Source organism: Pelophylax lessonae, assembly GCF_965119305.1.
Source record: "Pelophylax lessonae genome assembly, chromosome: 4".
In the NCBI taxonomy this organism is placed as follows: Eukaryota; Metazoa; Chordata; class Amphibia; order Anura; family Ranidae; genus Pelophylax; species Pelophylax lessonae.
Genome location: NC_138771.1, coordinates 284,517,821 through 284,806,178, shown reverse-complemented (window position 1 = coordinate 284,806,178; position 288,358 = coordinate 284,517,821). Strand labels below are relative to the sequence as shown.

Sequence of the window (288,358 nt, the reverse complement as noted above, 5' to 3'; positions counted from 1 at the left end):
CTTTCAACAGCCAATCAACAATCGTTTAACTGGTGTGCCTTAAGCCATCCCAGCCATGCCTGCAAATGTCTCAGTAGCTGTGATTGGCCGTCTGAAGCATGTGACCAAGTCTTTATAAGTTCGAGGCAGCCGCAGCGGCGTCATTATGCTGCTTAGATTCAGGGACAGAGCACACATCAACGTGCTGGCTGCTGATTAGGGAAAGATAGGCAGGAAAAAACCATTTGTGTCCGGATAGAATTGAGGGACAGGTCGGAGTGTTTAGGCAGGGCGAGTTGTAGGCATTTTAGGGATAGAGTCTGCTGAATTATATAGGGTCAGTGTCTTCTACAAACTACAATCGATATTGCTGTGTGGGGGGTGGGGTGAATCTGCACTCAATCCTGATCTACGATCTCTTCTCAATCCTGTTAGGGACAGAGTCTGCTGAATTTTAGGGAAACTGTGTTCTACAAACTACAATCGATATTGCTGTGTGGGGGGTGGGGTGAATCTGCACTCAATCCTGATCTACGATCTCTTCTCAATCCTGTTAGGGACAGAGTCTGCTGAATTTTAGGGAAACTGTGTTCTACAAACTACAATCGATATTGCTGTGTGGGGGGTGGGGTGAATCTGCACTCAATCCTGATCTACGATCTCTTCTCAATCCTGTTAGGGACAGAGTCTGCTGAATTTTAGGGAAACTGTGTTCTACAAACTACAATCGATATTGCTGTGTGGTGTGGGATTGGAGATAGGCAGGTGTCAGTGATCCACATCCATTTTTCTGTGTGTGAGCTGCAGTGAACACAATCTTTTTGGGCTGCAGTGAACACAATCTTTTTGGGCTGCAGTGAACACAATCTTTTTGGGCTGCAGTGAACACAATCTTTTTGGGCTGCAGTGAACACAATCTTTTTGGGGTGCAGTGAACAAAATCTTTTTGGGGTGCAGTGAACACAATCCTTTTTGGTGTGCAGTGAACACAATCTTTGTGGGGTGCAGTGAACAAAATCCTTTGTGGGGTGCAGTGAACACAATCTTTTTGGGGTGCAGTGAACAAAATCCTTTTTGGGGTGCAGTGAACAACATCCTTTTTGGGGTGCAGTGAACACAATCTTTTTGGGGTGCAGTGAACAAAATCCTTTGTGGGGTGCAGTGAACACAATCTTTTTGGGGTGCAGTGAACACAATCTTTTTGGGGTGGAGTGAACAACATCCTTTTTGGGGTGCAGTGAACAAAATCCTTTTTGGGGTGCAGTGAACAAAATCATTTTTGGGGTGCAGTGAACACAATCTTTTTGGGGTGCAGTGAACACAATCTTTGTGGGGTGCAGTGAACACAATCTTTTTGGGGTGGAGTGAACAACATCCTTTTTGGGGTGCAGTGAACAACATCCTTTTTGGGGTGCAGTGAACACAATCTTTTTGGGGTGCAGTGAACACAATCTTTGTGGGGTACAGTGAACAGAATCTTTGTGGGGTGCAGTGAACACAATCTTTGGGGGGTACAGTGAACACAATCTTTGTGAGGTGCAGTGAACACAATCTTTGTGGGGTGCAGTGAACACAATCATTGTGGGGTGCAGTGAACTCAATCTTTGTGGGGTACAGTGAACACAATCTCATACTGAAGGTTTGAGGGTGCTGCCTGTTCCATACTCCCCCTACTCCTCATCTAGCCTTTTAGGGGTACAAACAATAGTAATTGGGGCCTAGTGTGGTTGTGTACGTGTGATATACATACACTTTTTTGGGATCATATTTTCTATTCCGCTATTTAATCAAAAACCTTTGGGGATCAGTTAAATTGGGGGATAGTCTGTGTTGGTACGTGTGAGAGAGATCCACCTTTCCAAGTTGTTGGGGTTCATCTCATACTTCTGAAGGTTTGAGGGTGCTGCCTGTTCCATACTCCCCCTACTCCTAGCCTTTTAGGGGTACAAACAATAGTAATTGGGGCCTAGTGTGGTTGTGTACGTGTGATATACATACACTTTTTTGGGATCATATTTTCTATTCCGCTATTTAATCAAAAACCTTTGGGGATCAGTTAAATTGGGGGATAGTCTGTGTTGGTACGTGTGAGAGAGATCCACCTTTCCAAGTTGTTGGGGTTCATCTCATACTTCTGAAGGTTTGAGGGTGCTGCCTGTTCCATACTCCCCCTACTCCTAGCCTTTTAGGGGTACAAACAATAGTAATTGGGGCCTAGTGTGGTTGTGTACGTGTGATATACATACACTTTTTTGGGATCATATTTTCTATTCCGCTATTTAATCAAAAACCTTTGGGGATCAGTTAAATTGGGGGATAGTCTGTGTTGGTACGTGTGAGAGAGATCCACCTTTCCAAGTTGTTGGGGTTCATCTCATACTTCTGAAGGTTTGAGGGTGCTGCCTGTTCCATACTCCCCCTACTCCTAGCCTTTTAGGGGTACAAACAATAGTAATTGGGGCCTAGTGTGGTTGTGTACGTGTGATATACATACACTTTTTTGGGATCATATTTTCTATTCCGCTATTTAATCAAAAACCTTTGGGGATCAGTTAAATTGGGGGATAGTCTGTGTTGGTACGTGTGAGAGAGATCCACCTTTCCAAGTTGTTGGGGTTCATCTCATACTTCTGAAGGTTTGAGGGTGCTGCCTGTTCCATACTCCCCCTACTCCTAGCCTTTTAGGGGTACAAACAATAGTAATTGGGGCCTAGTGTGGTTGTGTACGTGTGATATACATACACTTTTTTGGGATCATATTTTCTATTCCGCTATTTAATCAAAAACCTTTGGGGATCAGTTAAATTGGGGGATAGTCTGTGTTGGTACGTGTGAGAGAGATCCACCTTTCCAAGTTGTTGGGGTTCATCTCATACTTCTGAAGGTTTGAGGGTGCTGCCTGTTCCATACTCCCCCTACTCCTAGCCTTTTAGGGGTACAAACAATAGTAATTGGGGCCTAGTGTGGTTGTGTACGTGTGATATACATACACTTTTTTGGGATCATATTTTCTATTCCGCTATTTAATCAAAAACCTTTGGGGATCAGTTAAATTGGGGGATAGTCTGTGTTGGTACGTGTGAGAGAGATCCACCTTTCCAAGTTGTTGGGGTTCATCTCATACTTCTGAAGGTTTGAGGGTGCTGCCTGTTCCATACTCCCCCTACTCCTAGCCTTTTAGGGGTACAAACAATAGTAATTGGGGCCTAGTGTGGTTGTGTACGTGTGATATACATACACTTTTTTGGGATCATATTTTCTATTCCGCTATTTAATCAAAAACCTTTGGGGATCAGTTAAATTGGGGGATAGTCTGTGTTGGTACGTGTGAGAGAGATCCACCTTTCCAAGTTGTTGGGGTTCATCTCATACTTCTGAAGGTTTGAGGGTGCTGCCTGTTCCATACTCCCCCTACTCCTAGCCTTTTAGGGGTACAAACAATAGTAATTGGGGCCTAGTGTGGTTGTGTACGTGTGATATACATACACTTTTTTGGGATCATATTTTCTATTCCGCTATTTAATCAAAAACCTTTGGGGATCAGTTAAATTGGGGGATAGTCTGTGTTGGTACGTGTGAGAGAGATCCACCTTTCCAAGTTGTTGGGGTTCATCTCATACTTCTGAAGGTTTGAGGGTGCTGCCTGTTCCATACTCCCCCTACTCCTAGCCTTTTAGGGGTACAAACAATAGTAATTGGGGCCTAGTGTGGTTGTGTACGTGTGATATACATACACTTTTTTGGGATCATATTTTCTATTCCGCTATTTAATCAAAAACCTTTGGGGATCAGTTAAATTGGGGGATAGTCTGTGTTGGTACGTGTGAGAGAGATCCACCTTTCCAAGTTGTTGGGGTTCATCTCATACTTCTGAAGGTTTGAGGGTGCTGCCTGTTCCATACTCCCCCTACTCCTAGCCTTTTAGGGGTACAAACAATAGTAATTGGGGCCTAGTGTGGTTGTGTACGTGTGATATACATACACTTTTTTGGGATCATATTTTCTATTCCGCTATTTAATCAAAAACCTTTGGGGATCAGTTAAATTGGGGGATAGTCTGTGTTGGTACGTGTGAGAGAGATCCACCTTTCCAAGTTGTTGGGGTTCATCTCATACTTCTGAAGGTTTGAGGGTGCTGCCTGTTCCATACTCCCCCTACTCCTAGCCTTTTAGGGGTACAAACAATAGTAATTGGGGCCTAGTGTGGTTGTGTACGTGTGATATACATACACTTTTTTGGGATCATATTTTCTATTCCGCTATTTAATCAAAAACCTTTGGGGATCAGTTAAATTGGGGGATAGTCTGTGTTGGTACGTGTGAGAGAGATCCACCTTTCCAAGTTGTTGGGGTTCATCTCATACTTCTGAAGGTTTGAGGGTGCTGCCTGTTCCATACTCCCCCTACTCCTAGCCTTTTAGGGGTACAAACAATAGTAATTGGGGCCTAGTGTGGTTGTGTACGTGTGATATACATACACTTTTTTGGGATCATATTTTCTATTCCGCTATTTAATCAAAAACCTTTGGGGATCAGTTAAATTGGGGGATAGTCTGTGTTGGTACGTGTGAGAGAGATCCACCTTTCCAAGTTGTTGGGGTTCATCTCATACTTCTGAAGGTTTGAGGGTGCTGCCTGTTCCATACTCCCCCTACTCCTAGCCTTTTAGGGGTACAAACAATAGTAATTGGGGCCTAGTGTGGTTGTGTACGTGTGATATACATACACTTTTTTGGGATCATATTTTCTATTCCGCTATTTAATCAAAAACCTTTGGGGATCAGTTAAATTGGGGGATAGTCTGTGTTGGTACGTGTGAGAGAGATCCACCTTTCCAAGTTGTTGGGGTTCATCTCATACTTCTGAAGGTTTGAGGGTGCTGCCTGTTCCATACTCCCCCTACTCCTAGCCTTTTAGGGGTACAAACAATAGTAATTGGGGCCTAGTGTGGTTGTGTACGTGTGATATACATACACTTTTTTGGGATCATATTTTCTATTCCGCTATTTAATCAAAAACCTTTGGGGATCAGTTAAATTGGGGGATAGTCTGTGTTGGTACGTGTGAGAGAGATCCACCTTTCCAAGTTGTTGGGGTTCATCTCATACTTCTGAAGGTTTGAGGGTGCTGCCTGTTCCATACTCCCCCTACTCCTAGCCTTTTAGGGGTACAAACAATAGTAATTGGGGCCTAGTGTGGTTGTGTACGTGTGATATACATACACTTTTTTGGGATCATATTTTCTATTCCGCTATTTAATCAAAAACCTTTGGGGATCAGTTAAATTGGGGGATAGTCTGTGTTGGTACGTGTGAGAGAGATCCACCTTTCCAAGTTGTTGGGGTTCATCTCATACTTCTGAAGGTTTGAGGGTGCTGCCTGTTCCATACTCCCCCTACTCCTAGCCTTTTAGGGGTACAAACAATAGTAATTGGGGCCTAGTGTGGTTGTGTACGTGTGATATACATACACTTTTTTGGGATCATATTTTCTATTCCGCTATTTAATCAAAAACCTCTGGGGATCAGTTAAATTGGGGGATAGTCTGTGTTGGTACGTGTGAGAGAGATCCACCTTTCCAAGTTGTTGGGGTTCATCTCATACTTCTGAAGGTTTGAGGGTGCTGCCTGTTCCATACTCCCCCTACTCCTAGCCTTTTAGGGGTACAAACAATAGTAATTGGGGCCTAGTGTGGTTGTGTACGTGTGATATACATACACTTTTTTGGGATCATATTTTCTATTCCGCTATTTAATCAAAAACCTTTGGGGATCAGTTAAATTGGGGGATAGTCTGTGTTGGTACGTGTGAGAGAGATCCACCTTTCCAAGTTGTTGGGGTTCATCTCATACTTCTGAAGGTTTGAGGGTGCTGCCTGTTCCATACTCCCCCTACTCCTAGCCTTTTAGGGGTACAAACAATAGTAATTGGGGCCTAGTGTGGTTGTGTACGTGTGATATACATACACTTTTTTTGGATCATATTTTCTATTCCGCTATTCAATAAAAACCTTTCTAGGGCAAGATCTTAAATTACAGAAATATGAGGAGACCGTCAAATAAGGGCCGTGGCCTGGGTCGTGGTGCTGCTGGTAGAGCTCCTGTTGCAAGGAGAGGACATGGTCGATCTGTGCCAGCTACACGCACAAGTGAAACACCTTCCTCAAGTGTGAGTAGGCGACAGAACCTGCATCAGTATTTGGTAGGGCATCAAACGCCCCTAGAAGTGATGAGGCCAGAACAAGTTGAGGCGATAGTAGATTGGTTTGCTGCTGACAGTGCCTCCAGTTCCTTCACATTGTCTCCCACCCAGTCTACTGCAGAAAGGTCAGAGTTGGCACCTGCAGCCAATGTCCAACCGTCTTTCACCTCACCCCCTTGCAAATCAGGCCAGCAGTCTGAGCCCCAAGCCATACAGCAGTCTCTTATTCTTTTTGAGGACTCTGTCAGCAGGGTTTCCCAGGGCCATCCACCTAGCCCTGCCCCAGAAGTGGAAGAGATTGAGTGCAGCGATGCCCAACCACTTATTCCTCAAGATGAGTACATGCAAGGATCATCGCAGCACGTCTCCGATGATGACGAAACGCAGGTGCCAACTGCTGCGGCGTTCAGCATTGTGGAGACCGACAAGGAGGGCAGGGGTGAAGACTGGGTGGAAGATGATGTGGAGGACGATGAGGTCCTCGACCCCACATGGAATGAACGTCATGCAGGTGAACTGAGTAGTTTGGAGGAAGAGGCGGTGGTCGCACAGAGCCACCAGCACAGCAGAAGAGGGAGCAGGGTGCAGAAGCGGAGCGGCCGTGCCCTAGACACTACGCCCGCTACTGCCCAACGCAGCAAGGGAACGAGCGCACCAAAGTCAGCTCAAAGGAGTTCTCTAGCGTGGAAGTTCTTTAGAAAATGTGCTGATGACAGGACACGAGTGGTTTGCACCCTGTGCAATCAGAGCTTGAAGCGAGACATGAACCTTCTCAACCTGAGCACAACCTGCATGATCAGGCATCTAAGTGCAAAGCACGAGCTGCAGTGGAGTACACACCTTCAAAACCAAGAAACGTCTCTGGCTCATCCTGCTTCCTCTTCTGCTGCAGTCTCGGCCGCTCCAGCCACATCTGTAGTGATACCGGCACCTGCCACCCCGCAAACAGACGATCTGTCAGCAACACCACCACCTGGGTCACCAACAACCATCTCCACAATGTCCCGTGGAAGCGTTCAGCTTTCCATCTCCCAAACACTTGAGAGGAAGAGGAAGTACCCCCCTACCCACCCGCGATCCCTGGCCCTGAATGCCAGCATTTCAAAATTATTGGCCTTTGAAATGCTGTCATTCCGTCTGGTGGAGACGCACAGTTTTAAAAACCTTATGTCGGTGGCTGTCCCACAGTACGTCGTGCCCAGCCGCCACTACTTTTCCAGGCAAGCCATCCCTTCCCTGCACAACCAAGTGGGGGAAAAAATCAGGTGTGCACTGCGCAACGCCATCTGTGCCAAGGTCCACCTAACTACGGATACGTGGACCAGTAAGCACGGTCAGGGGCGTTATATCTCCCTAACGGCACACTGGGTAAATGCAGTGGCGGATGGGCCTGAGGCGGATAGCAATTTGGCGCATGTCCTTCCACCACCGAGGATTGCAGGGCGCTTCAGTTTGCCTCCTGTTCCTAACTCCTCCTACTCCGCTTCCTCATCCTCTACCGCCTCCTCATCCGGACAGCGTAACACCTTCACCACCAACTTCAGCACGGCCAGGGGTAAACGACAGCAGGCAGTTTTACAACTTGCCTGTTTGGGGGACAAACCACACACCGCGCAGGAGTTGTGGAGGAGCATGGAACAGCAGACAAATGAGTGGTTGCTGCCAGCGAGCCTCAAGCCCGGCCTGGTGGTGTGCGATAACGGGCGAAATCTCATAGCAGCTCTGGGCCTAGCCGGTTTGACGCACATCCCTTGCCTGGCGCATGTGCTGAATTTGGTGGTGCAGAGGTTCCTTAAAAACTACCCCGATATGTCAGAGCTGCTGCAGAAAGTGCGGGCCGTTTGTGCGCACTTTCGGCGTTCTCACCCTGCTGCTGCTCGCCTGGCAGCGCTGCAGCGTAACTTCGGCCTTCCCGCTCACCGCCTCATATGTGACGTGCCCACAAGGTGGAACTCCACCTTGCACATGCTGGAAAGACTGTGCGAGCAGCAGCAGGCCATAGTGGAGTTTCAGCTGCAGCACGCACGCGTGAGTCGCTCTGCGGAACAGCACCACTTCACCACCAATAACTGGGCCTCCATGCGAGACCTGTGTGCCTTGTTGCGCTGTTTTGAGTACTCCACCAACATGGCCAGTGGCAATGACGCCGTTCTCAGCTTAACTATCCCACTTCTATGCCTCCTTGAAAAAACAATTCGGGCGATGATGGAAGAGGATGTGGCACAGGATGAGGAGGAGGAGGAGGATGAAGAGGTAACATTTCCAAGGCTTTCAGGGCAGTCATTCGCAAGGGGCTCCGAGGGTGGGTTCCTGCACACGCAAACGCCAGGGACGCAATTGTCCAGCAGGGGCACAGTTCTGGAGGATGAGGAGGATGAGGAGGAGGAGGAGCTGGAGGAGGAGATGGAACCATGTTCACAGCAGGGTGGCACCCAGGCCAGCTCATGGCCATCACTGGTGCGTGGCTGGGGGGATACAGAGGACACGGACCATACACCTCCCACAGAGGACAGCCTTTCGTTGCCTCTGGGCAGCCTGGCACACATGAGCGATTACATGCTGCAGTGTCTCCACAACGACCGCCGAGTTGCCCACATTCTAACTTGTGCTGATTACTGGGTGGCCACGCTGCTGGATCCCCGTTACAAGGACAACGTACCGTCCTTAATTCACTCACTGGAGCGCGATCGCAAGATGCGCGAGTACAAGCGCACGCTGGTAGACGCCATGCTGCTGGCATTCCCATCTGACAGCGGGGCCACAGTGGAAGCACAAGGCAGAGGAGGAGGAGGAGGAGGTCGCCAACGCAACCAGGGCACCGCCAGCACCTCAGAAGGCAGGGTTAGCATGGCCGAAATGTGGAAAAGCTTTGTCAGCACGCCACAACAAACAGCAGCACCAGCAGCTCAGATGGAACGTCTTAGCAGGAGGCAGCATTTTACCAACATGGTGGAGCAGTATGTGTGCACACGCCTACATGTAGTGAATGACGGGTCTGCCCCCTTCAACTTCTGGGTCTCCAAATTGGGCACATGGCCTGAGCTTGCCCTTTACGCCTTGGAGGTGCTGGCGTGCCCTGCAGCCAGTGTATTATCTGAACGGGTATTTAGCACGGCTGGGGGCGTTATAACAGACAAGCGCAGCCGCCTGTCCAGAGACAATGTGGACAAGCTCACGTTCATTAAAATGAACCAGGCATGGATCCCACGGGACTTTTCCGTACCTTATGCAGAATAGCAATGGATACCGACCTTACCCACCCATTGTTCCATTTTTGCTCTTTCTCACTCTTTTGGGGTGTACCCTCATTTAAAATTTGTGAAAAGAAGCAGTGTTGGCTACCTCGTCCTCCTCCTCAGGGCCAGATTAATGTAGGGTCTATTGAAGCTGCAGCTCCAGGCCCCTACCTTTTATATAGGCCCCGGGTTGGCCATATTCACTGTTACCGCTCTTCTGTCACTTGTAAACACAGAAGTCTGGCTTCTATGCTCGCTTCCCCAGGCAGCACCCTCAGAACCTCCCCACACAGCGTGAAGGCCGGACAAGGAGGGACAGTTGGCGATGCATGGATGTGTTTATGGGCTTCAGAGACAGCATCCCATGTTGAATTAGGCATGCATGGCTGCACCCTTCCTCCTCTGGGTGCATGGCAAGGCACGGCCCTAAGGCCCTTCAAAATCCTCAGCACCAAGCCCATGATGCTGTTAATCCGGCCCTGGTCCTCCTCCACCGCCGCTTCCACCTACACCGCCCATAGGTGTGCGCAGCCTATTGCATTAAGGTGTGCACCCCAAAGTTGAAATACACATGCATGTGTTTGCCAGCAGGGAGAGTAATGTATCGGGGCCATGTACCTGTAGGCAAGGAGAAATAGAGCAGAGCAGGTCCCAGGGAGATCTTTCCCATCTCCTCACTGGCAATGCTATGTGCCCTAGGTGATTAGGGTGTGCCCAGGCACACCCAGCACACCCTGTGCGCACGCCTATGTCACCGCCACATCCACCACCACCTCAACCTCCCTCCTACTCCATATGGGCCTCGTCCTTCAGAGATGAAGAAGAACATTGTTTTATTTTTCTGTTTTTTTTTGTTGTTTTAAGTTATTTCCCTATCCACATTTGTTTGCAGAGCACTTGCCATGCTCTTAATTACGTTTTGCTGCCATTTGCAGCACTCTAGCCCTTTCCTTTGGTGTTTTAGAGCCATTTTAGTGCCTTAAAGTTCGGGTCCCCATTGACTTCAATGGGGTTCGGTGTCCGGGAAAAGTTCGGTAAAAGTCCGGGACACGGACCCGGACTTTTTTTTAAAGTTCGGCCGAACCCGTCGAACACGGACATCTAGGTGTCCGCTCAACCCTACTCATAAACCAATGGATAACCTAGGCTTTGAAACTGAAGTTTGAAGATAACTTCTTTACTAGAGCCATCAAAGCAAAGCAGAGATGATAATGCATGTATAGTAAGACAAGCAAGAGAGCAATTAACAGGCTATAGAAGGCCCACATATATAATGTAACATTGTAGATTGTGAAATAGGATTACCTGAATTTAAGCTCAACATGCACCTCCCCACTGTACAGGGTCTACTCCATGAAGCACCTTTGCATGATTTTCTTCTTTAAACAGTATGCTGCTGTTTACGTTCCAAATGAAAGATGTGAGTAAACACTAGTTTACAAAGTGTAAAGTAAGGTAAAGTGAAGTGAAGGTTGCATATGAGGCAGCATTTTAAAACAAAAGAAAATCACCTTCATGTCTGGATGCTTGAAGTGAACACAGGTTTAGTTCACTTCACATTTCAGTAAACTGGGCTTTTTTGATAAAAGGCAGTAACAACATGACTTAGCTACTAAGTTAAAGTGGTTGTAAATTTTAGACATAAAATTTGAAGACAGCATATCCCTGTATAGTGTGTACTTGCCTCAATTAGGAGCACTAAGTGTTATTTCTGTCTGCTGCTTTGTTCCTCTGTTATAAGCATGAATCACTTCTGACACGTTTTCCTGACACCAAGAGAAAAATGGTGAAAGGGGAGGGATCTTCAGCACATAGCCTATGATTGACAGCTTTAGAAATTCTGGGCTTTGAATGGATATAGAGAAAATATTATTGCCGATAAACAGGTACAATTTATGTAGGATAATTTGTTTAATCTCTGTATATCATCTGAGGCCAGTCACTTCATTGCGTATATGGAAGCGTTTACAACTGCTTTAAATAATTGTATTGTACACATAGCCTTCCCTGTGGCAACTGTTCATAATGAGCTTCATCCTTTTTGGACTTTTAAGTCCTAATTTTGGATAGAGCATTTTATTCTATATGCCCTGGTTGGAGAGATTTTCTCTTTGTTCCTGTCTATTTGAGAGGTTTTATACTGTATAAAACAGGAAGTGAGAAGAAATCTCACAAGAAGATAAACAGTGTGAGAAAAGATGTAAATAAGTAGAACCTCTTCATTGTTATCTATGTAAACACTGGGGACATCCCGACCTCTTCTTTCCAAGTGACTGATATCAGACTGAACCAAAAATAGAGGCACGATTCTGCAAAGTGGACAGAGTATTTAAACCATACCCAGGTACTTTCTACATTTAAATTGAAAATAAAAATTCTGGCTGAAACTAAGTTTCACTTCACCATAGATAATAAAGTGGTCTTAAACGCACACTGTTTAATTTACAATGTCTCTTCTATTTCTGTAAGTGGTTGATGGCACTGTAATTATTTTATTAAAAAAAAATCGAACTATCTTTTTCCTAATCGATATACAGCTGTCACATGACCCAAATCTTTCTCAGCCTGTCTGCAGGGAAACATAAGCAGGAGGAGCTTCTAGTCCTTTGCTGCTGGTCACATATTAAAAAAAAACAGCTTTTGGAATACAGAGTAAAAAAAAAAAAAATAGATATCAATAAACGGGCTTTAATTATCATACAAATATATATTTGAAATCAAATCTTTAATATTTTCTGGCAATAACATGGTGGGGACGTATTTCTGCCAGTCACAGGCTGTGTCACGCACCTCCAGCCTGTGTCTTAGAATAAGAGAGAGGTAAAGCCTCCATTAATCTACATGTAATATCCTGCCTCCATTGTGTTTAGCTGGTTAGTGGGCATTGAGGAGGGAGGGAGTGGGGTTTCATTTACCACTGTATATACGCCCACATGTGTGACTCTATAGTCACATGGGCTGCTCAGATGTGATACAGAGGAAATGCTCAGCATAGAAACTCACTGAAAACTGAGCATGTGCAGAGTTGCCACCACAGCTGCAAAATTCCTATCTGAATTAAGGACTTGGCCAGAAGGGATAGATAGAGAACAGCAGAAGCAACCAGGTTTTCTGCAGAAAACATAAAACAAATTTCATAGTGATTGTCAGTATGAACAGCATGCAATACAGCATTATTGATATGATAAGTAGTAAATCACTTGCACCAAGGGAAAGGTATGTGTATAGGTGTATACACCAAATGTTGGCAATGTATGGACTGCTGTTGCTACAACCCACAATGGTGAGAGATGAGAATAATGTAATAAGAAATATTACTAGCAGCGCAATGTATCAAGGGGTGTGATAGGGATGCTGCCCCTACAACCCATAATCAATGGTGAGGAGAATAAATATAAAAACCTAAAGTGCATAGTAATATGGTGTGTTGTGTATGTCAAGTGAATGGGATAATTGTCTAAGATGATACCAATCAATGACATGTGCAATTATTATTATTATGTGAATGTATTTTGCACGTCATTTAATGGTATCATCTTATACATATACGCCATTCACTTGACATACACAACACACTATATTACTATGCACTTTAGGTTTTTATATTTTATTCTCCTGACCATTGATTATGGGTTGTAGAGGCAGCATCCCTATCACACCCCTTGATACATTGCACTGCTAGTAATATTTCTTATTACATTATTCTCAGCATTATTTATAGTTTTTTTTATATTTAGTGACACTTTAATAGAAAATGTTAATTATTTTCCCCCACAGTTCTAAGATTAATTAAATATATATTTTTAAGGTAACACTGGGAAAAAGTATATCTCAAAGTACAGATGAATACCTTAAAAAAACACATTGTTCAGTTCTCATTAGTGTACATTGTTGTGGTGTTTGAATTGAAAGTTACATTTAGAAATCATAATTGTTTTGAAATGTCTGAATGATGTTATATTCAGAAGACATCAGTTTACCTTTAAATTTGATGTCTTCTTGGCAAGCATAATGATTTTATTATAATCCTATTGGTGACAGTAACTCCAGACACAGCATTTAATATGAATGTTATGTGATGCCTGTTTTCATTTTGATTTCCCATGAGTCATAGTTTATGAATAAAGGTTTTATCTTGTTCCACAACTGAGACTGTAAATGTTCTTAGGATTCAATTATGAGCCAGTATTTGCATGCATAATTGTGTAGATACCTTGTTCTTGTGACTGCTGTTGTAAAATATTAGAATGACTAAGGTGTGCCCACGAAAATCTACAATAATAAAGGGTAGGGTATTCAGTTCAGCATCCTCCAGCAACTTTATCCCAGCTCTTAATTTTAACTGGTAGCTGAAATATGTTGGCAGTCCGTTGAAGATAAGAAGATAATAGTCCACTGACAGGGCAAGTAGGGTTTCCTATTTGCATGCACTTACGCTTAACAGTTTATTGGTAGCAACTGGGTTACTGTCAAGGTCTTTCCTTGCCCTCCTGTTGGCAGCCATCTTGGACATGTTCAGACTGCTGCCTCTTATAAACTCTGATTGCATCATCACTTTCCTGCTGCCTGGGTGTTGCACAGTGATGAAGCTGCACACCTGACTATAGCTATCACCTGATGTGTGCAATCCTTGCCCTTGCATTTGTGCTTCAAGGTGCATCACTGATAGCAGTCTTCCGTTCTCTGTGTTCTTCCGTGTCTGACCAGGCTTGGCTGACAACTCTCCTGGCTCTCGCCCCCGCATCCGCAGATGACCCGGCATCGATAGACTACCTGCTTCTGGACTTGACCATGGCTTGGATAACTACCCGCTTCTGGAATCGACCCCAGCTTGGATGACCACCCGCTTCTGGACTTGACCCGGCTGTTCCTGATCTCACTCCTTTCTCTTGCTGTGCATTTATTGTTTGCTCCAATAACTGCCTTATTTTACCTGTATCTCCGTATGGTCTGGTTTCTTGGCACCCTGACAGTTACAATCCACTGACAGTGACTGTTGGAGGCCTTCATTTATGAGAGCAGAGTGTGTGGCCCATAGCTTGCCATTTAAAAATATCTTTCAGCAGAGTTATTGAACCACTCTTCCTCGCTCCTTTAATCAACTTTCAAGTTGACTTGTATCTAAGATGTGATAGCAAGTTCAAGATTGCCAACCTGCTTGCTAATGCAATCTGTCTGGGCCCTGGTGTAATGTGTTCAGTATCTCACAAAAGTGAGTACACCCCTCACATTTTTGTAAATATTTTATTATATCTTTTCATGTGACAACACTGAAGAAATGACACTTTACTACAATGTAAAGTAGTGAGTGTGCAGCTTGAATAACAGTGTAAATTTGCTGTCCCCTCAAAATTATTCAACACACAGCAATTAATGTCTAAACCACTGGCATCAAAAGTAAGTACACTTCTAAGTGAAAACATCCAAATTGGGCCCAATTTGCCATTTTCCCTTCCAAATGTCATGTGACTCGTTAGTGTTAAGAGGTCTCAGGTGTGAATGGGAAGCAGGTGTGTTAAATGATGTTACTGCTCTCACTCTCTCATACTGGTCACTGGAAGTTCAACAAGGCACCTCATGGCAAAGAACTCTCTCAGGATCTGAAAAAAAGAATTGTTGCTCTACATAAAGATGGCCTAGGCTATAAGAAGATTGCAAAGACCCTGAAACTAAGCTGTAGCATGGTGGCCAAGACCATACAGTGGTTTAACAGGACATGTTTTACAGGCCTCGCCGTGGTCGACCAAAGAGGTTGAGTGCACATGCTCAGCGTCGTATCCAGAGGTTGTCACAGTACATGTTGGCATTCATTGTTCCCTCAATGAACTGTAGCTCCCCAGTGCCGGCAGCACTCATGCAGCCCTAGACCATGACACTCCCACCACAATGCTTGACTGTAGGCAAGACTTGTCTTTCTACTCCTCACCTAGTTGCCACTACACACGCTTGACACCATCTAAACCAAATAAGTTTATCTTGGTCTTATCAGACCACAGGACATGGTTCCAGTAATCCATGTCCTTAGTTGCTTGTCTTCAGCAAACTGTTCACGGGCTTTCTTATGCATCACCCTTAAGAGGATTCCTTCTGGGATGACTGCCATGCAGACCAATTTGATGCAGTGTGCAGAGTTTGGTCTGGGCGCTGACAGGCTGACTCCCCACCCCTTCAACCTCTTTAGCAATGCTGGCAGCACTCATACATCTATTTCCTAAAGACAACCTCTGGATATGATGCTGAGCACATGCACTCAACTTCTTTGGTCAACCACGGCGAGGCCTGTTCTGAGTGTAACCTGTCCTGTTAAGCCACTATATGGTCTTGGCCACCATGCTGCAGCTCAGTTTGAGGGTCTTGGCAATCTTCTTACAGCCTAGGCCATCTTTATGTAGAGCAACAATTCTTTTTTTCAGATCCTCAGAGAGTTCTTTGAGGTGCCATGTTGAAATTCCAGTGACCAGTATGAGAAAGTGAGAGCCATAACACCAAATTTAACACACCTGCCCCCCATTCACACCTGAGATCTTGTAACACTAATGAATTACATGACATCGGAGAGGGAAAATGGCTAATTGGGCCCAATTTGGACCTTTTCACTTAGAGGTGTACTCACTTTTGTTGCCCGTGGTTTAGATATTAATGGCTGTGTGTTGAGTTACTTTGAGGGGACGGCAAATTTGCACTGTTATACAAGCTGTACACTTACTACTTTACTTTGTAGCAAAGTGTCATTTCTTCAGTGTTGTCACATAAAAAGGTATAATAAAATATTTACAAAAATGTGAGGGGTGTACTCATTTTTGTGAGATACTGTATGTACAGTTCCCCACTCTGGGTCTGTACACCTAGAAAAAAAATGCTATTAGGGAGGATTTGCAGTTTTTCATTAGTCTCTGGCTTTCAACACCTCTGCCCCCAACTTTGGAATTTGTGATTATGAAGTCTGAGCTTGGTAATGTGATAGTAGAGCTCACCAGTTGACTCAGGTAGGAAAGGAGGGCAGAAGGCACTGTTGGTTTAGGGATGCAGGAAGTATAAACCCTTGCTTATAATGTTTCTTGCTCCACTGATGATAACAGTGGATGTAGGAATCGGTTCAAGAAAAGAAAGATCAATGAAAGAAGCTTGTAAAAAAAAGAAGAGGGCTGTGTGGTGGGACAGAGCTGTTAATGTAAAACTCTAAAGTGGATTAATATAACACAAAAAAAATAAATAAAAATAGTTTTGCAGATAAAACAGCTCCCATTTATGTAGTTAATCTGTGTGTTTCAGCTGTAGTCCTGGAGTCCAGCTTTAACACCAAAGCAGATTATATTTTATTATATCAAGCGAAAAAGGCTCTGAAAACAATAAAATACTTTATACAGTATGTGGATGTACATTATGTTAGAATTGTTACATATTATTAGATCCTATAATAATATCTCAGAGCTCTTTAAGATATTATCTCATAATTACAAGCTAACATATCAGATTCCTCTTATAATATCTTAGGTTCCTGCTGACATGATAAGTCACAATCTTGAGATACTATCTCAGCAATACTAAAACATTATGTCATATGCCTGAGATAATATCACAGAGATGTATTTAACAGTCAATGTTGTTATAATATACATTTCCAAAGCACTTTAAACTGATATACAGTTAAAAAACAAACAAAAAACAAAAACAAAACAAAAGAAAACCAAATGTATGTACCTGTCAGATGTGATGAGGATGTATCAGTTATCAGTGATGACATGGCTTAAGAGCCGGTTCACACTAATCCGACTCAAAGTCGCCCGACTTAGGGCGACTTTGAAGTCACCCGTGCAGCGCGACTTCATCGCTCCGACTTCGCCAAAAAATAGTGCAGGAACCTTTTTCTAAGTCGGAGCGACTTGAGTCGCTCTGATTAGAACGGTTCCATTGCACAGCATAGTCAGAGTAGTGTGAACCGGCACTAAATGTCTTCAGAAATAAAATTTTTTATCATCAACATAACATTAAAAAACAGCAACAAATGAACATTTGTTACAAACCTCATATATCATAACAAGCAAGCCCTAGTAAACTTTCAATCAGTTTAAATTGGTGAATAATCACAACTCATAGGGGCATTTAGTTTGACTATTCTCACACAGTAAAGTATGATGCAGACACTTTTTTAAAACACCTACTGAGTTTAGAGTCCCCAAACAGTGGTGATGGCTTTATAATGCACTTATGTAAAGTGCCCAGTACTGCCAGCACAGTACTTTGAGAGAGTACTTTGTCAGACTCTTCTCAGCAGTGTCTCACTAGGCCATGGATGACTGGGGCCAAGCTCTCTGCATAGCATGGCTGCCTCAATTTCTTGGGAATCCCATGTCTATATAAAGCATGGGCTTCCCCAAGATGGTACTGGAGCTCATGGATGATGAAATAACAGCTGTCTCGAAGGCTCCCTCTAGTGGCAGCGTCTGCCATGAGCTGTGTCATTCTTGTTTATATTAGAGAAATATTAGAGAAAGCACTGATATTTATGCCGCAAAATAAAGAAGAAGACCACTTGCATCCAAAAGACCCATAGAGCCACATTTAGTTTCTGTCCCTGCTCATTGGCTCGCTGGCTGTGATTGATAGCAGTGGGAACCAATGGCTTCGCCTGTTGTTCCAGTCAATGAGGAGAGGTAGGCACTTATGCACATCGCTGGATAGGGAGGGGGCTCAAGTGAGTATTATGGGGGGGGGGCTGTAGGGAAAGCGCACATAATGTTTTTTGGGGGGGGGAGCTGTAGGGAAAGCACACAGAATGTTTTTTATTTTCATGCAAAAAATGCATGAAGATAAAAAACCTTCAGCCTTTACAACCACTTTAAATTACATACTTTCATGGAACCTTTAGATTTTTGAAAGTGTGTTAAAATTTGTAACTACAAAATACAACACATAATTACTAATAGTCTAATAACAATTCACTATTCTCTTCAGTTTTTTAAGTATTTCATTCCCAGATGGCCATTATAACAAAAACCACACTCTCTCCTCACAGTGAAAATGTATATTGATGCAACTAACTTATTTCATATTGCTTCACCCTAGTGGGGGTCAAATAAGCTTTTTACTTCCTTCTGTGCTGAAAAATTGTCAACATTTGCCAGAAAGAAGGGGTTGTTTTACTGTGTGAGTTTTCAACCTGCAGAATATACATCTTTTATCCTGAGTATTTGTGTCCCTGTTGTTTATGGACCATCTATTACATTTGTGGGAATGCAGGACACTCTGTGATTTACTTAGCCTTATAAATGAACTTATACTTTAACAAATTGTCTAACAAATTCATTAATAATTTTTTTCCCCATTGTATTTGCTACAGAACTTCACCACTTCTTTGGTGTTAGAATGTTGAATATGTCACTTACACATCATGCCACTAGATGGCAGTACAATTTATAAGAAACAGTTGTATTTCACAGCAGGCTCTATAACCTGTCTCTGCTTGTTTTCAGTAAAACCATTATTTTAACGTAATTAGGGTCTCCTGAACATTGTTAACAGTCTAATAGTTATACCATCTCTATCTTTTCAAATAAATCTTGTTCAATTAATGAATAGCAAAAAAACAATATGTTATGTTTCAACTGCATTCCCAGATTTTTTAAAATGATTTAGTAAATTTTTTAAAAGAATCACAAGGAATACACATTAGAAATATATTTGCTCAATGTCAGAATGACCAATGTTGATGCCATCAAATGTAGACATAGGTTATCCTTTATAACAGGGGTCTACAAACTACGAACCGTGGGCCAAATGCCAGATTTTATTCAGCCCTCTGATGTATATTATTGGAGTCTGATGGGGACCCTAATAAAAAGAGGGCCACTGACAGGGACTCCCATGTAAGGAGAGACTCTGGTGTAAGGGGGATCTTGAAATAAAGGTGGACACTGATGTGGACTGTCATATAAGGAGGCACTCTGATGTAAGGTGGTACTCTGAAGTAAAGGGGACTCAAATATAAGGGGGCTTTTATGGGGACTCTGATGTAAGGGGATTTCTGATGGGCTCAATTTATTTTTATAATGTCTTTGCTTTGTTTTGCTGAAACTTCTAAATCATATCATCCTAATCACAAAAAAAAATAAATACATAAAAAAATTAAAATCTCCAAGTAAAATGTATTCATTTATTTAGATGCGATTTGTTAACCTATAAAACAGATTTATTAACCTGTAAATATATATGAGCATTAAACTGAAAAGTTTGGTGACCCCCCTGCTTTATTATATACACCCTCTAATTATTAAACATGTAACTTCCTCAAAATAGTTGTACAGAACATTTGGTTCTGTCCTAATCCAGCCTGGCTCTTTCATGGGATTCATATTTAGGGAAATACACTCACCGGCCACTTTATTAGGTACACCTTGCTAGTACCAGGTTGGACCTCTTTTACCTTCAGAACTGCCTTAATTCTTCATGGCATAGATTCAACAAGGTGTTAGCATCACACAGTTGCTGCAGATTTGTCATCTGCACATCTATGATGTGAATCTCCAATTCCTCCATTTCCCAAAGGTACTCTATTGGATTGATATCTGGTGACTGTGGAGGTCATTGAAGTACAGTAGAAGAAACTAGTTTGAGATGATTTGAGCTTTGTGACATGGTGCATTATCCTGCTTGAAGTAGATCTCAGAAGATGGGTACACTGTAGTCATAAATAGATGGACATAGTCAGCAACAATACTCAGGTAGGCTGTGGCGCTTTGCAACTTCACCTCCGGAAGGTACTACCCCTTTCCTGACCAGAGCAATTTTTGCAATTTGGCACTGTGCTGCTTAACTGGTAATTGAGCAGTCATGCAAAACTGTACCCAAGCGAAATTTGCATCTTTTTTTCCCCACAAATAGAGCTTTCCTTTGGTGTTTTTTGATCACCACTGGGATTATTATGTTTTGCGATATACACGAAAAATGACCTTTTCTTTTTTTTTTAAATTATATTTTCTACTTTTTGTTATTAAAAAAATCCAATAAACTAAATTTTCATCATACATTTAGGCCAAAATGTATTCAGCCACATGTATTAGTTAGAAAAAAGAAAAAAGATTCAATAAGTGAATATTTATTGGTTTGCACAAAAGTTATAGTGTTTACAAACTATGGTACATTTACTTGAATTTACGCAGCTTTTAGTTTATGACTGCCCATCTCATTTCTTGAAGTGGTGAAATGTCAGGGGAGTACAAACCTCCCCCCCCCCCCAAATTACCCCTTTTTGAAAGTAGACACCCCTAGGAATTTGCTGAAAGGCATGTTGAACTCATTAAATATTTAATTTTTTTTGTCACAAGTGATTGAAAAATGACAAAAAAAAAATGTACACAAAGTTATCACTGAAATGATACATTGCTCACACATGCCATGGGCATACTGTATGTGGAATTACACCTCAAAATACATTCTGCTGCTTCTCCTGAGTACAGGGATACCACATGTGTGAGACTTTTTGGGAGCCTAGCCGTGGCGGCTGGTGCTCAAAATTTTTTTTGGGGGGGGGGGTGAAAACAGAAAAATGTAATAGGCATTGCTTTGCGGCAAGAAACGCTGTAAAAAATTGCGTGACTTTGAGGTCACAAAAGTGTAAAAGGGGCCTTCAGTAATTAAGGTATAGTGTGCTCCCTTTCAATGCAGAGTGACCAGCGTGTCCCCTTTCAATGCAGAGAGACCAGCGTGCCCCCTTTCAATGCAGAGAGACCAGCGTTCCCCCTTTAAATGCAGAGAGGCCAGCGTGCCCCCTTTCAATGCACAGTGACCAGCGTGCCCCCTTCAATGCAGAGACCATCGTTCGTGCCCCCTTTCAATGCAGAGACCATTGTGCGTGCCCCCTTTCAATGCAGAGACCAGCGTGCGTGCCCCCTTTCAATGCAGAGACCAGCGTGCATGCCCCTTCAATGCAGAGACCAGCGTTTGTGCCCCCTTCAATGCAGTGTGGCCCCCCCGAGACCAGTGCATTTACCTGCAGCAGCAGCGGCTTCTCCTCAGTCCCCCGGTGTCTCCTCGAGTCCTCCGCCTCCTCCTTGGCCAATGGCATGGGGTTTGCCTCGCGGTCAATCAGGAAGCAGGTATTAGACCCGCTTCCTGGTTGGCCAGGAGGAGGATCCGTGTGACAATAGCGAATTTTCATTCGCTATTGTCACACAATGGGTGGGCTCCCATTTGCTGAAGCCTATTAGAGCCTCTGGCTCTAATCAGGTGATTAAAAAAAAAAAACATTGAGCTCCATGCGTCCGGCGCCCTGCATGAAGATTAGGGGGCAAGACACATGGATGGGGGGGCGGCGCCCCTGCACCCCCAACGCACCGGCCGCATGCTCAATAAGGAGACCAGCATGCCCCCTTCCATGCAGAGACCAGCGTGCATGCCCCCTTCATTGCAGAGACCAGTGTGCGTGTCCCCTTCAATGCCCCTTCAATGCAGAGACCAGCATGCCCCCTTCAATGCAGAGACCAGTGTGCATGCCCCCTTCAATGCAGAGAGCAGCGTGTGTGCCCCTTCAATGCAGAGACCAGCGTGCTTGCCCCCTTCAATGCAGAGACCAGCATGCGTGCTCCCTTCAATGCAGAGACCAGAGTGCCTGCCCCACTCCAATGCAGAGACCAGCGTGCGTGCCCCCCTTCAATGCAGAGACCAGCGTGCGTGCCCCCTTCAATGCAGAGACCAACGTGCCTGCCCCCTTCAATGCAGAGACCAGCGTGCGTGCCCCCCTTCAATGCAGAGACCAGGGTGCGTGCCCCCTTCAATGCAGAGACCAGCGTGCGTGCCCCCTTCAATGCAGAAACCAGCGTGCGTGCCCCCTTCAATGCAGAGACCAGCGTGCGTGACCCTTCAATGCAGAGACCAGCGTGCATGCCCCCTTCAATACAGAGACCAGCGTGCATGCCCCCCTTCAATGCAGAGACCAGCGTGCGTGCCCCCTTCAATGCAGAAACCAGCGTGCGTGCCCCCTTCAATGCAGAGACCAGTGTGCGTGACCCTTCAATGCAGAGACCAGCGTGCGTGCCCCCTTCAATGCAGAGACCAGTGTGCGTGACCCTTCAATGCAGAGACCAGCGTGCGTGCCCCCTTCAATGCAGTGTGGCCCCCCCGAGACCAGTGCATTTACCTGCAGCAGCATCGGCAGCGGCTTCTTCTCAGTCCCCCAGTGTCTCCTCGAGTCCTCCTCCTTGGCCAGTGGCATGGGGTTTGCCTTGCGGTCAAGCAGGAAGCGGGTATTAGACCCGCTTCCTGGTTGGCCAGGAGGAGGATCCGTGTGAAAAACCCATTGAGCTCCATGCGTCCGGCATCCTGCATGCAGATTAGGGGGCCGGACGCATGGATGAGGGGGTGGCGCCCCTGTGCCCCCAACGCACCGTCCGCCACTGGAGCCTAGCCACGTACAGGACCCCGAAAACCAATCACCGTCTTCAGAATTTCAAAGGGTACAAGTTGCTAATTTCACTTCCTCACTACCTATCACAGTTTTGGAGGCCCTAAAATGTCAAGCTATCACAACCCCCCCCCCCCCATGACCCCATTTTGGAAAGTAATTTGCTGAGAGGCATGTTGAATCCATGGAATATTTAAAATTTTGCCACGTTTCAGGAAAATTACAAAAACATTTTTTTTACACTAAGCTGTCATTTAAAAGATATATTGCTTACACATGCCATGGCTATATGTGAAATGACACCCCAAAATACATTCTGCTTCTTCTCCTGATTACGTGAAATAACAGGATTGCAAGAAAAATATAATTTATTAACCTGACATGAAAGAATTAGCCTAGAGTAACGGTCTGCCTGAATTTCGCTGTTGTTAGCTAAAACAAGTCCACTTTATAGTGTGACATAAGGTGTTTTTGGACGACTAGGTGGCCGCTCTGCATATAGTTTCTGGAGACACCCTGCAATATGCTGCCCATGATGCTGCCACTGCTCTAGTAGAGTGAGCCTTCAGGGCCTCAGGAATCGGAAGTTGCTGAAGTGAATATTCTTTCTTGATGGTCTTTAGTAGCCAAGACGCTATAGTATGTGGTGAAGCCGCTTGACCTTTCCTAGGGCCATAAGGGATAACCAGTAGAATGTCCACTTTTCTGAAGGACCTTGTGAATGACAAATTTGTGCTAATAGCGCATTTTACTTCTAATGAATGAGGTTCACCTTGATTTTCCAGAAACACTGGCACACTTATGTCCTGATTAAAGTGAAAGGAAGGCGCTACCTTGGGTATAAAGCGATCTGAGAGTCTTAGAGTCACTCTGTCTGGATAAAAGATCAGATATGGTTCCTTGCTCATTAGCGCTTGCATTTCTGAAACTCTCTTTACTGAGGTGATGACGATCAGATGTTACCTTTAATGTTAAGTTCAATAAGAAAACTGAGTCAATCGGGTGGAAAGGGGAACCTCAAAGAGCCTCCAAAACTATTGACAGATCCCATGATGGGAATATTGATTTTCTCTGAGGTTCAATTTTTAGACATGCCCTCATGAACTGGATTACCAGACGGTACAGGGCCCACTTAATACCTGTTTTGGCAGATAAGGTCGAAATCTGTACTTTAAAGGTACTTGAGCTTAAGCCTTTCTCTAGACCAGTTTGGAGAAATTCGAGAATTTTCAGAATTTCTGGGAATCATGGATTCTACCCATTCAAACGGGCAAACAAATTAAACTTTTCTAATACTCTTCCAAAGGTGGTGTTGCTGGTGCTTTTCCTGTCTTGTAATAATGTGGACACTACTTCTTCTGAACATCCTTGATCTAGAAGTTTAATCCTCTCAACCTCCATGCCATTAGGTGCAATTTCTCTGGATGGAGGAACTGCCCATCAGGCTCAGTTGTAGCAGGGTCATGAACCCCGGCCTTCTTGGCCAGAAGGGGATTACCGCTATCACTGTCGATGCTGACCTCCTTAGTCTGGATAGAAACCTCCTGATCAGCGTTGTAGGCGAAAAGCTGAAACTCCCAAGGATGGTGAAGGCAATCCACTCCCTCGGCTGAGGGGTAAAGTGTTCTCGACAGATATCTCAGACATTTGGCATTCATGGGTGTTGCTGTCAGGTCAATGTCTGGAATTCCCCAAGTCTGGGTCAGAAGGTAAAAAACCTGATGATTGAGTTACCATTTGTTGTTCGATAAAAAGTCTCTGCTCAGGCTGTCCGCCAACACTTTTTATGTTGCTGAGACATATACGGCTTTCAAATCTGCTAGCGTTACCTTGTTGTCAATACGAAGCAGAATGCTTTCCCCTGTCAGGGAAGGCCCAAAAGCTAGCAGTTCTTGGAAAGCTACCAGGACGATCGAGATCATCCCTTGCGAATGGAATTGCCAATGTCCCTGAACCGCTTGATTCCAATAGTGGGCTCCCCATCTTTTTAAACTTGCGCCCAATGTAACTATCTCTGGTTTCAGAGGAACTATATGTCAATGTTTTTTGAGGTTGTGAACTTGTGTCCACCACCATACAGACTGTTTCATAACTCTGTGGATGAGGATCGGCTGAAGCATTAATGCTCCATCCCACTGCCTTAGGAATGAATTCTTGTATGCAACTGGGCCCACTGAACCATGGGAAAAGTAGCCTTCCTGGAATCCAGAATGCTCATACAGACTGTGGCTGGTAGGGAGGTTGCTGCCAAGATTCTTTTTACTTTTTGGATAAGATGGTCTAACCTCTCTTGGGGAAGTTCCACGATGTTCGACTTGGTGTTCAGTTCTGCCCCCAAAAAATCATCCTCTTAGTGAGTTGTAGGTTGCTCTTCTTCCAATTTATTACACAACCAAAACTTTGGAGTGTTGTAATTAGCACCGTTTGATGATGGACCAGTGCTTCCTGAATGTCGTCCAAGTAATAGTGTATTCTCAAACCCTTCATTCTCAGGAATGTAATTACCGGTGGTAGGACCTTCGTAAAGGTTCTTGGGGCCATAGATATCCGGAATGGCAAACTCCGAAACTGGAAGTGCTTGTGAGCTATTTTGAAATGGAGAAATTTTTGAAAGGCAGGGTGTATAGGAATGAGCAGATAAGTGTCCGATTAAATCTATGGATAGCATCCAATCTTGTAGGTTTATTGCTAGTAGAATGTATTGTAGGCTTTCCATTTTGAAGGATTCTTTTAAATCCACTGCCACCGACGTGGCAGAAACAATGCAATCGCGCACATGCAGAAGTGATACGGCGGCACTGGCCCCATCTTGGGAATACAGTGCCCTATGCCCACAGCAGGACAGTGACCCCTTACAGTGTAATGGCATGCTCTAATGGGGACACCTAACCATCATTTGGAAACTGTAAAGCAGCCACGTTTGATTTGGGGGGCAGTCTAATGATTGCAGTGCCAGTGCCCAAGGCAAATCAGAATACAAAGATCTCAGGGCTGGATTACTCTTAGGGCAGCCCATACTCCAGATCAAGCTGCCTGCTGCTGCCATATATCAGAGGAGAAAGAGGTTTGCACTGCAGAGTGGAGTCTCCCCCTTTCCAAGCTCAGCAGGGGCTACCTTTTGAAAAGAATAATGCCTGATGGCTGCAGCCAGCAGCCATTCTCCTAATCCTTCAACCTCCTCCTTGGACCATAGCCTGCCTGCCACAACAGGAAATCCCCCCTTCCTTCCCCCCGCTCTTGTCAGATAACTAGCACTGCAGACTCAGTCAGCTCTCTGCATTGCATAGCAGCTCTGCTCCCTCCCCAGCAGTCCACTAAAAGGAAACAGCCAGCAGCTCAGCTGTTAGCATACCTTTCATTCCTTCAGGTTCCTGAGCTGGGCTCTCTCTCTGCTCCACACTGCTTCCTCCACCCCCCTGTTTCTTCTTTTGTGAGTCAAATGCAGAGGCACCTAATGTCACAAGGGCTTTTATAAGGTAGCACCTCTGCACAGCACTCTGTATCAATGCCCCCCCCTCCCCCCGTCAGCTGGATCCAACTAAACGTCAGTGACTAATGTGGCTATATCCCACCTCTTCAAAAAAAAGTCCCACAGCTGAAAGCCGGGATATCGCACTTGTGGGTATCAGGGAGCCACAGCCCAAATGCGGGAGACTCCCGCACCTCGCGGGACACTTGGGATGCCTGTTTCACACCCATCTAAGAAATTCTGGTCTTTTGTTATAACACATTTATTATGCACTCAGTAATATTGTTCTAGCTGCACGGCATATGCTCAAGGCAATATAGTACTGACTTCTATACAGTATATTCAAAAGAATTCATAAGTCACTTAGGAGTCGTATAACTTTATAAAATAGGACACCAGGTTGAAGAACTCTATACAAGAAATCTAATGTGGCATAAAACATTTTACATCTTAAGAAACAGTCATTTTATTTCATATAATACTCTAAGCCCAAGAGAAAAACAAGGCACATCCTAAAGCTATTATCAAAGAGTTCATCTTTGGGGTTAGCTATTATTTCCCCAAAGAAATGAATTGTATTGAAGTTAGTAGGCTGTTAGTAGAATGTTAAACAATAAATATTCACACTTTCCTGCAGTGCTTATATCAAAAGTATAGAGAGACTTTCTGAATTCTATAAAGACACCACAGCCAAGATCTTGCAAAGTATGAACTTTGAAACGTAAAAGATTTTAAAAAAGATCCATATTCACATACTATAGTACTTGACTGGTGCATTTCAAGGCAGCTGCAAGACCTCTAGCGATGATATGTCAATAATAATTCTATCACCAGTTCTCATCAAACCTATGTATTCCAGCTTGTTTTTTCAAAGGCTCCTTCTCTAAGAAAAGTACCCACTGGTAGTGGTACTCGAGAAGTGGGACTAATATACTGCCATAAATGCTTGTACATAATGGCTTTTGATCTGTGTTTTTCCATCTAGCTGGGCAATAGTGGGGACAGCAAAATGCACTCATATTCCACTGTTCTTGAAACAAGAAATATTTGCACTCAGACTGATAACTGAATCTGGTTTTACAATTACTTTGTGTGTGAGGATCTTACAGGATAGGCCGTGCAAGTGCAATTTTTAGTAGTGCAGCTGATGATCAATTTTTAACAACTTGCCTACTGGGCGCTTTTACTCCCTTCCTGCCCAGGCCAATTTTCAGCTTTCAGCACTGTCACATTTTGAATGACAATTGCTTAGCCATTAAACACTATACCCATATCACATTTTTATCATTTTGTTTTCATACAAATAGAGCTTTCTTTTGGTGATACTTAATCACCACTTGTTTTTCTATTTTTTACTAAACAATTTAAAAAATACAGAATATTTAGAAAAAACAAAAACAAACATGTTTTCATAGTTTGTTATACAATTTTGCAAACAGGTAATTTTTCTCCAGCACTCATGTGCGCTGTTTAGACCGCACTAATGGGCACTTATAAGGTGGCACTGATGAGGTGGCACTGAATAGCGCTGATAGGTGGCATTGGTGGGCACTGATAGGTGGAACCAGTGGTGAGGAGGCACTGATGAGGCTGCACTGATAGGTGGCACTGATAGGCAGCAATGGTAGGCGGCACTGATGGGCACTGATAGGCAGCACTGATAGGTGACACTGATGAGGAGACACTGATGGGCACTGATTGACAACACTGATGGGCACTGATTGGCAGCACTGATGGGCACTGATAGGTGGAACTTGAGGACATTGATTGGCAGAATTGGTGGGCACTGATTGGCAGCACTGGTAGGCAGTAATTGGCAGCACTGGTGGGCACTGGTGGGACTGCACTGATAATCAAGACACTGATAATCAGTGCCCTGATTATCAGTGCCGATGTCTCTTGAACATAGGCTGGTTATCGGCTTTCTTCTCTCTTTACACTGTCAGCATGAGGAAAAAAAAGCTGACAACCGGCTTGTGTTTACATCCTGTAATCAGCTGTCATTGGCTCATGTGGTAAAGGGCCCCTGTGAATGGCCCTTCACCTCAATCTGTGATCAGCTAAATCCGAAGGACAGAGCGACCAAAGAGTGCATTGCCTATGTGTCGCAGGGGGCGCACGGGCAGTGCGTTTAGTGGAGAGAACATCCATGGACGACCCCCGGCAAACTAAGCACACACTGTAGCCGTCTCTCGGCTATAGCATGGGCAGAAAGTAGTTAAAAGGTTAACCTAGTTTCAAGGTAAACTGCAAGTATAGCATTGTTCAACATTACAGTATCTCACAAAAGTGAGTACACCCCTCACATTTTTGTAAATATTTTATTATATCTTTTCATGTGGCAACACTGAAGAAATGACACTTTGCTACAATGTAAAGTAGTGAGTGTACAGCTTGTATAACAGTGTCAATTTTCTGTCCCCTCAAAATAACTCAATACACAGCCAATAATGTCTAAATGGCTGGCAACAAAAGTGAGTACACCCCTAAGTAAAAATGTCATATTTGGGCCCAAAGTGTCAATATTTTGTGTGGGCACCATTATTTCCAGCACTGCCTTAACCCTCTTGGCCATGGAGTTCACCAGAGCTTCATAGTGGGGTCCTCTTCCACTCCTCCATGACAACATCACGTTGCTGGTGGATGTTAGAGACCCTGGGCTCCTCCACCTTCAGTTTGAGGATGTCCCACAGATGCTCAATAGGGTTTAGGTCTGGAGACATGCTTGGTTGGTCCATCACCTTTACCCTCAGCTTCTTTAGCAAGGCAGTGAGACATTTTCGGTCTACGACTAGCGATACGTCACTTCCGGTACGGTGGAACACACGCCGGGACCAAGGAGAGATCCCGAGCGCACACCGCGGCAAGGAAGGATTCCATACCTGCCTACATTCATTGTCTGCCTGAATTTATGCTACTAAATGTGAGCTTTACTCTTGCTTTTACACATTAAAAGTTTATGTCGGAGTTACACTATTGTGAGCTTCTTTTCTCCACTTATGTGCATCGGGTCATTGAGAGCCACTGAGCCCCGGTTCACACTTGTGCGTGTGCGGGGTTCGCATTTAATGTCGGAGCGCACTGCTCCGACATTACATGCGATCAGCTGTGCGGTGCGAGTTTAGCCATACAAACTGTATGGCTAAATTCGCATCGCTCCCGCAGCAAACACGCACAGGAGGCATTTTTGCAGCCGCATCAGGATCGGATCGCACAGCGGTTCACACTTGTGCGATCCGATCCTGTGCGAACTGCACGATCGCACTGCGATATGCGATCAAACTGGGGGTGTCGTTAAGATTACATTGACACCCCCAGCGTATCGCATATGGCAGTGTGAACTGCCGGGGGTGCGTGTGCGATGCGGGAACAGGCTGCGAATTCGCAGCCTTCCCGCATCGCATATATGTGAACCGAGCCTGAAGGTTACAGATACCTTGTCCTTAAGGATTGCTATACCAGGTTCCTTACTGGGACACAAGCTCTGCTGACCCTTTTAGCTATATAGCTCAGGGGTCATCTCTGTCCGGTAAGTGAACACCCAAAGGGGGAGGATCGGCACTATTCACTGCACTGGATTGATGGCATGATTTTGCGCTTTTCTCTTGGCACTCAAGCACTTTTTGGGACTTTTTTGGACTTTTGATGTTATTATTTATTTATTGGAATATTATTGCATATTTTGCATATACATTGGATTGGCACTATTTATATATTTATTGCAGTTTCACTCATTGCATTATTTAAGTAACCCCGAAGTGGGGGCACCATATGATTTTTTGCACATTTATTGCACGTTGCACTTTATTAGTTACTAATTTATGGTAATTTGATATATATATATATATATATATATATTTATTTATTCACTATTTAATACCTTGTTGCGCTGTAATTTGGCACTGCACTTTGAGAAAATTTGGTCACTACCATATTTTTTGAACAGCTGCATTTAGGTTTAGCATGTTGTTTAAATCCATAGCGCGGTACACTTTTATTTTCAGTGCTGGAAAATAATGGTGGCCACACAAAATATTGACACTTTGGGCTCAATTTGGACATTTCCACATAGGGGTGTACTCTCTTTTGTTGCCAGCAGTTTAGACATTAATAGATGTGTGTTGAGTTATTTTGAGATACAGCAAATTGATACTGTTATACAAGCTGTACACTCACTACTTTACATTGTAGCAAAGTGTAATTTCTTCAGTGTTGTCACATGAAAAGATATAATAAAATATTTACAAAAATATGGGGGGTGTACTCACTTTTGTGAGATACTGTATATGCCTTAACCACTTTACCGCTGCTCACTAGAGCTCTACTGCGGCAAAGTGGCTCGATAACGTCTGGCGACGTAGACGTACGTCGCCAGACATTCCCCTCTCTCGGCGGCGCGCGCGCGCCGCCGGAGGCTCGCTCCCGCTGTATTCAGTCACAGCGGGAGTCGGGCCAGGGGAGGAGCGGCAGTGATCACCGCCGCTCCTCCCCGATCGTTGGGGAATCGAGTGTGTTTACACAAACGGGCGGATCTCCTAAGTGACAGGCAGGGTCAGATTGCAGGGTTCAGCATAGCTGAACCTGCGATCTGTCCCTGTGTCACTCAGTCACCTCCCCCCACACATGTCAGTAAGCACCAGGCATACATTAACCCCTCCCTCTCCAATTAACCCCTTCCCTGCCAGTGTCATTTTTACAGTAACAGTGCATATTTATAGCACTGATTACTGTAGTAATGTCACTGGTACCCCCAAAAGTGTCAAAAATGTCAGTCAAGGGTCCGATCTGTCTGCCGCAATGTCGCAGTCCCGCAAAAAAAATCGCAGATCGCCGCCATTACTCATTAAAAAAAAAAAAAAAACACCAAAAACGACAGAAATCTTTCCCTTAGTTAGTAAACGCAATAACTTTTGCGCAAACCAATCAAAATACGCTTATTGTGATTTTTTACCAAAAATATGTAGCAGAAAACAAATTGGCCTAAAATGATAAAAAATTTTGATTTTTACATTTTTTTGGGGGGGGAATTTCATATAAAAAAAAATTGAAAAATATTGTTATTTTTTCAAAATTGTTGCTCTTTTTTTGTTTATAGCGCAAAAAGTAAAAATTGCACAGGTGATCAAATACCACCAACAGAAAGCTCTGTTTGTGGGAAAAAAAGGACGTACATTTTGTTTGGGTACGGCGTTGCATGACCGCGCAATTGTCAGTTAAAGTCGCACAGTGCCGAATCGCAAAAAGTGGCCCAACGTAAAACAGCAAAATCCTCCGGTGGTAAAGTGGTTATTAAAGGTGAATTCCAGAATAACCAAATATTGCCCAGATAGAAGTGTCATGTACATACTTACTTAAATCATGGTGTGTTTTGTGTATTTCTTTCCGATCTGTGCAGTAGTCCAGTGTGAAACGTTGCTTCTGGGTGGGAGCTTCCTGTAAGACCGATCTCTGCTGCTCCCTCTCCTTGAGTAGAGTGACTGGTCTTGTTTCCACCCCCCTTCTGAAGTTCTTTGCAGGCAGCCTTTAGTGGGTAGAGCTGCTGAGCCCCTCTCACAGCTCTGCTCTCTGCACAGGCTGTGTGCAACACAGTGATGATTTCACTGCTACTTTTACAAGGTAATATCTGGATTTGTAAAGGCATTTGGTGCACACATCATAGATTTGCATCCTTTGTGGCTACTGAGGAATAAACATTTTTGTGTCTGACATTAAGCTATAAAGGCTACAGCTAGAGAAAGTATTTTTTTAAACATTACAAATATTTTGTTTTGGCTAGAGCATGTACAATTTAGACCCTTACACATGCTTTTGAAAATTTGAGGACATTTTTATTTATTTTTTTGCTGTAGTAGAGCCTTAAACCATATCTTCCATACGCATTATTTCTACCACATTTGGTTGTAAACCTGAAATATGAACAAAGCACATCCTTCTATACTGTGTACTTGCCTCTATGCAAATCACTAAGTGTGGTTTATCTCTGCTGCTTCATTCCTCTACAACACCAAGAGATAAAAAGGTAAAAAGGTAACAGGGAGGAGAGCTCCAGCACACTGCTCTCCTGAGCGAGTTGGGGGTGGAGGAACTTGACTAGCCTGCACAGAATCATGACCTTAGCCCAAGAGAACACCTTTAAGATGAAGTAAAGTAGAGACTGCGAGCCAAACCTTCTTGCTCAACATCAGTGCCTGACCTTACAAATACGCTTCTGGAAGAATGGTTAAACATTCCCATAGACACACTCCTAAACCTTGTGGACAGCCTTCCCAGAAGAGTTGAAGCTGGTATAGCTGCAAAGGGTGGGCCAACTCAATATTGAGCCCTACGGATTAAGACTGGTATGCCATTAAAGTTCATGTGTATGTAAAAACAGGCATCCCAATACTTTTGACAACATAGTGTATATGCACTTTATAGGACACGAAAGACACTGGGGGATGTATTGGGAAGCACTTTATTGATGGTTTTGAGATCAATATTTTTCCATATGCACTGGTTGAATTTACTGTTAATCTTCTTCTGCTGGGGGTGGTGGAATATTTTCGGCTGCTGGGACTATCACAGAGAATCAGTCTCTAGTGCGCTGGTATTGAGTATTAATATTATCATTGCAGGATAGTCTTCACCTTTACCTTGTGACTTGTGTATCTGAAAAGCCTGCTTGATCATGTTACTGACTTGGCTTTGTCTGACTCTTCCACCTTGTGAACGGCCTTCCCAGAAAAATTGAAGCTGTTATAGCTGCAAAGGGTGGGCCAACTCAATATTGAACCCTATGGACAAAAACTGGGATGGCATTAAAGTTCATGTGTGCGTAAAGGCAGGCATACCAATACGTTTAACAATATAGTGCATCCAAACCCAAATGTCTCTGGTTTTCTTGATTCTTATTTCACTCTGCAGGTAATCCTTTCTTCTTCCAAATGATACTCTCCAAAAGACAAAAAAAGAAGCTATAGAGTGTAGAATGTTCTACTAAAGAATCACCCCTGCTGATAATATTATATGTGCTTACATTTAAACACTGCTGAATGTTCCTTCATTTTACAACTTCTCCATTCTGTGTTGAAGATATTTGTCCTCTCTGGCTCCAAAATGAATGTTGGAGATCCCAAAAACAAAATACTCATATCATGTAATATTGCCTCAAGTGATTCAAATTGAAAATACTTCACATTTTAAAAAAATATCTAGTGTAAGTCCCCGTTCACACTAAGGTCACAGGTCGCCGTAGGTCGCCTTCCATAGGGAAGCTGCGGACCCATTCTAATAGGAGCGACACAAGTCGCTCCGACTTAGAAAAAGGGTCCGGAGCTTCTTTGGGGCGACCCGGAGGCGACCGCCATAGACTTCAATGTTATGAAGTCCGTGGCGGCAGCTCCGAGGTCACGGCGCGCTGCTCGCACCGCGACCTCGGAGGTCGCCCCCCCAAGTCGGATCGCGGCAATGTGAACGGGGCCTAATACTGCTTTAAAACACACTTGTTTAGGAGAAAAGACACTTACATGTAAACACATTAAAACATGTGACAAGGTGCATATCCCTTAAGCACTGTGAAATGCATTCCAAACCTGGGTGTCCAGCAAGAATTCACTCCATTCACCTTATCAGACATACATGATATTACCAAAAGTATTGGGATGCCTGCCTTAACACGCACTTGAACTTTAACCACTTTAGGACTGCTCAATGTGCTGCTACTGCGGCCCTGTGTCCAGCGACGTAGACCTACATTGCTGGACACCTAGCTGTCTCGGTGGCGCGCGCGTGCCACCGGAGGCTCGCTCCCGCTGTGTTTAGACACAGCGGAAGTCGAGCCGGAGAAGGAGAGACGGTGATCACCGCCTCTCTTCCCCGATCATCGGGGAAGGAGTGAGAAAATCCACCCGCTTGTGTAAACAAAGCAGGCGGATCTTCTCTGTGAGAGACAGGAGGAGATCACAGGATTCAGCATAGCTGAACCTGCGATCCCTGTCTCTGTCACAGAAGCCCCTCCCCCCACACACGTCAGAAAGCATCAGGCATACATTTAACCCCTAATCACCAACAGTGTTAACCCCTTCCCTACCAGTGTCATTATTACAGTAACAGTGCATATTTTAAGCACTGATTACTGTAGTAATGTCCCCCCAAAAGTGTCAAAAATGTCAGTTAGGCGTCCGATCTGTCCACCGCAATGTCGCAGTCCCGCAAAAAAATCGCAGATCGCCGCCATTTCTAGTAAAAAAAAAAAACAATAAAAATGACAAATCTTTCCCTTTGTTAGTAAACGCGATAACTTTTGCGCAAACCAATCAAAATACGCTTATTGCTATTTTTTTACCAAAAATATGTAGCAGAAAACAAATTGGCCTAAGATGTTAAAAAATGTTGATTTATACATTTTTTTGGGGAATGTTACATATCAGAATGTGAAAAATATTGTTTTTTTTTTCAAAATTGTCGCTCTTTTTTTCAAAAATTTTAAATTGCACAGGTGATCAAATATCACCAAAACAAAGCTCTATTTGTGGGGAAAAAAGGACGTAAATTTAATTTGGGTATAGCGTCACACGCCCATGCAATTGTCCGTTAAAGTAACGCAGTGCCGAATCTAAACTATGGCCTGGTCAGGAAGGGGGTAAAATCTTTTCCGGTCTTAAAGTGCATAAAAATATGCTCATTGAGAATTTTTTTCTCAAAGACATGTAGATAAATAAATTTTGGCCTAAATATATGACAAAAATTTAAAATATTGAATATTTTTTAACAGTCAAAGTAGAAAATGTAAATTTTTCTCAAAATGTTTGCTCTTTTTTTGTAATATTGCAAAAATAAAAAGCTCAGAGGTGATCAAATACTACCAAAAGAAAGCTCTGTTTGTGGGGAAAAAAAGGACGTCAATTTCGTTTGGGTACAGCATTGCATGACCGCGCAATTGTCAGTTAAATTCGTGCAGTGCCAAGTTGAAAAAAGTGGCCTGGTCATTGAGTAGCCAAATCTTCCGGGGCTAAAGTGGTTAATGGCATCCAAGTTTAAGTCCGTAGGGTTTACTATTGAGTGGGCCCACCCTTTGTAGCTATAACAGCTTCAACTCTTCTGCTCCTAACTTTGTGGGATGGCTCCTTCCTGTTCTAACATGACTGCACACCAGTCCACAAAGCAAGGTCCATAAAGACATGGATAAGCGAGTTTGGAGTGGGTGAACTTGACTGACCTGCACAGAGTCCTGACCTAAACCTGATAGAACACCTTTGGGATGAATTTGAGCAGAGACTGCAAGCCAGGCCTTCTTATCTAACATCAGTGCCTGGCCTCACAAATGTGCCTCTGGAAGAGAAGAGTTGAAGCTGTTATGGCTTTATAGCTGCAAAGGGTGGACCAACCTAATATTGAACCCTATAGACTAAGGCTGAGTTGCCAATAAAGTTCATGTGCGTGTAAAGGCAGGTGTCCCAATACTTTTGGTAATATAGTGTATATGCTTGTAAACACTTCCCTTTCCACTTCCATCAAAAGAGTCTGAATCCTTCACTCCAGTATTGGTCCAGGTCCCCCATGTAACAATATTGTAAAGGCTCCATAGCATATAATAGGGGTAAATTACTACACTATGGAACCTTTATGGTATTGTTTTTGTTTTTGGGATCTCTAAAATTGATTTGGGAGTGAGAGAGGGCAAATATATGTTAAACAGATTGGAAGGAAGAAAGGAAGTATTCAGCAGTATTGTATAAAAAGCTTGCCTATAAAGTTGGAGGATAAGAGTATATAGAAAGGGATCATATGAGGAAGCAAATAAAAGGGTGTTTTTCAAACTTATTTAATTGTGAGCACATATAATATTATCAAGGGGGATGATTCTTTAGTAGAATACACTACACTATATAGTTGTTTTTGTTTGTTTTTTGGAGAGTATCACTTGGAAAAAGGAAGGATTACCTGCAGAGTGAAAGTTCACCTTGTGATAATGAATGTAAAAAAAAGAGATAAATTTGGGGCTCAGATACAGTATATGCACTTTATTGGACACAAACAACACTAGAGGGATGTATTGGGACGCAGTTCATTGATGATTTTGAGATTAATATTTTTCCATAGGCACTGGTTTGAATTTACTATCCAGCCATAATACTAGGCAGGCCTCTGGTTTAAAAAGGTTGCTAGCCACCAGAATCTGTGAGTGTATTCGAGCATGTAAGCGTGCGCTGTGGCACGTTCCTATGCATAAATATACGCATTCTCCTCCTTTCAAGTCCAGTTTTACCACTATGCTGTGCACAAAAATGAGCAAGAACAGCCTTAGGTTTCTGGCAATTAGGTTTTGGTTATTTGACAGCTTGAGTCCACTTTACAGTACTTGCAGATTAAACTCTTAGTAATGACATGGAAAAAAGCTAATCTCAGATGCCTAATTTGATTCAGATGCAGAAAGCGGCACTGACCCCTCAAGTGTGAGGCAAATGTGATGAGCACTACACTACAGAAAGCCACCACAGTGACATTGCTTTGGTCATAAGGTGGGAAGTACTGGTTAAAATAAATGGTAGGGTTTACCAATATGTTATTATTACAGTTGCCTTTAAATGCCATTATACAGATGCATATTGAAAATACTAAATAGTTCCTTAATCTGTAAATGTATTATAAACAGTAGAATCATGTGCTGGAATCCAAACACTTGTATTTTTTGGCATAAAAAGCTGGATCTGGAGTGGATGTGATGAGGGTGGCTTCCAAGCTGCCATCGAACAATTAGATGTTGTTGGCAGAAGATGCACCCACACCCGTACCCGCTCACAATGACTCTCTCTATCTCTCTGTAGCACAGGCCCCAACCAGGCTGCAGAACAATCTACAGTCTGAGTCACTGCTTGCAGATCTAGGTCATGGTCCTAAGAGAGCGACCCCGTCCCCTCACAAGCTTTATATTGCCAGTCCCAGCATTCTGTTTTCCTTCTCCAGCCGGCTGGTACTTGTAGTCCAATGCAGTTCGACCTCAGTGTAAACTTGGCTCTTCAGACTACACGTCCCAAGATCCTTTTCTCCACTCTGCCTTTAGGACATGACAACATAGGATCCAGGCTGAACACTAGAGTGAACAACTGCACTGTAGCAAGTGCTGCAGAGTGTCCTCTGATAGTGCAGTCAACATGAGCCAGCTCCTGGCTACACTGGTGTTAAGGACAGGTTGGAGAAGGAGGGAGAGAATGCTTTTAGGAATAGTTGAAGCTTTTCTTTACTACAATGTTAAGTATACTCTCTTGCTGACTACGAACTATTAAAACCCAATATCACATATATTTAAAATTTGATAAAGCTGAATGTGCCTAGTACTTTGGATAAATAGCCCCAGTCTAATCTGTTAAGCACATCTTCTGTGCTCAAGAATTATTTTCAAAGCATATGAATTAAGAGAACATGAGATGATCCTTTTCAGAGGGTGTGTAATATATCACTACAGTAAACAAATTATAGTTTTAATATAGAATAATATAAATGGTCATACATGCCTGTATTTCTATTAAACGTCATCAACAAGACAAACAGAAAAAAAAAACAGCTTCATACAGAACAACCATGCCTTGTTTGCAGATACAAAACTGATTATTGTCAGAATATGTGAATTATACATGTTTTCCATTACAGTGAGGTCTTCAGTAGAAGACCATAGAAAAAAACTACATTTTTGTTTAACTGTGTGATGACAGACAACACACACATGCATCTCATTGTGACAATGAGTGCCCACTTAAATTGGTTCCCTGCATTAAGGTAAAAAACATTTTATAGCTTTCTGTCCTCCCCCTTCCCTATGTGATGCAGAAGAGAGGGGAGAAGATATCCGGTGATGTGCACAGCTGCATCTCTCCACTGCTTTCCTCCCCTTCACAGAGGGAACTCGGACAGCAGCAGGAGCCATCAGCTCCTGCCAATCAAATTCAGTGGGGAGGATGCGGGATGTGGGGCCAAACCCACTGTCTGAATAGTACATGCTCCTGTTTCTAATACTACATCTCTCTCCATGCAGATGTAGGGGCTGTCCACAAAAAACGCTGGTCCTTTGACTCCCCTTTATCCTGCTATTTGCAAGACAGGCTGGTTAATACAATTGTTTTGTCTAGGGCAATCAAATGTACAAGGGAGAGGAATCATGGGGCCAGCAGTTTCTGTAGAAGGCCCCCCCCACTCCTGCGTGTGCAATGAGAGGAGGTGAAGAACTGGAAACAGGAGGTATGTACTATTGAGAAGATACAGACCCGCATAGGGGGATTTTTGCAAAATGAAGATGAAATAAGACTTTAAGTCAAAGACTTAAAAAGTATTAAAGCCCTGACCACCACCTCCTTCTACAAGCATTGGGCACCTTGGCTCTCTGATAATAGGAGTGCTAACCTATGAATCTCTAACGGACTCGATCTAACTGTTTCCTGAACTCCACCCCCAGATAACCTACATCACCTCCTCTCGTAGCCCCTCCACCGATTGGCCTACCACAAGTTAATCACTGATGATCCCAACCCATAATAATCCCCTTGTTGTACCCGGTCCTGACTACAGTTGGTTCCCATGTGGGATAGTCGGAGCCCGGTGTACCTTAACGTTTGGACCTCACATGGTGGAAGCTCAACACTCATGTGTTACCGGCAAGGTTCACTTGAATTGCCTTGACTCGACCTGTTATTATGTTCATGTTTCTTGTTTGAAATCTGTGACCAATGTGATAATTTTCTCTTCTACTACAATGTTTGTACCTAACCTTCTTGCAAAAAATTAATAAAAATTTGGTTATTAAAAAAAAAAAAGTATTAAAGCCATTTAATCAGAATTGTGGCATGACAACACATGTTTCTCATGACGTCAGCAGGTTTCTTTAAATCCAATAAAAGTCGTTTGTGAAAACATTTTATGAATTGTAGAAGTTATTCAAAGAGTTTCAGGGAAAAATCAGGTAGACAGACACCCAACATAACCTGCTGTCTCTACTTAAATGGATAAGTGGTAATTGATGAGAGATGTTCTGTGTTTCCCTTCCCCTCTATTGCCTTATCATGACCTAGTTTAGAATTAAAGGAATATAAACTGCTTTTGATACATGGAAGCAGGCCTATGTTTATGCTTTTGATTCAGACCTACTCAGTTATGCCATACTGAAAAGGAGGAGTGACCTCACACAGTTTCACACATTTCACATTTCTGAGATTAGAACCATGGGATCCCTATACACAGTAAATTAATTTTCACTGAAAGAGCTGCTGCTCTTCTGAATCTGAATTTTTGTTTACACAGTCAGTTTAAATGCAAATTCTTTAATGTGCCTTGGACTCATATAAAATCTAAAATGGACTCAAAATATTGAACAGTATTATGCATGCACAAAAACAGGTCAATATTATCAAACACTGGATGAACAGCTCAGAATTTTAATTGTGCATTGCTGCAAAGAAGTTCAACACAAAGGAGAACAGTGAAGTGTGGCCAAAAGGATTTAATCAGACACTCATTTATGTCTAATCAAAAGTCAACAGTTATTCTAATCATTTTTCTTGCTTGTAAACTATATTTATAATTAATAAAGTAGCAATGTGATGGAAAATCAAAAGACAAGAGCCTAGTTGGCTATTATTGACAAAGTGTAAACTAAAACTATGGCTTCACAAAAAAATAAATGTGCCGCAGGACTAAATTGTAAGTGCATCTGCACTTACAGCTTCCTAGTAAGCCATTGTTGGATTTAAATTCGGGTTCAACAGGGACCGGCTAAATTTCGATCCATCTATGGGTAGATCTACATACCGACTGTTCTCGAATGGGCTTATTGGAAAATTTTGCTTTGATCAGTGCTGGAGTGTAGCCAATCAGCTACAGCTCTGATCAGTGTATTATGATGTATTATGATGGTGAGGGAGTTCCCCTCTATCAGAATACAATAGTGCACTGAGGAGGATTCCCTCATCCACCTCAAATGTGTGGATAAAGGAAAAAGTTCAATATTTTTTGATCAGCCAGCTGGCTGATCAAAAAAAAAAAAAAGAAAATAAATTATTTATGGCCAGTGTTTGTCCCCCTAGAAAGCCTCCTCGAATATCCTTGATCCTGCCAGTGAAGTCCACCTAATTCAGCTTTCTGTGAAGGTGTAGCAACAATGCTGCACTGCTTTGAATTTAAAGCAGAGTTGCCACTCTCATGTAGGCTGTGCTTACTTGCACTACAGTGGGATGAAAAGATGCTGAGTGTTGTTATTAGCATCGCCACTGCTGATTCACAGGCCTTTGGAAACCACTCCTGTAAAATATCTACCATATACGGCCACCACAGAAGTTTTTTTTTATTTATTTCAGGTACTTATATAGCAGTGTCAATTTCTGCAGCACTTTGCATATACATTGTACATTCACAACAGTCCTTGCCCTTAAGGAGCTTACAATCTAAGGTCCCTAACTCACATTCATGCACATACTAGAGCCAATTTAGACAGGATCCAATTAATCTACCAGCATGTCTTCAGAGTGCTTAGTAAAATCTTAACTAAGTGAAAAACCAATAGCTGTATTAGGATTTCACTTAGTTAAGATTTTAATAAGATTAATCACTTTATTTTATCCGTCTCGTTATACTCATTTTAATTATTAGGCAGCGCCATATACCTCCCTTCTCTTCAAATCATCTATCTCTATCCCCTTGTGGGAATATATATGAGGTAGGCTGCAGCCAGATAGGTATATCCTAGGGCAGATTTTTTATTTATATTTTTTTATGTAAATAAATTAACTGATCCTGGAATGAATAAAAAAGCTGTAAAGTAAAAAAACATAAATATACTAGGTCATCCACTTCATCACAATAAAGACATTGTAAATCTAGATCCTCAAGAACACATAAAGGTTAGACTCGCCGATGATTTCATACATTTTTTAGGAAGATAGATGAATCCTCAGAAGTGAACATGTAGTTTGCAGAAAAGGCTCTCTTTTATCTTTCACAGGAAAAGAATCTCCCAAGCATAGTAGTTCTATCCATGAACTGGAGCTATCCCGTTGGGATGATAAAGCCAATCTGTAAACACTGTGTAGACATTAGCCAAGAACATTGAGCACTCCAAATGCAAAGAAAGATCAAGGTGAATTTACTCTGTAATTTACAATAGGTAGTAATATCCGCGCATGAACTTCTATGGGGACCACCGAAACCTAATATGTAACTTGTACAGGTCCTCAGGTCTACAGGTGGCTTTAACCAGTAATAATTGTACACGAATATCCACACATAGTGATGGACGAACATTGGCCGGGGTGGTTCGCGAACGTCAGCGGCAAATTTTCTCAAATGTCCGCGAACCGCAAAAGCCCCACTGACTTTAATGGGAGGCGAACTTTAAAAACCTTTAGGTCATATTTGCCGCCACAAAAGGCTTACTAGCTGTGCACAAATAGTCCCACCACATGGACAATGACATAACTGAAGAATTGCAATTGGAAAAGTTGCCCTAAAAATTATTATTTTTTTTTTTTTACAGCAAAAAAAATGTTTTTTTTTTTTTCATAAATCAGCCAGAACTGACAGCAGCCGGTAAATACATGTCAAATACATATAGGGTCCATTCACACATCTGTAAAATGGGTCTGCATCCATTCCACAATTTTGCGTAACCTTTACAGACCCATTGATTTCCAATTCCAGTCTGAAAAAATAGGCATTCACAGGATAAAGAAGTAAGTGTCGGCCAGTATAGGCCCCAAAAATTAGCCCACATGGGTTTACCTGACAGCTAAGAACGTAGTATTGTGTGGCTGAAGGTTCATTAGGCATTCACAGGATACAGAAGTAAGTGTCGGCCATAAAAGGCCCCAAAAATTAGCCCACATGGGTTTACCTGACAGCTAAGAACGTAGTATTTGGTGTCTGGAGGTACATTAGGCATTCACAGGATAAAGAAGTAAGTGTCGGCCTGTATAGGCCCCAAAAATAAGCCCACATGGGTTTATCTGTCAGCAAAGAACGTAGTATTCTTTGGCTGAAGGTACATTAGGCATTTACAGGATAAATAAGTAAGTGTCGGCCATAAAAGGCCCCAAAAATTAGCCCACATGGGTTTACCTGAAAGCTAAGAACGTAGTATTCTGTGACTGAAGGTTTACAAGGCATTGACAGAAAAAATAATTGTCGGCCATGAAAGGCCCCAAAAATTAGGCATTCGATGGGCATGAAATGCCTTTTATGCCACTGTATTTAGCGAAGACAAGGAACAGGAATTGTTGTGGGTGGATGGCGGTCTGGCGGATATTTGTGGCCTGTCATGGGGAATTTCAATGAAACATGGTCTACTGGTCACATGTGTTGAATTCCTCAGAGATCCATGCCTCATTCATTTTTATAAATGTGAGGTAGTCTACACTGTCATGAGCTAGGCAAGTGCGCTTCTTGGTCACGATCCCCCTGCTGCGCTGAACGTCCTTTCGGACAGGACACTGGATGGGGGGTAAGCCAACAGTTCCATTGCAAATTGTGCAAGCTCTGGCCAGCCTGCCCACCCAGTAGTCCACGGGTTTATCACTCCTCAGAGCGTCCACATCGGCCTTTAACCCGATGTAGTCGGACACCTGTCGGTCTAGGCATTCCCTGATGCTGGATCCAGAGCACAGCTGTCGATGGTTCGGCTGAAAGAAGGATCTCATATCTTAAGTGACCAAGACATCTTCAAACTGCCCTCTTCTTGCAGGCGCTGTTGGATTGCTACCTGCAACTGTCTCTCTGTGACTGGAAATTTCTCTGCCAGCGCACGCAAAAGCAGAATGCAGCATTTCTCGCAGCAAGGCCTGGAAGTGCTTCATTCTGACCGCCCTCTGTGATGCTGGTAAAATTTCTGCCATTTTTTGTTTGTACCGGGGGTCTAAGTACGTTGCCACCCAGTACTGGTTCTTGCCCTTTATGCTTTTTATACAGGGGTCCCCCTTAAAACACTGGAGCATGAAGGCCCTCATTCGCACTAAACTGGAAGCGGTGTAGTGGCCTGGCTCCAGCTCATCATCCTGGATAATGTCGTCCTCGTTCTCCTCCCCCCATCCACGGATAACACCAGGAATCCCAGAAAGGTTTAAAGCATGCTCTACTTGCTCCTCCTCATCGGCCCCGACACCATCCTCCTCTGACTCCTCTTCAGACTCCTGTTGTTGACTTGTCTCAGATGGAGTAGCACCCACTGGGAATTCATCCAACATTGCGACTTCCTCATCTTCCTGCTCCTGCTCCTCGACGGCTTGATCAATGACACGACGCAATGCACGCTCCAGAAAGAAGGCGTAAGGTACGATGTCACTGATGGCACTCTGGACTTGACTGACCAGCTTGGTGATCTCATCGAATGGCCGCAGAAGTCTGCATGCATCCCGCATGAGCAGCCACTGGCGAGGTGAAAAAAACCCGAGCTCCCCAGAACCTGTCCTGCTGCAGAGTTTGTACAGGTAGTCGTTAACTGCACATTTCTGCTGGAGCAGCCTATCAAGCATATGCAACATTGAGTTCCAAATAAGACGCCTGACGGGCAGGTTGTGTCGCCGCTGAATGTCAGCAAGGCGAGCCATGGCTGTGTAAGATCTTCTTTAATGGCCTGAGGTTTTCCTGACCTGCCGCAAGACGTCCTGGACCCCAGGGTATTTGGCAACGAATCGCTGCACCACCAAGTTCAGGATGTGTGCCATGCATGGCACGTGTGTTATTTTGCTCTGTTTCAGTGCTCTCAGCAGATTGGCACCGTTGTCGCACACCACTTTACCAACTGTCAAATTCAGCGGTGTCAGCCACTGATCTGCCTGTGAACGCAAAGCTGAAAGGAGTGCAGGACCAGTGTGGCTCTTGGCTTCCAAGCGCAACAGACGCAGCACAGCATGGCAACGTCTCACCTGGCATGTGGAATAGGTTCTGGGGATCTTGGGCGGCGCAGCGGAAGAGACGGTAGCAGCGGAAAAGGAGGAGTCAGCCGAGGAGGAGAGGGAGGATGGAGGAGGAGGTGAAGAAGAAGCAGGCCTGCATGCAATCCGTGGCGGCACAACCAAATCTACACGGGTGCCACGGGTTTCATGCTTGACAGCCGTCAGAAGGTTCACCCAGTGGGCAGTAAAAGTGATATACCTTCCCTGCCCATGTTTGCTAGACCATGTGTCTGTGGTCAGATGTATCTTGGCACCAACACTGTGTGCCCGAGATATATTCACTTGCCGCTTAACATGGCCATACAGCTCTGGAATGCCCTTCTGCGAGAAATATTTCCTGTCTGGGACCTTCTATTGTGGTATTCCAATGGCCACAAATTTATGAAAGGCCTCTGAGTCCACCAGTTGATATGGCAGTAGTTGGCAGGCTATCAGTTCTGACAAGCCAGCAGTCAAACGTTGGGCAAGAGGGTTATCCGACGTCTTTATTTTTTCCGCTCCAACATTTGGGCCACAGAAGCCTGCCTTTTTCCAGAACAACGTGACAACGGCATCATGGAAGGTGGAGTGGAGGACAATTGTTAGGAGAGAGGAGAAGAAGAAGAGGCTGGACGGTGAGAGCCTGGAGTGTGGCTTTGTGGGTTCTGACGGTGTTGCTCCCACTGGGCTCAGTGATGGGAGTTCAGGTGCCTTCTCAAGGCGGTCGTCCCTAGGTGAGTTTTGGGCTTACCGTGACTTATGCGCTGACTGCAAAGGCTGCAGATGCAAACACTGTTGTCAGCAATGGACAAATTTAAAAAAGCCCACACTGCGGAGCCATGTGCCAGCATTCTGGGAGCACCAGATGTGACTGTACATGGTTGATGGCTTGCTCCTGATACATTTGCGGTCTGCTTTGTACCTTTTGTGCAATGCAAGTTCCGCCTGCCTCTCCTCCCTATCTGCTGCTCTGTCTCTCCCTCTGAACTCCCCTCCTCTTCCTCTCTTGTGGCCACCCACATGATGTCCATAGACACGTCATCATCTACATCACCTTCCCCACCACTAACATTCGAGATCTCGGAGTAGGCAGCAACAGCGGGGACCAACCTCCTTGGGCTGATCTGGGTACTGTCGTCAGACTGCTGAGTGGCGGCTGTTGCTACCTCCTCTTCCTGATCCGATGCCAAGAATGGCTGCACATCGCAAATGTCTTGTGATGGATCGGAAAATAATTCCAGTGACTCAAGCGGAGGGTAGGTGGTGGTGGTGTTTGTGGTGGTGTCTTTGGGGGTGCACACAGCAGAGAATGAAGAGGGTGCAGATAGAGAGGATTAGGAGGGTGCAGAAGAGGAAGGCTGGGTGAGCCACTCAACCAAGTCTGGTGCGTCCTTTGACGTAATCGAACGCACCTTCTGAAACTTCACACTTTGGCTCCGGCCAACTGCTCCTGCCCTACCCCTACCACCCCTGCGGAAGGGCATGCCTCTTCCTCTGCCTGCCATTTTTTAAATTACCCTGTGACAAAAGTCTCTAGAGAATCGCAGTATATCTAGAAAAAGGTATATAACACCCCTCTTCAATCTGTGGTATTGGGGGGGCCACAGGTTTATCACACCAGTTATACAAATAATTGGCCAGTAACTGTTGTTAGTGTGTGTAGCACAGTTAACACAGCAAAAGAGGCCACATTTTTGCAGGAATAAAACACACTCTTAGAAAAGTATACTGTTAAATAACACCCCACTTCAATATGTGGTATTGTGGGGCCACTGGTTTATCACACCAGTTGTTCAAAAAATTGGCCAGTGAGTTTTGCACTGTGTGTATCAGAGTTAACACAGCAAAAGAGGCAATGTTGTTGCAGGACACAAATACACTTATGAAAGTATACTCAGATGACACCCCACTTCAATATGTGGTATTGGGGGGCCACTGATCTATCACACCAGTTGTACAAAAAATTGGCCAGTGAGGTTGGCACTGTGTGTATCAGAGTTAACACAGCAAAAGAGGCAATATTGTTGCAGGACAAAAATACACTTATGAAAGTATACTCAGATAACACCCCGCTTCAATCTGTGGTATTGGGGGGCCACAGTTTTATCACACCAGTTCTACAAATAATTGGCCAGTAACTGTTGTCACTGTGTGTAGCATGGTTAATAAAGCGAAAGAGGCAAAATTTTTGCAGGACTACAATACACTCTTAGAAAAGTGTACTGTTAAATAGTGTTGAGCGAACACGGACTGTATTATTCGTGTTCGTACCGAATAATTGGATTTTTTTTACCCGAACACGGACACGGACACTTTACTGTATGTTCGGGTAAAAATCCGTGTTCGGTCGTTTTATTTCCGGGTTTTGCATGCTTTGGCGCTCTTTTCATGGCGGGCTTTCAACAGCCAATCAACAATCGTTTAACTGGTGTGCCTTAAGCCATCCCAGCCATGCCTGCAAATGTCTTAGTAGCTGTGATTGGCCGTCTGAAGCATGTGACCAAGTCTTTATAAGTTCGAGGCAGCCGCCGCAGCAGCGTCATTCTGCTGCTTAGCTAAGGGACAGAGCACACATCAATGTGCTGGCTGCTGATTAGGGAAAGATAGGCAGGAAAAAACCATTTGTGTCCGGATAGAATTGAGGGACAGGTCGGAGTGTTTAGGCAGGGCGAGTTGTAGGCATTTTAGGGATAGAGTCTGCTGAATTATAGGGTCAGTGTCTTCTACAAACTACAATCGATATTGCTGTGTGGGGGGTGGGGTGAATCTGCACTCAATCCTGATCTACGATCTCTTCTCAATCCTGTTAGGGACAGAGTCTGCTGAATTTTAGGGAAACTGTGTTCTACAAACTACAATCGATATTGCTGTGTGGTGTGGGATTGGAGATAGGCAGGTGTCAGTGATCCACATCCATTTTTCTGTGTGTGAGCTGCAGTGAACACAATCTTTTTGGGCTGCAGTGAACACAATCTTTTTGGGCTGCAGTGAACACAATCTTTTTGGGCTGCAGTGAACACAATCTTTTTGGGCTGCAGTGAACACAATCTTTTTGGGGTGCAGTGAACAAAATCTTTTTGGGGTGCAGTGAACACAATCCTTTTTGGTGTGCAGTGAACACAATCTTTGTGGGGTGCAGTGAACAAAATCCTTTGTGGGGTGCAGTGAACACAATCTTTTTGGGGTGCAGTGAACAAAATCCTTTTTGGGGTGCAGTGAACAACATCCTTTTTGGGGTGCAGTGAACACAATCTTTTTGGGGTGCAGTGAACAAAATCCTTTGTGGGGTGCAGTGAACACAATCTTTTTGGGGTGCAGTGAACACAATCTTTTTGGGGTGGAGTGAACAACATCCTTTTTGGGGTGCAGTGAACAAAATCCTTTTTGGGGTGCAGTGAACAAAATCATTTTTGGGGTGCAGTGAACACAATCTTTTTGGGGTGCAGTGAACACAATCTTTGTGGGGTGCAGTGAACACAATCTTTTTGGGGTGGAGTGAACAACATCCTTTTTGGGGTGCAGTGAACAACATCCTTTTTGGGGTGCAGTGAACACAATCTTTTTGGGGTGCAGTGAACACAATCTTTGTGGGGTACAGTGAACAGAATCTTTGTGGGGTGCAGTGAACACAATCTTTGGGGGGTACAGTGAACACAATCTTTTTGGGGTGCAGTGAACACAATCTTTGTGGGGTGCAGTGAACACAATCTTTTTGGGGTGGAGTGAACAAAATCATTTTTGGGGTGCAGTGAACAACATCCTTTTTGGGGTGCAGTGATCAAAATCCTTTTTGGGGTGCAGTGAACACAATCTTTTTGGGGTGCAGTGAACAAAATCCTTTGTGGGGTGCAGTGAACAGAATCTTTGTGGGGTGCAGTGAACACAATCTTTGGGGGGGTACAGTGAACACAATCTTTTTGGGGTGCAGTGAACACAATCTTTGTGGGGTACAGTGAACAGAATCTTTGTGGGGTGCAGTGAACACAATCTTTGGGGGGTACAGTGAACACAATCTTTTTGGGGTGCAGTGAACACAATCTTTGGGGGGTACAGTGAACACAATCTTTTTGGGGTGCAGTGAACACAATCTTTGTGGGGTGCAGTGAACACAATCTTTGGGGGGGTACAGTGAACACAATCTTTTTGGGGTGCAGTGAACAACATCCTTTTAGGGTGCAGTGAACACAATCTTTGTGGGGTGCAGTGAACAACATCCTTTTAGGGTGCAGTGAACACAATCTTTGTGGGGTACAGTGAACAGAATCTTTGTGGGGTGCAGTGAACACAATCTTTGGGGGGTACAGTGAACACAATCTTTGTGAGGTGCAGTGAACACAATCTTTGTGGGGTGCAGTGAACACAATCATTGTGGGGTGCAGTGAACTCAATCTTTGTGGGGTACAGTGAACACAATCTCATACTTCTGAAGATTTGAGGGTGCTGCCTGTTCCATACTCCCCCTACTCCTCATCTAGCCTTTTAGGGGTACAAACAATAGTAATTGGGGCCTAGTGTGGTTGTGTACGTGTGATATACATACACTTTTTTTGGATCATATTTTCTATTCCGCTATTTAATCAAAAACCTTTGGGGATCAGTTAAATTGGGGGATAGTCTGTGTTGGTACGTGTGAGAGAGATCCACCTTTCCAAGTTGTTGGGGTTCATCTCATACTTCTGAAGGTTTGAGGGTGCTGCCTGTTCCATACTCCCCCTACTCCTAGCCTTTTAGGGGTACAAACAATAGTAATTGGGGCCTAGTGTGGTTGTGTACGTGTGATATACATACACTTTTTTTGGATCATATTTTCTATTCCGCTATTTAATCAAAAACCTTTGGGGATCAGTTAAATTGGGGGATAGTCTGTGTTGGTACGTGTGAGAGAGATCCACCTTTCCAAGTTGTTGGGGTTCATCTCATACTTCTGAAGGTTTGAGGGTGCTGCCTGTTCCATACCCCCCCTACTCCTCATCTAGCCTTTTAGGGGTACAAACAATAGTAATTGGGGCCTAGTGTGGTTGTGTACGTGTGATATAAATACACTTTTTTTGGATCATATTTTCTATTCCGCTATTTAATCAAAATCTTTGGGGATCAGTTAAATTGGGGGATAGTCTGTGTTGGTACGTGTGAGAGAGATCCACCTTTCCAAGTTGTTGGGGTTCATCTCATACTTCTGAAGGTTTGAGGGTGCTGCCTGTTCCATACTCCCCCTACTCCTAGCCTTTTAGGGGTACAAACAATAGTAATTGGGGCCTAGTGTGGTTGTGTACGTGTGATATACATACACTTTTTTTGGATCATATTTTCTATTCCGCTATTTAATCAAAAACCTTTGGGGATCAGTTAAATTGGGGGATAGTCTGTGTTGGTACGTGTGAGAGAGATCCACCTTTCCAAGTTGTTGGGGTTCATCTCATACTTCTGAAGGTTTGAGGGTGCTGCCTGTTCCATACTCCCCCTACTCCTAGCCTTTTAGGGGTACAAACAATAGTAATTGGGGCCTAGTGTGGTTGTGTACGTGTGATATACATACACTTTTTTTGGATCATATTTTCTATTCCGCTATTTAATCAAAAACCTTTGGGGATCAGTTAAATTGGGGGATAGTCTGTGTTGGTACGTGTGAGAGAGATCCACCTTTCCAAGTTGTTGGGGTTCATCTCATACTTCTGAAGGTTTGAGGGTGCTGCCTGTTCCATACCCCCCCTACTCCTCATCTAGCCTTTTAGGGGTACAAACAATAGTAATTGGGGCCTAGTGTGGTTGTGTACGTGTGATATACATACACTTTTTTTGGATCATATTTTCTATTCCGCTATTTAATCAAAAACCTTTGGGGATCAGTTAAATTGGGGGATAGTCTGTGTTGGTACGTGTGAGAGAGATCCACCTTTCCAAGTTGTTGGGGTTCATCTCATACTTCTGAAGGTTTGAGGGTGCTGCCTGTTCCATACTCCCCCTACTCCTCATCTAGCCTTTTAGGGGTACAAACAATAGTAATTGGGGCCCAGTGTGGTTGTGTACGTGTGATATACATACACTTTTTTTGGATCATATTTTCTATTCCGCTATTTAATCAAAAACCTTTGGGGATCAGTTAAATTGGGGGATAGTCTGTGTTGGTACGTGTGAGAGAGATCCACCTTTCCAAGTTGTTGGGGTTCATCTCATACTTCTGAAGGTTTGAGGGTGCTGCCTGTTCCATACCCCCCCTACTCCTCATCTAGCCTTTTAGGGGTACAAACAATAGTAATTGGGGCCTAGTGTGGTTGTGTACGTGTGATATACATACACTTTTTTTGGATCATATTTTCTATTCCGCTATTTAATCAAAAACCTTTGGGGATCAGTTAAATTGGGGGATAGTCTGTGTTGGTACGTGTGAGAGAGATCCACCTTTCCAAGTTGTTGGGGTTCATCTCATACTTCTGAAGGTTTGAGGGTGCTGCCTGTTCCATACTCCCCCTACTCCTAGCCTTTTAGGGGTACAAACAATAGTAATTGGGGCCTAGTGTGGTTGTGTACGTGTGATATACATACACTTTTTTTGGATCATATTTTCTATTCCGCTATTTAATCAAAAACCTTTGGGGATCAGTTAAATTGGGGGATAGTCTGTGTTGGTACGTGTGAGCGAGATCCACCTTTCCAAGTTGTTGGGGTTCATCTCATACTTCTGAAGGTTTGAGGGTGCTGCCTGTTCCATACCCCCCCTACTCCTCATCTAGCCTTTTAGGGGTACAAACAATAGTAATTGGGGCCTAGTGTGGTTGTGTACGTGTGATATACATACACTTTTTTTGGATCATATTTTCTATTCCGCTATTTAATCAAAAACCTTTGGGGATCAGTTAAATTGGGGGATAGTCTGTGTTGGTACGTGTGAGAGAGATCCACCTTTCCAAGTTGTTGGGGTTCATCTCATACTTCTGAAGGTTTGAGGGTGCTGCCTGTTCCATACTCCCCCTACTCCTCATCTAGCCTTTTAGGGGTACAAACAATAGTAATTGGGGCCCAGTGTGGTTGTGTACGTGTGATATACATACACTTTTTTTGGATCATATTTTCTATTCCGCTATTTAATTTAACTGGGCCTCCATGCGAGACCTGTGTGCCTTGTTGCGCTGTTTTGAGTACTCCACCAACATGGCCAGTGGCAATGACGCCGTTCTCAGCTTAACTATCCCACTTCTATGCCTCCTTGAAAAAACAATTCGGGCGATGATGGAAGAGGATGTGGCACAGGATGAGGAGGAGGAGGAGGATGAAGAGGTAACATTTCCAAGGCTTTCAGGGCAGTCATTCGCAAGGGGCTCCGAGGGTGGGTTCCTGCACACGCAAACGCCAGGGACGCAATTGTCCAGCAGGGGCACAGTTCTGGAGGATGAGGAGGATGAGGAGGAGGAGGAGCTGGAGGAGGAGATGGAACCATGTTCACAGCAGGGTGGCACCCAGGCCAGCTCATGGCCATCACTGGTGCGTGGCTGGGGGGATACAGAGGACACGGACGATACACCTCCCACAGAGGACAGCCTTTCGTTGCCTCTGGGCAGCCTGGCACACATGAGCGATTACATGCTGCAGTGTCTCCACAACGACCGCCGAGTTGCCCACATTCTAACTTGTGCTGATTACTGGGTGGCCACGCTGCTGGATCCCCGTTACAAGGACAACGTACCGTCCTTAATTCACTCACTGGAGCGCGATCGCAAGATGCGCGAGTACAAGCGCACGCTGGTAGACGCCATGCTGCTGGCATTCCCATCTGACAGCGGGGCCACAGTGGAAGCACAAGGCAGAGGAGGAGGAGGAGGAGGTCGCCAACGCAACCAGGGCACCGCCAGCACCTCAGAAGGCAGGGTTAGCATGGCCGAAATGTGGAAAAGCTTTGTCAGCACGCCACAACAAACAGCAGCACCAGCAGCTCAGATGGAACGTCTTAGCAGGAGGCAGCATTTTACCAACATGGTGGAGCAGTATGTGTGCACACGCCTACATGTAGTGAATGACGGGTCTGCCCCCTTCAACTTCTGGGTCTCCAAATTGGGCACATGGCCTGAGCTTGCCCTTTACGCCTTGGAGGTGCTGGCGTGCCCTGCAGCCAGTGTATTATCTGAACGGGTATTTAGCACGGCTGGGGGCGTTATAACAGACAAGCGCAGCCGCCTGTCCAGAGACAATGTGGACAAGCTCACGTTCATTAAAATGAACCAGGCATGGATCCCACGGGACTTTTCCGTACCTTATGCAGAATAGCAATGGATACCGACCTTACCCACCCATTGTTCCATTTTTGCTCTTTCTCACTCTTTTGGGGTGTACCCTCATTTAAAATTTTTGAAAAGAAGCAGTGTTGGCTACCTCGTCCTCCTCCTCAGGGCCAGATTAATGTAGGGGCTATTGGAGCTGCAGCTCCAGGCCCCTACCTTTTATATAGGCCCCGGGTTGGCCATATTCACTGTTACCGCTCTTCTGTCACTTGTAAACACAGAAGTCTGGCTTCTATGCTCGCTTCCCCAGGCAGCACCCTCAGAACCTCCCCACACAGCGTGAAGGCCGGACAAGGAGGGACAGTTGGCGATGCATGGATGTGTTTATGGGCTTCAGAGACAGCATCCCATGTTGAATTAGGCATGCATGGCTGCACCCTTCCTCCTCTGGGTGCATGGCAAGGCACGGCCCTTAAGGCCCTTCAAAATCCTCAGCACCAAGCCCATGATGCTGTTAATCCGGCCCTGGTCCTCCTCCACCGCCGCTTCCACCTACACCGCCCATAGGTGTGCGCAGCCTATTGCATTAAGGTGTGCACCCCAAAGTTGAAATACACATGCATGTGTTTGCCAGCAGGGAGAGTAATGTATCGGGGCCATGTACCTGTAGGCAAGGAGAAATAGAGCAGAGCAGGTCCCAGGGAGATCTTTCCCATCTCCTCACTGGCAATGCTATGTGCCCTAGGTGATTAGGGTGTGCCCAGGCACACCCAGCACACCCTGTGCGCACGCCTATGTCACCGCCACATCCACCACCACCTCAACCTCCCTCCTACTCCATATGGGCCTCGTCCTTCAGAGATGAAGAAGAACATTGTTTTATTTTTCTGTTTTTTTTTGTTGTTTTAAGTTATTTCCCTATCCACATTTGTTTGCAGAGCACTTGCCATGCTCTTAATTACGTTTTGCTGCCATTTGCAGCACTCTAGCCCTTTCCTTTGGTGTTTTAGAGCCATTTTAGTGCCTTAAAGTTCGGGTCCCCATTGACTTCAATGGGGTTCGGTGTCCGGGAAAAGTTCGGTAAAAGTCCGGGACACGGACCCGGACTTTTTTTTAAAGTTCGGCCGAACCCGTCGAACACGGACATCTAGGTGTCCGCTCAACCCTACTGTTAAATAACACCTCACTTCAATATGTGGTATTGAGGGACCACTGGTCTATCACACCAGTTATAATACATTAAAAGTGCATTTGTCACTGTTTGTAGTATTGCTGCAGCAAAGCTCAACACACCAGTCACAATGCTGCACAGTGCACAATACAAATCCACTATAATATGCTTTCTATATTACAAAATATATTATACGTGGATTACACCCCTATATAGTGCACTGCAGACCTATACCAAATAGCACCCCTTAAAATGACTTTTGTGTCACTGGCAATCTCTGTCCCTGATGAACACAGCATACCTGTCCCTAAACTGAAAAGAGACTGCAGACCTATACCAAAATACCAGCCCTTAAAATGACTTTTGGGGATCTTAACAGATCGATTTGTGTCACTGCTAGGGTTGAGCGAACACGGACTGTATTATTCGGGTCCGTACCGGATAATTGGATTTTTGTTACCCGGACATGGACCCGAAAACTGTACTGTATATTCGGGTTTAAAATCCGTGTTCGGTAATTTTATTTCCTGTTTTGTATTGTGAGGGATTAGCTCGGTGGTAGGCGTATGGGTGACCCCTTGGGGGGGTCGGCACACAGGGAGATAGCCGAGGAGTGGTTGAAAAACAATAGTTTGGTTTATTAGGTCAATTTTCTTCATACCAGTGCATGCAGCAAAAACATCAAAATAAAATAAAACAGAAAATAAATCCTTGCCTCTGTGGGCGGCTACCTTCTCACAACTGGAACCTGCCTAAGTGTCTGTCTCCAACCTACCGTCGGGCAGACTTCCTTGTCCTACAGCGGACACTCAATAGTCCTTTTATAATAGCTTCACAGGGCAACACAGTCCTTTGTTTCTTTCACATCAACAGTTCGTCTTCTCACCTTTGAGACGTATTCACCCTTGGTTACCGTCCCGGGCACACATCACTCCGGGGGGTCTTCTCCCAGGCCCACACATCCTGTCGGGAGGCACACGCTGACTGTCCTCCTGCTCCCAGCCCACATGGCTTCAGGACACAGCTTCTGGAGGCAGCAAACAATAGGAATTTCTCTGAACAAATTATAGAGCCTTAACTCCCTCATTCTGAACAGGTGAAGGCCTTTCAACTTCCTGCTGGCTAGCTCTGTAGCCAACACCCTAAATTAATTAATGGACTTTCTAAATCAGGTGGAAATGTATCTCCTTCCTGTGACTACATTCCCAGATTTAGCTGACTTCCTGTTACATACCCCCCCCTCTTGTTTCAACCCTAGGGTTGGGACACAGATTTCCAGGCACGCATGTGTCAAGCACTGCTGACTCACTGATAAGCCTCCTATTATCCTCAAGCTTCCGGATGAAACTGTTTTGTCATCTTCATTGACGGATTTCTCATAAATGCCACACAGTTTGTCTCTCATCTCATATACACATTCTTCAACTGCATTTTTGGCATCATTTCGCTCCTTCTCGTTTCTGTCATCTTCATTGACAGCTTTCTCATAAATGTCAGACAGCTTGTCCCTCATAACCGTCTGTCCAATCCACCACGGAGGACCGTGATCCATAGGCAACTCAATTGGGCTAGTCTTAATGTCTTCAACATTCTTAAGACGCCTCTCTCTGCAATCCATAAATGTTTTCCACAAAACTTTGAGAACCTTTGCTTCACTAAGCTTTGTTCCAAGTAGGGACTCTTGACATCCCTCTGTGACTTGAGTTGCCTCTCCATACAGCTGTACACAATCATTGACTTTTTGTTGTAAAAGGGAATGATCTTCCTTCTTGAGCTTTGCTTGCTCTAAGATGCTGTGCAGAGGATTTTCCAATTGAGACAACAGGCTGTCACACATTTCTTCAAAGTGACCCCTGTTCCTTTTCCCAGAGATATCAATATCATTCAAACATTTCATATTCATAGGCAGATCTGAAGCATTTTCACTCATCAACTTCTTAAACTTTTCGCCCTCCTGAGCGAGTCGCAGTAAAGGCCTACTATTTGATTTGATATTCAGTTTATATTTCTTGCCAAACTCTTCACAGAAGTAGCCAACCAGAACATCATCAACTTTCCTTCCACCAACATAGGGGTCAAAGGCAACAACACAGTTGAACCCAGCGATCTGGGTGGTATCCATTATAGACCTCCTCTCTGCATCAGTGAAGAAGCATGGAACTGCAACACATTCTTTTACAGGTTTCTTCAATGCACTTTCTGCTGAACTATTTGACCGCTCAAGGTCACCTAGTTCTTTTTCTCTATCTGAATTCCACATGGAATGCATCTCAAGATCACGATCAAACTTCTGCCACCCGTCTTTCACCAGTTCCATTTTGGAAACACTCCCTGAAAGGCACTTATTCATTTGCTTCACGTTTTCACCAACAGCCTTAGTTTTCTCCACTAGGTTTTCAGCCTGAACTGAGAAATCACCACATTTCTTACTCAGCTCCTTTGTTTGCTGAAGCTCTAATGATACATTTTCCAATGCTTGAAGTTTTTGAAGGAACGGTTTATTCCAAAGGGGTGATTCAAGCCACATGTCGTCACATTTCTGAGGCTCACTCAGGACAGACCCCAAAACACTGATCCTTTTAAAAACTGCATCAGGCACACTATCCCCTCTTTGGGACAGATCCTCTGTTGCCTGGAATTCCTCTTCCAGTTCCTGCAACGGAATCTTCATCTCTTCTAGTTGCTGTTCTAAGGCTCGCTTAGACTTTTCTAGCTCCTGAACGCTTTTCACAACATCATCCTTGGAGCTGACCAATTCTTCCATTTCTGTACGCAGCTGTTTAACACTTTCTAGTTCAGCCTTACACTCTAGAGCTTCCTCCAAAGAGCGAGCCAAGAACAGGGCTTTGCTCTCGTTATCACGCACCTCCGTTTCTGCACGTGCGCGTTCTTCTGCATATTTTGCAGACACATTCTTCTCTTCACCAAGCATCTGATCAAACTTCTTTTTCACATCTTCAACACACTGTAATGAACCAACGCTTTCTTCCATGCGTTTTTTCATAACCGCTATCTGAGCTTGCAATGTTGCGACTTGCTCTGATAGGTTTTTCTTTGCTTCCGCCTCCTCTTTTAATTGTTCCAGGAAGCCATTTTTCTCATCTTCCATTTGTTTGAGCTTTGTGCTAAAACTCAGCCTTTGACACCTCTCTTCCTGTAAGAGTTCCTGCGTGTCTTGCAGCTGCGATTCCAAGATAGAAAAATCTTCCGCAATTTCTCTAGATTTGCTGTCTGTTTGAGAAAGCTGATTTGTAACATTGTCCAACTCAACCTGCAGTCGGTTTGCCTTCTCTGACAGCTTAGCACACAATCGGTCACCTTCTGACACCTTGACTTGCGATTCCAGAAGCTGTGCCTCTACTTTTTCCCTCTTATGTTCACAATCTTCTTTTCCCTGCATAAGAGCCTTCACCTCATTGGCTAGCATCTGGGAATAAGAATGTAATTCTGCCACACAGGCTTCTTTCTCCTTTAACTGCTGCTGGACACGTTGGGCTTCCCCTTTCCAACTTTCACAGTCCGCACGCCATTCATCTACCACATTGCTTAAAGTAGTGAGCTCATACACAGTACTCAGTAATTTAGCCTCTCTTTCACTTTTCTCTTTGTCGCTGAGAGACAATGTCGCTTCCAGAGCAACATTCTGTTCCTGCGACTCCTGCAGGTCTATTTTTGTAGCTCCCAAAGACTGAAGACTTTTTTTCAGCTGATTACGCAACTCCAACATATCAGCCATACTTTGCTTCTGCAAAGTCTGAATTTCACTTTCCTTTTCCATGAGGATGGTATCTTTCTCCATTATAGTCTCTCTGCGTTTTTGCAACTCGACCAAAAGAAGAGCAGTGGATTCTTCCCACTGTGACACATGAGACTTGAGTAGTTCATTTGTTTCCTGCAAGTTTCTATGCTCCATTTTAAGCAATTCCAAGGCTTGTTCCTTTTCTTCCATTTTCCGTTGCAAGGCATCCAACTCAGCCCTGCACACATACTCGGTTTCCTCCAAACCGATGGCCTCCATTGGCTGCTGGCGTCTCTGTTTCCAGCCTGCCATGCTCTCTTGATGAGCCTTTTGTTGAGCTGCAAAGCTCTGCTGAAAATCCGCATTTGCCTGCTGTTGAGCTGCATTTGCTTGCTGTTGAGCTGCATTTGATATAATCAGATGTTTCAACATCTCCTCCATTTTGAGTTTACTTTTCATCTGAGCACACTGCGTCTCCATAGCAGTTTCATCAGTGTTGCTAGGGACAACAACCTTCCTCTTTAGTAGACTCTCTTTAGGCATGGATGGGGCTGGTTCAGACGGCAACATCCCCTCCATCCATAGAATCCGGTCTCTCATTTCATCTATCTTTGTATTTTTCAGGCGTTTGGACCGCCCCATCTTCAATAACTCCACAAACAAATTTTTCACAGTCCAGCAAACAATTTTCAGACCACTGTCTCTTCAACACATGTAGTTTTTCTCTCTCTTGCAGGATCTCTTTTCCTGCGCACACAGTTTGTGCAGTCACTTGCACCAGACACAACAAAGTTCATCAAATAATTTTGAGACCGCTGTCTCTTTAAAACACTTTTTTTTTTTCTGTCAGGATCTTCTCTCCTGCACACATAGATTGTGCAATCTCATGCACCAGATAAAGTTCATCAAACATTTGCACTTCCTTGCAGGGATCTCTGCTTATGCCCACTGCATACCTCCACCATATGTGAGGGATTAGCTCGGTGGTAGGCGTATGGGTGACCCCTTGGGGGGGTCGGCACACAGGGAGATAGCCGAGGAGTGGTTGAAAAACAATAGTTTGGTTTATTAGGTCAATTTTCTTCATACCAGTGCATGCAGCAAAAACATCAAAATAAAATAAAACAGAAAATAAATCCTTGCCTCTGTGGGCGGCTACCTTCTCACAACTGGAACCTGCCTAAGTGTCTGTCTCCAACCTACCGTCGGGCAGACTTCCTTGTCCTACAGCGGACACTCAATAGTCCTTTTATAATAGCTTCACAGGGCAACACAGTCCTTTGTTTCTTTCACATCAACAGTTCGTCTTCTCACCTTTGAGACGTATTCACCCTTGGTTACCGTCCCGGGCACACATCACTCCGGGGGGTCTTCTCCCAGGCCCACACATCCTGTCGGGAGGCACACGCTGACTGTCCTCCTGCTCCCAGCCCACATGGCTTCAGGACACAGCTTCTGGAGGCAGCAAACAATAGGAATTTCTCTGAACAAATTATAGAGCCTTAACTCCCTCATTCTGAACAGGTGAAGGCCTTTCAACTTCCTGCTGGCTAGCTCTGTAGCCAACACCCTAAATTAATTAATGGACTTTCTAAATCAGGTGGAAATGTATCTCCTTCCTGTGACTACATTCCCAGATTTAGCTGACTTCCTGTTACAGTATGTAATGGCGTGGTTTTAATGGCGCGGTTTCAACAGCCAATCAACAAGCGTTTAACTGGTGTGCCATAGAAGCCATCACAGCCATGCCTACTAATGGCATGGCTGTGATTGGCCAGCTGAAGCATGTGACCCAGGTCTTTATAAGCTAGAGACACAGCGCGGTGCGCGTCAGTCTGTTCTATTGTTGGGAGAGAGCACACACAACGGTGCTGGCTGCTGCTGATTAGGGACAGAGACAGGTAAAAAAACATTGTGGCTGTTAGAAAAGAATGTAGGGACAGGTCGGAGTGTAGGCAGGGAAAGATAGAAAAGCATTTTAGGGACAGGCTGGAGAGAGTAGGCAGGGAGAGATTAGGAGACACAGGACAGAACAATCGTCCGTTAGCGATCTACATCGATTTTGCTGTGTGGGGGGTGGTGCAGTGAACAATCTTTTTGCCCTCACTTGAGCCCACTGAGGAGGAGGAGGAGGGAGAAAAAAAAATATTTTTATCAGTCTGTTGTGTGCAGCGTTCAGCTATATTTTACTACACAGTGGTGTTCTAATCTGCTATTTAAAAATTCCAAATTTAAAGGGGAATTTATTTTTTTTTTCCTTCATAGCCTGCTGCTGACCATGAAATAAAACATATGACACTGCTGTGTTCACATCTGCTATTGAAAAATCACCAATTAAAGTGAGAAATAATTATTTATTTTTTCATTCATACGTTACTGTGACATACAGCCTTTACACACAGTGCTGTTCTAATCTGCTATTTAAAAATTACAAATTTAAAGTGGAGTTCCACCCTAAATTTATACTTACCTCCATCTTCTCGCTCCGGGTCACCTGAAAAACAAATGGAAAATCGCAATTTTTTTTTTTACTTACATTGTATAGAAGAAAATATACTTACCTTACTTCCTTCTTCCTCCCCTCGGTGGCCACGGCGATTCGTCACTTCCTGGCTTTGCAATGATTCCTGGGAGCTGAAGGTCATCGCTCCTAGGAATCAATGCGCCTGCACCGGCCCCAACGTCAGTTCCGGGGCGCGCGCATCATTACCCTTCTAAACAGCTTCTGGGCATGCCCAGAAGCTGTGGAGGGATGACGCGCGTGCACCGGAAGTGACGGCAGGGCCGGTGCAGTGCATCGTGGGACCGAAGAAGATGGAAGAGGACGCAGAAGAGGATTGCGCTGGCTACAAGCTGCCCACACCTGAGATGGCAGCGCTGGACAATACTTTTTCAAGGTAAGTATTTCCCCTAAAAGGTAAGTGCAACCCGGGACAGATCAGAGGCTAGCCATTGTGGAATGTACTAGACCTGACTGTCCCGGGGTATTTTTATTAAAAAAATTTATTCCCAGGGTAGAACTCCGCTTTAAAGGGGATTTTTTTTTTTTACGTTTTTTGCTTCACAGCCTGCTGACCGTGAGATAAAACATAAGACACTGCTGTGTTCACATCTGCTATTCAAAAATCAACAATTTAAGTGAAAAATAAAAAATATTTAATTCACACGTTCCTGTGAGATACACCCGTTGTATACTGTTGTTCTATTCCGCTATTTAATAAACACCCTTTTGGGGGTAAAAAAAATTAAATTGCGGCATAGTCTGTATTGGTACGTGTGAGATACACCTTTTAAATTTGTTTGGCGCATCTTCTTCCACCGCCGAGGATTGCAGGGCGCTTCAGTTTGCCTCCTGTTCCGAACTCCTCCTACTCCTCATCCTCATCCTCCCTTTAGGGTACAAAAAATTGTAATCGGAGCCTAGTCTGTGTTTGTACGTGTGAGATACACCGTTTTATATACTTTTTTCTATTCCGCTATTCAATATACACCCTTTTGGGGTGAAAAAAATTAAATTGCGGCATAGTCTGTAGCGGTACGTGTGAGATACACCTTTTAAATTTGTTTGGCGCATCTCCTTCCACCGCCGAGGATTGCAGGGCGCTTCAGTTTGCCTCCTGTTCTGAACTCCTCCTACTCCTCTTCCTCATCCTCCCTTTAGGGTACAAAAAATTGTAATCGGGGCCTAGTCTGTGTTTGTACGTGTGAAATACACCGTTTTATATACTTTTTTCTATTCCGCTATTCAATATACACCCTTTTGGGGTGAAAAAAATTAAATTGCGGCATAGTCTGTAGCGGTACGTGTGAGATACACCTTTTAAATTTGTTTGGCGCATCTCCTGCCACCGCCGAGGATTGCAGGGCGCTTCAGTTTGCCTCCTGTTCCGAACTCCTCCTACCCCTTTTCCTCATCCTCCCTTTAGGGTACAAAAAATTGTAATCGGGGCCTAGTCTGTGTTTGTACGTGTGAGATACACCGTTTTATATACTTTTTTCTATTCCGCTATTCAATATACACCCTTTTGGGGTGAAAAAAATTAAATTGCGGCATAGTTTGCACATTTGACTGTGAGATACACCCGTGGGATACTGTTGTTGTTTTGTTTCGCTATTCAATAAACACCTTTCTAGGGCAAGATCATAAATTACAGAAATATGAGGAGAACGTCAAATAGGGGCCGTGGCCTGGATCGTGGTGCTGCTGGTAGAGCTCCTTTTGCAAGGAGAGGACGTGGTCAATCTGTGCCAGCTACACGCACAAGTGAAACACCTTCCTCAAGTGTGAGTAGGCGACAGAACCTGCAGCAGTATTTGGTAGGGCATCATGCGCCTCTACAAGTGTTGAGCCAAGAACAAGTACAGGCGATAGTAGATTGGGTTGCTGACAGTGGCTCCAGTTCCTTCACATTGTCTCCCACCCAGTCTACTGAAGAAAGGTCAGAGTTGGCACCTGCAGCCGATGTCCAACCGTCTTTCACCTCACCCCCTTGCAAAGCAGTCTGAGCCCCAAGTCATGCAGCAGTCTCTTATTCTTTTTGATGACTCTGTCAGCAGGGTTTCCCAGGGCCATCCACCTAGCCCTGCCCCAGAAGTGGAAGAGATTGAGTGCAGCAATGCCCAACCACTTATTTCTCAAGATGAGTACATGGAAGGACCATCGCAGCACGTCTCCGTTGATGACGAAACGCAGGTGCCAACTGCTGCGGCACTCAGAATTGTGGAGACTGACAAGGAGGGCAGGGGTGAAGACTGGGTGGAAGATGATGTGGAGGACGATGAGGTCCTCGACCCCACATGGAATGAAGGTCATGCAGGTGACCTGAGTAGTTTGGAGGAAGAGGCGGTGGTCGCACAGAGCCACCAGCACAGCAGAAGAGGGAGCAGGGTGCAGAAGCGGAGCGGCCGTGCCCTAGACACTACGCCTGCTACTGCAAAAAGCAGCAAGGGACCGAGTGCACCAAAGCCAGGTCAAAGGAGTTCTCTAGCGTGGAAGTTCTTCAGACAAGGTGCTGATGACAGGACACGAGTGGTTTGCACGCTGTGCAATCAGAGCCTGAAGCGAGGCATAAACCTTCTCACACATGATCAGGCATCTAAGTGCAAAGCACGAGCTGCAGTGGAGTACACACCTTCAAAACCAAGAAAGGTATCTGGCTCCTCCTGCTTCCTCTTCTGCTGCAGTCTCGGCCTCTTCATCCACCTCTGTAGTGATACCGGCACCTGCCACCCTGCAAACAGAGGATCTGTCAGCAACACCACCACCTGGGTCACCAACCATCTCCACAATGTACCGTGGAAGCATTCAGGTTTCCATCTCCTAAACACTTCAGAGGAAGAGGAAGTACCCCCCTACCCACCCACGATCCCTGGCCCTGAATGCCAGCATTTCAAAATTCTTGGCATTTGAAATGCTGTCATTCCGTCTGGTGGAGACGCACAGTTTTAAAAGCCTTATGTCGGTGGCTGTCCCACAGTACGTCGTGCCCAGCTGCCACTACTTTTCCAGGTGAGCCATCCCTTCCCTGCACAACCAAGTGGGGGAAAAAATCAGGTGTGCACTGCGCAACGCCATCTGTGGCAAGGTCCACCTAACTACCGATACGTGGACCAGTAAGCATGGTTAGGGGCGTTATATCTCCCTAATGGCACACTGGGTAAATGCAGTGGCGGCTGGGCCTGAGGCGGATAGCAATTTGGTGCCTGTCCTTCCACCACCGAGGATTGCAGGGCGCTTCAGTTTGCCTCCTGTTCCTAACTCCTCCTACTCCGCTTCCTCATCCTCTACCGCCTCCTCATCCGGTCAGCGTAACACCTTCACCACCAACTTCAGCACAGCCAGGGGTAAACGACAGCAGGCAGTTTTAAAACTTGCCTGTTTGGGGGAAAAACCACACATCGCGCAGGAGTTGTGGAGGAGAATGAAACAGCAGACCGATAAGTGGTTGCTGCCAGCGAGCCTCAAGCCCGGCCTGGTGTTGTGCGATAATGGGCAAAATCTCATAGCTGCTCTGGGCCTAGCCAGTTTGACGCACATCCCTTGCCTGGCGCATGTGCTGAATTTGGTGGTGCAGAGGTTCCTTAAAAATTACCTCGATATGTCAGAGCTGCTGCAGAAAGTGTGGGCCGTCTGTGCACACTTTCGGCGTTCTCACCCTGCTGCTGCTCGCCTGTCAGGGCTGCAGCGTAACTTCGGCCTTCCCGCTCACCGCCTCATATGTGACGTGCCCACAAGGTGGAACTCCACCTTGCACATGCTGGAAAGACTGTGCGAGCAGCAGCAGGCCATAGTGGAGTTTCAGCTGCAGCACGCATGCGTGAGTCGCTCTGCAGAACAGCACCTGGGCCTCCATGCGAGACCTGTGTGCCTTGTTGCGCTGTTCTGAGTACTCCACCAACATGGCCAGTGCCGATGACGCCGTTGTCAGTTTAACTATCCCACTTCTATGCCTCCTTGAAAAAACGATTCGGGCGATGATGGAAGAGGATGTGGAACAGGAGGAGGAGGAAGAGGGATCATTTCCAAGGCTTTCAGGGTAGTCATTCACAAGTGGCTCCTAGGGTGGGTTCCTGCTACCACAAACGCCAGGTACACAATTGTCCAGCAGGGGCACAGTTCTTGAGGATGAGGAGGATGAGGAGGAGGAGATGGAGGAGGAGATGGAATAATGTTCACAGCAGGGTGGCACCCAGGCCAGCTCATGGCCATCACTGGTGCGTGGCTGGGGGGATACAGAGGACACAGACGATACACCTCCCACAGAGGACAGCCTTTCGTTGCCTCTGGGCAGCCTGGCACACATGAGTGATTACATGCTGCAGTGTCTCCACAACGACCGCAGAGTTGCCCACATTATAACTTGTGCTGACTACTGGGTGGCCACGCTGCTGGATCCCCATTACAAGGACAATGTACCGTCCTTAATTCACTCACTGGAGCGTGATCGCAAGATGCGCGAGTACAAGCGCGCGCTGGTAGACGCGATGCTGCTGGCATTCCCACCTGACAGCGGGGCAACAGTGGAAGCACAAGGCCAAGGCAGAGGAGGAGGAAGAGGTCGCCAACGCAACCAGGGCACCGCCAGCACCTCAGAAGGCAGGGTTAGCATGGCCGAAATGTGGAAAAGCTTTGTCAGCACGCCACAACAAACAGCAGCACCAGCAGCTCATATGGAACGTCTTAGCAGGCACCATTTCACCAACATGGTGGAGCAGTATGTGTGCACACGCCTACATGTAGTGAATGATGGGTGTGCCCCTTCAACTTCTGGGTCTCTTGGGCACATGGCCTGAGCTTGCCCTTTACGCCTTGGAGGTGCTGGCGTGCCCTGCAGCCAGTGTATTATCTGAATGTGTATTTAGCACGGCTGGGGACGTTATCACAGACAAGCGCAGCTGCCTGTCCAGAGCCAATGTGAACAAGCTCACATTCATTAAAATGAACCAGGCATGGATCCCACAGGACTTGTCCGTACCTTGTGCAGAATAGAGATGGATACCGGCCTTACCCAGCCATTGTTATATTTTTTATTTTTCTCACTCTTTTGGGGTGTACCCTAATTTAAAATGACTGAAAAAAGCAGTGTTGGCTACCTCGTCCTCCTCCACTGCCGCTTTCACCTACACCGCCACATCCACTGCCACCTCAACCTCCCTCCTACTCCATATGGGTCTCGTCCTTCACAGATGAAGAATATTTTTTTATTTTTCAGTTTTTTTTTTGTTGTTTTAAGTTATTTCCCTATCCACATTTTGCTGCCATTTGCAGCACTCTAGCCCTTTCCATTGTTTTTTTAGAGTCATTTTAGTGCATGAAAGTTCGGGTCCCCATTGACTTCAATGGGGTTCGGTGTCCGGGTCAAGTTCGGAAAAAGTCCGGGTCACGGACCCCGACTTTTTTTTCAATTTCGGCCGGACCCACCGGACACGGACATCCAGGTGTCCGCTCAACTCTAGTCACTGCCGATCTGTCCCTGATGAACACAGCATACCTGTCCCTAAACTGAAGAGAGACTGTAGTAGACCTATACCAAATACCAGCCCTGAAAAGGACCTTTGTAGATCTTAGCAAAGCTATTTGTGTCACTGGCAATCTCTCCCTAATGAACACAGCAGACCTCTCCCTATGCTGTCAAAAAGCAGAATGTGAAATGGCTGCCAGCTCTGGTCTATTTATAAGGTAGGGGGCACGTCCATGTGCTAAAATATGTTTCAATTGGCTGTCCTGTTCCACCTGACGGCTGTGTCATGGGTCAAAGTTCTCCCCAATGTAAACTAATATGGCCGCCACGAACAACGGCATGTGTTTTCAAAATTGGCGGGTAGCGAACAAGCAAAATTCGCTGCGAACCGACCGCCGGGCGAACCACAAGGCCATCTCTATACACACACAGATTTCTACGGAGACCATCTATGCATGGCTTGGATGTCATTCATATTGCTAGAAGCACATAAAGCAGATTGCTATAAAAAGATATAAAGCCCACTCACTCTCATGGAACTCAAGTTGAAGGAACTTCATTCCAAATGTAAAAGCAAAAGTGTATCAATAATGGAGCAATGTAGGGGGTACCACCACAGGATCAAATGGGCATGGCTCTAGACTTCAACTCTAGTAACGTTTCCCTTTACTTATAGTGCATGTTCCAACACTCTTCTTTTTTTGTACAAATCATTTTCTAAAACCTTTACAAACTTACTGTACTTTTACTTTTTTAATTGATGGGTTACATACCTGATACCAATTCAGTGCATCTGACTTTTAACAAACCGAACACATTAACAATGCTTCAGGCAATACCCTGCAGATGCTTTGTCAAATATTTATAAGGAGATGAGTCTTTAAGCCTTGTCTTGGGCTTTCATTACAGAATGAATGCAAATTGAGATCACATTTCACATTTGTCTCTGCTATAACAATCCATTTACCATTTGTGCCATGAATAGTGCATCTGTCATCCCTTATGGTGCAGATTCCTATTTTATTTGCCTACTGTATCCTTTTTAAATAAAAGGGGCGCTGATATTTATACAACAGACTTTACTATGAATATACTGTGGAATGGCTACAGCATTCTAACTATATAATACATGCAAAGTACATATGAAAACAACAGGATTGCAGATGAAAAAACTAATTTAGCCACAAAGATGAGAATGGGTTTAAGTATACTGACAAGTAGACATTATTGGGGCTCTATTCAGTAAAGATTTTGTATGTTAAGTGTTAATTCTTAAATGCAGCAATCATTCAGAAAGTCATACTAGTTTAAGTAGAGTTTTAATTGGAGGGTTTTCATGCTGAATAATAAACACCTAAGAATGCAATCTGGTGCAGCTCTGCAAAGAAACCAATCAGCTTCCAGGTTTTTTTTTTTGTCAAAGCTTAATTGAACAAGCTAAAGTTAGAAGCTGATTGGCTACCATGCAGAGCTGCATTCAATTTTGCACTCTCCAGTTTTAGTAAATCAATCACATTGGGTACATACTGTATCTCTCAAATGGATTTTACTCTATCTATTTGATTGAAACACAAATGTATTAAATTAGAATGCACAGGACCCTTTAGAAATTTAAGACTACATAAGCACATGAAGTGTGAGGTTATGGACCTCTCCTAAATGTTATTATCAAAAACCATTATTGTTCTTGCCTAGTTGGGGTATTGCCATTAATACTCTTTAAATATCAGTTCAATCATTTAATACAAGCCCACGGCCTAGCAGGGTGTGAATTAACTTTTCCACCCAGCACTCCAGGTGTGCTTAAAGACACCATGCCTAATTCATCTCACCGATTTTTTGCAAAATACTAGCCTTAGTCAAACGAGATAGGGGAGGGGTAGGCTTATAATAGTTGTTAGCTGGGCCTATTCATATTTATTTTTCATTGTGATGGCGCATAAGTGTGGCAGAGTGCCCATTTACTCACCGTGTAAAGGTGCAGCCTCAAGCCCTTTTAATTCCTCTTTTCACAACTCCCTGGATTCTCGGACAAACAGAGGTAAGATATATTTCTCTGCCTACCTCCCAAAGCAGCTCAGAAAGGCCACATCGAACAAGGCAGAAGTAGCTGGGCAAGTGATATGCAGCCAGGTGAATGGCCCTCCACTGTCAGAACCAGGGTGCGGGCAGCTGGGCCAGAGTCTAATAGCACACAAAGTAAGAATCAGCTACTGGTGAAAACCCCTCCCCAATTGCAACCAGAGCTCTCTAGTTTAAGGGGGGGTCAATCCTTTGTATCCTTGGTCTTTGGATCCCTCAAGCTGTTCATCTGTGTTAACAGATCTATCTTGGACATCACTGAGAGGGATGCGAATTATAAAAATATGTGCATGTAGCTTTTTTGCACACTGAACTGTTTTACTCAAGTAGTGATTGTAACCTAAAGAGACATGTCATTAAGATTGAGACACAGAGACATTGCTGTGAAGGGTTCATGTTCTTGTAGGTTTCATAATCTGCTCTGTGCCGTTAAAATTCTGCAATGTATGCATGTTCTTTGTTATTCTGACCCTGTTTTGGATTATTGATTTCTAACTTGGCAATTTACAGTTACTGTCTTTTTGATCACTTATCCAATTATCCATCCTGCTTTATAAGCCCTGTACACATGAGCCGAATGCCTGCCGCTATCAGCCGGTTCAATTAAAACGGTCTGACATTCAGCCCATGTATATGCCGGCTGGCTTCTGTCAGACGAGTATGCTAGAAAGCCAGCAGCTGACCAGCAGCTGAGTGTTTCCCCCCCTTACCCCTTGTGAGAACACAACAGCTTAGTGGGGGAGATCGCTGTAATAATGTTGGATCATTAGTACAGCTGACAGTTTTCTTTTTGTTCAACCCACTGGGTTAAACGCAAAAAAAAATGAATAGTGTGCACCAGGCTATAAGAATCTTAGGTCTGGCACAACAACTAAGGCAGCATGTAACACAATGGGCAAACCCAGGTTTTGAGGGTCTGTTCTTTTCAAATAGCAGAGTGAACAAGCGCAGGTTAGTTTTCCTATTATTAAAAAATATTAATGTACATGGAAAACAGCGTTTACTTAACATGCCTTTAAGAATGTTTCAAAAGAATCAATTCAAATTTCTATATGTGTGTGACAAAATGTGCCTGGCAATGTTATAAGATTATCAGTATAAGTACTTTAAAACATGCCAGCTTGAATAATTTGCAAATGGTGTCTGTTTAAGGTGAAGATCTGGCTGAGAGAAAATTGATGGTCGATATGAAGTTTCCATCAGCTGGTAATGTATTGAGATATCAGATTAGAGGATTTTAAAGCTCGCTGTGGCCTTACAATTAGGTGTGGGTCACATTCATCCACTGAGTATTGAAGCATAATCTTTACTTTCATAAAATTGCAGATAGTATAAAGTATAGCTAGGCAACTAGAAGTACCAACATATGCCTGCAACAGCAGCTTCAAGAAGCCAGATCATTTTGGCAGGCAGAATTCCAATACTTATGAGTAGAGTTGAGCGAACACCTGGATGTCCGGGTTCAGCCGAACTTGAAAAAAAAAAGTCTGGGTTCGTGACCCAAACTTTACCCGAACTTTACCCAGATCCTGAACATCATTGAAGTCAATGGTGACCCAAACTTTTGAGCACTAAAATGGATCTAAAAAAAAACATGGAAAGGACTAGAGGGCTGCAAATGGCAGAAGAATCTTCTTAAGAGCATGGCAAGTGCTCTGCAAACAAATGTGGATAGGGAAATAACTTAAAATAACATAAAAAACATTAAAAAAAAAATAATCATCTTGATCTAGGAGGACGAGGCACCTATTGGAGTAGGAGGTTGAGGTGGCGGTGGATGTGGCAGTGTAGGTGGAAGTGGCGGTGGAGGAGGACGAGGTAGCCAACACTGGTTTTTGTTTTTATTTATTTTTAAATTAGGGTACACCCCAAAAAAGTTAGAAAGATCAAAAATACAACAATGGCTGGGTAAGGCCGGTATACATGTTTATTCTGCACAAGGTACGGACAAGTCCTGTGGGACCCATGCCTGGTTCATTTTAATGAACGTGAGCTTGTTCACATTGGCTCTGGACAGGCGGCTGCGCTTGTCTGTGATAACGCCCCCAGCCATGCTAAATACATGTTCAGATAATACACTGGCTGCAGGGCAGGCCAGCACCTCCAAGGCGTAAAGGGCAAGCACAGGCCATGGGCCCAATTTGGAGACCCAGAAGTTGAAGGGGGCAGACCCATCATTCAGTACGTGTATAGTATGTAAGGAACGGTAAGAAACTGTATATGGTATATGGTATATAGTAAGGAACGGTGATGGTGGTGGGGGGGCTTTTTTCCCCCTTCTGGGTTGAGTCTGGCCTTGGAAAAGGTATGTGTCCCTGGTTGTGGACTGGGCTCTCCCAAAGCTGTCTAAGTTCTGAGGCCTTCTCATATGGACGGGGCTGCACTGGTCTTGCCAGGGACCGGGATTCTGAAAAGCCTGTGGTGTATGTGCCCCTGGAGTGGCAGTCCAGGGGTGCCATAATTCACGGTGGATGGCAACACTATGAGTATGGCACCAAGGACACTGCACTTCCTACACACGTTTTTCACACCTGCCTCTAGGGCCGGGCCTTTTGGTCAGGAGTCAGGACCAGAGGAATTTTTGTATTCCTGGCCGAAGGGCCTGCCATAGTATTGCAACGTGGCACTAACCTTGCACTTCTCCACTATCCCTTTCCCCACTCTTATGTGTTGTGTGTCTCAGGTTTTGTGTTTTTTATTGTGGCGGTACACTTTTGTGCACAGCGTGATTAGTAGGGTGTAGGTCCTTGGGCCTGTCCCTGAAAGTCTTGGGAGGGGATGGATATGGCCTTCTTGCTTGGTTCGCCCTCTCTCATGGGGTCTCTCTTTGGGAGAGCCCCACCTAGTACTTGGGGTGGTCTGTTTCAGCAGACCTCCTAAAGAACGGGGCTGCCTGGTTTCGGCCAGGTTATCCAGTGTAAGTACCCCAGTCCCTGTCAGGAGCCTTGCGCCCCGGAGGATCAGGGTCAAGGACCATGAGAACACCCTGTGCACTTTTTGTGTTTCACTTTTTTGGTGTGCACTTTTTTATGCACCCACTGGGTGATTGTCTGAGTGTGTTCACACACCACGGGCTTAAAAAAAAAAAAAGAAAAGCTGGTGGTCCTGGTTGTTGTGGCGTGCCAACAAAGCTTTTCCACATTTCATACATGCTAACCCTGCCTTATGAGGTGCTGGCTGTGCCCTGGCTGCGTTGGCGACCTCCTCTTCCTCTGCCTTTGCCTTGTGCTTCTACTGTGCCCAGCTGTCAGGTGGGAATGCCACCACCATCACTTCTCGACCTTTTGGCTAAGATCAAGTGTAGAATCTGTTGTTATCAGTTATCTTGGTGCCACCCTGCTGTGAACATGGTTCCTCCTCCTCCATCTCCTCCTCATCCTCCACCTCGTCATCTTCCAGAACTGTGCCCTTGCTGGACAATTGTGTACCTGGCGTTTGTGGGTGCAGGAACCCACCCTCTGAGCCACTTGTGAATGACTGCCCTGAAAGCCTTGGAAATGATCACTGCTCCGGATGCGGAGGCGGTAGAGGATGACGATGAGGAAGCGGAGTAGGAGGAGTTAGCAACAGGAGGCAAACTGAAGCGCCCTGCAATCCTTGGTGGTGGAAGGAGATTCGCCAAACAAATTTAAAGGGTGTATCTCACAGTAACATAATCAGCAAATGCTGCAAAATTATAAATTTTCCCCTAAATGGGTGTATAATGAATAGCAGAATAGAACAACAGTATCCAAAGGGTGTATCTCACACATACAGATACAGACTAAGCCACAATTTAATATATTTCTTTCCCCTATATGGGTGTTTATTGAATAGCAGAATAGAACAACAGTATCCAAAGGGTGCATCTCACACGTACAGATACAGACTAGGCCGCAATTTAATATTTTTTCCCTAAATGGGTGTTTATTGAATAGCCGAATAGAACAACAGTATACAACGGGTGTATCTCACACGTACAGATACAGACTAGGGCGCAATTTAATAATTTTTCCCTAAATGGGTGTTTATTGAATAGCGGAATAGAACAACAGTGTACAACGGGTGTATCTCACACGTACAGATACAGACTAGGCCGCAATTTAATATTTTATCCCTAAATGGGTGTTTATTGAATAGCGGAATAGAACAACAGTATACAACGGGTGTATCTCACAGTGAAATATGCAGACTAGGCCGCAATTTTCTTTTTCCCTAAATGAGTGTTTATTGAATAGCGGAATAGAACAACAGTATCCAAAGGCTGTATCTCACAGTAACGTATGAATGAAAAATTTTAAATTTTCCCTTTAATTGGTGATTTTGAATAGCAGATTAGAACAGCAGTGTATAAACACTGTATGTCACAGTAAAATATGAAGGAAAGAACTTTTTCTTTTTTTTTAAATCCAGATTAGGCAGACACATATGCAATGAGCTTGCATTACATGGCCGCTACACGCCGCACGCCACCCACCTAACAGGTTGGATAATGTTGTTGTTCTATTCCGCTATTGAATAAAAACACATTTGAATGAAAAACTGAAAAATAATGATTTTTCTCTAATAACTGAAAATTATTTTCCCTTAAATTGGTGATTTTTGAATAGCAGATTAGAACAGCAGTGTCTAAACACTGTATTTCACAGTAAAATATGAAGGAAAAAATGTTTTTTTTTTTTTAAATCCAGATTAGGCAGACACATATGCACTGAGCTTGCATTACTTGGCCGCTACACGCCACACACCGCCCACCTAACAGGTTGGATACTGTTGTTGTTCTATTCCGCTATTGAATAAAAACACATTTGAATGAAAAAACTGAAAAATAATGATTTTTCCCTAAAAACTGAAAATTAATTATTTTCCCCTTAAATTGGTGATTTTTGAATAGCAGATTAGAACATCAGTTTCTAAACACTGTATGTCACAGTAAAATATGAAGGAAAAACATTTTTTTTTTTTTTAATCCAGATTAGGCAGACACATATGCACTGAGCTTGCATTACATGGCTGCTACACACCGCACGCCGCCCACCTAACAGACTGATAAAATATTTTTTTTTCTCCCTCCTCCTCACTGGGCTCAGGTCAGGGCAAAAAGATTGTGCACTGCACCCCCACACAATAAAATCGATGTAGATCGCTGTCTGATTAAAGAAGATTCTCCTATTCTTTCCCTGAAAGCAATCTCCAGCCTGCCCCTACAATAATCTCCTATCTCTCCCTCATATCAGCAGCAGCAGCAGGAACCTGACCCTACAGTAGTTAGAGCAGAGTGACGTGTGGTGCTACGTGACTCCAGCTTATATAGAGGCTGGGTCACATGCTGCACTGGCCAATCACAGCCATGCCATTAGTAGGCATGGCTGTGATGGCTTCTAAGGGCACACTAGTTAAACGCTTGTTGATTGGCTGCCCTGCAGCTGTTGAAACCGCGCCATTAAAACCACGCCAAAACATTAAAACCGCGCCAAAACATGAAATAAAATTACCGAACAACGGACTGTATCCCGAATATACAGTAAAATGTTCGGGTCCGTGTCCTGGTTCCGAACACCCAAAAGTCCGGTACGATCCCGAACAATACAGTCCACGTTCGCTCAACCCTACTTATGAGTGATAAATGAATTTGCTGCTAAATCTCACCTCTTGCTATTCCTATTGGGAGATTACTAAAATGGGCTGCATTAATGACCAATAAAATTTGCAGGAAACACTAAGATGCAGGCAGGCTTCATCACTATGAGAAAGTACTAAAGTTATGTTTCCTCACAGCAGCCATTTCTGGAACTTACAAGCCTGTTAACATGTGGACAGTGCTGCATAGAACTAAGGTAGTGATCTTTTATGTTACAGATGGCGGCTGCAATATTTTAGGAAAAAAATGGGGCTATAGCAAATTGATTTTGGTCTTGGTCTGAAAAATATTTACGTTTTAACTAACATGCATCTGCTAAGCTAATGCAAGAACTAGATGTCTAAGTGCTGGATTATTTTGCTTTAAAATATTTATGGAAAAGCATCACAGTAAATAAATGTATATTGACGTTTCATAAATGTGTTAGTAATGGCTATGTGGTGATTTGCAGTGCTCCAAGACTATATTTTGCTTTAGCTTAGTAGTGAATTTAATAGGGATTTATTTTAATGTGTTGGCAATGAGGTGTGAGGAAGAAGGGCTTTATCAATGAAAGGGTCAGTGGAAGTTTAAAAGAAAAGTGGCCAGATCTGCCGGGGATTATGATGCCAGTGCTTTTTTTTTTTTTTGCACAGATTTCCCAGCTTAACACAGAGGCATCAGGCTTACAGTCAAGAGTTCCAAAACAAATCCTGCTTTTCGCCCGGATAACTAAACTATTAGTAAGTAATTTCAGCAAATTTGATCATCAATATTTGTACAGCAAAGCCCCATAAAAATCACAACCCTAGAAATCCTAAACCGGCATAAAGGCACCCACGGGTTTTGCAGTAGAGATACATCAATGCAACAGCATTTTATTGTCAATGTTTCAATGGAACACGGTCCATCTTTCTAAACACCTTATACTCATTACAGATACACATTTTCAGGCTTTAGTTCAATTGAGGGTTCCCATGTCTTATGGTACCCATAAGAATATTGGCTGCTCCATCAGTAAAGGCACAGTAGCCTATTGGCCAATATCTTGGTAAACAGATCACAGGTAAAAGGAGGTATCCGTGCTAAAAATAGAGCACAGTAAAAGGAAATAAATGGCAAATGTCCAAGGACCCTTTTACCAATTCACTTTATGTCACTAATATGCTACAGGAATGCACCTGAAGAAGTGTGCCTATTTTTTCGCCATGCTCAGATGTAGGACTCTTTAACACCAATTCCTACAACTCCTTGGGTTCCTAGACATGCCCAGGAAAAAAAATGTATCTGCGTTCCTCTCCCTGCAGCTCATAGAGGCCACACCTGATGAGGTAGAGACAGCTAGGTATGTCATCTGCATCCAGGTGAGTGGCCCTCCACTGTCAGAAATGGTGCATTCAAATCATTGCCTAATAGTACACTGCTTTTCTGGCAAGCTCAGATACTGTGAGGATTGCCTTCCAGATTGCTACCAGAGTACCAAAGGTCCAGTGGGGTAGCATTTCTTCCTTGGGCCTTGGATTCTTCCATTTGTTCACTGTTAGGAATGTTGTTTATGCGGAAAATGTATGTTTATGCTCTGAACTGTTTTACTGAGATGATATTTCTCAGCTACAATCTCTGTTGGTATAGCGTTTTATAGAAACAATGCTATGCAGCCACATGTTACCCTGATTAACCAACAAGGATATTGTTCTGAAGAGGCCATGTTTGTGCAGCTTTCATAATCTGTTATGTAATATTCTAGAGTGTTTGCATGCTCATTCTGACCCTGTTTTGCATCATTGCTTTAACATCGCACCTGTTTAGTAAATTGAAAGTTACAGTTACTGAATATGAAAGTATCCTGTCGTGTTCCACTTTCACATTTCAACGTTTTAAAGATAGATGGAAATTGTGGGAGGCCTATAGGGCTTCTTAAGAGGTCTACTTTATACTCTACTGCTTTATTTACCTTCACAGTATGTTCTTTTCTACCCTATTCTTTCCCCTTTCTGTGTTTATTACTTTTCTTTGCACAGGGCTTGGGCGTGGGCGACCCTGCGTGGCGAGTAATGTTCCCAATTGGGGGCCACGTGGGAGCCGAACATGCCGAAGAACTGGCGCCACTCAGCTTACGTGAGTGAGCTTTGAAGCGTTACTATTTGCCTAATAGAAATCTGATAAACTGTTGTGACTTGCTTTATTTTCACGTAGAAGTAAGTATATTTATGGGTGGTTGCTTTCCATCCAGAGTTACCTGCTGTTTTTGATCACATGTATATGGCATATCTTGATTGCAATTTGTTACAAGCCTTGTATTTTTAAAAATCCAATAGAAATTACTTAGAAAAAAAAAAAAAGTTACAGTTACTTGCTGTCTAATCATTCAGCCTTTTACCCATCATGTACATGCCCTACAAAGCAGTTTAGACTTACCACTTTCCAAAAAAGCTTTATTGAAAGGTGAACATGGGTATGATACAAATTATAACAGGAAAACCAGGCCGATCAACATTCTCGGTGGTTTTGAGATATTGTATACATACTGATAACAATATTATTCCATCAAAATAGGGTGAGAGCAAACATTGCTATACGTATCAATGAAAAGTAGAGCTTTACTGTAATGAGTATAAACTCAGAAAAAGCAGGGATTTACAATAAAGAATGTCAACTAATAGACGTGTCTAAGCTATTATCATGTTGGATGTTTGCCAAGTGTTGTGTGGGAGGTTTTACCTTGGTAGATATGATAACATATTTAATGTTTTAGAGGGTAGCATATGTCCAGCACATGCTCCCCTTTTGGGAATAAGGAGGTGGAGGGGAATAAGGTAGGGAGGAAAAGGGGGGTATTATTATTCAGTAGAATTATGTAATGGTTTGAATCCAAGTGAAGTATTAATAGGTTTTCAAGAATCGGTATGGTTGAGACTTATTGAGGATTTACTGGTTTCAGTAGGTCAGAATATGTGGCAGTAGTCTTAAAAGAGGTCCACGGGTTCCATGTTTGTGCATATTTGGTGGGTGTGTCATGTGATATTGCAATTAGTTCTTCCATTTCAGAAAGTTTTTCAATTTGTTTGAGCCATTCTCCAATGGTGGGGGAGGATGTAGATCCCCAGTGTCTGGGGATACAGAGTCTAGCTGCGTTGATCAAAAACATTGTCAACGATTTAAAGTGTGTACGTCCGGTGGTGAGATTTAAGTGCATTAGGAGAGTTGTGGGAGACAAGTCAAGAGTTTTTCCAGTGATAGTAATGGATCAAGGGGTGAATTTGTTTCCAAAAATTTTCGAACAGGGGAAAGAACCACCAAATATAATATAGGTCACCCTGTCCTGTGTGACTTCGCCAGCATTGATTGGTGGTTGAAAGCTTTGCTATGTTTAGCATGGATGGCGTGCGGTACCAGCGAGATAAAAGTTTGAAGTTGTTCTCCTGTGTGGGGACATTAAGGGAACCCCTTATGTGCCGAATAGAAAATAGATTGCCAGTGGTTTTCATTAAGAGAAACATGTAAATCTGATGACCATGCTTTACAAAAGAGATTATCGTCAGCCTTGCTATCCTCCCAAAGTATAGAGTATAGCTTTTATATCAAGTGTGTTAATAAGGGATGGAGTCAAGGCATAATTTATCAAAAGGTATTTGAGAACTTGGTTTGATAAAATCTCTGGAGGTGCGTGTGATAAAGTGTCGCGTTTGGACATACTCCCAGAAGGAGATGTTGGCTCTAGGGGGGAGTAATTTTACGTCTTAGTAACTGAGGATGTTACCTTGGTTTAAAAAAATGGGAGATTCTCAATGTTTTATTCGATATAGAGTGATAAAGGTGTTGATTACTTAGGCCGGGTGGGAAATCTGGGTTATTCAAAATTGGGGAAAGGGGTCCAGGAATAAAAGAGATATTGAGCTTAGAACAGGTATAACTAAAGCATTTAAGTGTGGAGCCAATCAGTAGATGATTTGTTAGTTCTTGGGGGATATCTTTAGCTTTAAGCCAGGGTGTGACTGCCAGGGGAATCTGAGAGAAGGAGTTTTCAAGCCGTATCCAATCTTTGGAATTAAGGTGTGTGCGCCATTCAACTACTCGTTGTAGGTGGCAGATAGTGATGGACGAACATCGGCCGGGGCGGTTCGCGAACGCCAGCCGCAAATTTTCTCAAAAGTCTGCGAACCGCGAGTTTGCTGCGGGCCCCATTGACTTTTTGGGAGGCAAACTTTAAAAACCTTTAGGTCATATTTGCAGCCACAAAATACGTACTAGCTGTGCACAAATAGTCCCAGCACATGGACAATGTCATAACAGAAGTATTGCAATTGAAAAAGTTGCCCTAAATTTTTTTATTTTTTTTTTTACAGCAAAAAAAATATATATATTTTTTCATAAATCAGCCAGAACTGACAGCAGCCGGTAAATACATTGTATAATACATATAGGATCCATTCACACATCTGTAAAATGGGTCCGCATCCATTCCACAATTTGACAGAACCTTTACAGACCCATTGTTTTTCATTTCCAGTCTGAAAAATTAGGCATTCACAGGATAAAGAAGTAAGTGTCGGCCATTCCAGGCCCCAAAAATTAACCCACATGCGTTTACCTGACAGCTAAGAATGTAGTATTCTGTGGCTGAAGGTACATTAGGCATTCACAGGTAACAGAAGTAAGTGTCGGTCATAAAAGGCACCAAAAAATAGCCCACATGGGGTTACCTGACAGCTAAGAATGTAGTATTCTGTGGCTGAAGGTACATTAGGCATTCACAGGATACAGAAGTAAGTGTCGCCCATTCCAGGCCCCAAACATTAGCCCACATGGGTTTACCTGACAGCTAAGTACGTAGTATTCTATGGCTGAAGGTACATTAGGCATTCACACAGTATACAGAAGCAAGTGTCGGCCTGTATAGGCTGCAAAAATTAGCTCACATGGTTTGAACTGACAGCAAAAAAACTATTTTTTGATAACTAGAGGTATGGTAGGTGTTCACAGTACACAGAACCGTAAGTGTTGGCCTGTATAGGCTCCAAAAATTAGCTCACATGGTTTGAACTGACAGCAAAAAACGTAGTTTTTGATGGCTAGAGGTATGGTAGGCGTTCACAGTACACAGAACCGTAAGTGTCGGCCTGTATAGGCTGCCAAAAATTAGCTCACATGGCTTGAACTGACAGCAAAGAACTTAGTATTTGGTGGCTGGAGGTACATTAGGCATTCACAGAAAAAATAATTTTCAGCCCTGAAAGGCCCCAAAAATTTGCCATTCAATGGACATGAAATGCCTTTTATGCCGCTGTTTGTAGCGAAGCCAAGGACCAGGAATTGTTGTGGGTGGAGGAATTTCGATGAAACCTGGTCTACTGGTCACATGTGTTGAATTCCTCAGAGATCCATGCCTCATTCATTTTTATAAATGTGAGGTAGTCTACACTGTTATGAGCTAGGCGAGTGCGCTTATCGGTCAAGATCCCCCCTGCTGCGCTGAAAGTCCTTTCGGACAGGACAGTGGATGGGGGGCAAGCCAACATTTCCATTGCAAATTGTGCAAGCTCTGGCCAGAGGTCAAGCCTGCCCACCCAGTAGTCCAGGGGTTCATCACTCCTCAGAGCGTCCACATCGGCCGTTAACCCGATGTAGTCGGACACCTGTCAGCCTAGGCGTTCCCTCGTGCTGGATCGGGAATACAGCTGTCGATGGTTCCGCTGAAAGAAGGATCTCATATCTGAACTGACCAAGACATCTTCCAACCACCCTCTTCTTGCAGGCGCTGTTGGATTGCTACCCGCAACTGTCTCTCTGTGACTGGAAATTCCTCTGCCAGCGCACGGAAAAGCAGAATGCAGCATTTCCCGCAGCAAGGCCTGGAAGTGCTGCATTCTGACCGCACTCTGTGATTGTGGTAACATTTCCCCCATTTTGTGTTTGTACCGGGGGTCTAAGTACATTGCCACCCAGTAGATGCTCCTTGGCCTCCTTGCATGAGCAGCCACTGGCGAGGTGAAAAAAACCCAAGCTCCCCAGAACCTGTCCTGCCGCCGAGTTCGAACAGGTAGTCATTAACTGCACGGAGCAGCTGGTGGAGCAGCCTATTGAGTATATGCAACGTTGAGTTCCATCGCGTCGGGCAGTCACAAATAAGACGCCTGAGGAGCAGGTTGTGTCGCCGCTGAATCTCAGCAAGGCGGGCAATGGCTGTGTAAGATCTTCGGAAATGGCCCGAGATTTTCCTGGCCGGCCGCAAGATGTCCTGGACCCCAGGGTATTTGGCAACGAATCGCTGCACCACCAAGATCAGGACGTGTGCCATGCATGGCACGTGTGTTATTTTGCCCTGTTTCAGCGCGCTCAGCAGATTGGCACCGTTTTCGCACACCACTTTACCAACTGCCAAATTGTTCGCTGTCAGCTACTGATCTACCTGTGAATGCAAAGTTGAAAGGAGTGCAGGACCAGTGTGGCTCTTGGCTTCCAGGCACAACAGACACAGCACAGCATGGCAACGTCTCACCTGGCATGTGGAATAGGTTCTGGGGATCTTGGGCAGCGCAGGAGAAGAGACGGTAGCAGCGGAAGAGGAGGAGTCAGCCGAGGAGGAGAGGGAGGATGGAGGAGGAGGAGAAGAAGAGGCAGGCCTGCTTGCAATCCGTGGCAGTACAACTAAATCTACACGGGTGCCACGGGTTGCATGCTTAACGGCCGTCAGAAGGTTCACCCAGTGGGCAGTAAAAGTGATATACCTTCCCTGCCCGTGTTTGCTAGACCATGTGTCTGTGTAGATAACCCAATTCAATCTGTGGTATTGGGGGGGCCACAGGTTTATCACACCAGTTCTACAAATAATTGGCCTGTATCTGTTGTCAATGTGTGTAGCACTGTTTACACAGCGAGAGGCCAAATTTTTGCAGGACTAAAATACACTCTTAGAAAATTTTACTGTTAAATAACACCCCACTTCAATATGTGGCTTTGGTGTAGCACACCAGTTCAAAAAATTGGCCAGTGAGTTTGGCGCTGTGTGTACCAGACTTCACTCAGCAAACTAGGCAATATTGTTGCATGACACAAATACACTTGAAAAAGCTTACTCAGAGAACACCCCACTTCAATATGTGGCATTGGGGGGGGAGCATTGGTGTAGCAATCCAGTTCAAAAAATTGGCCAGTGAGTTAGACGCTGTGTGTACCAGACTTCACTCAGCAAACTAGGCAATATTGTTGCATGACACAAATACACTTGAAAAAGCTTACTCAGAGAACACCCCACTTCAATATGTGGCATTGGGGGGGAGCATTGGTGTAGCACATCAGTTCAAAAAATTGGCCAGTGAGTTAGGCGCTGTGTGTACCAGACTTCACTCAGCAAACTAGGCAATATTGTTGCATGACACAAATACACTTGAAAAAGTTTACTCAGATAACACCCAACTTTAATATGTGGCATCAGAGGGGGGGGGGGGGGCATTGGTGTAGCACACCAGTTCAAAAAATTGGCCAGTGAGTTAGGCGCAGTGTGTACCAGACTTCACTCAGCAAACTAGGCAATATTGTTGCATGACACAAATACACTTGAAAAAGTTTACTCAGATAACACCCCACTTCAATATGTGGCATGGGGGGGGGGGGGGCAATTGGTCTATCACACCAGTTATAATACATTATATGTGCTTTTGTCACTGTGTGTAGTGTTGCTGCAGAAACGCTCAGTCTCACCACCACACCTGTCACAATGCTGCACAGTGCACAATACTAGTACTAATCCAATATAATATGCTTTCTACAAAGTATATTATACTGTGGATTACCCCCTCCCCCCCCCCCTTTTTTAGTGCACTGCACAGCAATACCAAAAAAATTGCAGCCCTTTACATGACTTTTGTGGACATTGACAAAGCGATTTCTGTGTGACTGCAGCCAATCTCTAACTGCCCCTAAAGCAACCACAGGATACCTGGCCCTATAGTAAAGAGACTGTAATAGACCCTATAAGAACATTGGAGCATTTTAAATGACTTTTGTGGACATTGACAAAGCGATTTCTGTGTGACTGCAGCCGATCTCTAACTGCCCCTAAAGCAACCACAGGATACCTGGCCCTATAGTAAAGAGACTGTAATAGACCCTAAAACGACATTGGAGCATTTTAAATGACTTTGGTGGACATTGACAGAGCGATTTGTGTGTGACTACAGCCGATCTCTAACTGCCCCTAAAGCAACCACAGGATACCTCTCCCTAAGCTCAAAAGATACTAGACCTATACCGAAATACCAGCCCTGAAAAGGACTTTTTTGGACATTGACAGAGCGATTTGTGACTGCAGCTGATCTCTAACTGCCCCTAAAGCAACCACTGGATACCTCTCCCTAAGCTCAAAAGATACTAGTAGACCTATACCGAAAAATACCAGCCCTGGAAAGGACTTTTGTGGATCTTCACAACGCTATATGTGTCTAGCAAACTCTCCCTGACGAGCACAGCAGACCTCTCCCTACACTGGCAGAAAGTGGAATGTGAAATGGCCGCCAGATCGGGTCTATTTATAGGGTAGGGGGACTGTCCATGTGCTGGAATGTTTCAATTGGCTGTCCCGTTCCACCTGATGGCTGTGTCACGGGTCAAAGTTCTCCCCAATGTAAACAAATATGGCCGCCGCGAACGACGCCATGTGTTCGCAAATTTGGCGGGTAGCGAACAAGCAAAATTTACCGCGAACCAACCGCCGGGCGAACTGCAAGGCCATCTCTAGTGGCAAGCTTGGTAGTACTTATATAGATCTGGGAGACCTATCCCACCTTTAATTTTCAGTTTCATAAGTTGATCTAATTTGATCCTGGGTGGTTTATGGACCCAGATGAAAATTCTACATAGTTTGCAAATTTTTTGGAATAGAGATAATGGAAGGTGGATGGGAAGGGTTTGTAAAAGGTAAAGCAATCTAGGTAGGACATTTATTTTGAAAATTGCCGCCCTTCCAAACCAGGAGAAATTTGCTTTATGCCAGGATGGAGATCTTTCTCAATTTGATGAAGGAGCGGAGTATAGTTCTTTTCTATGAGGGTATTTAGGTTGGATGGGAGTTGTATTCCTAAGAAGGTAATTGAATCTGAGGTCGATTTAAAGAGAATTTTTTTTTTTACAAAGGTCAATTTGCTCTTGGGGTAATGAAATGTTTAAAGCTTGGGATTTCGAGTAATTGATCTTAAGGTTAGATATAGATTTGTATAGGGAAAGTTCCTGTAGAAGATGGGGTAAGGAGATACGGGGATTGGTCAAAAAGAGTAGTACATCATCCGCAAAGGTTGCTATCTTGTACTGACGATGATCTATTGGGATTCCTTGGATGTTGGTATTAGCACGAATGGCGTGAAGGAGGGGTTCCAATGTAAGCATAAAGAGTATCGGTGAGAGGGGGCATCCCTGGCGAGTGCCATTAGTGATCCGGAAGGCGTTCGACAGGAGGCTGTTAACTTTTACCTTGGCTGAAGGGTTACTGTATAGAGCCATAACGAAGGTGAGTAGTCTATCGCCAAGGCCCAAAGACGTCAGCACTGCTCTGAGATAGTTCCAGGCCAGCCTGTCAAATGCCTTCTCAGCATCTAGTGATAGAAAGAATCCTGGCAATTTGTTTTTGGTTAGAAAATGGTGAACATGCTTTGATGGTGTTGTCTCTCTTCTCCCTGCCGGGGACAAAACCTACTTGATCTGGGGAAAGGATAGAGGGGATAAAGGGGAGTAGTCTGTTTTTGCATATATTTTTAAATCAACATTTAGGAGAGAGATCGGGCAATAATTGGGAGGAAAGGAAGGATCTTTACCTGGCTTGGGAATGACAGTGATATGGGCTTCAAGGAGGGATGAGTTGATGGTTTGAGAATCAGGTAAGGAATTAAAAGCTTTTAGAAAGGGTGATATTAGGGCGTGTGCGAACGTTTTATAGTAAACAAGGGCAAAACCATCTGGCCCTGGGCTCTTTCCCAATTTCATTTGCTTGATGGTTTTCATAAATTCCTCAGCGGTGAGGGGTCTGTCAATGTTTCTGGCTTGCCGGGGGGGTCAGTGGTGTGGGACTGTGTTTGTTCAGAAACTCTGTGAGTCTTTTAAGTCTAGCTTGATTGGGGTTGTGGTTATCAGAGTGTGATTTTAGATTGTATAGCTGGGAGTAGTAAGTAGCAAATTTGTTTGCCGTCAATTTGTTTCCGGATGATGATTGTAAGGAGTGTATGGTGGTATTGGCTTTTTTTGATGCTAAAGCTTGAGCTAGATATTTACTGCTTTTATTTCCAAACTCGTAAAATAATTTTTAGGAAAGTGTAAAGCGCTTTCTGAATTTTTTATTCATTGTTTCCCTCAATTTTTTTTGGGTTTCTTCTAGATCCTTGAGTGTATTTTGCGCTTTGGAAAGTTTATGGAGTGTCTCAAGGGATTTGATTTTGTCCAGAAGAAGTGAAGTATTTTTTTGCATACATTTTTTCCTGGATGAGGCCATTTTAAGTAGGATGCCTCTGACAGAACATTTATGGGCCTCCCATTGTGAGATATGTGAAGAGTCAGGGGTGTCATTCAGTTTGAAAAACTCCTCGATATTTGTGGACAATTTGTGCATATTGGACGAATCAGCTAAAAGTGTAGGATCTATACGCCATGTTTTAGTATTCTGAACATGGTTCTGCAGGGTCAGAGTAAGAGTGGTGATCCAAAAAGAACATGGGTTCTATAGAGGAGGCAGATATTAGCGATATGTCTTTTTGTGTAAGGAAAAAAAAATCGAGTCTGGAGTAGCGGTTGTGTGGGGTGGAGAAGAAGGTGTATTCTTTGGTGGTGGGGTGGGTGATACGCCAGGTGTCATGTAGTGTGAGGTCTTGTAAATGTATTTTTATCTGACGGAGTGCGTAATATTTCATGGAAGAGGTTCCAGTAGATGTGTCTTCTAATGGATTTAGAGCGACGTTGAAATCTCCACCTAGGATAGTTGTCCCCTCCTGAAAGGAAGCTAGAGTAGCAGATAGGTTCCTGAAGAAAGAAACTTTGCCCTTATTCGGGCAATATATCTTTGGATGGAAATTTAGGGATATTGTCCATACGGAAGTGCGTTTCCTGTAGGAATACAACATCTGATTTCACTTTTTTCAGATATTGTAATAATTGTGAACGCTTTTCTGGTAAGTTGAGTCCTTTTGTGTTTAGTGATAGTAGTTTTAGCGATGCCTTTTTAGTCGCATTTCCGCTCATGAGGGGGGGGGGGGTTAATGTTGGCAAAGGATGATTGTGTGGGAAAGGATTAAACGTGTGGGACTCAGCTCTAGTAAGATGGATAAAAGTATCAAGAAAAATTACCAACAGTATCATTAGTCCAGCTAGGTCACTTTTACTATGGTAAGTGTAGCCTCTCACGGGGGGGGGGGGGGGGGTGCGATTTGGAACAAAGTGGTATGTTGTTGAGGAGGTATAGTTTAGAGAGAAGCACCCATGTAGACGATAAATGAACAAGCATACTGTATTACAAAAATTAAATGAGTAAGACATTCAAGTTTATGAAAAAAGGTATCCCATCAATGTAAAAGTAATCTAATGAGGCACCATCAGTATGAAGCTCAATCAATCATAACGTAATCTTCTGTATGTATTTTGGCATGGTTACTTTACTGTGCCAAGTGTAAGGCGGTTTGTGTTAACTTAGAATTTACCATAGATATTCCTTAGTTTGTATTTAAGATGAATGTATGAGGAGAGTAATGCTCCCATCAGGAGTGTCTAACTTAATAAAAGTAAAAATAAAAACAGTACCTCTATGTGAAGAGATCAGGTATATTGAGCGGTAGATTTGTTGGAGAACAGTGCCAACTAGTGTTCCATCTGGGTATTTTTCTATATGGAAAAGGTTAAAGCAATTGAATTCAACAATCTGAATAGTAGAAAAGTAGTAATTTCGCAAATATGAACAAGTGAAAAAAACAAAACTGTACCATTTTCAGAAAATGAGAGGATACCCAGCGCAATAACAAAAAAGATATGCATTACTAATACGTCTTACAGTGTGTTTTGGGAAATAGTAAACATAACCGTTGGAGATAAAACAGGTCTGCAACTGGTATAATAGCGAGTCTATGGGTATGTTATTCCTCCAGCCTTTTGATAGTAAAGGTGGGAGGTATAAGGGATTTCATAACAACAGGTATGCACAGTGATTGTTAGTTATCTGAGCAATCTGAGAGAGGGTAGTACATGGTGACTTTTTGCCACAGGAAGTCAAATATACTCAGGTACTTAACAAATGGGTAGCTTGTATAACTCAGTTAGATGCGATCTGCTGGGGTAAACAAAATGTCAACTTGCTTCTGTGGAAGTACATCATATCAGCAACTTGGAATGTAATGTAAAGAGATCCAAAATGAGCATGGAAAGGGAACCTTTTTAAGTGTATGGGGATGGTCAGATTCAAGCAGTGGGGGTTGTCTCTAGTCCCTTCTGGCTTTCCTATGGGCAGTGGAAGGTGGGATACTGCTTTCTCCTGGTGAGCGATGATTGGCAGGTGGTGGTGAGGCATGGGTGAGGATCTCCTTCTCCTGGAAAAGCCTAGTGATCTGTCATCTGGGACTTCAATGTCTTCTTCACGATGTGGTCTTTGTTGCATGTGAAGTTGGTTCCAATCAGGAATTGGTATTTGAGGAATGCTTAAAGCAGGGGTCCTCAAGCTATGGCCCGCTCGCCGGCCGGGATTGGCATAGGGCTGACTGTCAGTCACTCACTGAAGCTGTAATATGCTTCAGAAAAGGGTGGACCCGGGGCGCAAAGCACTCCGCCCTAGCCCACCCATTTGTGTGACAATGGCGAATGAAAATTCGCTATTGTCACATGGATCCTCCTCCTGGCCAATCAGATTGGCCAAAAGGCGAACCCATGCCATTGGCCGAGGAGGAGGCGGGAGGACTCAAGGAGATGCGGGGGACTGAGGAGAAGCCACCCGCCACTGCAGGTAAGTGCACTGGTCTCTCTGGCAGTCTCTGCATGCTGGTCGCTTTGCATTGAAAGGGGACATGTTGTGGTCACTCTGGCATTGAAAGGGGAGCATGCTGTGGTCACTCTGGCATTGAAAGGGAGCATGCTGTGGTCACTCTGGCATTGAAAGGGGGCACACTGTGGTCACTCTGGCATTGAAAGGGGGCACACTGTGGTCACTCTGGCATTGAAAGGGGACACGCTGTGGTCACTCTGGCATTGAAAGGGGGCACGCTGTGGTAATATATATGTTGATAAAACAATAAATATTGTATTGTTTTTTTGTGCACTACAAATAAAATATGCACATTGGAATTTGTTCATATTTCTTTTCAAACTATAGTCCGGCCCCCAACAGTGTCTGAGGGACCGTGAACTGACCCCCTGTTTAAAAAGTTTGAGGACCCCTGGCCTAAAGTGTCACAAAAGGAGACAACATCTTCTGGATAGCGAAGTAGGGCAGTGCGTCCCCTGGTTCCTGTTGATAAACAAAAGGGAAATTTCCATTTATATGGAATCTCTCTTTCCCTGAGAGTGTCCAGCAGGGGGCGCAGTGACTTTCTTTTTTGCAATGTGATTTGGGACAAGTCTTGAAATAATTTGATTTCAGAGCCTCGAAACATAATTCTTCCCCTTAATCTAGCTTTATTCAGGATCTCCTCTTTCAGTTGAAAATTAACGATACAGTCAATGACATCCCTTGGGGGATCAGTGTCCCTGCGTTTTGGTCTTAGTGCACGGTGTAATCTTTCCATCTCAATAATGGTGTCTGGGGGTCTCTCAAGTAAATCATTGAAGATGTTTAAGACTGAATTGGTCAGAAGTGGGCTCTCAATAGATTCAGGGAGCCCCCTGATCCTGATAGTATGTCTCCTCCCTCTATTTTCCAGATCTTCAATGTGCCTTTGCATGTCTTTTATCTGGGAGGAGTGAGTGTTAAGTGCCCTCTGTGCTTCTGCAATGTCAAAATCATGCCTGTCTGTTAAATCCTCCACATCCTCCAGCCTGTTAGTGACATGCTGTAAGTCTCTGCACAGATCCATAATGGCAGCATTAAAATAGGCTTTGATGTCATCTGCTACTGCTTTTAAATCATCCAGGCTTAGAGGATGAGAGGGATGGATGGCAGGGGATTCAGATGAGGTGAGAGAAGATCTCCAGTGTGGGCTCTTGCTGGCAGCCCTTTGCATACCTGAGGCCTGTGGTGGGGAAGGTGCCTCTCTTGCATGCGGTCCAAACATCTCTGGAATGTGTCTCCCTGCCTCCTGATCCAGATGACAGGGTGAGCGGGACCTCGTTGCAGATGCGTTCCGATCTGTTTTGCCCATGCTGGGAGGTTGAAAGGGTGGCCGTGAGAGGGATGAAGGAGTGCTGTGTGGCAGAGCACAGGACTCAAGCAGCCATCTTCCACAGCGTTCAAGCCACGCCCCTTATGTTTTGAGTACATTGTAATATCATGTAGACCAGGGTTGTCAAACTCAATTTCATTACGGGCCATATCAGCATTATGGTTGCCTTCAAGGGGGCTGGTTGTATCTGTAGGACTGGATTTCCAGAGCAACCCCCCCCCCTTACATCAGATGTCAAGAGCCCCCCCCCCACTATCAGAAGTCAAGGGTCCCCCATTATCCCTTACATCACAGTGCACCTCACTTACCTTTGTGCTACTGCAAAGCTGCGAAGAAGAAAATGCAGGATCTGGAGGAGGACCACAGTAGGGCTGGAGTCCGCTGCCAGAGTCTGCTAAATGGGATGGTGGAGACAAGAGGGTGCTATGGCTGCACAGAGAGGCGCAGGCTCTGTAGAAGGAGTACTGTCCTCCTCTCTGCTGCTGACTGCTGAGAAGGGGAGGGGCCAAGACGATCCTCTCAGTGGCTGCAGGGAGAAGTGCAGGATCTGGCAGAGGAGTTCTGTCCTCCTCCCTGCTGCCGACTGCTGAGACAAGGTGGGGGTGGAGACGAGGGTGGTGCCGCAGCAGCAGGAGAGAAGCGAGGGCCACATGAAATGATCTGGAGGGCCGGATTCGGCCCCCGGTCATTGTGTTTGACACATGTGATATAGACTGTGACAGAACAGTTCCTGCAGAGCCAGTATAGTTCCTGCTGTGTTGTGGGGACTTACTTTTTTCTAGGTTTTCATTTGGTTGTTACATTAGGCTGAAGCATAGACACACACAGACAATAACATTCATATACTGTACATGCATGTATACCTGACAGTAATAAACATAGGCACCCTAGAAACCATAAGTACTGAGAAAAAAAAAAAAAGAATTATATTTCTCACAAATGTCTGTAGGTTTTCTATAGTTGGTTATTGTTGGTAATCTTTGCTATAATCTAAAGAAAATAAGTTAACTACCGGTATTTTAAAAGTTTTTTTTTTTTTAAGCAAATAAAATATTTATATTAAAGTTCCAGGCTTTTTCTAAGCCTTGTAAGTTTGTTCTACGCCTCATGGGCTTCTCAGAAGGATGTCATAAACACATTTTTTCTTGACACATGCAACTATAGGTGGCATGGCATTAGGTGTAATAAACAATAATACTTCGGCTTGAGAGGGCAAATCATGCTGTTGGAACTGCTGTTAACAAAACATAAAAAAATCTGGCTGTAGTTATGAATAATGCTTGAAGTTCACAGGAGGCATTTCACCATTAATGTTACAGAGGAAGAAAAAAGACATAAAATGCTCAAAAATGGCCTTTTATACCAACCAATAACTACCCAAACTACTGCACCATCAGCCTGAGATTGAAAGATTACTCTTGGCCTTTTGTACAGCTTTGCTGTCAAAGTTTGTTTTAGAAGAATAGACAGATCAAATTCATTAGAAAAAGAAGATATATAAAATGGATTTTCTTAAGACATAAGTCTGCATCAATAAAAACTAAAAAAATGTGCAGCACTCAAATACAATAATATGAGACAATATGACAAAATGCAATAATTATTGTTTTGTTCTGAACTATGCAAAATGAGATGTGAAATAAATCCCAAAATATTCCATCCAAAATTCTAATAACAAAGTGCCTCAATGTCCATATAGACACACAAAAAAGGAATCTTCATTAAACTCTCCACACTTCAATAGGTGTAAAAAGGGAAATCTCCACCTTTCACTTCCACACCTATGTGCAACAAATATGATCAGCAAATATGATCACCAAAGGATGGGATCTCTAAATATTAGGAGCTCATAAGCACTCAGGGTAAAGGGATATCATACATTGTCTGATTTGCCATATCTCTAATAAAGTCTAGCCCAGTGATGAAAGGTGTCACATGTTGGGGCCCTGCCCCTTGACTGACGTCATCATGCACAGTTGAATGAGTTTGGTCAGAGGTGTTTCCACATAGCGGTATTCTCTATTTTCCTACGCTTGTGAGTAGTTTTACTTGATCTCTTTGCAATAAATCTTTCAGTATACTACTTTTATTGGGTCTATTTTCTTTTCATGTTGCCTGAATTTGGGGGAAACTCTTAATTCCTTTCCACATCTATTGGTACATTCCAAAGATGGTTTAAGAAGAATCCTTGCAAATCGACAGATGTATGATGTCCCTTTACCCTGAGTGCTTATGAACTCCTATTATTTAAAGGTCCCATACTTTAGCGTGCATATTTGTTGCACATACAGTATCTCAGGAAGGTGAGTACACCCCTCACATTTTTGTAAATATTTTATTATATCTTTTCATGTGAAAACACTGAAAAAAATACACTTTGCTACAATGTAAAGTAGTAAGTGTACAGCTTGTATAACAGTGTATATTTGCTGTCCCCTCAAAATAACTCATCACACAGCCAATAATATCTAAACTGCTGACAACAAAAGTGAGTACATCCCTAAGTTAAAATGTCCAAATTGGGCCCAAAGTGTCAATATTTTGTGTGGCCACCATTATTTTCAGCACTGTCTTAACCCTCTTGGCCATGGAGTTCACCAGAGCTTCACAGGTTGCCACTGGGGTCCTCCTCCACTCCTCCATAATAACATCACCAAGCTGGTGGATGATAGAGACCTTGCGCTCCTCCACCTTCCATTTGAGGATGTCCCAAAGATGCTCAAAAGGGTTTAGGTCTGGAGACATGCTTAGCCAGTCCATCACCTTTACCCTCAGCTTCTTTAGCAAGGCAGTGGTTGTCTTGGAGGTGTATTTGGGGTCATTATCATGTTGGAATACTGCCCTGTGACCCGGAGGGGATCATGCTCTGCTTCAGTATGTCACAGTACATGTTGGCATTCATGGCTCCCTCAATGAACTGTAGCTCCCCAGTGCCAGCTGCACTCATGCAGCCCCAGACCATGCCATTCCCACCACCATGCTTGACTGTAGGCAAGACACACTTGTCTTTGTACTCCTCACCTGGTTGCCGCTTGACACCATCTCATCAGACCACAGGACATAGTTCCAGTAATCCATGTCCTTAGTCTGCTTGTCTTCAGCAAACTGTTTGCAGGCTTTCTTGTGCATCATCTTTAGAAGAGGCTTCCTTCTGGGATGACAGCCATGCAGACCAATTTGATGCAGTGTGCGGCATATGGTTTGAACACTGACAGGCTGACCTCCCATCCCTTCAACCTCTGCAGCAATGCTGGCAGCACTCATACGTCTCTTTCCCAAAGACAACCTCTGCATATGATGCTGAGCAGGTGCACTTACCTTCTTTGGTTGACCATGATGAGGCCTGTTCTGATGTGAATCTGTCCTGATTAACCGCTGTATGATCTTGGCCACCATGCTGCAGCACAGTTTCAGAGTCTTGGCAATCTTCTTATAGCCTAGGCCAGTGATGGCGAACCTTGGCACCCCAGATGTTTTGGAACTAAATTTCCCATGATGCTCAACTACACTGCAGAGTGCATGAGCATCATGGGAAATGGAGTTCCAAAACATCTGGGGTGCCAAGTTTCACCACCACTGGCCTAGGCCATCGTTATGTAGAGCAACAATTCTTTTTTTTCAGATCCTTTAGAGAGTTCTTTGCCATGAGGTGCCATGTTGAACTTCCAGCGACCAGTATGAGAGAGTGAGAGTGATAACACCAAATTTAACACACCTGCTCCCCATTCACACCTGAGACCTTGTAACACTAACGAGCAGTGTTGGTCATCTTACTTTAAAAAAGTAATTAGTTACAGTTACAAATTACTTCTCCCAAAAAGTAATTGAGTTAGTTCTATAAGATCTTTAATAGTGGTGGCGGTGTGGCACACTGTGGGAGTCTGAGTCCTCCTGACTGTGTGAGTAACTGTATTTTGTTTTGTTTTTTTGGTACCTGCTGCCTTGAGTGGCTGGCTGGTGGTGTGGCACACTGGTGGTGGTGGTGTGGCCCACTGGTGGTGGTGGTGGCGGTGTGGCACACTGGTGGTGTAGCACACTGGTGGTGGCGGTGTGGAACACTGGTGGTGGTGGTGGCAGTGTGGCACACTGGTGATGGTGGTGGAAGTGTGGCACACTGGTGCTGGCGGTGTGGCACACTGGTGGTGGTGGTGGTGGTGTGGCACACTGGTGGCGGCGGTGTGGCACACTGGTGGTGGTGGTGGCGGTGTGGCACACTGGTGGTGGTGGTGGCAGTGTGGCATACTGGTAGTGGGGGTCTGAGTCCTGACTGTGACTGAGTCTGTGAGTAACCGTATTTTGTTTTTTGGTACCTGCTGTGCTGCTGCTGCCTGGCTGCTGGTGGTGGTGTGGCCTGCCCAGGCAGGCACACTGGGGTCCATCTGGCTCCGTCCTCCTCCTCCAGGCCTGTCTGTCTGGCTGTGCTGTGTGCCCCTCTCTCTTCTGGGCTGGCTGTGTGCGGTTGTGGACTTCCTGCTGCCCTGGAGACTCCTGGACTATATTTTGGCTGGCCAGGCTGGCAAAGTGGAAATGGTGGTCGGCTGGTCGCATGCTGGTTGCCTCCTGGGCCTGGCACGCTGTGCTCTGCCGCTCGCCTCTCCTCACAGAGTCTCCTCCTCCTCTCTCTCTCCAGTACCGCGGACAGCGCCGGCCGCAGTCATAGAGGAGAGGGGGAATTACAATTATACTACTGCCATCTAGTGGCAGTAGATGTAATTGCGGTAACGCAGCCGAAGTAGCAGCAACGGCGTTACAGGGAGGGCACGAGTATTCAGTTAGATTACTCATTACCCTCTAAAGTAACTGCGTTAAGTAACGCTGTTTACTTAAACGCAGTTACTTCCATCACTGCTAACGAATCATATGACACTGGGGAGGGAAAATAGTTAATTGTGCCAAATGTGGACATTTTCACTTAGGGGTGTACTCACTTTTGTCGCCAGCGATTTAGACATCATTGGTTGTGTGTTGAGTTATTTTGAGGGGACAGCAAATTTACACTGTTATACAAGCTGTACACTCACTACTTTACATTGTAGCAATGTGTCATTTCTTCAGCTTTTTCACATAAAAAGATATAATAAAATATTTACAAAAATGTGAGGAGTGCACTCACCTTTGTGAAATACTGTAGGTATGGAGGTGAAAGTGGAGGTTTCCTTTGTTTTTACACCCTTTGGAGTGTGAAGGGTTTAATGATGATTACTTTTTTGTGTGTCACAGTTTCCAGAGGGCTGCATATGGACAATGATGCACTTTGTTGGGAAAGGTTTGTATGGACTATTTTGAATTTTTTTTTCACATCTCATTTCACGTGGTTTTGAAGAACACAATATTTATTTTATTTTGTCATATTGTATCAAATTATCTTATTTGAGCACCGCACATTTTTTCTAGTTTTTATTTTTACTATATGTGGGTGAAACACATTATTGTGCTAGCTGCATTAATTAGTTAGAAAGGAGGCCTTGCAGAGAAATGATTTATTATTACTCTGTATCTGATTACATTAGGCTATTATGTTTGTTTTTGTTTCAAATGTGATCAGAAAATCAAGATACGATATTGTGAAAAGTTACTTTCTGCATTCTTAAATGAAATGCCAGCACAAATAATCTGATTTACCCCAAGTAAAGGAAAATGTGGGGTTATCATCAGATCATTCCTTTTGGAAGACATTTTGAGGAAAGTGGAAAGAAAAATATGCCACGCAATGCATGCTGCCCACAATATGTACTGTATTTGGGCATCAAAATAGTGGGTGTAGCTGATAAAGTGGGTGACTTCACAATGTACAACTTGTAGTGTGGCACCATATGCCTTACTATGTTTAGGCTAATTTGGGCCTGTAAGTACACCATCAAAATATACTTGTATGAAGATGTCCTTGGGTTGTAATTGCTGTGTGAAATATCTTCAACCACAGACCAGACCCTCCGACTCTCCCTTTCCATAGAGACAACAGAGTGCTGCAGAGTCCTCTCCCTTCAGGGGCAGGTTTTTGGGGTGGAGGATAAGAGGTTGTGACACTATGTTGGCTGCATAAGGAGGGGTGCACTGTGGCACTTTGTACCAAAGAACCCCTCCCCTATGAAGCCAGCAAAACACTACAGATCTCCCCAAGCCTTTGTCATGAAGCCATCTGAGCCAAAGAACACCCTCATGAAGCCCTAGTAATATAACATTTTCTGGACGACTAGTGTAGCACATCCCCATAGGAACTGCTGGTGAATAGGGATCCCCCACACTGCACAGCCAGGTACACCACATTTCCACAGACACTCTTGAGTCAGGAAAACAGTCAGGCAACTTTGTTTTGTTTGTTTAATAGGGGTAGTGAACTTGGATGGGGAGGGAATTATTATGGGATGCCCACTTGACTCTTCAGGGACACACTATTTACACAGACTATATACACACTCCTCAGCTTCCCGGAGCACCTCACTTGCTTGCAGAACAATTTCACAGATCCAGCTGGCACACTATTAATTTATCTGACAAAAATCAGCAGTCAGATAAAGCAAAGGGACTGCGGGCCCCTTAGCTGTGTAGCAAAAGTCAGTGTTCAGTTTCCATCCCTGTGGCTACTGATCCCAGCACCACCTCTTCAGGCACTGCCAGCACGCTTGATGGCAGCTGCCCCTTTTACTAGCCCACCTGGCTACTTCCCACAGACTGCCCATTTACCAGCCCTCTTGGCTGACTTCTCCCTGGAGATCTCCCGGATGTGCTGACTCTCTCCCGCTCTCCTTACATCTGCTCCTCCGTGTGTTGTAGAGGATCCCTCCAGATACCGAGCCCCAGGCCTGAGGTCACCCCCCCAGACTAGGGGGTTACCCTTAAGGGCCACTGCCAGCCTCCTCACAGTGCCATCGTCAGCTTCCACCCGAACTCCACTGCCCCTACTGGGCTGACCCTGAGTATAAAAGAGGGGCCTACCCCCTGCCAACCAACTTGCAGGGGATTGGCTGGGCCCCTCCTCAATACTCTAGGCAGCTCTTCCTAAACTCCCTCCTATTCTTCTGGAAACTTCCTCAAGGTTTCAGCAAGAGGGTGAGGTACCTGATGTGTCATCCAGCCTCCCTGTGTCACTGACCCAGATTCAGCTCAGCTTGGCTCTCAGCCAGGCTAATTTATCTACACTAACAAAACTTCTAGCACACTAAACTAGAGGGTGCTACACTAGGTACCTAAGGATCCTTGATTTACACTCCATCAGAACAACATGTTTTTATTAAATTGGGATTGGGCATGGTGGGGTCTAGGGGCAGCCCAGGGAAATAGTGATGTCTGCTAAGTGCCATGGTGATCAGAAAGATTGCATTCAGCTTGCTGCAGAATGTCAGTATCCTGAACTTTGTGGAAAACCTACAGGAGTCAGGACATGAAAACTACAGAACAGTAAGCAAAATCCTGAGACTGTCCTGCTGGATCTAGGACATTTGGAAACTTTGCCCCAGGCTCTGTTGATTTGAACTACAAACATCCCCATTTCTCACAGAAGAGAACTTCACAGTAGAGAACTGAGAATAGGGGTAACATTGTTTGAGATTGGAGTTCGGTTTACCAGAAGTCACAAGGATTCTGGATTTCAGTGGGAATTTTTCTGTACTTGCAGTTGCACAAATACATCTTACATCTGAGGATTTGTAATCTGTAATATAGAACACTTGTGTTCCTTAAGTTTACTTTCTAGTGTAGCACCATCCTAGGCAGTTGCTAGAGAGTGAGTATAGTTTTTGGCTCTTTCTGTCTATCAGAGGAGCAGCAGGTAAATTCTATATTTCACTCTGCCTAAAGAGAGCAGGACCTGGGAGTTAGGTCTGCTCAATGTGCTCAGTGTGTGATTCATGTGGTCTGGGGGATTGTCCCCACTGGTCCAATGGGGAGGCATGTTGGACAGTGGAGGAAACCTGGCCAATGGGTACACAGGCTTTGATACAGCCCCAGGGATTGGCACAGGCTGCTGTATCGGTGCATTGTGGGGTGTAGTATAAAAGCCAGGAGCACATGTGCTCTGGGTCTTTGGCTGGTGAGCAGAGTCCCGAAAGGATGGTGGCGGCTGCCTCCTCTTCTGCAGTGGCTGTTGTATGGTCACAGGCAGTCTGCCTGGTGAGCCTGACGTGTGGAGCTGAAAACAGAGATCCTGGAGAGCTGACTAGGAGGAGGATTTGAGACACTGGAGAACCTGAAAATCAGTATCATGAGTACAGGGGATGGTGTCTAAGGGCCTGATCAGGAAGGGGGCCACTACGGAGTAGAGTAGTCAGAGGACGGGTGTCAGCTGGTGGATAGAAAGAGGGTACTAGGCAAGTGCCCTGAAGATAAGTGCTAAAGAACATTATTTCAGATTCATCTAGTGGCAGGATGAAGCTGCGGCTTTGCCGCATTCTCAGATAGAAGCCCTTAGCATTGTGAATAGTTCAAGTGTCGGAGTATCCCACTATTCCCTTCTCCCATCCCCATATACAATAAAACAACAAAACAACAATCCCTAGACTCTTTATTGACTGAGCCAGAAAGTAAAGTGTTAAGATTCTGCATGCAGTTGCTATCGGTAACCCAGGGGACCCGAAAAGGTGAGAAATCCAGTCACCCTCAAGGGGGCAGGGCTACACGAGTAAATCCAAGGGTTGTAATTTTACTTTAGCTGTCTACACTTCATGCACCCAGTTAAAGTCAAGAAAAAATGTAATTTGATTTTTATTGATCTTGACAGAGAATTAGCAGCAAGAACATTCAGGGAATTTAAAAGATATTCAAATCCAAAACTAAAAATGCGATTTTTGCAGGTTCCAAGCTATTAGATGCAGTGGCCACATTAATTTTCTTTTTCAGGCTAAATACATTTTTACAGTAAAAAGGGCTGTTGGTCTTGCTGGAAACCCAGTGTCCTTGTAACTTACTATGCACTTAAAATATTTGAAAAGGCAGAACATTTTTACCCTAATGCATTCACCTCATTAAGAAAAAAATGTTTCAGTATTTATATCTCCCCAAGGGAGGTGAAGGTGTATGTAATCCAAATCTATCTATACAGTATCTCACAAAAGTGAGTGCACCCCTCACAATTTTGTAAATATTTTATTATATCTTTTCATGTGACAACACTGAAGAGATTACACTTTGCTACAATGTAAAGTAGTGAGTGTACAGCTTGGATAACCCCTCAAAATAACTCAAAACGCAACCATTAATGTCTAAACCGCTGGCAACAAAAGTAAGTAGACCCCTAAGTCAAAATGTCCAAATTGGGCCAAATAAGCCATTTTCCCTCCCCGTTGTGACTCTCTAGTGTTACAAGGTCTCAGGTGTGAATGGGGAGCAGGTGTGTTAAATTTGTTGTTATCGCTCTCACTTTCTCATACTGGTCACTGGAAGTTCAACATGGCACCTCATGGCAAAGAACTTTCTGAGGATCTGAAAAAAAAGAATTGTTGCTCTACATAAAGATGGCCTAGGCTATAGGATGTTTTCCAAGACCCTGAAACTGTGCTGCAGCATGGTGGCCAAGACCATACAGTGATTTAACAGGACAGGTTCCACTCAGAACAGGCCTTGCCATGGTCGACCAAGTTGAATGCACGTGCTTAGCGTCATACCCAGAGGTTGTCTTTGGGAAATAGATGTGTGCTGCCAGCATTGCTGCAGAGGTTGAAGGGGTGGTGGGTCAGCCTGTCAGTGCTCAGACCATACGCCGCACACTGCATCAAATTGGTCTGCATGGCTGTCGTCCCAGAAGGAAGCCACTTCTAAAGCGGATGCACAAGAAAGCCCTCAAACAGGTTGCTGAAGACAAGCAGACTAAGGACATGGATTACAAGAACCACGTCCTGTGGTCTGATGAGACCAAGATAAACTTATTTGGTTAAGATGGAGTTAAGCATGTATGGTGGCAACCAGGTGAGGAGTACAAAGACAAGTGTGTCTTGCCTACGGTCAAGCATGGTGGTGGGAGTGTCATGGTCTGGGGCTGCATAAGTGCTGCCGGCACTGGGGAACTACAGTTCATTGAAGGAACCATGAATGCCAACATGTACTGTGACATACTGAAGCAGAGCATGATCCCCTCCCTTCTGAGACTGGGCTGCAGGGCAGTATTCCAACATGATAATGACCCCAAACACACCCCCAAGATGACCACTGCCTTGCTAAAGAAGCTGAGGGTAAGTGTGATGGACTGGCCAAGCATGTCCCCAGAACTAAACCCTATTGAGCATCTGTGGGGCATCCTCAAATGGAAGGTGGAGGAGCGCAAGGTCTCTGATGTCATCATGGAGGAGTGGAAGAGGACTCCAGAGGCAACCTGTGAAGCTCTGGTGAACTCCATGCCCAAGAGGGTTAAGGCAGTGCTGGAAAATAATGGTGGCCACACAAAATATTAACACTTTGGGTCCAATTTTGACATTTTCACTTAAGGTTATACTCACTTTTGTTGCCAGCGATTTAGACATTAATTGCTGTGTGTTGAGTTTTTTTGAGGGGACAGCAAAGTTACACTGTTATACAAGCTGTACACTCACTACTTTACATTGTAGCAAAGTATAATTTCTTCAGTGTTGTTACATGGTATAATAATTAAGTAGGATTGGTAGCGTAGGTGGTAGATTACCAGGCTTGCAATGAAAAGGTATAATAAAATATTTACAAAAATGTGAGGGGTGTACTTACTTTTGTGATAGAGTTTTTCTATTTCGCGGATTTTCACTTTTCGCGGCTGGGTCCGGAACGTAACCCCCGCAATGGAGGGGGGTTTACTGTATACAAAAATAATATTATTCTTATTTTAAACACCTGCACATGACAAAAGGATGTACAACTTTTCCCACTATAAGCAACATTTGATCTCTTAGACCACAACTTACACAAGACATCTTCTTGCCTTTCTTGTTCTAGTATTGAGTTTCTCATAATTCAGAATTTCTAATGCTAAACATTTTTCTATGGTAACCGTGCAGAAGAAAATGCCTCTGGGTCTGTGCTGTCTTTAGGTACGGGGCTACAGTACCTGAAAATGATCTCTCCCTGAGTATTATTAATAAAAAATGAAATCACTAAGCTATGTAAATATTCATGTCCTTGTGGTAGAGTTGGGGGTCATTCCTATATTTCAGTATAAGACTGGTTGTAGGTGGTCAAATACTTCACTGAAAAAAAAACAGTCTGCCTTTGAATGAGCCATCAAAGTGCTGGGAACCACCACCGATATTTTTGAATGGTGAGATGCTCAAAATCAGAAGCATCACTTTCTTTGATTGCCCCATAATAGAGATTCTACTTGTCAGTTTCTAAAATAAATGCCATAAATCTTTCATGTGATATTTCTTCAACTGGGATAGCCTTGGTGTCTTGGCAGCATGCTATGTTTATGTGTCATAGATAAGTGTGACTGAGTATAGAGTAAGAATATATTAAAAGTGCCTAATTTAAGCTCGATAACTGTGAAAGAATAAAAGATTAAAGGGAATAAATGACAAATGAAAATACTGAGATTAAAGAAAGACAGGTTTTGAAAGTTTTGAAAATTCTTGACTGCAAGACTTGATTTATAAAAAAATAAAGTGGTACATTTTGACACTGAATGAACAATTTAGGCATGAAAATGTATAAAGTTGAACTGCCTTTGCAAAAATAACAAAATTACAGATTGGAGTTCAATGAAAAGGAACAGTATATTATAACATGGGAATTGTTACTGCTGATATCTTAAAACTTGTCTCCAGGCAAATCCCCCAAAATTAACCCATGCTACCCCACTCTAGCAAATACTAAAATTAGATTTTTTATAAACTAAGCAAAAGTGCGCAAATGCCTACTTGAATCTGGGCTCATGTGAAAAAACCAGGTCGTGTGTCTGTAGGGGTCCCATTTTGGGTGGTGGTTCCTGTGAAGCTGGCTCTAGACCCACTCCACTTCTTCTTGGATGGAAAAGTCACCTACATGTCCTCTTGGAGTCACTCCTCCATCTTGTGTCACTTACTTCCTGATCTGATGCCTCTCTTCTCAGTGCAAAATCTTGCGCGGCTGTGCATGGTAGACAATCAGCTTTAAACTTCAGCTTCTTCAATTAAGCTTTGACAAAAAGCTGGAAGCTGATTGGTTTCTATGCAGAGCTGCACAAGATTTTGCACTCTCCAGTTTTAGTAAATCAACCTCTAAGTGTTCAAATTTGGGCTCTCTCTCTTGCCCCATACACAAACCTAAATGTTGTCATTTAGAGGTGTCCTGTTCCCATACTGAGCTCTTCCAGTGCCCCACCCGCAGCTAGTATAAAAAGGGCACTAACCCCAACCACTATAGTGCAATCCGGAAAGTATTCAAAGCGCTTCACTTTTTCCACATTTTGTTATTTTACAGCCTCATTCCAAAACCTTTGCCATGACACTCAAAATTGAGCGAATAGGCATCCTGTTTCCACTGATCATCCTTGAGATGTTTCTATGACATGATTGGAGTCCACATGTGGTAAATTCAGTTGATTGGACATGATTTGGAAAAGCACACAGCTGTCTATATAAGGCCCCACAGTTACCAGTGCATGTCAGAGCGCAAACCAAGCAATCAAGCTCAAGGAATTGCCTGTAGACCTCAGAGGATTGTATGGAGGCACAGATCTGGGGAAGGGTACAGAATAATTTCTGCAGCATTAAAGGTCCAAATGAGCACAGTGGGCTCCATCATCTGTAAATAGAAGAAGTTTGGAACTACCAGGACTCTACCTAGAGCAGGCTAAATGGCCAAACTGATAAATCGGGGAGAAGAGCCTTAGTCAAGGAGATGGCCAAGAAGCAAATGGTCACTCTGATAGAGCCCCAGTGTTTCTCCATGGAGAGAGGAGAATCTTCCAGATGAACAACCATCTCTGCAGCGCTCCACCAATCAGGCCTGTATGGTAAAGTGGCAAGACAGAGGCCACTCCTCAGCAAAAGGCACATGACAGCCCACCTGGAGTTTGCCGAAAGGCCCCTTAAGGACTCTCAGACCATGAGAAACAAAATTCTCTGGTCTGATGAAACAAAGATTGAACTCTTTGACCTAAATGGCAAGCGTCATGTCTGGAGGAAACCAGGCACCGCTCATCACCTGGCCAATACCATCCCTACAGTGAAGCATGGTGGTGGCAGCACCATGCTGTGGGGATGTTTTTCAGTGGCAGGAACTGGGAGACTATTCAGGATCAAGGGAATGATAAATGCAGCAATGTACAGCGACATCCTTAATACAAACCTGCTCCAGAGCACTCTGGACCTCAGACTGGGGCGAAGGTTCATCTCTCAACAGGACAATGACCCTAAGCACACAGCCAAGATAACAAAGGAGTGGCTATGGGACAACTCTGTGAATGTCCTTGAGTGGCCCAGCCAGAGCCCAGACTTGAACCCGATTGAACATCTCTGAAGAGATCTGAAAATGGCTGTGCACTGAGGCTCCCTGTCTAACCTGATGGAGCATAACAGGTCCTGCAAAGAAGAATGGGAGACACTGCCCAAAATTAGGTGTGCCAAGCTTATAGCATCATACTCATACCAAGCTTGTAGAATCATACTCAAAGAGACTTGAGGCTGTAATTGGTGCTAAAGGTGCTTTAACAAAGTATTGAGAAAAGGCTGTGAATACTTATGTACATGGGATTTTTTTTTTCCTTTTTTTATTTTTAATAAATATTTAAAGATTTCAAACAAACTTCTTTAACGTTGTCATTATGTGGTATTGTTTGTAGAATTTTGAGGAAAATAATGAATTTTATCCATTTAAGAATAAGGCTGTAACATAACAAAATGTGAAAAAAGTGAAACGCTGTGAATACTTTCTGGTTGCGCTGTACATCATTAAAGGAAGGGCAAAAAAGGACACTTACACTTGTCAAAATGTCTTCTTTCTTCTGCACTGCTAGAGTGGGGGAAGACCCTTCTATGAGAGGACACTTCAGTCTTTGGTGACGTGAAAGCTTATTACTAGTCTACTGATGGGATCCTTACAAGGTCTTGAAGACACTTCAGGGGGTGTGATGACGTTGCTTGAGGGGTGGTAACAAGACCAGTCAGTTGAACACTTGTCTCCACTTACCGAAGAGGTGCTCAAATAAGTAAAAATGGCTTTTAGTGGGGATTAAAAAAATTGTGAATGGGATCAGGATGTGTGGGAGGTTATTAAGAAAGGACTACATTTGCCTGGAGAAAAGTATTAGAGCTAACCTCCAGGCAAGCAGCGTGATGTTAAAATACATATATGTCTACTATTTTACCCACATGGATTGGCGATTTCATTCTACAAATTATGTGCGGTAATTCAGCTTTAGAGATTCAGATTCAAATTCAGCCAGGAGATGCTAAAACTATGCTAGTTAGCATCTGTTCAGCGTTTTATCGAAAATTAGTTATTTGAGGTTTAATAATGCACTTCAGAAAATTAGTTACAGTGGGAAGAGGATGTGAGGCGGCAGGAGTGTACACATGTATAGTATATATTGCTATAGGCATGCTGTTTACATAGCACTGCATGTAGAGTAACCCAGCACCATGGAGCAACCTTGTACTGAACCAGCAAAAGAAATCAAGCCAATAGACCGCAAGTCTGTCCATCAGATTTGTTCTGGTCAGGTAGTGCTGAGCCTTGCAACTGCTGTGAAAGAACTTTTCGAGAACAGTGTAGATGTTGGTGCTACCTGCATAGATATAAAACTGAAGGAGTATGGAGCAGAACTCATAGAAGTCTCGGATAATGGCTATGGAGTTGAAGAACATAATTTTGAAGGCCTGACTTTGAAACATCACACATCCAAGCTACAAGATTTCTCTGATTTGGTTAATGTGGAAACATTTGGCTTTTCGAGGAGAAGCTCTAAGCTCACTGTGTGCATTAAGTGATTTGTCAATTGTCACCTGCCATAAATCAGCAAAAGTTGGAACCTGTTTGGTTTTTGATCAGAATGGAAAAGTTGTCCAGAAATCTCCTCTTCCTCGACAGCAGGGAACTACTGTCACTGTACAACAACTTTTCTATACCCTGCCAGTGCGCCACAAAGAATTTCAGCGGAACATTAAAAAGGAGTATGCAAAAATGGTACAAGTTTTACAAGCATACTGTATTATTTCAACTGGTGTTCGTATAAACTGCACAAATCAGGTAGGCCAAGGGAAGAGAATGCCTGTGGTGTGTTCTAGTGGTACATCAAGCAGCATAAAAGAAAACATTGGAGCTGTGTTTGGACAGAAACAGTTGCAGAGTTTGATTCCTTTTATTCAGCTGCCGCTAAGTGAAAGTGTTTGTGAAGAGTATGGACTAAAACATACAGAGCTACCTGATGGTTTCTACAATATTACAGGATTTTTATCTCGTGATCACAGTGTGGGAAGGAGTGCAACAGACAGACAGTATTTCTTCATCAACCAGCGGCCATGTGATCCTGCTAAGGTTTCCAAGATAGTGAATGAGGTTTATATCATATGTTCAACAGACATCAGTATCCATTTGTTGTTCTAAACATAAACGTCAATTCCGAATGTGTTGATAACCCCAGATAAAAGGCAAATTCTCCTGCAGGAAGAAAAGCTTTTGCTGGCAATTAAAGACCTCTCTTCTGGCTATGTATAGTGGCAGTGTGAATAAACTAAATTTAAATAAAAAAAAAAAAAAAATTAGTTACAATAGGGTTGGGATGTGACATCAGAGTAGTGTGGTATTTTTGACATCACAAAAACATGACAGTATCATAAAAAAAAACAAGGCTACAACACTACTCACCAATTGTTAGAGGTATTTCTGAGTGCGAGGAAGGGTAAATATGCCAGAATATACACTGCTCAAAAAAATTAAAAGGAACACTTTAAAAACACATCAGATCTCAATGAGGAAAAATATCATGCTGGATATCTATACTGATATGGACTGGGTAATGTGTTAGGAAGGAAATGGGTGCCACATTGTTTGATGGAAATGAAAATTATCAACCTACAGAGGGCTGAATTCAAAGACACCCTAAAAATCAAAGTGAAAAAATGATGAAGCTGGCTAGTTCATTTTGCTGAAATTTCATTGCAGCAACTCAAAATAGTACTCAGTAGTTTGTATGGTCCCCACGTGCTTGTATGCATGCCTGACAACATCGGGCATGCTCCTAAAGAGATGACGGATGGCATCCTGGGGTATTTCCTCCCATATCTGGACCAGGGCAGGGCATCACTGAGCTCCTGAATGGACTAAGGTGCAATCTGGTGGTGTCGGATGGACTGAAACATAATGTCCCAGAGGTGTTCTATTGGATTTAGGTTAGGCGAGCGTGGGAGTTATTCACTGGTACCAATTCCTTCATCCTCTAGGAACTGGCTTCATACTCTATTGTCGTGCACCATCAGGAATCCAACACCCACTGCACCAGCATAGGGTCTGACAATGGGTCCAAGGATTTCATCCCGATACCTAATGGCAGTCAGGGTGCCATTGTCTAGGCTTTAGAGGTCTGTGCGTCCCTCCATGGATATACCTTCCCAGGCCATCACTGAACCACCACCAAACCAGTCATGCTGAACAATGTTACAGGCAGCATAACATTTTCCATGGCTTCTCCAGACCCTTTCACGTCTGTCACATGTGCTCAGGGTACACCTGCTCTTATCTGGGAAAAGCACAGGGTGCCAGTGGCGGACTTGCCAATTCTGGTGTTCAATGGAAAATGCCAATCAAACTCCACAGTGCTGGGCAGTGAGCACAGGGTCTCACTAGAGAACGTTGGGCCCTAAGGCCACCCCCCCATGAAGTCTGTTTCTGATTATTTAGTCAGAGACATTCACACAAGTGGCCTGCTGGAGGTCATTTTGTAGGGCTCTGGCAGTGCTCATCCTGTTCCTCCTTGCACAAAGGAGCAGATACCAGTCCTGCTGATGGGTTAAGGACCTTATACAGCCATGTTCATCTCTCCTAGAGTAACTGGCTGTCTCCTGGAATCTCCTCCATGCTCTTTAGACTGTGCTGGGAGACACAGCAAACCTTTTAGCAATGGCACGTATTGATGTGCCATCTTGGAGGAGTTGGACTGCCTTCGCAACCTCTATAGGGTCCAGGTATTGCCTCATGCTACCAGTAGTGACACTGACCCTAGCCAAATGCAAAACTAGTGAAAAACAGTAAGAAAAGATGGAGTAGGGAAAAAATGCCAGTAGCCTCCACCTTTAACCACTTTACCACGGGAGGATTTTGCTGTCTTACGTCCAGGCCACTTTTTGCGATTCGGCACTGTGCGACTTTAACCGACAATTGCGCGGTCATGCAACACCATACCCAATTGAAATTTACGTCCTTTTTTTTCCACAAACAGAGCTTTCTTTTGGTGGTATTTGATCACCTCTGCGCTTTTTATTTTTTGCGATATTAATAAAAATATGCGAAAATTTTGAAAAAATAACAATATTTTTCTACTTTGACAGTTAAAAAATATCCAATATATTACATTTTTGTCATATATTTAGGCCAAAATGTATTTAGCTACATGTCTTTGACAAAAAATTCTCAATGAGCGTATTTTTAACCGCTTTATGACCGGAAGGTTTTACCCCATTCCTGACCAGGCCATATTTTGCGATTCGGCACTGCGTTACTTTAACGGATGATTGCGCAGTCGTGCAACGATGTACTCAAATTAAATTTATGTCCTTTTTCCCCCCACAAACAGAGCTTTCTTTTGTTGGTATTTTATCACCTGTGCGATTTTTAATTTTTGCGCTATAAACAAAAAAAGAGCGTCAATTTTGAAAAAATAACAATATTTTTCACATTTTTTTATATGAAATTCCCCCCCAAAAAAATGTAAAAATCTAAATTTTTTATCATTTTAGGCCAATTTGTTTTCTGCTACATATTTTTGGTAAAAAAAATCACAATAAGCGTATTTTGATTGGTTTGCGCAAAAGTTATTGCGTTTACTAACTGAGGGAAAGATTTCTGCAATTTTTGGTGTTTTTTTTTTTTTTTACGAGTAATGGCGGCAATCTGCGATTTTTTTTTTGCAGGACTGCGACATTGCAGCGGACAGATCGGACCCTTGACTGACATTTTTGACACTTTTGGGGGTACCAGTGACATTACTACAGTAATCAGTGCTATAAATATGCACTGTTACTGTAAAAATGACACTGGCAGGGAAGGGGTTCATTTTTATTGGAGAGGGAGGGGTTAATGTATGCCTGGTGCTTACTAACGTGTGTGGGGGGAGGTGACTGAGTGACACAGGGACAGATCGCAGGTTCAGCTATGCTGAACCCTGCAATCTGACCCTGTCTGTCACTTAGGAGATCCGCCCGCTTTGTTTACACAAGCGGGTGGATTTCCACACTAGATCCCCGACGATCGGGGAAGAGCAGTGGTGATCACCGCCGCTCCTCCCCTGGCCCGACTCCCGCTGTGACTGAATACAGTGGGAGCGAGCCTCCAGCGGCGAGCGCGCGCCGAGAGAGAGGGTAATGTCTGGTGACGTAGGTCTACGTCGCCAGACGATAACGAGCCACTTTGCCGCAGTACAGTCAACGTGACTGGTCGGCAAGTGGTTAAAATATTTCTGTTTTGGAGGTTGTCTCATTGTTGCCCATCTAGTGCACCTGTTGTTAATTTTAATAACACTAAAGCATCTGAAACTGATTAAAAACCTCCTCTGCTACTTACCTTACCAGATCAATATCCCAGGAGTTTAATCGACTTGATGCTATACTCTGTTTAAAAAGTGTTCCTTTATATTTTTTTTTTGGGAAATGTATATTCTGCCCTTGAACCCTTGCAGCATGAAGTCTCAGTCTTGGTTATATAAAATAAGCTGCTGGTACAGACTTCTCCACTGAACTATTAAGGGTACTTGTGGATATCCTAACTAATTATATGCCAACATCTGCTATGAATATTTACCAGTAGAGTGGATTTTGTCCATTAAAATATTGGATCAATACACCCAGTAATTTAACAGTAAGAAAAATGTTTAGAAATGGGTCAATTTATGGGTCATTTAAAGTATAACTGTACGGATTCAGCCATCTGTGTTCTTTTCCCCATACCTGTATTGCTTTTGCAAGAAGAGTCATAGTCATACTCTAGTTAGTTTACCCAATTTTCCATGCCAAACACCCAAGAATCAGACATTTTGCCACGCTGCTCCAAATTACTTGTATCTTAGATGCAGCCACAGATTGGCTTTCATGTACAGAGTCTTTCACAAGCATTTTATTAGAGAAATGGCATAGAGTCATACTCTAGTCAGGGCACCCAATTTCACGTGCCAAACACCCAGGAATCAGATATTCTGATATGCTGCTCCAAATTACTTGTATCTTTGATGCAGCCACATCCATGATCCTTCATTCTCTCAGGGACATCAATTGCTCATTATCTTCTGTCTGTATGTCCGTATGCATCATGACTCCATTACAAAGCACTGCCATCACTATACTCTTAGCTTTTTATTCCTTTACTCTAAAAACAGATTTTCTTTATAGTGTAGTAGGAAGACCCTCTGGTGCTGTTGCTGTTACTATGGGTTGCTGGTTATCCTGGATAAGCAATATAATGACCAAAAATTTCTGTTTGTATTTATTTTTTGTGTATTCTTTACTAAATGTTCAATTCTACATACGATTGTTACCACGACTCATTGTTTTTTAGATTATAGTAATAATTTCCTCCTGAAGAAGCAGGCCTTACTGCGAAACATGTAGAGGACCATACATTAAGATTATTACATCCTTTGCCCTCAATACTCACTGGGGACACCATATCACAACAAGAACTAATCAGAAAAAATGCATTGCTGTAAATACTGTTTTATTCATATATATGAATATGCATCTTGCTTTTAAATTAATTTGTATAAATAAAATGTTATATATTTTATAAAAACAATTGTCATTTCCTGGATACCGAGATAGTCCATTTTCCTTTTTTGCCAGGGCATGATAGGGGCAGCCCCGGGCTCCTTTGAAACATATGTGGTAGGAAGACATTGAAACCACAATGTGTAGAAATTAATATTTTTTACTAAATAAGTACATCTTATTACAGCTTAGCTGTAAATTGAATCATTCATTACAAGATAGATGCATTGTAATTCTCTCTCTCTCTCCTATTATTTAGCTGACATTAACTCTCAGTTGATCACAGTTTTTCTGTGTAGGGGTGCATTCTCCTGTGATGAACTACAACTAGCCTTACTGTGTTTCCCGAGGTGGAGAAAGTAAGGACGGTGTTGAGGTAGGTGTCCTTTCTGTGTGAAACATGAAGAACCTTCTCTCTCTGAGCAGTTGAAACTCCCTCCCAAATATCAACCTAAGATTGCTGTGACCCCTGACCCCTCATTAATCCTTCACTTAACTGTAACATATTCTCCAATGTGGAAGGAATACATTTGCTTAGTCACACACAAGGCAAATGGCCTTTCAAGGAACCCTTGCACATAAACAAGGACTATTTTAAATGCTGACCAATTAATTTATTTTTACTAATGTGTTACTGTTCGAAGGTTTGAATGTCAGAATGCAAATGATATTATAATACAGGAGGTGTTCTGAGGATTTCATGCAATAAAAGGCCAAAGTATAGCACTTCTTGAGAATGATCTAATGAACTTTGAAAAAGCACATGTCATGGACAGGGTTACGATGGCATTGCTAAAATGAGCAGCAAGCAAAGTATATACATTTTTAATAATTTATTTCAAGAATAGAAAGTTATGTGTTATTCACGGTGTAGTTGGCATAACCTCAGCTTGCTGCTACAAGATGTTGCAGCTGATTTTCCTAACCTCAGAAAATATAGAAATCATTATGGGTATGCTAAACAAACTGTTATCTAAATGACAGGCAAAAGAGACCCTGTGTAAAGTTTGAGGATAAAGAAATACAAAATTCAAAATGTCACTCTGATAAGCTATATGAAGCTAAAAAACCGGAGCATCTAAAGAGTAAATTAAAAATGAAATTGGTAGCTGTCCTGTACTGTAGACATGAACCAGGTAACTGAGTGCTAAAATCCCTTGGGCTAGTGGTGCTGAGGTCTTGAGGTTTTATTTTGGTATGATGAAGTGTCAAGATTTGCACCATAACTGCAACCATATTACCATGAAAATGTGACTTCAGACTTTCCAAGACAGCTGCTGAGCATTTGAAACACACCTCCTGGTGACATCTATAATTTCTCCACTGCAAAGGATCTGGATAAATTACTAGTTGATGACAATGTTGCTTTATCTTATACAGACCCAGATCTGTGTTCAGAATTCTTACTCTTTCTTACATAACCAAGAATAGAAATATTAGCAGCATGATTTTTCTTGGAATTATCTCTAATAAACAAAACTAGCACCAAACAATAGTGCTTAAGAAATTCCCCAAACAAATATCAAAACTACTTACAGGGCTTCCGGTTCCGGCACTTCATGATGAAGGAGTGAGCGATCCGAGCTAGCGGTGAGTCAGCCGCCAAATCTTCATATAGAGCCGCCCCAGGGGCTCCTGCCACCGCTGCCCATCAGCTGCCATACATAGGAGCCTCTATGGATGGTTTTGTTGAGCGCTCCCACCCTCATCCACCTGCTATGCCCGAACAATCCGACACTTCGGATCAGCCAGTGGACATCGCAATGGCCGACACAGCTGCAGTTGACAGATAAGCTGAGGTGAGCTCCCCCCTCCCCTCTGGCTCAGGCACACAGTGCACAGCCTCAGCTCCAGCAGACTCTGCAGACCCAGCCTATGCCCGGATCACTGAAGCAGTGGTTGCAATCCTGTCTCCCACCATATCCTCTGTTGTAGAAGCTGCTGTTACACAAGGCATGGGTCAACTCCGCAGAGAGCTTTGAACACATGTACAACACATCCAAGAGACAGAACAGAGAGTGTCCTCTCTTGAGGATGAGGTTCTACAAAATGCCACCATTATTCATACTCAGGAGAAGGTTTTACAATTACTACAAGACAAAATTAAAGATCTGGAAAATAGATTCAGGAGGAACAAGCTCAGTATTATAGGAGTCCCAGAATCTCTCAAGACAGATTCCTTGTTATAACTAAGTTCCTCTGCCATTCCTAATGCTTTAGAGATAGGCACGCATTGCCCAGTGGAACGGGCACATAGAATAGGACCTACCTATGAAAACCCGAAATCTCCAAGGCCCGTCATAGTCTGCTATTTAAATTATGCTGACAAGTAGCAAATATTACAAAAGTTCAGCTGACAACACACCACGCAGATAGAGGGACACAATCTTTTATTATTTGCCGACTATTCAGCAAAAGTGTCCTGCAAATGCAAAGCTTTTTCCCAAGTATGCACCGCCCTATTTCAAAAACGTATTAAATTCATGTTTGCATACCCAGCGGTCCTTCATCTTACAACTCCAGAAGGTGAACGCTTAACATTTCATTCACCCTTGGAAGCAGAGCAAGTTCTATCTTCTGCCAGTTTAACCACTAGTGGTTAAGGCAGCCCTATCCCACGAAGCCCGGGTCAGCCCCAACAAGGAAATCCCGAAGAAGGTCAAGTATGACTCTACTTCCAATTGTCGGGACTTGTTCTCCTTTAAGGTTATCCACATCCCCTCTTAAATCAATTGAGGAGAGACTTCTGTATCCAGCAAATGTGTATGTACACAACTAAAGTTTGAGTTTATTTGTTCGCTGCAAATTTATGATTACACACCTTTGTTTATGTATTTGTGTATCTGTATTCCTGCGTGCCAATGCGTGAACTAGCCCTTAATTCCGACATAGGTAGGGTTGGTTAACCCAACACATTGGCCAGTTTAGGACCTCTATTTTAAATGTCCCCTGGTGCTTCCAACCAACAACCAAGTGGCTATTAAGGGCTTGAAGGAATCATTGCTTACGCACCTTCACATGTAGAAAAAAGTGAAGCCACAAATGTGCATTGCTCTCTGGGAAAGATGTTATCTTCCTTTCCATTGGCTCTATTTGGGCACCCTTTCTGGTTTGTGGGTTCTCCCATTTTTTGTGATGTCCCCCTCTCAAACACAGGTCATATCTTACCATCATACCGTCCACAGAGCTGGCAGTCTACTGGTAAAAAAGATGTCTTATCATGTCCCAGTCACCTTTCCTTAAGGCCACCATAAAAATAGTCTTGTGGAATGTCAAAGGCTTAAGATTCCCCCAACAAGCACATGAAGGTACTACCCCACCTCAAGCGGCTAAAGACTGTTGTTGCCCTATTACAGGAAACCCATTTGCCAGCTTCTGATTTCCATTGTCTGAAAAAACTCTGGGCAGGTGAAGTAGTGGGATCCCCAGCAGTAGCCCGTAGAGCAGGAACTATAATTTTGCTTCATAAAAATCTGCCTTGCACCATAAATTCGATTACACAAGATAATTTAGGGCCTAAAATCTCCATATGTCTCTGATTCCCCTTACAGGATGTATAGAAATTTCAAACCTATATGCACCCAACTCCCCTACTATGGGCTTTTTCTAGGACACAACCAAATGATCAAACGATTTCAATACAGTAATGTGCCAAGAGGAGGATGGTACATCCTGCAAGCGCAAATCACTTGCCATCTTCCCAAGAATCCCCACTATCATCCATGATGTCAGCGCTAAATATGACAGATGTCTGTCGCCTTAGCCACCCTACAGATAAGGAATTTTAATTTTGTATTCCCCTTCACATGACTCATTGGCCAGACTAGACTACTTTTTCTGTTCCCCCTCAACGATCACACCTAGAAGTGCAACTACATAGATTCGGGAACAAACCAGGCAAATTGCTATCTAGACTCGTTAAAGGCCCCCATACACTGCCTCACATCTTGACACTCAGAGATGGAGCTAGCCAACTTACTCAGTCACTGAGTGAAAATACCAGTATTCTGGAAGCTTACTATACTTACCTATATTCTGAAGATACCATCAATCAGGAAGCCGCCCTTTTCTTTCTGGAAGATTTGCCACTTCCCACTCTCTCGACTTCACAACTGGATACTTTGAATCGACCTCACCAGATGAAATACTTGCTACAATCAAATCTTTAGGTAATCATTAAGTCCTGGGCCCAGATCGCTATACGGCTGAGTTTTATAAAGCATCTATCAAAACACTTCTACCCAGTCTTACGTCGTTATGCAATGCAATCTGGGAGGGAAACAAATACATGCCCATGGGATCTCAGGCGCATATCAAATTGCTCGCTAAAAAGAGAAAGGACCCCACCATTCCAGGCTCCTATCGTCCGAATTCTTTGCTAAATATAGATGCCAAAATTCACTCTAAAATTATAGCATCAAGGCTGTCACCTATCCTCCTAACACTCATTCACCCCACACAGGCAGGCTTTGTCAAAGGCTGCTCAGCGACATCCAATATCCACAAACTTCTAAATGCACTTGAGTATGCCAAAACACATCCCTCAGATCAGCTGGTTATTGTGACTCTTGATGCAGAAAAAGTCTTTGACAATATCAACTTCCATTGGCTTTTCCTAGCCCTGAGGAAATTTGGCTTTTCTCGCCATATAGTGCAATTATTACGGCCATGTATACCAGCCCATCAGCGCGCATTATTACTTCAGCAGGCATGTCTGATTCCATACCCTTACATAAAGGCACCAGACAGGGCTGTCTGCTATCTCCTATTCTCAACCTTGCTCTGGAACCCCTTTCAAGGTACCTACTGAAGTCAGCCCCCTTACATGGTATCCCCATAGGCAGAGAGGAACTTTGGATGGCACTGTTTGCCATCAACATGCTCCTCTTTTCATCTAACCCTTCATCAGATTTAATCACCCTACGCTCCCTTCTGAACAAATTCCACACTTTTACAGGGTTCTGGGTTAACTATGATAAAAGCAAAGTATTACCTATTACAAAAGTTACCTTGTCACAGTTGGCCCCTCCTCTCCCTTCCCATTAGCAAAGCACCACCTGAAGATCTCTTTGAGAAATGGTTAATGGAATTTCCTGATGCTGACCTGGGCAATAAGAACTTAGAAGGCTACATAAAAATCATCAAATTTACCATCAATGAATCGTGGGGAGAATCACATTTTAAACTGGTCCATAAAGCATTTATTCCATTCCTTCCGACTAACTCAACAACTCACCCTCCATTGAGTCCACAATGCGGTCACTTCAAACCTTCATTATCCCATATATTCTGGGAATTTCCTCTGATTTCCACATTCTGGGATCAAATACCTAAATTCATACAGCGTTTAACAAGCCTAAGCATCCCAAAAATACCTCTCTTGGGGCTCTTTCACACGGGCGTTCCTTTTTTTTTGCCCGATCAGGTCCTTTTTTTTTTTTGTAACGGACACGGATGACACTTGTGTCATCCGGTCCGTATGTCCGTTTTTCATCCCATCCGTTTGCGGATGAAAAACTGACATAATGCATGTCTATGTAAATACGGATGTCTGCGGATGACACCACTGACATCCGTTTTTGCTTCAGTTCCGTTTTTTGAAAGGAAGAAAAAATAGGGTTCTCCTCCGTTCAAAAAAACTGAACTGAACTGAACTGACAAAAAACGGATGTCAGAGGATGATCATCCGATGACATCCGTATTTACATAGAGATACATTATGTCCGTTTTTCATCCGCAAACGGATGGGATGAAAAACGGACATACGGAACGCCCGTGTTAAAGAGCCCTTAATGTTATTCAATCATAGTCCAGCCAGACAAAGTTTCTCTGACCATCCAAGCAATGCCACCCCCAAATGGGTGCATCTGTGTCTCCTAGCTGCAAGGAAAATTATCCTAAAAACCTGGGCCATCTCATCCTCCCCTACAGTATGAGTGGTTAAAAAATAACTTGCAATCCTTCTTTACAGAGAAAAATTAGATACAGAGATTCTGAACTATGCTCCTACAAAAAAGTTCTTTATGAGGTGGCGCTCATACATTAAATTCACCTTCTCTCCATAGGAAACAATGGCATTAATGACATCCTTTCAATATATGGAATGATATCTTAAGGTATCTTTGACACATTCACTGGGCAAATTGAAGATCCCAGCCCCCTCATCTGCTAACTAGACCTACTTATCTATGTGACACGCACTTTTATACCATCTGTCAGACCTGTGTTCTCTTGGGGCGGACCATCCCCGCTATTCCTAGTTACTGTTTCTACTTAGAATTAGGACACTGGTGCAAGCTTACACTGGCTTACACTGGCCTGGTGACAAAACAATCAGGGTCACTGATTGGCTGTACTGGTCCAATGACAGTGTAACTCGTGTTACTATCAATCAGGTACACTGTTGCTGGCCTCACTGGAGACACTGGGACTGGTGTGGTTAGTGGTCAAGGATACTGTGGCTGGTTGGGCTTTAGTGACAATTCACATTGGTGTGGCTAGCAATCAGGGACACAGGGGATACTGTAGCTGGCTGCACTGGAGTTTTGGTGGGGAACACTTGAGTTTTGCTGAACACTGGTGTTTTGGTGGAGAACACTGGTAAAAACATAGTGTTACTGATGTAACATCTAGATTGCTGAAATGGCTCTGTTTCCTTTCACAGCAGATGCAGGAAGATATATAAATATATATATAAATGCCCTCCTGCATCCAGAATTCTTCAGTCCAGCTGTTTTTTGTACAATAGCCGGACAGGAAGCATTTAATAGGAAATCCTATACAAAACTGATATTCCAGACCGGTTAAATTACATGTTGGCGTCCTAATATCTGAGACCCCCAACAAGATTTCTCAGCATCAGTTAGTTTCTCCAAAAGGCCATCATAAAGGCTGTCATTTTCTAAAATAAATTACAGATCCTGATCAAGTTAAAATTTCTGTTACAAATGCATACCAGAAGCAAAATGCAAATTCTCCAGAACACTAACTTAAACACGTTAGAAGCAAAACAGTTATATATGCTCAGCATTTATTACTGTATATTTGTCAGGGAAATGGCCGTAGAAGACCTAGCAATATTGCAATATTGCCAATACTAGAGATAAGCGCATCCGGCGCACTCCTGTGCGCAATGGTACTCTCATAACAGATGTGGCCACTTGCTGTTGATTTCACCAAATTGCTGGATTGTCGTTAGCCTTCCTGTATTCCTGAGCCTCTGTGTGTATTCGTTGGATTTCCTGTTGTGACCCGGCTTGTTCCAGACCTGTCTGTTCTCTTCTCCTGGCGTTGACCCCTGGCTTACTCTTTCGACCTTGCACCTATTTGATCACTCATGTATGACTTTGGCTTGCATTATGGACTTTGCTACTTCTTACCTGCTTGCCTTCCCGTGTATGACCTCGGTCGAGTTCCTATTTCCGCTTCCTGCCTCTGCCTCCTGACTGATCATCTGTGTTTGACCCCTGGCCTGGCTTCTACTTCTGTTTCCTGTGTACACTGTTTGCCAAGTACATCTGGAGTTCCCCGAGAGACATCTGCCTTGCTGTGTATCCTGCAACCTCCAGCATTCACCAGGTGATCCCCGGCCCGTCTCTTCAGTACCCTTTTGGCAACCTGTGTTTCTTTGGGCATTACACCTCCTGTACCACCTTCAGGGGTGTACTGCACTTAGGTGCAAGGGAAGCCCTCTCAGCACCTTGGCCTTGGATCAGGTACTTGATAATACTCAAAGAACAGCATTTCAAATATGCAAACGCAAACATGGCCTAAAAAATTGTTAGCATATATTGAATCCCATTCACATCAGGAGCCCCCCTTACCAACTGAGTCTTTCTATACTTAAAAGTCCCCCTGTGCACCCTGTGCATTACAGTCTCCTGCACCCTCCTCAACACAACTCCTACATACAGTATACTGTAAGTCCCTGCTTCACATCAAAGTCCCCAGCCCACCCTTTACATCAGAGTCCTTAGTCCCCCTTTCATATCAGGAGCCTTCTGCCCCCTTTCAAATCATTTGTATGTGTGAAAGCACCTTCAAGGGGAGTAGCCACTGAAAAAAGTGTTTTGGATGTTTTGGATGTTTTTTTCATATTTTCCCAGGATATATACCAGACCAGTCCTATCTAGCAGCCTGTAATACTAGTAAAATTATATCCCCCCAACTTTCCTGGGATTCAACTTCTTCACTAGAGTGTGGCAGTATGGCAGATTGCAGAAGCCTAGGGGCACACTTAACCCCTGGATCTCTAATAAAGTTAACCCCTTCCCTGCCAGTGTCATTTTTACAGTAACAGTGCATTTGTATAGCACTGATTACTGTAGTAATGTCACTGGTACCCCCAAAAGTGTCAAAAATGTTAGTCAGGGGTCGGATCTGTCCGCCGCAATGTCGCAGTCCCGAAAAAAAAATCACAAATCGCCGCCATTACTAGTTAAAAAAAAAACAATAAAAATTATATAAATCTTTCCCTTAGTTAGTAAACGCAATAACTTTTGCGCAAACCAATCAAAATACGCTTATTGCAATTTTTTTTACCAAAAATATGTAGCAGAAAACAAATTGGCCTAAAATTTTAAAAAATTTAGATATTTAAATTTTTTGGGGGGGAATTTCATATAAAAAAAATTTGAAAAATATTGTTATTTTTTCAAAATTGACGCTCTTTTTTTGTTTATAGCGCAAAAAATAAAAATCACACAAGAGATCAAATACCACCAAAAGAAAGCCCTGTTTGTGGAAAAAAAAGGACGTCAATTTAATTTGGGTACAGCGTCGCAGGACCGCGCGATTGTCCGTTAAAGTGGCGCAGTGCCGAATCGCAAAATAGGTCCTGGTCTTTGAGCAGGAAAATCCTCCGGGGCTTATGTGGTTAGGATGCACCATATTACAGTAAATAATTTCACAAATCATGCAAAAACAATCAAGGAGCTCTATTGTAGGTAGTCCAAGGGCATGTACTATAAGCATTGGAAGCTGTTAAAAGGAGGGCCTATAGTGGAGTGCTCATTTAATTGCCTTGATTAGATTCAGGCGCAAGACCATTAAAACTCCTTTTACCACAACTACTTGGGTTTCTAGACATACCCAGGAAAGATAACCTCCACATTTGATGAGGCAGAGGTAGCTATGCATCTACAGCCAGGTGAGATGCCCTTCACTGACACGCCAGAGTCCAATAGCATTTAGGGAAGACCCAACTACTGTGGGGAGCACCTCAATGATTGCTACCAAAGTAAAGCAAATTCAGTAGTCCTTGGACCCCTTAACTAGTCTTTGGCTAATTTTGACATGGTATTTATCAACAAAATCAGTTTAGTTAAACAAGAACTTTAAGACCGCATTCACACTGAAGCGGCACGACTCTGTACTACTTCGGGGGCGACTTGTGAAGTCCCGTGCACCGCGACTTCGGCGCGACTTGCACGGACTTCATATAATGAATGTCTATGCAAGTCGCTCCGAGGTCGCCCCGAAGTAGTACAGGACCCTTTTTCTATGTCGGAGAGACTTGTGTTGCTCCTATTAGAACGGGTCCTGTAGCAGTCAATGGACCGCGATGGGCCGCGACTTTTCAGGCTGACAAGTTGCCTGACAAGTCGCGGCAGTGTGAATGGAGCCTAATTGTATGTACTTTAGCTTGATCAGTAATTTGTAAATATATATCTGTGTGGGTTTAAATGAGTTTATTACTTTATGGCATTTCATTTTTCAGATTTTATATCATTGACTTAAATAACGTAAAACTGATTACCATTATAATGGTGGGTAAGTGCTTTTTTGCCAGTTGTTATAGTGTGTATGCCCATTAAGGTGTGCTAGCTATGTATTCTTCTTATCTCTATGCCAAATGCTAGGAAATGGGTAATAACTATACCTGAAAGATATGTCAAAGTAATACTGATTGACTAAACTAGGAAATGAGAAAGCTTGATCTAGTGATTAATGGATAATTATATACCCTAATATGCCTGCATATACTGTATTTCAGCATGCTAAAGCCCAATTTAACTCTAAATAATCTGAATACATTAGATACATACAGGTACATCAAAGCAAAAAGGTGTAAAATGTCTTACAGTTTTCTTTCTTTCTAAGGACTCGTAAGGCGATTACATGCATACACTGGACTCCAGTGACAAGAATCAATGGTTTCTTGCTGCTGGGATGACAGGTGTTTGAAAACAGTGTTGGACACTGTACAGCTGAGAGGAGCTGTCGATGTTTACATAAATCCCTAGATGCAGACAGATGTGTCTAAGCTTGGACATCCATCTTTGAGCAAGGAAAAACGATGGATGTGCAGATACATGCAAACTGTGACAGCTCTTCTTAGCCTGTCATTAATTAGTACAAGCTTTCTTACAGGCTGAGTGGCCTCAGCAGTTTGCATATACCGGTCATCCCAGCTGCAAGAATCCACTAATAGAGGTAGGTAACCGAAATTTACTTTGACAGCAGGCAAACAAATATTTCTGGTTGTATCCAGAACAGGATGTATGTTAACTAATCAGCCATATGGCCTCTGACAGGTAATGTAAATAACATGGGTGGCCAAGGCTCATTGATACACATGGGGAGAAAAGGCTGGCCCGTATAGTCTGATGCAATAGAATAGTTACTGTATGTAAAACTTCTGAAAAAGTTAATGTTGATTTCATTAGAAAGGTGTCATAAAACACTGTGCATAGCAGTTTGTTGTGTATGGGGCTGCTTGGCGCAGACCTGTCAGGGTGCCAATGTTGACCAGTGTCCACAGTGCCTACAATGGACATGTGAGCATTAAGACTGGACCACGGAGAAATGGAAGAAAGTGTCTTGAAGCTGTTGACTTGGCTTCCAAAACCTCCAGATTTCAATTAATTTAAGTAGCTGTGGGATGTGCTGCAAAAACATGTCCGATCCATGGAATCCCTACCTCGTAACTAAGATGACTTAGAGGACCTAAAGGATGTGCTACTGATGGCTTGGTGCCAGATATAACAGCATACAATCAGAGGTCTAGTGAAGTCCATGTCTCGATGGGTCAGGGCTGTTTTGGTGGCAAAAGGAAGTCCTACTCAATATTTAGCAAGGGGACATGTTATTGTGGGTGGTCATAATATTACGGCTGATTGGTGTGTCCCAGATTCTGGCAGTTTGCTGGATATTTTTCTTTGTTCTGGATATGTGGGGGAGTGGGGGTTGTTGGAACGGCCGATTAGGTAATTATCTGAGCTGAAGCAGGTCTGGTAGTTTGGAGCTCTGTAGAAACTGTATGCAGTTTCCAGTATCCAGTAGAAATCTGTAGCCAGTTTCTGTGTATGTCAAACATAGGAGCTCTGGAGTACCTGTGTAGTAAAAGGCAGCTTTTGTTTGATGAGCAACCAAAACAACTCGGTCAGAATATAAAGACCCAGCCGGAGAGATCCCTGCACCAACATCGCTTGTGTTGATGCAGGGATCTGTGAGGTTTTTTTTTTTAATTAATTCAACCCACTGGTTGAACAAAAAAAAAAACTCAGCGTGTCTACACTGCATTTAGCTGCCCATCCCATAGATAAGTAAGTAGTCTTTATTCGTACAGGCAGTAGGTTGAACAAAAAAAAGAAAAGAAAACAAACAGACTCCATTCACATAAAATAGGTGGATGGATTAATCCTGCCCCACTCCCCCAGTGGAGACATGATTTTCTGACAGTGGGACCCAGCACTTTCAGAATACATTGATCAGCGGCTTGTCATCAATCAACTTCAACAATCAGCTTCTGTTAAACAGGAACAGCCACACACTGATCAAAATTCAGCTTGTCCTTGCTGAACTGACAACATTTTGATCTGTCTAGGGCCAGCTTTAGATGCCTGGGCAGCAGTTGATTGTTCCAGGTCTGTTAGCCAGGGACCTGTGTATTAGTCATTTGCTAAGGGAAAAGGTTTAGTTCTCTTGTTTTGTTTTTCTTTTTGCTCCAGTACATAGTGTATTTAGTTTTTGTAAATTAATTGCACTCGTTTCACCAAGATCTGTTGTTTGCTGTGCCTGTTTAAAGTCTTGTGAACTCATTCAGGGAGTCATACACAGCTAATCCTTTATAGCACCTGAACACAGGTAAATGAACAGTATGAATTATAAGATTTAAAAGTATTACATCCATTTAAAGTATATGTATTTAGATTTGTCCTGTACATGAAAGACTGTCACTGCCGGTGTGAATAAAGTCAAAACAGCCGCAGCCTGAAAAAGAAGCCTGTCCACTGTTAGCAGCTGTTGGTTAAGACCCTTGCATTCTGTGAGGAACCAGTGGTCTCATTGCAGAGACCCAACATGCTCCCTACTAAAAGATAATATTTGATCATGAAGGTGAAACCAACCATATACAAATAATAGTAGCGCAAAAATATCACAATATTAAATCATCACTAATACAGCATAAAAGATCATGCAGACCCAGGGAAAAAAAATTCTAAAATCCACTTAAAAGTCCAACAGTCCTTCAGCTGGAAGTATAGGTAAGATGATGTGTGTTCCAAATATAGAGTCCCGGTATACGTGAGATATATAAAGGGATCACCTCAATCTCCAACACCAAGTGCCAAGGATAATGCAAATATGGCAACTCACCAGAACACAATGCTTGCTCACTCTCTTGAACAGTTTTGCAGAAGTATGGACTTGTGAATTATGGGAGATGTAGTTCTGGGAGGAGAAAGGAGCATAGACTGCCTTGTAATAAGACTCTTCTCCCAGGGAGCAATGGGACTCGCAGAGCCTGCTGGGAGTGTCTTTATAAGGGGGGTGGGATCAACGCTCGCTCTCTTGCCTCAAGGACAGTGTGCTGTAAGGAAGGGGAAGAGCTGCTGTGGAGCGCAGACGAGTAGGCCGGAGGCCTGGCAGAGGACACCGGTGGCAGAGCGAGCGGTGTGTGGAAGGATCTCGGTAGTGTGACCGACCAAAAGGACGCCCGGAGAGGCCGTGAGAGTCGCCAAAGAGAGCGGGATCTTGCTGAAGGAGACCAGGGAACGGAGTTTGGGACCTTGGGTGAGAGAAATTCAGTCAAAGTTCTGACATTACGCCTAGACTGAGCCAGGGCAGGACTGCAGAGCTGTTTAGCAGAGGGCCCTATTAAACATAACGGTCGTCACAGGACACTGTAGTTCTGCATTATGCGTGGCAGGCAGAAAAGGCCCTAAGCCCTTCTCATAGTGTTAGGCTGACTGCCTATCGTAAAGTACCGGAATCTATTCATCTCTTTCATCTGTTTGGATTACAATTGCTGGTTATTGCCCTGGAATTACAGTTGATTAATCACCTTTACTGTGGATTACAAATACTTTATTTGGATTGGCTGAGGACCCCTTGCCGGTGAAGACTAGTGGGGCCTCACTTATCCAGGAGGCTCTTGCAATTCAGTGTAAAGGGAGCCCCCATTAGTATACAGAGTGCACTTAGTTATTTAGTGTAGATATAATATTCTTACTAAAGAGTTATTACGGTACAGCTATTCTTCAAGTACTATCAATCTTGAATTGTGGTCACTCTCTTTCTTACATTAAAGCACAGTGTATTTACAGCCTTAAAAGGTATTAATCCTCTAGCATATATATGTATCTATCTATATATATATATATATATATATATATATATATATATATACAGTGCCTTGCGAAAGTATTCGGCCGCCTTGAACTTTTCGACCTTTTGCCACATTTCAGGCTTCAAACATAAAGAAATAAAACTGTCATTTTTTGTGAAGAATCAACAACAGGTGGGACACAATCATGAAGTGGAACGAAATTTATTGGATATTTCAAACTTTTTTAACAAATAAAAAACTGAAAAATTGGGCGTGCAAAATTATTCAGCCCCCTTAAGTTAATACTTTGTAGCGCGACCTTTTGCTGCGATTACAGCTGTAAGTCGCTTGGGGTATGTCTCTATCAGTTTTGCACATCGAGAGACTGAAATTTTTGCCCATTCCTCCTTGAAAAACAGCTCAAGCTCAGTGAGGTTGGATGGAGAGCATTTGTGAACAGCAGTTTTCAGTTCTTTCCACAGATTCTCGATTGGATTCAGGTCTGGACTTTGACTTGGCCATTCTAACACCTGGATATGTTTATTTGTGAACCATTCCATTGTAGATTTTGCTTTATGTTTTGGATCATTGTCTTGTTGGAAGACAAATCTCCGTCCCAGTCTCAGGTCTTTTGCAGACTCCATCAGGTTTTCTTCCAGAATGGTCCTGTATTTGGCTCCATCCATCTTCCCATCAATTTTAACCATCTTCCCTGTCCCTGCTGTAGAAAAGCAGGCCCAAACCATGATGCTGCCACCACCATGTTTGACAGTGGGGATGGTGTGTTCAGGGTGATGAGCTGTGTTGCTTTTACGCCAAACATAACGTTTTGCATTGTTGCCAAAAAAGTTTGATTTTGGTTTCATCTGACCAGCGCACCTTCTTCCACATGTTTGGTGTGTCTCCCAGGTGGCTTGTGGCAAACTTTAAACGACACTTTTTATGGATATCTTTAAGAAATGGCTTTCTTCTTGCCACTCTTCCATAAAGGCAAGATTTGTGCAGTATACGACTGATTGTTGTCCTATGGACAGAGTCTCCCACCTCAGCTGTAGATCTCTGCAGTTCATCCAGAGTGATCATGGGCCTCTTGGCTGCATCTCTGATCAGTCTTCTCCTTGTATGAGCTGAAAGTTTAGAGGGACGGCCAGGTCTTCGTAGATTTGCAGTGGTCTGATACTCCTTCCATTTCAATATTATCACTTGCACAGTGCTCCTTGGGATGTTTAAAGCTTGGGAAATCGTTTTGTATCCCAATCCGGCTTTAAACTTTTCCACAACAGTATCTCGGACCTGCCTGGTGTGTTCCTTGTTCTTCATGATGCTCTCTGCGCTTTAAACTGACCTCTGAGACTATCACAGTGCAGGTGCATTTATACGGAGACTTGATTACACACAGGTGGATTCTATTTATCATCATTAGTCATTTAGGTCAACATTGGATCATTCAGAGATCCTCACTGAACTTCTGGAGAGAGTTTGCTGCACTGAAAGTAAAGAGGCTGAATAATTTTGCACGCCCAATTTTTCACTTTTTTATTTGTTAACAAAGTTTGAAATATCCAATAAATTTTGTTCCACTTCATGATTGTGTCCCACTTGTTGTTGATTTTTCACAAAAAATTACAGTTTTATATCTTTATGTTTAAAGCCTGAAATGTGGCAAAAAGTCGCAAAGTTCATGGGGGCCGAATACTTTCGCAAGGCACTGTATATGTGAGGATTGTATCTTTGATCCTGAGTGCCGAACCCTACTCAATTTATAAGTTGGGGATTCAGGATCTATACTGTTATTGATGTTCTTAATCTATTGGTCCATAGGCCTTGTTTGTGTATCCTACTAAACGCAAGTAAAAGATCAGTAAATTTGATTCTTTATTGCACCCTTTCTGTGGTCTTGATTATTTACAATGACAGAACCAATAGTGTCATGTGGGCTGGAGATCATTCAGGGCCACCAAAGTGAAGAGGATATGTCTACATTAAGCCACTCCCCCGGGAGCAGGGCTACAATATTATTTAACGCAGCACTAGGGTTTGTTTTAGTATGGCACTTCCCTAGTCACTGCTGCAGGTGGTTAGCTGTCCTGGGATCTTGTATCTGTATATATCTATGAGGGTCAGGTTGCAGTGAATACTGTAAAACCAAAGGGGAAAACCATACAGATCTGTGGCTTAACTGAGTTTATGGCATAATTGAATGTCATGGTCACAGCACTCCTGAAGGTGCTTCACCCTGACTACTCGAAAGAGAGACACCATGCCTTAGGCCCCAAGAGAGCAGATAGGCCACAAAGAGATTTGATAATAAAGCCAACCTACTAGTATAAAATTAAGGAATTCATTATGCAGGTGGCCTTTCGTCCTTTAGGAATCACAATAATATAATTCTATATATTAGGGCCTATCCCTAAAACCAATCTGGAAGCAAAGACTCCCCCAGCCCTATCTAAATATTCTCTTAAACCAATTACAATGGAACTGACAGCACAGCCAAACTTTGACTAACATCACAGAGACCTTTGCTTTTGACACCCTTGTCAGGCAATCAGAACCAGACTACAGCTCACTGGCAGAACTTTCTTTCCCCAGCCATCTATAACAGCCACTGGTGACTGACTTGACTGGCATCATCCTTTTAGAAAGACTTCCAAATGCATCCCTTGAACTACCATTTTTGGAGAAACATTGCCTTACTCTAACTGTTATGACACTTCAAAACTGCTAGCTATTTTTTGTTTCTTTTCTCCAAGCTTAATATTTGCCTTGCCACCAATTAGGTAAATCTAACCATGCATGTATTTAAATTCCCTGATGAACCGGCTGAGTTTTGATCAATGTAAGGACTAGCTGGTTGTACACAAGTCGACCTATCAAGTGACTGGTGTACAACCGGTCTGTCAGGTTTTTCCCAAGGATTAGTGCCCCCAGCTATAGCTGGCAATACTGATCATTGTATTCTGCCAGTAATGATGGCTCCCCACCAGCAGAATACAATTGCTCTGTGGGAGTGATTCCCCCATCCACATTGAATGTGTAGATGGGAGAATCAGTTTTTTTTTTTTTTTTTGTTCAACCAATGTTTGAACAAAAAAAAAAAAAAGGAAAAAAAAATCATATATGCCTTACTATACCTACTTATATATAACAAAAAGTGCAGCGCTATCAAATATGGTTTATGAAGATGATATCGAGGAGAGCAGTCCACTGGTGCAAATTATCGTGAAGCATGCACAAGATATAAACATTCAGTGCTCTTCAATGTGCTGGTAATCCTCCACCCAGTCTCATTAGCCTCTCACCTCACACTTAGCCCCTGTGTCACCAGACCGGCTAGTAAGGCATAAACTTTCTCCAAGGATATCACCAATATAGATCAGATCAGTATTCCGCTTCATCAGAAGATAAGGCTCACAGGTAACAGATCACAGGTCCATAAAGCGGGTCACAGGTCCATAGGAAAACAAAGGTCCGGACATAGTGCATTACTGCAATAAATTACTTTATTGAACATAGCATAAAATCATAAAAATTACCTTGTAAAGCACTATACAAGTGCATGTGATGAGCAGATTGTGTTACACACAGCGGTCTCGACCGCAATGGATGGCGGGTGACGTCACCGGCCCCTCCTCCTTCGCACGCATTACGTCCCATTGCGCGGAACTTCATCAGCTAATTCGTCAATTAGTTAGTAACCTAGGACTGCTCTCCTCGATATCATCTTCATAAACCATATTTGATAGCGCTGCACTTTTTGTTATATATTTGTTATTGGGACTTTTGGTTTATTGATCCTTTAGTGCATAGCAGCTTTCTATTATATTATTTTATACAGTTGCGCTGAATTTTTTATCCATTATTATTTGCTATACCTACTGACAGTGATTTGAACTAATTCACAGGCATTTCTTACAGCAACCATTACGTTACCTGACTCACTAATTGCCACAGAACTGTTCTGTAACTTTTCATATTTACCAGAGAACTTTTTATAACATACTAAGAAGATTATTGGGGTGCCATAGCATACCCAAAGGACAATATATTGAGACTCTATCAAAACAATATGTCAAGTGATTATTTATACACTGATTATTTTTAGACTGCGACCCGATTGGAGCAGGGATTAATCCCGTACAAAAGCCGTATTGCCTAAAGAAAATTCTTCAAGCTTTACATAAAATTTTATCTCAGTACCTAGATTGAGGATTCAATTTCGAAAAGACTTAAGCTAACATTGCTATCTCATTTGGAAATCCTTTAGGCAATTTATTGACAAAGGACACATACAAGCATTCAGCAAGTTACATACTAACTAGTGGATGATTCTTTCCATTCAATCCACCAACAGGACATGCCTCATGTCTAGCCCACATGTGGACATTCACTTTAATTGACCCTTAGTGACCCCAATCCATTAAGGGCTAAAATTCTTTCAACATTTTCCAGATGGCTCCTTCTTGGTGACCTCCCAAGCTCCTCATTTTACATTGATAATTTAACTTTTGAACCATGGCCCAACAAACAAGGAGGTGGACTAGACAAATCAGAGATCAGACAAGTGGAAGAAACATTAAGCCTTTTTTGTTGTATTGTCTTTGCTTTCTGACTGAAGGTTTTCCTCCCTTTTTGTAGTTTATATTATTACTGATGTTTTGACCTATTATATGTTTAGGTAAAAGAGGGCATACTATGGCCAGTTAACATAAGAATACCTTCCACACAAGACATGTTATGCCTTACCTGCCTACAGACGGCACCCATTTTAATGCAATAGGACTTCTTAGGCAATGTAGAATTTAAAAACTCTCATCATGCATTTTTTTTATATCAAAACAACTTTATTGTGTACCAAGAAAGCACAAATAATATACATCAAGAAAAAGCAGCATATAACAAGAGCCATAAACATGAACAATGATAACGTACAGATCAGAGTAAGCAATAATACAAAATAAATGAGATACAAACAAACAACTGCATCACAACCACATATAGAATGGCAAACATCCAAGAAAAGGCAGGGGAACTCTGATACAGCTGGAATCCTAGGCTACAGCACATGCTCCACTCTAAGGCTTTAAGATATACAGGTGGAAGAGGAGTTCAAACACCTATCTGTATTAACCTTATTGTATTTGCCAGCGCATCCCCTATTGACATATATAAATTTCTTATAGGGGAGAGTGTTATTAACTTCATTGATCCAGGCCGTCAGGGAAAGCATAGTCGATTGAATCCACCCTCTAGCCAGGAGTTTGCCGGCACTAAAAAGCGTTTCATGCAGGAACTTAACCGTATGCTTATCTAATTCAACATCCGAGAAGAGCCCCAGCAGGCACAGTTTGGGGTCGATTGACACAGGAGCACCCATCTGGTCATGCAGAAATTGGACAACTTGAGCCAAAAAACCTTGCACGCATGGACAGTGCCACAGTAGATGTTCAAATGTGCCGACCGACAACAAACATTTAGGGCAGTGGGGAGCACGGGTGGCATCATGCATATTTAAAACTGCTCTTAACTGGTCTTAAATGACCCCAGTACATTAAAGGTTCACATGCTCTTAATAATTTGTAGTTGCATGTGTTTTATATATACAATGTTTCTTAATCTGCACTGAGCCTTATCTTTTTTCCCATTCCTGTGGAGGAGCCTTATTCATTCCTGACAGAGGTAAGAATCACCTTCCTACACAGGCATTTTTATTCTCATTTACAGAGTCACTATTACGTATAGTACCTGCGAAATGTATCCTTGACTCCAGGAGTTTAAACTGATACATATTCTGCAAAATATTCCTTTTAATACCCATTCATGTAGCCCTTTGAAAAACCATGAACAAACGTGGCACACCATGTATCTGGCTCAATGATACCCACATGATGTACACAGCCTTAAATTTGGAACCCGAGGAACATAAACTTGGCCTATTCACTGATAATTATGATCTTAACTCTGACACAACTGTATATATCATTGTCACATTTGTTTGCTATAATGCATTCATCTGTACAAATTTCAAGTCTAGCTATAAACAATTTAAAATCATCCACACTTAATGTCTCATTCATGGCAGAAAGTTACTGCTTTACAATCAAACTTCTTGCATGACAACCAAACTACCTAGATTATCTTGGACTAAAATGAGCCCTTGGATACTCTACATTCCACCAATTATATTCTGACTTTTTGGAAGCTTAGAGGTTCAAAAAGCTCTTGGTCATGATACAATCTCTCCCAGACAGACAAAAATATATTGTATTAAAATGACAATTTTACACAAAAGTCTTTACCTTTTCTGTATCCTTCCCATTCCTATTCTCAGATAAGCCATTAATTAATTCCAAAAATCACTTAGCAGATTTTGTCTTGAATCACAAGCCACTCAGAATATTTAAATGTACTATTTACAGTCATAAACAACAAGGAGGCATCGGCCTTCCTAACCTCTACAAATATTTTCAAGCAGAGCAGATGGCCCCATTGGCAAGTCTCTTTTCACTTCACAAACCCATTATGGGTAGCATTGGAAACATTGCTCTCCAGTGAATATACTAGCAGTATCTTGATTATCCCCTGGCTCAAACTGGGATATCACTAAATATTTAAAAAAATTGAGGAATTTCTGCGCTAAGAATGTGAAAGTGATAAACCAGTGAGAAAAAAAGCTGCTGGCACTAGACCAACAGACAGTGATCCCAAGTGTATAAATAGAAAAATAGTGCAGCGCTAATATAAATGCAAAACAAATGAATAGTTGCCATACATAATGTAGAAAATAAATATAAAAAAATTAATGATAATACAAAGTGTTGTAAAGAAGTCCCATAAATAGTGAGGGTGAAAATCATGTCCAAAGAAATAACAAAGGCTTACCCAAAGTCTGTGAGGCCACTTCATTAATTTGATTGGCCGTGTTGCTCTGGTAAGCTGCCTCCCATTCTTACTGCACAGTGGTGTCCCTTGCCAGCACTTCCCTGTGGTGGTCACAAGAAGTATTTCACGGTTTTCTTGGAATTAAGCCTTTGTTTTTTCTTTGGACTTGATTTTCACCCTCACTACTTTACAACACTTTGTATTATCATTCAATTTTTTATATTTATTATCTACACTAAATATTTTAGCAAATATCCCCACACCATTTCCCCCAAGTATGGAGTCCCCAGCAGTCGTTGGATGGTGGACTTCCATTACTTTACCTTTTCCACTTAATCCTTAAGCATGGATACTGAGGGAGCTGGCCAGACATCAAAGACAAACTACAAGCACCTAATAGAGATTTTTTTTCAAATTTACACAGCTTAGACATTGAATCTCATCTTTATTATGCAACAAAACTGAGTTCACTCGGCTGACCACTTTTGAACAGCCATGTTCTCACACCCGTTTGACATCAAAACATACAGTATATTGATTCTATTTTCTATATTCAGTCCCTTGATTCATGCATACTGTAAGTTTCAAAGTGGGAAATAGACCTGAACACATCAAGGTCTAAGCAAAGGTTGCAGCAAGTTAGGCAGATTCTGGACCAAAGTGTTCAAACGCTTTCAAAGCTTGTTCACATTATAGATTTACTACTTATGTCTTTTTTGGCTGTGAAGCAAACCATAGTGCAATTTACCCCATTTTTTAGAGTTTTGAGGTAAAGTGAAGGATACGCTCCTTTTTTATTAATGAAAAGCTAACAAGTATACTAACTGACCCACATAAGCATTTCCTGAAGTAATGGAACCCCTGGATCCAATATGCTCATCCTTTACTCTCAATGAATAGTGTGACACTCCTATAAAACTGGCCTTGGTGAGATAGCATCTGGGGGGGCTCTTACACTATAACCCCTTCCCCCACCTCTCTACTCACGACAAATTCTACTAACTTGTTCTCTCTCTCCTTCCTCCTTCTTGTACCTATCATAGAACTGCTGTCACCCCCCCCCCCCCCAGGAGACTGGACAGAGTGGGTGATCAGTGGGGTGGGTGGGAGGAAATAACTAGAACCAATCTTTTGTGGCTCACCCTGAAGCAGCTGAAACGGGAAGGGGGCATTAAATGAATAAATAAATAAAGCAAAAAATAATAAATAAGCAGAAAAAAAAAAAATGTAAAAAATCAGACTAAAATTTCTAATCAGACTAAAAAAACAATATAACCAAATATGTAGCATAATTGAACCACACCCACTGTTTGCCACTGGGTAATATGTGTGCCACAGGTAGCCATTTCCCTTATAGGGACCCCAGTCCATTGCTTTGCTTAGGGGACCATAATAGTGTGAAGGTGGCATTGCTTCCCAGATCTAGGTCCAGCAAAAGTTCCAGTTCTAGTCAGTCCCAGAACCCCTCTGTGGATCTAAACTGGAGCCTAGGATTTCAGATTTCAATTTGCATTAAGGACATAACCTGCAAAAGAGCCTTTCACTGTTCTTAAATCAGGATTATAAAATCTTTGAGAAGTTTCTGAGCCCTCCAAAAGTGGTTGGTACACAACTGTTGCTTAACCACTTGCGGACCACCCACAGTACATTTACTGCGGCCGCTCTGCACCAGATTATGTACAGTACCTTCTGTAGTACATGATCTTACACTTCTGGGTCTGGGGTGCCGGTGACCCACTCCAGCCGTGATTATACATAGCAGGAGCCCAGCACTTGATGTCCACTGTCACCCACCAAGTACACAGGACACAGGCAGAATGACAATCTGCCTATGCAAACAAGTCAGATTGTAGTTTTGTCAGAGGGGAAGGTATTGATCCTGTGTTTCTGCCTTTTGCCTTTTCCTAGTCATAGCACCTCCCCCACAGTGGGTAAGCACAACCTAGGCACAAAGTTAAGCCTTTGATCACCCTTGATGTTAACCCCTACCCAGCCAGTGTCATTAGTACAGTGACAGTGCATATTTTTTTAAGCGTTGATCACTGTTTTAGTGTCACTGGTCCCCAAAAAATGTCAAAAGTATCAGTTAGGTGTCTGGTTTGTCTGCCACAATATCGCAATCCCTCAAAAAGTTGCTGATTGCCACCATTACTAGTAAAAAACACAAAGTATCCCATAGTTTGTAGACGCTATAACTTTTGTGAAAACCAATCAATATACACTTATTATTTTTTTTTTTTTTTTACTAAAAATATGTAGCAGAATACATATTGGCCTAAATTGATGAAGAAATTATAATTTTTGTATATTTTTTATTGGTTATGTTTCATAGCAGAAAGGAAAAAATATATATATATTTTTTTTTTTTAATTGTCAGCCTTTTTTGGTTTAAAGCACAAAAAATAAAAACAGCAGAGGTGATCAAATACCACCAAAAGAAAGCTCTATTTGTGGGAAAAAAGGACCACTTCTGGTCCACCCACCGCAGTTTTACGTCGGTACTTTGACATTAGGTACCGGTGTAATGGCCACAGATAGCTGCCATAACCCCTGTATTTTCTCACAGGGTGGGCTGTCCTCTTTCACATAAAAGTAGTCCCAGCGCCGGATTCGTTACGGGATCACTTTTATAGGTGGCGGGAGAGGTGCCCCTCCCCCCTCCCATTGCTTCCCAGGTCGTTTTCCCTGCTTACTGGAGCCGTCGGTAATGATCCGCTCTGTCCATGTCCCAGGCAGGAAATTGAGTGAGGGCAAGATGGCCCCCACTCGACTCTATGGCCTTCGAGTACCATAGGGACGTCATATGTCGCTTCCTCCCAACGGCCTTAAAGGGCCCATTTTATTTCTGGTGAAAAAAAATGACGTTTTTTTTTTGCTTTTAAGAGTAGATGTTAGATCTGAGGTCTTTTTGACCCCAGATCTCACATTAAAGAGGGCCTTTCCTGGTTATTTCTATTACAAGGGATGTTTACATTCCTTGTAATAGGAATAAAAGTGATCAAAAAAAAATGTTGAAGGGACATTGAAAAAAAATAAAAAATAAAAGGTAAAATAAATAAGAACATTTTTTTTTAAAGCGCCCTGTCCTACCGAGCTTGTGCGCAGAAGCAAACACATACGCAAGTCATGCTCACATATGTAACAGGTGTTCAAACCACACATGTAAGGTATCATCGCAATCGTTAGAGCAAGAGCAATAATTCTAGCCCCAGACCTCCTCTGTAACTCTAAACTGGTAACCTGTAATCTGTAGAAATTTTTAAAACGTTGCTTATGGAGATTTTTAAGTACCAATGTTTATCACCATTCCGCAGGCGTGCACAATTTTGAAGTGTGATATGTTGGGTATCTATTTACTCAGCGTAACATTATCTTTCACATTACAGAAGAAAATGGGCTAATTTACTGTTTCCTTATTGTTTAATTCCAAAAAGTGTATTTATTCCAAAAAAATTTTGTTTGTAAGACCGCTGTGCAAATACGATGTGACAGTATTGCAACAATCTCCATTTTATTCTCTAGGGTCTCTGCTGACAAAAAAATATATATAATGTTTGGGGGTTCTAAGTAATTTTCTAGCAAAAAATACTGATTTTTACCTTGTAAACAACTATTGTCCTTAAAGAGGATTTCAGCCTCCCATGAAAAAAATTAAAAGGCAACAGCTAAAAATACTGTAGCTGCTGACTTTTAAATATTAGAACTTACCTGTCCAGGATTTCTGCGATGTCGGCACCCAAAGCCAATTTTGGTATCGGCTCTCAAATGCTGCCGTCACCATTCACGGTAAGGGAACCCAGCAGAGGCCGCTGTGTCCTTAACAAAGGATGAGTATCAGCTGTCAGTGGGGTTCTCCGCTGACTGCTGAATGTAAACTAAACAATTGCCAACAATAGAAAATTAAGAAAAAAAAGTGGGGGGGGGGGTGCCCACAATCCATACCAGCCCCTTATCCGAGCAGGCAGCCCGGCAGGCAAGGAAAAGGGGGGGGGGGCAAGCGAGCCCCTCTCCTGAACCATGCCAGGCAACATGCCCTCAACATGGGGGGGGGGTGCTTTGGTTTAGGGGGGACCACCCCCAAAGCACCTTTGTCCCCATGTTGATGAGGACAAGATCCTCTTCCCCACAACCCTGGCCCGGTGGTTGTGGGGGTGCAAGTTGGGACTTATTGGAATTTGGAAGTCTACTTTAACAAGGTGGCCTCCAGATCCTTGCCCCACCATGTGAATGAGTATGGGGTACATTGTACCCCTACTCACTCACCAAAAAAGTAAATAAAAATGCAATCCTAATTAACGCTGGCCGGCATTCTTCATGATTGACGGTGGATCTACACAGGGTTTTTTTTATCCTATGTTTTTATGCACACTGTGTGGGCTGTGGTTTTCGCTCGTCGCCCCCTTTCCTGGCCTGCCTGGCTGCATGCCATTCTATTCAGCTATTAACTGGTTGTTAAGGATGTCAGCAGCCCTGCTCCTTAATGCTAAAACTACTAATCGTAGCTTACACACTGTGCAGGGCTAAATGAGCATTTTATTTTATTTTTTTACAATTTTTAGCTTCTAGTATGCATGAAGCTGTATAATTGACAAAGGGTGAAACAGCAGGAGAAAAAAGGCTGCTATCTAGGGCTTGCTTGAGAGATGTGACACGGGAGAGGGAGCGATTAGAACACTTACAACAGTCTCTATGCACAGGTACCACTAAGTAGTAGAGAAATGGGACAGGCAAAAATCACTTTAGGCTGAACTGTAGCCATTAGAAAATACTATATAATAAAAAATTAGAGTGTTGATAGATAATCATTGGATCCTCACAGGAACTGCTGCACACAGTGTCCACAAACATTGTACTGCTGCCCTGTGTGGGCTGTCAAAAGTGCAGTTGATATGATGGTGAATTCACAGGAAACAAATGCATATTTATAACATGACTGGGCAAATGTAATAAAATAAGCATGAATATAAATGAATTAGGCTAACTACAGATCAGCTAACAAAACTATCACACAACACTGCATATCACAATGGACTGCAGGTTAACTGTGTTCCTCTTTCTCACAAACATATTTTTCCAATGCAAATAAACTGCCTGGTAATTGGGCTGATGTGCAGAGATATTTTGTCAGATGCATGTGTTACAGTAACTCCAGTAACTCTAAGATACCACATACTTGTCCTCCTGGCCTAGAGGAAGAGGCAGCTGGAAATACATGAATGGTTACAATGCACTTGGCCTGTGTTTAAATGATGGCTAACATGGCTAGCTAATTACAGTAAAGGTGACAATGGTTAAAGGAGAAGCACAACCAAAAGTGTGCAGTTTGTTCTGCGCCACTGTGACATGTTTTAGCAGATAGCGGACTGAAGCCCACTGTTGACTGATGCCACAGAGCTGGAAAGAATCCCAATCATATGGTCGGAATCCACCCATATGCCTGGACCGGCAATCGACTCAGCTTCTCAGCGAGCCGCTGAGAGCCTGAGCTGGCCACTTCCACCCCCTCCACAGCCCAGCGTTCCATTGAGCGAGGGGGGACAGCGCAGAGTGCGGTGACTGACACTCATCAACTTTCTGCTGATCGGCTCCATAGCTGTGAGAACCAAGTGATCAGCGGTGTTTGATCGCTCAGCTCTCAGTGTTAGAGCCGGTGGGGGACAGATACTGCATCCACCTAGGTAAGTATGATTCAAGAAAAAACATAATTCCCATACATCTCTTTTAAGGCTTTGGGTTGGGGTTGAGATTGAGAACTCTAGCAGTACAGTAAACATTTTACCATGGTTACTGTTGAATGTAGGCTACTCAACAGAGTTGAAAATAAAGTTGGCTATGCACATGGTAATGTTTAGGCAATTTCAATGACTTGCTATTCATAGAAAATTGCAAGGAATTTCCAGAAACTAAGCAGTCTTTAACTCATGAGTTTGATCGACCACCAGATTTTGGTTGACTGTTAAGTCGAAACTAGTCAATAAATCAACAATTACAAAACAGTTTATTGAGAGATCCAATCAAAATAGGGAAAAATATCCCTCTATTTGTGGACAATTAAAAACCATCATTTGATATTTTTGAATACTTTATGATTTTGAAACAGTAAATAAACATTTGATCACTCTATGATATTGCCACCTGTTTGGTTCAAATCTGTAAAGAAAAGCGCACGCAACCTCGGGCAATAACGCTTTAATAAAGGACAATAAAACAGTACATTGGAATTGCACTCACACTTTTCCTTTAAGACAATCGCTTTACAGCATTCCAACAGGAGCTACTCGCTCCTCCCGTCCCTCCAGATGGTGACTCTGCGGTCTCCTCATCCGCGGCTGCCACCGCTGTATCCCCGCTCTCCTTCACTTCCTGTGTTGCCTGGTCACCGGATGCCGGTTCTAGTGCGCCTGCACACTATACCGATGTGATCTACGGCGCCTCAGGAGAGCCTCAGGAAAAAGCCGGAGCCACAAGTTGTACGGAGCTGCGAGGTGGGGGATTCAAGACACGGGTGCACTGCCTCTGCTGTTACTACGGACAACGCATTTTGGAGGCTGAGCCTCCTTCCTCAGGTCCCACCTTGCTTCCTGCTAACGCCCCTCCCTATATATACCCGGGATACCATCGGCCCTAATTATTTAGTTGTGTATTCTTAAAAGGGCCGGTAACCGATAATCCTTATCCACCTTGGCTGGGACGGGAGAAGCAAGGGGCTATCCACTTTTAAAAAACATATATTAAAAAACATTTATTAAAAATACAGTTTAAGATACAATTTAAAATACAATTTAAAACAATACAATACCAGCGCAGATATTAACCAGAGCTATTATAGATACATGTTTGGATATCACATTCCCTACATAGCAATGGTTGTCTCCTGCTAAAAATACATAAACGTATCCTAAAAGTATATATGTATATAAGACTCTAAGCTACATCAGCATTTCCTAATACCAATAGTCGACAGATCATACTAATTCCACATTATCTCTCATCCATCTACCAAAATAATTTCATAAGTCAGGATAATACACATAATAAATAAATAAATAATAAAAAAAAAAATTCTAGTCTCATTAAAATTCAATAAGATAAGATTCAATTCCATATGGCACATATGCAAATATCAATTAGTATATGAGAATACTACTCCATATAGGCCAACCAAATATACTACACGGCAGTTGTTTATATTTCTCATATATACATATACACACACATGAGAAATACATATACATATACCTACACATACCCATCGGTGGTGACACCCTGAGTATCCCCAAATATATATCTGTACATATACACCTACTCTCATACCCAGCTGCTCAGATATTGTTGTGTGGACACGAATGTGCGTATGCCTCCGTGCACACTTCACAGACACATGGCAGGGCAGGGACTATGTTCCCTACCCTTAGTAACCATGTGCATGTGCATGTGCTAGAACCCACTCTACCATGCCCACCTGTTTGGCCAGCTTAAGGCTTTGGAAGAGGGCAGGTAATGTGGTAGCAACTAGTGAGCAAAGGACAGGGGATGTAAGAGCTACGGCCGAGCAAAGGCAAGGAGGTGTGGCAGTTACTAGTGGGCAGAAGTTAGCACTTGGCATATGTGAAGACATGGAGCAAAAAGTGTGGTTTGATTAGCTAATACTTGGCAGACTGCAGGAGGTCGCAATATTGTGAGCAAAAAAAGACAAATGTAGCCCTCTTTTGGGGATTATCACAAATGGTCTTCCGAAAAAGAATATTGCACTAAACCTGTAAGGAAATAAAAGAAGTAGAATTTTCGAACAGTAGGTTTGATAATAAAGTCAGCAATGCCTCCACCCAGGACAGGACCCTTTCCCTTCGTGGGAAATTGACCAATTCTCTAATCAAAGTAATTTGGAGGAGAAGAACTACTGCAACCAGCATATACCATTAAGCATAAGTATATAGATGCCCACCAGTATGAAAATAATAAAAGTTTTTTTTGTAAGAAAAATGAATAAAAGTACATACTGTACATACATGTACCAATAGGTATTATCAGCAAAAGGCGCAATAAGAGTGCTTCCTAGAGTTGTGCACATATACTTGTGTTTACATACTGTAGGTATTGATAGAGATACCTACACATGAATGTTGCAGCAAAGTCTAGTTGCAGGGGCCCCTAAGGATGATTGCAATGTAGCATTTGTCTTTGTGTCAAAGACCTGAAGACAAGATAAGCAGTGATGGGAAAATACTCCAACAGTTGTCTAACCAGCCTTGAATGCAGCTTCACAACAGCAGAAACTGTGGTATGGCACTGGAACTTAGAGTCATCTGTCTACTCTGCTTCTTAGTCCCTAGTGGTTTCCCTTCCCTCATGCACCCGGACCTCTAACTACCAAAGTGACCATCAGATACCTAACCTGGCTCTAGCATATGCTGGTTTTTGAGCCCTAAGCTAAAGCTAGCTATAGAACCCCAGGCCAGAAGGGAAATGGCTAACTAAAATACAAGGAAGTGCCAATAAACTCTGTTGCAATCAACAGGTTCACCTACTAATATACTAGAAGGTGACCTGTTACAAGGATTTAGCTATATACAGTATACAGTATATACAGTATACATCCAGAAGCTATGGGCAGTAATAGTAAACTACAATGTGTTAACATAAGAGCACTTGCCCAGTAATGCCTGTCTTCTGATCTGGGTACAGCAACAGTAGCTCCTGTGGGTGTAAGCTCATGTGGCACAATTTTCTCTTTCTATTTTCTCCCTCCCCCCTCTGGGGTTTTCAACCCAGCCATCAGGTACAGGAAGTGATGCACCTAAATAATTCAGGGACAAAAAATATTACAGCCACTTAACTACAGACAGTAGAGGGTAGCAGATCCCTTTACAGAAAAACGCAAACAAAAGGTTATAGGGGCTGAAACACTGAGTCAAAGAATGTGAGAGAGATATCTTTACAGGAGATACAGATAGATATAAAGAGTCAGCAATTGGCACAGCTTTTCCACTAAACTAAAAATAGATTTCTGGACTAACTCTTGCAGTTCATCGCTCTTCAGTTAGTATCTTAGATAAAGATCTGGTGTAACAGAGTTCCTTTTTATCTCCTCACAATCATAGCATATACTGTATAGATCCGCTAATTTTGATTATTTTTAAAAAAGGCACAATAAGATCTTTTCATTTTTAGGTGCCTTACAGTTGTGTTTATTACATTGTTTAAGAATTTACGATACTACAAAGGTCAGCATTAACAAAATAAGCCAAAGTTTACAATGTGGTACACATTTTACGAAGTAACGTTTGCATCTTTTAACTGTTGTGATGAATAAAGCATAAACCTCCTCTTGGTTACATGCACCACTGGTTGAGTTATAGGTCTAATCAGCAAGCTGTTGAACTGTATACATAATTCTGCTGACACCATAAAAACATGTATGATGGCAAGAAGAGTACAAATAACTCTGCACTTAAGCTTTAAAGTGAAAGTAGAGAGGAAAGTATTATTTACCCAATGGATTTGGTCATTTTATAGGGTAGATACTTTCCCAGCACAGAGGTTGCACTAGTACTGCCATCTGTGTAGTACCAGTGCATTAATAAACAGCAAAAAGTAAAATATATGTGACAAAGAAAGGAAGTTAGTGGTATACACAAATACTCAACGGCAGTTTCATATTCACACACTGCCCTTGAAAGTCATGTGTTAAAAACACCTAAGAGTTTCAGCTGTTGTTTAGATGCAGTTAAAGACATGATTGTAGGAAAAAATTGCTTTCAGATCAATTGCTGATTTATTTGGCATATGAGGCACGGCAAAACACGGGAATCTGTTCTGTTGCTCCTCTCCAGTTGCTGCTACTTATCTCAGGTAAGTACTATTCTTTTAACACAAATGATGCATTGAATTCCAAATGCACTATCACCATCAATGCATTAGTCTCATGCACAGACGCCACAGATCATAATTTTCCACTGATACCAATGTATGTAAGGGGCATGAAATGTTCTACTTACACCAATGTAAGAAGCATAATGGCAAACCACGCCCCTGACGACGTCATTGTTGACGAAACGCTGCGTCGGGCAGGCTACGGAGCGTGTGACGTCATTGCGCCGGAGGACGCAGCGGCCATCTTCTTGGAAGGAAATAACCCACATTGTTTATACGCTGAAGCCATCCTGATAGAATGTGAGTGTATTTTATTATTTAATAAAGCACTACTTTAATTTAACTTACTGCACTATGAGCCTTTTCACTATTTTTGGGGCCATATGAGGATCTGTGACTCATCTGCCATTCATGTTCCTGAGAACTTATGGAGATCTGTGGTTAAGTTTGGATGAACCAGCGTGGAGATTATTTATCTGGTGCAGTCTTATCAGCCTGACGGTAAGGGTCAGTGTGTTTAGTGACATCTGGTGGCAGTGATATGTTTAACCCAGCAATACCATCTTGGAATCACAGACATTTGCTGATTTAAACCGAATAGGACTACACACAGATTTTTTGGAACTTTTATACGCTTGTTCTCTAGCACTGCACCTATTACTTTATATAATGATGTATAAATACCAGGGATTATTTTCACCTTGGCACTAATGTAAAGGACAATATTTTCACAGAGCAGTGGAGATCCCTCATTAAGCTTTCTTGTTCCAACCTCCAGCCTGCAGGAAGACCCCCCACAACTGCACAGAGCAGGTAAGTTTAACATTTTTGATATTTTGAGAAAAGAAAAAAAAAACACTAGACTTTACAATCACTTTAGGGTAGGATAAAGGTAAGGGAAAAATGTGCACTATTATTTCTTGGCCGTGCTATAGGTACAAACAACAAATAATATACACATACAGTATGTGGCTTCCCTGGAAATGTAAGGACTAGCAGGACTAGGAGCTTTTATTTTGTTCTTTTTTGGATTTTTTTTGGACAGGATTATTTTGGGTGGGAATATATTTGAGCATATTACACCTTTGTTGGTCTGTGTTCACAGGAACATGTGGACTTCCGTGTGAGAGAGACCCAGTCACAATAAAGTTTTATCCAGCTAAAAATAGCGGTTTATTTTGCCTGCTCTGTTACAAACAGTGGTTTACTTTGATTGTTATGATGAGCTGACATTTCCATTCTGGAAATGTCAGCTCATTCTAGGTATTAAAAGAGAAGTATGGGTTTCTTTTTTTTTTTAAATTTATACTTACCTAGGTGGACTCAGCATTGGTCCAATGCTGCATCTGTCCCCCATTGCCTCTACACTGAGAACCGAGCTATTGAACATCGCTGATCGCTCAGTTCTCACAGCCCCTGTTAGTCAGCAGCTCTCTGCTCTGCCCCCTCCTCGTTCACTGGAGCATTGGGCTGTGGAGGGGCCACTCCTTTGATCCAGAAGAGATGTACAGCCAAACAAACTTTGGCGGTACATCTCCTTTAATGAGTAGAGAAGAGCTTGGGCCTCCTCCCATTTTATCACTAGCCATACTTTGAAGCAGACTTTGCTCTTTTCCTACTCCAGTTAACTGCAGGTTAGGTAATTCCTGTCCCAGAGCCTGCCTCTTTGTTCAATTGAGATTAAAGGAATTGTAAAGTCAAAAGGTTTTTTTTATCCTAATGCATTCTAAGTTAGTAAAATAATCAGGAGTCCCCCATACAAGAACAGTCAAAATTCTTGTAGTGAAATATCTGTAAATATAAAGGCCCTACAAATTAAAGGAGTTGCAAAGTCAGATAGGTCTTTTATCTTAATGCATTCTATGCATTAGGATAAAAAGTCTTCCATGTGTAGCAGCCTCCCCAGCACCCCCTAATACTTAACTGAACCCAATTTCTGTCCAGCGATGTCCACGAGTCCCTCGGCCATGCAGGACTCTCCCTCCTGATTGGCTGAGATACAGCCATGGCGCCATTGAGTCCCGCAGCTGTCAATCAAAGTCAGTGAGCCAATCAGGAGAGGGAGGGGCGGGGCAGTACAGCAGCTCCGTGTCTGAATTGATTCTGAATTGATTCTCCAAGGTTTATTGGCATGGGCATGGGAACTGTTCCATTTCTACAAGGAAATTTTTATTTTTCCAACAATATTGTTCACAGTTTTGTAACTTTATTTTTGGCACTATGTTTCATATCCCCTCTAGTGAAGCCACTGCCATGTGACCACTAGAGGAATACAGTTCATATCTAGGATTAAGCAGGAGATACACTTTAACAAGGTTATTCAGGATATTCTGTTTATTATATATTTTGAGCAATAATTTGTGCCATTATAAAGTAATATGATGGGTGGAATATAGTGTTTGTATATATACAGTATATATATATATATATATATATATATATACTGTACATATGTAGAGGGTAAAATAAGTATTGCACAAGTCACCATTTTTCTAGTTAAATATAAGTCTAAAGGTGCTATTGACATAAAATTTTCACCACATGTCGGTAACAACCCATGCAATCCATACATACAAAGAAACAAAAACAAATACGGTCAGAAATTAAGTTACTGTATGTGTAATAAAATAGAATGACATAGGGAAAAAGTATTCAACACACTAACTAAAATTTGTTTAATACTTCGTACAAAATCCTTTGTTGGTAATGACAGCTTTGCTCAGGTGTGATTTTGGCCCATTCTTCCACACAAACAGTCTTCAAATCTTGAAGGTTTCGTGGGCCTCTTGTATGAACTCTTAACTGCAGTTCTTTCTGTAAATTTTTTATTGGATTCAAGTCAGGTGATCGGCTGGCCCATTCTAGCAGCTTTATATTCTTTCTTTGAAACCAATTAGGAGTTTCCTTGGCTTTGTGTTTGGGATCATTGTCTTGCTGAAATGTCCACCCTTGTTTCATCTTCATCATCCTTGTAGATGGCAGCAGAAGAATGTCTTGGTAAAAAAACACATTTACATCTTTGAAAGTTTTCAACTTAAAGCCGAGTTCCAGCCTATTTTACAACTTTAGTGATTCCTGGAGTGCTCGTTATGCCGATCAACAATTGGGCATTTTCAATTTTTTTCAGGGGTCCCTTATCTTATTTTCAGGGCATTTTTGATTGTACTTCCTCCTTCTCCCCCCTCTGTGGCCACAGCCGCCAACATCACTTCCGCCTTTGCATTGCATCCTGGGAACCCCCAGAACACTCCCTGGAATCAGGAAGAAGGACACAGCATATTACACTGCGGCTTCAGATGCCCACATCCAAGATGACCACACTCAGACAGCATTTTTAATGCTCCGCCAGAACCAAAAAAAAAAGCTTCGTCCATGATTACTGCCGACTGCCTGCACTGCTGTTTGACAGTTTTTAAATAGGTAAAGGGTGGGACATTAGCATGCACCGATTAGTGACGTCACATGTCTGCCCCTTACCTATTTAACCACTTAAGCCCCGGAAGATTTTACCCCCATTCCGACCAGGGGGTATTTTGCGATTCGGCACTGCGTGACTTTAACGGAGAATTGCGCGGTCGTGCGACGCTGTACCTAAACGAATTTGGCGTCCTTTTTTTCCCACAAACAGAGCTTTCTTTTGGCGGTATTTGATCACCTGTGCGATTTTTTGATCACGCGCTATAAACAAAAAAAGAGCGTCCATTTTGCAAAAATAGCAATATTTTTCCCTTTTTTTTATATGAAATTCTCCCCAAAAAAAATGTAAAAATCAAAATTTTTAAAAATTTTCGGCCAATTTGTTTTATGCTACCTATGTTTGGTAAAAAAAATTGCAAAAAGCGTATTTTGATTGGTTTGCGCAAAAGTTATTGCGTTTACTAACTAAGGGAAAGATTTTTGTCATTTTTGTTGTTTTTTTTTTAACGCGTAATGGCGGCGATCTGCGATTTTTTTTGCGGTACTGCGACATTGCGGCGGACAGATCGGACCCTTGACTGACATTTTTGACACTTTTGGAGTTACCAGTGACATTTCTACAGTAATCAGTGCTATACATATGCACTGTTACTGTAAAAATACACTGGTAGTGAAGGGGTTAACTTTATTTGAGAGGGAGGGGCTGTGTGTGTCCCTAGGGGCGTGATTCTAACTGTGATTGGCTGGGGCTTCAGCTGTATGCAGAGTGATCAACGGATCTACATAGTAGATCCAGATGATCAGCTCTCATACAGCGAGGAGAATGACAGGCAGCTTGTTTACACAAGCTGCCTGACTTTCTCCCTCTCCCCCGCCGATCGCAGAGTGGCCGGCGGACATCGGGTCCGCCGGTCACACGCGCGGGGGGGTCCGTGACCACTCGGGAGCGGGAGCGCGCCTCCGGGGGCGCGCGCTCGCTCCCTAGACCCTCACAAGCTAGTGACGTAGCCCTACGTCACTTTGCCTGTGAGGGGCTGACCGCCGACGTAGATAGTCGTGCGGCGGTCGGCAAGTGGTTAAGAACTGTCATATGACGAAACAGACAGACAACGTTTAGCCTTTGTCACGGGCAGAACTTTTTTTTGTACCCCATACTTATTCACAAGGGGGACTTGTTAAAGGGTGCTTCAAGATTCCAATAAGCCCCCTGCCTGCAAACCCGCACAACCACAGCCCAGGGTTGTGGGGAAGAAGCCTTTGTCCCTATCAACATTGGGACAAGGTGTTTTAGGTTGGGGGGCAGACCCCCTACTCCAAAACATCCCCTAATGTTGAGGGAATGTGGCCTGGTATGGTTCAAAAGGGGGGGGGGTGCTCGCTCATTCCCCCTTTCCTGGTCTGCCAGGCTGCATGCTCGAATAAGGGTCTGGTATGGATTTTGGGGGGACCCACTCCATTTTATTTTTCATTTTGGCATGGGGTTCCATCTAAAATCCTGGTATGGATTGGGCCAAAGTGACGTGCCACAGTGTACAGGTGATGGTATTTTACATGAACTTATATTCTTATTGCCAGTGTGGCCCCTTACCGCAAAAGACTTCTAGGTTAGCATTCAAGTGGTGGACGTGATGGGATAATAAAGTGATAACCCTCAATGGTAAAGGTGGATGCTTACCAGAAATTAGGGAGACATGAGCTTGGACTACTACAGAACAGGAAATCCAGCGAAGAATCCTGGAAGCTGGTCCGCTTTGCAGTGATGTGGTTCCAATTTTGCAAGGAGCAAATTCCATGAAGAAGGTACCCAATAAAAAAAGGGGACTGTCTGATAGTGCATTACCTTCAATACTTTTTAATAAAAAAATGGCAGCTACTTACATCAAATGAACCATACATGTGCAAAAAAGCTCAAAATAGAACATGCACGGCCGCCTGCAGAACGGTCCGTGACATATGATGACGCAACTAGCCCCCTCCGACGCATTTCCACTTAGGAGTCGTCAACTGGGAATGGAGCTGAAAAGAAGGAGATTTTCCTGCTTTACGTCCAGGCCACTTTTTGCAACTTGGCACTGTGCGACTTTAACTGACAATTGCGCGGTCATGCAATGCTGTACCCAAACAAAAAAAACTTTTTTTCCCCACAAACAGAGCTTTCTTTTGGTGGTATTTGATCACCTCTTCGCTTTTCATTTCACCTGTGTGAATTTTACTTTTTGCGCTATAAACAAAAAAAGAGTGACAATTTAAAAAAAAATAACAATATTTTTCTCATTTGTTTTTATATGAAATTCCCCCCAAAAAATGTAAAAATGTAAAAATCAAAAAGCAAATTTGTTTTCTGTTACATATGTTTGGTAAAAAAAATTGCAATAAGCGTATTTTGATTGGTTTGCGCAAAAGTTATCGCAGCTACTAACTACGGGAAAGATTTATGTCATTATTATTGTTTTTCTATTTAACTAGTAATGGCGGCGATCTGAGATTTTTTTTTTGTGGGACTGCGACATTGCGGCGGACAGATCGGACCCTTGACTGACATTTTTGACACTTTTGGGGGGACCAGTGACATTACTACAGTAATCAGTGCTATAAATATGCACTGTTACTGCAATAATGACACGGGCAGGGAAGGGGTTAACTTTATTGGTGATTAAGGGGTTAAATGTATGCCTGGTGCTTACTGACGTGTGTGGGGGGAGGGGATTGTGTGACACAGACACAGATCGCAGGTTCAGCTATTCTGAATCCTGTAATCTGTCCCTGCCAGTCACATAGGAGATCCGCCCGCTTTGTTTACACAAGCGGGAGGATTTCCTCACTCGATCCCAGACGATCGGGGAAGAGAGGTGGTGATCACCGCCTCTCCTCCCCTGGCCCGACTCCCGCTGTGTCTGAATACAGTGGGAGCGAGCCTCCGGGAGCGTGCGTGCGCCGCCCAGAAGGGGAGGAGTCCCGCGACGTAGGTCTACGCCGCTGGATGGAATCGAGCCACTTTGCCGCAGTACCCTCAATGTGAGCGGTCGGCAAGTAGTTAAAATAAGTTTTGATGTGTTGGATATTGTCCTCCTCCCTGACAGACATTATTATTCCTCTCCACCAACTGCTTGGAACCATTGTTCTCCTCCAATCCTTACTAGATACTGTTGTTTCTCCCCAGCCATACTGGGCAACAGTATTTCTCTCACCTCTCTGTGACAACTGTTGCTTCCCCTCTATTCTACACTCCATGAGAATCAATGTCCCTCCCTTACACCCACTGAGCATCAATGCCCAGTGTCAATACACTCTTTTTTAGTTGAAAAAATTAAAATGTTAGTGCTTTTTAGCTATGTGTTGGTATTCAGTATTTACAATCACAAATTTCCCTCTGCTTTTCTTTGGTTTAATCAATGTCCCCCTTGTGGGCAAATGCATCTTTAAATAGTACCAAGTAGGGGGTGAGGAGAAGAAATTGTGCCCAGAGGGGGGAGGTTCCAAATATGTTTTATTCCCTTTTGAGTCTAGAGGAATTCTCTCTCTCTCTCTTTTTATTATTATTGAGAAGTGACAGTTTATTTTTGCTGGGGGTTATTTGGAATATTAACATTCCTCCCCAAATCTATACCGAGGTGTAGCTTGAGCCTTTTATTTTTCTCCATTTTTTTATTTTTTTTATTTCCTTTTTGTATTTATGAATGAATTTGTGTTTGTTAGCAAATCCATTCATGGTTCTGATCTCTGATGTGAATACAGTGGTCAGTTACAATTGTACTCATTTCAGGAGAGAGAACTCCACTCTGCCTCCTCTGGTTCTCTTCTACCGGCCTCTAACATTTGGTTGTGTGGGCTATGTTCTCTTTCTTCCTACTCTTTCCTGGCAAACCAATAATACCTTTGATATTATTCATTTTCTGGCTAGCTGCTTGTGTAGCTTAGAAAGTCTTATCTAAGCTGGACAAACAGCTTCTTCCTGTTCTTCACCGACAACACTATTTCCCATTACCTGAATTTACTAAGCTATATTTCACTTCCTGAAAAGGTTGTCAGTCTTTCTTAGGACAAGCATGCCTAGACCTGCCCAGCCCCACCCTCATCCCTCCTATCCTTCACCATGATCTCCTCCTGTCTTCATTGCCTTGTTTAGACTAGCAGCTTCTCCTGAGAGAGAGTGAGAGAGAGAGAGAGAGAGAGAGAGAGAGAGGGAGAGAGGGGGGTCAAGTGAACGGCATAATATATTAAAGAAATAAGGTACAGAAGATTTATGAAAGTTTAAAAGTATACAAATAGATTTCTATTGCTCATTACATGTGAGTAATGAGTTTTAGGCTCTGTTTCCACTAATGCGACTTTGGACACAAAGGTGCATGACAAGTTACATCCCATTGATTTCAATGGCACCCGTTCCCATCTATGCGACTTTGAAAATCAGCAATATTGAAAAGGTGCCTGCAATACTTTGATGCGACTTTCATCCAGAGAGTGTAAATTTGTATCACAGCTACACTCAAAGTCGCAATCTAAATTGCACAACTTAGGAGTTGCACTAGTGGAAACATAGCCATTAACCTAGAGTGCGACCTTGATGCCACTTTAAGTGAAGCTTTGATCCAACTTTACACTCTCTGGATCAAAGTCACATCAAAAGTTGCAAAAAAGTAGTGCAGGTGCCTATTCAAGGTCGCTGATTTTCAAAGTTGTATAGATGGGAACGGGTGCCATTTAAATCAATGGGCTGTGACTTGTCACTGAAAACGGCAAAATAAAGACCTGAATCCAATCGAGAATCTGTGGAAAGAACTGAAAACTGCTGTTCACAAACACTCTCCATCCAACCTCACTGAGCTCGAGCTGTTTTGCAAGGAGTAGTGGACAAAAATTTCAGTCTCTCGATGTGCAAAACTGATAGAGACATACCCCAAGCGCCTTACAGCTATAATCGCAGCAAAAGGTGGCGCTACAAAGTATTAACTTAAGGGGGCTGAATAATTTTGCACGCCCAATTTTTCAGTTTTTTAATTGTTAACAAAGTTTGAAATATCCAATAAATTTCGTTCCACTTCATGATTGTGTCTCACTTGTTGTTGATTCTTCACAAAAAATTACAGTTTTATATCTTTATGTTTGAAGCCTGAAATGTGGCAAAAGGTCGAAAAGTTCAAGGGGGCCGAATACTTTCGCAAGGCACTATATATATATATATATATATATATATATATATATATATATATATACCCAAAAAAACACATATTTTTTTAATAAGTACAGCCTAATGCCATCAATTCTCTCCGTCAATCAATAATGTGAGCTAAGTTCAGCCTTGTGTGTCAAAATGAAAAAGTCCCAGTTTTTCTACCTTTATTTTGCAGTTTTCAGTGCTGTCACATGAATTCAATTCCTCATCCTCTTGAGTCCAAGAGCATTAAGTGGGTGTGGTTACTGAAAGCTAGTGACATCACTTTCAGAGATGGACACTGTTCCTGTGTAGCCAGTGAGGGTATACAGGATGGGAGGAGCTGATCATTGGTCCCCGCCCAGTGTTCTCTCATCAGTAAGGATGTACTGTACATCCTAATTCATGAGAAAATGAAGAAATTAAAAAAGAGCCATTCACACATGCACATGACACAGGAGGGCACATATATAGTATAGCTGTCCTGGGCTTTGAATGAAGACTACCATGGGAGAAGAGAGCTGGACACAGGGGAGGAGGAGGGGGGGCGACTGTCAGTGTAGCTTGAAGTGCTCTGGGTCCCCGCTCACAGTCTACAATGGACATAGTACAGGCAATAACACTAAGTCTATGTTTCCACTAGTGCAACTTGTCATGCGACTTTGGACACACAATTTTGCATGACAAGTCAAAATTACATTTTTATATCTTTATGTTTGAAGCCTGAAATGTGGCAAAAGTTCGAAAAGTTCAAGGGGGCCGAATACTTTCGCAAGGCACTGTATATATATATATATATATATATATATATATATATATATACACACAGTGCCTTGCGAAAGTATTCGGCCCCCTTGAACTTTGCAACCTTTTGCCACATTTCAGGCTTCAAAACTAAAGATATAAAACTGTAATTTTTTGTGAAGAATCAACAACAAGTGGGACACAATCATGAAGTGGAACGAAATTTATTGGATATTTCAAACCTTTTTAACAAATAAAAAACTACAAAATTGGGCGTGCAAAATTATTCATCCCCTTTACTTTCAGTGCAGCAAACTCTCTCCAGAAGTTCAGTGAGGATCTCTGAATGATCCAACGCTGACCTAAATGACTAATGATGATAAATAGAATCCACCTGTGTGTAATCAATTCTCCGTATAAATGGACCTGCACTGTGATAGTCTCAGAGGTCCTTTTAAAGCGCAGAGAGCATCATGAAGAACAAGGAACACACCAGGCAGGTCCGAGATACTGTTGTGGAGAAGTTTAAAGCCGGATTTGGATACAAAAAGATTTCCCAAGCTTTAAACATCCCAAGGAGCACTGTGCAAGCGATAATATTGAAATGGAAGGAGTATCAGACCACTGCAAATCTATGAAGACCTGGCCGTCCCTCTAAACTTTCAGCTCATACAAGGAGAAGACTGATCAGAGATGCAGCCAAGAGGCCCATGATCACCCTGGATGAACTGCAAAGATCTACAGCTGAGGTGAGAGACTCTGTCCATAGGACAACAATCAGTCGTATACTGCACAAATCTGGCCTTTATGGAAGAGTGGCAAGAAGAAAGCCATTTTTTAAAGATATCCATAAAAAGTGTAGTTTAAAGTTTGCCACAAGCCCCCTGGGAGACACACCAAACATGTGGAAGAAGGTGCTCTGGTCAGATGAAACCAAAATCAAACTTTTTGGCAACAATGCAAAACGTTATGTTTGGCGTAAAAGCAACACAGCTCATCACCCTGAACACACCATCCCCACTGTCAAACATGGTGGTGGCAGCATCATGGTTTGGGCCTGCTTTTCTTCAGCAGGGACAGGGAAGATGGTTAAAATTGATGGGAAGATGGATGGAGCCAAATACAGGACCATTCTGGAAGAAAACCTGATGGAGTCTGCAAAAGACCTGAGACTGGGACGGAGATTTGTCTTCTAACAAGACAATGATCCAAAACATAAAGCAAAATCTACAATGGAATGGTTCACAAATAAACATATTCAGGTTTTAGAATGGCCAAGTCAAAGTCCAGACCTGAATCCAATCGAGAATCTGTGGAAAGAACTGAAAACTCCATCCAACCTTACTGAGCTCGAGCTGTTTTGCAAGGAGGAATGGGCAAAAATTTCAGTCTCTCGATGTGCAAAACTGATAGAGACAAACCCCAAGTGACTTACAGCTATAATCGCAGCAAAAGGTGGCGCTACAAAGTATTAACTTAAGGGGGCTGAATAATTTTGCACGCCCAATTTTTCAGTTTTTTTATTTGTTAACAAAGTTTGAAATATCCAATAAATTTCGTTCCACTTCATGATTGTGTCTCACTTGTTGTTGATTCTTCACAAAAAATTACAGTTTTATATCTTTATATTTGAAGCCTGACATGTGGCAAAAGGTTGCAAAGTTCAAGGGGGCCGAATACTTTTGCAAGGCACTGTATATATATATATATATATATATACATAGTGCTTGCTATACTTTGTAGAAAAGCCTGCTATGTCAAGCGAAAAGGCTGATTTTAGGTGAAAATATCTGAAAGCGTTTACATTTATCACTTGCAGCATCCAAAGAGACTCAGATAGTGTCATACAATGTTAAATCCATTTAAGTCCATTAGCAATACCATGTTCATCTCTGTTAAACAAATACCCACAAGTATAAAAAGATTTCACAACCTTTTTTTTCACATTTCACAAAAAAATAGACTAAAAAATCCCTCAATGGAGCAATATGTGTAAACGTAATGTTATAAAAAGCTTTACAAAGTATACATCATTAAGTTTTTTTTTATGCAAACCCCTGTTTGTATTTGTGAATTTCACCTGGTATCAACCTCTGTACAGTACAGCTCAGACTGGGAGTGGGAGAAACAGCACAAGTAGTCAATCAGTTCATAAGTATACAAGGAGTAAGCTACACGACACAGTTGTGACAGCAGGGCTAATGGAAGGAAGCACAAAAATCTGTGGTGGATACAGGCATTCGACAAGCCTGGAAGTGTGTAAGATGTGTCAGTGTTGCCAGTTTTGCTGTGCAGCAGAGCAAAGATTTCTCAAGCAGATGCCCAAAAAGGTAAGTATGAAGTCTCTTCTTTCACTAGGGATTTTTGTTTACATGTGTACATCAGAAAAGGGGTCACTTTAAAGTGTATTTTCCAGTTTGCAGACAAATTGGGATATTACCTACTTTATATTTGTTGTGTGTTCCCATTCATATAAGATATGTTTGAAAAAATATTTCAAAATTGCATCTTAGATATTGTATTTTACAGAACCCATTGCAGTCCTCATAGGCAGTGCAGGGACAAGGTGATCCAGCGCCCAGGGCAAAGATGCCAAACTGCGCCTCCCCTTCCCTTGGGGTTAGGGTCAGGGCACCCCCATCCCTGCAAAAAACTTCTGTGCCCAGGGCAGCCGACCCTCCTGCCCACCCCTTGTTCCCGCCCTGCTCATAGGTACCTTTCCTGTGTCCCAGGCCAGAACTCCCTCTCTGTTCCAGACTTTCCTTTTCACCTTACCTGCAGCAGTAAATAGAGGTGAGTGGGAGTAAAACCTGGGCTGGATGAGCACAAACACCAGGTAGAACCCAAAGCCTTATTGGCTACAATAATAAAAAAAACTACAGTATAGTTCCTTCAAGGATCTGTCAGTTCCCAAAGTTAAAAACAGCTAAGGAGTTTAAAGAAAACTGAGTTATGTTTTGTTGTTTGTTGTGTGTGTATATCTATCTATCTATCTATCTATCTATCTATCTATCTATCTATCTATCTATCTATCTATCTATCTATCTATCTATCTATCTATCTATCTATCTATCTATCTATCTATCTATCTATCTATCTATCTATCTATCTATCTATCTATCTATCTATCTATCTATCTATCTATCTATCTATCTATCTATCTATCTATCTATCTATCTATCTATCTATCTATCTATCTATCTATCTATCTATCTATCTATCTATCTATCTATCTATCTATCTATCTATCTATCTATCTATCTATCTAGATATATATATATATATTCCTGTTATTCCTATATATCGTTCCTGTGCGAATTACATGCGGTGTCTCTGGGGGGTGCGATTTGAGTCATGGATTTGTATGGCTCAAATCGCACTGCATTCACACCAAGCTGGTGCAGGACCCTTTTTTGTCTGCACCAGAATCAGATCGCATGGGTGTTCAAACCCATACGATCCAATTCTGCAAATCGTGCTGCATTTTGCAAACCAACTGCGGGGTGTCGTTAACTTAACATACGCTCCGCAATCGGTTTGCATGGACAGGTTGTGATTTAGATGCAGTGCCTAATCTGCAGCAAATTTGCAGCGTTCAGCACTTACCATGGTGTATGGGATTCATGACAGAAAGAATTTAACCGAACACATCAACCAGATATAGGACAACAAGCATTAGAAGTATGCCATGTCATGTTTTTGACAAAGCACGCAAGTCATGTGAAACGCGTCACCTTTTGTCCTCTGCTGTAAGCCTTGTAGCATCTGTGCTTATTTTATTTTGTTTTCTCCTAAATAAACATTTTTGAAATTGCATCTTACGGGAGCGCAGCCAATTCCAAACCATTCATCCATGATTTTCTGCAGCAGTTGCAGGGCGTGCACCTCGGTTTGTATGTTTGTTCATTTTCAGCCCAGCAGACTCACTTGGAGCAGCGATACCTGTATTTGAAGCATTATAAGTACCGTATTTTATTTTTACAAAACAACTGTCAAAATTTTGTTTTTTCCCGAAAACATAGTTTTAAATAGAAATTAGACTGTATTATTTCAAAGACAATAGCCACAAATATTTCTAAGTGTAGGAGTACTGGAATGGGCCACATATTTGGAGACAAAAAGCAGGATTTAACCTGCAGCAAACATTTGAATTTTGTCAGCTAGGGTTAAACTGCAGAGACATTGTATGGCACCTTTACACTGTGGGAGCACCATGAAAAGCTGGATACACACTATACAACTTTTGTTGTTAGATTTCCTTTAAATTTACCTTCAACTATGTAGTGCAAGGGCCTGCCTGATTGCATACAAATTGAAAGTGTTTAGATTTGACCTCATATTATATGGTTTTGGTAAATCTAAAGGAAAAAATCTAAAGACAATTGTATAGTGTGTATGGCCCATTAGAGACACAGAGCATGATTCACCCCGCAGAAAGCATTCAAAATGTGTCATCTGACTCTGAGGTACATCTGTGGAAAAAAGGTGTGGCACCTCCACAATGCTACAGCACCAGACTAGGCCACAAACATGTAGACAGAAAACAGGCTTCCTCCTGCCGGAAACAATCAAAATGTGGCAGCTGATGTTCAGTTGCGGAAACATATTGTGGCACCCTTAGGCCCCTTTCACACAGGCGGACCGTTCAGATCCGCCTGTCAGTTTTTTTGGCGGATCTGAACGGAACACCCAATGTATCTCTATGGGGCATCGGATGTCAGTGAAGACATGTCCGCTGACATCTGATCCGGGCCGTCAAATCTGGATGGGTGGAAACCCTATTTTCCATGCATCTGGCGGATCGGATCGGATGGTCCATTCCCATCCGATTCCCCCATAGAGAACAGTGGGGATCTGACAGCTCTGTCACAGCACAGAGACACAGCTGCCATCTGCCTGCTCAGTGGGGGATCTGCGGATCGATCCCCCTCTGAGAAAAACCGAAGTCCGCCTGACGGACTCCCTGTGTGAAAGGGGCCTTACAGTCTTGGAGTACTGGAATAAGCAGCAAACTTTGAGACCCAGAACATGATTTAGCCTGAAGCACTTTAGAAATTTGACAGCTGAATTCCAGCTGCAAAAACAGTGTGGCACGTTTACAGTGTTAAAGCAGCATGTTAGGCTGTAACCTTGGAGGTGCAACAAAGGATAAACCTGCAGAAAACATTAAAAATGTTGCAGATGATATCCAGCTGTGGAAATATTAAGTGTGGCACCTTTACAGTTCCAGAGCACCAGAAAAAGCCAAAAATTCTGAGACAAAATGCAGATTTTACCCTGCAACAACCATTACAAACTTGCAGCTGAGGCTCAGCTTCAGAAACATTATGTGTGGCACCTTTACAGTGTTAAGGCCAGGAAAGGTGTCAGGAGCTGCTAATGGTGGCAGGGGCAGCTGATAGGGGGGGGCACCATTCCTCCTGTAGGGAGCTGGGCACACAGAGGGGCCCCAACAGCATGGGGAATCTGTGTGGTTGGGTGGAGACAGAAGGAAGCCCTTAAAGCCAGTTTCTTCCCCTCCTGCCAGCTTTCAGCTGCTGCAGGGAGAGACACAGACACAGGCATCATTCCTGTAATTGCTTCTCCAACACCACCAATCACCCTCCCTGTTCTGCCTGCTTCTGATCCCCCCTCCCGTGTGCCCCCTTTTCCCTGTGATGCCCCCCCCCCCCCCCCCGCAGCGCTGCAGGCTTCCCTGTCCTGTAAAAAAAAAATTTGTAAAAAAAATAATCATTAAACATTGCAATAAATCATTAAAAAAAATTGTAAAACAAAATAATTGTAAAAATTGTTAACATTCAAAAAATATATATACATTTTTTTCTTTAAATTCTCTTTTATGTTGTGTCCGCTAATAATCATTTTAGTGTATTTTATGTGAAAATATTGTCTTGATAAATTCGGAGGGGGGGGGGGGTGGGCTGCCTGGTAGGCTGTTTGGGGCCCTGTGATTTTTAACAGCAGCCCTGATGGTGGCAGGCCAGGAGAGGTGTCAGGACGGAGCTGGTATCGGTGGCGGGTCAGGAGAGGTGTTAGATGCTGGTAATAGTGGCAAGCCAGGAGAGATGTCAGGAGCCAATAATGGTGGCAGGCCAGGTGTGGTGGCGGAAGCAGGTAATGACAGCAGGCCAGGAGAGGTGTCAGGAGCCAATAATGGTGGCAGGCCAGGTGTGGTGGCGGAAGCAGGTAATGACAGCAGGCCAGGAGAGGTGTCAGGACGGAGCTGCTATCGGTGGCGGGTCAGGAGAGGTGTTAGATGCTGGTAATGGTGGCAGGCCAGGAGAGTTGTCAGGAGCCAATAATGGTGGCAGGCCAGGTTTAGTGGTGGAAGCAGGTAATGACAGCAGGCCAGGAGAGGTGTCAGGATGGAACTGCTATCGGTGGCGGGTCAGGAGAGGTGTTAGATGCTGGTAATGGTGGCAGGCCAGGAGAGGTGTCAGGAACCAATAATGGTGGCAGGCCAGGTTTAGTGGCGGAAGCAGGTAATGACAGCAGGCCAGGAGAGGTGTCAGGACGGAGCTGGTATCGGTGGCGGGTCAGGAGAGGTGTTAGATGCTGGTAATGGTGGCAGGCCAGGAGAGGTGTCAGGAGCCAATAATGGTGGCAGGCCAGGTTTAGTGGCGGAAGCAGGTAATGACAGCAGGCCAGGAGAGGTGTCAGGACGGAGCTGCTATCGGTGGCGGGTCAGGAGAGGTGTTAGATGCTGGTAATGGTGGCAGGCCAGGAGAGGTGTCAGGAGCCAATAATGCTGGCAGGCCAGGTGTGGTGGCGGAAGCAGGTAATGACAGCAGGCCAGGAGAGATGTCAGGACGGAGTTGGTATCGGTGGCGGGTCAGGAGAGGTGTTAGATGCTGGTAATGGTGGCAGGCCAGGAGAGGTGTCAGGAGCCAATAATGGTGGCAGGCCAGGTGTGGTGGCGGAAGCAGGTAATGACAGCAGGCCAGGAGAGGTGTCAGGAGCTGGAAATTATAGCAGGTCAGAAGAGATGGCAGGAGTTTGTAATGGCATCAGAGCAGGAGAGATCTCAGGAGCTGGTAATGGTGGCAGGCCAAGAAAGGTGTCAGGATCTGGCAATGGTAGCAGGACAAGAGATGTGACAGGATCTGGTAATGGATCTCCATTTGAATTGCACTGTCATTTATAAGACAAAAAAAAATATGCGTTAAACATTGGGAAAGAATGTCATATTTTCTTCTTTGTTATAATTCTCTCACTTATGTTTTACATTCAGTGTTCTGCTCTTGTAACATAGCTTGTATATAATAAATTACGATAGTGCTGTGTGAAAAGCTTTTCAATGACAGCTTCATCACAGTTCTCTCTGTTTATCAGTCTTTGAAATTCTTAGCCTCACGCGTGATTTAATATGACTATTTTGATGTTTCCAATTTTAAAGTCCATTTAAGATTTTTTTTTTTCGATTTCAGGATGTTGCTGGAGTAATTGTACCATGAATATTTTTCCTTTTGAACCATTTTATCAAAGCTCATGAGTGAATGTGAGTCAATATGTTGACTCAGATGCTATCTAGCCTAAAACCCTCAATCAAATATGTTTTTTTGTTGTTTCTTTAAAACAGTATGTTGGGGTAATTAAATGAATAATGGTGGGAGCCTTAAGGTTTGTCCAAACCCAAAAACAATAATGTAATATATTGCAACCTACTAGTTTTCAGATGTGGTGACTGCGTTAGCGTTTTTTTTTTTTTTTCTTTATTTTCACATGGTGGTCCTGTTGGTGACATTCTTACATTACTTAGGATACATTGCTTTCTCACCCTTTTGTATCTATAGAGGAATGGAATCGTCACCCTAGGCTGCTCCCCTGCTTCGGACTATGAAAAAACCTTCCCTTTTCTCCATAATATAGTAAGAGTTGTTCTGTAGTCAAAAGATGATTACAGGGAATGCAGATAACATTTTTTTTATTTTTGTTTTGGATTGCAAAAATAAAACATATTTAGCCTGAAAAAAGGAAAATATTGTATCCACAACATCTATAGACTAGTAAGCTGATATATATACTTAAAGTAGAAGTATGGCCAAAGACTCTTCGGCCTTATGTCTGAAGCTCTCAGGAGTGCACTATCACCCATAGTCAGCTGACAGTATGTTATCAGCTGACTTTACTCAGCCAGTCAAGGCACCAGCTCTCTGCTCACTGAAGACTGAGAACCGAGCGATCAGCAGGCATTCATCACTTAGTTCTTGGTGGACAAATGGATTGATGGTGGATTGGTGGATTGATGCTGCATCCACCTGGGTGAGTATGAATATTTGTTTTTTTTTTTTTCATATCCTGCACTTCCCTTTTAAGGGAGATCTATGGTCACAGCATACATTTTTTATGCAATTGTATAAAAGTATAACAATCAGTATTGTAATAACAATACAATTAATGCTTATTTTTGAAAATCTAATAAAAGCCTACTTGAGTTTTAAATGTATGTTGTTAGTGCTGTCTGTCTGCTGACTATCTCTTTCCACAACTTCCTGGATTCCCTGCATGCTTTGCAGCTTCTCCTCAGCTTTTCACTTTCAATTTCTAAGGACTACATATCCCATGGTACCTTGTTGCCTGCAAACAGGGATTCTAGTACTGACTCCACCTCCTAAAACTTCACCTCTGTAGTTCAGAAAGCAGGCTCTGTGATCTCTGTGACACAGCAATAACTGCAAGCCCATAGTATGTATGTATGTGAGCCACTCAGGCTGCTAGGAAGAGTAGTCCTGTGCCTGCTGCTGTGAAGGAGCCCACCCACGCTCCAGACAATGACAGATAAAATCAGAAGATCCAAGGGGCTGCACTTCAGGACAAGACCTGCTGTGTGTAGACAAGTGGTAATCTCAGCCTGGATCCCCACCACGCCCCCCTGCCGGCTGCGCGCGCTCGCCCCCTAGCTGCAGGCGCACGACTGACGTATACCTAGGAGGGGCTGCCTGCCGCAGTAATACTGCGGCGGGCGGTCCTTGACCAGTTAAAGGGCTCCATTACTTTCTCAAACACAAACCAGCAACACATATATTTCAAAAGTTCATTAGCTGCTACTTGTTCCAGGTTAGTGACTTAGAAACTCTAGAAATGGACAGATAACTAGATTTTTTTAGGACAAGGTCATCAATAACAGCCTCCTTATTTGTCTCAGTACAGATTTCTTTAACATTTTGCATGTGAAAGGGCACTTTGTTATAGTTCCTTTTAAACTGGCCATCAACATATCACTAATTTAACAGATATCCGTCTGGATGTCATACCACTTACACAAACTCAAGCTATCCAAATCCGAACATATAATTTTTCCTCCACCACGTGCCCCTTCCCCTGATCTCTCTGTCAAAATAAATGGCACAACTATGAGCCCAACACCGCATGCCAAGGTCCTAGGTGTTGTCCTGGACTCTGAACTCTCCTTTAAGCCCCACATCCAATCACTGTCCAAATTTTGCCGCCTCAACCTTCGCAACATATCCAAAATACTCTCGTTTCTAGCCAATGAAACAACAAAGCTCTTAATTCAATCCCTGGTCATCTCTTGCCTCGACTACGGCAACAACTCCCTTACCTCATTGGCTTATCTCTACATAGGCTATCCCCTCTTCAATCCATCATGAATGCTGCTGCCAGGCTCATCCACCTTACCAGTCGCTCTGTGTCTGCTACTCCTCTCTGTCAATCCCTCCACTGGCTTCCGCTCACCCAACAAATTAAATTCAAAATACTAACAACAACTTACAAAGCCATTCACACCTTAGCCCCCAGCTACATCACTAGCCTAGTCTCAAAATACCAACCTAATCGCTCTCTTCGTTCCTCTCAATACCTCCTGCTCTCTAGCTTCCTCGTCACCTTCTTCCATAATCGCCTCCAGGACTTTGCTAGAGCCTCTCCAATCCTATGGAACTCCTTACCCCAATCTGTCTGATTATCTCCCACTCTATTAGCTTTTAGATGATCCCTAAAAACCCTCCGCTTCAGAGAAGCCTATCCTGCCCACACCTAACAACTATACTTCCATTTTCTCCATCAGCCCATCCCCCACAGTTATAACCATTTGTATCACTTGACCCTTCTAGATTGTAAGCTCTAATGAGCAGGGCCTTCTGATTCCTCCTGTATTAAATTGTATTGTAACTGTACTGTCTGCCCTCATGTTGTAAAGCGCTGAGCAAACTGTTGGCGCTTTATATATCCTGTATAATTATAATAATAATAATAATAATAATTCACATGTCCTTAAAAATGCATTTACAAACATTGTTTATTTACTTATCTGAACACAGCTGCATTGTTTTCAGTGAAGACATTCACACAGGTGCGTAAATATGCATGTGTTCAGATTGGTAATGCAAAATCCAAAAATCTGCTTCGGAGGACATACATATACATGTATGCCAGATGTGAGTATTGGGAAAAAAAACAGGACAATTTTAACAAAAGTATTAACTGATCATTACACAGGAATTTTTGAGCTAGAAAAAACATGTAGTAAGATCAGTAACATTTTTGCACCTGTTTAGTTATAGCCTTGAAGCTTAGCTTTATTTTTATCAATAATGTCGTTTTTGTGTTTTACGCTTAAAGCCTTTCATAGTTCTGCTGTGTTCACCTAGTTGTGGTATTATACTTTATAAAGAACCCATACTGAAGGTCCATAAGACAGTTGCTGTTACTCTGTGTATGTTAAAGTTCTGATAGATGTGTCTGGAACATATTGTACTACTTATCTTTCTACATTGAACAGCTGAAAGGCACCCTATCTTTATGCTTCATGTATCTTTTCTGGTTGAATACATTTTGTGCGCTTTATAATGGCAATGCACCTCTCTGCTTTTTAATGTCTTTCCTATCAATTTACTGTACTTCTTTTATCTTGTTTCTAAGTATTAGCAACACGTATCTTTTGCAGAGACAGCTAAGAGCTATCTAGGTAGAGAAAATACAAAAGGAATAAAGGAAAAATACAAATACTTTAAGTCTATACTAGAATTTAAAAATGCGTTTTTATGTTTCACATTTAATTCAGCATAAAAGTAGTGAGGAGTGAACCAAACAAAGTTCAGGTCACTGGATATTACCCAAGCACATGAAAAAATCTGCAAACCCATACTTTGTGTCCGAACCCCATTGACGTCTATGAGAGATTAATCTTGTAATTGTTCTGCCTTTTAAAGTAATTGTAAAGTCTTGTTTTTTTTTTTCAATAAAAATAACAAACATGTTATACTTACCTGCTCTGTGCAGTTGGTTTTGCACAGAGCAGCCTAGATCCTCCTCTTCTTGAGTCTCTGATTGGCTCTCTTGGACCCCCCTCCCTTTGAGTGCCACCCCAGTAAGCAGCTTCCTATGGGGGCACCCGAGCCATGTTACAGCTCAACGTATCCATTCAGACACAGTGCTGCCATTCGGCCCTGCCCCCTCTCTCTTCATTGGCTAACTGACTTTAATTGATAGCAGCGGGAGCCAATTGCATTGCTGCTGTGTCTTAGCCAATGAGTAGGGGAGTCCCCGACAGCTGAGACAGTCGTGGACATCGAGAGGGCACAGGTAAGCATTAGAGGTGGCTGGGGGGGCTGCTGTACACAGAAGGTTTTTATCCTAATGTATAAAATGCATTAAGATAAAAAACCTTCTGACTTTACAACCCCTTTAAGGCCAATTTGCAAGCTTTTGTTAAAAAAAAGGGCATTAGTAGCTGGGCACTGCCATAAGAAATATTTACCAATGCAAACATTATTGTTTAACAATCAGCAGGAAATTAGTCTTTTAATGTTGTTTAAAGGGAAACAATAAATATACATAATCCCTTTAAATTGTAACCCCACTTTTGAAACATTCCCCTCTGGGTGATCTATGTACATTGCAAGGATTATAACAACCTTTGTTGAAGATTCTTACCTTTTGTTATTCTGAAGAAATCACTGTTTGTTCCTTTGTGCCTCTGTGCTAAGTGGTTCTAATGGGAGTGGTTTCATAATTATCAGTCAGCTGTGCAGCTGCAGAGCACTAATGAGAAAATCTGCTGGACCTGCATCCCTTTAGACATGTTCCTATTGGGAGTATCTCACCAAAAATGACATTTTTGTTCCAGGGGATGCCAGAAATCTGACTTGTATCTTAGGCAGACTTCTGGGAAAATCAGTGAGCCAATCACACAAACAATAAATTAAGTTTCTGGGGCGTGTTCAGTACACATTCTGTGTATAGAACAACTCCAGGTAGCCATATTGCATTTCATTTTCAGAAAATTACAGCAGCTGCAGATTGAAAAGGAAAGGTCATTTTTAATAACATTCAATTACAATATGACTTGTGTTGCAATTGTATACGCTATATTATTTTTTCTTTTTTTTTTTGCTATTTTTTCCCCCACAAAAGTGGGGTTACCCTTTAAATAACATGCTTGGGGGATGCCCTAAAGTGATTGTAAAGTCTTGGATTTTTTTTAGTTAAAAATAACAAACTTGTTATACTTTCCTGCTCTGTGCAGTGGTTTTGTACAGAGCAGCCCAGACCCTCCTCTTCTCGGGTCCCTCTTTGGTGCTCCTAGACCCTTCATCCTGTTGAGTGCCCCCACTGCAAGCAGCTTGTTATGGGGGCACCCGAGCCGAGTCACAGCTCTGTGTGTCCATTCAGACCCCTTTCTCTTCTCATTGGCTGACTTACATTTATTGAAAGCAGCAAGAGCCAATAGCTCCGTGCTGCTGTCTCAGCCAATGTGAAGGGGAGTCCCAGGCAGCTGAGACACTGCTGCAACATTGCTGGATCTAGATGGGGCTCAGGTAAGTATTAGGGGCTTCTACACACAGAAGGTTTTTTATTTTGAAAACCTTCTGCCTTTACAACCACTTTAAAACCTGAAGGTGAAGTGGTGCACTTGTATGATGTACTTAACCAAAAGTGAGGCAAAAAAAAACATTGCAGCTATAATGTAGTTCCTTCCTTGCCCACTTCTGTTTGTAAAAAAAAAAAAAAAAGGAACCAGGGGATCACATGTAACACCTTTAACCAAATATGGCCATGACCATTTGTGATCAATGATCGTGGTTAGGCGGTATATCATTTATCCTGATTGATGATGGATCTACATTGCTGGACAACATGATTGACATTGGATTTACATCAGAGGACAATGTCTATTTCTTTATTTTAATAAGGGACTTTTTCACAATGTCTTGTGTGTTTATTCACTTTTTTTTTATGAATGAAAAACAAGGGGTACTTTGCACCCCTCACTCTTATAAGGAGGGAACCAGAGACAATTGAGTACTGTCCGTGATACTTTTTTTATTTGCACTAACATACAATTTTTCAGGACAAGCTTTCGGGGTATGTCCCCTTCATCAAGATCCAAGCAGTACTGATCCACAAAATGTTAGCAGCATGGTAAAGAAACACAAAATCTCTGAGCCAAAGGAAAAAAAAAAAAAGGAAAAAACCAAACAAACATAAGTTTAACTGGCATGGTAATAAAACTAGCTTGATTAGTGAGATAAGATAGAGGGAGAGTTGAAGACAGGGGAAGGTGGGGGGGGGGGGGTATAGTCAAGGAGGGGGTCGTAAAACTGTAGGATAATGAGAAAGGAAACCCATATCTAAGTTTAAGCCGTTATTTTTTGTGTCAAAAAGAAGTATCATTCTTAGTTCAAAAGTTTTCCTTTCCTGCATGGTTCTGAAATTCCCTTTAAGAACTAAAACATTGAGGTCTTCTATAGTGTGGTCCGGTTGTGAAAAATGATGTCCCACAGGTGTACAGAAACTATCTTCTTTATGTTCCTTGATGGCATGTCTGTGCAAATTCATCCTCACTTGCAACTTCTGTCCTTTTTCGCCTACATAAGATCCTTTGCTACATCTTTTGCATTGGATGAGGTACACAACATTACTGGAGGTGCAGTTGTATGATCCCATAATATTAAAGGTCCCATGTGTGTGTGTGTGACACTTTTAGACAGATTGATCTGGTTGCACAGTTTGCAGCGTTTTTTATGGCAGGGTTTGCTCCCATTATTTGCGACTTCATAATCAGAATGAAGTTTTCTGCTGATTAGTTTATGTCTGAGGTTGGGTGGTTGTCTGAAAGCCAGTATTGGAGGTTGTTGGAATATTCCTTTCAGAGTTTCATCTTCTGCTATGATGGGTTGTAAATCTTTGATTATCTTTCTTATCCCTTCTAGTCCTGGATTGTATGTGGTGACTAGAGGCACACGGTTATTTGTTTTTTTCTCTTTGTATTGGAGAAGATTTTCCCTTTGGGTTTTCAAGGCTGTTTTTATGCCGGTGTTGATGGTTTTGTCTTTGTAACCTTTCTTACGGAAGGAGTTTGCTAGTGTTCTGAGATGTTTATCTCTGTCTTTTGGGTCTGAACATATTCGGTGGTATCTGATGGCCTGGCTGTGTATGATGGCCCGTTTAATGTGTTGTGGGGTGAAAACTGGAACTGTGGAGATAGCTGCATCGGTCAGTCGGTTTCCTGTATATCGAACTATGAAGCTTGTCATCTCTGATGTATACTGTGGTGTCTAGGAAGTTAGCATGCCTGCTAGAATAATCCATTTTAAGTTTGATAGATGGGTGAAAGGTGTTGATCAATGAAAAAAATTGTTTGAGATTTTCCTCACCTTCTGTCCATATGATGAAAATATCATCAATATAGCGATAATATCTGTATGGCTTATGTTGTATGCTGTTCAGGAATTTGTCCTCCAGATCAGCCATAAATAAGTTTGCATACTGGGGTGCCATTTTACTTCCCATAGCAGTACCCATACACTGGAGATAGATGTCGTTATTGAAAGTGAAGTAGTTGTGTGTAAGAATGAATTCGATGAGCTGTGTAACATCCTCAGCACTGTATTTGTGGTTTGGTGAGGATGATAAGAATCTGTGACATGCAGCCAATCCATCCTTGTGAGGGATGTTACTATACAGCGATTCTACATCCATAGTGACTAGAAGTGTATTTGGTGGTAATTGTTGTATATTGTTAAGCTTGTTAAGAAAGTCAGTAGTGTCTTGAAGGAAACTGACAGTATTCATGACTAATGGTTTTAAAATATTTTCTACAAGGCCTGAGATATGTTCAGTAAGTATATTCATACCTGTTATGATGGGTCTGCCTGGATTTCCTGGCTTGTGAATCTTGGGCAGCATGTAGAAGTCCCCAATTTCTGGATTATCCGGAATAGCATTGATAAATTCTGAATGAAGGTGGGTTGGTGTAGTTTTAATGAGACCTTTTAATTGCTTAGTAAAATCCTGGGTTGGATCATAATCCAGTTTTTTATAGTAAATACTATTTGCCAGCTGCATCTGGCCTTCTTGTATATATTTGTTTGTATCCATCACAACGACTGCTCCGCCTTTATCTGCTGGTTTGATGGTGATGGCCTGATTATTGCGCAAATCGTGTATAGCTCTTCGCTCCAGTGGTGAAAGGTTGTATAACGTTTTCTTTTGCTGGGTGGATATCAGGGATGTAACTCGCAGTCTGAAGCTGTCAATATAGGTGTCCAGTTTGGGGTTGCGTCCTTGTGGAGGTGTGAAGTTGCTGTTCTTTTTCTTTTTGTCACTTTCTGTTGTCCTAGGATAACTTTCATTTCTGTGACAACTTTCATTTCCTAGGACAACAGAAAGTGACAAAAAGAAAAAGAACAGCAACTTCACACCTCCACAAGGACGCAACCCCAAACTGGACACCTATATTGACAGCTTCAGACTGCGAGTTACATCCCTGATATCCACCCAGCAAAAGAAAACGTTATACAACCTTTCACCACTGGAGCGAAGAGCTATACATGATTTGCGCAATAATCAGGCCATCACCATCAAACCAGCAGATAAAGGCGGAGCAGTCGTTGTGATGGATACAAACAAATATATACAAGAAGGCCAGATGCAGCTGGCAAATAGTATTTACTATAAAAAACTGGATTATGATCCAACCCAGGATTTTACTAAGCAATTAAAAGGTCTCATTAAAACTACACCAACCCACCTTCATTCAGAACTTATCAATGCTATTCCGGATAATCCAGAAATTGGGGACTTCTACATGCTGCCCAAGATTCACAAGCCAGGAAATCCAGGCAGACCCATCATAACAGGTATGAATATACTTACTGAACATATCTCAGGCCTTGTAGAAAATATTTTAAAACCATTAGTCATGAATACTGTCAGTTTCCTTCAAGACACTACTGACTTTCTTAACAAGCTTAACAATATACAACAATTACCACCAAATACACTTCTAGTCACTATGGATGTAGAATCGCTGTATAGTAACATCCCTCACAAGGATGGATTGGCTGCATGTCACAGATTCTTATCATCCTCACCAAACCACAAATACAGTGCTGAGGATGTTAAACAGCTCATCAAATTAATTCTTACACACAACTACTTCACTTTCAATAACGACATCTATCTCCAGTGTATGGGTACTGCTATGGGAAGTAAAATGGCACCCCAGTATGCAAACTTATTTATGGCTGATCTGGAGGACAAATTCCTGAACAGCATACAACATAAGCCATACAGATATTATCGCTATATTGATGATATTTTCATCATATGGACAGAAGGTGAGGAAAATCTCAAACAATTTTTTTCATTGATCAACACCTTTCACCCATCTATCAAACTTAAAATGGATTATTCTAGCAGGCATGCTAACTTCCTAGACACCACAGTATACATCAGAGATGACAAGCTTCATACTTCGATATACAGGAAACCGACTGACCGATGCAGCTATCTCCACAGTTCCAGTTTTCACCCCCAACACACTAAACGGGCCATCATACACTGCCAGGCCATCAGATACCACCGAATATGTTCAGACCCAAAAGACAGAGATAAACATCTCAGAACACTAGCAAACTCCTTCCGTAAGAAAGGTTACAAAGACAAAACCATCAACACCGGCATAAACACAGCCTTGAAAACCCAAAGGGAAAATCTTCTCCAATACAAAGAGAAAAAAACAAATAACCGTGTGCCTCTAGCCACCACATACAATCCAGGACTAGAAGGGATAAGAAAGATAATCAAAGATTTACAACCCATCATAGCAGAAGACGAAACTCTGAAAGGAATATTCCAACAACCTCCAATACTGGCTTTCAGACAACCACCCAACCTCAGACATAAACTAATCAGCAGAAAACTTCATTCTGATTATGAAGTCGCAAATAATGGGAGCAAACCCTGCCATAAAAAACGCTGCAAACTGTGCAACCAGATCAATCTGTCTAAAAGTGTCACACACACACACATGGGACCTTTAATATTATGGGATCATACAACTGCACCTCCAGTAATGTTGTGTACCTCATCCAATGCAAAAGATGTAGCAAAGGATCTTATGTAGGCGAAACAGGACAGAAGTTGCAAGCGAGGATGAATTTGCACAGACATGCCATCAAGGAACATAAAGAAGATAGTTTCTGTACACCTGTGGGACATCATTTTTCACAACCGGACCACACTATAGAAGACCTCAATGTTTTAGTTCTTAAAGGGAATTTCAGAACCATGCAGGAAAGGAAAACTTTTGAACTAAGAATGATACTTCTTTTTGACACAAAAAATAACGGCTTAAACTTAGATATGGGTTTCCTTTCTCATTATCCTACAGTTTTACGACCCCCTCCTTGACTATACCCCCCCCCCACCTTCCCCTGTCTTCAACTCTCCCTCTATCTTATCTCACTAATCAAGCTAGTTTTATTACCATGCCAGTTAAACTTATGTTTGTTTGGTTTTTTCCTTTTTTTTTTTTTTTCCTTTGGCTCAGAGATTTTGTGTTTCTTTACCATGCTGCTAACATTTTGTGGATCAGTACTGCTTGGATCTTGATGAAGGGGACATACCCCGACAGGGCCGGTACAAGGGGAGGGCGGGAGGGGCGGGTGCCCTGGGCGGAGTATGGGAGGGGCGCTGGGTTGCCAGCAAGAAGACTCACAGAATAGGAAGGCTTTCACTCCACTGTATGCTGCAACCTCTGTTGTTGCTACTAAAGGATGCGCCCTTATCTGTTGGCTGCCTCCTCTGTACAATGGCTCTCACTTCCCTTTACAGAAGAGAGAAGAAAGCTTTCTCCCGGGCTTTAGTTCCTTACTGTGTTCAGCTCCATCTGGGCTGTCACAGGAAGAGCGTCTCTGCAGGGGGCGGAGCAAGAAGAGGACACTTCTCTGCAGCCCCGATCATTGCTCCCGCCCAGCACTGAAGACATCAGAGCTCAACAAATGGCAGAATGAAGATGTGACAGGATGGATGGATGGATGTCTTCTGCACCTGTGAGTCCCTATCTAGTCTGCCTTCCAATCTGTACCTGGCTGTGCTGTAAACTTGCCCTGTACTTTGCTAGATGTGAAAGTGAAAGTAAAATGGATTCATATAGTGGGAATATACTGGGATGTTTCAGTATTCTACAAAGTGTAAAATAACTCCATTCCATTCTGTGACTGACACTTGTAGCTGCAGGCAGCAAAGATGGATATAGTGGTGATGGAGCACAGTGAGAATTGGTGGCCATTGTAAGTTTCTTTTCTCTGTGCTCTTCATGCACATGGCAGTGACAGTTCTCCTGATCTCCCTCCTGTGTGTCCTCCTACATTTATCCCCTGCCTCTACATTACAGCTCAGTGCAAGCATATGAAATGTGCAGAATTGCTTTGATAGCCTCAGGATCTCAGCAAAGATGGAGGAGTTGTCCTGAAGCACAGAGCTCTTCATGTACAGACTGGGGCAGTGCTGGGGAGAAATCTTGGGAGTTTCTAGCTGTAGAAACACATTATTTCAGCAAGCTGCAAATGCCATATACCCTGTTGGGAATCAGAGCTCCCTGTGCGATAGTGGGACCTCCTCATTCTCTTTCCCACACTCACTTCAAACAGGTGAGAAGAAGCAGAGGTGTGCTGGTGTGGAGTGGTGGGTCCTGCTTTCCATAGGCTAGTGATGTATGCAGTGCCATCTTAATCGCATTATAGGCCCCCGGGCAATGCAGTGCAATGGGAACCCACCTACACAATCACCCACGAGAATAAAATTACAAATTATCGATAATGCGATATTTATTGGTACAGCAGTGCCAGGCTAATGACAGCTTCCAAGTTCTTCAGCTGGGTCCGGTGAACACACACACAGGCGGGAGTCAGACTTGACTGTCCTGTGTGTGTTGGTTCCCTTGGAGGCAGACAGACATTCCTGCAGTTGTGGGCTCCCCCTCCACGGCCCAAGTTGCCTGATAGCCGCCCAGGGCCGAGAGGCGCTTGCCACCTGTTAAGTTTGGTGGCGGGATGCACACGGGAATCAGGACTAATGCTTGGCTGGGGCTGGGTTGCTGGGCAGGTGGGGCCCCCGGGCAACTGCCCAGCGTGCCCATTCAGTAAGATGGCCCTGGATGTATGTTCTGAATTGGTCTAGAAACTAGCAGGAATGTAGTAACAGATCAAACTGTCAGGATTACTTCTCTCCTAGCAAACCAAATTCAAAATACATTTTGTCACAATCACATTGTGATCCTGGTGTTGGTGTCAACTAGCCAGCAAGAGGAGAGGACAGGGAAACTACTGACCCGTTCCTACAGCATCAATTCCTCACCAGCCATACTGACAAAGGACATTCCACACTTTCTGTCAGCATGGTAGCAATGTCAGGTGATGACATTCTCTGCTCTCACTAGCAAACCTGTCACCAGCAACAGGGTCACAAGTGTAAAGTAGACATTAAAGTGACATTAAACCCACAAGTAAACATTATATTGCAGGTTACCAATTCTTAGTTGTGAAGGCTGCATTTGTTTTCCTTTTTTAGGCTTTCTTTCTTCCAATTGTTTTTATCTGGTGATCCAGCGAGCAAGTCTGTTTTTCAAAAGAACAAGCTCACTTGCAGTTAGAGATGTGACTAACCATTTACCACTGGCAGGGGTGCTTACAAAGGTCAGCATATATTTAAGTAAAACCTTTATACTAAAAGAAAAAAAATGTAACAGTTAATGATTATAAAGTGGGAGCTGGAGTTTGGGTTCAATTTGTTAGTGTATCTAAATCTGCTAGTTCATCTAACACTCCCTTCCCCTCAGACTGACAGCACTGCTGTGCTGCCTGAGCTTCTTTATCCAGAGTGGGAGCGCTCTAATAAAGCAGGTGTGCTACTGGCCAGAGCACCAGATGACAAACGGTAGAAAAAAAGCCTAAGAAAAGAAAACGAATGCAGCCACCACATTTAATAATTGGTAAGCTACAATATATTACATTTTTGGTTTTCAGGTAATTATTTCTTTAGGTGAACCACTCCCCAGTTCATGCACCCTAAAGTATTGTAGATATTCGGAACAAACAGTAAAAGAACTTTAAAGTGGACCCTCCCCACCCTAAAAACCTTTGGATCTTCTGAATGCCCCCCTTCCACAATCATAAAAGTCTGAACTCTGCGTCATTTGCTACTGAGCCCTTGCACTGTTCGTGCCCTTACATCTCTTGCCACACCCAATAGTCAGCACAGTGAAAGCCGCATCTAATTTTTGCCACACGCTGCGCTTTCCTCTAGAAGCAGGTCCCAATTTATTATTTTTAAAATAACCCCGTTACTGACTCCTGCACTCACTTTTTATTGTTCCCAACCCTTGCACTTTCTAATTTATCCAATCCTGACTTCTGCACTCTATATATAGGTATAATGATCAGGTGTGGCTAACAGGTATAGGTAAGATGATTAGTCATATGTGGCCTGGGGGGGGCGCAATTTGAAATGTTCGCCCTGGGCGCTGGATGGCCTTGTACCAGCACTGTACCCCGAAAGCTTGTCCTGAAAAATTGTATGTTAGTGCAAATAAAAAAAGTATCACGGACAGTACTCAATTGTCTCTGTCGCAAGTGCACTAATACGGCTACAATTACCTCAAGGAGGGAACCAGATATCCCTTGTTAAAAGGGTCTCCCAGATTCTGATAAATTCCCCTGCAGACCCCTACATAATTCAGGCTAGGAATAAATAAACAAAATAGGCCATCAACATGGGGGCAAGATGTATTGCCTGGGATTTGGGGGTATTCCTTTAAAATAACTGTGATCATGTAGATGTATTTTCACTGCCTTGACAAATTTCTATTAATTAACCTATATTGTAGAAAAAAGAAAGGAAAAATTTTCAGACTGGAAATTATGTGAATTATGTCTATGTTATGATCTGCTTGTGGTATTAGGCCTTGTTAGCTTAGGTGGCCACAGGTTGATCTGCATTTTTACATTTTTACTGCCCCCCCGCCCCCCCTGACTGCCCACCTAAACTGTAAAAGGGCAGGTGGTGGGAGTAGTACATATTGCCACAGATAGCTTTTCAGAGGATGGTAGAGAGTGCTGCTTGTGTTAACGAGGCCTAAATTTACTGAAAGTGGAAACTAGACTACATTTTTTAATAGAAAGGCTCGAAACCAAGCTAATGCAATTTTACAGGCATTTATAGAGGGGGGAGGTATCGCGCTTCAGGGAAAATGATTCTCATTAAAATAGTATTTTAATGAGAATAATTTTCCCTGAAGCGCGATACCTCCCCCCTCTATAAATTTTGTTTATACACTGTCTGGTCCACAGAACGGGTATACGCAGTTTTAAGGGTTGGTACATTCATGTATATTTATTTACTAATCCTCTAGATAGCACAAGACTCATATCACACTATATTTCCCTAATTTTACAGGCATATTACATAGCAAAACATTTAAAGTTATCCAGGAAAAATGTAACTGTGATTACATCAGCAGATGGGGCAATGGGACATTTTTTTAATAGCCAGATGCTGGGCCAGTTAAAACATTTGGATATCATCCTTTGGGAGCAATTGTTGGAAGAAAACATTTGAAGGAAAAAAAAGGACTATTTTTCCCACTAATACACACCAGGCATAATGTTGGTAACAGTTTGTGTTTGATAGCATGTCCCCTGCTGGATGAATTGGTTCCTCCGACTGGCTACTATGTTTTTACAGGACACAGTGACTGTCAGAAGAGACCACTACGGCCATAGGTATGTGGCACATCAGTATGTGTTGGACAGTGACCATGCCCTAAGCTCTTGAAGAAATTAATATTTGCTTTCACACCTGCTGGAAAGGTGAGTTTACATGATTGCCTGGACTGCAAGGTCGCTTAGGAAAGATATTTTGTAAACCACCTTTTTGGAGTTTAGAAAAATGTTCTAAATGACCAAACTGATCAAACTTGCTTTGCATATGTGTATGAAGGTTGTAGTGCTCCAGCATGCCATGCCTTATAGTAAAGTGTTTAAGTTATCATACATGCCTTATAGTAAAGTGTTTAAGTTATCATATTCCATATGAATAGTGTTAATACTAACAATGTAGTTAATTCTTTCTCATATCCAGTGTTGACTGAACTTTACAGTAATTAATAACGTTAACACTTATTTCTCAATATATCTGACATTCACACAGATTTAAGCTAAATTGTATTGTGTTCCAAGAAATAATTAGCAGAAATGTGTTTTTTTAAGTCTGTAGAACCAAGCTTTTCTACAGCTGTTTAAATTATGAAGGCATATGGCAGAAGCAATGCTATCCATAAGCGCTAATCAGGATATCTGCTAATTATATAATACAAAAAGGTTTTCTAATGGCCTAGATTGTTAAACTGGTGTGACTAAAACTGGTCACTTATGCAATCTAATATTCCACAAAGAAGAGCCAAGCCAAATTGTGCCTTTTTAGACAATGCCAAAAATGGATTCACTAACCATATACATGTTTAAATATGCTGCATTTTAAAATTTAAAATTCAAACTATGCATTATCTGTGCAGTATTTCATAATGATAGCTTAACTATTCACTATGATCACCTTTTTAGGATTATTATGTTTTCTTTTTCTAAGAAAAATAAAAAAGCATGCTGACTAGTGATCTTTCATACTGCATTTTACCAGAATACACATCTATAAATGTGTCTAGATAAATATTTTAACAGAAGAGTTATGCAACAACACAGAATTCAGCACTTCCCCACTTCACAGCAGTATTAGAAAATAAAGAAAAAAATGAATTTCACTCACAAATCTATACTAACACTGTGCTACTATGTAACTATTCAGTGTGCATAAATATGTATATGTGCTGTAAATCTTAACAAAATATATACTGTATTATGATAACAAATTAAATTAGGCAGCAAACAACATAATCACATTTAACAAATAAAATATGAAAATCAAGTGAAGTAAAGCAATACAATATCCTCTATCTTTAATCTTGAATACTATTTAATCACTTAGTACTTCAGGTGAACTCCAACCACCTAATGGACTGGAACACACTGCTTCAGAATTACAGCCTGTGTACAGGTAGGCCAAAAGTAATTTCTTAATCTCCCTCCATGATCTTAAACTGTGTATGGATGGATATCTCATTGACAAAATCAGCATGTTACATAGTTACATAGTAGTTGAGGTTGAATAAAGACAACAGTCCATCTAGTTCAACCCGTGTAGTTGTGTGTGGACGTATTCATTTCCCATACCCCTGAATGTTGTGATCTTTGAGATGCACATCCAAGAGTCTTTTTAAAGTAGCCATACTCCCCGCAGTTACCACGATTTGTGGAAGAGGGTTCCACAATCTTATTGCCCTTACAGTAAAAAAAAACTCTTATGTAGCTTAAGGTTAAACCGCCTCTCCTCTAATCTCATTGTGTGGCCACGTGTCCTCTTACACTCCTTGAGACTAAATTGTTTTTTTCCTATGCTGAGATCACCATTGAGGTATTTGTAAATCGCTATCATGTCCCCTCTCAGGTGTCTCATGTTCTTGTACCAAAGAGGAGATGCCCCTGATGAACGTCAGGTGATATAATGCATCAGCTGTTTCAGAGACACAGAGCGGACTTTGAAGCACAATGCATAATCTGTTTATAATTTCTAGGCCCCACACCTCCTGTAAAGTTAGTAAAAAAAAAGTTAGATTTTATATTTACCTTACCTCCAACTTCCACATCGGTGGTTGTGATGACACAATCTTTTGGGAAGATTCCTGGGGAATGCAGAGATGACAAAATCTGCTGAGACCATCCTGCAATCCATTGCAAGGGCATATTCTTGCAAGATTTGTGGTATGTTTTTCTCAAAATCTTTACAGGTACCTTTTGCACATACTGTACTTTCAAAAGGGTGTTTTTACATGGAAAGCCTGAAAATTCTAAGCAGACCTTGCATTTTAACCACTTCAATACAGGACACTTTCACCCATTTTCTGCCCATGCCAATTTTAATCTTTTAGCCATAGCTTCTATATGGGAGGCGACCTACGGCGACCTGTCAGGCAACCAGGTCGCCTGACAGGTCACCCCAGTGTGAACGGGGGCTTAGAGCTCTATCTCATCATTATCCATCCTGTTGATAAAAAGACAATTTTGTTTTCATTTTCACAATTGGCTGACAGTCACTCCTACTCCTATTCCTCAGTAAAAATTTTTTTACAAGGGTGACTTTAAAGGGTAGAGCTTTAAGGCCCGTACATACTTTACGGAAATCGGACGAAATATCCTCCGATTTTTCTCATTCTTGCTCAGCGTTCATTACCGTTTTTAGTTGACAGTGTATAAATGTTCACTAAATTTCTCGTCCGATTTTTTTTTTTTTTTTGGGGACATTTGTTCCCAGACTTCCGGGTTGTCAGCAACTTCAGATCATGCGCAGTCTTTCGTATCTGATTTTTCACGGACGTACTGCATACACATTAAACGAAAATTAGAGAGATAGTAGATCTAGCAGAGGATTGTGCAACAGAGGTTGAACATGTATGGCCAGCCTAAGTGGAGATTCTGATTGATCATACCTGTCAAGGGTCCATACATCATCCATCGAGGTCGGTGAATCCTGCTGGGACACATCCTTACTCTCTCAAGCTTGTTTGACCCCCCATACTATATGGTATTGGGGTCCCATCCATCTGGTGAGCGCAATTCACTTTTATCTTCACTGGTGTTGGCATTTCCTGAACAACTAGTCTTTATTTGCAATTTGGATTTTTTTCCATCATCACCATTCATATGAGATTTTCACATGGGACATTTTCAATTTTTGTTGGACTCTAATCATCACTATTGGCGCTGCACATTTGTTTTTTCTTTTTGCATTGTTCATCACTTTTTTGTCTAGTGATTGGTGTCAGCTGCTTTTACACTTTTTCAGTTAGCGCAGTAATTTTTGCTTTTGTATTAAACGAAAATTTTTTGTCTGGGCACGGACGATAAAAATTTTGGTGTTTGTCCCTCCGTTTTTTTTTTCGTTGAAAATGTCGGCATCGGCTGCTGAAAGTTGTGTACACACTAGCCGAAAATCGTACGATTTTTCCTCGGACGGGAATTTTCGGCAGATTTTCTACAAGTGTGTACCCCACTTTACCAATGTTTTTGGTTATCTCCTAACTATACTCTACTATCATTCTACACCCAACTGACAATCTACAAAAATTGAATGCATGTTAAAGGTTACTTTTTTTTTTTTTACTACCCAGTTCCCTTCTACTGCTAACTGTTATTATTGCTTCCTTTCTTCATCTCATGTCAACCACACTTTTCTAACTTTAGGTTATACTGCTCCTGACTGAATTAACCACTTCAGCTTTAAAAGATGTTACCCCTTCATAACCCATCAATTTTTTGCTATTCAGCACTGTGCTACTTTAACTGGCAATAGCACGGTCATGCAACTCTGTACCCAAACAAAATGTGTATAATTTTTTTACCACAAATAGAGCTTTCTTTTGGGGGTATTTTATCACCACTGGGTTTTTTATTTTTTATTATATAAACAAAAAAATACTTAAAATTTGGAAAAAAGCAAAACAATATTTTTCACTTTCTGATATAAAACATTTCCAATAGAAAAAAAAAATCAAATTTCTTCATAGATTTAGGCCAAAATGAATCCTGCTACACCTCTTTGGTAAAAAATGAAAAAAAAAAAAAAAAACTATAATTGTATATTGATTGGTTTGTATGAAAGTTAAAGCATCTACAAACTATGGTATGGATAGTAAAATTTTTATTTAGTTATTGTTTTTATATTGGTAACAGCGTTGATTAGCAACGTATAGCGGGACTGCCATAGTGCAGCTGTCAATCTGACACTAACTGACTCTGGGGAGGGGGGCCACTGACATCACCAGTGACATTAATACAGTTACCAGTGCTAGTAATATACACTTTTAATGTACTAATAACAGTGGTTGGGAAGGGGTTAACATTTAGGGGCAATCAAGGGATTAACAGTGTGCCTAACAATATTTAGTGTGTTTACTGTGTGCAGTTTTACTAAGCAATGTACCAGTTTTAACTCCCTGCTTTGCAGGGAGAAAAAACAGCACATCGCTGCTGTCTGTAGAGAGCCTTGTGTTGGTAAACAAGACAGGGCTCTCTTCTGTCATTCGCTTAGCTGATCAGTGTGTGCCAGCCATTAATCATTAGCCAGGCTTGTGCTGTAGCGAATGACAGCACGGCCAGGGCATCGTGCACATCCCCTACTCGGAGATGCAAATCACATATATTTACGTGATTCTGCACAGCTGAGCCTCCCCGTAGCAGTAAAGGATATCTAAACCTAAGAGCAAACATTTATTATATTATCAGTCCTTAGAAGTAGTGGTTGCATGCATTTTCATGTTTAAGGCATTTTCAGCAGGTACAGAAAACACCAGTTGATCTTGCCAAAATGTGTTCTACAGAGAGGAAGATTCCTTTGATCCCTTTTGTAGTCCAAATTGGGGAACACAAGAGAGTTACATAGGAGTAAAGGAAAAATGATGAAAGAGAAAACAAATTCAGCTACCACATCTAAGGAAACTGCAATAGATTAAAATTTTGTTTATGGGTTTACCTCCCCTTTAAAATTATATTCAAGCATTAATGTATTTGCATTTGAAATATTGTAGACAACTTCAAGGTAATAGGTTACCATAATCCCGTCATAAATTGAAAAAAGGAACCCCCTTGGTTTGGTGGGACTTTAGAGGTAACAGTAGAAATCTCTCAAGAGAAAGGTTGTATAAAGTAAAAAGTGAAATTTATTTGGAAAGAAGGGGGTTCCTTTTTTTAATGTATTTGCATTTACTCCTTACAAAGTATTTTCCCTAATGGATTTGATATACAATTAAGTTACAATAAAGTTATGCATGTTTCCTAAAAATGTTCTGAGTATTTCCATTGCTTGAATATGTACAAGTAATCTGTGGTCACCAGTCTTTGCTTAACCACTTGCCGCCCACCCACCGTCAAATGACGGCGGAACGGTGCGGCAATTGTTCTGGGCCGATGTCATATGATGGCGGCCCATTCAGGCAGGGCAGGCGTACGATCGCACGCCTCCCTGCACTGTCGGTGGCGGCGTGTACCCGAGACACAGCCTGTTACCGACAGGAGGGAAACAGCCAATGGGCATGGCTGTTTCCCACGTGATCGGCTGTGATATAATCACAGCCGATCAGAATAGTGCTGCCCACAAAAGGAGACTGCGCATGCGCGATTGGGAGCGCGCTGCACGGTCATGTTGGTGGCGCTGTGTTCCCTACACAGCTAGTCACTGACAGTGGTAAACAGCCAATGACAGCAAGACAGAATCCATTCACAGCCGTTCACAAATGTAAATACAGATCAGTAACATACTGTTACTATCTCTTCTCCCCTCACACACCGTTTCCAGTGTGAGGAGAGAAGAGCCAGGAACATTGAGTTACTCATCTGTATCTGTCAGTGTAAAAGCACAAAAATAAACCTGTCCCCATACAGTCCTCAGCCCCCCCCCCAATTGCACCTGTAACCCAACAGTCACCTCATCAGTGTCCAGGAATTGCCACCCATAAAGTGCACCTGTCACCAGAGACTGCCAACAGTACCATCAGCGGTGCACCTATCACCCATCGGTGACCATCGCCTGTCACCCATCAGGGACCGTCACCTGTCACACCATCAGTCATTGTCACCTGTCACCCAATCAGTCATCGTCACCTGTCACCCCATCAGTCATCGTCACCTGTCACCCCATCAGTCATCGTCACCTGTCACCCCATCAGTCATTGTCACCTCTCATCCCATCAGTGACCGTCACCTGCCACCTATCAGTCACCAGGCAGCCACAAGGGATACACCCCAGGATCCTATGCCCAGGCCCAGTACCAGCACTGCCACCAGCAGTACACCCCAGGATCCTATGCCCAGGCCCAGTACCAGCACTGCCACCAGAGATACACCCCAGGAGCGAATGCCCAGGCCCAGCACCAGCACTGCGGTAATACTCCCAATTTCAAATCCCCCTACTACCAGCACTGGAGTGTCATATCCCCCAAGAGGCAGGGCCACTACCCACCTCCCAGATGCTCTTGCCAACCCAAGATGGCTGCCCTCCCACTCGAGATCAGCAAGTATTCCCCCTTTCACCGCACAGCCAGGTGTGCAGGCCAATACTGAGAATTTTGCATTAATTGATTTTCTCCATTTATTTTTGCTCAACAATTTTCTGCAATTCATCGTGGATCAAACTAATCTCTATGCCCAGCAGTTTATTGTAAACAACCCCCAATCATTTATTCCCATCCATTTGAGTGGAGAGATTTGACTTTGGAGGAGTTCAAAATGTTTTTGGGCCTCATGATAAACATGGGGGTTACAAAAAAATATGAAGGACATGCCTATTGATCCACCCACCCCATACACCACATGCCCATATATTCTTCCCTAATGTCCAGGTCCAGGTATGAAATGATTATGCGCTTCCTTTATTTCAGTGACAACAGCCAGTGCCCCCCCCCCCCCCCCAAATCATCCAAATTATGACAAGTTATATAAAATTTGCCCCCTCATACATTTTTTTTAAAAAGTTTTGCAGACCTTTACGTCCCTGACTAAAACATATGTGTGTATCAGTCCCTGCTAAACTTTACAGGCCGGCTAGGAATAAAACAGTATGTCCCTAGCAAAAGGTCCAAATATGGGGTCAGATTATATAAACTGTGCGAAAGAGCCACGCAGGGCCGTCTTTAAAATTGATTGGACCCTGGGCAAACGTTTTCTTGGGCCCTCTCAAATCCACTTATCAACTATTCTCAGGCAGTACAGGCTCAAGGGGCAGCTGCTTTAGGCCCCACAACAATGACTGGGCCCAGGGCAGCTTCCCCTTTTGCCCTGCCTTAAATACAGCCCTGGAGCCACGGGATATCTGTATGCGTTCCGCATATACGAATGAAGAGATTCCCAGCTCGATCCCCCTGACTGTCTGGCCTACATTGGCACAAAGGGAAAGGTTGTATGGGACCTGGCGTACCCACTGCTGAGGAAAGGTTACCACATATACCTGGATAACTATTATACCAGCCTGCCCTTTATCAAACACCTCTACCTTGAAAAAACCCTGGCCTGCAGAACCACCAGAAAGAACAGGAAGGCCTTCCCACAACCCTTGGTGAAAGCTTTGAGAAACAATGAAGTGCTGGCCTTGAGATGGAAGAATAGTATAAATGTTTATATGATGTCCACCATCCATTATGACACCACAGTTGAGGTTCAAAGAAGCAGAGGTTCCATTCAAAAGCCAACGTGCGTCCAGGATTACAATCTTTACATGGGGGGGGGGGGGTGAATTTTAATGACCAAATGCTGCAGCCCTGCTTAGCAACAAGGAAGTCCCATTTCTGGTTCAAGAAAGTTGCAATTTATTTATTTCAATTGGCCTTTTTTTTTTTTTCATAATTTTTTTTTATTGAGATTCAGTAAATACAAAGAACTGCTCAATAACATATGAAACTGAATGCAAACCAAAAGATCAGCAATAAAATGAACAGTGATATGGGTCATACCACACAGTGAAAATAATAATCCTCATGGTTGGTTCCATTGCTAGGGCTCCAGTAAATGCATACAAAATTGAAACCTCAAAACGTCAAGGTATTATGAGCAATCAACATGACTGAGTAAGACATCAATAAGGTGCCACTCCGGCACAAAGAAGGCGAGAATTAGCCAGGTTGATGTGTGCCAGAGCCCTGAAGCAAAGGGAACCTACAAAAGGTGACAAGGATGATGAAGAACCAAAGAATAAAGAGAGTGCCTGCCTAGTGGCAGGGTGAGGTATCTTGTCATGGGTATGACCCAGAGGAACGCCCATAGGCGTAAGGCTTTGTCAAGGACGGAGACAGAAATAGAAGAGGAAGATAAAGATAGTAAGAACATGAAGGACAGCAGGCGAAAGCTAGGATGTGGGAGAGAAAGCATAGCCAAGGACTTCCTGTAGGAGCGCCTTCGAGAGGGTGCCCAATGAAGAAAATATTGCGTCGGGGTGAAGTCCATTTCCCTTGCCGTTACTCTTTTCATCATGTCGTGTACCTCCGACCAGAACGGTTGAAGGACAGGGCAGGACCACCATGTGTGGAGCATCGTGTCCAAGTCCTTGTCACATCCCCAACAGGCATTGGAAACTGCCGGGCAGAATTTATGTATCTGGTCAGGGGTCCTATACCATCTCGTGAGAACCTTATAGCCATTTTCCTGGATGGTGACGCTGACAGAGGATTGCTGAATGGTGCGGCAAACAGAGGTCCAGTCAGCGTCCGTGAAGGAAAGGTCCAGCTCCTTGGACCACGCCTGGGCGAAAGAGGAGGCGATACAGTTCAGAAATAATATGCCTTTGGGGGCCAGTACGCTTGCAAATGGATTTAATGCCTGACAGGGGTCTCATCCAATGAACCTGGGGGCAATGGGCGGAAAGAAAATGGCGGATCTGGAAGAACGTCCATAAGGGAATAAAATGCGGTTGAAGCTGTCGGTTAAGCTTCCCAGAACAGTGGGGAGCCTCTGTGGAAAAATTGCTTGGCAAGAATTTCGCCATGTGGCCAAATATCACGAAGAAACGAAGAGGACATGCCCGGTACAAAAGCTGGATTTAGGCGAAGCAACATCGTAGGGCCGCATGCAGGATCAATCTTCCTGGCTTTACGCCAGGCGTAGTGCAGTTTCAAAGGTGGACCTATCAAGGGGTGTCCCCTAAAGCCCTCCGGGACCACTGAGAGGGGGAGCCAGGAAAGCAAATGTAGAGGAGACCCTGAGAACGCATTCTCCAAACCCACAACCGCTTTCAGTGGCGAATGTAAATTCCAATCGACTAGTCTGCCCATAATGCAAGCCTTGTAGTATGTGTGCAAGTCAGGAAGCCCCAAGCCCCCACACTCCTTAGGGGCCGTGAGCTGAGAGTATTTAATCTGGGGCCTTTTGTCACCCCAGAGAAATTTCAGGGTCTGTGATTTAAATGAGGAAAAAAATGAGTTCGGAAGGTGAATCGGGATCGTTTGAAAAAGGTATAAGGACTTGGGGAGAATGGTCATCTTTAGGAGGGCCGCCCGTCCGAACCATGAAACCCGAAGGGATCCCCACGCAGGTTTGCGCCGATGATATATTTAGAAGAAGTTAGTAGTTTGCACGAAATAAGTCGGACAGTCTGTGAGGGATAAGAACACCCAGGTACGGGATAGTGTCAGACGCCCATTTAAAAGGGAAGTTGGATCGGCACCGATCCACCTCTGCCTGGGGGAGAGAGACATTAAGAGCCAGATATTTAACGTAGTTGATCTGTAAATTTGACAGGAGTTTGAACTTCTCCAAGTCACGTAACAGGAGCGAAAGTGAGAGGTGAGGTTGTGAAAGAAAAAGCAGCATGTCGTCCGCAAAAGCTGCGACTTTGTGCGTGATACCTGTGATTTGGATCCCCTGTGTTTCCGGGTTAGTACAGATCATGTTCAGAAAGGGTTCCAGCAAAAGGATGAACAATATCGGGGGTAAAGGGCACCCTTGCCTGATGCAGTTCGAGAGGCTGAAGGCGTCCGACAAATGGCCATTGACTCGGACCCTGGCTATCTGGTTCGTGTATAGAGCGTGGATGCTCAAAAGCATACGGGTCTGCAAGCCCAGAGCCTCCAGGGTCGACATCAGATAGTCCCAGGCCACTCTGTCAAACGCCTTCTCAGCATCCAACGATAGGAAGAACCCAGGGACACCACGGGAGGTAAGCCAATGCTGTATATTCAGAGCCCTTGTGGTGTTGTCCCTAGCCTCCCTTCCTGGGATGAAGCCCACCTGGTCCAGAGAGACAAGAGAGGGCAAGTGAGGGAGTAGACGGTTAGCCAGCATCTTGGCACAGATTAGGATGTCCACATTCAGCAGGGATATGGGACGATAATTCCCGACCAGAGCGGCGTCTTTCCCTTCCTTGGGCAATACCGTGATGTGTGCTTCCAATAGCGATGAGGAGTGGTGGGGAGCCTCGGCCAAGGACCGTAAAGCTTTCAGGAAGTGCGGTCTGATGATATCGGAGAAAGTGCGATAATATTGCAGGGAGAAGCCGTCCGGGCCGGGACATTTACCCAGTTTCATTTCCTTGACCGCCCTACCATATTCCTCCTTGGAAAGAGGTGATTCCAAGATGGACACTGCTGAAGCTGGCAGGCGCGGGAGCCCATGACTCTCGATGAAAGACTTCAGGGCTTCCTTGCGATGGGACGACGATGCCTGAGACAGAGGTGTAGAGGTCAGATTATAGAGCGAGTGGTAAAAGGATTCGAATTGTTTTGCAATATCCACGTTCGAGCAGTATTTCGAGACTGCCTCGTCCCTTATGAAATGTATATTAGCGGACTTCTTCTGGGCCTGGACTGCCCGAGCCAGAAGACGTCCGCATTTTTTCCCCTGCTCGTAGAAAATCTTCCGACCCAAGGCTAAACTCCAATGACTCTGAGCCTCTATAATCTGTGATCTCACGGCGAACCTCCGTGAGTTCAGCAAGGGTAGCAGCGGCAAGAGAACGTTTGTGGGCCCTCTCTAGGTCGCCGAGTCTCTCGTAAAGACCGTCGATCGTCGCCTGTCTGGATCTCTTGTGCGAGGTTGAGAGGGATAGAAGTTCCCCTCTGAGTACGCATTTATGCGCCTCCCACTGTCCTAGTGGGCTAGAGTCCGGAGTGTCATTTTCCGAAAAGTAGGATGACAGGACATTGCGGAGTTTTGCGGACACCGCCTGGTCCTTCAACAAAGAGGGGTTCAGAGGGCCCCAGGATTTGCATCTGGTATCTAGAAGAGGGAACGTGAGGGTCATGGTGATGGGGTTATGGTCCGAAAAAACCCGTGGTTCAATGGTAGCCGAGGTCAGCAACGGGATATCAGGCTGGGAGAGGAAGAAGTAAATCGATTCTTGAAAATTTTCCATGAAGTGCAGAGAAGAACGTGTAATCCCGCATTGCGGGGTTCTATAACCTCCAGGAATCGTAAAGTCGCAGAGATTGTAGCTGAGCAGCAATTTGACGCAAAGCTCGATAGGGAAGAATGGAGGAACCGGTGGAGGAATCCACGAGTGGTTGGAGAGGGGTATTGAAATCTCCCCGAAGTATCAGCATCCCCGAAGCAAAGTCGAGCAGCTCTTGGCAGACAGAATGGAAAAACGGTACCTGTTTACAATTAGGGGCATATATATTTGCAACAGTGACAGGGCGGGATTTGGCCTTTTATAATGCTTATGTTATCTACGCCAAATCCACTGAAAGCCCCATCTCCTTCCTAAAATTCATTGAAGAAACTGTCACGTCCCTCATCTACCAACAAGGACCCCCCCCCCAGAAAACCTTCGTTCTGATGCTGTTAGCCGACTTCATGAGTGCAACTTCCCAGACAACATTCCACCGTCTGAAGCAGGCCCAAGATGCCAAAAAAAGATGCCGTGTATGCAGAAAAAGGGGATTTCGTAAAGATACCAGCTACCATTGTCCGGACTGTCGCTCCCAACCTGGCCTGTGCATTGGAGAATGCTTCAGACGTTATCATACATGCATATAATACTAGCCCATATTTTAATAATTTCCCCGTTTTCGTCTGTGCTGACCATTTTCCATGTTTCCTCATATAACCATGCCATTGCCTTCCAAATAAACTGACCCTGGCCTGTTTTTCCACTATGCTTCTGCTTACCACTTGGACTACTTCACCGTGAACTGACCCTGGCCTGTTTGATCAACTACGCTTCTTCCTACTGTTTGGACTGCTTCCCCATGAACTGACCCTGGCCTGTTTTATCAACTACGCTTCTGCTTACCACTTGGACTACTTCACCGTGAACTGACCCTGGCCTGTTTGATCAACTACGCTTCTTCCTACTGTTTGGATTGCTTCCCTGTGAACTGACCCTGGCCTGTTTTATCAACTAGGCTTCTGCCTGCTGCTTGGACTGCTTGCAAGTGAACTGACCCTGGCATGTTTTACTGACTATGCTTCTGCCTACCGCTTGAACTGATCTGTTGCCCTGCTTCTGTAGTACACAGGGGTCTCACATATGTGAGGGGCTCCAGAATTGTTTTTCTGAATGGAGAAAAACAATTTTTTGGTTCTCTCCGGGTTTTCGTAAATTCCGGATTAGGGTCTGGAGTCCGGAGGCTTCAAAGAGATTTGGGTGGGAGAAGCCTTTACCTCTGTCCCCAGGTCTTACCTGACCAAGGCCCTCAGCTGACTTACTACCATCATGCCTCTGCCTGCCACATGAAATTAGCTGTAGCAAGAGGCAGTATGTTAATGAAGGGCAGGAAAGTGGTACAATGATTGTCTGCAGGTAACAGTGTATCGGGACCAATATTATGGCTTTGCTGACCATGTCTCTGCCTGTAAAATTCCTTTGGACAAATGCTGTGGCTGTGCTGACAATATCCCAATTGCTATTGTAGTCGCTAAGCATGTCCCTGCCTGCTGCCTGGACCAATGCTCTCCCTTGTGGACAACTGCACTACTAAAACCACAGATAATATTTTTTTTTACACTTTCCTTTATAGAATGTATTTTGTAGTGTAATTCTTGGTATGTACATGCTATGTGTTAGAAATATGTGGGGCCTTCAAAAATGATAGGTTGTCAGGAAATTAGATGTATATTTTATGTTCTCAGAATGCCTGACGGTGCTACTTGAATGTTGGGCCTCTGTATGTGGTCAGGCTATGTAAAAGTCTCACACATGTGGTATCACCATACTTAGGAGGAGTAGCAGAATGTATTTTGGGGTGCAATTTTTGCTGTATACATGCAACCACTTACCGACCGCCTAACAACTATATATGTCGGCCATTTAAAGCTAAATACTGGGGTTATGGCAGCAGATAATTTTTTTTTCAACAATTTTTTTTTCTTTTTTTTTCTTTTTTTGTGTAGTTGTGAGGTGTGAGGTCTTTTTGACCCCAGATCTCACAATAAAGAGGACCTGTCATGCCTATTTCTATTACAAGGGATGTTTACATTACTTGTAATAGCAATAAAAATTATCAAAACATTTTTTTTTTGAAAACTGTGTAAAAATAATAAATAAAATAAATTGGAAAAAAAATAATTAAAGTGCCCTGTTCCCGTTAGCTCGCGCGCAGAAGCGAACGCATATGCAAGTCCCGCCCACATATGTAAACGGTGTTCAAACCACACATGTGAGGTATCACCGCAATCGTTACAAATAATTTGAGCCCTATACCTCCTCTGTAACTCTAAGCTGGTAACCTGTAGAAATTCTTAAAATGTCGCCTATGGGGATTTTTAAGTACCAATGTTTGTCGCCATTCCACGAGCGTGCGCAATTTTGAAGCATGACATGTCGGGTATCTATTTACTCGGCGTAACATTATCTTTGACATTATGGAAAAAATTGGGCTAACCTTACTGTTTTCTTATTTTTTAATTCAAAAAAGTGCATTTTTTCAAAATAAATTGCGTTTGAAGACTGCTGCGCAAATATGGTGTGATAAAAAAGATTGCAATGATCTCCATTTTATTCTCCAGGGTCTCTGCTAAAAAAAATATATAATATTTGGGGGTTCTAAGTAGTTTTCTAGCAAAAACAATGATTTTAGCTTGTAAACACCAAGTGTCAAAAATAGGCCTAGTCTTAAAGTGGATAAATGGACAACTTTGTGTATAGTGCTACTTGGATGTTGGGCCTCTGTATGTGGCTAGGCTGTGTAAAAGTCTCACACATGTGGTATCGCCACACTCAGGAGGAATAGCAGAATGTATTTTGGGGGTGAAATTTCTGCTATGTACATGCTATGTGTTAGAAATATTGCATAAATGGACAACTTTGTGTAAATAATAAGCATTTTCATTTTCTTTCCACATTTTGCAAAAACTTGTGGAAAAAATGGCATTTTCAAAAGACTCATTATGCCTCAAAAATTATATGTTGGGGTGTTTGCTTTCCAAAATGGGGTCAATTTATGGGGGTTTCCATTGTCCTGGTTCTCCAGGGCCTTCAAAAGTGCAATAGGTTGTCAGGAAATTATATGTGTAATTTATGCTCCTAGAATGACTGAAGGTGCTACTTGGATGTTAGGCCTCTGTAGGTGGCTAGGCTGTGAAAAAGTCTCACACATGTGGTATTGACATACTCAGGAGGAGTAGTAGAATGTGTTTTGGGGTGTAGTTGCAAGTATACATATGCTGTGTGAGAGAAATAACCTGTTAATATGACAATTTGTAAAAAAAAAAAAAAATCTTCATTTTGCAAAGAATTGTGGGAAAAAATTACAACTTCAAAAAACTCACCATGCCTCTTATTAAATACCTTGGAATATCTACTTTCCAAAAAGGGGTCATTTGGGGGGTATTTGTACTTTCCTGGCTTGTTAGTGTCTCAAGAAATGAGATAGGCCTTCAGTACATCAGGTGTGATCAGGTGTGATCAATTTTCAATGATTAGCGCCATAGCTTGTGGACTTTGTAACTTTCACAAAGACATATACACTTATTTGGGTTATTTTTACCAAAAATAAGTAGCAGTAAAAATTTTATGACAGAAACAAAGAAAAATGTGTTTTTTCACACTATTTTCAGTCTTTTTTTATTTATAGCACAAAAACCCAGTAGTGATTAAATACCACCAAAAGAAAGCTCTTTTTGTGTGAAAAAAGGACACAATTTTTTATGGGTACAGTGTTGCATGACTGAGTAACTGTCATTCAAAGTGTGAGAGAGCTGAAAGCTTAAAATTCGTCTGGGCAGGAAGGGGGTGAAAGTGCACTGTAGGCAAGTGGTTAAAGAGGTGCATGACTTGGTATGTTTTTTTTTTTTTTTAGGATTTATCAATTTTTTCCCCTTTTTTTACTTTATTAATTCACCTATCCCACCTTGCTGTCTAACTGTGTATTTCTGTATCATTCCATCAAGTCCAGATCACTTTATGAGTGAGCATTATCACAGTGTTGGGGGGAGTCCATTTTCTCTCCTTATCTCGTATAGTAGCCTAACCACTTCTCTTTAGAACTTGTACTGCTCTCTTGTATTGGATGACAAACACCCGTTCCTCTCTTACGGGGAAAGAGGTTTGGTACTTGTACTAGTACCTATACCTGTTACTAGCTTTGCACTAGTAACAGGTAGCTACTACAAATGGGAATTCAGATACACATGCAACTTTCTTAAAGATCCTACTGGGAAAAGGTAATAGATTATTAGTAACTCTTGCTTTGATTTTATATTTTGCAATTGATGATACATCATGGATATGTTTTTAGTTTTTATTTTTCTACAGAAAAAATACTCCTAATACCTTTTTTCCCCTATAGACCCTGTCATTTACTTAGAGATTTACCAATTGCAACCATGCTCCCTAAGAGAAAATGCTAAATCAAGGGAGTGCAGGGAAGGCACAATGAATGAGCGGAAGAGAGGGCAGGATTTCAAGGAAACCTGTTACAAATATATAAAGTGGCAGTACACATGTCCACTTTAGTGTCAAAATAAATTTGAGGTCAATATCTCAGTAGTTCTGTAAAATATATATTTGATGCTTTAAACATAGATATCTAGAATAAACCTTAACAATTGTGGGTGGTTGTGCTTTTAAATTGCTATGACTAATGAAGAATAAACTAAGAAAAATATACATTTCTGGATAACAGGGTTATAGTTCTATGAACTCTAAAGGTTAAGACACGATGACAAAAATAGAACTTCAAGGGCAATGAACTTTTTGTTTTACGTATTTTCTTTCTGAAGATGTTTTCTAAAGGGAACTGAGATCCCTGAAATCCTGCTCTTCTTTTGAGTTGCTCCTAGGGAAATTGTGTTGCCATGTAGCTCTTAGCAGTTCTAAATCATTAGAGCTTCATTCTGTAACAGAATGTGTTTCAGCACAACTTCTTTTCCCTCCTAGAAATATACATGTCTTGGGACTAGTGGTTTAAATGGATGTCAGTCTGCTTGCAATATTTCTACCTTAATACATGTATTAATTACCTTTTCCAACAAACATAGATATCCCCTTCCAACTGTCCTACAGAACATCTTATTATGGCAATGAACTTGCAACATGACCTTAATGGAAACAATACATACCAATAATGCAACTTGGTTTTGTTTTTTACCTATGCACATAGAAACAGTGTTTCTTATTATTTTAATAAAAAATGAGCAGATATTAAATATATTTAGCTTTGTCTAGTTTATTTTGAAAGTGATAAGGGCTAACGAATACAAAAACTAATATGTTTTTTATTTTTATTTTACAACTTATGTATTTTCAAAGTTTTAATGCCAGTCATAAGACCTGCAGAGTCCTCTTGCTGGTGGATGGTTCTAAACAGTGCAGGAAGTAGTGGAATGTCATGATGTCAGTACCACTCTCTCTTAATACAAGTGAATTACTGATCAATGTGCTTGGATTTTATCTGTGGGCTGTTCGGCAAACTCATTGTATAATCTGCAATCTGTGAACCCCACTGAAGTCAATAAGGGGAAAATTTTAAAAATCAGTTCTGGCCATTTTCAAAGGGTAACAGGCAAGGTGTTGTCAAACAAAGGGAATGGGGAGCTGCAAACTTCCTGCGGGGAAATGTACGAATGAAAAAAAAAAAAATACCATTCAGCAAGGGAACGTTTTTTTTAAGTGAAAACATTCAAATCATAAAGAAGCACTCAAAAATTATATACACAGTAATACAATTCATTTTTTCCCTGATTCAGTTGTAAAAGAAATACTGTAGTATGGGCACTAGATGACACTTTGATCAAAAGAGATAATTAAATAACACAGAATAAAGCAAGTTTCATTGGAGCTGTGTAAAAATGAGACCTGTAGGAGAGAATAGTCGAAAGGGCTGCATGACTAAGGAAGAAACAGGGTCAGGGAAGGGTCAGCTAAGTCAGCATAGCAGGAAGGGGAGTAGGCCTTACCTGATTGGAGGCAGAAGCTGGATGGGCAGGGTCCAGATGTGAGGGTCTGTGTAGGCAGGTAATGTTTTTATTAATCCAAGGAAGTTCAGGAGAAGAGGTAATTTTGAATGCTTCTCCCTGCTAGTAGAGAGACACAGGATGAGTGATATGGAGGCCCTGTTGTTAGCCCAGGTCAAGGCCACAGCTGAAGTTCGGGGTCCACAATGGCTGCAGCAGCAGCTGTCAGACATTCTGGGGGGGTGGAAAGTGGCTCCCTTCTCTGCTGCTTCCCCACCTGCTCCAAAATGGGCTAGAAGAGTCTGCCCTCCTGAGCACCTGAGCCCTTCACCTGCCCCCTCTTGTCCAGCGACCACGTGGGAGCCCCATCAGGGACCCTCCACGGTCTGCTGCAGGATTGCCTGCTTTTAACCGCAGCAGAGGTCCTGGGAGGATACCTCATCACCAACGGAACCCACCAGGGGAGAGGGAATCCAGCTATTACACTCCCTCCCTACCAGAGCTTTTGGCTGCTGAATATCCGAGCAGGGGATCGGCTCAGTGTAGGAGTCCTTCTGGAACGGGCAGTGGCATGTGTCCTGGCCCCTCAGCTGCCCCCTCTCCCATCCAGTGGGATGTCTGCCTTGAATGCCGGTCACCTGGAGAGAGGACCACTCACCAACCCCTCCCACTGCCACCACAGGGACCTGGAGCTGTCTGCTCTCTCTGTGGCTTCTGTGCAGAGAGGAGCTCAGCGGGGGACACACACAGCTACAAGCAGCAGGAGGGATTTGGTGCCCTTTGCTGGTTCTTCAGCGCCGCTGCTTGCTTACTCCAAGTGGACGTCGGACAGCTGGTGGCTCAGTGCCCTTAAAGAGACAGCCTAACTCTGCTGTGGCTTGGGGTTCTAAGTTACCCCACAGCTCCTCAGCTTCACCCAACGTGGTTGGGGCTGATGAGGAGGCTTCTGGGAGCCCTGGGCCAGAGTCACTGGAATGCAGGGCCCAAGAGGCACAGAATGCAGCAGGAGTCTACAGGTGAATGTGGGGAGGTCTCCAGTGAAGATGATACCGGGCGGTCATTGGAGAGGCACCCTGCCTTGCGGAGCCAGCTAGGATCCGGACGCGCGGCTGATCATGGTTCAGCACGGCAGCAGCCTGGTAAGTCACATTCTTTAATTGTTTCTGACTTTAAGGGTTCCGGGGTTAGTTCAGGGCAAGGCGGGGTTCATTTGGGAGTGTTAAGATGGCGGGATATTTAGGAGCCTTCTGGCTTGCAGGTTCCTTTGGGATCTTCCGTGGGGACCTTGGTGGTGCGCCAGCTTTGAATGCATTTTTGCAGATTTTTGGGAGTTTTTGGCCCATTGTGATATGGCTGGGCTTTCTTCCTCCTCTCAGGGGTCGACGGGTGTGTTGGCCCCTGCTGCTTCCACAGTAGGTGAGGTGGGCTTAGTGGTTTCTTCTCCGCCACCTTCAGCGGTGCCGATTACTACAGGGGGAAGGCCACATTAGAGCCTGATGCAGGGAGGCAGCCATTGGGAATGCAACAATTGCATCCACGCTTACCAGCATTGAGTCTGTGTCGCAGATAGAGGCAGTTGGGGGATCAGAACCCCACAAGGCAAAGGAGTTTCGGAAGGATAGGGTGCTATTGGCGGATGTGTGTGAAATTTACGTGTCCTTTGAGGGCCTGCTGGGGGTCAATCTTAAGCAAGAGGTTAGGGAAAAAATTTGGAATATATCAAATATTCTCCCTCTTGCCCCTAGAAAAATGTAATATAGAGAAGGGGAAAGCGGATGAGAGAAAAAAAGAGGAAGAGGAGAAGCGTCATTGGCGGCTTATACCCCGCACTTTTACTAATTGGCTTCAGGCTTTCGCTATCCTGGCGAGCTTCATTGGCGAAAAAGCCCTGGAGAATTGTTCTCCACTTTTCTGCTATCTGGACACTATTGGTGAAGCGTATAGAGTATATGGGGGTACTGCTTGGCTTTGCTATATCGAGCAGTTCCACCAACATAAGGCCTTGCGGCCGGGCTCGTGCTGGGATCATAAGGACATTAGGCTTTGGATGAAGCTCATGGTGCAAACGAGGGCTTAGGGGCAGCCCTTTTTTGGAGGGGCCAGCGATTCAGGGGCTGCTAGACAGTCAGCTGCCCATAAAAAAAGATTATTTGGGCAGTTTAACGAGGGGTCATGCCGTTTTGGCATAACCTGTCGTTTCCACCATGAGTGCTCCAGTGGCGGGGGCTCCCACAGTTATGCCAAATGTTTTTCGAGAGGGAAGTCCCAGCCCGGTGAGTGTGCTTCAAAAAAAGAGAAGGCCAGTAAGCCTTCCCTCGATGGTGCCGTATCTAGGAAGATATCCACAGAGGGAGGCGGTAATTTTCTTGGCTGATAGTTTTGCCCATGGCTTTCGCATTGCTTGTTCTTTGCCAGTGGCTCAATCTTCGCTGCCTAGGAATTTAAAATCAACGCTTCAGTATCCTCAGGTTGTTTCTGCCAAATTGGCTAAGGAGGTGGAACTTGGAAGAATGGCTGGACCATTCAACCATCCTCCCAGTCCATTTTTTACATGTGTCTCCCTTGGGGGTAGTCCCTAAAAAGGAACTTAACAAATTTAGGCTGATACACCATTTGTCATAGCTGAAAGGAGTTTCAGTGAATGACGCCATTTCACCTGATCTGACCTCTGTGTCTTATATCTCCTTTTATGTGGTGGTTGGTTGGGTGCAGCGTTATGGCCGGGGATCATTGTTGGCAAAGACAAATATTGGATCTGCCTTTTGTTTGCTGCCAGTCCATCTGGTGAGCCAAAATGTGCTGTTTTTTTTTTTTTGGGGGGGGGGGCAGTTTTTTTTTTGACCAATGTCTTCCGATGGGATGTTCCATTTTCTGCGCATATTTTGAGGTTTTGAGCACCTTCGTGGAATCGGTGGTGAGGAGGGAAACACAATTACAATCGGTGATTCATTATCTAGATCAGCGGTTCTCAACTAGGGATGATCGAACTTTTCAAAAGTTTGGTTCGGCCAGAACATCCAAACTTCCCGAAAGTTCGGCCCGGATTTCAGAACCCCATTGAAATCAATGGGACCCGAACTTCGGTAATCAAAAAACACAATTTTGAAGCCCTAAAACCCAGTAAATGCCCATAAAAAGTGCCTAGGGTTCTGGGTCATACCCTAGGGACTATTAATCACACAAAAAAAAGTTCTTAAAAATTGTAATTTTTGATGGAGAGCCAATTATTGAAAAAAAAAAAAAAAAAAAAAAAATTCTTTGGATTTAGTATCTGGGGTGTCTAAAAAGTGTACCTGTGAAGTTTTAGCTCTGTAGCATGTCCAGAACCATAAAAAAAAGATTGTTTGTATTTTGTCACTTATAGAACAGGTTAGTGGCTGCTCGCTTTTCACACCTTGCCGGTTTAATAGCAGGCGTTTTTTTGGGCATTTTTTGGGTTCTTTGGAGGCAGGAAAAACATCTGAACTTGTGTATAGTGGTATATATACCACTATACACAAGTTCAGATGTTTTGCCTGCCTCCAAAGAACCCAAAAAATGCCCAAAAAAACACCTGCTAATAAACCGGCAAGGTGTGAAAAGCGAGAAGCCACTAACCTGTTCTATAAGTGACCTAATACAAACAATCTCTTTTTTTTTATGGTTCTGGACATGCTACAGAGATGAAACGTTACAGGTACACTTTTTAGACACCCCAGACACAAAATCACACAAAAAAGTTCTTAAAAATTGTCTTTTTTGATAGAGAGCCAATTATTGAAAAAATTAAAAAAAAAATTAAAAAAAAAATAAAAAAATTCTTTGGATTTAGTATCTCGAGGGTCTAAAAAGTGTATCTGTGAAGTTTCAGCTCTGTAGTATGTCCAGAACCATAAAAAAGATTGTTTGTATTAGGTCACTTATAGAACAGGTTAGTGGCTTCTCGCTTTTCACACCTTGCCGGTTTAGTAGCAAGCATTTTTTTGGGCATTTTTTGGGGTTCTTTGGAGGCAGGAAAAACATCTGAACATGTGTATAGTGGTATATATACCACTATACACAAGTTCAGATGTTTTGCCTGCCTCCAAAGAACCAAAAAAATGCCCAAAAAAACGCTAGCGTCAAAAAAAAAAAAAACACCCAGGTGTGTTGTTGCAGGCATTTTTTGGGGGTTTTTGGAGGCAGGCAAAACATCTGAACTTGTGTACACACACATACTTATATGTATTTTACACTTAGACATATATAGGTGTTATAGGAGCGTAACCATATTAGTGTAAATGATTTCATTATCGCAAGCATATATTTCTGCTACTATCACACCTATATATGTCTAGGTGTGTATATACATATAAATATGTGTGTGTATATACCCGTATACACAAGTTCAGATGTTTTGCCTGCCTCCAAAAACCCAAAAAAATGCCTGCAACAACACACCTGGGTGGGTTTTTTTTGGCGCTAGCGGTTTTTTGGGCATTTTTTTGGGTTCTTTGGAGGCAGGCAAAACATCTGAACTTGTGTATACGGGTGTATATATATACACACATACTTATATGTATATATACACCTAGACATATATAGGTGTGATAGTAGCAGAAATATTTGCTTGCGCTAATGAAATCATTTACACTAATATGGTTACGCTCCTATAACACCTATATATGACTAAGTGTAAAATACATATAAGTATGTGTGTTTACACAAGTTCAGATGTTTTGCCTGCCTCCAAAAACCCCCAAAAAATGCCTGCAACAACACACCTGTGCCTTTTTTTTTTGACACTAGCGTTTTTTTTGGGCATTTTTTTGGGTTCTTTGGAGGCAGGCAAAACATCTGAACTTGTGTATAGTGATACATATACACACATACTTATATGTATTTTACACTTAGACATATATAGGTGTGATAAGAGCGTAACTATATTGGTGTTAATTATTTCATTAGCGCAACTAGTGTTTTCTGCAACTATCACACCTATATATGTCTAGGTGTATATATATACATACATGGGTGTGTATATATACCCCCTATACACATGTTCAGATGTCATGCCTGACTCCAAACATGTGCTCAAAAAATCACTATAGACACCTGCAGCCAAAAAGCAAGCTGACGGGCGAAGCCATATTACTGCAGCGAAAGTGACTTGAGAGAAACTATCTTTTCTCTATAGCGGTCACTCTGATATGGAAGGGTTTGGTCACCCTGCCATAGCAGTCACTGTCAGTTCACCCTACACTACATTACGGTCACCCTGATATGGAAGGGTTTGGTCACCCTGCCATAGCAGTCACTGTCAGTTCACCCTACACTACATTACGGTCACCCTGATATGGAAGGGTTTGGTCACCCTGCCATAGCAGTCAGTTAACCCTACACTACATTACGGTCACCCTGACACTTCACACTTTCCCTACAGAAACTACATTTTTGAAGCTAACTAAAGTGTAAAAGAGCACCCTAACTACACTAGATATCCTTTTCCTCACACTAATAAATGCTAAATGACACTTTTAAAGTAAAATTAACAGAACTGCTTCCACTCTCTTCCATGTCCTGTATTACAATGCTAGGAATTTGGCGGGGGCTATCTTATATACTGGGGGGCGTATTCACTAATGATTGGCCTAGGGACCCCCTAGTCACTCCAATCACATTCCTAGCATTTTCCTGCTCCCTCAATTGACTTTTGCTAATGGTTCTGGTCCAATCACGGGCTTTTAAAGCCCATTTCCTGAACCATTGCATTTTGGTCGGTTTTGGTTGCCGAATTCCGAACTTTTTGGGCAAAAAGTTCTAAATTCGGCCGAACCTCGAACACCCAATGTTCGGGTCGAACCGATGGTCGACCCGAACCGTTCGATCATCCCTATTCTCAACTCCGGTCCTCAGGACTCACTAACAGGCCAGGTTTGCAAGATAACTGAAATACATCACAGGTGATATAATTTGCTGCTCAGGGATTGCAGTACTCTAGTCTGCATCTCACCAAGGTAATACTTAGAATCAGACCTATTAGTGGGTCCTGAGGACTGGAGTTGAGAACCACTGATCTAGATGATTTTCTTTGTATTGGCCCCCAAGATTCCTCAGTTTGTTTTGTGTTGTTACACACGTTGGAATTGCAAAATGGTTCAGATACCTCTGGCACTTGCCGCTTGACAAATTGGAGGATTTGCGTCAGATGGTTGGGCAGGCCAGGTTGGTGAAAAAGGTTAGGCTTAAACAATTGCAGTCTTTATTGAGTAAGCTTAGTTTTGCCTGCCACATTATGCCTATGGGGTGTATCTTCTGTCGTCATCTCAGCGCCACTACGTCAGGGGCAACAGTGCCGCATCACTACATCAGGCCGATCTGGGGGTTTGGGATGAGTTTCTTGCCTCCTATAATGGCAGATCTTTGTGGATGGCTCCGGTTGGGTCATCTTTCTACATCGCCCTTTACACTGATGCTGCGGGAAGTTCCGGGTTTAGTGCTTTCTGTCAAGGGGCATTGTGCACAGCTGCTTGGCCCGAGGAATGGCGAGCAGCAGGGTTCTTTTGGAACTTGGTGTTATTGAAGCTGTTTCCAATTTTGGTAGGCGTAGAATTCTGGGACTCCAAATATCGCGGTCATCCGATTTGTTTTCATTGCGATAACCTGGGGGTAGTGGAAGTTGTGTCCAGCCTGTCTGCCTCTTCGCTGTCAGTTGTGCACTTATTGCGTCACCTTGTTTTGCGTTGTTTAGGTTTGAATTGTTTTGTGCAAGCTGTTCATGCCCCAGGTGTATTGAATTCCATCGCAGATTCTTTGTTTCGTTTTTAGCGGGAAACGTTCTGAAGGCTGGCAGCGGAGAAGGGCGGGGTTCCTTGTCCCAAATGGCTGTGGAGACTGGCGTTGGAATAGCTGGAGAGCTATTACATCGCTCTGTGTGTGAGGGCACATTGGCAGCATATTCGTTGGTTTGGAGTGAGTGGTCCACATTGGAAAGTTCAGATGGTGGATGTTTTTCCACTTCGAATCGATTGTCTTTGTTGTTATATTTTATTGGGACAGAATTTACCCAGGGCACATCAGTTTAGAAGATGGACAGGAGTTTGGCTGCCTTGGCTTTCTTTTTCCGGCTGTGTGGCCTGAGTGATGTGACCAAAGACTTTATGGTAAGACAGGCCATGAAGGGATTTCAGTGTGGGCGTGTGCAGCTGGATACCAGGTGCCCGGTTTCCTTCGATTTGCTTCAGGAGCTAGTTTTTGCACAGGGTTTGTTCTTCTGCCTAGAGGTGAGGCTGTGTACTGTGGCTTTTGCATTGGCCTTTTTCGGGGAATTCAGGATTGGGGAGTTGGTAAGCAAGAACAGCTGTGGTGTGGGTGGGCTTCAATTCTCGGATGTAACCGTGTCAGACGATTGCGTCCGATTGTAATGCCCCTCAGGAAGTCCTATGAAAAAATATATTGGCAGGATCTAGAAACATTATTATATTTTGAAGTCTGCTAATTGGAGTCAATTTGTGAGATTTTAATTAGAGTGTTAATACATGCAAGAATGTAATTTTCCTTTCCTTTATATTAAATAAAGTTTTTTAGACAGTAATTCACTATTGTGGGTACTTTTTGGATTCTTTGGAGAGTGTGAAAGTCATATAACATCTCAAGACTTTTCTTTGGACACCCTTGTGGACACATTTAAATGTTTATTTACCTTTCTGTGTTTCGGGGTCATTATGATATGATGAGCAGCATTTCATGTGGTGGCGGCACTTGGTGGGTGGTTTTAATTCCTGTTTATGGTGACGAATTCACATTTGGATAATTTATGGACTTTTATAACATATTGGTTAGAGATGTGCAGGATAGAAAAATTAGTTTCTTTTCCTTTTCGATCATTAAGGTAATGATTTAGTTTTGTCATATTTGTTATGCTAGAATATTTAACTTTCAGAATTTGTTTCATATATTCAGGTCATTTTCTCATATTCATTGTTCCGAATCAATTTGTATTTCTGATGTTATTTTGGAAGTTTGGGTATATTCATTTTAATGTGTTGATTCCTTATTTTTGCAGATTACTGTCCTAACCCACTCTGTTTGGGTTTGATGGAGGCGGATCCATCATAACGATTTGAACAAAATTATTTTTTGTTTAATTAGTTATGTTACTATGTGGAGATTCTGATGGATCTACCTCCATCCAACCCAAACACAATAAGGGCCTTTTAACAAGGACTCATTGTCGATCAGTTTTTCAGGTCAAAAAGCAGAATAAAAATGCATGAAAAATGCATCCCTTTAAATCTTGTGGAACTTTTCACACTGGTATTTGCATTTTTAAAAACTCTTGCTTGCTGTATTTTGGTGCATTTTAGTGCAGTAAAAAAAAAAAAAAATGCACCTCTCTATGAAAATAAGAGGCAAAAGTGCATCAGAAAAGCAATGAGCCTGTGGTAAGTGTTTTTATCCAGTCAGATGTCCAGGGGAAAAACAAAGACGGCATAAGTGCCAAAAAAATGCATCACAAATGCACTGCACTGCATGCCGTTTTCAATGTGTTTTTGCAATGGAGCAGTGTGAAAGCAGCCTTACTGTATTTATTGCAATATGTTTCTATTTCACATGTAGGGCATTTTTTATAATAATGAAAATGGTAATGCAACATAAAAACGAAATGGATCAGAATCAATCTGGATCATTTCTTATGTCGTTACATCTTTCAGATGCTTCAAACGTTATTAAAAAGAATGAAATTGATAAATACAAATAAATGTCATTGTTTTATTATAATTTATTTTGGATTTGAATACATCCGAATAACGAAAATTTAATCTGAATTTCGATTCATAACGACACAAATTGCATGGTTTAGAAATATAGTGTATGACATAATTTATATTTATATATATATATATATATATATACAATATATATTTATATATAGTGACAGTGCAGTTTTCTGTGGTAACGTATGTCACCCAGGATTCTCAACATGGCATGTGCTTGTATAATTTGCAGGAAACTGTGTTTTCAGTCTCCTTGGAGGTTGTTAAAACTCTGTTTGGGATCTGGAGCCCGGAGATTTTGTAGCGATCTGAGTCGGAGGAAATCTCCAATCCTGAGACCAGGTTTTGGGAATAGCCAGCACCCTTATTGTACAGGTGTGTGGGGGGTATTTTTGGAGAGCCAGGACTGGGGTTCTTGGCTCCACCCTCCCGAGGAGTCCAGGTGTTGAAGAGAGAAGCCAGAGGGCTGCATGGTGCAGTTTGAGGACTGAGGTCTGTGGATGGAACAGAGGGCCCAAGCCTGTGGGCTAAAGAAGCAGTAAAGCTGTGGAAGAAAGAGTTCTAACTGAGGTACAGTGTTTGCATGTGAATACAGGGCCCTTGTTACTAGACATGAGCAGAACGGAAAAATTTGTTTTGTTTCAGATAGATTCGCTATGTTACCAAATTTATTTTGTTGATTAATTTCAGAATTAGTTTAGTTTCATTTTGTTTTCATTACATTTCGCTTAGTTTATTAATTTCTAATGAATTCCAAATTTTCATAAGGATTCAAACTCGAATCGGTCGAAAAATGATCGACAAATTCGAATTCTGTGTGAAGAATAGCCAGTTTTTAATCAGCAGGCAGGGAAGCCAGCCACCATGTCCTTAACCACTTGCCGACCAGCCGCCGTAGTTTTACTGTGCAGGTCGGCTCTATTACATGAAAACAAGGTACCTGTACATCGTAATATGTAACAGATAGTGGGGGCGCCCACTCATGCCAATTGCCCAGAGGGGAAGCCAACTGGCGGATATGGCAAAAGCGATGTCCGCCGGCCACCCGCAATCTCTCCACATGGAAACAGAACAGCAGTAGGCCTATGTAAACAAGGCAGACCGCTGTTCTTTCAGTGATGAACACAGGGATGCTGTGTTACTCCTATTTAAGAACACAGGTCTCTGTGTTCACCCAGTGAGTACAACCCCCGTACAGTTAAAAAGCACTCCCTAGGAGCACACTTAACCCTTTGATCGCTCCTGGTGTTAACCCCTTTTTTGAGCGTTGGGCGTTTTGCTTACAGCGTCAAAACGCTCAGATGTGAACAGGGGCCATTGAAATGAATAGGATTTGTCTTGTTGGGCGTTTTGAGAGCTGATCCTAGAGCAGAAAAACGCCCCAAAAACGCCCCAAAACGCCTACATGTGAACTGAGCCTTAGTAGTAAAAGAAAATAAATAAATAGATAAATAAATAAAAATCAGATAAATCTATCCCATAGTTTGTAGACGCGATAACTTTTGCAAACCAATCAATATACACTTATTGGGACTTTTTAAACAAAAATTTGTGGCAGAATACATATTGGCCTAACTTGATTAAACAAAATTAGATTTTTTTTTTTTTTTTTTATTGGGAATGTTTTATAGCAGAAAGTAAAAAATATTGTTTTTTTTTTTCAGAATCGTCGCTCTTTGTTTTTTTTATAGCGCAAAAAATAAAAATCGCAGAGGAAATTAAATACTAACAAAAAAAATCTCTATTTGTGGGGCATCGATTTTATTTGGATACAGCTGCGCACGATCACGCAGTTGTCAGTAAAAGTAACGCAGTGCCTAGCCGCACAAAATGGCCTGGTCATTAAGGGGATAAAACCTTCTCGTCCTTAAGTGGTTAACAGCCGATGACTCATCAGCTGAGTTCAAAAGTCTGAATACCATCCTGAAGGATCCTGCTATGGGTTGGGGGGCACACGCTGTTTTTTTCTATTTCCAGCATTGTTTTGGTTACATTTCAGCTGCCAGTGGAGAAACCCGCTGACAGCTAATGAATCATCAGTTGTTAAGGATGCGGCAGCCGACTTCCTGGCCCACTGCTTAACAACCAGCTATTGTTCACACAGAATTCAAATTGTTTGATCATTTTTCGACCAATCTGAATTTGAATCGTTTCAAAAATTTGAAATTCATTAGAAAACGAATAAAGAAAACCAATTGTACCAAATTTCAATGAAATTCGTTATTAATTCATTAAAAAAACCAGATACATCCCAATAACCAAAAATTCATTCAAATTTGTATTCTGAAACTAATTGAACGTATCTACTTGTTACACAGTCACAAGTGGCTGGTGCTGGCTTTAAACAAGCTGCAGTTTGTGCAATTAGGAAAATACAGCAAACTCTATGTGTGTTTTTACGTGTTTTCCCCATTTCCCCCTATTTATTTGTACTCTCTTATTCCAGTACTAGATTTTAGAAGCTTGCCAAGATCTATTTGCCAATAGCTGAAAGACTGAAATGTGCAGAATTAAAATTGTAGGTTATACTTGTTGGGGAAATTTTCTTAGGACACTGTGGACATTTTTCAGGATGTGTTTTATTTAGATTGTCATTATGGCTCCTGTTGTTGGTTTATTTGTAACACGCTCATTAGGGCATGTACGGGTGAACCGGCATTGAGGAAAGACTACTGGCAGTGAAAACCTTTCTTTAGATGTGTGGACGCGTTCACTCTACATAGACATCTCCGCCAGCGAACACTCCATGCGCGGGTCTGTTTGCCGGTAGAGATCTATGAGTATTGCGGTGTGTAGTTCAAGCATCTAGCAGCAAGGATATGGCAACCAACGAGGGCCCCTGTGTAATGTGCAGACTTGTTCGCTCAGTGGGGATATGTTTGCTCTGTGAAGTCAATATCATTTTGATAGCTATCTGCCTTTATGGAGGGATACATACTCATGTCTTTCTACTGTGCCTGATCACCAAAGTGGAAACAGCATAGCTCTTTCCCTGCAGATAGCCTCATGTCTATGGCAACAGTAGTATAATCCTATCAGGCATTGTTCTTTGAGTCTTGCTGAGTGGGATTCACGCTAATAGGTAGTGGCGGGAGTGCATGCACGAGTTTGATCAGAGCAGCGTTCACAGTTCTACACGCTGGTTTCATTGTGTAGCATTAGGTGCAAATTCTGCTAATCATGGATTTCATTGTTAACTGCGGTGCGCGGATTTCTGCTCTTTCAGGATCATGTCCTCCCCCTTTCTATTGTATCTTTCAATGAATACAGGTGTGTCATTGGCTGATTCTATGTGAGTAACTTATGTCATGTGACTGTACATTTGGAACTGATTGGCTCATGTTGTATAGCCATCACTTCCTGCTGTTATCCATGTGTTGTCCCATAAATAAACAGAGTTTAATGCTTTAGGCAGGACATTCTATCGAGCATCCAATGTGATAACAGCATGTGTGTCTGTATTACTGGGTAATGCCGAGCGCGCTCCATTACCTTTTACAAAAGAGCTGAGAACTGTGCTTTTTAGCACAAGATTTATTGTGCTTGGCGTATATTAATATCCAAAAGTGCACTTATTAGTGCAACGGAGTTATTTGTGCATCAAGCGTACATTAAGATCCAATACATACTGCAGCTAAAAAGAAGCTTGAAATTGAAATAACTGCTCAAATTTTTGATAGCTTTGCCCTTGCTCAAATTGTATAGACTAATGCCCCGTACACACGTACCGATTGTCGGCCGTAAATATTCGGCCGACGACCGATCGGCCGATTGTAGGCTTGTTAGTATGATGCTTCCGACAGCGCACTTTCGGCCGAAAAGAATCTGTCGTGTAGGCATTAAAATTTTTGTTGGCCAACACCAGAACGGCCGATTGTTCGCCAGTCAGTACAGAATTCGGCCGACAATCAGCAGATTTGCAATACTGGGCATGCTCAGAAAAGAAAAAAGACAAGGAAAGTTAACCATCACATGACATCACTTCTGCAGTCGGCTGTTGTTGGCCGACAAAATTCGTGTGCAGTCTTTTGCAGTTTTCAACAGACACGACAGCCCTTGACAAAAGACGGCCGATCATTCGGCCGACGATCGGTACGTGTGTACGAGGCATAAGACTGCAAAATCTATGACAAAAATGCTATATTTCCTTCATCCACAGCTATTTTTCTCTTTTCATAGAAGTTTTCTTTCTTTATTTATTTATTTATTTTTTAGCAGTTGTGAGCTCTGTGCTTTTAGAAGGCACATCTGGAGAAGAGAAGAAAGGAAATTACTTTCCCAGGTGCTGAACAACAACATATATAATGATGATCCCATTCCATTGTGCCAGTCTATGGTGTGCCAATACTATTATTATTATACAGGATTATATTGTGCCAAGAGTTTGCGCAGCACTTTAAAATATAAATGAAGACAGTATAGTTATGATATAATTCAAGGGTTAGCAGATCCCCGCTTTTGAGAGTCGTATGGAATTTTCATTAACAAAGAAGGACACTTCTTCACAGATTGTTGTAAATTTCAAACATGAAAAAGCATGTGATGTTTTATATTCTCTAGCTTTTTGTGAGAATTACATTTTTAATTCTGTAGGTTGTTGTTCTCACCCAAACAGACTCAAGATAATTTAGTCAAACTAAACTCCAGTCTTACCACAACTGCCTATCCCTTCCTTTTTACATTGCTAAGAGAATCTAATAGCTCTGGGCAAAGCACGTAGTTAAAGCAGTATTAAACCGAAAACTAAAAATGCAATATATTGCAGCTTATCAATGATCGTGGATTTGTAGGTTTTTTCCTTCTGTTTTCACCTGGTCAGTAACACACCTCCTGTATTAGGACTCTGAATGAATGAGCACAGGGGGAACAGCAGACAGTAGCATTGTAGCATTGTCAGTCTGGGAAGGGGGAGGGGGAGGGGGAGTGTTAAATATACTAGCAAATTTAAATGCACTAGAAAATTGAAGCCAAACTCCAGCTAACACTTTATATGCAGTAACAGCAGCAGCTTTTTTCCTTTTAGGATAAGGGTTTTACATAAATAAATAAGAGCTGATCATTGTCTCATCCCTGTAAAAAATACATACACAAGAGAAATTCTACTTTCTAAAAACAGCAGACTACTGGTTGGATCACCAGGTGAAAATAGAAGAAAGGCTTAAAAGAAAACAAATGCAGCCATCACATCTAAAAAGTGGTAAACTGTAAAATAATACATGTTTCCTTTAGTCTTTAATACCACTTTAAAGAGGAAGTAAAGTCACAAAAAAAAACGAGAAAAAAAAAGCCCTGTAAAGAGAAAGGCATAATGAGCTAGTATGTATCGCATACTAGCTCATTATGAAGTACTTACCTTAAAACAAAGCCCCCGCCGTGCCGCCTGCTCAGGGACAAGATGGCTGACATGTCCGGCCGTCCTGCTTCTGGGTTCGCGTCCTCGGGCCATCTGATTGGCCGGAGGCGCGATTACATCACTCCTGCGCCTGCGCGTGGGAGCCGCCGTTCACGGCACTGAGCTCTGAAGGAACGGCACGGGTGGCCGTTCCTTCAGAGTGCATGCGCCGATGACGTCATCGGCAGTATGCACTCTAAATATCTCCTAAACGGTGCAAGTTTGGGAGATATTTATAGCACCTATAGGTAAGCCTTAATATAGGCTTACCTATAGGTAAAAGTTTGTGAGGTGGGTTTAAAAGATCTGGAAGAACCAGTTATTTATATCATAGTGTTTAAATCAGCCATTGCTGTACAAAAACTACATTGTGCGTTTTTTTGCATCATGCAATACCTGTACTTTGCTGCATTAATGTAATACAATCGCCTAACTCTACTAGATCCTCTGAGCCCAAGATGTCAGGAGCATTCCTTAGCTCTGGAGACAGACAGGAATAAACCTATGTGCTGATCTTCTGAATGTTAGTGCACATTGCTAAACTGAGCATTTTCCATATAATACTGCTAGAGGTACTTTCCCATCCAGTTACTATGGTGATAGCATGATGAGGGGAAGCTGAAAGTGTCCATAGAATACAAGGCCTTGCTTTATCATATAGATGAGTACTGTATATTGGAAAGGCTTTAAATAAATAGAATTTTATTACAGATACAATTATTGTATTTCTGGGAGTACCAATGACTCTAATTGTTCAAAACAAAAAGTTCTTAGCTATGCATGGCTACTTTTTATCTAGTAAGACTTTTTATGGTTGGAAACAAGAAATTAGTAAAATATTTTCTTACTGAGCAGTAATTGTGTGAAAAAAGCCTCTTAACTTTAACGACAAATCCATCATTACTTAGTGTTCATACACTTGTACAGTGCTATTTTCTGCATTTGAGCATGTTATCTCTTGCCAGCATAAGAGGAGGGGAAGATATAGACGAACATATGGTGCTTACAGCTTAGAGAAGGAGGTCTAAGGGGAGCTGTCTACAACACATATTCAGTTAGTTCTGGGCCATTGCTCACTGACATAAATTAATTCAGATAAAAACAAACTCTCAGAGTTATGGGAAATATGTGTTATAGAGAGTTTTAAAAGTCACTATATTAGCTCAGTTGTGTTTAATTCAAGCAAACTCGTATTTAATTTCATGACAATTTTCTGTATACCGATAACATGACAATTCTCATATATTATCCTCTCTGATGTTAAATCAAACTATAATTTAAATAATTATGCACATAAATGTCCCTGTTTAACAGATAAACAAAAAGTTTTTATTTGAAAAGCAATCCTTGTTTTAATTGTGTTTACTTTAATTGATAAAAATGATGTAATCGGAGATGATTAATAAAGTCTGCTGCACTTAAGCACATGTCATGTGTTTGTAAATATTCCTCATTACTGTAATGATAGCTGAGCATAAAAACCTGTTATGATATATTATCCTTTTGCTTTTTGTATGCTTTTATGGGAAACCTTTAAAAAAAAAAAAAAAAAAAACCTTTTTGAAGAAATCTTCTGTCACAAGGGAAAATTACTGCAACTTTTTTGACCTTAAAGAATAACTCCACTTTTATTGAGGAAAAAAACATCCCCCCTCTGGCTGATCTGTGTATGCTGCAGGGATTTTAACACACTTTGTTGCAGATGTCTACATTTTGTTATTCTGAGAAAATAGATGTTTCTTTGTCTGGGTCCATTAACACACTGAATGCGATTGAGAGTGACTTTATAACTGTCAATAATCTGGGTACTAATACTGAAAATTGCAAGATCTGCATCCCTTTATATGAGATTTTATCTTTAGGAGTACCTCACCAAAAATGAAATTTTTGCAGATGATGCTCAAAATCTAAATTGTATATTATTGAAGACTTCTAGGAATATCAGTAAGCCAATCACATAAGCAGGATTATACATTTCTGGAGGTGTTCCATACACCATAACTACTCAGAACTCGTTCAGATTGCCATATTGCATTTTACAGAAAATGATAGCGCTGCAGATGAATAAGGAAAGGTAGTTTTTAATAACATTCAATTACAGTATGACTTGCGTAGCAATTGTATATGCTATAATATATATATATATATATATTTTTTTTTTTTATTATTTAAATTTTAATTGGAGGTACCCTTTAAGTAAACACAACAACTCAATATTGGTTGCTTATTCATCTTTACAATAGCCAGTCATCATATTAACATAGTTTGAAAAAAGTTCATCGAGTTTAACCAACAAAAGAAAACATCCATAAACAGACATAATATACCCACAGCTTATCCAGAGGAAGACAAAAAAAGAATAATTAATTTATCTTTAACAGGGAAAAGTTTATTACCTTATTCCCTAAGGCAACTGGATATTTTCTGGATCAACAGCCTTGGGTAATATTACCTATAAATGTTAATATTATTATACAGGATTTATAAAACACCAACAGTTTGCATAGCACTTTACCATAAAAAGGGAAATAGTACATTTACAATATAATTCTATACAAGCAGGTTAGAAAGGCTCTGCCATCCACTTAATGTTGTTATAATTTGTGCATGTATGAATGTAGCCATCTTTTTTAAAAAAACATTTAACTGAGTTGGCTAGAATTTGTTTCTGAGGTAGCCTGTTCTACATTTTCACAGCTCTTACTGTGAAAAAAAAAAAAAAACCTTTTCCGTATATTTGTGTAGGTGTGTGATTCCTAAAGAACTTTTTAGTTGGGTTTAGCCATCATCCCGGGTAAAATTTTGCATATGGGGTTGGTGCCTCAGTTCAAAATTGGGACTTTATGGGCTTAATATGTGAATTCATAAGAAAATATTCATTTTTTACTTAAAAGATAATTTATTATATGTTAACCATATAATATAACAATATTCAATAGAGTATTCAGAGAATTCATGTATATTATATATACTGTGTGGGTTACAGACCCATAGGTGATTGTGAGTAGGAAAGAAAGATAGGAAGTAGTGACAATGTGCTTAGGGTGACAATCACTAGCTCTCTATTGTTCCACGCCTGGGTGAAGCGTCGGATCCATAGGGAGGATGTTTCAAAGTCCTACGCGTTTCGGCCGTTAGGCCTTTATCAAGGGAGGTGTGTCACCACATCTGGAATATAGTAAATGGAATATTTGAGTATGTATTTATTTGAGCCAGTCGGAATATTTTTCCTTTGGTCATATAATAAAAAAGACGTACTTTGTTAGGAAAAAGATTCTGCCTCTGGTTTCTGTCTCAGGTCCTTATCTATCACATATGAATCGTGTAGTCACTGCTGCTAGGGTATAATTTGGAGAGTGTAAGTTTATTTTCAAGATATATGTTTTAATAAATTTTAGTATCTGTTTAGGTACTCACTTGGTTAGTTCATATATTTCTTTTGGCCAGGGAGCATCTAATAATGTCCTTGTTCTGATCCAATCTGGATTAAGATGTGAATATGTTTAATATTTTGGTAATGTAATTATTTTGGCATTTTGTATCTTTGGTTTTTACTTACTTGTATTTCCCAAAAGGAATCACTAGGTGGCACTGTGGTGTTTAGAAAGTCCCCTCCTATTCTATCTGTATAGATAGAAGGGGGAAAGTATAAATATACTTGCATGTATTTTAAGAACCATCAATGCTTAAGATAGCATTGTGGTTACTTACTTTTTCTTGCAGTGTTTTCCAAGGAAGTTTTTTTCTCTCTAGAGCAGCAGGTCCGGGCGTCCTCACTCTCCCTCTGGTCCGAGGGAAGTGGCGCCCTATTCGATTCCCGGCCTATTTATGTCCGCTGTGCGCATGCGCAGATAAGCGCAATGACGTTGCTTCCGGGTTTTACTTGTATGACGCGGCGCGGGTGCGCGCGCATCCTGTCACAAGATTTGCGGGTCTGATCTCAGAGCGGCCGCCGACACAGGAGAGAAGGCTAAACCCTGGAGAGGGATTTGGCAGTTGGATGGAGTATACTGCTAGCCTCTTGTAGCCCCGATTATTGGCAATATCGGGGTTACCTGTGCCGGATGTGATCGATAAGGAGTCGGAGATTTTCAGAGTATCTAAATTTTCTAAACAAGGGCGTGATACAATATTTTTTTTTTTTTTTTTTTTATTTTTTTTTTTTTAAGTGCAATATAGTATCTTAAATATATAAATAATAAACAATTTTTTACAACAACTTTTTTTTGACAAATCCAAGGATTGTCTTAACAGTGGTACATATATTTGTTTTTTACACAGCAATTAGATATTTAAGACAGGTCAGTATTGGATCAATTAGGGGGGGCCTGGTATGGCATCTATGTGGGGCCCAGATTTTGATTGGGTATTGTGTGCGTCCATGGGGGTCCAATTTTAGAGTGGGAGATAGTCAGATTTTTTGTAGTTTTTTGTATATAGTTATTAGATTGAGGGGAGTGGTTTCGTGAAGTTTTTTGTTCTTTTCCTTTTTAATCTGTTTTGCCGGATGAGAATCCTTCCAGGAATGGGCGATAGCTTGTATTTTCGTTTAATCCTGGTGGTTGAGCGGCGTTCAATTTTTTAATCCATCTTAATTCCATTTGGAGGAGGGTCTTATTCCAGTCCCCCCCTCTTATTGGAATATGTATTCTATCTAATGTAGAAAAAGTCACCTTTGGCATCCTGTTTTTGTGGATATTAGCCACATGACGACCTAATGGGAGGTAAAAATTACTTATTTGCATGCTATGCATGTGCTGATTCACCCTGAGGCCAAATTCTTGTCGCGTTTTGCCGACATAGAAGCTGCCGCATTCGCATTCCATAAGGTACACTACGCCTTTGGTTTTGCAATTGGCGTAATGTTTGGGGTTGAAGGGTTCACCATTAGGTAATATTTTATGTGTGGATTTTTTTATAACGCTACACTGTGCGCATGATCCACATGGGTAAGTACCCTTAGTTTTACATGGGTCTCTTCTGTTCTTTAGTTCACTGTGTACCAAGGATTGTTGTAGCGACTGAGTTTTTCTATAGGTAATCATGGGGTTTTCTGAGATTAGGTCTTTTATGGTAGGATCCTCGGTAAGGATCGACCAATTTTTTTGCAAGATTTTTCTCATGGATTGATGTTCGTTTGAATATCTCATGATTATTCTCGTTGGTTGGGTGGTGGTGTCAGCTTTCGACAGGGGCGTAACTACAGGGGATGCAGGGGTTGCAATCGCTACCGGGCCCCATGCTCCAGGGGGCCCGGTAGCAAACCAGTGGGTGAACTTCCAGGATCGCAAAGGTCACACTTGCGACCGGACCCTGGCATTGCACCACTGTGGGGAGGCCCCAAGATTGCAGGAAGGGGGCCCACAAGATTGCAGGAAGGGGGCCCACTGCAGAACCTGTGAAAGAATCCTGCTGCGGGACCGTAATAAAAGGCCATGCAACGAGTGTAAAGAGCCCCAGGATTAGTGGGAAGAGCCCTGGGCTTGAAGGTAAGGGCCCCGGCCAGGGGTCTGGGGGGCCCTTCGTGGTTTCTTGCATCAGGGCCCTGAAGGTTCTAGTTACGCCTCTGGCTTTCGAGGAATCTTTTTTGTATAGGATCTCTTGTCTGTCCATTTTTTTGACTTTATTAAAAGCTTTTCTCAGGCAGGTTTTGGTATAGCCTCGATCTCGTAGTCTTTGGTTTAGTTTGTTTGCTTCTTGTTGGAATTCAAATTCTATTGTACAATTCCTTTTTAATCGGAGAAATTGGCTGAATGGGATGGAGTTTTTTAATGGTTCTGGGTGAAAACTACTGGCGTGGAGTATGGTGTTGCCGGCGGTTTCTTTCCTGTATAATGTGGTCATTATGTTTCCTCTGTCATCTTTGTAAATGTATGTATCGAGGAATGCGATTTTGTTTTTATCCTGTGTCATGGTGAAATACATATTGTGGCTGTTCCTGTTCATTTGATCTAGGCATTTTTTGATTTGATTTTCTGGTCCATTCCATATCATGAAGACATCGTCCAGGTATCTCTGCCATAGCATAATATTCTGGGTATACGTTATGTTTTCCTCTGACGTTAGGAATTCGTGTTCCCAGTCGCCCAGGTATAAGTTGGCATACGAGGGTGCACAGCTTGTACCCATCGCAACCCCGCAGACCTGTACATAATATGTTCCACAAAAAGAGAATGTATTATGTCTTAGAATAAATGACAGCATGTTGAGGATGAATTCACTGAAGTTTCTATCATAATCGCTTTGTTGGGTGAGTATCTTTTCTACCGCCTTTAACCCCTTGGAGTGGGGTATGTTGTTATATAGGCTCTCCACATCAATTGTAACAAGTAAGGCATCTTTTGGTACTGTTAGACCTTCCAATATTTGTAATATAAATAAATATAATAAATAATATAAATAAACACCACAGTGCCACCTAGTGATTCCTTTTGGGAAATACAAGTAAGTAAAAACCAAAGATACAAAATGCCAAAATAATTACATTACCAAAATATTAAACATATTCACATCTTAATCCAGGCCTAACGGCCGAAACGCGTAGGACTTTGAAACATCCTCCCTATGGATCCGACGCTTCACCCAGGCGTGGAACAATAGAGAGCTAGTGATTGTCACCCTAAGCACATTGTCACTACTTCCTATCTTTCTTTCCTACTCACAATCACCTATGGGTCTGTAACCCACACAGTATATATAATATACATGAATTCTCTGAATACTCTATTGAATATTGTTATATTATATGGTTAACATATAATAAATTATCTTTTAAGTAAAAAATGAATATTTTCTTATGAATTCACATATTAAGCCCATAAAGTCCCAATTTTGAACTGAGGCACCAACCCCATATGCAAAATTTTACCCGGGATGATGGCTAAACCCAACTAAAAAGTTCTTTAGGAATCACACACCTACACAATCTTACCCCGGATGGATAACACATCCACGACCTCACAGATTCCTAAATAACCGAGCAAATAATATAACCTTCCCATGCTGAACAGCAAGGCATAGGGAATCAAGACTCATTTACAAAGATCAAACCCCCTCCCCCAGTCCAGAGTTATCTCTGTAACAGGAGTCAAGAGGGGAACTTCTCAAAAAATTTCAAGCAAAAAACTTGGAAACCACTAATTGACGGACAAAGTTTGGATCAACATGGAGAACCTGATGGGCGCCGAGTGGGACTCCATGATGCAGGGGATACAAAACAAATTTAAAGAAAAAGAACAACTGGAATCTGATGTACTAGCTTTATTTTCAAATTTAAAAAAACAAATGACAAGGAAATCCGCACTCTATTGGCACATAGAAACGTTCAATAGATATATTAAAGAAAACATCAATCCTGCAGGCCTCCGTATTCAAATTTTCCCCACTATGGAAAAAGTGACGGAACAAATGAAAAAAGACCGGGAGGATATCCTCAACGCATGTTCAAAAAACCTAATGAAACTACTGCAAGATGAATATAGGAGACAGATAACTAGTTTGGATGAAGAAATAAAAACCATATATGAACAACTATTGCCTTTAAAAACTGCACCACTATAAAGTGAACAAGAAGAAAAATTAAAAACCCACCTTGAAGATTATGCAAAAGAGACGTTACAAAAGAAAGAAAAGAAATACTGGCGGGACAAAAATGCGTTTACCCAAGGTAGAGCATACAGATGGTCTAATACAACTAGACAAAATCGAAATAAAAATAGATTTGTAAAAAACCCCAACTACTACCAATCCTCGGATTCATCATCCTACTACTCAGGAGCAGAAGGAGGCAAAAACAGAGCCTATTCAAAAAACAGCCAACAGGACCCCCAAAGACACTTCGAAAGAAGGGAATGGGGACCCCATGAGGAACATGGAGAACTAGACTCCCAGGGCCTAGAAATAATAGGGGGCCCAGGACCAAATAGACCAACCAACTATCAAATATTTACGAGAGCACAAAAGAAAAAAGACGAGGACCATAAACAATTACAAAAAAAGGCTTTTTTAGCCAAGGAAAAAACAAAAACCAAAACACAGCCCAACCAGGAACAACAGGAGTCCGGACCGGAGGAACCGAAGGACTAAACATAATTAATCTATCATCTCTACAATTAACACCTGAACAAACACAAGTCCTATCACTAGGACTATCTTTTTGCCCCAACAAAAGTATGGACACTTTTGAGGTGGTCAAAGATATCAACCTTTTCGCACGCAATCTACTTCTTAAAGTGATGCACAATAAAAAACCAATAACAACAGAACAACCAACACCCCTTACAGCCGCGGAATTCCGAGCAATTCGGGACCTCAACATACTATTGGAAGAGGGTGGACTGACAGAATCAGAGGAATCGGACACATCAACAGACAGTGACGAAGAACAGGACAAAAGGATTGCCACCTTTAGAAAAAAATCGCACAAATTCCCACCACTAAATACAAACCCTACAATTGCCTTATTTGTTAGACAAACATCTAAAGAGATCGAGCAAATACAGAAAAAAACTAAAACCAACAATATAAATCAACAACAAAGAAAGGCCCTGAGGGAACTCCAAGAGAACAATGAAATTACAATAAAACCCTCGGATAAAGGGGGTAATGTCGTAATAATGAATACAGAACATTATAAACAAATGTGTCTAAAGATACTGGAGAACAAAAAATGTTACCAGATTATCTCACCTGTAATGATAGAAAAATACAACCAGGAATTCTACCGGCTTGTAGACAGAGCATTTAACCAGAAGATAATATCTCAAACATTATGGGAATTCATTAGAACGCAGCACCCCAGGACCCCCACGTTCTACTCATTACCAAAGATCCATAAAAACGCAATTGATCCACCAGGACGTCCAATAATCTCTGGCAACGGTAACATCACAGAGAAAGTAAGCCAGGTCATTGATGCCTACCTTAAACCATATGTGACACAACTGACCTCCCACACAAAAGATACACTTCACTTATTACAAATATTGGAAGGTCTAACAGTACCAAAAGATGCCTTACTTGTTACAATTGATGTGGAGAGCCTATATAACAACATACCCCACTCCAAGGGGTTAAAGGCGGTAGAAAAGATACTCACCCAACAAAGCGATTATGATAGAAACTTCAGTGAATTCATCCTCAACATGCTGTCATTTATTCTAAGACATAATACATTCTCTTTTTGTGGAACATATTATGTACAGGTCTGCGGGGTTGCGATGGGTACAAGCTGTGCACCCTCGTATGCCAACTTATACCTGGGCGACTGGGAACACGAATTCCTAACGTCAGAGGAAAACATAACGTATACCCAGAATATTATGCTATGGCAGAGATACCTGGACGATGTCTTCATGATATGGAATGGACCAGAAAATCAAATCAAAAAATGCCTAGATCAAATGAACAGGAACAGCCACAATATGTATTTCACCATGACACAGGATAAAAACAAAATCGCATTCCTCGATACATACATTTACAAAGATGACAGAGGAAACATAATGACCACATTATACAGGAAAGAAACCGCCGGCAACACCATACTCCACGCCAGTAGTTTTCACCCAGAACCATTAAAAAACTCCATCCCATTCAGCCAATTTCTCCGATTAAAAAGGAATTGTACAATAGAATTTGAATTCCAACAAGAAGCAAACAAACTAAACCAAAGACTACGAGATCGAGGCTATACCAAAACCTGCCTGAGAAAAGCTTTTAATAAAGTCAAAAAAATGGACAGACAAGAGATCCTATACAAAAAAGATTCCTCGAAAGCTGACACCACCACCCAACCAACGAGAATAATCATGAGATATTCAAACGAACATCAATCCATCAGAAAAATCTTGCAAAAAAATTGGTCGATCCTTACCGAGGATCCTACCATAAAAGACCTAATCTCAGAAAACCCCATGATTACCTATAGAAAAACTCAGTCGCTACAACAATCCTTGGTACACAGTGAACTAAAGAACAGAAGAGACCCATGTAAAACTAAGGGTACTTACCCATGTGGATCATGCGCACAGTGTAGCGTTATAAAAAAATCCACACATAAAATATTACCTAATGGTGAACCCTTCAACCCCAAACATTACGCCAATTGCAAAACCAAAGGCGTAGTGTACCTTATGGAATGCGAATGCGGCAGCTTCTATGTCGGCAAAACGCGACAAGAATTTGGCCTCAGGGTGAATCAGCACATGCATAGCATGCAAATAAGTAATTTTTACCTCCCATTAGGTCGTCATGTGGCTAATATCCACAAAAACAGGATGCCAAAGGTGACTTTTTCTACATTAGATAGAATACATATTCCAATAAGAGGGGGGGACTGGAATAAGACCCTCCTCCAAATGGAATTAAGATGGATTAAAAAATTGAACGCCGCTCAACCACCAGGATTAAACGAAAATACAAGCTATCGCCCATTCCTGGAAGGATTCTCATCCGGCAAAACAGATTAAAAAGGAAAAGAACAAAAAACTTCACGAAACCACTCCCCTCAATCTAATAACTATATACAAAAAACTACAAAAAATCTGACTATCTCCCACTCTAAAATTGGACCCCCATGGACGCACACAATACCCAATCAAAATCTGGGCCCCACATAGATGCCATACCAGGCCCCCCCTAATTGATCCAATACTGACCTGTCTTAAATATCTAATTGCTGTGTAAAAAACAAATATATGTACCACTGTTAAGACAATCCTTGGATTTGTCAAAAAAAAGTTGTTGTAAAAAATTGTTTATTATTTATATATTTAAGATACTATATTGCATAAAAAAAAAAAAAAAAAAAAAATATTGTATCACGCCCTTGTTTAGAAAATTTAGATACTCTGAAAATCTCCGACTCCTTATCGATCACATCCGGCACAGGTAACCCCGATATTGCCAATAATCGGGGCTACAAGAGGCTAGCAGTATACTCCATCCAACTGCCAAATCCCTCTCCAGGGTTTAGCCTTCTCTCCTGTGTCGGCGGCCGCTCTGAGATCAGACCCGCAAATCTTGTGACAGGATGCGCGCGCACCCGCGCCGCGTCATACAAGTAAAACCCGGAAGCAACGTCATTGCGCTTATCTGCGCATGCGCACAGCGGACATAAATAGGCCGGGAATCGAATAGGGCGCCACTTCCCTCGGACCAGAGGGAGAGTGAGGACGCCCGGACCTGCTGCTCTAGAGAGAAAAAAACTTCCTTGGAAAACACTGCAAGAAAAAGTAAGTAACCACAATGCTATCTTAAGCATTGATGGTTCTTAAAATACATGCAAGTATATTTATACTTTCCCCCTTCTATCTATACAGATAGAATAGGAGGGGACTTTCTAAACACCACAGTGCCACCTAGTGATTCCTTTTGGGAAATACAAGTAAGTAAAAACCAAAGATACAAAATGCCAAAATAATTACATTACCAAAATATTAAACATATTCACATCTTAATCCAGATTGGATCAGAACAAGGACATTATTAGATGCTCCCTGGCCAAAAGAAATATATGAACTAACCAAGTGAGTACCTAAACAGATACTAAAATTTATTAAAACATATATCTTGAAAATAAACTTACACTCTCCAAATTATACTCTAGCAGCAGTGACTACACGATTCATATGTGATAGATAAGGACCTGAGACAGAAACCAGAGGCAGAATCTTTTTCCTAACAAAGTACGTCTTTTTTATTATATGACCAAAGGAAAAATATTCCGACTGGCTCAAATAAATACATACTCAAATATTCCATTTACTATATTCCAGATGTGGTGACACACCTCCCTTGATAAAGGCCTAACGGCTGAAACGCGTAGGACTTTGAAACATCCTCCCTATGGATCCGACGCTTCACCCAGGCGTGGAACAATAGAGAGCTAGTGATTGTCACCCTAAGCACATTGTCACTACTTCCTATCTTTCTTTCCTACTCACAATCACCTATGGGTCTGTAACCCACACAGTATATATAATATACATGAATTCTCTGAATACTCTATTGAATATTGTTATATTATATGGTTAACATATAATAAATTATCTTTTAAGTAAAAAATGAATATTTTCTTATGAATTCACATATTAAGCCCATAAAGTCCCAATTTTGAACTGAGGCACCAACCCCATATGCAAAACCTTTTCCGTATATTGCAGAGTTTCTCATTGTCTTTTGCAACATTATTTGCACCAAGTTCAGTATATAGCCCAATTATACATTTATTCATACACTATACTGTATATTTATGGTGACCACATCTCCCCTCTTCACATCACCTCTTCCAAGAGTGAAATAATGAAGTTTAGCCAATCTTTTCTCATATCTGAGCTGCTCTATGTCTTTTATCAGTTTTAGTTGTCATTATCTGCACTCTCTCCAGTTCCCCAACATCATATGTGTTAACTGATGCCCAAAACTGAACTGCATAACTCTGATGTGGTCTTACTAATGCTTTGTATCAGCCCAAGATTATGTCTCTCCCACAAAGGTGTATACCTAATTTGACACAAGATGTATTTTGCTTGCTTTATAAACCTCAGCTTGGGGTTGTGTGCTATTAATAGGTCTATGATCTACCAGAATACCCAAATCCTTCTCCAATGACTCCATAATCTATACTTCCTCTAGTGTGTAATATCTGCATATTTTTAGCCCCCCAAGTACCGTATATCACTATTTTTAGCAACATTAAATCTAATTTTCCTTATAGGTTGCTCAATCAAACAGTGCATTTAGGTCTGCTTGTATCATGCCAAGACTTAATTCCACTATCATTAGTGATTCTTACATCACTAGTAATGCTTGATCACATGCTCAATTAATCTAAAGTAATCAGCCAGTATAATGTATTCTAAGATAAAATAGTGGAATCATATTTATGTTACAAATGGAGTGGCAGTCAGTAATCAAGCAAATACAAGTCACAACCATGTTTGCTTTTCCTAGGATCTTCAAATAACTGAAAGCAAATCGACAAATAAAAGATTTCTTATTTTTGGGTAAAATGTTGCTATTTTAATAGAGATGTTTGAGGAGCTCAAGGTTTGGTCTGAACACAATTCTGGACTGAACTTTGACTGTTCGGGTGTTTGGACAAAAGCCCAAACATTTACATGTTACCCGAGATGGACTTCATATACAATAGCAGTATTACTACTGCTATTATACATTGGTTGTTAAGGATGGCAGTGGGTGCTGGCACTGCCAAGTTCTTAACAACCAGTGATGTCACTGGACCTGTTTACTTACATGGTTGTGAATCCCCATGGTCTTGTCTATATATGGTGAACAATTAACCAGGACTCCCTGCCCATTGTATATAACAGCTGTCTTCCACCAGCCTTTCAATTTGGTGAGTGACAAGCTAATGAGTAGGACATGTCTCAGCAGTGGTGTTTTTTCAGAGGGTTGTTGGCCAATAAGCATTGTAATTGAGGTGGATCAGCATTGCTGGGGAACATGATTGATGATGGATTTACAAGGAAATTTTTTTTAGTAATTTAGATTTTTTTTTTTAAAAAAAGGACTTGTCAAACAGTTGGATATCTTTATTTCCAGGGTTACAACTTTTTTTTTTGCGAATGAGTAGGTGAACTATGTACCAATCCAATTGGGGTGTGGCCTGGGTTTGATCCAACACAGGGTTCGTCCAGAGCTTTGCATGTTCACCATTTGTAGACTAGTTTAATTATTTGGCTGGGTACCACTAGCAGTTATACTACCTTCAATAAATGTTCTTTTTTCAGGGCTGCACGCTATAGTACTTTGTCAAGCCCCTGTGAAGAAAAAAAGTAAACACTGAAATCACAGCATAGAACAAATTACACAGAGTACAGAAAATGACCAAACCTTCTAAAAGGCTCTCTACAGGTGCAAGGCATGCCATGGTCCTCCTTTGCTAATGTAAGGTGGACCCCACACCTTAGGGACCAGCTGAAGCCAGTCCACTAAGTACTTGGTGAGGGACTCTCCTGAATAGAGACACCCTTTGATTACTATCTTCAAAAACATACTTTCCACTGTGTAGGTTGCACATGATCATTGATTTCTAAGATGTCTTGGTCACTGGCTTCTAAGCATCCACTATCCCCACCTATCAGCTTGTAGAACAAGCCAGCTTATAGACAAGCCAGGGGGCATGCATGTCATGTCAGTTGCAACATGGATGGTCATGTGCATTCACTATTTTTTCTTTAGGTGTGTCATCAGGATCATCATTCATCATAATTGATGAGGATTTGCATCACTGACTGATGATGGATTTACATTGTGTGCCTTTTTTTAAAATAAAGGATTTCTTCAAATTTGTGTTTTGTTTATTTCCAGTCTAACATTTTCTGTGAATTAGTAACCAGGGGTACAGTACCCCTTATTTATTCATTTTGGGTGCTCCGAGATATCTGGATACTGCCATACTTTAAAGGGTTATGAGTAAGAGGCCTTTGTCCCCATCAACACGGGGACAAGGTACACTCCCCAGGTTGAGGATATGGGGACTGGTGTGGTTCAAAGGGGGCCAGAGAGCATGTTGTCCTTGTCAACAAAGGGGCAAGTATCTTTGCCAGTGGTGGGGAGGGGGGGAGCTCTTGGCAAGTTTCCCTTTTCATTTTGAGGGCATGTGGCCTTGTATGGTTTGAGAGGAGGAGGGGGCACACACTTTGGCCCCACTTTCCTGACCTGCCAGGCTTCATGCTCAGATAAGCATCTGTTTTAGATTTTAGGGGGACCCCACATTATTTTTTTTTTGTGTGGGGTAAACCCTAAATACCATACCAGACCCAAAGTTCCCATAGCATATCAGTCTGGTAGAGTTTTTTTTTTTTGCATGGGGTTCCTTAACGATAACATTCTGGTACTGATTTTTGGGGAATGCACAATTTTTTTTTTTTTTTGTTCACTGTAGCGACTTTTGTTTTTTTTTTTCTTATTCTAGATAGCGGTCTGGTCTGGATTTTAAAGGGGAACCCCTAGTTAAAAATAAATAAATAAATAGGATTCTACCAATTTCATACTAGAACCTTCAGTCTGACATGGATTTTAAAGGGGAACCCCATACAAAAAAAAAACTAGAAATAAGTGTGGGGTCCCTCCAAAATCTATGCCAGACCCTTCTCTAAGCATAGTTAGCCAGACTGACCTCTTGTGAAGTGAACACAGGTACATCACTACTAGTAGTTGGGGTACATCACTACTAGTAGTTGGTTGCTAGACCTGAGCACTATCACTTTGTGGGTCACATGCTCGCTCATACCTAGAAGCAGCAGGGTGGTAATAAGATAAGTATACAGTTAGGAATCAGCAGAAGGATTGGCCTGATCTGGGTATTGTGACAGGAAGTCAGCTAAATCTGGGAATGTAGTCACAGGAAGGAGATACATTTCCACCTGATTTAGAAAGTCCATTAATTAATTTAGGGTGTTGGCTACAGAGCTAGCCAGCAGGAAGTTGAAAGGCCTTCACCTGTTCAGAATGAGGGAGTTAAGGATCTATAATTTGTTCAGAGAAAGTCCTATTGTTTGCTGCCTCCAGAAGCTGTGTCCTGAAGCCATGTGGGCTGGGAGCAGGAGGACAGTCAGCGTGTGCCTCCCGACAGGATGTGTGGGCCTGGGAGAAGACCCCCCGGAGTGATGTGTGCCCGGGACGGTAACCAAGGGTGAATACGTCTCAAAGGTGAGAAGACGAACTGTTGATGTGAAAGAAACAAAAGGACTGTGTTGCCCTGTGAAGCTATTATAAAAGGACTATTGAGTGTCCGCTGTAGGACAAGGAAGTCTGCCCGACGGTAGGTTGGAGACAGACACTTAGGCAGGTTCCAGTTGTGAGAAGGTAGCCGCCCACAGAGGCAAGGATTTATTTTCTGTTTTATTTTATTTTGGATGTTTTGCTGCATACAGCCTGGTGAAGAAAACACCATTTAATAAACCACACTGTTTGTTTGCAAGCACTTGTCGGCTACCTCTCTGGGAAAACGCACCCCCCAAGGGGTCATCCACACCCGCCACCGAGCTAATCCCTCACATATGGTGGAGGTATGCAGTGGGCAGAAGCGAAGATCCCTGCAAGGAAGTGCAAATGTTTGATGAACTTTGTCTGGTGCATGAGATTGCACAATCTATGTGTGCAGGAGAGAAGATCCTGACAGAAAAAAAAAAAAAAAAAGTGTTTTAAAGAGACAGGGGTCTCAAAATTTTTTGATGAACTTTGTTGTGTCTGGTGCAAGTGACTGCACAAACTGTGTGCGCAGGAAAAGAGATCCTGCAAGAGAGAGAAAAACTACATGTGTTGAAGAGACAGTGGTCTGAAAATTGTTTGCTGGACTGTGAAAAATTTGTTTGTGGAGTTATTGAAGATGGGGCGGTCCAAACGCCTGAAAAATGCAAAGATAGATGAAATGAGAGACCGGATTCTATGGATGGAGGGGATGTTGCCGTCTGAACCAGCCCCATCCATGCCTAAAGAGAGTCTACTAAAGAGGAAGGTTGTTGTCCCTAGCAACACTGATGAAACTGCTATGGAGACGCAGTGTGCTCAGATGAAAAGTAAACTCAAAATGGAGGAGATGTTGAAACATCTGATTATATCAAATGCAGCTCAACAGCAGGCAAATGCGGATTTTCAGCAGAGCTTTGCAGCTCAACAAAAGGCTCATCAAGAGAGCATGGCAGGCTGGAAACAGAGACGCCAGCAGCCAATGGAGGCCATCGGTTTGGAGGAAACCGAGTATGTGTGCAGGGCTGAGTTGGATGCCTTGCAAGGGAAAATGGAAGAAAAGGAACAAGCCTTGGAATTGCTTAAAATGGAGCATAGAAACTTGCAGGAAATGAATGAACTACTCAAGTCTCATGTGTTACAGTGGGAAGAATCCACTGCTCTTCTTTTGGTCGAGTTGCAAAAACGCAGAGAGACTATAATGGAGAAAGATACCATCCTCATGGAAAAGGAAAGTGAAATTCAGACTTTGCAGAAGCAAAGTATGGCTGATATGTTGGAGTTGCGTAATCAGCTGGAAAAAAGTCTTCAGTCTTTGGGAGCTACAAAAAGAGACCTGCAGGAGTCGCAGGAACAGAATGTCGCTCTGAAAACGACATTGTCTCTCAGCGACAACGAGAAAAGTGAAAGAGAGGCTAAATTACTGAGTACTGTGTATGAGCTCACTACTTTAAGCAATGTGGTAGATGAATGGCGTGCGGACTGTGAAAGTTGGAAAGGGGAAGCCCAACGTGTCCAGCAGCAGTTAAAGGAGAAAGAAGCCTGTGTGGCAGAATTACATTCTTATTCCCAGATGCTAGCCAATGAGGTGAAGGCTCTTATGCAGGGAAAAGAAGATTGTGAACATAAGAGGGAAAAAGTAGAGGCACAGCTTCTGGAATCGCAAGTCAAGGTGTCAGAAGGTGACCGATTGTGTGCTAAGCTGTCAGAGAAGGCAAACCGACTGCAGGTTGAGTTGGACAATGTTACAAATCAGCTTTCTCAAGCAGACAGCAAATCTAGAGAAATTGCGGAAGATTTTTCTATCTTGGAATCGCAGCTGCAAGACACGCAGGAACTCTTACAGGAAGAGAGGTGTCAAAGGCTGAGTTTTAGCACAAAGCTCAAACAAATGGAAGATGAGAAAAATGGCTTCCTGGAACAATTAAAAGAGGAGGCGGAAGCAAAGAAAAACCTATCAGAGCAAGTCGCAACATTGCAAGCTCAGATAGCGGTTATGAAAAAACGCATGGAAGAAAGCGTTGGTTCATTACAGTGTGTTGAAGATGTGAAAAAGAAGTTTGATCAGATGCTTGGTGAAGAGAAGAATGTGTCTGCAAAATATGCAGAAGAACGCGCACGTGCAGAAACGGAGGTGCGTGATAACGAGAGCAAAGCCCTGTTCTTGGCTCGCTCTTTGGAGGAAGCTCTAGAGTGTAAGGCTGAACTAGAAAGTGTTAAACAGCTGCGTACAGAAATGGAAGAATTGGTCAGCTCCAAGGATGATGTTGTGAAAAGCGTTCAGGAGCTAGAAAAGTCTAAGCGAGCCTTAGAACAGCAAGTAGAAGAGATGAAGATTCCGTTGCAGGAACTGGAAGAGGAATTCCAGGCAACAGAGGATCTGTCCCAAAGAGGGGATAGTGTGCCTGATGCAGTTTTTAAAAGGATCAGTGTTTTGGGGTCTGTCCTGAGTGAGCCTCAGAAATGTGATGACATGTGGCTTGAATCACCCCTTTGGAATAAACCGTTCCTTCAAAAACTTCAAGCATTGGAAAATGTATCATTAGAACTTCAGCAAACAAAGGAGCTGAGTAAGAAATGTGGTGATTTCTCAGTTCAGGCTGAAAACCTAGTGGAGAAAACTAAGGCTGTTGGTGAAAACGTGAAGCAAATGAATAAGTGCCTTTCAGGGAGTGTTTCCAAAATGGAACTGGTGAAAGACGGGTGGCAGAAGTTTGATCGTGATCTTGAGATGCATTCCATGTGGAATTCAGATAGAGAAAAAGAACTAGGTGACCTTGAGCGGTCAAATAGTTCAGCAGAAAGTGCATTGAAGAAACCTGTAAAAGAATGTGTTGCAGTTCCATGCTTCTTCACTGATGCAGAGAGGAGGTCTATAATGGATACCACCCAGATCGCTGGGTTCAACTGTGTTGTTGCCTTTGACCCCTATGTTGGTGGAAGGAAAGTTGATGATGTTCTGGTTGGCTACTTCTGTGAAGAGTTTGGCAAGAAATATAAACTGAATATCAAATCAAATAGTAGGCCTTTACTGCGACTCGCTCAGGAGGGCGAAAAGTTTAAGAAGTTGATGAGTGCAAATGCTTCAGATCTGCCTATGAATATGAAATGTTTGGTGAATGATATTGATATCTCTGGGAAAAGGAACAGGGGTCACTTTGAAGAAATGTGTGACAGCCTGTTGTCTCAATTGGAAAATCCTCTGCACAGCATCTTAGAGCAAGCAAAGCTCAAGAAGGAAGATCATTCCCTTTTACAACAAAAAGTCAATGATTGTGTACAGATGTATGGAGAGGCAACTCAAGTCACAGAGGGATGTCAAGAGTCCCTACTTGGAACAAAGCTTAGTGAAGCAAAGGTTCTCAAAGTTTTGTGGAAAACATTTATGGATTGCAGAGAGAGGCGTCTTAAGAATGTTGAAGACATTAAGACTAGCCCAATTGAGTTGCCTATGGATCACGGTCCTCCATGGTGGATTGGACAGACGGTTATGAGGGACAAGCTGTCTGACATTTATGAGAAAGCTGTCAATGAAGATGACAGAAACGAGAAGGAGCAAAATGATGCCAAAAATGCAGTTGAAGAATGTGTATATGAGATGAGAGACAAACTGTGTGGCATTTATGAGAAATCCGTCAATGAAGATGACAAAACAGTTTCATCCGGAAGCTTGAGGATAATAGGAGGCTTATCAGTGAGTCAGCAGTGCCTGACACATGCGTGCCTGGAAATATGTGTCCCAACCCTAGGGTTGAAACAAGAGGGGGGGGTATGTGACAGGAAGTCAGCTAAATCTGGGAATGTAGTCACAGGAAGGAGATACATTTCCACCTGATTTAGAAAGTCCATTAATTAATTTAGGGTGTTGGCTACAGAGCTAGCCAGCAGGAAGTTGAAAGGCCTTCACCTGTTCAGAATGAGGGAGTTAAGGATCTATAATTTGTTCAGAGAAAGTCCTATTGTTTGCTGCCTCCAGAAGCTGTGTCCTGAAGCCATGTGGGCTGGGAGCAGGAGGACAGTCAGCGTGTGCCTCCCGACAGGATGTGTGGGCCTGGGAGAAGACCCCCCGGAGTGATGTGTGCCCGGGACGGTAACCAAGGGTGAATACGTCTCAAAGGTGAGAAGACGAACTGTTGATGTGAAAGAAACAAAAGGACTGTGTTGCCCTGTGAAGCTATTATAAAAGGACTATTGAGTGTCCGCTGTAGGACAAGGAAGTCTGCCCGACGGTAGGTTGGAGACAGACACTTAGGCAGGTTCCAGTTGTGAGAAGGTAGCCGCCCACAGAGGCAAGGATTTATTTTCTGTTTTATTTTATTTTGGATGTTTTGCTGCATACAGCCTGGTGAAGAAAACACCATTTAATAAACCACACTGTTTGTTTGCAAGCACTTGTCGGCTACCTCTCTGGGAAAACGCACCCCCCAAGGGGTCATCCACACCCGCCACCGAGCTAATCCCTCACAGTATCTACACTCACGAAATGGAGACAGACTTGCTTTTAGGCAAGTTTATTGACAGTGAAACAAAACACATCCAAACACCAGCAACCAGAATACATAGAAAATATGAAAATACAAAAGTACCATAAACTGTGTTACAAAATACCTAACAACATAACTACAATGCAATATATAAAAAATGAGGAACACAGGTCACAAGGTAAAACTGGAGATGCAAGGAAGAGGGGAACCAGAAATAGAATCAGGAACAAGGGGAGCAGGTACAAGGCAGCAAGGCACAGGATAAAGGTATAGAGCAGGATCAGAAATACAACTCAGGATAATCAGCAAGCAAGTCTCTGGCTAGCAGGAAAAGCATTGAAGCAGGAGGCACTAACAAGGGAGGACCTAAATACCCTCCCAGCAGCCAGTATCAGGTGGAAACTGATTACTGCTGGCTGCTGGGAGACACCGGCTGGTGAACACTGGAATTACAACCCTCCATCCAGGGATTGAAAATGCCACCAGCAGGTGATCTAGGTCCTTACATATAATGGAAGAGGGGCTAAATGTGGCCTTTTAAACACACTGTCACTTTGCCAGAAATTTTTATAATTGCCTTTTTTTCAAATTTTGAACAAAGTAAATACAATGCAAAATGTATATGACAGGTTTTTCATAAGCCTTACTCAAAACAAAAAAAATATATATATATAAAGGAGCAACGCGTGCTTGATAAATAAGCCAACAAGCTGATACACAAATTATTGCAGTCACACAAGTCATTGTTCAATAGGTAGTATGACAAAAAAAAAAAGGAACATTGCTAATTATCTGTAGTGACCTAAAAGGCAGAGATGATAATAATGGTTCATGTAGTCAAAGGAGCAGTATATATGAGGTGAAAAACAGAAGCAAAAAACAAGTAAGATAGAAAGCTAGATTGGACCAGCAGGAAAAAATATATAAACAAAACTACACATCTGCTTGAGATTATAGCTATAAGAGATACAAACAATGTGAACCAGGTGAGTCGTCAAGAATAGTAGGGAGAGTTTCCGAAAGACTATATGGTGAATTGTCCCAGTAAGACCAAATGCAATCAAAAAGATCTACTTGATCTTTCAATTTAGCAGTAGGGTTTTCTAAATGATTAGTTACACTATACCACTGAGAAATTGAAATAGTGTCAGAGAGACTGGAGGTCTCCAGTTGAACGGAATCTGTCACCTAGCTACCATCAGGATATGTGTGATCATTTTCTTTGCATATTTAGGCATTCCTGGATAGGGTAAACTGAGTATACAGTGCATAGGATCTCACACTAGGGATACATCAAATACTTGTTGAAGCACTCAAAATACCTATTGCCTATATGGTTGTATCATGCAGCAATACCACAATATGTAAATTAGTGTTCCCGTGTCTTGTCCACAGTGCCAGCAATGCTGTGGAATAGAGTGATCAAGAGCATGTAGGACCCCAGGGGTCCTATACCAAAACATTAAAACCTTGTATTAAGTTTCCTTATGAAGCACATATGTCAATGATTTAGCAGTAACTGCCCAGATTTTATCTCATTCTACAGGGGAAATAGGACGCCAAAGAACAACCTCCCACATTTTCATATAAGCATGTTGGATCCCTGAGGCTTGGAAAGTGTAATGCAAAAGCTTATAAAAAGAGGAATATCAGTTTCAATTGGGAGGGACCCTGGCTTAAAAACGTGTATCTTAAAATACACCTCATTACCCCTCTGCAGTATATTCATAAACATATAAACATCTAATTGTTCACTTCAAAAACAGATGCAGTCTATATTCATACCAAGATTTTGTTTAGATATCTGCCTTTATTTAGTCACAACAAGATTTATAAAGTTTTGGAACAATGCAAGATCCTACTCACCAAGTACAGTCAGCAGTTTAGTTGCAACTGTGTAATAAAGGGGACCCTATACAGCCTCAGAAACATTGCATATCTTATTGTGACTAAATAAAACCAGATCATGGTACAAAATCATATTGTGTGGATGACGTTGTTACTTGCAATTAATGTATATGTTTAATAAATCCTTATTGAGATTTTTTTTTTTAATAAACATTTATTGAAATTCAACTGTAGAACACACCACATGTGTTGATTAAATGCTTATATTCCACCCTGACCTTGTGCAGCGTTTCTCTGACAGCAGCTGCCACCACATGTTATAGTATAAATATACACCATTTACAGCATCTGCTGTTGCAATTCTGACCTAAAAGAAATGTCTGTATTTCTTGCTACCACTCCCAGACAGGAATGTAGCAAAGTTTACAAAACCGTGGTTCCCTTTAGAGAGCCAAACATTCTTTAATTTCTAGTTAGAATGTTAAAAGATTCAGCTTAACAATTTTTAAATATTGTTTAATAAGTAGTAAAAAAAAAAAAAAACCTGTTCCTATAAGCAATTTCCACACTGTTATTATGCCAGTTCCACAAGGAAAAAAGCTGGAGTGATGCTAGCTGTACATTCCAAACTTTCCACACTGAAATAGACCCAGACGGCAGATTCATAATCCTTAATGCCGCTATCAACAACCACACCATGACTTTTGCCAATATTTACTCCCTTAATACCAACCAGAAATGTTTCTACAAAACCATTATAAAAAAAAACTTGAACCCTTCAAACAAGGCCCATTGATCATATGTGGTGACTTAAATCAAATTGTAGATCCCTCATTGGATACCACAAATCCTGCCCGTAAAATATCTACCTCTCTCTCCTCTTTGCTACAAGCAGAGGACCTGTACGATGCCTAGAGAGGCATCCATGATATAGAAAGGATTACACTTTCTACTCCCACACACAAAATGCATACTCCCGAATAGATCTATTTTGACTGGCAAACTAACCCTACAATCGGTTCAGGAAAATAAAATTGGTCTTATTACATGGTCCGATCATGCCCTGATTTAGATGAAGCTGTACCCAGCACCTACCACCAATTTTAACACAACCTGGAGGATAAATACCTCTAATATTTCACACCCTTAACATCAAAAACAGATCTTATCCAAACTGGAGTATTATTTTACAACCAATGTTGAATCTGTAGACAATCTCACCACATTGTGGAATGCCCATAAGGCCTTGCTTATCAAATTAAGGGCCCATGAGAAAAAACAGCGCAATGCCCCCACCAATCAACTCCTAGAATGTATATGTACCCTGGAACAAGCCAAAATACCCCAACCCTCCTCTCTCCTTAAATCTGAACTGAATGCTGCCAGACAAGCTCTCAGTGACCATCTGCATAACAACTTTGATTTCCACAATTAAATGCCTCCACCTGCAACAATATTTGCAAAATAATAAAACCAGGAGCATATCTGGCCAAACAACTGAAACACAGGCTTACTCAGACTAAAATCCCTTATCTCACTATTCACCTTGGTACCCGATTTACCAACCCAAAGACATTGCTAATCAATTTAGCTCCTTTTATTTAAAACTGTACAACCTAATCAGCTCCAACACTGCCCGTCCATCCTCTCCTGAAGACATAGACAACTTTCTAAATTACCTACACCTTCCCTCACTCTCACAAGACCAACTAAACTCCTTTTCAACTCCATTCTCCCTAGCAAAAACTGAAGCAGTAATAGCCACTTTACCATTTCATAAAGCTTTAGCGCCTGACGGGTACAGCAACGGATACTTTAAAACATTTTACAAACTCCTAACCCCATAGCTATGTAACTCTTTTATTCACATCGCCGCTACAAGCTCTATCCCAGCAGAATCACTGCAAGCCACTATTGCCATTATACCAAAACCAAGCAAACCACCTGATGACCCTGCCAGCTACAAGCCCATCTCTTTACTCAATACCGATATTAAGCTTAATGTCAAATCACTTGCCACACGCCTCTCAGGCATCATCCCGCAACTAGTGCATAGCGACCAGGTGGGTTTTGCAGCTGGCAGACAAGCATCAGATGGTACTCATAGGTTAATTGACTTACTACAATGGACAGAACATCATTGAACGCCTTCTCTGCACATCTCTCTTGAAGGCGTTTGACAGAGTCGAGTGGTCATATCTGAAAGGGGTCCTGAAGAAATTTTGTTTCTCCTGAATTATTTTGCAAGCCATACTCTCCCTTTACTCTTCCCCAGCACCAGGTTTATGACCACAGGCATACTCTTAGACCCCTTTAGCATTTCCAATGGGACCTGCAAGGGCTGCACGCTATCGCCCCTAATATTTGCCCTCATTATGGAACCCCTTGCCCAATCTGTTTGTGACAACCCTCTCATTTCAGGTAATGAAGTCGGCAACAGCACACATAAAATTGGCCTCTACACAGACAATGGTATAATATCCCTGAATGACCCTGTCAAATTACTCCCTGAACTCCATCACACACTATACCTGCTTATTAAAGCCTCCCTATATACATGTAATTACTCAAAATCCAGCATGTTAGCCATAGGCCTAGAACCAACACTTTAAAAAACAGTGCTGCCAGTATCTTTCTCATGGACCTCTAACTCCACTCTTACGTATTTTAGTATTCAACTAATCTCACTTTCTTCCTGATTACTGTCTCTCAACTTCAACAATTTTAAATCTAAACTCCAGAAAAGCACACATGATCTTCAACACACTCAAACCTCATGGGCAGGTAAAATTGCCCTGGTCAAAATGTATTTACTCCCACATATCCTGTATATGTTCCGAACTATTCCGATTCCCTTTCTGAAAAAACAACTACTGAAAATACAATCCATCATAACTACCTTTATCTGGGATGGAAAGCACCCCTGTCTCAAATGCAATACCCTATGCACTTATGTGCTTGTCTAGATAACTTTAATTTGTGTTTTCCACTGGATGTCTGAGTTGTTTTTTTACCACCAAATTTTTGTAAATTATACCTCTATGTGGGGGATCTCTATAACTACAATTTTGTAATACCCTATGGACACCTGCTTCCTCTAGAGGGATGGGTGCACCAGACATCTCAGCATATTACAAGGCTACTATACTGGATCAAGCAAAGGTCTGGTGGAACCCTACACAAAGAAACTACTTGACTCCAGATAGAAAAAACAGCTTTAACCTCTCAACCCAAGCAAATCCTCAGTGCCCTACTACTACAACACCAAGGGACCCGCTCATGCCTCTATACTGTCAATGCTACCATCAAAACTTGGAAAGCCGCCATCCAATGCAATAAAGACATCCTACATCGATTGCTCACAACCATCCCTGTAACGGCACTCCAAATTGTCACACCTGACATTACTCTCTCTGATTGGTCCTCTGCAGGCATCTCGACTATCGGAGATAGAGGCACCACTTTAATGTCTTTCCAACAGATACAGGATACCTGGCATGTTGCGCCCAAAGAATTCTTCAAGTACCTAAGAATATGCTCAGCTCTATCTAAGACTAAATGGTCAGAAGTCATAACACTATACATATACATTACATATACAAATTCCTCACTGACACTGGCTACAACTCAAAGACCGAAACGATGCTACGATTACTGCATTGCTCCTACACCCCTTAACAGTGACACTACTTGCTCCAGGCACCATTAAAAATCTCACGATGCATATCACACTGGGAAACTGTTCAGAAATGATATCACAACTGGTACCTTACCCCAACTAAAATTGCCTGCATAAACCCTTCCTCCACCAACCTGTTGAAGATAATGTGTAAATCCAGGGAACTCACTGCACATCTGGTGGAACTGTCCAACCCTTACTAAATTTTGGACTAAGCTCTCCACACTACTTTTTGTCCATCTTACCTATTCATGCACCCCTCTCACCTCAAATGGTACTATTGGGTATGGACATGGACAATTGGTCCCGGCCCTCACACAAAGTCGACTCCCATGTATTCATAGCTGCCTGCCTGACCATTGCAAGAATTTGGAAAGCCCCCATCCTCCACCTAACTCTGAATTAATATCCATTTTGAACAACCATTGCCTAATGGAATATATGTATGCCAAAGCCCATCTACAAATTTCTGCCTTTCAAAAACACTAGGACCTTTGGCTCGAACACCTCAAATGCATAACTCTCCCATAATAGCATTACCACTCCCCTTACAGCCTAACACCCTATCCATATACTCAACTTACCAACCCGTTTGATAACTAATTACTGCATATTAACTATGATTTTTTATACATACTAAGCACACTCTAGAAACATGTAAGCACATTCTAATGACCTATTTACACCCTTTGTTGATTTATTAACTTGTTCTTTAACTAATTGTTCACTTGGCGATCGATTATTCAGCTTTTTTCTTTGTAATTTGAAAAGCTTATAATAAAATTAAGTTTAAAAAAAAATAGTGAAAAAAAAAAGGTGAAGGAAATGTTTACATACGTAGAATGTATTACAAAACAAACAAAAGCAACAGGAAAAAAAACAGGAATAAGGGAAAAATAACAAAGTTTATCTGGTCTTTGGTTCCATGCAAAGTTTAATTTGCATGCACAGTAGATTAAATCTGATATATCAAAGTCAATGGCTTTTGTAAATTACGGTTAGCATTCCTTGATAGTTTTGATGGTGAATGAAAGCCCAGAGCTTAAAAAGCAGCCATCTTTATCTGATCTCTGGAAAGTGTGATTATAGAACTAACAGAACCATTCAAAAGTTTGTGGGGTGTGGTGATGGGGTGTTGACATTTTTTTTTATGCTTCAGTGTATGAGGTGTGACAATTTATTTCCCGGAATGGACTGTAGGAAAAAAATATCAACCACCTTTGCACTCTTCAAAATCTCAGATAAAATACAATCTAGACATTAGGTTGTACTGTACTTTACCTTATGATATGTACACCTTGTATAATTGTATTTGCTGTCTGTATGATTGTCCTTGTTTAAATTCAATAAAAACCTTATTGTTGAAAAAAATAAAAAAATTAGATGAAATATGAAGACAATGTTCTTTCTGATCTTCTGTCAAGATTTGAGGCACCGTTTTTGTGGAATAACTTTTCATTCCCAAATCCTCTGTTAGAATCTGAAGCACTGTTTCCCTGTTTATGTTAAATTATTCTGCCATCATTCACACACTCAATCTTTAATCTGAGCTTGTGAGGATTCGGACTCTAGCCACATTTGCATCCGTCCTTTTGGCTGCCCACTTCTCCATGGACATCTCCCCCCACCCCACCTTAAACCACATATGACTTTAAAAAACATTATATTTTTTTAATGGAATGTTTACTATAAGCCTGTTGTAGCAGAGTTAAAGTTTCATATGCATTTGCCAATTTTCACTCTAAATTTGGGGTTAATCCACTGCTCCAGATTCCTTTCACTCATTTTCTGCCAACAGCACAATACACACATGCGTTATTTCTTCTACTACTCTGTAAAGACTGGGTCAACTGATCTGCGACTCAGACGAGTGCAAGTTAGAACATGTCAGAACATGCTCAACTGCTAATGGCTGTGTGACTCCCACACTACGACGTGGGCATTCTGGAAACTAAATTGTCATACCTTGTTTATTGTACATACTTTTAATGCCAACTACAGTATTTTAAATACATTTATATTGCCCACTAACAAGATTTTACAATTTGAGAACCAATATATTTTTGATAGTATGGAATTATGTTTTGTTGGAGAACAAATATGGTATGATCTGATTATTCTGCTGTATTTCAAATTTAGGAGATAAAATATATATTTTTTTTAACCTCCTGGACCTAATAATATAAATGTGTTTGGTGTCTAACAGATTAGCATCTTCCAGTTCATTAGTGTAACTCCCTCACAGTAAGAAAATCTGGGGTTTTATACATTTGTCAGTATAGGTCACTACCCCCTAGTTTGACATATATGTATTTTTAAATTAATCCCCCTGACTATTTACGACAGGGCATTTATAACATGACTACATTAGGAGCCTTTAAAGACCCTGCTATGAGATTTTATGACATCTCTGCTTTGCTTCTAGTTTGAGCTACTTTCTTTTCATTGTGTTTTGAGCTGGAAAGGTTTTTGCCCAAGGTGTCATATTACATGGTTGCTTAGCCCAGACATACAATTTAAATCTGATGATTTTGGTTACTGATTCACACATTATGGGGAAAATTAGGATGGCCCTATTCAACTTCCTACCAAGTTTGGGGTTTTCAGACTTCATTATCATCACACCATTCATTTATATTGGCACAACACCCAAAATCAAATAGGTCAATAAGAGGTGTGTGGTTGGAAATCTTCTAACTTTATAATTTGCCTATGATAGCGTACATTAATAATTAATATATAAAATTAAAACTGTGAGTTTATAACCTGGATATGATTTTATAAATGTCACCCACTATCTAAAATAAAATAATCATAGTAAGATTATCATCACAAGCAACAAACACTACTTGACGTAGTCGTGGAAATCTTTAAGTATGCTTGAAAGCCAGCACCAAATCTGAGAACCATCTTTTTAATGCATGTGTATCCTAATAAAAATATCAACCAATATGCTCAAAAAAATTGCTGTTTGTGTGTATTTACAAAAATAGAGATGCAAATAGCAAATCTCTCATCTTGTTAATGCTGGTGTGATGGATACCTATCCGTTGCTGGCTTAAGTGAAATAAGAACAAGCACTTTACAAAATGTTAACCAATAAGCATATTCCAAGGAATAGTTTAGTATAGTAGTGTGTGTTTGTACATAATAAAAAGATAATAAAACAACTGGCAAGTGCAATGAAAAAGCTAAGCAAATATCATTAGGTATATCTAAAGCTATTAAGCTAGTAATAAAAAGCAGAGAGAACAGACAGATAAACATAAATGTCCTGCATTAAACAGTGTTACTAGGAGAGATGTTTTTAATAATGTCTCGGGGTATTGCATCAAATACAGACATCAATATAAAAAGCAAAATGTGAAAAGAAATGCTCAGTTTTACTGCACACTAGCATTTTATCCAAAAAGATAAACTAGAAGTAAATTAATTGCAGCAAAATAAATTGTAGGAAGGACCAATCATGTATGAATATTTTATTATAGATTTTGTTATTAAATAACCATGTATGAAGTACACAAATCCTGTGTGCAGTGTATCTAGGACACATATTACGGTTCACTAGAAAGCTTACCACTTACCAGCATTTTAAATATAATGGTGTATATCTTGTGGAAAGACAGCTGGACATGATTGAATCAGTGAAGCCAAGTATATAAAGTAAATGTATTTTTGAAGTGATCAAAGGGCTTGTTTCTTTTAGGTAACTAATGTTCACTCATTCTATCAGTTCACTTTTTTGGTCCAATGCCCTATAATCATATCTGTGTGTGCATGTATATGTATTCATTTACATTGTTGGTTCTGTTTTGTCTCCCAAGTAGTTCAACCATATTGTACAGGCTGGGGAATGACCAGACTGAAACAAAGTTTGGTCATATTGCCTGTTCTTTTCACATACATGGCTTGCTTAGTTTAACTCCATGCTTGCACACAAGTTTTAAAACTGAACTCCAGACAAACTGTACATATATACAGTGCTTTGCGAAAGTATTCGGCCCCCTTGAACTTTTCGACCTTTTGCCACATTTCAGGCTTCAAACATAAAGATATAAAACTGTAATTTTTTTGTGAAGAATCAACAACAAGTGGGACACAATCATGAAGTGGAACGAAATTTATTGGATATTTCAAACTTTTTTAACAAATAAAAAACTGAAAAATTGGGGGTGCAAAATTATTCAGCCCCCTTAAGTTAATACTTTGTAGCGCCACCTTTTGCTGCGATTACAGCTGTCGCTTGGGGTATGTCTCTATCAGTTTTGCACATCGAGAGACCGAAATTTTTGCCCATTCCTCCTTGCAAAACAGCTCGAGATGGAGAGCGTTTGTGAACAGCAGTTTTCAGTTCTTTCCACAGATTCTCGATTGGATTCAGGTCTGGACTTTGACTTGGCCATTCTAACACCTGGATATGTTTATTTGTGAACCATTCCATTGTAGATTTTGCTTTATGTTTTGGATCATTGTATTGTTGGAAGACAAATCTCCGTCCCAGTCTCAGGTCTTTTGCAGACTCCATCAGGTTTTCTTCCAGAATGGCTCCATCAATCTTCCCATCAATTTTAACCATCTTCCTTGTCCCTGTTGAAGAAAAGCAGGCTCAAACCATGATGCTGCCACCACCATGTTTGACAGTGGGGATGGTGTGTTCAGAGTGATGAGCTGTGTTGCTTTTACGCCAAACATAACGTTTTGCATTGTTGCCAAAAAGTTCAATTTTGGTTTCATCTGACCAGAGCACCTTCTTCCACATGTTTGGTGTGTCTCCCAGGTGGCTTTTGGCAAACTTTAAACAACACTTTTTATGGATATCTTTAAGAAATGGCTTTCTTCTTGCCACTCTCCATAAAGGCCAGATTTGAGCAGTATACGACTGATTGTTGTCCTATGAACAGAGTCTCCCACCTCAGCCGTAGATCAGCTGTAGCGGGAAATCCTTTTGTATCCAAATTCGGCTTTAAAATTCTCCACAACAGTATCTCGGACCTGCCTGGTGTGTTCCTTGTTCTTCATGATGCTCTCTTCGCTTTAAACGGACCTCTGAGACTATCACAGTGCAGGTGCATTTATACGGAGACTTGATTACACACAGGTGGATTCTATTTATCATCATTAGTCATTTAGGTCAACATTGGATTATTCAGAGATCCTCACTGAACTTCTGGAGAGAGTTTGCTGCACTGAAAGTAAATGGGCTGAAGAATTTTGCACGCCCAATTTTTTCGTTTTTTATTTGTTAACAAAGTTTGAAATATCCAATAAATTTTGTTCCACTTCATGATTGTGTCCCACTTGTTGTTGATTCTTCACAAAAAAATTACAGTTTTATATCTTTATGTTTGAAGCCTGAAATGTGGCAAAATGTAGCAAAGTTCAAGGGGGCCGAATACTTTCGCAAGGCACTGTTAATGGGACTTGTTTTATCTGCATAGGTTTCACATTTATATCCATCTAAACTGGATATTTACATTTACAATGCACTCTGCGCCCTGATTGGGAAAAGCTTTGCCCAATCAGGGTGCAGTGTAAGTTGGTTGGTAAGGAGCAGGGCGGGGAAGCTGGCCGCAGTGTTCTTAACAACCGATTAGTCATCAGCTGTCAAAGGGTTCCCCCGCTGACAGCTGAATAAAAAAAAAGTGCTGGTAAAAAAAATAAAGAAAAAAATGGTGCCCCCCCCTCCTGTCCATACCAGGCCACATGTCAAAATTGAAAAAAATGGGTTGGGACACCCCAAAATCCATATAAGGCCCTTATCTGAGCATGCAGCCTGGTAGGTCAGAAAAGGGGTTGAGCGAGCGCCCCCCCCCCCTGAACCATACCAGGCCACATGCCCTCAACATTGGGGGTGGGTGCTTGGGATAGGGGGGCTATGCCCCCCACCCCAAAGCACCTTGTTGATTGGGACGAGGGCCTCTTCCCGACAACCCTAGGCTGTGGTTGTTGGTGTCTGCAGGCAGGGGGCTTATAGAAATCTGGAGATCCCGCCCCCCCTTATGTGAATGGGTATTGGGTACATCATACCTCTACCTATTCACCAAAAAAGTGTTAAACAGTAATACCAACAAGAAACAGTTTTGACAAGTCCTTTACTTAAAAATAAAAAATAGAAAAATAGTGTCCCTTGATGTAAATCCATCGTCAATAACACGTCCTCCAGACCCGAGAAAAAAAAAATTAAAAATGCTCTCGCCTTCTAGGAGACCTTCTGACATTTCTTATATAGGCAAGGGGCAGGTCCACTCAGATATATGTCACGCGGTGCCAATTCCCCCTTCTGACGTCACGTGACATCAGAAGGGGGCAGTGCCACCGGGTCACGTAGCACCGACACTTTTTTGGTGAATGGGTAGGGGTACGATGTACCCGATACCCATTCACATGGGGGTCGAGATCCGGGGGCCCCTTAGTAAAGGGGGCTTCCAGATTCCGATAAGCCCTCCCTGCCTGCAGACCCCAACAATCACAGCCCAGGGTTGTCGGGAAAATACCCTTGTCCCCATCAACATGTGGAGAAGCTGCTTTAGGGTGGGGGGCAAAGCCCCCTTCCCTAAAGCACCCAACCCCCATGTTGAGGGCATGTGGCCTGGTATTGTTAAGGAGGGGAAGGGGGTGCTAGCTCGTCTCCTTCCCTTTACTTACCTGCTGGGCTGCATGCTCGGATAAGGGTCTGGTATCGATTTTGGGGGGACCCAACACCATTTTTGGGTCTGGTATGCAGAGTTGGGGGACTTGAGTCACATGACTTGACTTAAGTCAGACTTAAGTCACCAGTTTGAGGACTTGAGACTTGCTTGACTAAAATTAATAAAATACTTGACTTGACTTTGAATTGGTATTCATGACTTGAGACTTGACTTTGACTTGAGACATATGACTCAAAATGATTTTACTTTTTTAAGTTATTAAATGTTTGCATTTTCTCAAGATGTGTTAAAGCAAAATGAATGTGCCTGTTATATTTCTGACACCACAGTCACTTAAAACACCTCAGTGTGTTCTGATTTTTAGGACACTGGCTGTTTAACAGTGGAAATACTTAACATGTTTTTAGTGACTGTGATATTGAAACATGACCAGACGAAGGATTTTGAGCTGTTTCGGCATTCAAAGTGTTTCTTTAATATGCCAAGAAAAAAGCACTAAGCAGTTTTGTTAATGTTGAAAATAAAACAAAACCATTCCTGACCACTGACTTTTAACTGATTTAAAAGGTGAAAATTGGGGTAGATCAGTATTTTGACTTGATTTGTGACTTGACCAAAACAAATGACTTGACTTGACTTGCTTGACTTCTAGCAGGGACTCGACTTGACTTGCTTGCCTTTCGCCACAGTAACTTGGGACTTGCTTGAGACTTGAAGGTTAAGACTTGAGACTTGCTTGTGACTTGCACATGTGTGACTTACTCCCATGTCTGCTGGTATGGACTGAGGGTGGGGACCCCATGCCATTTTTTTCTTTTTTCTAAAGCCGGGTGCTGCCAACTGTAACCGTGAGTCATTTTAAATGGGATTTGATCCGTTTTTTTTTTCTTTAGAAATTTCATTTTTGCTGTAGCATGTTTTATGCATGTTACAGATGTGCCACTTTACAGGCACATTAACCACTTGCCGACCGCTCACATTGAGTGTACTGCGGTAAAGTGTCTCGTTATCGTCCAGCGACGTAGACCTACGTCGCTGGACTCCTCCCCTTCAGACACAGCGGGAGTCGGGCCAGGGGAGGGGGTGATCATCGCCGCTCTTCCCCGATCGTCGGGGATCGAGTGAGGAGATCCGCCCGTTTGTGTAAACAAAGCGGGCCGATCTCCTATGTGACAGACAGTCACAGATTATAGGATTCAGCATAGCTGAACCTGCGATCTGTGCCTGGGTCGCACAGTCCCCTCCCCCCACACACGTTAGTAAGCACCAGGCATACATAAACCCCTTGATCACCAATAAAGTTAACCCCTTCCCTGCCAGTGTCATTATTACAGTAACAGTGCATATTTATAGCACTGATTACTGTAGTAATGTCACTGGTACCCCCAAAAGTGTCAAAAATGTCAGTTAGGGGTCCGATCTGTCCGCTGCAATGTCGCAGTCCCGCAAAAAAAATCGCAGATCGCCGCCATTACTAGTTAAAAAAAACAATAAAAATGACATAAATTTCCCGTAGTTAGTAGCTGCGATAACTTTTGCGCAAACCAATCAAAATACGCTTATTGCAATTTTTTTTACCAAACATATGTAGCAGAAAACAAATTGGCCTAAAATGTTAAAAAAATTAGATTTTTACATTTTTGGGGGGATTTTCATATAAAAAATTTGAAAATATTGTTATTTTTTCAAAATTGTCGCTCTTTTTTGTTTATAGCGCAAAAAGTAAAAATTGCACAGGTGATCAAATACCACCAAAAGAAAGCTCTATTTGTGGGGAAAAAAATTACATAAATTTATTTTGGGTACAGCATTGCACGATCGCGCAATTGTCCGTTAAAGTAATGCAGTGCCGAATCGCAAAATATGGCCTGGTCAGGAATGGGGTAAAATCTTTCGGTCTTAAAGCGGTTAAAAATGCGCTCATTGAGAATTTTTTTGTCAAAGACATGTAGCTAAATACATTTTTATACATTTTTATAGCGCAAAAAGTAAAAATCGCACAGGTGATCAAATACCACCAAAAGAAAGCTCTGTTTGTGGGGAAAAAAAGGACGTCGTTTGGGTATGGCGTTGCATGACCGCGCAATTGTCAGTTAAAGTCGCACAGTGCCAAGTTGCAAAAAGTGGCCTGGACGTAAAGCAGGAAAATCCTCCGGTCCTAAAGTGGTTAAGCATAATTAAAATCACTGCTCCTAAAAAAAAAAAAAAGATAATTTTTTTTTTATTGATACATATCCCCCAGGGCAGTGTTCAGAAAATACCCCCCCCCCCCATAACCCTTTTATGGCCAATTACTTACACATAAGCCTTCAAAATGGGCACTTTTAATTTTTTCTGTGTGGCACCCTTAGACTTCAGTGGGGTTCGCTGTTCGGGTTAGAACATTTCCCCTGTTTGGGAGTTGTTTGGGCCATCTCTAATAGACTGTAGGTCTGCTGATTGGACAGTTAAAGAGAAGCAGGAGATTGATAAGGTCATCTCTCAGCCTACTCTGAATCAGATCTGTGGAGAGTGGCAGCTGCATTCAACGTCAGAGGAAGTAATCCCTTAGAAATCCCCCTCTTCCATTCTTGCCCTCCTTCTTCTCGGAATGTTGAGACCGGGGAGGCAGGGCAAGCAAATGACCGATCCTAGCAACCAATCACGTGCTTGCCCCACACCCAGGACCTGACATTCAGAGAAGAAGGAGGACAAGGATGGGATTTCCTCCTCCTGTCATGCTACAGGGGCTTTGCACAGACTTTCCAGGCTGACCAGCAGCACTGAGGGACTCTAGTGAGCTGAATATCCTCTGATCTGTAAAAATGTCTTCTCACCCACCCCCCATACTGCCTCACCTATCCACCATACTGCCTCATCAACCCCCTATACCACCTCACCTACCCCCCATACTGCTTCACCTATCCACCATTCCACCTCACCTACCCCTCATACCACCTCACCTCCCCAACATACAGCTTCACCTAACCCCCATTCTGCCTCACCTCCCCTTCACATTGTCTCATCTCCCCTTCATACTGCCTCACCTACCCCCTATACTGCCTTATCCACCCCCATACCTCCTCGCCTACCCCCCCATACCGCCTCACATTCCTCAACCACCAAACTTTCTCCCAATATTGCCTTACTTACCCCCATAGCCTCACCAACCCCTCATACAACCTCACTTCTCTCTTCCAGGTATAGCATCTCCCACCATCACTTCCTAATCACTGTACATCCCTGTCACCCACCTAACACCCCCAGGTTACAGCACCTCCCTCCCACCTCCTTCTTATTCAACTTCTCTCTACCCACCTAAAACCTTTGTCTGCCAGTCAAAAAAACCTTACACATGCCTCATTCTGTCCTGCTTGTCAAACTGGAAATGTAGTAGTCTGCTGATCCATGTGGAAACAATGCACTCCCTATACGGTTGCTATCTTTTTTTATTTGTTCTGAAAGTGGTATTCCTGCCTAACCATAACTATTTTTAAAAAATGCCCCCCTCCACACTTACTACTGACATATGAACTCTGCACCACTTACTACTGACCCCTAAATTCTGTGTCCCTTTAAGCCACGGTCAATATTCAGCACAATGAGAGTGACACCTTGCCGCACTTTCTTTTTCACAGGCATGAGACTTATGATTTTGCACACAAGCCCACTTCTTTCAGAGAACACCTATGTAGCCAACCTTACTGAGCAATGCAAGAGGCCAGATCTTGTATTGCACTTGCAGTTTGAGAGCTGACCCTTTCTATGAAAAAAATCTTTGGCGCTGGTGTCAGTTGACTATCAATGGGTCGACCTGTTAGAATGGGCAGACAGCAGTGTGTTAAGTGGGTGGGTTATTCCGTGGAGGGCATGTCTTGACTGGGGAGGAAGGGTGGGGCCAGGCTCAGCAGAGTGGGAAGAGGATTGGTAAGCTATCCCAGAAATAGCTTTCAGAAGAAGGAAAGCTTACCCCATCCTCAGTCAGGAGTTCACCCACAACCATGCTGGCATTGGCTTCTTCTTCATTATCACTGACATCGGCATCTTCTTCATCATATGTGTCCTCATTGGGCTTATTTTTGAGGTAGAAGTGTCCCCTTCCACCTGCATAAATTCTTTGCACCACCTCCCCAGCCTGCACTCTTCTGGAGGAGGGTCTATGCAGGGTCGGGCTGGCTCCGTTCCTGCACAGGGTTCCCCCTCCAGCACAAAGCGGCATGTGTGCAGATAGCTGATGTATCCTTAATCTTCCCTCTGCATCTTGAGCACCCTCTTTTGGGGAGCAGCATCTTCCGACCTGAGTGACAACTTTTCTGCCTCTACTCATATACTCAACTCTACACATCGCTGACCTGGCACATCTGATACTCATTCCTTGGAGATAGGACTGAAGGACGAGGAAGACATGGGATGGAGGAGATGGGACTGCAGGAGGAGGACAAACGATGGAGGAGACCGGACTGCAGGAGGACGAAGACGTGGGATGGAGGAAATGGGACTGCAGGAAGAAAAGGACGTGGGATGGAGGAGATAAGACTAGAGGAGGAGGTGGACATAGGATGGAAGAGATGGGTCTGGAGGAGAAAAAGGACATGGGATGGAGGAGGGCATGGGATAGAGAAGGAGGATGACATAGGATGGGGGAGATGGGGCCAGAGGAGAAAGACATGGGATGGAAAATGAGGACATGGGATGGATGAGATGGGATTTAAGGAGGAGGATGATGTGGGATGGAGGAGGAGGACATGCAATGGAGGATATATTAAGCTGTAAAAGTGTTAAAATAAAAGTGGTTGCACTAAAGGACTGCAATGGCCAGAGGGAAGATCCAGTGGGATGTCCAGTGGGCGAGACCTGGGGAATGTTGGTGGTCAAGCCTGGAGGGCTCGGCCTAGAGCTGTGTAAGGGGCCCCAACATTTCTGATGGCTGTGCTGTTCCCACCTCAGTGAGCAGCGGCGGTGCACTGGAGCGGAACTGGGCGGGAAATTCAAAAATATAAACATAAATAAAAGAGGTGATACATTGTAATCTGAGAGAATTACACTGTATTACCTCAGATCTGACACCTGATACAGTACAGTGCCCCTTGCCTGCCATTTTACTGTCATTTGTGCCCATAAAATATAACATGGCATCAAAAAAGCGCCACTTTACTACAAAAGCGCTTTTGGACCAGTTGAATGACAGCGACAGTAACACGGAGGTGCTTGCAGAAATGAGCAATAGTGAGTCGTGGGGAGATTTGTCGTCTGACACTGACACTGATCTGGCAAGTGACAACGGCGATGATCCTTCACCTGACCTCAGCGATATGCGCACTTGGTGCGCTATTGACTGCGATACGAACCAGGTAGCGCCCCCAAGATTCCCGTTCACTGGATCACCTGGGATGAAGGAAGACGTTGAGCGTGACAACCCTCTGGCATACCTGCAATTATTCCTCACTCAGATGGTAATTGAAAAACTTGTCATGGAGACAAATCACTACCAAGAGCAGCAATCCGCTACGCTGCATGCCAGGTTTTTCCAGAAGTAGAAAGTGGGAACCTGTAAACCAAAGAGGACATCTGGCAGTTTCTGGGGCTCATCATTCTTCAGGGGGTGGTGGTGAAACCATTCCAGAAATGGTACTGGACCACCAACAAGGTACTGGCCACTCCGTTTTTTGGCAGAATACCGGTTTTCCCTCATCATGAAGTATTTCCACTTCACGAACAATGAAGAATTTGATGAGGCCACGCATCCTGCACCCAAACTAAAAAAAATCTGGGAGGTATGGCAAATTATTGTAACCAATTTCCAGCGGACCTATGTGCCAGAAAGGGACGTCAGCGTGGATGAAAGTTTGATGGCCTACAAGGGACGCCTAAGCTGGATACAGTACATTGCATCCAAAAGAGCGCGGTTTGGCATCAAATCCTACATGCTCTGCGAGTTATCCACTGGGTACATCTGAAATTCGGTAATTTACACCGCTAAAGGCACGAAGTTCAACCCCAGATACAGCGGCTATGGGATGGCCACATCATCTGTGCTTACACTGCTGGAACCATTACTGAACCAGGGATATTGTGTTCTACACGTCACCGGAACTGTATGAGGTTTTGCTACAAAACAAGACTGACGCATATGGTACCATTAGGCCTAACCGACATGACATGCCATCTATGTTTGCCAAGAAAAAATTAAAAACCGGAGAAATGGTTGCCTGGCAGAAGGGTAAGATGATGGCAATGTGATGGCGAGACAAGAAGGACTTGTGTCTCATGAGCACTGTGCACAATACCTCCACTGCCATGGTCCACACAAAAGGTGGGAAAGATGTGCTGAAGCCGCAAGTCGTGATAGACTATAATAAAACCATGGGAGGTGTTGACAGAGCCGATCAGGCAATGACATTTTATCTGGCTATGCGCAAACAGCAAAAAAAAATATTATAAGAAGATATTTAGACATCTTCTGGAACAATGCCTTTGGAATGCATATATCCTGCACAGAACAAAGAGTGACAAGCCTCTTGTTCATTCTGAGTTTATCTGGAAAGTGGCTGGGCGGATTTTTGTCAACCACCAGATGCCATCAGTAGTTGTGAACAGACTTAGACGTCGTGCTGTTGATGTTGTCAACCCAGAATGCCTGACTGGTCGTCACTTTGTGGACTACATCCCGCCACCCGCAAAAAAGGCAGCACCTACCGAGATGTGCATAGTTTGCTGCTCAAAGAGAGATGGCAATGGAAAGAAAGTCCAAAAAGAAATCAGGTTCCATTGTCCTGATTGTGACGTCGGACATTGTGCAGTCCCATGTTTCAAAATTTATCACACTCAGGATGTTTATTGAATTTTCTTTGTTTAACAAATTTCATTATTTATTACATTATTGAATAAAATTATATTATTTATTAGATTATAATTCATGATTTTGTGTTTCAAACTTTATCACATCTGGGATGTCTACTAGAGTCTTGTTTGGTCAGGTTTAAGTAAGTAATTACTAAGAATTGTAGGCCTACAATACATAACACTAAATTACCATGCAAAAAATTGTACCGCTTTTGGTACAAAATTCCTGACATAATCATACTGCCAGGGAGGTTAATATTAAAGGGGCACTCCACCTTCCAATACGTTAATGTATTGGTATTTAAAGAGGCAGTTCTGCCATCCAGTATCCAGGTGTCATCGGAGAGGAAATAAATAAAATAAAATAATGTAATAATACCTCACCCTGCGGCCTTCCTTTCACAAAATGAAAACGTAAATCATAAATATAAAAATACAAAAAGTTCAAAAAAGTAAACTATCAGAAATAAAACAATTAAGATCGAAGTCAACATTGAAGCCAGCAGGTGTCAGGACTTTGGCTTCGTAAATCCAAAAAGGTTCCCTGCGGTTTAGACGTCGTACAAAATTGCGACCCCTCCAGTGCCTAGAAATCTTCATTATGCCCCAAAATTTAAGACTACTAGGGCTCCTGTGATAACAAGCCCTGAAGTGTCTAGACAAACTATGGGTTTTTTAGCCTTTCTTGATGTTGCTTATATGCTCACCTATCTGCACATGCAAGCCTCTAGATGTCCTACCAATATATTGAAGCCCGTATTCGCATTCAAGCATATAAACAACACCTTGGGTGGTACAAGTTATCAAATCTTTAATTTTGTACTGTTTCTGTGTAGTCGATGAACTGAACTCCTTTCATGTTTTAATGATTTTTAGGAGGGTCAATGACTCCTGGGGCCAATGTGTCCCCAAGTGAGGATGCTTTTCTATACATAAATTGTGGACGTTTGGGGAGCAATGGGACAAGTATTTTGTCTTGTTTGAGAATCGCCCAATGCTTGGTCATAATCTTCTCAAATTTTTTTATGTTGAATACAATAATCAAGGACCATACGATACTCACCATTATTCTCTTTTTGTCGATTTTTTGTCTCTGCTAAAATCTTACCCCTATCCAGGGACCTGACTCTCCCGATCTCATTAGCAAGATTAGTTGATTCATATCCCTTCTGTAGTAATCTTTTTGCTAATACCTGTGATTGGAACAGAAAGTCATCCTCAGACGAACAATTCTGTCAGACTCTGATAAACTGACCACTGGTATAGCCACATTTTGTGATGGCAGCCATTTAAAGGTATATATGTGTTCATGTCAGTAGTTCAGTGTTCAAGTGCTGCAGTGTTAATTGCTTGATATGGATATAGTTAAAACTGATAACAAAAATCAGAACATAAAGTACAAAAAACATAACAACTCCAGTTTGAACTGGTCACATGAATGTGATGTTTTATTGTAGAGTGCTAGAGGGCACTTTATGGAAAAATAACTATTTTAGAGGTGAAATGTGTTAGAGGACAGTACTACATAGTTTGGTCATGCTGAATAGGAGGAGCTCATGGTTAGGTATGAACACAGGTTTGGACCAAACTATGTCTGTTCGTCTGAATACTGAACTTTTTCTCCTTTTGTGGAAGTTAAACGTTATATGTATAAAGAAGTGATATTTCTACCACTACATTATATGAGTTTCAGTTGATGAATCTTAAGGAAGCAGCTACCACATCCTTGACTACTAGTGATGTCACATGATGAAATATCACTGCACTATGTTATTTAAAATAGATTTACATCATGGAACATTTTTTTGAAGAAAAGGACTTGTCAAAACGGGGGTGTCTTTGTTTACATTTTTTCACTTTTTTGTGAGGTACGTTATATGGGGGGTCCCCTCATTTTTAATGGTGGCTGACATGGGCTTATGAGCCCCTTGCCTACAGATCCCCAACAATCATCAGGCTAGGGTTAGGTGTGTATGTGGCGGGCCTGCCATGCTGCATGCTCAGATAAGACTAAGAAAAGCACCCCAAGAGAAAGTAGGTATAAAGTGACCCCAAATGGCATGTAAAAGTGAAACAAATATTTCTTTATTGGACTTGTAAAACATTAAACACACCACAATTGGCAATTAATCACCTCCACTCCTCACTAAAATAACAATGGTTTTACTTAAAATAAAAAAAAAAAACACACAGGGACCAGACTCAGTGCCGGTTCACACTGGTACGATGTGATTGATTTGTTTATGAGCTACTTAAATTCTAACCATCTGAATTTAGAATTCACACATAACTTTCATCCAGTCCAAATTGCTTATTTGGATGTTCTTTTGACATGTAACAAGGAGGACGGCACAGTAAATACCAAAACGTTCAGAAAAGAAAGTGATGGGAACTCGTTGCTGGCCAATAGCTGCCCTCCTCCACACACTGTGTGGGCATTACCCATAGGAGAGTTCACCAGGGCTAAAAGAAATTGTTCCCAGGACAAAGATTACCTACAAGAACGGTAAAGATATATACTCCAAATGGTGTATATCCTTCACGCCTATGGATGGCCTATTGGGGGGGGGGGGGTTGTGTGAAAATAAATAAATAAATAAGGGGAAGGGGGTAGTGGTAGCAGCTGCTATAGAATAGGTAATTGGTGAGTGAGAAAAAACCCCAAAGTAGTTGGGATTTGATATAGCGCTTGCTTATTGCTAGCCAGGGAGGGACAATTGCTTGTCAGTAGCCTGGGAAGAGATGTTGAGGCAAATATAAAGTGATGGGAATAAATAGATAAATATATATAGAATAAAATAGATTATTATACTCAATAAATATGTGACTAGGTATTAATAAATCACAATAAAATTCCAGTGTACAATCAATGGTCACAATAAATTAGATCATATAAATCAATCAAATCACATATGTGCCATAAAGTGCAAATAAGTGCCAAAAAGTCCACATAAAGTTCATAAGTGACTTTGGTGCATGAGAAAAGACTTCAGTGTCAAAGGGGGAAAGTGCAAGTGCAAGTGCTGAATCCTCCAGTAGTCCAACTGCTGGTACTTGCTGTGTTGGCCTTATGGAATAATGGGGGTATGCACTCACCAGAAGTTGTGGGTCTTAATTACTGTACGGTAGAAAGACCTTTAGAGTCTTGAGGCCTCCTGGGCCAAAGAGGTGACTGCTGGGCTTTGTAGTCCCCTACGGTCCGGGATCCCCCTCCTGGATAAGCTGGATTCTCAGGGTCCGGTTAGGGTAAAAAATAAATGCTCCAGATAGTGCAGTACCGTTAAAAATATACTTTAATATGTAAAGCTGGATGCACAGTACAGAAAAGGTTAAAATTCTAAGGATCACGTCTGCTAAAAACGGTGCCTGTGAGTGGAGAGCGGTAACTACCGGTCTGCGCTCCACCAGGCTCCCAGAACGTGCAGCGTGCGTGCCACCACATAAGCCAATGAGAAAGAACGTAATATGTTAATTAACCCGGTTTTTGAAGATAAAAAACGTTCTCGCAGAAACAAAAAAGGCATACATTTTGTAACATCATATTCAGCGCAATGTAATCAGATACTGAAAATTGTCAAACGTTGCCTTCCCATTTTATATACAGATAACGCACAACATTTTACAGCAAGGTTGTCGTTTTTCCAGTAGGAGAGCTCCCACTTTAGGAACTATGTTATCACCTTCACTTTTTGGTTCCCACAGTACTCGAACATCTCATTCTTGGTTGAAGACTGTGGGATCATATCCATGTGGCTTTCTCACATGTAAACAGTGTGCAAGACATAAAAAAAGTAAAAACGTTATCTCCTTTTCTACAGGAGAGTCTCATTCACTTAGGCATTATATTAACTGCAATTCTAAAATGGTCATTTATATCATAGAATGTAGTGTTTGTCGATTACAGTATGTTGGATGCACCATTCAGAATTTAAGAGTAAGAAAATCTGAACATTTCAATGATGCATCAAACATTAATGCCAAAAATATTTCTAGTGTGTCTAAACATTTCAGAGAAATCCATGGAGGTAACCTTAGTTATTTTTCCTTTTTTGGTTTAGAACAGGTTGGAAGACCAGTTAGAGGAGGTGATATACACCGAACTTTACTACAGTGTGAGGTGTGGTGGATACATAAGCTAAATACAAGAGCACCTAGTGGAATGAACAATAGTATGGACATAAACCTTTTCTTGAAATAATTGTGAAGTTTATTAAGGGTTGGTGCCGGTTCGAGCTTGTGCGATGCGGGAGCCCTGCAAATCTACTGCGGGTTCCTGAGTCACATTGAATTTTCATGGGGTGTCAATGCTTAATTTATAACGCCCCTAGGGCAGTTCGCGTCTCATGGTGCGAGCTGACAGTTCACGCATGAGTCTGATCGCACTGGTGTGAACCACCATGCGATCCGATTCTGCTGCAAACCTAAATTAGGGTATGTACATGTTCGGTGCGATTCAGATTCGGATTTGCACATGCAATCGGTGGGGCTGAGTTTGCGTCGCACAGACATTGCATGTGATTTTAGGAGCAGTGCGCTTTGAGTCGCATGCGGTGTCTGTCATCGCATAAGTGTGGACTACTGGCACTTAATGTTTGTTTTCCTATGGGACACCTTCCTTGATTCTTGACCGACTTGAACACACCACCCCTCCCCTGGTGTTATGTATTGATGTTAATTGCAATTAAGTATGTACCGACCCTAGTTTTAGGAGCAGTTTTCACATTATACAAGTTTGATTTTATTGTACATGTACATGCTATGAGGAAGGTGTAAAGCCGAAACGCGTCAGCATTTGTCATGTTGTCACCGCTATCCATGTTGGAATAAAGAATTTTACTTGGAAGAAGCCTTTTCGTGTGCCAGCTTTATTCATATAACATTTGGACGTTCAGCCTGAGTACCGACACTTAGCTCTTTATCTTCCCACAGTGTGGTGGAGCTAGGGCGAGTTATTGTTGGTATGATGTGGGAACCCTGTGAATCCACTGCGGTTTCCCGCATCCCACCCTACTCACAGGCAGTTCACACTGCCATATGCAAACTGCTAGGAGTGTCAATACAAAGTTAATGACACCCCAAGATTCGTTAGCATATCGCAGTGCGAGTTGTCAATTTAGACAGGAATTTTACACTTTTTAGGTGAATGGGTAGGGGTAAAATGTACCCGATACCCATTAGCATGGGGGGGGGATAGGATCCAGGGGGCCCCCTTGTTAAAGGAGGCTTCCAGATTTCAATAAGCCCCCCACACGCATACACCCACAATCACAGCCCAGGGTTGTCGGGAAGAGGCCTGGCACCGGCCTAGAGGGCAAGCGGCCTGGTATGGTTCATGAGGGCGGGAGGGGATCGCTCGTCCCCCCCTACCCTGGCCTGCCAGGCTGCATGCTCGGATAAGGGTCTGGTATGGATATTGGGGGGTTACCCACATTGTTTTTTTTTTTGTTTTTATTTTGGTGTTGCCATTTTTTAATGTTTTTATATCTCTATTGCCAGGAGCCGACAATGCATTACAGCCACGAGCAAGTTTAAATTACATTTTTTCCTTTAAAATGTCAGTATTGCTGCAGCTGGCTACATACAGTATCCCACAAAAGTGAGTACACCCCTCACATTTTTGTAAATATTTTATTATATCTTTTCATGTGACAACACTGAAGAAATTACACTTTGCTACAATGTAAAGTAGTGAGTGTACAGCTTGTATAACAGTGTACATTTGCTGTCCCCTCAAAATAACTCAACACAGTCATTAATGTCTAAATCACTGGTAACAAAGTGAGTACACCCTTAAGTGAAAATGTCCAAATTGGTCCCAAAGTGTCAATATTTTGTGTGGCCACCATTAATTTCCAGCACTGCCTTAACCCTCTTAGGCATGGAGTTCACCAGAACTTCACAGTTTGCCACTGGAGTCCTCTCCCACTCCTCCATGACGACATCACAGAGCTGGTGGATGTTAGAGACCTTGCGCTCCTCCACCTTCCGTTTGAGGATGCCCCACAGATGCTCGATAGGGTTTAGGTCTGCAGACATGCTTGGCCAGTCCACCTTTACCCTCAGCTTTTTTAGCAAGGCAGTGGTCATCTTGGAGGTGTGTTTGGGGTCGTTATCATGTTGGAATACTGCCCTGCAGTCCAGTCTCTGAAGGGAGGGGATCATGCTCTGCTTCAGTATGTAACAGTACATGTTGGCATTCATGGTTCCCTCAATGAACTGTAACTCCCCAGTGCCGGCAGCACTTATATAGCCCCAGACCATGACACTCCCACCACCATGCTTGACTATAGGCAAGACACACTTGTCTTTGTACTCCTCACCTGGCTGCCGCCACACACGCTTGACACCATCTGAACCAAATATGTTTATCTTGGTCTCATCAGTCCACAGGACATGGTTCCAGTAATCCATGTCCTTAGTCTGCTTGTCTTAAGCAAACTGTTTGTGGGCTATCTTGTGCATCATCTTTAGAAGAGGCTTCTTTATGGGACGACAGCCATACAGACCAATTTGATGCAGTGTGCAGTATGGTCTGAGCACTCACAGGCTGACCCCCCAGCCCTTCAACCTCTGCAGCAATGCTGGCAGCACTCATATGTCTATTTCCCAAAGTCAACCTCTGGATATGACGCTGAGTACGTGCACTCAACTTCTTTGGTCGTCCATGGCAAGGCCTGTTCGGAGTGGAACCTGTCCTGTTAAACCTCTGTATGGTCTTGGACACCGTGCTGCAGCTCAGTTTCAGGGTCTTGACAATCTTCTTATAGCCTAGGCTTTATGTACAGCAACAATTATTTTTTTCAGATCCTCAGAGAGTTCTTTGCCAGGAGGTGTCATGTTGAACTTCTAGTGACCAGTATGAGAGAGTGAGAGCGATAACACCAAATTTTACACACCTGCTCCCCATTCACACCTGAAACCTTGTAACACTAATGAGTCACATGACACTGGGGAGGGAAAATGGCTAATTGGGCCGAATTTGGACATTTTCACTTAAGGGTGTACTCACATTTGTTGCCAGTGGTTTAGACATTAATGTCTGTGTGTTGAGTTATTTTGAGGGGACAGCAAATTGACACTGTTATACAAGCTGTACACTCACTACATTGTAGCAAAGTGTCATTTCTTCAGTGTTGTCACATGAAAATATATAATAAAATATTTACAAAAATGTGAGAGGTGTACTCACTTTTGTGAGAAACTGTACATTGTACAGATGCGCTACTTTACAGGCACTATAAAGGGACCCTAGGCACGATATTTAAAGGAATTTTTCATTTTTATTGTTTAATTTTAAGCATAATATCACTGCTCCTGTAAAAACGATTGTTTTTAAAAAAAAAAAAAAAGCCTTTAAAATGAGGTCTTTTGATTTTTCCTGTTCGTGTCCCATAGACTTTACTTAGTCTGTACACACCCATATACATTAGGAGAAATTGAGTTAAAGCGGAGTTCCAGCCATTTACTCACCTGTCCAACGGTCCAGCGATGCGGCCGCCGGAAGCCTCGATCCTCTCCCTCGGCGCCGGCATCACTGCTGTGGGCACCCGGCTGTTACAGTTTGCGGCTTCACAGCCGGTTACCCACTGCGCACGTGCGAGTCGCGCTGCGCTCCGTGATTGGCCGGCAATCTTCTGGGACCTCTGACGTGTCCCAGAAGATTGCAGGGAGGGAGGGGGAGAGGAGAACTTCCGCTCAGGGCGCCGCGGCGCTCCGAGCGGAAGTGGGAGCGGGTACCTGTCAAAACTAGGTACCCGCTCCCCCCCCCCCCAAAAAATGACATGCCAAATGTGGCATGTCGGGGGGTCAGGACTCCCTAAAGCGGAAGTTCCACTTTTGGGTGGAACTCCGCTTTAAGGGGACCTGTGCCTATACCTGAACATGGTGAGTAAATGGCCACTCTTCTAGAACTGAACCTTTCATATCTAGACATAGTAAAGTTCTAATCATAGCCATTTCTCCCGTTAGCAATGGAATCAAAGCATTCTGCAGAGAACTTGAACCATATTTAGTACCTATAATGATCTTCATGACTCCGTTTGGCCCTGGCTTGCACTGCTGTCACATAAACATGTCACCATATTTAAAAAGCCTGCTAATTAATGAACATTTTACAGCAGAAAATAGCATGCAAAAACAAATACTGTATATGTGCAATATGCGTAACAATTTTAAAAGAAAACATTTGACAATTATTTTCTTTTTAACACTCATAACAGTTGCCTGACTAGTTCATAGGAATACACAGCTTTTTCAGTTTATTGTTCTACCCTTTTGTTACTTCCCGTAATGGCCAGCTATCAAGAAGAATACTTATATCACCGCTTCCCTAATGACCTTTCCAGCTCAGATAAAAAATAAAAATAAAAAAAATCTCTGTGCCTCACAGGTAAGAAAAAAATGAAATTTAAAGGTAAACTATCAAGTATTTTTACATATTTATTTTATTTTTGGATACATCTAAACAGTGGTTTACAATATCAAATGTTGTTTATAAGATTAAGTAAGCTGATCTTTTAATAGGCAAGAAATATATCATGAAAGTTACCTTCGCTGGGGCAAAGGGTAATTTATTAGCTGTGTGAGATAATATAAACACAATAGCAGAAAATACATTAGGTCAGAAAAAAAAAATGAAATAGAAATTTCACCAGGCTATGTAACATAAATACACACACACTCACACACCCAAACCCACACAGGTTTAACTGGATGGATTGATGTCTTAATTCAAACATACCAACAATAAACTAACAGATAATATTCTTGAGTGCTTTCTCTAGTGCCCAAAAATTAAAATAATTTATACCTGCTTATTAGGGATGGGCTAACGGTTCAGCCCGAGCATGAGTTTGGGCCAAACATTGGCTGTTTGCCCGTTTGACGAATGCCCGTTTGTTTGACTCACCGAACGACCACAATATACTGCCCCACCGCACAGTGCATTGGAAGTCCTGATTGGCTGAAGCAATGAAAGCTTTGCGCAATCAGGGCACATAGCACTGTCAGAGCCATGATTTGACTCTGTCGTGATGACCAATCATGGCTCATTGCTCTTAGTCACACCCCAAACTGTAAAAGTATTCTTTCAAGAACAGCCCTTTGCAGAGTTATTTTTGCGTGGAGAGAGAGAAAGAACACGGTTCGGTTCAGTGCTACTAGAGAGTTAGTGTGCTTTAGCGTGCTATTGTGATTCTATTGTCAGTGTAGAGTATCATTTTAGTGTGAATCCAGTTATAGTTTAAATCATTTTTACATTAGTGTCAGTTTATTTTGTCAGGGCAGGTTTACTGCAGTAATGTTCAGCGTGTTACTGCATGTTTAATGCAGTATAGTTCAGTGTGTTAGTGCGCGTTTAACCCAGTATATTTCAGTGCTTTACTGCACATTTAACGCAGTATATTCCTGTGCGTTACTGCACATTTAATGCAGTATATTTCAATGAATTACGTGCCATTTAACACAGTATATTTCAGTGTATTAGTGAATGTTTAACACAGTAAATTTCTGTGCATTACTGCACGTTTAGCGCAGTATATTTCTGTGCAGTACTGTATGTTTAATGCATTACATTTCAGTGCGTTACTGCACGTTTAACGCAGTATAGGTCTGTGCATTACTAAATGTTTAATTCAGTATATTTCTGTGCATTACTGCATGTTCAACGCAGTATATTACATTGCATCAGTGCAGTTTTATTGCAGTATATTGTAGTGTGTCAGTAAAGTGTTGTCTGTAGTAAGTACTCAGGTTAAAGTGCACCAAACACCAATTTACATTGATTTAAGTGCATCCACGCACACATTTCCACATCTTTTTTACATTTTGTTAATAAGCACCCTTCTCCCATCATGTCTGGGAGGCCAACAAGGAGAGGCAGACGTTCTCATTGCACTGTGAGGGGAACAGCAGTGTATATGTCCAAAGGCAAAGGTGGATGTGGTCAGTCGTCAGGCAGGGCATCATGTGCTCTGTTTAGTGATGTTTCCTGTACTATCCAGCCAACGCATGTAGAGGAGGTGATGTACTGGCTTAGTAAACCATCCTCCTCCTCCTCTTCTCTTCTTCTGCCTCCTTATTCACAGCTACTCCTGCCATAGCCCCAGCATCAGGTACGGAGGAGTCAGTTTAGTTATTTAAACACAGCATTAGCCATATGCTCCTTGATGATACACTGCCATTACTTGATTCAGATGTTGGTTTTGAGGTTGAGGAAGGTAGGAAAATGAGCCTACAGAGAGGGCACTGGCACACAAATTAGCAGTCAAGATGAGTCACTGATACGACTTGGGTGCCGGATAGAGCAGAGGAGGAACGTAAGGACGAGAAACAACCACAACAAGGCAGCCATCATGGAAGAGTAGAGAACAGCCACCCTATTCCATCACATTGTGGAGTTGTTATCTCCCGGCCCACTTCCCACTGCTCAGCTGTCTGGGCCTTTTTAGCACATGTGCAGCTGAGCCATTTGCTGTAGTGAAAGAAAATACAGTCACTGCCACCCACATGCCCAGAATCTAAATGCACGATTGTAAAAACTGCTGGCTTTACAACTTCTGCCTTTCCATCTAGTATATTCTGCCCCCTTCTGTGAATTTGTAGAATGTGCTGTACCACAATGGCCGGTTCCCAGTCACTATTTTTTTCACCTAAAGCCACTCCAGCTGTGTACCATCATGTGGAAGGCAATGTCCTGGCATAGTTGGGCAAGGAATTCAGCCACAAAGTACATGTTACTGCTGACACGTGGTCCAGCAAGCATGGTCAGGGAGGATATATTTTGTTCACAGCACACTGGGAAACTCTGCTTGCAACTCGGAAAGATGCAGGACAGGGCTCAATGCTGCAGCTTGTTGTGCCACCATGTCTCCATACAGCTAGCGGTGATGATGCAAGATTTGTAACCCCTCCTTCTCCTCCTCCATGCCCTCCTCTGCTGAATTGTCCTATTAACCACAAGTACCCCCTAAGCGTTCAACGGGCTATTCAGTGAGTCAGGCTAAAAGGTACCATGCAGTGCTTCAGCTGGTGTTTCTAGGGGACAGGAACCACACCAGAGCAGAGATTCCTGCAGCTCTGCAGTGGCAGGCCCAGAGGTGGTTCACGCCATGCCAGCTGAAACAAGGAATAGTGGTGTGCGATAATGGCACAAATCTCCTGTCTGCCCTTAGACAAGGAAAGTTGAGAAATGTGCCATGCCTGGCACATGTCCTAAATTTGGTGGTGCAGCATTTCCTAAATAGGTACCCAGGGTTGGAAGATCTGCTAAAGCAGACCAGAAGAGTCTGTTGCCATTTCAGGCGCTCATACATAGCCAGTGCTCGGTTGGCTTAAATTCAACAGGAATTCCACCTGCCCATGAACCGCATGATTTGTGACATGTCCACAAGTTGGAATTTGACTTTGGCAATGCTGCAGTGGCTGCAAATGCATCAGAGGGCTGTCAACAAGTATCTGTGTGAATATGGCACAACGATACGCTCAAGCCGGCTCAGCTTTTTTTCCCCAAGCCAATGGCTGCTGATAAAGGATGCATGCACTGTACTGTCACCATTTGAGAGGGCCACAAGGATGGTCAGCCGTGACAATGCATGCATCACTGACACAATCCCTGTTGTGTTCCTGCTGGAGCAGACTCTGTGTGGCATTATAGACAGGGCACTGGAGGTATAGCAGTGGGAGGAGGAGGAGGACTTCCTTTCCTCCTAGAGACACCATTCTTCCTATGCCACAAAACACATAAGAGGAGAGTGAGGAGGATGAGGACTATTCTGGCAGTTTTGGAGGCATTGAAGCAGAGGAAGACATATGTTAAACCTTAAGAGATGGTTTTCCATCCCGAGATCCCTTGGGAGTAGTACGTGGCTGGGAGGAGGCAGTTTCAAATAATGTAATCCTCAGTGACCCCGAGGGGTCTGCTTCTCAATGCTGCAAACTTGTGCAGCATGGGCTCCCTCATCCTTCAAAGCCTGTGAAAAGACATGAGAATATGTGGCATCAAGGAGAAGGATCACTATTGGTTGGCACCCTCCTTGACCACTGTTACAAGGGGAAAGTCTCAGAACCCATCCCACAGAGGCAGCAGAATATGAAATATCTAGAGGACACCTTTAAGAGGAATTTATCTGATGTTTTGCCTGATTCTGTTACAGTGCCATGGGAATGTAGTTTTGAGGCTTCTTCTGGTCAAGAAAGGACCAGATGAGAAGGGGGCTGCCTAAGTGATGCATTTCACAATATTTTTAGTCCTCGGCGCTCAGGGCTGTCAGCTTCCACATGCCATTGCAGCATCTGCATCATATGGTGAACTATTATCTAGAGGCGAAAACAGAGATGGAGAGCTTTCCAGTTGACGTTCCACTGGGTTGAATAGACCACTAGCCAGAACTTGCCCACTATGCATTTGAGCTGCTTGGCTGCCCTGCATCCAGCGTGTTTTCCAAATGGGTATTCAGTACTGCCGAAGGTTTTGTTACTGATAATAGAGCGCATCTGTCCACAGACTCTGTGGACCGGCTCAAATTTATCAAAATGAATCAGCCTTGGATTACCAGCAACTATAAAGCCCCTGATGCTGATGTCGCTGATTAAGTGTTTTTCAGATGTGGAATCTCTGTAAGACTTTTAGGCCGCCTAGGCCTTGTGGGTGTTAATTTCATCTGGGAAAATTTATTTGGTGTAGGTTTAATAGACACAATTAACACCCAAAGAAAACTTTTTCCGCACCTGTTTGACAGGTGCTTATCATTTCAATTTTTGACAGAAAGGCCAATTCTTGCGTTCATCACAGTTCCTCCATAGGGTTGTGGGGTGAAGACCTCTCTGACACCCAAAGATAATTTTTCCCCGCACCTGTTACTTCTATCCAAAGTTTGCGCAAGAGACACCAGAATTTATCAAATAAATCTCTATTCTTGTTCCCAGTGCACTACATTGTGGCCTCATCACACAGACTGGCTCCCCAAGCCGCTGTTTACAACATAAAGAAAGCTTGCAGGAAAATGTCATTTTTTTGGCTTTATAAATGCAATTATTGCTGCAGCAGCTTCTATACACAGTACAGATGTACCACTTTACAGGTAGACTAAGAGGACCCCCGGGCACTATAGTGAAAGGAATTTTTTTCATTTTTATTGTTATTTCTAATTTCTATGCTTTCGCTTTAAGCATCAGTAAATCACTGCTCATTTAAAAATGATGTTTTTACAAACTTTTTTTCTTCATTAATACATGTCCCCCAGGGCAGTATATGGACACCCATAACCATTGTATGCCCAATTACTTGTATATAAGCCTTCATGGGCACTTTTGATTTTTCCAATTTGGGTCCCATAGACTATAATGGGGTTCGTTATTTGGTTCCGAACTTTTGCACAGTGAGAGCTGAAGTTTGGCTTAAATTTGTTTGTTTATCTAAATCTGTTAGTACATCTCACTCTCCCCTACCCCCCAGATTAACAATGCTGCTGCCCAAAGGTGCCCCTGTGCTCATTCATCCAAAGTGGGACATTCCAATACAGGTGTGTTAATGGGCAGATCAGCAGGTGAAAACAAAGGGGAAAAAGACTAAAAAAGAAAATTATTGCAGCCACTAAATCTAAAGATCTGCAAGCTGTAGTAATTTACATCTTTGGTTTATCTGATATAGGCAATCATGAAATAACAGAACAAACTAGAAAACATACAATTTCCAGGGAAATTGTGTGAAGTGTTCTTGCCGCCACTGGTAGTCTCCAGCTGGAGTGGGTGGAGTAACTATGTGTGTTTGTGAGTGTCAGCAGTTTGTGTGGTGTGTGTGTGTGTGTAAGTGATGTGTGTGTGTGTGTGTGTGAAGTGTGAAGTGTGGTGTTTGTGTGTGTGGTGTGGTGTGTGTGGGGGGGTCTGTGTGTGATGTGTGTGTGTGGTGTCTGTGGGTGGGTGTGGTGTGTGTGTGGGAAGTGTGTGTGGTGTGTGTGTGTGTGGTGTGTGTGTGTGTCTGTGTGTGTGATTTGTGTGTGGTGTGTGTGTGTGTGTGTGTGTGTGTGTGTGTGGTGTGTGTGTGGTGTGGTGTGTATGTGGTGTGGTGTGTGTGTGGTGTGTGTGGTGTGTGTGGTGTGGTGTGTGTGTAGTGTCTGTGTGGGAGTGGCAGCAGTTAAGAAATTTTGGCAGTTGGAAACAAACGGTCTAGTTTGGAACATTCATTCTTATGGGGCAACTTACCAAAGTTAGAGATGCCCATCTTCATACAGCTCTAGTGTAAAAGCTCCAAATCTCACGGCTTAGAGACTTATACCGTAGGAATCACAAGACCCCGGCCAACATTTTGTTGTGTAGTATGTCTATAAAACATTAAAACTGAAGGCAGTCACAGGTTAGAAAACAGCCTTGAAATTTGAGATGGTTTGAGTGCAGTTTCAATGAATGCCTTGAAATTTGAGATGGTTTGAGTGCAGTTTCAATGAATGTCAATGGACGGCGTGAGTTGGAAACAAACGGTCATAGTGTAAAAACTATTAGGGCTATGGCTTAGATGTGGACATGTTAAGTGGCAGCAGGGATAGGTGAACATTTTGATGTAACATTTGTGTAGGTGGCCTTAAAAATGAGGGAGTGGAAGGAGTTTAGAAATTGTGGCAAGATTTCTTCGCTCACCTCTAACTACTTTCAGGCCCCACTCTAGTTTTGAACATTCCGCCATTCATTCCTTATGGGGCCAATTTCGCCCAATTTTGCCACAAAAATGACGCTATTTTGCAAGCTGTTCAGCAAAACCTTCCAAAAAGTAATAGCAACTTCATCGGGAACGATCCGCTCATTTCGGTATATTACTTGTCTATGTAGTGTAAAAACTGTGGGAGAAGTTAGGGTGCCAAATTTTCCCATAAGCTTTCACTATAATAAGAATAATATATATGTAAAAGAATAGTAAGTGTACTTGTCATAGGCAAGAACACTTAATTAAATATGATTCAATGTGAGAGAAGCCTATCTGTGAATCCCAACCCCTTTATTAGCCAATGGCAAGTGGAGAATATTTATTTCTCAGTCCTGTGGGCACTGAGGCATAAAGCGCTCACTCACAAAACATTTGATTTGTAATCCATAAAATGAGAGATACATTTAACAGTCCCTGCAAGCAGACATTTTTCTTGAAGAAACAGATAGAAACAACAGCAAAAAAAACACCAATGTGGTCATCAAGTATGCCTCTCATCACTCTTGTACTAGGGTGAAGTCCTTTTGGAGACTGTCCCACCAGGCTTTGGGCCCACCTCTCAATCCTGCGCTTCCAGCACACAGTTCACAGTATTACAATAACTACTACATGACCCCCCTTGATCAGCAAAGGCAACACAAAAAACTGCAACAGAATGGCCATGTTTAGTTACACAGTAAGATACATGTTGATGAGAAGACACCAGTTCATCCAGTTCAGCCTATGTGGGTGAGGGTGTGTGTATGCATTGTGTTTCTACTACTTCCCATATCCTTGTATATTGTGTTTACTAAGATGCTACTATAAAAGTTTTTTATATTTATTGACACTTCCCGATGACACCATAGATTGTGGAAGAGAGTTCCACATCCTTACCACTCTAACCGTAAAGAATCCCCTACGCAGTCTAAGGTTAAACCGCTTCTTGTCCAACTTAATTGAGTGGCCATGTGTCTTAACCTAAGCAACCTGAGACTGTATAGTTTTTTTCAATATGCTATGTCCTGATGCTAGCTAATTTCTACTAAACACATACCCTAAGTCTATATTTAGATTTTTTGCAGAATACAGGGATGTGTGGGGGTTCAGGGAATGTAGTGTTCTGGTCTTAAAGTGGTTTTCTGCACTCTGTTTTGACAACATTTATTTAATTTTTAAGACAATGCAGTGTGGTGCTGTGAGAACCACACTTCACTTGCAATCTATGCTATTATAATGTTGTGCCACTGGCTATTTTCTACAGAGTTGAGAAATTTAGCTTTGATTTTTTTTTAAAGTAAACATTACTATAGCATTTAAATCTGATGTGTCTGCTACTTTCACCATTACATTAAGAGCCGGTTCACACTGAGGCGATCCGACTTGCCGGGGCGACCTGTGAAGTCGCGGTGCACAGCGCGCACTGCGACCTCGGAGCGACATGCACGGACTTCATATCATTGAAGTCAATGCAGGTCGCTCCAGGTCGCCCCAAAGTAGTACAGGACCCTTTTTCTAAGTCGGAGCGACTTGTGTCGCTCCTATTAGAACGGGTCCTGTGCTAATCTATGGCAGGCTACCCACGGCGACTTGTCAGGCGAACCAAGTCGCCTGACAAGTCGCCCCAGTGTGAACCAGCTCTTAGTCCTATTGCCACTGAATCAAAAATCAGGTGTCGCATCCAAAACTTCTTAAAGAGATTGTAAACGATAACCTTGTAAAACAACCTATTTGGTTTAAAATAGAAATGAAAGGCAAAACATTTTTTGTATGGATTTATAAAAACATTGTAAATGCCCTTTTCCCTTTTTTTATAAGTGTCCACATTCCCTCTGTTCTCAGCTGCATAAGAGCTGGGGGAGGAAAAGCAGCATCACACTGAGCTTCCCAGTGAATGGCTGTGGAGCGGGGCATGTCAGGACAAGTCTGATCATTGGAGGAGAGCACACTGAGTTCCCAGCATAGCTAGAGAACTGACCACAGTGTGTTCCCCTGCTTAGTGTAGTCAGTTTTTAATAGGAAAGCAAGGGGACTAGCAGGAACACCAGGGATTTCACATAAAGGAAGCAATACAAAGAGAAAAGGAGACTTTTTCATACATAGTACAGCAGGCACACTTTCAGTGCTCTCACATTTTGAATGACAATTACTCATGCAAATTAGTCATGCAACACTGTACCCATATGAAATTTTCGTCCTTTATTCACACAAACAGAGCTTTCTTTTGGTGGTATTTAATCATAATTGTTTTTTTTATTTTTTTGTGCTATAAATGAAAAAAGACCAAAAATTGTGTAAAAAAATACATTGTTCTTGGTTACGGTTTAAAAACTTTTGCAAATGTAGTAATTTTTCTTCATAAATTTTGGCCAAAATTTATACTGCTACATATCTTTAGTAAAAATAACCCAAATAAGTATCCATTTTTTGGTCTTTTGAAGGTTATAGTCTACAAGCTATGGTGCCAATCATTGAAAATTGATCACACCTGATGTACTGATGGCCTATCCCAATTCTTGAGACCCTAAGGCTCCTTTCACACGCTCCGTCCGTTGGACGGAGTCCGTTTTTCTCAGCGGGGGATCGAGCCGCCGATCCCCCGCTGAGCAGCAGGAGGACAGCTGTGTCTCCATGCTGTGTGCGGAGACACAGCTGTCAGTTCCCCATGCATCTCTATGGGGGAAATCGGATGGGAACGGACCGTCGGTCTGTTCTCATCCGATGCCATCCGATCCGCTGGACGGATGGAAAATGGGGTTTCCATCCGTCCAGATTTGACGGATTGGATCGGGTCGGATGTCAGCGGACATGTCTCCGCTGACATCCAATGCCCCATAGGAATGCATGGGGGGACCGTTCAGATCCGCCAAAAAAACGGACAGACGGATCTGAACGGTCCGCCCGTGTGAAAGGGGCCTAACAAGTCAGTAAAGTACAAATACCCCCCAAATTACCTATTTTTGGAAAGCAGCTATTCCAAAGTATTTAGTAAGAGGCATGGTGAGTTTTTTGAAGTTGTAATTTTTTTCCACAATTCTTTGCAAAATGAAGATTTTTAAAAACATTTTTTTATATTTTTTATAAAATGGTCATATTACCAAGTTATTTCTCACACACTTTATTGGCATACTTGCAATTACACCCCAAAATACATTCTGCTACTCCTCCTGAGTATGGCAATACCACAGGTGTGGGACTTTTCCACAGCCTGACCACATACAGAGGTCCAACATCCAAGTAGTACCATCAGGTGTTATAGGTAGAGTTGAGCGGACACCTGGATGTCCGTGTTCGGCGGGTTCGGGCCGAACTTGAAAAAAAAGTCCGGGTCCGTGTCCCGGACTTTTTCCGAACTTTACCCAGACACCGAACCCCATTTAAGTCAATGGGGACCCGAACTTTCAGGCACTAAAATGGCTCTAAAACACCAATGGAAAGGGCTAGAGTGCTGCAAATGGCAGCAAAACGTAGTTAAGAGCATGGCGAGTGCTCTGCAAACAAATGTGGAAAGGGAAATAAAATAAAACAACAAAAAAAAAACAGAAAAATAAAACAATGTTCTTCATCTGTGAAGGACGAGGCCCATATGGAGTAGGAGGGAGGTTGAGGTGGTGGTGGATGTGGCGGTGTCATAGGAGTGCGCACAGGGTGTGCCGGGTGTGCCTGGGCACACCCTAATCACCTAGGGCACATTAGCATTATCTGTTTGCCAGTGATGAGATGGGAAAGATCTCCCTCGGACCTGCTCTGCCATAAGAGAAGTGCCACACACTTCTATTTCACTTTGCCAGCAGGGAGAGTAATGTACCGGGGCCATATACATGTAGGCAAACACATGCATGTGTATTTAAACTTTGGGGTGCACACCCTAATGCAATAGGCTGCGCACACCTATGGGCGGTGTAGGTGGAAGCGGCGGTGGAGGAGGACGAGGTAGCCAACACTGCTTTTTTTCAGTCATTTTAAATGAGGGTACACCCCAAAAGAGTGAGAAAGATCAAAAATAGAACAATGGCTGGGTAAGGTCGGTATCCATCTCTATTCTGCACAAGGTATGGAAAAGTCCTGTGGGATCCATGCCTGGTTCATTTTAATGAACGTGAGCTTGTCCACATTGTCTCTGGACAGGCGGCTGCGCTTGTCTGTGATAACGCCCCCAGCTGTGCTAAATACACGTTCAGATAATACACTGGCTGCAGGGCATGCCAGCACCTCCGAGGTGTAAAGGGCAAGCTCAGGCCATGTGTCCAATTTGGAGACCCAGAAGTTGAAGGGGGCAGACCCGTCATTCACTACATGTAGGCGTGTGCACACATACTGCTCCACCATGTTGGTGAAACGCTGCCTCCTGCTAAGACGTTCCATATGAGCTGCTGGTGCTGCTGTTTGTTGTGGCGTGCTGACAAAGCTTTTCCACATTTCGGCCATGCTAACCCTGCCTTCTGAGGTGCTGACGGTGCCCTGGTTGCGTTGGCGACCTCTTCCTCCTCCTCCTCTGCCTTGGCCTTGTGCTTCCACTGTGGCCCCGCTGTCAGGTGGGAATGCCAGCAGCATCGCGTCTACCAGCGTGCGCTTGTACTCGCGCATCTTGCGATCGCTTAAGTGAGTGAATTAAGGACGGTACGTTGTCCTTGTAACGGGGATCCAGCAGCGTGGCCACCCAGTAGTCGGCACAAGTTAGAATGTGGGCAACTCGGCGGTCGTTGTGGAGACACTGCAGCATGTAATCGCTCATGTGTGCCAGGCTGCCCAGAGGCAACGAAAGGCTGTCCTCTGTGGGAGGTGTATCGTCTGTGTCCTCTGTATCCCCCCAGCCACGTACCAGTGATGGCCATGAGCTGGCCTGGGTGCCACCCTGCTGTGAACATGGTTCCATCTCCTCCTCCTCATCCTCCTCATCCTCCAGAACTGTGCCCCTGCTGGACAATTGTGTCCTTGGAGTTTGTGTGTGCAGGAACCCACCCTCGGAGCCCCTTGCGAATGACTGCCCTGAAAGCCTTGGAAATGTTACCTCTTCATCCTCCTCCTCCTCATCCTGTGCCACATCCTCTTCCATCATCGCCCGAATCGTTTTTTGAAGGAGGCATAGAAGTGGGATAGTTAAGCTGACAACGGCGTCATCGGCACTGGCCATGATGGTGGAGTACTCAAAACAGCGCAACAAGGCACACAGGTCTCGCATGGAGGCCCAGTTATTGGTGGTGAAGTGGTGCTGTTCCGCAGAGCGACTCACGCGTGCGTGCTGCAGCGGAAACTCCACTATGGCCTGCTGCTGCTCGCATAGTCTTTCCAGCATGTGCAAGGTGGAGTTCCACCTTGTGGGCATGTCACATATGAGGCGGTGAGCGGGAAGGCCGAAGTTACGCTGCAGCGCTGACAGGCGAGCAGCAGCAGGGTGAGAACACCGAAAGTGCGCACAGACGGCCCGCACTTTCTGCAGCAGCTCTGACATAGCAGGCCCAGAGCTGCTATGAGATTTCGCCCGTTATCGCACACCACCAGGCCTGGCTTGAGGCTCACTGGCAGCAACCACTCATTTGTCTGCTGTTCCATGCTCTTCCACAACTCCTGCGCGGTGTGTGGTTTTTCCCCCAAACAGGGAAGTTTTAAAACTGCTTCTGTCGCTTCTACCCCTGGCTGTGCTGAAGTTGGTGGTGAAGGTGTTACGCTGACCGGATGAGGAGGCGGTAGAGGATGAGGAAGCAGTAGGAGTAGGAGGACATAGGAACAGGAGGCAAACTGAAGCGCCCTGCAATCCTCGGTGGTGGAAGGACGTGCGCCAAATTGCTATCCGCCTCAGGCCCATCCGCCACTGCATTTACCCAGTGTGCCGTTAGGGAGATATAACGGCCCCTGACCGTGCTTACTGGTCCACGTATCGGTAGTTAGGTGGACCTTGGCACAGATGGCGTTGCGCAGTGCACACCTGATTTTTTCCCCCACTTGTTTGTGCAGGGAAGGGATGGCTTGCCTGGAAAAGTAGTGGCGGCTGGGCACGACGTACTGTGGGACAGCCACCGACATAAGGCTTTTAAAACTGTGCGTCTCCACCAGACGGAATGACAGCATTTCAAAGGCCAAGAATTTTGAAATGCTGGCATTCAGGGCCAGGGATTGCGGGTGGGTAGGGGGGTACTTCCTCTTCCTCTGAAGTGTTTGGGAGATGGAAAGCTGAACGCTTCCACGGGACATTGTGGAGATGGTTGGTGACCCAGGTGGTGGTGTTGCTGACAGATCATCTGTTTGCGGGGTGGCAGGTGCCGGTATCACTACAGATGTGGATGGAGAGGCCGAGACTGCAGCAGAAGAGGAAGCAGGAGGAGCCAGAGACCTTTCTTGGTTTTGAAGGTGTCTACTCCACTGCAGCTCGTGCTTTGCACTTAGATGCCTGATCATGCAGGTTGTGCTCAGGTTGAGAAGGTTTATGCCTCGCTTCAGGCTCTGATTGCACAGGGTGCAAACCACTCGTGTCCTGTCATCAGCACATTTTCTGAAGAACTTCCACGCTAGAGAACTCCTTTGAGCTCGCTTTGGTGCGCTCGTTCCCTTGCTGCGTTGGGCAGTAGCAGGCGTAGTCTCTAGAGCACGGCCGCTCCGCTTCTGCACCCTGCTCCCTCTTCTGCTGTGCTGGTGGCTCTGTGCGACCACCGCCTCTTCCTCCAAACTACTCAGGTCACCTGCATGACCTTCATTCCATGTGGGGTTAAGGACCTCATCGTCCTCCACATCATCTTCCACCCAGTCTTCACCCCTGCCCTCCTTGTCGGTCTCCACAATTCTGAATGCCGCAGCAGTTGGCACCTGCGTTTCGTCATCATCGGAGACGTGCTGCGATGGTCCTTCCATGTACTCATCTTGAGAAATAAGTGGTTGGGCATCGCTGCACTCAATCTCTTCCACTTCTGGGGCAGGGCTAGGTGGATGGCCCTGGGAAACCCTGCTGACAGAGTCATCAAAAAGAAGAAGAGACTGCTGCATGACTGTGGGCTCAGACTGCTTGCCTGATTTGCAAGGGGGTGAGGTGAAACAAGGTTGGACATTGGCTGCAGGTGCCAACTCTGACCTTTCTGCAGTAGACTGGGTGGGAGACAATGTGAAGGAACTGGAGGCACTGTCAGCAACCCAATCTACTATCGCCTCTACTTCTTCTGGCCTCATCACTTCTAGGGCATTTGATGCCCTACCAAATACTGCTGCAGGTTCTGTCGCCTACTCACACTTGAGGAAGGTGTTTCACTTGTGCGTGTAGCTGGCACAGATCGACCACGTCCTCTCCTTGCAACAGGAGCTCTACCAGCAGCACCACGACCCAGGCCACGGCCCCTATTTGACGGTCTCCTCATATTTCTGTAATTTATGATCTTGCCCTAGAAAGGTGTTTATTGAATAGCGGAACAAAACAACAACAGTATCGCACGGGTGTATCTCACAGTCAAATATGCAAACTATGCCGCAATTTAATTTTTTTTACCCCAAAAGGGTGTATATTGAATAGCGGAATAGAACAAAGGATAAAAAACGGTGTATCTCACACGTAGAAACACAGACTAGGCCCCGATTAAAATTTTTTGTACCCTAAAGGGAGGATGAGGAAGAGGAGTAGGAGGAGTTTGGAAAAGGAGGCAAACTGAAGCGCCCTGCAATCCTTGGCGGTGGAAGGAGATGCGCCAAACAAATTTAAAAGGTGTATCTCACATGTACCGATACAGACTATGCCGTAATTTAATTTTTTACACTCCAAAAGGGTGTATATTGAATAGCGGAATAGGAAAAAATTTATAATACGGTGTATCTCCCACGTACAAACACATACTAGGCCCTGATTAAAATTTTTTGTACCCTAAAGGCAGGATGAGGAAGAGGAGTAGGAGGAGTTCGGAACAGGGGGCAAACTGAAGTGCCCTGCAATCCTCGGCGGTGGAAGGAGATGCGCCAAACAAATTTAAAAAGGTGTATCTCACATGTACCGATAAAAGACTATGCCGTAATTACATTTTTTACACTCAAACATGGTGTATATTGAATAGCGAAATAGGAAAAATTTTATAAAACGGTGTATCTCACACGTACAAACACAGACTAGGCCCCGATTACAATTTTTTGTACCCTAAAGGCAGGATGAGGATGAGGAGTAGGAGGAGGTCCGAACAGGAGGCAAAATGAAGCACCCTGCAATCCTCTGCGGTATGAGATGCGCCCCAAAAATTGGAAAGGTGTATCTCACACGTACCGATACAGACCATCCCGCAATTTAATTGTTTTTACCCCAAATGTGTAGATTGAATAGCGGAATAGAAAATATTATATCAAAAGGTGTATGTATCTCACACGTACAGACCCAGACTAGGCCCAAATTACTATTTTTTGTACCCCCAAAGGCAGGATGAGGAGTAGGAGGAGTTCGGAACAGGCAGGAGGCACACTGAAGCACCCTGCAATCCTCGGCAGTATGAGATGCGCCCCAAAAATTGGAAAGGTGTATCTCACACGTACCGATACAGACTATCCCGCAATTTAATTGTTTTTACCCCAAGGGTGTAGATTGAATAGCAGAATAGAAAATATGATATAAAATTGGTGATTTTTCAATAGCACATGTGAACAGCAGTGTCTTATATCAGTCAGCTCTGCTGCAGGCTATGGAGGGAAAAAAAAAGAAAATTCCCCTTTTAAGTTTGTAATTTTTAAATAGATTAGTACAGACTATGCCAGAATTTAATTTTTTTTAACCCAAAAGGGTGTATATTGAATAGTGGAATAGAAAAAGTGTATAAATTTTGAAATCACTCAATAATAGCACATGTGAACACAGCAGTGTATTATCACAGTCAGCAGCACTGAAGGAAAAACGCTGCACACAACTGACTGATAAAAAAAAAAAAATTCTCCCTCCTCCTCAGCGGGCAAAAAGATTGTGTTCACACCACCACACACACAGCAAAATCAATGTGGACCACTGACCCTGCCTATCTCCAGCCTCGCCCTAAAATGATCGATAAGATCGGTCACTGCCGGCACTGCAAACCCCCACACAGCAAAATTGATTGTAGAACACTGACCCTGCCTATCTCCAGCCTGGCCCTAAAATGATCGATAAGATCGGTCACTGCCGGCACTGCAAACCCCCCCACACAGCAAAATCGATTGTAGAACACTGACCCTGCCTATCTCCAGCCTCGCCCTAAAATGCCCTAACAACTCGCCCTGTCTGCAGCACTCCGACCTGTCCCTGATTCTGAATTATTTTCGGACACAGTATAATTTATGACTGTCTGTCCCTAATCAGCAGCCAGCACGTATGATGTGTGCTCTGTCCCTGTACTACAGCAGAATGACGCAGCAGCGCTCGGTCTCGAACTTATAAAGACTTGGTCACATGCTTCAGATGGCCAATCACAGCTACTAATACATTTGTAGGCATGGCTGGGATGGCTTAAGGCACACCAGTTAAACGCTTGTTGATTGGCTGATGAAAGCCCGCCATTAAAAGCGCGCCAATACATACAAACACGGAAATAAAATGACCGAACACGGATTTTAAACAAAAATCCAATTATTCGATACGAACACGAATAATACAGTCCGTGTTCGCTCAACACTAGTTATAGGAGCAAAAATTACACATATACAGTCAGGTCCATACATATTGGGACATTGACACAATTCTAGGAAGGACCAATCATGTATGAATATTTTATTATATATTGTTATTAAATAACCATGTATGAAGTACATAGATCCTGTGTGCAGTTTATCTAGGACACATTTTACGGTTCACTAGAAAGCTTACCACTTACCAGCATTTTAAATATAATGGTGTATACTGAAATTTCCTGACAAACTATCACACTTTTGAAGGCCCTGGAGCACCGGGACAATGGAAACCGCCACAAAATGACCCCATTTTGGAAAGAAAACACCCCAACACCTAATTTAGGAGGCATAATGAGTCTTTTGAACATGTCATTTTTTTTTTCACAAGTTGTTGGAAAATGTGGAAAAAAAATTAAAACGCATTTTTTTTTTACACAAAGTTGTCAATTTATAAGATATTTCTAACACATACCAAGTAAATAGCAAAAATGACACCCCAAAATACATTCTGCTACTCCTCCTGAGTATAACGATACCCCATGTGTGACACTTTTCCACAGCCTGGCCACATGCAGAGGCCCAACATGCAGGGAGCACCGTCATTTCCTGACTTCCCATTACAATTTTTGGAGGCACTGTAGGGCACTGATAAGCACTGTAGTGGCACTGATGTGGCACAGATGAGCACTGACGTGGCATGGTTGTGGCATGGTTGTGACACGGATGAGCACTGATATGGCATGGATGTGGCACCGATGAGCACTGATGTGGCATGGATGTGGCACTGATGAGCACTGATGTGGCATGGATGAGCACCGACATGGCATGGATGTGGCATGGATGAGCACTGACATGGCATTGATGTGGCACGGATGAGCACTGATGTGGCACGGATGTGGCATTCATGTGGCACGGATGAGTACTGACGTGGCATGGGTGTGGCATGGATGAGCACTGACATGGCTTGAATGTGGCACAGAGGAGCAACTGATGTGGTATGGATGAGCACTTATGTGGCATGGATGTGGCACGGATGAGCACTGACGTGGCATGGATGTCGCATGGATGAGCACTGACATGGCATTGATGTAGCACGGATGAGCACTGACATGGCATGGATGTGGCACAGATGAACACTGATGTGGCATGGATGAGCACTGACATGGCATGGGTGTGGCACAGAGGAGCAACTGATGTGGTATGGATGAGCACTGATGTGGTATGGATGAGCACTTATGTGGCATGGATGTGGCACGGATGAGCACTGACGTGGCATGGATGTGGCATGGATGAGCACTGATGTGGCATTGATGTGGCACGGATGAGAACTGACATGGTATGGATGTGGCACAGATGAGCACTGACTTGGCATAGATGTGGCATGGATGAGCACTGATGTGGCACGGATGTGGCATTCATGTGGCACGGATGAGTACTGACGTGGCATGGGTGTGGCATGGATGAGCAGCACTGACATGGCTTGAATGTGGCATGGATGAGCACTGACATGGCATGAATGTGGCATGGATTACCACTGACATGGATTACCACTGACATGGCATGGATGTGGCACGGATGAACACTGACATGGCATTGATGAGCACTGATGTGGCATAGATGAGCAATGTGGCACGGATGAGTACTGGTGTGGCATGTATGAGCACTGATGTGGCATTTATGAGCACTGATGTGGCATGGGTGAGCAAGGATGTGGCATGGATGAGCACTGAGGTGGCATGGGTGGGCACAGATGCGGCATGGATGGGGCAAGGATGAGGCATGGGTGAGGCACAGTTGAGGTATGGATGAGGCAGAGGAGGCGTGCAGCTGCAGTTTCTCTCCTCTCCTCGCACACTGTACCGATCGTTGTGTACAGTGTGTGAGGTGAGGAGAGAAATTAACCGGACATGTGCCGGTTTGTTGACAAGTGATCGCTCTGTCATTTCACGGAGCGATCACGTGGTAAAGGGCCGCTCTCATTGGCCCTTCACCACGATCCATGATGCACTGGGTCCCCAGGACCTGGCGAGCATGGACAGCTCCGTGTGCATGCACCACGCATGCACAAGTGGGAGCGCGATTCTTGGAGGACGTCATTGTACGCCCTCCCAGAAAAAGCCGACTGTGCTGTAGCCGTCATTCTGCTATGGCCCGGTCGGCGGGTGGTTAAGCTAAGCGAGATGTAAATGTTAAAAAAAAGATCAATTACACTTTTACAATATGTGATTCCAATATATAGTGTTGCTAATTCTGTCCATAAAAATCGGCTCATAACTCCCCAGTCATCTTCCAAGCATGTTATTTAAAGAATTAGTGTTTTCCCTTGTCACCCTTGAAGTTGCACTAAAAGGAACTTCTTTGCCCTCTACAAGAAGAAGTACAGCTAAAGTTCATTTGGCTGTACGTTTTCTGTGGATCACAGGAGTGCAGGTGGTTCTGCTCTCCTGTGAACCCTTTTCAGCTGACAGTGGGCTGAAGCTAGCAATCAATTGTAACCAAATGGAAGCCTGGATCAGGACTCGATTCAGCCTCTCAGCAAGCTGCTGAGAGCCTAAGCCAGCTGCCCCTGCCTCCTCCACAGCCCAGCACTCCAATAAACGCAGAGGGAGGGCAGGGCGGGGCAGGGCAGGCAGCAGTGACTGACAGTCATCATCTCTCTGCTCATCGAGCTGTAAGAACTGAACGATCAGCAGTCTTTGATCGCTCTGGTTCTCAGTCTTAGAGCTGGCGGGGAACAGATGCAGCATTGGAACGATTCTGTATCCACCTAGGTAAGTATGATTTTTTTTTTAAACCGGAGTTCCACCCTAAAAACTATCTTTGCACCTCCGCTAGCTTAGATGAACCTGAAAAAGAATTGGATAATTACATTTTTTTTTTGTTTCACTTACCTTGTTTTTAATGAAAATATACTTACCTTCCTTCCTCGTCCTTCCTCTGTGGCCACGGCCCACGACGTCACTTTCTCCTTGCATTGACTCCTGGGAGATGAGTGCCATCAATCCCAGGAGTCAATGCTCCTGCACCGGAGTCACTCATCACTTCCGGTGCAGGTGCATCATTCCCTGTTGAACAGCTTCTGGGCATGCCTTGCCTGCCCCGGAAGTGACAAGCAGGGCATTCTGGGACTCCAACGTCACCGAAGAGGACACGAAGAGGGTTGCTTCGGCTTCAGTTGCCCACACCTGAGATGGCATCGCTGGACTAGACATTTTTAAGGTAAGTATTTCTTTTTACAGGTAAGTGAAACAGGGGAGAGTTCAGAGGCTATCGTTGCTTAAATGCACTAGCCCTGACTGTCCCGGGGGTATTTTTAGGTAAACATTTTTTTTCTGCCCGAAACTCCGCTTGAAGTTCTCCTTTTTTTTTAATAGCTTGTGTATTAGCTTTTTTAGCCTTGAAAATTTCTAGAATTTAGAATTAAGATTTGCCCCTTATAGACTTCAATGGAGTTCGATGCTAAGTTCCAGTTTCACTGATTTCCAACAGGATTGTAATCAGTGAACCTGGGCAGATTCCCTCATTCCTCATTCCCCAATTTAATTCTAAATCTGCTAAAACTAGCAGTCACAGGTACAGCCTTAGAAGGTCTCATATTGCAGTTATAGAACTTTAGGACTAAAGACATAACACAGGCACATGAAGTGCACGATATTCCAGAAGAAATTCAATACACATTTTAAATTTGAGTTTATGTTCACTTTGTTACTACTTGTGATAAAAGAGATAATATACTTACCTTTCTGGTGGTCTTTGTGTTGAGAAGTCACTTTATCACTGTTCAATGGCCACTGCATGAATTCAACACTTTACAGGGATGTGGCAATTGTGCATCACTAAATAAAGCAAAAAAGCACTTGTATCAGAAAAATAAATACAGAAAAACACTCATGAAGTGATTGCAAGATATAAAATCATTTTCATTTGTTCACTCAATATAGGATCTTTTTTAATTTAATTTAATTTCAGTATTTCAGTAGAATGGTAGCATCACCTTGGGTCATTAAAATGGTTATAAAGCCTAAACATTTTTTTACCTTAATCCATTCCTTGCATTACCACTTAACAACTCCCCTCTAGCAGATTTATTGGGGCAGGACAGCCGTTCTGTGCAGAATAATGTATATGTACTGTATATACCAGTGATGGCGAACCTTGGCACCCCAGATGTTTTGGAACTACATTTCCCATGATGCTCAACAACACTGCAGAGTGCATGAACATCATGGGAAATGTAGTTCCAAAACATCTGGGGTGCCAAGGTTCGCCATCACTGGTATATACTATTCTGCACTGCCACCTAGGGGGAGCGCGTGCACACCACCGCTGCACTGCTTCTGCTGGGATTTGTCACAGCAGAAGCTGATCAGAGGGTGCTGGCCAATGAATATTCACCGGCACCCGCCGATCATCAGGATGACATTCAGGACAAAGCTCTGCCTATATAAACAAGGCAGAGCTCCCTTCTGATAGCAAGAACGAGATGAATTTTTCTGCAAAGCAGGGAATAAAATCCATGACTTCCCTTAGTAAAAGCACCTTACACAGTACACAAAACCACTAAATAGGTGTACATTTAACCCTTTGATCATCCTAGATGTTTAACTCCTTCCCAGCCAGTGCCATTAGTACAGTGACAGTGCATATTTTTAGCACTGATCACTTTATTTGTCACATACATGAGAGGAGACTGAAATTATGAGGTCAACCTTTCTTGTATGTTGTATAGCTTGTATCCAGGCCTCACTGGAAGTGAAAGAGAGGGTGCCAAGGGACAGGAGGAACATAAGTGTCTACAGAGGGACTCGCAGCAGGAGATGAGGGTCCAAGTGAACAGGAGAACCATCAGGACAGGAACAGTAGCTGTGCACAGTAGGCCAGCCAAAGTTAAAGAGGCCCTCCCTCTCGGCAGACTTGCAGCAAAAACACTTAGTGGGGAGCAGAACTGCAACAGCAGACAGAAAGGCAGACACTCAAAGGGGTCGGGAAGCCAGGATCAGAGAAGTGCGGTCACAGGATTAGTTTGCGGACAACAGGGTACTAAATCACGAGCAGAGCCGCAGTCCTGTACAAGCCGGGTCAGAAACAAGCGACAAGACAAAAGCAGAATCCTAGATCAGGTCAGGAGTAAGTTGAGTCAGCAATAAAGGGAACACACTGGAAGTACTCAGGATACAGAGAACAGCTAAAGGACAGTGGGCACTTTAGCACAGACAGGAGCATTCTTAAATAGTCTTTCTGGCACTAACGTGGCCGTGCTCGCATTCCCGTGTGCATTCTTGTGGGCATGCGCGCTCCAGGTTTGTCATTCTGCGGAGATTGCTATACGCATTTACATTTCTATTAGCCAGATGTCTCACAAGAATTGCCTGTATCACTGTCACTGGTTCCCACAAAGTGCCAAAAATGTCAGTTAGCGTCAGACTGTCCGCCGCAATATCGCAGTCCTGCTAAAAATTCCTATAGCTTGTAGACTCATTAACTGTTGCGCAAACCAAACAATATATGCTATATGCAGTAGAATTTTTTATTGGATACAGTATGTTTTATAGCAAAATGTAAAAAATATTGGTTTTTTTTGTTTTTTTTCATTGTCAGTCTTTTTTTGTTTATAGTGAAAAAACCCAGAGGTGATCAATTACCACCAAAATAAATCTCTATTTGTGGGAAAAGAAGGACACAAATTTAATCTGGGTACAGCATTGCATGACAGTGCAATTGTCAGTTAAAGTAATGCAGTACTGTATCACAAAAAATAGCCTGGTTATGAAGAGGGGTAAATCTTCTGAAGGTCAAGTGGTCAAGGTACAAAAAAAAAATGTAGGCGTTAGTGTTCCCCCTCACCTCCCCCCCCCCTTTTTTACATACCTGGGCTCTCATTTGATCCAGCGCTATGCCCATCTGAAGCTCTTCTCTCCCCTCACTTCTGGGTCTCACTAGCTTCCCTGAGGCAGCAGGAGCCATTGGCTCCCTGCCCCTCCAGGGTTTACAGGAGCGCTGAGCTGTGGAAGGGGTGGGAGGGGCTGGTTCAGGCTCTCAGTGGATCCACTGAGCCTGGACCGACTGAGTGATGTCAGTCAACAGCGGACTTTAGCTAAGAATGGGTCACAGTGAGGCTTTTGTAATTGACACAGGAAAGCGCAGTGAGCAAAAAAACGTTATCAGACGTTAACCCTTCCCCAGTCTGTGTAACGCTCCTGCGTTTCATGTATGGTGTGGATTTTCAGCTGCAGAAATATTCCACTTCAGTAGTCATGTAAGAGATATGCTGAGATACCATTCCCAACCTCAATGACTCATCATGTGTGGAAGGTCTTAATTCAGCTAGTAAATACACACACTCAACAAGCTGGTTCCTAGAGTGACTTTATGTATGTAGTAACACAGTGATGAAGATTTAAGAGACAGGTTGAGTGGAGGTGGTAGGTGACAGACACTTGAAGGTAAGACAGTAGCAGATGGATGCAGGTAGGTTTAGCAATCATGTATGGTAGCAGATGACAGAGTAGCAGGTGGACATACAAGAGAGATCAACCCAGTGCAGGAATAAGTAGCAGTAGTCTTAAGAGCTAGCAATCTAGATATGCAGATGTGATAAATAGTCTTTACTATGCAGAGCTAGATAGTGTAAGCTTAGTATAAGTTTATAGAGGGTTCCCCTGCGGGGTACTTAGCACTAATAGCAATACAGCCGAAGGGTGGTTCAGGAGGAGAGGATGATCCGGTAGCGGGATACAGGGATCAGCGCAGCGAGGTTCCGTCAGCGAGGTATGCTTGCAAGCACGAAAGCTTCAAGCCAAGTTAGCATCCAGGTAAGGGTGTTTGAACTAACACATGTGAGTGAGAACCGGCGCTTTAAATAGCCATCTAGTCCGGCGCTGAGTGATGACAGCTTCAGTCTTAAAGGGAAACACACCTATATGTGTTTCTTCTATCTAGGTAGATGGAAATCACCCGGAAATAATGTGATAGGAGGCACTGAGAGTGCCAGAACCTTACAGTACCCCCCCGTAAGGCCGGCTCCGGAAGGCCTCTAAGGCTGGTTGTCGATATAAGAATCGGAAAAGACTGGTTGCCGATACGAGAATCGGATAACACTGGTTGCCGATACGAGAATCGGATAAGACTGGTTGCTGATACGAGAATCGGATAATACTGGTTGCCGATACGAGAATCGGATAAGACTGGTTGCCGATACGAGAATCGGATGAGACTGGTTGCCGATGCGAGAATCGGATGAGACTGGTTGCCGATGCGAGAATCGGATGAGACTGGTTGCCGATGCGAGAATCGGATAAGACTGGTTGCCGATACGAGAATCGGAAAATACTGGTTGCCGATACGAGAATCGGATGAGACTGGTTTCCGATATGAAAATCGGAAAAAAAAAATGGTTGCCGATATGAGAATCGGATAAGACTGGTTGCCGATACGAGAATCGGATAAGACTGGTTGCCGATACGAGAATCGGATGAGACTGGTTGCCGATGCGAGAATCGGATGAGACTGGTTGCCGATGCGAGAATCGGATAAGACTGGTTGCCGATGCGAGAATCGGATAAGACTGGTTGCCGATATGAAAATCGGGAAGAAAAAAAAAAAAAAATTGGTTGCCGATATGAGAATCGGATCAGGTTGGTAACCGATCTGAGAATCGGATCACTTGTTGCCGATATGAAAATCGGATCAGGTTGGTAACCGATCTGAGAATCGGATCACTTGTTGCCGATATGAAAATCGGATCACTTGTTGCCGATATGAAAATCGGATCAGGTTGGTAACCGATGTGAGAATCAGATCACTTGTTGTTAGGGTGTCTGCTACATGGACCCCTCACTAGAATCGGACGCATAACCATCCGAAGTAATCCTAGTAGTCCTAGCAACCAATGCTTCTTCAAACATCCTCAGATCCTTCCTACATACCACCGTGCCATTAGAAGCGCGTACGCAGTCAGGTGCAAGAATCTCAATATTTTCATTGGAAGCTAAAAATGTGCTTGCAAAAATAGGAGTATCCTCAGGAGGTGGTACAGGAGGTTTTTTAGAACGTGGTATCAAGTTCACTGGAGTTGAAGGAATATCTATTCCAATCTTTGTCAATTTCTGGGTGTCCTTCTCTGATATAGAACGGGGACAGGGCTGGCAACAGCCTTGGTAATTTCCAGGCTGTTTTTCAGGGAAGACCCTTCTGATTCGCCTGGCCTCCTTTGGGAGAGCCTTAGGCCTATGGGGTCTGGTTGGGCAGAATGTAATGAAATGTCCCCCTTCACCACAATAAAAACAAAGGCCACAGATTCTCCTGTGATCTCTTTTTTCTTGTAAGGACAACCTAGTATGTACGGCACCAATCTCCATAGGCTCCTCATCCATCTCTGTAGGATCAGGGTTCAAATGGGATGTGTCAGAGTGACAAGGCTGACTGTTTAAGGCAGGCTTGGACCATGACCAGGCAGGATCACCATATTTATTTGGTTTCCTTTTTTCCCTAGGTAGCCGGGGTCTGTGGTTACCTGGAGCGGGTTTAGGAGTGGGGTCAATGGCCGAAATCCGAGAAGAACTGGATAATGGCATTCCCATTTTTTCAGACTTCCTTTCTCGTAGTCTTCTATCTATGGTGATACTGAGTTGTATCAATGCATCCAGGGTTTTTGGCAGATCCGCTCGGGCGAGCTCGTCTTTAACGGCTTCTGATAGGCCAAGCCTAAATTGGGTTTTCAGAGATGCATCATTCCATTCTGAATCAAGGGTCCATCTCTTGAATTCTGCGACCAAGTCTTCCACAGGTCTCCCACCTTGGTTCAAGGATCTTAATTGAAAATCGGCAGTACTCTGCCTATTGGGGTCATCATATAGGCTAGTAAGTTCTGCTAGAAACAAGGCATAGGAGCTGAGAAGCTGGTCGTTTTTCTCAAAAAGAGAGTCTGCCCAGGCCCCAGGATCGCCTGTTAGGTAAGAAATAATAGTACAAACCTTAATATGATCAGTAAGGTAGGTACGGGGTCTTAACAAGAAAAGTAACTCACATGCGTTTTTAAATTCGCGAAATTTTTTGCGATCGCCTGTAAATACCAAAGGAGGATTTATTTTGGGTTCAGGAGACTGAGCAGAGGTAAGTTGTGTCAGTCTAATTACCTGCTGCGACAGAGCCTGATTGTCTTCTTTTAATTCAGCAAGTGCGTGTATTAACGCAGTTACTTGCTGTTTTAATTGTATCATCTGAGTGGTTATTTCTGCTGAATCCATTTGTAGGTTCGTTCAATCTGTATCGCTCCTGCGTTTCATGTATGGTGTGGATTTTCAGCTGCAGAAATATTCCACTTCAGTAGTCATGTAAGAGATATGCTGAGATACCATTCCCAACCTCAATGACTCATCATGTGTGGAAGGTCTTAATTCAGCTAGTAAATACACACACTCAACAAGCTGGTTCCTAGAGTGACTTTATGTATGTAGTAACACAGTGATGAAGATTTAAGAGACAGGTTGAGTGGAGGTGGTAGGTGACAGACACTTGAAGGTAAGACAGTAGCAGATGGATGCAGGTAGGTTTAGCAATCATGTATGGTAGCAGATGACAGAGTAGCAGGTGGACATACAAGAGAGATCAACCCAGTGCAGGAATAAGTAGCAGTAGTTTTAAGAGCTAGCAATCTAGATATGCAGATGTGATAAATAGTCTTTACTATGCAGAGCAAGATAGTGTAAGCTTAGTATAAGTTTATAGAGGGTTCCCCTGCGGGGTACTTAGCACTAATAGCAATACAGCTGAAGGGTGGTTCAGGAGGAGCGGATGATCCGGTAGCGGGATACAGGGATCAGCGCAGCGTGGTTCCGACAGCGAGGTATGCTTGCAAGCATGAGAGCTTCAAGACAGGTTAGCATCAAGGCACATCTAGGCACACAGCAGGTTGAACGAACACATGTGAGTGAGAACCGGCGCTTTAAATAGCCATCTAGTCCGGCGCTGAGTGATGACAGCTTCAGTCTTAAAGGGAAACACACCTATATGTGTTTCTTCTATCTAGGTAGATGGAAATCACCCGGAAATAATGTGATAGGAGGCACTGAGAGTGCCAGAACCTTACAGTCTGCCAGCGTTTTACCTGAAAGGAAGTGAGGGAAAATGTTTGTAACAGGGACACTTACAATACATTTTTTGACAGAGGCTCTAAACCTTCCCTACTTCTTTCAAAACAAAAAAAAAAGTTGTGGCTGATGTATGTCTTTACGTCTTTTTACGTCTTATGGACATTTACTGCAGATAAAAAAAAATCACACGTGCACCAGAAAGATACACCAACGGTGAATGTTTGGCGAATGTCATTCCACTTTTCTATGGACTTTCTAAATGATGTGAGTTTTTTGCAGAGTCTGAGTATTGTAGACCATTATGTTGGCCATGAAACAATAGGATCACTAGGTATAACATGTTTCAGTGAAGAAACTGTATTTTCCAGATATTGGTTTCATTAAAATAGCAACCTATTTGATATAAAATCATTTCCATTGAAAATATTTAATGAAACCAAGCAAATTAATAATTTTCTTTGTGGTGTCAATCAAACAGTTTTGTTGTTGACAATATTTTCTTTATTTTTAAAGCATGGCAAGCATTGAAGATTTAGAGACTAGCTATTAATTTTTTATTAAAGTGTGTGAGAAATTCTGTAGTAGCAGAAGTAGTGATTTTTAATAGTATAACTCAGTTATTTCATTCAACTTTTGTAATATATGAATAGCTCAGATAGCCCAGATAACATTGTCATGTTTATGTCTCTAATTCCCACATCACATAGAATAATTCCGCTATGAGCTTTTCATTTCAATCTGTTCACAATTATTAGAAACCATATGTTAATAATAGGTCACATCTGCAATTATGTTAAATCTGGGTTGATTTTATTTAATAATATGCTTACTGCTGGTTTTATTCAGAAATAAAACTTAAATACAGAATGTACAGAAATATCTTTTTCAAGGGTATTGCAGTCCTTTTTTTTTTTAAGTATATCTATAGCATCCACACCATTTTGGACTGGAAATCAAATTAAATCCCCTTCAGGCATTACAGAAAACCTTAGAGAAAATGTTTAATGTCTTTCTTTACGCATTCCATAAATTATCTTCACCACCAAAAGTTATGGTAAACATTTATGGCATCTTAGCTAGCATGTTGGTGATCTGTGCCTAAAAGACTTAGAAGCTTGACTTTCAGATATAGATGTCCATTGAACAGTTTAACATTTATCAACATACTGTACATCAACAGTTCTTCCCATGGCCAATTACAGAAGCACAAGAAGATGTTTTAATGTAGTGGAAGAGAAAGGATTAGAAAAATAAAACTTTGAGCTATCCTTCCCAACTGTTTTTCATGCTTTGTGAGTAATTTAGTAATCAATGCTTTTGCGGAAGTTTTAAGTTCCATTTACAGCTCATCTAAAGCCAAGAAACACACTTCTTGTCCTAGGGTGACAATGTATGCTTACAGCACTATATCTATGAAGAAGCAGCATTGTGGCCCTAAAAAAATACCCCTTCCCTTTTTTATTTCCTTATTTTCATTTTGATAATCAAACAGGAAGCCAATAAAGACTTAAATACAGAGAACGGTTGTATAACAAATGAAATGAAAATAAAACTTACACAAAGGCAGAAAAGTGAAGATTAACTCAAGAACTGAGAGGCCACATCTTGGTCTGGTGACTGATGGTTGTGGAAATTATTAGGCGTGTCCCTTTCTTGCTGGTTGGAGGGGTTTCCTAGATGTTTTAGTAGCATAAGTGGCTCAGTTTGCTTTCCTCATTGTGGGATTTAAATGGGTATAACAGCAAGTTTTTCCAGTGGACAGAAAAGTTCAGCAATTAGGACACCATACTTGCTGTGTGCCAAACCATTCCCCATACAACTCTTCCCTTTTACCTTCTACACATCATAATAAGAAGGGGGTTCTGTTTTCCTGAAATATGGCTGATAAGGTCTCATGCACACTGGATGTTTTTACAGCTGCTGTTTTGGGTATCAGGCATTTTTTCTACAGCTTGTAAACTCCTCAGCATGTTATCCTACAGTGCCTTGCGAAAGTATTCGGCCCCCTTGAACTTTTCGACCTTTTGCCACATTTCAGGCTTCAAACATAAAGATATAAAACTGTAATTTTTTGTGAAGAATCAACAACAAGTGGGACATAATCATGAAGTGGAATGAAATTTATTGAATATTTCAAACTTTGTTAACAAATAAAAAACTGAAAAATTGGGCGTGCAAAATTATTCAGCCCCTTTACTTTCAGTGCAGCAAACTCTCTCCAGAAGTTCAGTGAGGATCTCTGAATGATCCAATGTTGACCTAAATGACTAATGATGATAAATAGAATCCACCTGTGTAATCAAGTCTCTGTATAAATGCACCTGCACTGTGATAGCCTCAGAGGTCACTGTGCAAGCGATAATATTGAAATGGAAGGAGTATCAGACCACTGCAAATCTACGAAGACCTGGCCGTCCCTCTAAACTTTCAACTCATACAAGGAGAAGACTGATCAGAGATGCAGCCAAGAGGCCCATGATCACTCTGGATGAACTGCAGAGATCTACAGCTGAGGTGGAAGACTCTGTCCATAGGACAACAATCAGTCGTATACTGCACAAATCTGGCCTTTATGGAAGAGTGGCAAGAAGAAAGCCATTTCTTAAAGATATCCATAAAAAGTGTCATTTAAAGTTTGCCACAAGCCACCTGGGAGACACACCAAACATGTGGAAGAAGGTGCTCTCATCAGATGAAACCAAAATCAAACTTTTTGGCAACAATGCAAAACGTTATGTTTGGCGTAAAAGCAACACAGCTCATCACCCTGAACACACCATCCCCACTGTCAAACATGGTGGTGGCAGCATCATGGTTTGGGCCTGCTTTTCTTCAGCAGAGACAGGGAAGATGGTTAATATTGATGGGAAGATGAATGGAGCCAAATACAGGATCATTCTGGAAGAAAACCTGATGGAGTCTGCAAAAGACCTGAGACTGGGACGGAGATTTGTCTTCCAACAAGACAATGATTCAAAACATAAAGCAAAATCTACAATGGAATGGTTAACAAATAAACATATCCAGGTGTTAGAATGGCCAAGTCAAAGTCCAGACCTGAATTCAATCGAGAATCTGTGGAAAGAACTGAAAACTGCTGTTCACAAACGCTCTCCATCCAACCTCACTGAGCTCGAGCTGTTTTGCGAGGAGGAATGGGCAAAAATTTCAGTCTCTCGATGTGCAAAACTGATAGAGACATACCCCAAGCGACTTACAGCTGTAATCACAGCAAAAGGTGGAGCTACAAAGTATTAACTTAAGGGGGCTGAATAATTTTGCACGCCCAATTTTTCAGTTTTTTATTTGTTAAGAAAGTTTGAAATATCCAATAAATTTTGTTCCACTTCATGATTTTGTCCCACTTGTTGTTGATTCTTCACAAAAAATTACAGTTTTATATCTTTATGTTTGAAGCCTGAAATGTGGCAAAAGGTCGAAAAGTTCAAGGGAGCCGAATACTTTTGCAAGGCACTGTATGTGTCCATGCGCACAAAAGCTTTTATCAAGGTTTTTTGGCAGGGGCGTTTTCAGGCTGAAAAAAACTCCCAGAACTACTGGGTTTGAAGAGAAGTTTTTCAGCTGTAAAAAAGCACTAACACTAAAAAAAAATTGAAAAACACGCCAAAACACAGCTATCCAGCATCTTTGAGGGTTTTTGAGCCTCAAGCATTTGTGGGAGTATAAATTTGCTAAAAAACGCAAAAAAAAAAAAAAAAGCAAACACAGCAAAACACTAAAGAATGTGAATGCAAAAACACTGCAAAATGCGTGTTTTAATGTGGCATTCTACAGCTAATGCTACTGGCTTTTCTATAATGTCCAGTGTGCATGAGGCCTTTTAATGTATCTGATATTATTGCGTCACATGCAGAGAGCACAGGAAATTGTCAGACAAGATTGCATTATACACTGGTATTTTATTTGTGCAGATATTGAACAGATATAACAAAAAAATTATATGGTATATAGTATTTAGCAGTCCAAAAGGACCAGATAGGAAAAAAAAAATGTTATGGTTTATATATATATCTTTTAGGCCTCATGCACACAGGGAGTTTTTACAGCGGCTGTTTTGGGCGTTTTTTTTAACTGACTCTAAACTCCCCTGTATGTTAACTTATATGTTCATGTATACATAGGCTTTTAGCAGCATTTTTTTGGCAGGAGAGTTTAGTGGCAGAAAAAAAAAGCACAGGAGGCAGTTTATTTAACAAAAAAACAAAACAATGTCCCCTGGTGTAGATTCATCATCAATCGCAATGAACGCTGGCCACCGACATGGGGAAAAAAAAAAGTTCCCCACCCGACTAAGGCTTCTGCCGCTTGACAGCTCTGCTGCCTCCCAGCACTAAATAAACAAAGGGGTAGGGTCAACCAGCAACGTACTGGGTACCGGTCGGTGATGTCACAAGGGGCAAACTTTTACTTTACCCCACACTGTCTGTGATGTTTTTATAAGAAGATTAAATGAAAGTTGAAAAGATGCAGCAAATTCTGGACTTTTTCCTTTATTGTGCATATGCAGTTGAGCTGTGCTAGCACCTTCACCTTGTATGCAGTGGATGGATTGCTGATTGGTGACCTGGAGTGGCTTCTCTTGTGTATGATATAGATCTATATTTTTCAGTGAAAATACCACTTTGAATTGCAGTTTGCTGTGATGTGCTGTATTAATGCTATGTGAACTTAGGCATACCCCAAACTGAACAAAGGCTGGGTTTACATTGCGGTGATTTGGATGCAAGTTTTCCCACATCCAATCCGCATGACAGGAGAGTGTGAACTGATCTCAATGGAGCCGGTTCACACAGCTCCAGGGCGGCTGCATTGGAAAAGGGACCTGTGCATCTTTGGCTTTTTTTCAGGTACAAATTCAGGCATAAATTCAGACCTAATTCACACCTGAATCAGTGAACAGGGACACACTGCTGTGACCTGCAGCCTCATCAGTGTGAACCCAGCCTAAAGGTTTTATTCTAGATGTAAGCCCTAAATGAATGAAATTTAGCTTAGTAAATGATAGTGTATAGATAATAATTGCCATTTTGTATTTTTGCCATTTTTTAAAATCCTTTGTGCATCTCAGTGCTCAGTCCTGTAGCCTAATTGTAAGCTCTTCATACTACAAACATGCATGCACAGAGATGGGTGCTTGGTTTGGCTTATGGTGAGTTAACTTATTGTGACAAACATGGATCATGCCTGCATAATTTGTGTTCAAACAGCCACTTGTAACCTCCCTAGGAAGCCCATGTAATAGTGTAACAATGCAGGCACACAATAGGAAATAAGTACATGAGGAAGGCAGCGCATGAACCACACCGGGATGCAATGGATAAGGAAGTCAGGTGAACATCCAGTATAGAAAGGGTTAACAGTTTATTGGTATTGATAACCAAAAAACAAAGTACATAAAATGCTTACATCCCCCTTGGCTGGAGTGGACAAGGGCACCTGCCAGCAAGCAACACAAGTGCGAGGCGGACAGTCTCCCAGGACTCTGAGCAGTGTGTGCACAAAGCCGGAAACCAGCAGGCGCGAGGTTGTAGTTCGGTAGCGGTGACATCAGCCAGACAGGCGCCACTTGCGGGCAAATAACAGGAACCAGGGTGGAACACAAGCTATATGGTTGCCATGACTACATGTTTTGCGCTATGCGCTTTATCTAGTCATGGAAAGGAATGGCAACAGGGAAATTTAAAGATAGGGGAAGGGGCGGGACTGTGATTACAAACCAGGAAAAGGTTTCATTGCACTTTCAACCTTTCGGTGCCCTTATCTCCCTCCTTGATAACATAAAAGTTTAAAATACGCACAAATTCTCTCAATTAAAAACATATAACAATATGACAATAATAATAATAACTGGAGGATGAATTATATAAAGTATTGAATATAAAATATAAACACACAATTGAAACATCAGAAATTAAATAGCACTAGAAATAGATGTCAGCAATATCACTTGATAGTATTGTTGTGTGTAATTGTGATACATGCACACATCAGAATGCATTAAGAAATTATGGTGCTAATCGCTAAAGCAAAAATAAATAAATAAATAAAAAAAAATAAAAAAAAGGCCTACAACACCTGGTATTCCCAGGCAGTCTCCCATTCAGGTACTAACCAGGCCCAACCATGCTTAGCCTCCGAGATCAGTCAAGATCAGGCACGTTCAGGGTGATGTGGCCGTAGGGCACAGAAAGGGAAATAAATAAATAAATAAATAAATAAAGGTGAATACTTGTGTAAAAAACAGCCAAATATAACACATGAATAGAATTACTCGGTATAGGATTCACACTATGTTGTGAACCTCCAAGTCCTCATTAAGACCATTGGGTGACAAAGAGCCAAAATAATATATCCAAAATACCTCCCTTTTGAAAAGAAGTAAAAACCGCTCATTGTCCATCAATGTACCCTTGAGGATTGATTCTATGGCCATAATTTCTAAAACAGAGGCGTCCTTTTGGTGCGTTTGTAAAAAATGCCGGGGAACGCTATGTTTATCACATCCTTTCTTAATAAGTCTGCGGTGTTCACCGACTCGTGTACGTAATGTACGCATAGTGTGCCCTATGTAGAGCAGGCAACAGGGGCACCTAGGGACATAGACTACAAACTCCGTTGAGCATGTAATAAATTGTTTGATGTTAAACAATCTCCCTTTATTATCTCTAATGCCAGTCAATCCATGTGGGATAGACTGGCACATGAGACACCCTCTTTTTTTGCACACAATAGGAAATGCCTGAATAAAGATCTTTATGGCAGGAACACTATGTATTATTTTAATAAAAGCCATAAATTTAAAAATATTGAATATATTTTATTGTAATAACATGTTTAAACATATATGATATTTAGAATTTGGGTGATCAAATCCTAAGGTGAATTTCAGAGAAGCAGTGAAACTGGATATCATGGATTCCATTGATCAGTCACTCTAGGTGGAACTTACCAATTCCTAGATGATTGCATGTTGCCCAGCTGTCTCATTAATGCCTGACAATCATTTATTCATTAAAGCGGAGTTCCGGCCTCAAATACCTTTTTTAACTAAAAATACACCTATAATACTAATCCATCGCCCTTTACAGAACCGCTATTCTCATACTTACAAGGTGTACAGTATTGGATTTTAGTCAAAATCTTACTTTTAAAAACGCTGTCTGGGCTCGGCCATCTTGGATGTGGGCATCTGAAGCCGCAGTGTAATCTGCTGTGTCCTTCTTCCTGATTCCAGTGAGTATTCTGGGAGTTCTTCCTGATTCCAGCCTCCTGGGAGTGATGACAAACAGCTCCCAGGATGCAATGCAAAGGCGGAAGTGATGTCAGTGGCTGTGCTCACAGAGGGGGGAGAAGGAAGAAGTACAATCAAAAATGCCTTGAAAATAAGGTAAGGGACCCCCGAAAATTGAAAATGCCCAATTGCTGATCGGGATAGCGAGCACTCCAGGAATCACTAAAGTTGCAAAATAGGCAGGAACTCCACTTTAATGAGGCACTCAGATAAATCTGATTGCAGAGTGATCAGCACAACACACATTCAACTATGAACCACTACAAGAGTTGTCTGAAAAGGCTAATCATGGGAATCCAAAGTAATTTCTCAAGAGATTTCTGGCTATGAGCCTTTCAAAGCTGAAAACTTCCTCAAATATTGCTTCTGTAGTTTGGGCTGTGAAGGGCATATCTGTTATTTGGGCAAGAGAGATGCATGTCCAAGAGATAAGTATAGGATATCTGAGCATAGCTTTGTATTCCCTCTTGTTATTTTAAATTACCATTTAAGAGAAATAAAACAATTTTTCTCAACTAATGCAAAAAGGACCTTGATTTTTTTATACTAAAGCTGATAGTATTTTAGATGTAACAAGGCCACATCTGTGATTTAGCCTTTCTCATCTGGGAGAACAGAATTCAAAGCGTAGTACCTTTGAGACTGGACGCAATGTACATGCAAATTAAACAACTGTCTCTTTTTTATGTTTTTTTTTTCTTTGTAAAGAAAACATTAATATCATTCTCGCTAGCAGTTGTCTTAACAGTTGATCTGCTTCCATGCCTATTTTGTTTTGAAAAAACTTGCATTTCTTAGTTTACAGCCTTGTTCTCCTCATTTTTCATCTACCTATCATAATAACTTAATGTAGAACTAAACTCTCAATCAACATTAAAGTGATTGTAAACAATCACATTATAAAACAACATATTCAGTTTCAAATAGAAACTAAAGGCAAAACATTTTTGTATACAGTAGATATATAAAAAAAAAAAACAAAACATTATAAATACCTATTTTCCCTCTTTTATAAGTGATCACGTTCCCTCTTTTCTCAGCTGCATAAGACCTGGGGGGGGGGGGAGAAGCAGCAGCATACTGAGCTTCTCAGTGAATGACTGTGCAGAGGGGTGTGTCAGGACATGTCTGATCATTGGAGGAGAGCAGGCTGAGTTGCAAACCTAGAGAACTGACCATGGTGTGATCTCCTGCTCAGTGTGGTCTTTTGTAATAGGGAAGCAGACGGACTGGCAGGAACCAGCAATTTCACATTAACCACTTCCATACAGAGCAGTTACACTCCCTTTATGCCCAGATCAATTTTCAGCTTTCGGCGCTATCACACTTTGAATGATAATTACTCAGTCATACAACGCTGTACCCAATCAAATTTTTTATCATTTTTTTCACACAAATAGAGCTTTCTTTTGGAAGTATTTAATCACCACTGGGTTTTTTATTTTTTGTGATATAAGTGAAAAAAGAGCAAAAATTTTGAAAATAACACATTTTGTTTTAGTTTCTATTATAAAATTTTGCAAATAAGTAATTTTTTTTCATAAATTTGGGCCAAAATTCATACTTCTACATATCTTTGGTAAAAATAACCCAAATAAGTGGTTATTATTTAGTCTATGTAAAAGTTATAGAGTCTACAAGCTATGGTGCCAATCATTGAAAATTGATCACACCTGATGTACCGACGGCCTATCTCATTTCTTGAGGCCCTGAAATGTCAGGACAGTACAAATACCCCCCAAATGACCCCTTTTTGGAAAGTAGACATTTCAGGGTATTTAGTAACAGGAATGGTGAGGTTTTTTAAGTTGTAATTTTTCCCACAATTCTTGGGAAATTTAAGAAATATATATATATATATATATATATATATATATATATATTTTTTTTTTTTTTTACACACAATTGTCATAATAACAAGTTATTTCTCACACACAGTATATGCATACTTGCAATTACACCCCAAAATACATTCTGCTACTCCTCCTGAGTATGGCGATACCACATATGTGAGACTTTTACACAGCCTGGCCACATACAGAGGCCCAACATGCAAGGAGCACCGTCAGTTGTTCTAGGAGCATAAATTACACATATAATTTCCTAACGACCTATCACACTTTTGAAGGCCCTGGAATCACCAGGACAGGGGAATTACCCACAAAATGACCCAATTTTGGAAAGCAAATACCCCAACGTATATTCTATGAGGCATATTGAGTCTTTTGAACATGTCATTTTTTTACACAAGTTTTTGGAAAATGTGGAAAGAAAATGAAAACGTATTCTTTTTTACACAAAGTTGTCAATTTATAAGATATTTCTAACACATAGCATGTACATAGCAAAAATGACACCCCAAAATACATTCTGCTACTCCTTCTGAGTATGGCGATACCACATATGTGGGACTTTGTCACAGCATAGCCACATACAGAGGCCCAACATGCAAGGAGCACCGTCAGGTGCACCAGGAGCATAAATTACACATATAATTTCATTACAACCTATCACACTTTTGAAGGCTCTGGAGCACCAAGACAATGGAAACCCCCACAAAATGACCCAATTTTGGAAAGAAAACACCCCAACACTAGGGTTGAGCGAACATGGACTGTATTATTTGTGTTCGTACCGAATAATTGGATTTTTGTTACCCGAACACGGACCCGAAAACTTTACTGTATGTTCGGGTAAAAATCCGTGTTCGGTCATTTTATTTCCGGGTTTTGCATGCATTGGCACGCTTTTCATGGTGGGCTTTCAACAGCCAATCAACAAGCGTTTAACTGGTGTGCCTAAGCCATCCCAGCCATGCCTACAGATGTATTAGTAGCTGTGATTGGCCGTCTGAAGCATGTGACCAAGTCTTTATAAGTTCGAGGCAGCGCCGCTGCAGCGTCATTCTGCTGTTTAGTTCAGGGAAAGAGCACACATCAACGTGCTGGCTGCTGATTAGGGAAAGACAGGAAAAAAAACATTTGTGTCCGGATAGAATTGAGGGACAGGTCGGAGTGTGTTAGGCAGGGTGAGTTGTAGGCATTTAAGGGAGAGAGTCTGCTGATTTTTAGGGTCAGTTTTCTACGATCGATTTTGCTGTGTGGGAGGGGTTTGCAGTGACCGATCTACGATCTTATCAATCCTTTTAGGGAGAGAGTCTGCTGATTTTTAGGGTCAGTGTGTTCTACAAACTACAATCGATATTGCTGTGTGGGGTGGGGTTTGCAGTGACCGATCTACGATCTTATCAATCCTTTTAGGGAGAGAGTCTGCTGATTTTTAGGGTCAGTGTGTTCTACAAACTACAATCGATATTGCTGTGTGGGGTGGGGTTTGCAGTGACCGATCTACGATCTTATCAATCCTTTTAGGGAGAGAGTCTGCTGATTTTTAGGGTCAGTGTGTTCTACAAACTACAATCGATATTGCTGTGTGGGGTGGGGTTTGCAGTGACCGATCTACGATCTTATCAATCATTTTAGGGAGAGAGTCTGCTGATTTTTAGGGTCAGTGTGTTCTACAAACTACAATCGATATTGCTGTGTGGGGTGGGGTTTGCAGTGACCGATCTACGATCTTATCAATCCTTTTAGGGAGAGAGTCTGCTGATTTTTAGGGTCAGTGTGTTCTACAAACTACAATCGATATTGCTGTGTGGGGTGGGGTTTGCAGTGACCGATCTACGATCTTATCAATCCTTTTAGGGAGAGAGTCTGCTGATTTTTAGGGTCAGTGTGTTCTACAAACTACAATCGATATTGCTGTGTGGGGTGGGGTTTGCAGTGACCGATCTACAATCTTATCAATCCTTTTAGGGAGAGAGTCTGCTGATTTTTAGGGTCAGTGTGTTCTACAAACTACAATCGATATTGCTGTGTGGGGTGGGGTTTGCAGTCACCCGATCTACGATCTTATCAATCCTTTTAAGGAGAGAGTCTGCTGATTTTTAGGGTCATTGTGTTCTACAAACTACAATCAATATTGCTGTGTGGGGTGGGGTTTGCAGTGACCGATCTACGATCTTATCAATCCTTTTAGGGAGAGAGTCTGCTGATTTTTAGGGTCAGTGTGTTCTACAAACTACAATCGATATTGCTGTGTGGGGTGGGATAGGAGATAGGCAGATGTCAGTGGTCCACATCCATTTTGCTGTGTGTGGGGTGCAGTGAACACAATCTTTTTGGGGTGCAGTGAACACAATATTTTTGGGGTGCAGTGAACACAATCTTTTTGGGGTGCAGTGAACACAATTTTTTTGGGGTGCAGTGAACACAATCTTTTTTGCCCACTGAGGAGGAGGGAGAAAGGTATTTTTCTATCAGGCACTGTGTGCAGCGTTTTTCCTTCAGCTGTGCTGTGCTGACTGATCATACACTGCTGTGTTCAGTTCACATGTGCTATTATTGAGTGGTTTCAAAAATCATACACTTTTTTTCTATTCCACTATTCAATATACAGCCTTGGGTTAAAAAAAAAAAATAAATTGTGGCCTGCAGCAGAGCTGAATGATATTTGGGGTTTTTGGGGTTCATCTCATACTTCTGAAGATTTGAGGGTGCTGCCTGTTCCAAACTCCTCCTACTCCTCATCCAGCCTTTTAGGGGTACAAACAATAGTAATTGGGGCCTAGTGTGCTTCTGTACGTGTGAGATACATACACTTTTTTTGATCATATTTTCTATTCCGCAATTCAATAAAAACCTTTGGGGATTAGTTAAATTGCGGGATAATCTGTGTTGGTACGTGTGAGATCCACCTTTCCAAGTTTTTGGGGTTCATCTCATACTTCTGAAGATTTGAGGGTGCTGCCTGTTCCATACTCCTCCTACTCCTCATCCAGCCTTTTAGGGGTACAAACAATAGTAATTGGGGCCTAGTGTGCTTCTGTACGTGTGAGATACATACACTTTTTTTGATCATATTTCCTATTCCGCTATTCAATAAAAACCTTAGAGGATCAATTAAATTGCGGGATAGCCTGTGTTGGTACGTGTGAGATCCACCTTTCCAAGTTTTTGGGGTTCATCTTCATACTTCTGAAGATTTGAGGGTGCTGCCTGTTCCAAACTCCTCCTACTCCTCATCCTGCCTTTAGGGGTACAAACAATAGTAATTGGGGCCTAGTGTGCTTCTGTACGTGTGAGATACATACACTTTTTTTGATCATATTTCCTATTCCGCTATTCAATAAAAACCTTTGGGGATCAATTAAATTGCGGGATAGTCTGTGTTGGTACGTGTGAGATCCACCTTTCCAAGTTTTTGGGGTTCATCTCATACTTCTGAAGATTTGAGGGTGCTGCCTGTTCCAAACTCCTCCTACTCCTCATCCTGCCTTTAGGGGTACAAACAATAGTAATTGGGGCCTAGTGTGCTTCTGTACGTGTGAGATACATACACTTTTTTTGATCATATTTCCTATTCCGCAATTCAATAAAAACCTTTGGGGATCAATTAAATTGCGGGATAGTCTGTGTTGGTACGTGTGAGATCCACCTTTCCAAGTTTTTGGGGTTCATCTCATACTTCTGAAGATTTGAGGGTGCTGCCTGTTCCAAACTCCTCCTACTCCTCATCCTGCCTTTAGGGGTACAAACAATAGTAATTGGGGCCTAGTGTGCTTCTGTACGTGTGAGATACATACACTTTTTTTGATCATATTTCCTATTCCGCAATTCAATAAAAACCTTTGGGGATCAATTAAATTGCGGGATAGTCTGTGTTGGTACGTGTGAGATCCACCTTTCCAAGTTTTTGGGGTTCATCTCATACTTCTGAAGATTTGAGGGTGCTGCCTGTTCCAAACTCCTCCTACTCCTCATCCTGCCTTTAGGGGTACAAACAATAGTAATTGGGGCCTAGTGTGCTTCTGTACGTATGAGATACATACACTTTTTTTGATCATATTTCCTATTCCGCTATTCAATAAAAACCTTTGGGGATCAATTAAATTGCGGGATAGTCTGTGTTGGTACGTGTGAGATCCACCTTTCCAAGTTTTTGGGGTTCATCTCATACTTCCGAAGATTTGAGGGTGCTGCCTGTTCCAAACTCCTCCTACTCCTCATCCTGCCTTTAGGGGTACAAACAATAGTAATTGGGGCCTAGTGTGCTTCTGTACGTATGAGATACATACACTTTTTTTGATCATATTTCCTATTCCGATATTCAATAAAAACCTTTGGGGATCAATTAAATTGCGGGATAGTCTGTGTTGGTACGTGTGAGATCCACCTTTCCAAGTTTTTGGGGCTCATCTCATACTTCTGAAGATTTGAGGGTGCTGCCTGTTCCAAACTCCTCCTACTCCTCATCCTGCCTTTAGGGGTACAAACAATAGTAATTGGGGCCTAGTGTGCTTCTGTACGTGTGAGATACATACACTTTTTTTGATCATATTTCCTATTCCGCTATTCAATAAAAACCTTTGGGGATCAATTAAATTGCGGGATAGCCTGTGTTGGTACGTGTGAGATCCACCTTTCCAAGTTTTTGGGGTTCATCTTCATACTTCTGAAGATTTGAGGGTGCTGCCTGTTCCAAACTCCTCCTACTCCTCATCCTGCCTTTAGGGGTACAAACAATAGTAATTGGGGCCTAGTGTGCTTCTGTACGTGTGAGATACATACACTTTTTTTGATCATATTTCCTATTCCGCTATTCAATAAAAACCTTTGGGGATCAATTAAATTGCGGGATAGTCTGTGTTGGTACGTGTGAGATCCACCTTTCCAAGTTTTTGGGGTTCATCTTATACTTCTGAAGATTTGAGGGTGCTGCCTGTTCCAAACTCCTCCTACTCCTCATCCTGCCTTTAGGGGTACAAACAATAGTAATTGGGGCCTAGTGTGCTTCTGTACGTGTGAGATACATACACTTTTTTTGATCATATTTCCTATTCCGCTATTCAATAAAAACCTTTGGGGATCAAATAAATTGCGGGATAGTCTGTGTTGGTACGTGTGAGATCCACCTTTCCAAGTTTTTGGGGTTCATCTCATACTTCTGAAGATTTTAGGGTGCTGCCCGTTCCAAACTCCTCCTACTCCTCATCATGCCTTTAGGGGTACAAACAATAGTAATTGGGGCCTAGTGTGCTTCTGTACGTGTGAGATACATACACTTTTTTGGATCATATTTCCTATTCCGCTATTCAATAAAAACCTTTGGGGATCAGTTAAATTGCGGGATAGTCTGTGTTGGTACGTGTGAGATCCACCTTTCCAAGTTTTTGGGGTTCATCTCATACTTCTGAAGATTTGAGGGTGCTGCCTGGTCCAAACTCCTCCTACTCCTCATCCTGCCTTTAGGGGTACAAACAATAGTAATTGGGGCCTAGTGTGCTTCTGTACGTGTGAGATACATACACTTTTTTGGATCATATTTCCTA

The 288,358-nt window shown here is 42.6% G+C and overlaps 1 pseudogene across 1 annotated transcript; it reads left to right on the top strand.

The window, feature by feature from the left end:
• Positions 1-101,692: 101,692 nt before the first annotated feature.
• LOC309554587 (mismatch repair endonuclease PMS2-like) lies at positions 101,693-194,046 on the top strand (annotated as a pseudogene). The gene is made up of 3 exons: positions 101,693-102,858; positions 116,839-116,891; positions 193,994-194,046. The product of its transcript is annotated as a mismatch repair endonuclease PMS2-like (transcript).
• The last annotated feature ends 94,312 nt before the right edge of the window (positions 194,047-288,358 follow it).